Source organism: Pelobates fuscus, chromosome 11 (assembly GCF_036172605.1).
Source record: "Pelobates fuscus isolate aPelFus1 chromosome 11, aPelFus1.pri, whole genome shotgun sequence".
NCBI classification, from domain to species: domain Eukaryota; kingdom Metazoa; phylum Chordata; class Amphibia; order Anura; family Pelobatidae; genus Pelobates; species Pelobates fuscus.
The window spans coordinates 122,282,609-122,524,518 of NC_086327.1; the positions used below are offsets into that span (position 1 = coordinate 122,282,609).

A 241,910-nucleotide genomic window follows, 5' to 3' on the forward strand; every position below is an offset into this window, starting at 1 on the left:
AGTGCTTAGTAACAGAGAATAATTTACAACAAGGCCGCAACCCTAAGAAGGGGATCCCTCTCAACGCTTCAAAGTAACACAAGTAAAAGGATAGAGATAGAGAAAGGCTGCGCCACATAAAATTGAACAGATAGTATTGGATATCTCGTACCTAACATTGCAAATTGTCGCATATAAAGGTGTCTCTTATCAAGGAGTAGATGCAGCTGTGGTTTCTAAGTTCTTTATGCTTGGGGGATGTGGAAGATCTGAGTGTCTTCAGTCTCCGTATGTGGATAGAAAAAAGACAAGGCAGCGTAATAGTGCAGTGTGTCAGGGCTTGATAGACAATACATAAATAATAGTGCTATTGCACTCACATGTACGAGAGCTATGACCAGCTCTAGTGTATATCGCATATAGTGGTATAATCCCCACTTATGGGATATGGTGAAGGTTGTTCACAGCAGATGGTTGTCCAGGTACTCAGAAAAGAAATAAAAATAGCCACTAATAGTGCTCTCAGTAAGACACTAAAAGTTGTACAAAATGAATCAGAATTGTACTCACAAGCGTAGAGCAAGCTCACTCATATATATACAACATACAAAAATACACAATCCGGCACTCTCGCTCAATCATTAAACAGTGATTTCAAGTCTCACAGAATGTAATAGCTTTATTTAAAAACTGCTCATCTAGGAAAAATATAACTACTCTAGCAGCCTAATGCTTGCTCTTATGAGATTAATCCACTTACTTGGGAAATTCTTCCTTCTGGGACTCTCTGCAGTACAAGGCTAAATAGGGTCCTGGAATGAGGCAGCAAAACCAATGAGTTGGTCTGGACTCCCAAATATATAAATAAATGAAACCAATGATGGCTAGGGCTGCTAGGGTGCTGCTGGGGCCAATTAGTAAGCTGGTTAGGTAAGTGGGTACTTAGGAGGCTACCACAGTTTTAAGACAAGAACATTCAATTTCTCTCAATGGGCAGCAAGTGATAGGTTGAGAGTGTCACCGGCCATCTGGCAAACCTTCTTCTTACTGCGGCGCCCGGTAGTAAGAAAGTGAGTGGGTACTAGGCAGTGGTATTGGGCAATGGTAAAGCCACTGAAGGCAGTGGTGTATTCTGGTTTTGTGCTGCCCTAGGCATGACAAAACTCAGGCACCCCCCTTCCAAAATTCTCTTCCTGACAGACACATGCCTCACTGATGCATGCACTGACATACACTCACAGATACACAGTCATTGTCACACACATTGTTTAGCCAACACACACTTTCACTGAAACATACACATTAACAGACATACACACTCATTAATTCACAGTTACACACACCCTCACATTCACCGACAGACACACATATACACTAACTGACATATACACATTCACCGACAAACATGTATACACTCTCACTGACAAACACACATACACACTCACTGACAGACACATATACACTCTCAGTGACAGACACACTCACTAACACATACACACTAACAGACACACACTAACACTCACTAACACACTCACTAACAGACACACACTAACACTAACTAACTTACACACACTAACACTCACTAACAGACACACTCACAAACTGACAAACTAAAACTCACTAACAGACACACTAAAACTCACAGACACACACACACACACACTCACTAACAGACACACTAAAACTCACTAACAGACACACTAAAACTCAAAGACACACACTAACACTCGCCAACAGACACACACACTAACACACACACAATTTAAAAAATGAAGTTTAAACCTTTGGTAGGGCTCAGCTCCCTTGCGCACCTCTTAGTGATGCTGGGGCCGGAGTGACGTCATATTCCGGCTCCGGCATCACTGTGGTGCGCGTGAGGGAGCTGAGCAGGGCAGAGCTCAGTGGAGAGTGCTCCTTAGCCACCCGCCTGAAACATCAGTGCGTGCCAGCCGGGGGGGGCCTTAAGGTGGCAAGCCGGCCAGCTCCTGGGCCCCCCAAGACAAGAGGCTGGCAAGGCATTTGCCAGGGCGATTGGGGGATGGCTTTTTTTGCCGCCCCCCTAAAAGTGCCACCCAAGGCAAATGCCTTGTCAGCCTCATGGCAAATACACAGCTATGTGGCATACTAAAGCCTCTACCAGTCTCCACCCATGAGTGGCAGGTGTGGCTTTAAAACCTGGGGGACAATAAACTGCTCCCCCTTCTAAAGGCAGCAGGTGGGCATCTTAGTTTATCCTCAGTTGCACCCCGTGGCTGGGGATCTTTTCTTCGGCACCACAAAAGACCAAATAAAACCCCATGATAACCTGATGCTTCTATAAAAGTAAAGAAAGACCCAAACTGGGAAAAAAAATTGACAAAAAAACAACCACACACAACAGAAGAAACAACCCAAGTGAGCCCTGCAAGAGCTCTGTCCAGGATGAGTAGAGGGACCTAGGTCCCTAATGGGAGAGTTATACAAAGGGAGGGGGTCCCTACCTTTAATAATCCTAAGGGTATAAGTTCAAAAGACAGGAAAGGGCTAACCAGGGATATAGAACCAGGCTAAACCATTATAACCTCGATCAGATATGTGGTAAGGCTAATAGGACTAGTAGGTAATGAGAGCGGAGGGAGGGGAAGGGAAAAAGAAGAATGGAGAAACAAGCCTCCTTAATGGAGGGGTAGAAAGTTCCCAGTAACTTGCCCAGATGCCCAAATCCCCACACCTGAAGAAAGAAGTCTTTCCCTGTATACCTCGGCACTATAGTAAAACCATAAGTGCCTTCCTATAACCTTATTGCCCTTCCTGTCTAAGTAGCAAAAGACACACAATTAAATTAAATAAGATAAAATGAATCCATAGTGCTACCTAAAGTGAACAAAAGAAAGAAAAGAATTCTAACTCGACGCGCGTTTCGGTGTTCTAACACGCCGTCGTCAGGAGTAATGAACTTATATGTGACACAGTATCCATTCATATACTGTGTAGCAATCTGCCTGTAAATCGTTAGCTGGTGTGAATTCGTCACGTGGGTAATTGCTATGACGTATTATTCGTCTTGTGATTGGTCAGAAATATCTCCCTTGTTCTGATTGGTTTTTATATGAGTAAGGGGCGTAGTGACTAGTCATAGCCGCTCAATACCCACGTGGGAAACGGAGAGGACTCACTGCATTCACAGGGAGTGGTATAGTGACGTAACTGTCACTGTCCACATCAACTGTACAGTGAGACTAACTCGAAAAAGAGATGAAGTTGCCATAACTATCTGCCTACAAGCATATTACTGTCCATTGTATGTATTCATTAGATGGTTGCAGAAACGTCTTGACTAACCTATCAGATCATACTGTCTTAATTCTAATTGGCCGTGATCGCGCTTGTAATCAAAGAACAAGACGACCAATTAGATGGTACCCTCATGAAGTAGACTTGCCATATTTGAGGGAGATGGTGTAATCCTGTCAGATAGTGACGGTATAACCATTCATTTAAAATTTCCACTCGATTAATTACAGCAAGAAGAAGCAGGGCAGTAATAATAAACGAGTTTAAAGGAGTAAAAGTCCTGGTGCAATTAATTAACTTTGCGTAGTTTGAGTGCATTTGTAGTTTTAAACATGTTTTTAAATATATCCAGAGGGAACAAGGAGCCCTCTTCCTAAGTACTGTAGATACATGTTCTTCACCAAACTAGTCAGTTTGTAACATGGCACATAGAAGTATGACTTTTGACTTTTATGTATAATGTATGGCTTGTGAGTACAAGGGAGGTGACCCAAATTCAATAGTAAGCTTACAGAGAAGTTCTTGTAATCAATGTTTCATTCTTCACTCGGTGAGACTTCCTTTCTATTGTGCTTATAGGAGGACCGCATGCCATCTCATATACGTTGTGTTCCTACAGAATCAACTTGGGGAGAAAACAACTGATGAGTTGGGTAAAATAAGTTGCCCCAATACTTTACAAAAATTTGAACAAACCCCAAAGTGTAGGAAAATAATTAATTATATGTAGTTAGTGCCAGTCTCTGTGCTTTACCACTTGGGTCTTCAGGGCACAGGGTGTGTGATGTTCTTCCAGAGAACCAGGGTGCAAAGATCTGTAGCTCACTAGGTTCCTCCATGTGTTATGTCTCAGTTGGGCCTCAGGTCGAGTATGTGGATTGTTGGTTCTGTGCATACAGTACAGCGCAGACCAACCACCCGCCTGTGCAGTATTGTACCAGTGTGGATACCAGCACCCCTGTTTAGTAACATCTTCCAACCAATACCGGGTCATCTTGATAGTCTTGTAGCTGTTCATTTCTACCAGCAGCATTTCTAGCTCTGAGTCCGAAGTAAAACTTAAACACTTCCGTGCCTATAGCCACATCTCCGCAAACCTTAACGGCTGTGTAGGTCGGTATGTCAATGAAAAGATAATTGGGAATAGATAAGTAGTACAGTGCAGCTCAACTGCCCAGCACCTTCTAATGACTGTAACCAGGGAGGGACCATGTGTCACGGGAGTCAACACGCAGGAAAGAAGAAAACCTACAAAAGGTGGATCCGAAAGATGTATTAACGAGCCTTAGAATGGTCAGACTTAACGTAATATATAACAACAAACAGGGTCAAGATAAATCAAGGACAGGAATAACAGTAATACTCAGAGTCAAGACAAAGCTGGGTCAGGACACCAGAAATCATGAGTCAAATACGAAGCAGAGGTCAGGATTCCGGAAATCACAAGTCAAATACGAAGCAGAGGTCAGGATACCAGAAAACACAAGTCAAATATGAAGCCGAGGTCAAACACAGGAAATCACAAGGAAATCTCTAGGAGCACTAAATGAGTATCTAACAGAAACCACGAAAGGATAATGAATGGAGACTAAATAGGCTAAAAAGAGTTCCCATTGGTTCACGTCATCTCTGCAAGCCCAAACAGCATTGGGTCACCTAGATGACATGATCCCTTTAAGGTAATGACGTCATGGCTTAATATGTTAATTCTAGGGGCTAGTGTTCGTCCCACGAACCAGCAGAGGGAGCGGTTTGCAGGAGCGAAGGTAAGCATTCTATTCATGCCGCGCGGCCACGCCAGATAAAGGTAAGTTTGTGACACCATGCCCTTCTCCATAGTGGACTGCATGAGCACTACTTTGGTGATGTTTGTTTATACAAAATTGCTTCTTTGAGAATCAGCTATCTGGTGTAAAAAGAAAAATACACACCAGTATCCTGGTGCCTGCATAGATCTGGTGATAAATAAAACCATATCACGGGGCTTCCGCTAACAAAGACACCTCCTTAGTGAGTCTCTCTGTGTTAATAGAGATAAACATGTATTTATGTATTTCATAGAGTGCATAGCATTCTAGGTTTTTTTTGTATTTTTTTTTTTTTTACTACTAAACCAGGAATGGCTGAGCATTGGCGAGATAATTGGTAATTTAGGCCAACTGAAAAGGTGGAAAATGTTTTTTAACTTAACTCACCAAATCTCAATTTCAATAAATAAACCCTATTAAAATCATTAATAATGAGCAAAAAATATGGGTTATCCTTAATCCGAGATGCGTACCAGTGGTCTCTATCCCGTAATTACTGCCATTAATTTGTTCTCATCTGAATATTTTAATCATCTTGCATTGCTCACAATTTGTTCCTTCCTTGCCACGAATGTTGCCAATGTTCAAAAATTTTATAAACAAAATAAATCTGTTGAAAAGTCAGATTTTAACACTGCAAAGCAATTTAGAACTAACAAGCTCAGCAAATGATGTAATTCCTCATGATTAAAAGTTGACCACAGTGTGGAAATCCCTACCTAAATAAAGGGTTCAAACTAAAATGTGTCATCACATTTCTTTTCAATTAGATGATGTTGCTAAAGTGTAAAATTAGTAGTTCTTTTTTTTTTTTTTAAAGAAAACTTGGATTTTTGTAAAAAAAAATTCTTTAGATTTCCCCCTTACCATGCAGTATCAGTGCCTGCTTTCTATATGCGACCGATTGGACGAACAACGTGGAGCGTGGACATTGCACACTAGGGTAGTTGGTGGTAATTTTGTTTGAAAGAGAACATCTGAGTATATTTTGGCATAGTCGACCTAGAACCTGGATTCAGTTCTGCGTCCAGTGCTTGCCAGTAGTTAGTGGACAACTGACCACACGTCCAATACGCGTGACTTTGAGAAAGAATGCTATAATTCCCTTTCAATGACTCAAAAGTAGTTACCCTCCGTCACCTAAAACAGGGGAGACGTATTGGAAGAGAATGTTTGGTTATTTTTAAGTAAGCAAGTCTAATGGCAAGGTGACTTTAGGAAAATTAGATGATGATAAGATATGATGTGGATATAAACATCAAGACTTAACATGAACCATGTATCCCGATTGATAAAGCCTTCCGGCGAAACGCATCTCGGGCAAGCTAAGGACCATCCAGGATTTTCTTTGGACTGGTATTACAATAAAGGAAATTAGATTGTGATTTAAATCCAGTTGATCCTTGCTGCTTCCTGCTCCTGTTACAAAGAAGGGCAGTGCTCCCTTAAAAGCACAATATACTGCAAGCCTAGTATAACTGGTTCTTATAAAGGTGAGCAGTCATTTTCATTGGCACTTTGAATATTCACCCTGTCCAGACGATACTACACTAGGAGCCTTTTTGTCTCTTTTTTCTCCCTTGTTTGAGAACATCTGAGTCAAGATTTGGAAGAGGTTTTGGTATTGGAAGGTTGCCAAGTCAGTGGTGGTTGACGGGCTTTCTGGTCATTTAAGGCAGAGCTGTCTGGAATGACAGACACAATGTCTAGAATCTGTATCTGTATGATTGCTTTGAAATTTCAGTGCAACAGAAATATGTCTTAAGACATTAAGTGAGCACGTTACCTTGGAGGATTTAAGAAATATGCAAAGACATCATATGTGACTGGTAGATAGACATTTACTGGCTTTCAGCAATATTGCAGACATTGATTGGTTGAAGTGGTTGACATTCACTGGGAAGAAAATACAGTTTAGTGTTTGGCGTTGTCCTTCCATTCAGGATTCTAAACTAGAGTCTGCACAGCATATCCCCATCTGTGCTAACGAGGACGTATAAGATAGAGCAGCAATGTGTGGCTGTGATTGGTGCAGGGCCGGTGCAAGGATTTTTGGGTAGATAGGCGAAGATGCATTTTCCCACCCCCCCCCCCTCTAAAATGAACATCTTCACCTATGTGCCTCCTAACCAGCCCCTCCCTCTTCCCCGTCCCTTAGTGTTCCTCTCCCCTCCCCCCTCCTTTCCCTGTCTCTTCCTGGTGTGCCTCCTACCTGTCTTGTAGCGTTGCGGAGCAGACCCTCTACATGAGCTTCAGTTTTCTGTACCTGGCTGGACTGACAGGAAGTGCTCTCTCAGTGAGCACCTCCTCTCAGTCTGGCCAGATACAGGAAACAGAAGCTCCTGTACTGCGCTCCGCTCCGCCACGCTACACTCAGTGGTGTATACACACTAACAGCCACACACACTCAATGACAAACACACAGACGTCACTGACAGACACAGACTCACTGATCTGACACACACTCATTCATTGACAGACACACACTCAATCCCCAACATAATCTCACTGATTTGACAGACACTCACAAACACACACTCATACACTGACAGACACACACATTCATACAATCATTCACAGACACACACAGACACATACACACACACATACGCAGACACACACACTCACAGACAAACACATACACAGACACACACTCACAGACAAACACATACAGACACACAGACACATACACACACTCCCACATACAAACACACACACACACACTGACAAACACATACACACACACTGACAAACACATACACACACACTCACAGACACATACACACACACTCACAGACACATACACACACACTCACACTCACAGACAAACACAGACACACACTCACAGACAAACACACACTCACACACACACTTTCAGACACACACTCACAGACACACACACTCACAGACACACACACTCACAGACACACACTCACAGACAAACACATACACAGACACACACTCACAGACAAACACACTCACAGACACATACACTCAGACAAACACACACTCACACATACACAGACAAACACATACAGACACACACACACTGACAAACACATACACTCACAGACACATACACACACACTCACACTCAGACAAACACAGACACACACTCACAGACACACACACACTCACTCACACATACACTTTCAGACACACACACTCACAGACACACACAAACTCACAGACACACACACACACACACGCACACATACACTTTCAGACACACACTCACAGACACACACACTCACACATACACTTTCAGACACACACACTCAGAGACACACACACTCACATACACACACACACTCACACAGACACACACACACTCACAGACACACACACAGACACACACACATACACTTTCAGACACACACAAATTAATAATAATATCCACCTAGCCTCCCTACCTGGAGAGCTGGTGTAGATCTGTCCCTGGGGTCCAGTGGGGCTTCAGTGAGGCGGGCGGCAGCGTTCTAAAGAGAGGCGGCGAGGGAGCTCTAACCTGTCTGCTCTGCTCCCTCGCGGGCTGTCTGCTGATGCCGGGAGCCGGAATATGACGTCATTTCCGGCTCCCGCAGAATCAGCACAGGGCGCGCGAGGGAGCAGAGCAGACAGGTTAGAGCTCCCTCGCCGCCTCTCATTAGAACGCTGCCGCCCGCCCGGGGTCCAGAAGGTGACCTGGCATGAGGGAGCGCTTCCCTCCTGCCGGTCACCGAAATCTTGCGCCCCCAGAGCCGGTGCGCACTAAGGCGGCCGCCTGTGCCGCCTTATGGACGCGCCGGCCCTGGATTGGTGAGATTGTCAACTGACCGCTTTCAGCCTATCCCAGTGTCCATTACTTGTATGCATTGTATCGCTACAGAAAGTGTGTAATAAGTGATATTAATAATGTATTAAACTACTCAAAATGTTGAATATTAAATGGAGGAACATTGCCAGGAGACTCCAGATACTATAAATAATTCAAAGAGACAGAATGGGGATAGTACCTAAAGTGTCCCTTTAACTGACTGTTGAGTAGACTGGAAACATTAAAGGGACACTATAGTCACCTGAACAACTTTAGCCTAATGAAGCAGTTTTGGTGTTTAGAACATGCCCCTGCAGCCTCACTCCTCAGCCATTTAGGAGTTAAATCCCTTTGTTTATGAACCCTAGTCACACCTCCCTGCATGTGACTTGCACAGCCTTCCATAAACACTTCCTGTAAAGAGAGCCCTATTTAGGCTTTCTTTATTGCAAGTTCTGTTTAATTAAGATTTTCTTATCCCCTGCTATGTTAATAGCTTGCTAGACCCTGCAAGAGCCTTCTGTATGTGATTAAAGTTCAATTTAGAGCAGGGGCGCACCTAGAGCATTTGGCACCCGGGGCGGATCCTGTGCTTGGCACCCCCTCGCCCCCCCCCCCCCCCCCCCCAAAAAAATAAAAAAATAAAAAAACCTGTAAAAAATGTTAAAGGATTTACTTTTTCTTTACAATTTGTAAACTTTGCAAAGCCGCTGTCAGCCCCTCCTGGAAAAACCTTTGTCCTGCCCCGCCCCTCCTACAAAACCCCTGTCCTGCCCCCTTCTACAAATCCTGTACTGCCCCGTCTACAAAACCCCCGCAACCCCCTTCCACAAATCCCCTGCTTATCCCCCCTTATAAAGACTTCTGTCCCAATACAAAACCCCTGTCCCTTCTACAAAATCCCTGCAGCCCCACACACTCAGTTACAGGCAGACAGTCACACACTCAGTTACAGACAGACAGTCACACACAGTTACAGGCAGACAGACACACACAGTTACAGGCAGACAGTCACACGCACACAGTCAGTCACAGACAGTCATGCACACAGTTACAGGCAGACAGTCACACACACACACACACACACACACACATACACACAGTTACAGGCATGCAGTTACACATACACATACACATACACACAGTTACAGGCATACAGTTACACACAGACAGTCTCACACACACACACATACACACACAGTTACAGGCATACAGTTACACACAGACAGTCTCACACACACACACACAGTTACAGGCATACAGTTACACACAGACAGTCTCACACACACACAGTTACAGGCATACAGTTACACACAGACAGTCACACACACACACACACACACACAGTTACAGGCATACAGTTACACACAGACAGTCTCACACACACACACACACACACACACACATACACACACAGTTACAGGCATACAGTTACACACAGACAGTCTCACACACACACACACACACACACAGTTACAGGCATACAGTTACACACAGACAGTCTCACACACACATACACACAGTTACAGGCATACAGTCTCACACACACACAGAATCACAGTCACACACACACACAGTCACAGTCACACATACACACACACTCTTACTTACAGACAGTGGACTGGATTCCCTGAAGCCTGTGGGGAAGCATGGATTCCATCTTGCTGCACCTCCTAACAGCAGCGGGTAAGGGCCATATTAAGCCCCGCCCCCGCTGCCGGTTTGGCCCCGCCCCCGATTTTGCTTAGCCCCGCTCCCTTTTCATCCGTGCGGCAAGTTTAGCAGCTGTTTGCTTGTGTGAGCTGTTCTGGCCGCATGGCACCCTAACTGCCATGGGGCACAGTGCGGCCACAGCTCACACAGCCCCCTCCAGCACCCAGACCAGGGTCATGGCACCCCCCACCCTGGTGGCACCCGGGGCGGACCGCCCCCTCCGCCCCCCCCCTTAGTACGCCACTGATTTAGAGATTGAGATACAATTATTTAAGGTAAATTGCATCTGTTTGAAAGGGAAACCAGTTTTTTTTCCCATGCAGGCTCTGTCAATCATAGCCAGGGGAGGTGTGGCTAAGGCTGCATAAACAGAAACAAAATGATTTAACTCCTAAATGACAGTGAATTGAGCAGTGAAATTGCAAGGGAATGATCTATACACTAAAACTGCTTTATTTAGCTCAAGTAATTTAGGTGACTATAGTGTTCCTTTAACTGATTATTGTATATTGGTGTATGTATGTAATAGTAACGGAGGCCCACCCCATTCCGGCATTATATTCAATGCTGGTTCACAGCTGCGGACCCACTTTGTTTAATGACACCAGACACCGCTGCCTCAGTTTTAATGCATATGTAGAGAGCAGAGATACAGGATGTACCAGTAAAATCTAAAACACCAAATAAAAAAAGAATCCTTTATAAATACTAAAAGATAAGTTGTTATGGTGCCCACATTTTTTCTTTAATATTGGATGGATAATCTGAAGGTGCTTCATCTTTGGACTGTGGAACTGATCATTTAATTTTCTTAATCATTTAGGTGATATACACCCATTTTTTACATGTATTTGCATTAAGCCCGGACAACTCTAAGAGCCAGTAATACGCCTCATTAATTTCTGTATACTGAGTGTGAGGTGTGAACTAAGTTCTGCACGTTGGGCCAAGTGGTACCGTGACAATATATACCATATACACACTAAGGTTTTCATTGGATTTTTCACCACTTATTTTGCACAACATATCTAACAAATGGAAGCTGAAAATTATGATTATGAACATTCAGCAAATGTTACATACCTATTCACCCCTGAGCTATTAAATTCCTATTTAAGTTTCGGTACAACCAACAGCCTTTAGAATTCACAACATTAAATGTACATGCCTAGCACTATAACCACTGTAAAGGCTATGGTGCCAGCAGTGCCTTGGCATCATCCAATGTTATTTGTCAAACTGTCTTATGCACCTGCGCTGCATCCAGTCTTATCTTGCAGTAGAAGTCAGATGTCTCTATAGAGCTAAGCATGACTGATCTCAATCTTGACTCTGTCAGCCAATGAGTGCGTTCCTGCATGGCCTTGCTTAGCTCAGTAAAGCGAACTTGATTCTCCTGAAGGAAGACACCAGAAACAGTGTACGCATCAAATGCCACGCGGTGGGACCCAGGTAAGTTGTCAAACATTTCTAAAGTGGTTAGGCAAATTACACTGGGCTGGTGACAGTAGACTGTAGTGGTTATGGTGCTTGTAGTATTCCTTTAATTGATTGGAGTCCAAATATGTGCTAATACAGTAAATGCTTCAATTTATGGAAGGCCACAGAATTTGTTCTGAACCTCAGTGACCAGATAAGGAGGCCATTCGTCTCTATATAAATAAATCAATAAATAAATAGATAATGTACAGATTAGGTTAGGTTGGTAAACTCATGGCCAATTATGAAACAACTGCCGGGAAAATTGGGCTTATAGAAACATAGAATGTGACGGCAGATAAGAACCATTCGGCCCATCTAGTCTGCCCAGTTTTCTAAATACTTTCATTAGTCCCTGGCCGTATCTTATAGTTAGGGTAGCCTTATGCCTATCCCACGCATGTTTAAACTCCTTTACTGTGTTAACCTCTACCACTTCAGCTGGAAGGCTATTCCATGCATCCACTACCCTCTCAGTAAAGTAATACTTCCTGATATTATTTTTAAACCTTTGTCCCTCTAATTTAAGACTATGTCCTCTTGTTGTGGTAGTTTTTCTTCTTTTAAATATAGTCTCCTCCTTTACTGTGTTGATTCCCTTTATGTATTTAAATGTTTCTATCATATCCCCCCTGTCTCGTCTTTCCTCCAAGCTATACATGTTAAGATCCTTTAACCTTCCCTGGTAAGTTTTATCCTGCAATCCATGAACCAGTTTAGTAGCCCTTCTTTGAACTCTCTCTAAGGTATCAATATCCTTCTGAAGATATGGTCTCCAGTACTGTGTACAATACTCCAAGTGAGGTCTCACCAGTGTTCTGTTCAATGGCATGAGCACTTCCCTCTTTCTACTGCTAATACCTTTCCCTATACAACCAAGCATTCTGCTAGCATTTCCTGCTGCTCTATTACATTGTCTGCCTACATTGGCTTCACTGACGTCATCTACTAGAGGGGTTTCTTATCTTTCTTCCCTTGCAATTTGTTACTACATTTTGCGTTCTCTGTTACAGTTAAATTGTCATAGATTTTCTACGTGTTTAATTTTTCTCAGGTTGTCTGTTTGACACATTATGGTTATTATTATTATACGCCGCTGATTGGCTTTGACACAAACTGTAACCGTGAACTCTTCAAATCCATAGTAAAGAATTTGTAGAAAGTTAAAACCAGCCTTACTATGGGTACTTGTAACACAGTCCACCTATTATATTCGTGTTTCTTTCCGAAGGACAAACATTGATTCAATTACAAATGTTGCCGTAGTGACTGCTGATAATTAGTTTGCCTACTCCCACAATTTCTGCGATTAGTGGAACACGCGCATAAGAATTGTTTATCATACTGAGGCATTATATGACAGAAACAATATTCAAGGAAAATTTGCAATATACCCGGTAACAGTTTTTTCGTTTGAAAAAAGGTATAGTGAATCTATCTCCTGAACTACAGAAAAGTACCAAAAAACAATGCCAAAATCTGACATTCCAGAAAGAATACAGTCTATATAATGAAACCATGCTAGGTCCGCTATGGACCATTTAAATTTATACCAGAACGTAAACTTGCATTCTATGCACCATAACCACTACAACTCAGGCGACTGTGAGGTGCAGAAAGGTGTCTGTCTAAAGTTAAATCCAATTTTTCACAAAAAAACTAATTCACAACTTCTGTAAAAAAGATTTTTTTATTAATTTGCAATAAATCAGTTTTATTTTTTTGCTATTATAATGCAAAATTTAAGGAACTCTTCGGGCACCATATAAACTTCATCAAAACAAACTTTTTACCTTTAGATTGTAAGCTCATGGGCAGGGGCCTCTACCTTTTGTATTAGTCTGATTATACTGTATTGTTTTTTTCCCCCAATTGTACAGCGCTGCGGAATATGTTGCCGCTTTATAAATGCCAGTAATAAATAAATTATTGTTCCAGTGCCCAATCAGCAACGCCCCTGCCCGAGCCTTCTGTTATCTACGATTACAAAAAGCAAAACAACTTTGTTTGTTATGGTTCTCTCACTCTGAAGCTTAAAAATAACAATTTAGCGGTGGGTTTGCCAAAACTGGTATATAATAAATATTGTTAAAATTCTCTGAAACTTTCCACTTAAAAAATAACTTTTTATTATTTCCACATAATCCCATTTATTTGTTGTAATTCACTCTAATTCACATTGTTAATCCCTACTTCGAGAAAAGCATTGTAACCACACTTGCACTACCAATACTTGACTCTGGAGGGCACTATTCCTTTGTTAGGATTACATTGTCTGCATGATGAATTGACAATCTATTTAAAAATGCTTAAATGACAAAACTGTACAAGGCTATTGTCTATGCAAAAAAAAAAACACACACAAAAAAAACAACCTAATTTACCTTATTAAGCAAACCACGCATGTTCTGCTCTGCACTCCGGTGAGTATTAAGGCTGAGTAGAGAGCCCTGCAGCCCAGGTGTTTATAAGAAAGCAGCAAGACTGGGTTGTTACAAAATATCTACGTAAATAGCCTTACTCTGGCTAGTTGCCCTGTAACAAAACTCAGGTGTGACCCACCACTTCAGGTCTCTCGGTAACTCTTTTTATTCCAAGACGCCATAAGACTCTATTTACTAAATCAGGGTTTGTGGAGAATGTACAGTGAAATTGTACATTTTAGAAAAATATTGCGCAGCGCAAAATATAGATTAGTTGAATAATTTTAAAGTTTCTGTTATTTTGTCCATAATAAATGTAACTCGCCCTATGGAAGCTGTAATGAATTGGGGTTCTTGCCCTTTCTCTGTGACGTTCAGGGGGATCATCTTTGCCAGGTACTTATTCTGATGTTGTAGATTTGACCTAATCACCAATCTCTTTTGCCAGTAACGCGCAAGCACTCTGGGAAGCTTCAATCCTATAAATCTTTATCGTTCCGTCTGTCTGGGTGCAGACGTAGACGAGTGCAGGTCATTAAATGCCTGAGTAGGACACCATTTTTTGATTAAAATGTTGAAATCGTGACAATTTACATGTCTGTGAATGGCCCTGACAGTTTTAACTTTAAAAAGAGCCAACTTTGACATGGTGAAAATGGTGGCTACAAGCTATCACTAAGGGCACACAGATACAATTGCATGGATCTGATGAAGTGCTAGTGAGGCACAGAATGGTGATCTTGTTCCCCCCACCTTCACCCCATGTGTCCCAACTGTGTGTTCACTTTAGAATATTTATCCTTACTTATGGATCGAGGTGTTTGTTTTTAAGGATGAAAGACATCCGGCAGTCCATTTACGCCTGATTTCCTTTTACACACATTTTATTGGAACATAGGTACCCATTTAGGGCTTTATCATATTACATCAAATATTTTAGCTGCCACTGAGCTTAGTCTACATCCTATGCCATCAGTTAAACTGACACACCAAGCACCAGAGGCGTTTCTGTGTATTGTAGCGGCTACGATCCCAAGAAGCTATGGGTATCGGCCCCTTGACTTTTTTTGTCAGAATGTCTACAATTAATTTGACTAAATAGGAAAGATATCCAGCACTCACCACCTTACCTTGCAATTCACTAACAGAGAAAACAAAAAAAAATGGAGGTGCTGCACGGAACGACTCCTTGCACCATAACCACTACTATAAGCAATAGTGGCTACGGTTCTTGGAGAGTCCTTTTAAGGAATATTATAAAGCGTTTTCATGGCAACTCCCATGATCTGTAGCAGAGCCTTGTCTGGCAGAAGGTCTGGAGAAACTATGGGGCTTGTACTACCTCCTATTATTATTATTATTATTGCCATTTATATAGCGCCAACAGATTCCGTAGCGCTTTACAATATTATGAGAGAGGGGATTTAACTATAAATAGGACAATTACAAATAAACTTACGGGAACAATAGGTTGAAGAGGACCCTGCTCAAACGAGCTTACAGACTATAGGAGGTGGGGTGTAAAACACATTAGGACAGGAATTTGCAGTCAAATAAGGTGGGCTGCCCTTTAGGAGAGAGCAAGAGACAGGTATGTGAGGTAGGGGTTAGTCTTGGAGGCCATAAGCTTTCCTAAAGAGATGGGTTTTAAGGCACTTTTTAAAAGATGCAAGACTAGGGGAGAGTCTGATGGCGGTAGGCAGGCTATTCCATAGGAAGGGAGCCGCCCGCAAGAAGTCCTGCAAGCGTGAGTTGGCCGTACGGGTGCGGACAACGGACAGGAGGTGGTCACGGGCAGAGCGGAGAGACCGAGAAGGGACATACCTATGGATCTGTGAGGAGATATAAGAGGGGCTAGAGTTGTTCAGTGCTTTATAGGTGTGAATTAGTAACTTGAATTAACTCCTATAGTATACAGGAAGCCAATGCAAGGACTGGCAGAGGGGTGAGGTGTGAGAGAAACGACTAGAGAGGAAAATCAGTCTGGCAGCAGTGTTCATTACGGACTGTAGCAGTGCAGTGCGGCTTTTGGGAAGACCAATCAGGAGAGGGTTACAATAATCCATGCGGGAAATTACTAGAGCATGGACAAGCTCCTTGGTAGCATCTGGTGCAAGAAAGGGGCGGATGTGGGCTATGTTTTTAAGATGGAATCTACAGGATTTGGCAACATGCTGGATCTGAGGCTCAAAGGTGAGGCCAGAATCAAGTATGATGCCAAGACAGCGCGCTTGCAAGGATGGACTGATGTGGGTACCACAAACTTGAAGGGAGAGCGAAAGAGGAGGATCAGTATTAGGAGGAGGAAAGACAAGGAGCTCAGTTTTAGAGAGATTGAATTTCAGAAAGCGGGAGGACATCTAGTCAGAGATGAAAGGCAAGCAGTGACACATTGCAGGACTGCAGGGAAGAGGTCCGGGTAGGAGAGATATATCTGGGTGTTATCAGCGTACAGGTGGTAGTGGTATCCAAAATAGGTAATAAGTTTGCCAAGAGAGGCAGTATAAAGAGAAAATAGAAGGGGACCAAGAACAGAGCCCTGGGGGACTCCAACCGAGACAGGACGAGGGGAGGAGGTATCATTAGAAAAAGAGACACTGAATGAGCATTGGGAGAGATAAGAGGAAAAACCACAAGAGGACAGGGTCACAGAGACCAAGCGATTGAGGAGTTCAAAGGAGGAGAGCATGATCAACGGTGTAAAAGACCGCTGACAGGTCAAGAAGAATTAGTATGGAGTAATGGCCTTTGGATTTAGCTGCGATTAGGTCGTTAGTAACTTTGATAAGTGCAGTCTCAGTAGAGTGGAGAGGGCGGAAGCCAGATTGAAGGGGGTCAAGGCGAGAGTTGGAATTGAGGAAATTAGACACACACGTAAAGACAAGTCTTTCCAGAAGCTTTGAGGAAAAAGGGAGCAGGGATATGGGACGATAGTTATAGGGGGTGGACGGGTCGAGGGATGGTTTTTTAGTATAGGTACTACAATGGCATGTTTAAGGTCAGCAGGGACAATGCCAGAAGAGAGAGAGCAGTTGAAGATGTGTGTTAAGGAAGGCATGAGACAAGTGGAGAGAGATCTGATAAGGTGAGATGGGACAGGATCGAGCGGGCAAGTGGTGGGGTGAGAGGAACAGAGAAAAGCAGCCACCTCTTGGTCAGTAGCCGGGGAGAATGTCTGAAGGGTAGGAAAGGCATGATCTATGTGTGGTTGAGAAACAGAATGGCAAGGAGGGGAGAATTCTTTCCTTAGCTGTTCAATCTTGTCAGTGAAGTAACATGCAAAGTTATCAGCAGTAAGGTTAGCTTGGGGGGTGGCCACAGCAGGGCGAAGAAGAGAATTAAAGGTGTCAAAGAGACGCCTGGGATTGCGGGAACATGAACTAATGAGAGAGGAAAAAATAGGACTGTTTGGCAAGGGCAAGGGCTGCACTGTATGAACACAATATGAATCTATAATGGAGAAAGTCTGACTGGGTGCAAGACTTCCTCCAGGAGCGTTCAGCACAACGGGAGCATCTTTGCAGGTAGCGCGTTGATTTAGTATGCCATGGTTGGGGGCGGGTCCTCCTCGAGGTGCTTGTTTGGAGCGGTGCTGCAGTGTTCAAGGCAGAGGTGAGGGTAGTGTAATATGTGGAGATGGTCAGTGAAGGACAGGAGAGGGGAGGGATGGACAGCAGTTGTGAATCAATAGCAGCTGACAACTGCTGGAGATCAAGAGAATTAAGGTCCCTCCTGAGTTGAGGGGGGTTAGGCTGAGGTTGTTGGGTGAGGGGGTACACAAGAGCAAATGATAACAGGTGGTGATCAGAGAGTGGATATGGAGTGTTGCAGATATTAGATAATGTACATGCATAAGTGAAGATTAGGTCAAGGGTATTGCCAGCTACATGGGTGGGAGAATTAGCCCACTGTGATATAGCCTGAGGGAGGAAGTAATTGAAAGTAGTTTAGAGGCTGCAGAGGTCAAAGGTGAGTTAATGGGAATATTGAAGTCCCCAAGAATTAGGGATGGAATGTTAGAAGAGAGGAAATAGGGTAGCCAGGCAGCAAAGTGCTCAAGGAAAAGAAGAGGGGAACCAGGGGGACGATAAATAACAGCAATGTTAGCAGAGAAGGGTTTGAAAAGGCGAATTGAATGTATTTCAAATGATGGGAAAGAGAGGGAAGGGGGGGAGGTGGGTGGGTAGAGGTTTAAAGGAGCAGTGAGGGGAGAGGAGAAACCCTACACCACCACCTTTACATTCAGAGTTTCTTGGGTTGTGGGTAAGTTGAAGACCACCGAAGGACAAAGATGCAGGGGTGGCAGTGTCAGAGGGGGAGAGCCAGGTTTCTGTTAAGGCTAGTAAATCTATTGAACGAGAGATGAAGAAGTCATGGACAGCAGTGGATTTAGTTATATTGCAAACAGAGCGTGCGTTCCAGAGGGCAGTATTGAAGGAGGATTTAGAGGAACATGAGATGGGTATGAGATTAGTGTGGATCCTTGGTTTAGTATGTGCTGAGTTTGTTGAGAGGGGACCGGGGTTTGGAGAGACATCACCAGCTGCTAGGAGCAGAAGGATAGGAAGGTAGTGAAGGTGGGAGTAGGATTTGAAAGTTTTGTAGGAGGGTATGTATGTAGAGGATTTTGGAGGAGTTGGTGGAGATAGGCTGGAAAGGTATGTGCAGAGTGCATGGGATTAATAGAGAGGAGAGGGGAGTAAAGTGGAAGCAATGATGATGGTGTTGCCAGGGACAGGTGAGTGAAAGGATAGGGATATTTTAGTAATGAGAGAAGTTAGTGTTAAAGTGAAAAATAGAAGTGAGAACATTAGAGAAAATGTGTATTATATAGATATGTAGATAATATATACAAACACACATACATATCAATGAGTGTTTAAACCATTGTAAGGATGCAGTGTGTTAACAGAGGATTTCAGGTGAGGAGAGGTTTTGTGACTTGATTGGTGTGTTTAGGAAACCAGCTGATTTGCACTATCTATAAGTAAGGTAATGACCATGGGGTGGGATGGGCAATCTTCCGGAGATGATACCTCTGCTCAGAAGATTCTGCAGGACTTGGTTGCTTGGGAGTGCTGGGTGTTAATGCTGTTTTAAAGGGCCCAGTCTGAAATATAAGGTCTGAGGTTAGAAAAAAAAAAAGAAAGAAATAAAACACACTATTATGGGTGGGGAGACATGGGGCTATTGAGGTAATTAATTAGAGTTGAAAAACTAAAAGGAGAGAACATTTGGGATAAAAAGATAGGAAGGATCAGATAGGTGAAAGTCATAAACCATGAACCAGGGGCGGACTGACCACTTGGGCACATCGGTCATGGACCGAGGGCCCGAGACAGTCAGGGGCCCGGCAGCACAGCCATGCTCCAGCTGGAGAGATCAGAGATCTCTCCAACTGGAACGAAAAAAATATATATTTTCCTTTATTAGGTTGCTGGGGCCCCTGATGGAGTGCAGGGCCCCAGTAACCTACCGCTCTGTAAATCACCCCCCTCTCACCCTCACCCGAGACCTGGCAGCTTCACCTCCTCTCTGCCAGGTCTCCTTCTCCTGTCCCTCGCGGCTCTGTGTGATGGGAGAGGCGGACAGGAAGTGACATCACTTCCTGTTTACTCCTCTCACACAGAGCCGATCAGCAGGGGAAGGAGCAGCAGCCTGGGAGAGAAGAGGAAGCCGAGAGAAAGGTAGGCACTAATCACCCTTCCCCCCTCCCACTGTGCCCCTAATCACCCCCCCTCACTACTCACCCTCCCTGTGTCATTAGTCACCCCTCCCTGTCACTACTCACCCCCCTGTCACTACTCACCCACCCTGTCACTACTCACCCCCCCTGTCACTACTCACCCCCCCTGTCACTACTCACCCCCCCTGTCACTACTCACCCCCCAGTCAGTAGTCACCCCCCTGTCACTACTCACCCCCCTGTGTCACTAGTCACCCCTCCCTGTCACTAGTCACCCCTCCCTGTCACTAGTCACCCCCCTGTCACTAGTCACCCTCCCTCACTCTGTCACTAGTCACCCACTCACTCTTGTGACAGAGTGAGGGAGGGGATGACTAGTGACAGAGTTAAGGAGGGAGTGACTAGTGACAGGGAGGGAGGGGGTGACTAGTGACAGAGTAAGGGAGGGAAGGGGTGACTAGCGTGAGGGACACAGAGTGAGGGAGGGAATGGGTGACACAGTGACAGAGGGAGGGGGTGACTAGTGACAGAGTGCGGGAGTGGGTGACTAGTGACAGAGTTAGGGAGGGGATGACTAGTGACAGAGTTAGGGAGGGAGTGACTAGTGACAGGGAGGGAGGGGGTGACTAGTGACAGAGTAAGGGAGGGAGGGGGTGACTAGCGTGAGGGACACAGAGTGAGGGAGGGAATGGGTGACACAGTGACAGAGGGAGGGGGTGACTAGTGACAGAGTGCGGGAGTGGGTGACTAGTGACAGAGTGAGGGGGTGACTAGTGACAGAGTTAGGGAGGGAGTGACTAGTGACAGAGGGAGGGATGGGGTGACTAGTGACAGTCACCACCTCCCTCCCTCTTTCACTAGTCACCATCTCCCTCACTCTGTCACTGTGTCACCCCCTCCCTCTGTCACTAGTCACCCACTGCCGCACTCTGTCACTAGTCACCCCCTCCCTCTGTCACTGTGTCACCCATTCCCTCCCTCTGTCACTAGTCACCCTCTCCCCCACTCTGTCACTAGTCACCCCCTTCCTCACTCTGTCACTAGTCAACCACTCCCTCCCTCACTCTGTCACTAGTCACCCCCTCTCTCACTCTGTCACCAGTCATCCCTTCCTTCCCTCGCTCTGACACCAGTCATCCCTTCCCTCACTCTGTCACCAGTCATCCCCTCACTCTGTCACCAGTCACCCATTCCTTCCCTCACAGTGACAGAGTTAGGGAGGGAGGGACTAGTGACAGAGTTAGGGAGGGAGTGACTAGTGACAGAGGGAAGGAGTGGGTGACACAGTGACAGAGTGAGGGGGTGACTAGTGACAGAGTGAGGGGGTGACTAGTGACAGAGTGAGGAGGTGACTAGTGAGAGTGAGGGAGAGGGTGACTAGTGAGGGAGAGGGTGACTAGTGAGGGAGGGGGTGACTAGTGACAGAGCGGGTGACACAGTGACAGAGAGAGGGAGTGACTAGTGACAGTCACCCCCTCCCTCACTCTGTCACTAGTCACTACCTCACTCTGTCACTTGTCATCCCCTCACTCTGTCACCAGTCATCCCCTCACTCTGTCACCAGTCATCCCTTCCCTCCCTCACTTTGCCACTAGTCATCTCTTCCCTCCCTCACTCTGTCACTAGTCACCCCCTCTCCCTCCCTCTGTCACTAGTCACCCACTCCCTCACTCTGTCACCAGTCACCCCCCCTCACTGTGTCTCCCACTCACTCTGCCACCACTAAACCCCTCCCTCCCTCACTCTGCCACCAGGTACCCCCTCAATCTGCCACCTGTCACAACCTCCCACACTCTTCCACCTGTCACTAGTCATCCCCTCCCTCACTCTGTCACTAGTCACCCACTCACTCTAGTGACAGAGTGAGGGAGGGGATGACTAGTGACAGAGTTAAGGAGGGAGTGACTAGTGACAGAGGGAGGGATGGGGTGACTAGTGACAGAGTGAGGGAGGGGGTGACTAGTGACAGAGTAAGGGAGGGAAGGGGTGACTAGCGTGAGGGACACAGAGTGAGGGAGGGAATGGGTGACTAGTGACAGAGTGCGGGAGTGGGTGACTAGTGACAGAGGGAGGGATGGGGTGACTATTGACAGTCACCACCTCCCTCACTCTGTCACTGTGTCACCCCCTCCCTCTGTCACTAGTCACCCACTGTCGCACTCTGTCACTAGTTACCCCCTCCCTCTGTAACTGTGTCACCCATTCCCTCCCTCACTCTGTCACTAATCACCCCCTCACTCTGTCACTAGTCACCCCCTTCCTCACTCTGTCACTTGTCACCCCCTTCCTCACTCTGTCACTAGTCACCCACTCCCTCACTCTGTCACTAGTCACCCCCTCTCTAACTCTGTCACCAGTCATCCCTTCCTTCCCTCACTCTGTCACCAGTCATCCCCTCACTCTGTCACCAGTCATCCCCTCACTCTGTCACCAGTCACCCCTTCCTTCCCTCACAGTGACAGAGTTACGGAGGGAGTGACTAGTGACAGAGGGAGGGGGTGACACAGTGACAGAGTGAGGGGGTGACTAGTGACAGAGTGAGGGGGTGGCTAGTGAGAGTGAGGGAGGGGGTGACTAGTGACAGAGCGCGTGACACAGTGACAGAGTTAGGGAGGGAGTGACTAGGGCCAGAGAGAGGGATGGGGTGACTAGTGACAGTCACCCCCTCTCTCACTCTGTCACTAGTCACTACCTCACTCTGTCACCAGTCATCCCCTCACTCTGTCACCAGTCATCCCTTCCCTCCCTCACTTTGCCACTAGTCATCTCTTCCCTCCCTCACTCTGCCACTAGTCACCCATTCTCTCACTCTGTCACTAGTCACCCCCTCTCCCTCCCTCTGTCACTAGTCACCCTCCTCACTGTGTCTCCCACTCACTCTGCCACCACTCAACCCCTCCCTCACTCTGCCACCAGGTACCCCCTCAATCTGCCACCTGTCACAACCTCCCACACTCCTCCACCGGTCACCTTCTCCCTCACACACTCTGTCACCTGTCACATATGAATTCACACTGACACTATATACAAAAAAAGCACATGTAGTCATCCAGACATGCACAAGTGCATTCACACAGACTCAAATACAAACATGCATTAATACACAGGTCTTCACAATATACACATCCAAAGGAATGCCGTATTATGAGTTATATTTAACATTTATTTAATGCACATATATTTGGCCTTCAAAGGGCCTGGGATCTAATTTTGCCTGGGGGCCCCAAAGGTTCTCAGTCCGCCCCTGCCATGAACATAAATTTACTGGATTATCAGTTAGAGTAGTAACACTAGCTAAACAAACAATTAACAAAGAGTCTTAGAGAACGAACATAAAATGACATGATCATACCAGCTTTAAGAAAAACAAAAACAGAAGATCAGGATGGGAGAGTGAAACAAATTAACTCCTTCAGGACCAGCCACATATTATGTTATATCAACAAGAGATTTGCCGAAGCTTGGTACCTATAATAGTCTGTATTCCTGGCTGGCGCAATACATAAACTTTAGATCAATGAAATAATCCTGAATATTAATCTGTGTTTGTGAGCACGTCTCTTTTTCATTATGCAGTTAGATAGCTGATTCGCATCTTAAACGATGACTACTGTCTATTAAAGTATTTCAGCCCCAAATGTAAGCTGCAGGTTAAAATGTTTTTTTTGTTTTTTTTTTTACCTTTTTACTAGACAATTAAAGAAGAAATGATGACACTGAAATAAGGCCCAAGAGCTTACAGTCTGTGGACAGCATGAAATATTAATACAGTACTCACAGCACTATTCAATAAACTATACATTGCTGGCAATTTACTAAAGAATTGCCCATTTCAGGCTAAACCCCCTCCCCCCTCCCCAAATGAAAACAATTCTGTAAGTTAGCTGTTTCTAGACCAGCTATTTGGGCAAAACTTTGCAATTCTGAAGTCAATTCCGGACACCGTGGACAAGTCTCAGATCATGTCAGGGCATGTTTCCAGCCCCCTGTGTCTCCTCCTGTCTAAACTCTCACCTTCACCCCTTCTTTAATTAATACCATCAGTTACACCTCCATTATCACCTCCCCTCCGATATCCTGCCTGCCCCCAAATCTATGAAAGAATTGGTTATCTCTTCCCCCACATACACTTACAGCATCTTGTTATTGTTTTCTCACTGAATAATTGCCTGGCATGATTTGTATGGCACATCTGTAAAGAATAAATACTAACTGACTCTGAATTTTCATGGCAGTCCCTACATCTGTCTAGAAACACTGACACTTGTTCAGTTGTTAGTTTTTTTTACACCTAATCTTTGTTTAATAGAGGTTTGAAGGGATTATGTCATGGATAGTTCGTACTGCCTGTGGCTGCTCACTGTTACCAAAAATAACATTCCCCCCTCCTGAGCCCCCACCCGCGACGCACGAGAGGGGGGTTTTAAACTAAAGGGGGAACCTATTGCCCGGCCCCCACCCCTGAGCGGTGGGTGGGGGCCCTTAAGATCAATAAGGGGGGGGGGACCTATTGTCTCCCACCCGGCCCCCACCCCTGAGCGGCGGGTGGGGGCCCTAAATATCAATAAGGGGGGGAACCTACTGACCTATTGTCCTCCCCCCTGGCCCCCACCCCTGAGCGGTGTGGGGGGGGCCCTAAATATCAATAAGGGGGGACCTATTGTCCTCCCCCACAGCACCCACCCCTGAGCAGCGGGTGGGGGCCCTAAATACCAATAAGGGGGGGGACCTATTGTCCTCCCCCCTAGATCCCCACCTCTGAGCAGCAGGTGGGGGCCCTTAATAAAATTTTTACCCCCCCCCCCAGGTGACTAGGGGACCCCAAAGCAAGGCTTATAAAGGTTAAAACCCCTTCAGACACTTACCTTTATTCAGCGTGGGCTTCCTCGGCGCTGGCGACCTCCCCTCCCCCTCCGACGTCCGCTCCCTAGTGGAACCGAATGCGCATGCGTGGCCAGATCCGAATGCGCATTAAAAATGCACATAGGAAAGCATTTCTCAATACTTTCCTGTGGACGTTCTGCATTCTCAATGCGATTTTCGCATTGAGCGTTGGGGAAGCGTCTTTTAGTGGCTGTCAGGAGGCTGGATTAACCCTGCAATGTAAAACTGCTATGTTTACATCTGAAGGGTTAAAACCTGGCACCCATACCACTTCATTGAGCTGACTATAGTGGTCCTTTAAATGCATACCTACTTGAATGTGACCTTGCAATCTGCATAGTGCAGGGATAGGCAACCTTCTACACTCCATATGCTATCTCCCATGATGCTATGCCAGCAATACAGCTGTAAGAGCATTATGGGAGATGTAGCCCATGACTTCAAGAATGCCGAATTCCAGAATTAGAAAAAAATGGTACTTCTATGCACAATGAAGCCACACGAGGACTCTCTTTGGTTTCCAGATAACCAATTAGACAACTCTGCTTTAATTATTTATTTGCATATCTGTATAGATCAAATAATTTATACAGACTGAATACAAGATGGATCGCACTGAGCGTGTAATCTTACAGCGTATTGAAAGCACTGAATGGTATTTATGCTTTGGATAAATTAAATCAAAATTCACATTCATTCATGTTTGTCTGTCCATCTAATCCCTTTCCCATCAAATAAAGAGTTTTACATTATGTAACTCAATGGCTAGTTTATCCATAAGGATTATTTTTGTCCAATGATGTGTTTTAGTCCATGATGTAAGCTACAGATCCCTGCACTCCACTTTAAAGCTTATATCTGACATTTCTCCACATCACTGAAAAAGGAGGTTAAACAGTAACATTTCGAGTATCCGAGAGTTTATATGCTATGCATAGGACAGCACAGTTAATGATAATGTTATTGGCTGTAGAATGGTCCCAATTCATGCCAGGGCATGTTTTTCAGCCCCTTGTGTTTCTTCCTGTTCAAATTCCCACCTTTTCTAATTAATGTCATAATTTACACTGCATTTAACATCCCCTCCAATCTGTGAAATAATGTGTTGCCTCCCCCCCTAAACTATTATAACTTTTAATAAGAGTTTCCCTTTATCTGAAGAATTCCTGCTAACAGACACAGATTTTTGATGACAGTCCTAACTTCTGTCCTGGAGCTCTGCCGTTTCCCTTGGTTATTGTGTATCTTCGGTTCTAAAGGGTTGTGCCCAGCAGATATGTATTCCATGTTTTGTGTCAGAGCCTGGGAAAAGCGAACCACAGACAGGGTTGCACTAATCAATAAGAACTAAATATAAAGAAACAATAATTTGAATGTCTGCGCTTAAACACATTAACCCTGTCCTAATGTGTTTTCCCTGTCCTAATGTGTTTTATACCCCACCTCCTATAGACTGTAAGCTCGTTTGAGCAGGGCCCTCTTCAACCTATCATTCCAGTAAGTTTTCTTGTAATTGTCCTATTTATAGTCAAATCCCCCCTCTGATAATATTGTAAAGCGCTACAGAATCTGTTGGCGCTATATAAATCACAATAATAATAATAATAATAATAACCCTTTTGACATTGGCAAATTGGTGCTGCCGGCCAGGCTTGTGTGTCTGTCTGGAGTCCAACTGATAGAAATTACTTTGACAAAAGTAGTTTGAGTTGCACCCAAATTCTCGCATGGGGCGGATCCAGAACCCAATCTTGGGAGGGTCACTGATTGTGTGCATATGTATATATATCCAATATATATATTCTATTGACTGGTGTCGGTTCATTAACCACTCAGTCTACCACCACATTTGATGTATTTGTGCTAAGTTGTGAGAGGATTGCACACTGGTGGTAGCAGCACAATTTTTTCCACTATTATCTATCTTAAGCGCCTGAATACACAATATTTCTTTTTTGTATTTTGATATATATTCTATAAGGCATATTACTGTCTTGTGTTTCTGAGTTACATCGAATTGAAGCAAACTGAAATGTGAATTGCAAATTTAAGCCAAAACCTGATTTGAAGAAATTCTTCAACTACGATATAGTCACAGCTTGGATATCTTGGCCTTAGTTTTGCAATTCTGTCTTCAATTTATTACAATTAGGAGTTTAGAGAACACCCTAATAAACTGAGAAGGGCTACTAAAGAAGTTTAGAGAAGGGCTACTAAACTGGTTCATGGATTGCAGGATAAAACTTACCAGGAAAAATTAAATGAACTTAACATGTATAGCTTGGAGGAAAGACGAGGCAGAGGGGATATGATAGAAACCAGGGCCGGACTGGGAAAAAAATTAGGCCCGGGCATTTTTCAATCAGAGCGGCCCCCTAAGAAGGGGGCGGGGCCAGAGAGGGTGTGTTTTGTCATCACTAATGACAAGCACACCCCCTCTCAAAGTGAGCATGTTAGTTCAATGCGCAGAGCCGCGCTGAAGAGCTCTGGCATTAGAAAAGGGCCCTGAATTTGTTTTGCGCAGCGCAAGCAAATTTAATAACGTGCTTACGCTGTGTTTGCTTTTAAATTGTCTCTGGTGTCTCCACAAGTGGGATACCAGAGGACAAAAGGACCAGGAAAGTGTATGGTGCATGTGTTTGGAGCCTGCTTGAGGGATTGCGTGTGTGTAGAGTGTGGTGTGGTATTGTGTAAATAGGTCAATTTAATTTGTGTTTGTTGTGTAATATGTGTGACTAGGGGCTGTAGAGAGTGTGTGTATAGGGGGCATAGTGTTATAGGGGATATAGCGAGTGTGTGTATACGGGCTGTAGTGTTTGTGTATAGGTGACGTAGTGTGCGTAGGGGTTGTAGAGAGGGTGTGTTTAGAGAATGTTGTATGTGTTTGCTGACAAGGAATGTAGTGTGTGTGTATAGAGGATTAAGAGTGCATATAGGGTAAGGGATCTAGCGTGTATCTGGAGCGTAATGTGTGTAGTGGTGCAGTGTGAGGGGTGCTGTAGTGTGTGTGTGTGTATAGGAAAGGCATCAGCTTGTTGTCTGATGCTTTGGGGCGAGTCGGATAGTGGTCACTGTGTGTGTGTAGGAGATCTAGTGTGTAAAGGACCCAGGGTGTGTATAGGAGATTGTGTGTGTGTGTGTGTGTGTGTGTATGTATAGAGGATTAAGAGTGCATATAGGGTAAGGGATCTAGCGTGTATCTGGAGCGTAATGTGTGGAGGGGTGCTGTAGTGTGTGTGTGTATGTATATATATATATATATATATTTGGACGTATTGTATGTGTGAGGGGCAGAGTGTGTGTGTATGTAAGAGGGGTGCTGTGTGTGAGGGTGTTTTTATCTGCCGTCACATTCTAGGTTTCTAATTTTCTTTGTTAACTCACTGAGGATTATTATATATATGTATGTGGGAGTGTGTTGTGTGTGTGTCTGGGGGTGCTGTGTGCTGTGTGTGTCTGGGTGCTGTGTGTGTGTCTGGGTGCTGTGTGTGTGTGTCTGGGTGCTGTTTGCGTCTGGGGGTGCTGTGTGTGTCAGGGGGTGCTGTGTGTGTCAGGGGGTGCTGCATGTGTCAGGGGGTGCTGCGTGTGTCTCAGTGCTGTGTGTGTGTGTGTCTGGGGTCGTTGTGTGTGTCTGAGGGTGCTGTGTGTGTCTGAGGGTGCTGTGTGTGTGTCTGGAGGTGCTGTGTGTGTGTCTGGAGGTGCTGTGTGTGTGTCTGGAGGCGCTGTGTGTGTGTCTGGAGGCGCTGTGTGTGTGTCTGGAGGTGCTGTGTGTGTGTCTGGAGGTGCTGTGTGTGTCTGGGGGTGCTGTGTGTGTGTGTCTGGGGGTGCTGTGTGTGTGTCTGGGGGTGCTGTGTGTGTGTGTCTGGGGGTGCTGTGTGCGTTTGGGGGTGCTGTGTGTGTGTGTCTGGGTACTGTGTGTGTCTGGGGGTGCTGTGTGTGTCTGGGTGCTGTGTGTGTGTGTGTCTGGGTGTTGAGTGTGTCTGGGTGCTGTGTGTGTGAATGTATTTTTTATTTAAATTAAAAAATATCTTTTGATATTAATAATTACAAACAAAAAAAAATAGTTATATCCCCCCCCCTCCCTTCTTACCTTTAGCCTGGGAGGGGGGGAGCCGTTATGCCTGGGGGCGGGGGGGATCCTTGCTGCCATCCTTCCCTGGTGGTCCAGTGGTGAGAGTTAACTCTAGCCCCTGCAGGCTAGAGTTCACTCTCGCGAGATCTGAGCATTGCCGCGGTAACCGCGGCAACGCTCAGACCTCGCAAGAGGACCCGGCGGAGCTGCTGGCTAAAGCTCCGCCGGTCTTCTCCCCTGTCTGCCTCCCTCCCTCCCCAGCACCGGCCGCCTGTAACTGCCTCTGGGCCGGTGAGGGAGATCTTTGATCTCCCCACCGGCCCATGGAGACACACAGCAGGGCCGGCGCTCGGATAGCGCTGGCACTGCAGCGGCCGGCCGGGGAGATCCTGTGATCTCCCCTGCCGGCCTCGGCCCCGCGGCCATTGCGGCCCACCGGGCATTTGCCCGGTGTGCCCAATGGCCAGTCCGGGCCTGATAGAAACATTTAAATACATAAAGGGAATCAACACAGTAAAGGAGGAGACTATATATATAAAAGAAGAAAAACTACCACACAAGGACATAGTCTTAAATTAGAGGGGCAAAGGTTTCAAAATAATATCAGGAAGTATTACTTTATTGAGAGGGTAGTGAATGCATGGAATAGCCTTCCAGCTAAAGTGGTAGAGGTTAACACAGTAAAGGAGTTTAAGCATGCGTGGGATAGGCATAAGGCTATCCTAACTATAAGATAAGACCAGGGACTAATGAAGGTATTTAGAAAATTGGGCAGACTAGATGGGCCGAATGGTTCTTATCTGCCGTCACATTTTATGTTTCTATGTTTCTGCCCTGTGTGTGTTTCTCTTCTGTAGTGTTCATTAATGTAATATTCAATGTATGTGAACATGACTGAGTTCTACAGCAATAAAAATCTCACGTCACATCATCATTTACCTACTACCCCTCATTACTCTGTTTAAACTGTACACTTTGAACTTTCTTCATATTCTCCCCTACACTTCTTGTCCATTTTCTAATATCTCCCTACACACACACCTTCAACTTTCTTCATATCCCCCCTGTCACTCCCTCCATATACCCTGTCTGTCCATTTCCCAAATAATAAAATGATTATCTCCCTAGCTGCTCTAGTGGTAGTGTGGCTGAGGGGCATGGGACTGGTAGTCCTAGCATAGAGCTCAGTTCAGTTTGTGGCACTTGCTTGTAGGAAAGAGTAGGGATAGAGCATAAAGTCTACTCCTGCTCTCTATTGCAGCCTAGGCACGAGAGTGAAAGCTGCCAGGACTCACACTACCATGCAGCTCGGCCGCTAATTGTGAAGTGTAGCTGTACACACACTATATAATAATAATCCTTTTTTTCCCCCAAAAAAAGCCTGTACTTGCAGAGTTACAAAGTACCCACTTCTGGTAATCGTGTATGGTCACCTGTCGGTCGAAGGGACACTTGCCCTGGATCCTCCCCTGATTTTCACTGCATTCCAAGCAATAAGTTATGGTGGTTGGGAAACTTGGAGTGTCACTTTAAATTGCATGCCTTTAGTCTTACTAAGGGGATACTACAGTGCTAGGAATACAAAGTTGCATTCCTAGCACTATGGCTCCCTTGTGTCCACCCCCTCCCTCGTAGCCCCGGCATAGTAAGGGTTAGAATACCCTTACTGTACTTACCTGATTCCAGCGTTGATGTCCCACCGACGTGGTGGTGCTAATGCACACGTGCAATGAAAAGTAGCCTAACCACCCGGAACCTGTAGTGACTGTCTGATTGACTCCTGCAATGTAAACTGCAATAATTTCAATCAGGGCATGACAACCAGGGCCGGACTGGCCCACCGGGATACCTGGAAATTTCCCGGTGGGCTGCGGCACCTGGGGGGCTGGATGTCGGTGCCGCCCGGGGGCCGGTCCGGCGGCACACTCTGAGGTGATTACTCACCTTGCGGCCAGCGGCCCCATCTCCTGTGCTGACAGCTGTCAGTATCAGTGAGTGTGCCGGGCGGCCGCCTAAGCGAACCAGCAGCACACTCACTGATACTGACAGCAGTAAAACTGTCCGCTCAGGAGGACTGAGGGAGGGGGCGGAGCTAACTACCATGCTCCCTCGCGGTTCCCATGATTCCCAGCATCTACACATCATAGAGTAGGGATTACTCTATGATGTGTAGATGCTGGGAATTATGGGAACCGGGAGGGAGCATGGTAGTTAGCTCCGCCCCCTCCCTCAGACCTCCTGTAGCAGCAGGTATAGAGAAAAATAGAGGAAGGGGGGACAAAAAGAGGGGTAATAGAAACACAGGGGAAGGGGGGACACAGAGACTGAGGGGTGATAGAGAGACAGGGGATGGGGGGGGACAAAGAGAGGGGTAATAAAGAGACACCAGGGAAGGGGGGGGGACAAAGAGACAGAAGGGTAATAGAGAGACAGGGGATGGGGGGATAAAGAGAGGGGTAATAGAGAGACACCAGGGAAGGGGGGGGGGGGCAAAGAGACAGAAGGGTAATAGAGAGACAGGGGATGGGGGGATAAAGAGAGGGGTAATAGAGAGACACCATGGAAGGGGGGGGGGGGGCAAAGAGACAGAAGGGTAATAGAGAGACAGGGGATGGGGGGATAAAGAGAGGGGTAATAGAGAGACACCAGGGAAGGGGGGGGGGGCAAAGAGACAGAATGGTAATAGAGAGACAGGGGATGGGGGGATAAAGAGAGGGGTAATAGAGAGACACCAGGGAAGGGGGGGGACAAAGAGACAGAAGGGTAATAGAGAGACAGGGGATGGGGGGATAAAGAGAGGGGTAATAGAGAGACACCAGGGAAGGGGGGGGGGGCAAAGAGACAGAAGGGTAATAGAGAGACAGGGGATGGGGGGATAAAGAGAGGGGTAATAGAGAGACACCAGGGAAGGGGGGGGGGGCAAAGAGACAGAAGGGTAATATAGAGACAGGGGATGGGGGGATAAAGAGAGGGGTAATAGAGAGACACCAGGGAAGGGGGGGGGGGCAAAGAGACAGAAGGGTAATAGAGAGACAGGGGATGGGGGGATAAAGAGAGGGGTAATAGAGAGACACCAGGGAAGGGGGGGGGGGGACAAAGAGACAGAAGGGTAATAGAGAGACAGGGGATGGGGGGATAAAGAGAGGGGTAATAGAGAGACACCAGGGAAGGGGGGGGGGGACAAAGAGACAGAAGGGTAATAGAGAGACAGGGGATGGGGGGGGATAAAGAGAGGGGTAATAGAGAGACACCGGGGAAGGGGGGGGGCAAAGAGACAGAAGGGTAATAGAGAGACAGGGGATGGGGGATAAAGAGAGGGGTAATAGAGAGACACCAGGGAAGGGGGAGGACAAAGAGACAGAAGGGTAATAGAGAGACAGGGGATGGGGGGATAAAGAGAGGGGTAATAGAGAGACACCAGGGAAGGGGGGGGGGGCAAAGAGACAGAAGGGTAATAGAGAGACAGGGGATGGGGGGATAAAGAGAGGGGTAATAGAGAGACACCATGGAAGGGGGGGGGGGGCAAAGAGACAGAAGGGTAATAGAGAGACAGGGGATGGGGGGATAAAGAGAGGGGTAATAGAGAGACACCAGGGAAGGGGGGGGGGGGGCAAAGAGACAGAATGGTAATAGAGAGACAGGGGATGGGGGGATAAAGAGAGGGGTAATAGAGAGACACCAGGGAAGGGGGGGGACAAAGAGACAGAAGGGTAATAGAGAGACAGGGGATGGGGGGATAAAGAGAGGGGTAATAGAGAGACACCAGGGAAGGGGGGGGGCAAAGAGACAGAAGGGTAATAGAGAGACAGGGGATGGGGGGGATAAAGAGAGGGGTAATAGAGAGACACCAGGGAAGGGGGGGGGGGGGCAAAGAGACAGAAGGGTAATATAGAGACAGGGGATGGGGGGATAAAGAGAGGGGTAATAGAGAGACACCAGGGAAGGGGGGGGGGGCAAAGAGACAGAAGGGTAATAGAGAGACAGGGGATGGGGGATAAAGAGAGGGGTAATAGAGAGACACCAGGGAAGGGGGAGGACAAAGAGACAGAAGGGTAATAGAGAGACAGGGGATGGGGGGATAAAGAGAGGGGTAATAGAGAGACACCAGGGAAGGGGGGGGGCAAAGAGACAGAAGGGTAATAGAGAGACAGGGGATGGGGGGATAAAGAGAGGGGTAATAGAGAGACACCAGGGAAGGGGGGGGGACAAAGAGACAGAAGGGTAATAGAGAGACAGGGGATGGGGGGATAAAGAGAGGGGTAATAGAGAGACACCAGGGAAGGGGGGGGCAAAGAGACAGAAGGGTAATAGAGAGACAGGGGATGGGGGGATAAAGAGAGGGGTAATAGAGAGACACCAGGGAAGGGGGGGGGCAAAGAGACAGAAGGGTAATAGAGAGACAGGGGATGGGGGGATAAAGAGAGGGGTAATAGAGAGACACCAGGGAAGGGGGGGGGGACAAAGAGACAGAAGGGTAATAGAGAGACAGGGGATGGGGGGATAAAGAAAGGGGTAATAGAGAGACACCAGGGAAGGGGGGGGGCAAAGAGACAGAAGGGTAATAGAGAGACAGGGGATGGGGGGATAAAGAGAGGGGTAATAGAGAGACACCAGGGAAGGGGGGGGGACAAAGAGACAGAAGGGTAATAGAGAGACAGGGGATGGGGGGGATAAAGAGAGGGGTAATAGAGAGACACCGGGGAAGGGGGGGGGGGCAAAGAGACAGAAGGGTAATAGAGAGACAGGGGATGGGGGGATAAAGAGAGGGGTAATAGAGAGACACCAGGGAAGGGGGGGCGCAAAGAGACAGAAGGGTAATAGAGAGACAGGGGATGGGGGGATCAAGAGAGGGGTAATAGAGAGACACCAGGGAAGGGGGGGGGGGCAAAGAGACAGAAGGGTAATGGAGAGACAGGGGATGGGGGGATAAAGAGAGGGGTAATAGAGAGACACCAGGGAAGGGGGGGGGGCAAAGAGACAGAGGGGTAATAGAGAGACACAGAGTTGGGGGGACAAAGAGATGGGTAATAGAGAGACACAGGAGAAGGGGGGACACAGAGACAGGTGGGGTAATAGAGAGACACCAGGGAAGGGGGACAAAGAGACAGAGGGGTAATAGAGAGACACAGGGGATGGGGGTACAAAGAGACAGAGGGGTAAGAGAAAGACACAGGGAGGAGATGGGGAAGAGAGACTCAGGGAGGAGAGGGGGAAGAGAGACAGGGAGGAGAGGGGAGAAAGAGACACAGAAGGTTTGTTGGCTGGGGCTAAGAACAACACAAAAGGGGCTGGGGAAAGAGAAATACAGAGGCTGGAGAAGGGTGAAAAGAAACACACAGGGACTGGGATGAAGTAAAAGATGCACAAGGGTCGCTGTAAGAGGAAAAAAAGGAGACAATTGGAGACAACGAGGTAAATTATGCCTATAATATTTACACATATAGTAATATACATTTAAATATGCATAATACACACATAAATGTCATTAATATATATATATATATATATATATATATATATATATATTAATGTAATGAGCACGTATTGGCCCAGTCTTGTTGCTAGTTGCATACTCATGCACCATAACATATTTAAAGTGAAGAGCGCACCCATAGAACTTCAAAATAAACAAGCTAACTTCATTTTTGTTTAGTTGTGCAATTGCAGACATTCAGCAGCATTTCAGTATCATTACTAAAATGTCCTTAATAGGCCAAAGTAGTTGTACTGAAACATTGATTACATGCAAATGTACGTCTACTTAAAATAAAGGCACTCTTTTGTTTATTTTGAAGTCCTATATGCGTTCTTTCGTTGGAGTAAGAGTTTTCAATTTCAAGTTATTTTTTCACCCTCTATAGCAGCACACTATACTGGCGCGACGCATTATTGGGCTGGTATAGAATTTTTTTCCAGGGCTGCTTTTAGTTTCCAGTCCGGCCCTGATGACAACCCTGATGGTTGTCATGGGCACGGCGGTCCTGGGGGGCCCGAACTGCTCTGGTAGTTCCGGGCCCCACATTACCAATGTACACATATATATATAGCAGTTTTTGCTACATATATGTGTACCTGCGGGCCCCTGGCTACCTGTTTGTTGCAGAGGGGGCCCGCAGCACACTCTTACTTCCCAGCAGCTCCCTTCAGCTCCCCTGTCTAAATCTCTGCAACAAACAGGTAGTCAGAGGCCCACAGCACACTCTCACTTCCCTTCCCAGCAGCTCCCCTGTCTTAATCTCGCGAGCCCCACGGCCATCAAAGCGTTGCCACGGGTTACCATGGCGATGATCTGCGCGGCACGCAGGTCGTGAGAGTTAGAGACAGTAGCTGCTGGGAAGGGAAGTCAGTGTGTGCTGCTGGCCCCCTCTGCAGAGTCCAGCGGCTGGCTCAGAGCACCAAGCCACCGAAGCACCAGGTAAGGCGATCTCCCCCCTCCCTGACCAGGAAAATGTAAATGCCTCCCCCCCACATTTTACACACATTACACACACTACACAAGCACACACTCTGCATTCATTACATATACACTCCACATTCACTATACACACTGCATCTAATACACACAAACATCCTTCACTATACACACTCTGCATGCACTATACACACACTACATCCACTACACAAACACACTGTCTTCGCTATACACACTCTGTCTTCACTATACACACTATGCCTTCACTACACAAACACACACTACATCCACTACACAAATACACACTCTGCATTCACTACACACACTGCATCTACTACACACTCTGCATGCACTATACACACCGCTTCTAATACACACAAACACTACATCCACTACACAAACACACACACTGCATTTACTATACACACACAACTACATCCACTGCACAAACACACACTCTGCATGCACTATACACACCACATCTAATACACACAAACACTACATCCACTACACACACACTACACAAATACACACTTTGCATCTAATATACTCCTCATACAATACACAAATGTACAATCTGCATCCACCATACACACTGCATCCATTACACACACAAGGCAACCACTTTACACATTCTACATCCACTATACACACACCACAATCAGTACACACACTGCATCCCTGTGGACGGACTCAGGGGCGGGCCAGTGGGTGGACTCGGGGGCGGCCAGGTGGGCGGACTTGTGTGCAGACCACGGGGGGCCCAGAACTTGAGCAGTGTCAGGGGCCCCAAAATTTTCTCTTGGCTGCCCTGATTACAATAGCAGGGTTAAGAGGACAGGGAATTTCAATGAGCTGATGTGGTCTGGGTGACTATAGTGTCCCTTTAATGAGTGCATACAATGAAGTAGTCAGCATCACATTCTACAAGTTGGAGAATCTGCCCATTTAAACCAAGGTGGGCCGCTGCACATAAGGCCAGCAGTCCAGCGCATTACACTTTATTTTTTCCTCCTATAAATTTTGTTTGGGCCTGGAGCAGAAAGTGAACTGGATGGCCGCAGTGAGGCTGCCAGGGTCCAGTACTGGTGTCAGCTGATTTGCAGTAGGCAGGAGTGAGAGAGCACTGAATGTCACAAAAGCTCCTTAGCAGCTTCCAGCTCTGCATGGTCGGTCTGGCAGGATCCCACCCGCACTGTAGCTCCGCCCCCAGCCTCAAACCTGGTGACCGTTCATACAGGAAGAGGAAGATCTTCATGAAAACGCCTATCATTGCACTGGGAGTACCCAGCTTGTCTGTAGTGAGCGTGTGTGTATTTGTGTCATTGACCTTGCCTGTAGTGTGTGTGTGTCAGTGAGTCTGTCTATAGTGAGCTTGTCTGTGTCTGTAAGCTTGTCTGTAGTAAGCTTGTGTATGGGCCAGAGAGCTTCTGTGTATGTCATTGAGCTTGTCTGTAGTAAGCTTGTGTATGGGCCAGAGAGCTTCTGTGTATGTCATTGAGCTTGTCTGTAGTGAGCGTGTGTGTATTTGTGTCATTGACCTTGCCTGTAGTGTGTGTGTCTCAGTGAGTCTGTCTATAGTGAACTTGTCTGTAGTAAGCTTGTGTATGGGCCAGAGAGCTTCTGTGTGTGTCAGTGATCTTGTCTGTAGTGAGCTTGTTTGTATTCGTGTCAGTAAGCATGTCTGCAGTGTGCTTGTGTGTGTGTCAGTGAGCTTGTTTGTAGTGAGCTTGTGTGTGTCTGACAGCTTGTCTGTAGTGTGCTTGGGTATGGGTCAGAGATCTTCTGTGTGTGTCAGTGAGTTTGTCTGTAGTGAGTTTGCAGTGAGCTTGTTTGTATTTGTCTCAGTGAGCATGTCTGCAGTGTGTGTGTGTGTCAGTGAGCTTGTTTGTAATGAGCTTCTGGGTGTCTGTCAGCTTGTCTGTAGTGCGCTTGTGTATGGGTCAGAGAGCTTCTGTATGTGTCAGTGAGTTTGTCTGTAGTGAGCTTATGTATGGGTCGGAGAGCTTCTGTGTGTGTCGGTAAGCTTGTAGTGAGTGTGTGTGTCAGTGAGCTTGTCTGTAGTAGGCTTGTGTGTGTCAGTGAGCTTGTTTATAGTGATCTTGTGTGGCCCAGAGAGCTTATTTGTGTGCAAGTGAGCTTGTCTGCAGTGAGCTTGTGTGGGTCAGAACTTCAGTGCTTGTCAGTGAGCTTGTGTGTCAGTGAACCTGTCTGTAGTAAGCCTATGGGTCAGTGAACTTGTCTGCAGTAAGCTTGTGTGTTTCACGGAGCTTGTCTATAGTGAGCTTATGTGGGTCAGAGAGCTTCTGTGTATGTCAGTGAGCCTGGGTGGGTTAGAGCTTCTGTGTGTGTCAGATGAGCTTATGTGTATTTGTGTCAGTAAGCATGTCTGTAGTGAGCTTGTGTGTATCAGTGAGCTTGTTTGTTCTGATAAACTGCAATAATTATATTGCATGGTTCAGACTGCCTCTAGCGACTGTCACTCAGACAGCCACTGAAGGCACTTCATGACAGTCAAACTGATGTTGGACGTCCTCGCGTTCTGCTTGAGGACATCCAGCGTCAGCTATTTCCCAATAGAACAGCATTGCAGCATGCTTTCCTATGTGTAGGGCCTCACATGCACGTCAGCGTCGGGGGATGTCAGAGGTAAATACACCATAACTTATAAGGCTGGAATAATCTTTCTCCAGGGCTTCTTTTTGTTCCCAATCTGGCCCTGAATGAAACCATTGAATTACAGGGACAATATAGTCGCCAGAACCACTACAGCTCAACGTAGTTGTTCTCAAATCTATAGCCTGTACCTGCAGGCATTTAACCCCTTAAGGACCAAACTTCTGGAATAAAAGGGAATCATGACATGTCATACATGTCATGTGTCCTTAAGGGGTTAAATGTAAACACTGCTTTTTCAGAGAAAAGGCAGTGTTTACATGGCTGGCTAGTAACCTCTAGTAGCAGTAACTCGGACTGCCACTAGAGGGGCTTCCTGGGTGAATGCTGATTGCTGAGATGCTGATTGGCTCTGCGTTTTGCTGCCCATGCGCATTAGCCTTTCAATGCTTTCCTATGAGAAAGCATTGGATTGTCAGAAAGCGTCAAAATTGATGATCTCACCCAACAAGGCAGAGCAGGGGTGGGGCCAGCTGTGAAGAAACTGGTGCAGCATGGAAAAAAGGTAAGTTAAGTACCTTAGTCATGGGGGCGACAGGACACCTAAATAGTGTTTTCGCACTGTCAGGAATACCCATTTGTACTCATGTCACTGTATTGTTCCTTTAAACATTGAAAATCACTTATAACTTGTATTAACATTGTTTTCACGTGATACTCTGTTTTCTTTTGAATGAATATTAACCCCTTAAGGACACATGACATGTGTAACATGTCATGATTCCCTTTTATTCAAGAAGTTTGGTCCTTAAGGGGTTAAAGATTTAGCAATTGACATCACAACACAAGGCACAGGAGGAGAAATAGGAGCATTGGTGTAAGGCTCACAAACACACATTTGTTAAATACAGGGGGTAAGAAAACATAATTTAAATTAATGGGGAGTGACAGTTGCCCTTTAAGGTGATATCACACATTTCCCTACAGCTTACAGAAGTTCCTGATTTTAGACTAAGATAGTAATTCCATGTTAGAATTAAGGTCAATACATGCCAGGGCATGTCCTCCAACCTTTACACCTCTTGCTATCCATTCCCCCACCTTGACTGTTTCTTTAATTAATACCATACCCTGGTCACATGTTTCTACTAAATCTGAACTATATTATATATCTGCATTACATGTCTGCTCAGTATCTGCGTTTTATAAGAGTAACCCGAATTGTGTGTCCTGTCTGAATATTCTACAAACCAGGCATTTCACTTAAGGGTGTATTAACTAAGCAGGCACTTGTGGTGACTTGATAACCCTAAGGCAAAAAAAACACGTAGAAAAAGCAGGTGAACTGGAGTATGCTTGCAGTGCAGCAATTCTGCCCCCATATTTTAAGTCATCGGTGTCATTAGCTAAAGTGAAAATTGTTCCAAATTTATCAGAAGGTGAATTGAATTTTTCTTTTTTTCAAATTGGTCATTTTGCATTTTATTCTTAATCAAGAATACAAAAAAAAGGAATGGGTTAACTCTGGATTACAGTTTCCCTTTAAGGATATACTTACAGTGTTATTCACTAATGTGGGAATAGGTTGGAATTTTAAGTGAATTCAAAGTGTATATTTAACATTTTTGGCCAAAAAAATCACATTTTCAGTTTGATAATAAATTCCTGACATAACCCACTTTATTTCATGTCTGTTAAGTAAATAACTAGTATCTAAGTAACAATTGTTCAAATGGAATCATGCAGAGCAATATCAGTTAGGCGACCAAATGTCGGTTAGCCACCAGGAAGTACCTCCAGTGGCTGTCTGATTGAAAGCCACTAGAGGCAGTCTTAGTCCTGCAATGTAATTATTGGAGCTTCTCAAAAACTGCAATAAGTTACATTGTATGACTACGTCGGACTGGGATACTGCACTCAGACCACTTCAAAGAGATAAAGTGGTCTGGGTGACTATATTGTAATATAATAATTTTATAAAGCTGAAGTGGTTTTGGTATGTCTCTTGATCCTTTGTATTTTTTTTAAAAGGAATGAGGTGCAATGGGTCAAGGAAGGGAAATCATAAAGACTGCAACGTTTTACATTAAAGGGTTAAAATGACGGGACAACTGCCCACAGACCACTTCATTAACATGAAGTGGTCTGGGTGACAGTAGTAGTCTGTTAACCCTTTCTTCCTAGGAGTTAATTATCTAAATGGTGCTAATGACTGACTTTAATAATGTATTATGTTGTATTAGAATTGGCCACTATATGCCTATAAATTCAGTTATGATTAATAATATCTTACTGTACCATAATCAGAATTTGCTAAACACGTGCACATTAAATATGTAATATTTCTGAAATTATATGTGAGTTATTTAGAATGAATAATCTTGTTGCTCAGTAGTAAAAATTAAGCAATCACCAATCGGCAGCATATTAGCGCTATTACCTTTTCCTCTGAATTTCTCTTTAAAAATAAATGTATATGTACATTTCAGACAATTATTAGTAGCCTTAACAAACTCTTTGCTGCACAGTCTAAAGTTGATACCCCTGTTATATTCAGGGTTCACTATCCGAATGGCAAGATGTGGCAAACTGAAGCGCTATTTTTGCCATATTTTGCCAGAAACGCAAGATAAATCAAGGATATCCTTTCTAGACTTGTACACAACAAAAAAAGTTGTTTCGGACCAAAATGTTACTGTATTTCGGTAAAGCAGTATTTTGGCCATGTGGTGATTTGGCTCATCTGAATATCATTAACGAAAAAAGATTTAGAAAACTAATCAGTGGGCGTGAAAATGAGCCAGTGTACTGCTGAATATATACATAATATAATTTATAGTATTATATACTATTATACACTGATAGGAGCATTGTTCTGACATTTGGTTTACAGATCAAGTGAGATAGAATGACCAATAGAATGAGAAGCAGGATCAGAAGTAAAAATAAAATCAATATTTATTAAATTTAAATATAGATTTTTTTTTTAATTTTCTTTTACTGCGACTCCTTTTTTCCCTGACCTGTGAATAAAATCAACATTTAGTGGCTCTCCCCCACCCACCAATCATCTTTTTTTGGCATCAGGGGTGTAACTCCAAATTACGAATCAAAACGAACATGCTCATCCATTGCATGATTTGTCTGTTCCGGGGTTCCACTACATTTTGGCATTGCGTTCGGTAATTGTATGATCACCCACTTGGCCCACATTTGCACAGATTGCAGTTATTTTGCATTTTACTGATATTCCCGAACAGTCTGTGTGAGTTTTTTCTAACCAGTGGGGTTATTCGCTAAACTCCAAATTTCACTGAAATTCATTTAGATTGTAAAATCGAGGCTGAAATAGCCGAGCTGTGATTAGACGTTTTTTTACTGATGCAGATATTTTAGCCTACATTTAGCAATTTGGATTCAGGAAAACATGGTGTATTCAGAGAGTTTTATATATATATATATATATATATATATATATAATATAAAAATATATTCCCTAGGACACATCACTTGTGCATACTGATACTGACAACATGTGAGAAGTGTGTAGAATTCATACTCTGCAGGAGGGAACTTTTAATTTGAGCAATCAGTTGATTTTTCACTTGTAGTGTGTGAATGCTACATACTGCAGGGCAGCATTCTACATGTGTTGGTGTCCAGGAAAGTAGAGGGAGGTCTGGCCATCCCACCTGTTTGGCTGCTATAGCCCCCTTCTGCACTGCTTGTACTGTGTGAGAGTGATGGGGTATAACTATCCTACCTACCTGTCTGGCTGATACAGCCCCTCTCTGCCTGCACAGTGTGAGTGATAGGGTCTGAGCTGACTATTCTATCTGTCTGCCTGCACAGGATTTGTGAGTGATGGGGTCTGGCTATCTCACCTGTCTGCCTGCGCATAGTGTGAGTGATGGGGTCTGGCTAACTCACCTGTCTGACAGTTAGAGTTCCCCTCTGCCTGCACTGGGTGTGAGTGATGGGAGTCTGGCTATCCCACCTGTCTGCCTGCACTGGGTGTGAGTAATGGGGGTCTGGCTGTCCCACCTGTCTGCCTGCACTGGGTGTGAGTGATGGGGCTCTGGCTCTCTTACCTGTCTGCCTGCACTGGGTGTGAGTGATGGGAGTCTGGCTATCCCACATGTCTGCCTGCACTGGGTGTGAGTGATTGGAGTCTGGCTATCCCACCTGTCTGCCTGCACTGGGTGTGAGTGATGGGGGTCTGGCTATCCCACCTGTCTGCCTGCACTGGGTGTGAGTGATGGAGGTCTGGCTATCCCACCTGTCTGACAGTCTGCCTGCGCTGAGTGTGAGTGAGGACACTCCCAGTGGGAGGGCAGCCCGGAGGAGATGACAGGTTCCCCGTGTGTTAGGACTGGGAGTGGCAGTCCTGTGCCCACCCTGTTGATGAGAGCAGAGGAGGAGCAGTGAGGGCTGGAGAGCTGAGTGAGGAGGGAAGCCAGGGATCTGATGAGGATTCACAGCCCGGGCTCTGCGTTCTCTTTATGGAATGTTGCTGGTAACTCTCCTCCTGCTGTGTTCTATGCAGAAAGGTGAGTCTGACCTCGGGGGCACCTCCAGGGCAGGGGGGCATTCACTGGCAGAGTGACCCGGGCTGTTTGCGGGTACTGGGACCCTGGCAGAGTGACCCGGGCTGTGTGCGGGCACTGGGACCATTCCTGGCAGAGTGACCCGGGCTGTGTGCGGGCACTGGGACCATCCCTGGCAGAGTGACCCGGGCTGTGTGCGGGCACTGGGACCATTCCTGGCAGAGTGACCCGGGCTGTGTGCGGGCACTGGGACCATTCCTGGCAGAGTGACCCGGGTTGTGTGCGGGCACTGGGACCATTCCTGGCAGAGTGACCCGGGTTGTGTGCGGGCACTGGGACCATCCCTGGCAGAGTGACCCGGGCTGTGTGCGGGCACTGGGACCATTCCTGGCAGTGTGACCCGGGCTGTGTGCGGGCACTGGGACCATCCCTGGCAGAGTGACCCGGGCTCTGTGACCACTTAGTGCTGACGGGACCCCGTCCTGACCCATTTACTGCCAGGGGCCACTTCATGGTACACGCAGCATGGCATGAATGGGTGATGAATGTAATGCCAGTCAGTATCTCGGAGTGTCATTACTACGGCAGTCAGTGCTTCAATGGATGAAACACCGCTGTGCCAATCGATCTGTTTCAGTGCCAGTTATGTGCCAATATCACTGTTTTCTGTATAAAAGTGACGGAGTATGAGTGCTAGCTCTGTGCCACTCCGTGTTTCAGAAAGAGTGCTAGCTCTGTGTTTCTGTAAGAGTAAGAGTGCTAGCTCTGTGCCACTCTCTGTGTTTCAGTAAGAGTGCTAGCTCTGTGTTTCAGTAAGAGTGCTAGCTCTGTGTTTCAGTAAGAGTGCTAGCTCTGTGTTTCAGTAAGAGTGCTAGCTCTGTGTTTCAGTAAGAGTGCTAGCTCTGTGTTTCAGTAAGAGTGCTAGCTCTGTGTTTCAGTAAGAGTGCTAGCTCTGTGTTTCAGTATGAGTGCTAGCTCTGTGCCACTTCTCGTTGTTGTTAGTATATGAGTGCTAGACTAGTTCTGTTGCATCTCAGAGTTTCGGTATATAAGTGCCGTTTCTGTGCCAGTCTTAGATTTGTCGATATATGAGTTACAATGCTTTGCCAATCTCAGGGTTTCTGTATATGAGTGCCATTTTTCTGCCAGTTTCAGTGTTTCTGTATAGGAGTGCCATTTTTGTGCCAGTCTCAGTGTTTCTGTATAGGAGTGCCATTTTTGTGCCAGTCTCAGTGTTTCTGTATAGGAGTGCCATTTTTGTGCCAATCTCAGTGTTTCTGTATAGGAGTGACATGTTTGTGCCAATCTCAGTGTTTCTGTATATGAGTGCCATTTTTCTGCCAGTTTCAGTGTTTCTGTATACAAGTGACATTTTTGTGCCAGTCTCATTTTTTCTGTATAGGAGTGCCATTTTTGTGCCAGTCTCAGTGTTTTAGTATATATGTGCCAGTCTGGTGCCAATATCGGTGTGTTTTAGTAAATGAGTGCCTGCTCTGTGTCAGTGTTCCAGTTTTTTAATGACATTTCTCTTCCACTAATTATTGTGGGAAGCCATATTTGTGCCAGTCAGTGTTTGAGGAGCAGTTCTGTACCAGTCAGTATCTCAATGTCTGTATGCCAATTCTATACCAGTCAGTATCTCAATGTGAGTGTGCCAATTCTATGCCAGTCAGTATCTCAATGTGAGTGTGCCAATTCTATGCCAGTCAGTATCTCAATGTGAGTGTGCCAATTCTATGCCAGCGCCATTTCACTGTAAATGCCAGTTCTGTGCAAGCAGAATGTTAGTGTGAGTGCCAGTCAGTATTTCAGTTTAAACCAGTTAGTATTCCACCCCAGTTTGAGGGACTGTTCAGTACGTTCTTGTGTAAGCAGTCACTCAGTAAAAACCATAAGTTTGTTAGTGTGCCCTCTGCCTCTTGGTGGTCCATGCCCTTTACTGCTCCCTGGCATTCTGAGATACTCATCATTTAGCAGTTAATTCACTTCTTTTGTTTGTTTAAAAATGTGCTATTGATATCCTCCTCAGCATGCAGGAAACTGGCTACAAAATCCATGTATTTTACAATAAGGACATTACATGCTATCTATCTATCTATCTATCTCAGATTTATCCATTATTTTTTTTTCATTGCACACAGATATTAAAAACGATGTCATGTGGTGCTTGCTAACTATCAATGATTTTCTTGTATATTTTTATTCTGACTTGTATTTTATTGCATTGTATGTCATTATACTCTGTCTTATATCTTGTATACCTTTAATGCATTGTATTGTCACCTGTATCACTTTAATCCATTGTATTATATAGAAGGTGTGCATTTTAATATATTGCATTCCTTTAATATATTGTATGGCATTTTTTAATTTCATTTTTTTTTTTTTGCATTAATTGTTGATCTGTTTAGGATATATTGAGTTGTTTTATCCAAAATGGGATTCCTTAACCATATGGCTCTGGTTGGAATATGTTGATATGTTTTACGCAAAACTGGATTATTTAAGCCTAAGGTTACATGCGGCTGTTCACATGGGTCATTGGCTACACATATGCCTGTGTATATTTGAGTTTGACTTCCATATATGGCATTACAGAAGGCTCCACCTTTGCGCAATAGTAGATGGTGCTAAACATCTACAAGTACTTGGGTACAGGGTACACTTTAATGGCATTTATAATGTTTAGCTTAAGTGGTGTAAAATATAGACCTATTGGGAGTGTTTGTTAAATGGGCTTCAGATTTTTTTTTGTTTTGTTTTTCATCTCTTTTTTTCTAAATAATTTCATAGCCATTTGATATGTTTAGTATAACATATAATGTGTCCCTAATTCACGATTTAGGGATTTATTGACTTAACTAAATGCTTTGAGGAATTGACAGGAGAATTGTAAATTATAGGCCAAAATATTCAAAAATGGAAAACATAAGTTTGAAGAAATGTTTCCAGTTTGGTGCCATTGGGTTAAAACGTGAAATTCATTTGACAATCCTCCGTAATCTCTGTTTAGTGAATTGACCCTTTAAGTGAAAACTGTACAATTCAATGTAGGACCAACATTCTATTAAAGAGGAGAAATCTGGGAAAATCCAAATGTGAGAGGAGTGGGTGTATGGATCGCTGGTATATCAGCAGTGGAAGGTTGGGGTAAAATAGTCAAATTTGGTCAAATTATCCAAAAATGTACCTTTCTGTGGTTCTCTAGACACTGGAGCTCACGATTCTGACAGCAATGGGTTAATCACAGATTGGCCTGATTGCTCAATGAAGAAAATACCTGGTTATAAGTAAATGCATAATAATAGAACTTCATATCTGACTATCTAGAGGGGTACCCTAAATATGACACTAAATTTTGGACTTATAAGTCCTAAACTTCTATATACCTCTAAAAAGAACATATTGCTATATGGAAACTGCAGAAGCGCTTTGCAGAGCAAAATACATCCGCAGTGTACATAACATCCATTTTGTAATGTGCAGAGCCGTCTGTCTGTCATTTTGCAGAGCAGTTAGGTGGAAAGTGGTCTGCTTATATCGTGTGATGAGCAGTGGTTGCATAAAAATCTTGGATATCATATTTAGAGCAGTTCCCAGTACAATGTGCAGAGTTAAAGCAGTAGAATATGTTAAAAATCGCCTTTGAAGCTTGATGTCCTTTACGCTTGCCGAGGATGTGTGTTGCAGAGCTTTGCGCCTTCAGTGGTGTGCATAGCAGTTACGCAGAGCAATGCTCGTCTTTAATGTGCAACGATGAGTTCAGTGCAGCGTGTGGTCCTTTAATTCATGGATCATTGGACGCAGAGCGAGTTTCCTCTTTAATTTGCATTGCAGAGCATTGGCTGAAGCGTAATATTTGCTTAGCAATTTCCCTGTTATCTGTGGCGCAGTGGTGACCTACCCATGTCCCTCTAATTTGCGGATTTTGTAGTTGCCCAGTTGATCTGTGTTTGGAATTTGTTGCGGAGCATGTTGAGTAGAATTTCTGAAGACCCTTGCACTGCAGAGCATGTTACTTTGTACAGTGCGGAGCAGTGGTGCACGTTAATGTGAGTGTAGAGTGCTATCATTTTATTTTGCGGAACTGTTAGAAGTGATTTCTCTGCTTCGTTGAATGAATAGATATAGCAGAATGATTTATCTTTTTATATTCCTGTACATACATGGGTCCTTTCTTCCTTTGCTGATGTCAGTATCAATTTCTCTCTTGCACGCCCGCTTTCACACTCTGTGCCACCCATCTGCCATGTATCTTTCCCAATACACCCCCACCTGCTTTCCCTCTACCTGGGTGATTTGAATATTACCTGTCTCGCTGCTGCCTTTGTTTGCCCTAGCTCTGTGTAAGGACCTGATGCTTAGATTGTGTTGCCAGGAAGGCACTATAAACACACAAGTTATGACACAGAAAAGACCATTGTCTACAGCCTTGGACAAGCCTGGACCTGCAACCACAGATTCCAACCCATGTATAGAAACTGAAACTGGCATTGCAAAGGTTAAGCAATATCATGCCCTTAACCCCTTCACTGCCATTTCCCCTTGGCCACATAACCAATACACTGGAAGAGGTTTTGTGATGGCACAATGTGAAGTAAAGGTTGAGGATTATAATGCTGTCGATAAGTATAAGACTTTTTTAAAAACTCAGACCTTATACGACCCCTGGCCATCTTTTAAGAACAGGATTTGAAGTTCACCTAGGTATCGGGTTACCTAATGCACCTCTTATGGTACTGAGGTAGGTTATGTTCTCAATAGGCCATGAAATCGTGTAACACAATTTCCTTTTCACATCCTATTTCCCTGTATCTTCTGTGCAACACATTGTATGAAATCTGAGGTCTCTCAGGCATTAACATGCTTCCCTGCAGAGCTTACAATCAAATCCTCTTTCAACAATCTGTCGCACCACTGGCAATTGTCTGCATGAAATATGCATTACAAGGGGTTATTTTAGTTTCTGCACATTTGAAACAAATATTTAGACATGGCCATGTAGAACATTAATGTGTTTTTTTTTTTTTTAGAATTTTATTTCCAATAGATATACATATTGAGCCTTTGAAGCTTCACACGAGTTTCTAATCAGTTTTCTTTTAAATCTGATTATAAATGTTGATTCCCTAGGTCTGGTGACCCATTTTGCACGCATGTATCTAAATTTTCAGAATTGTACATGTAACTCTTCTTAGAATCATTACATTTATTTGTACGCATACACACGCGCACACATTTTTTTTTAATCGGAACCACACATAAATGAGAAAAGCTGAAATGCGGCGTAAAAATGGGGACGAGAAAAATCTGGGTTCCACGACTACTCAGCATTTAAAAAATGTAAAAAATCCAACCACACCCCAGTGTATTTTCTCTCCAAATTACAATCTAAAATTTTTGGGGTTAAGGGGCAGGTCCACTACAGTATAAGACTATATAAGTGTTTTATTACACATATTGTGTGAATGTGTCTTATACACAGTGTTTCTTTGCATAAAATGCTTTTACTATACTGCAGGCTTCCATTTAGCCAGCTGAATAGATGGTGACACATGAATGAGTGTATATTTGCATATGTTTATGCATTCATACTGGGGGTTTGCAAATTGCATACGACTGAGATCCCTGGATCATTCGTAGATATTTTTACATTGAGGTGTAGTGGGGTCAGATGAGGAGTGTATTGTAAGACCAGATTTCATTCTGTGCACCTTCCACGCACTGAAAAAACCCCAGTACTTTCTTAGATGTACTCTCTGTAATTTTAAAGCATTACCTTCCCTCTTCCTTACCCTTGGCCGCTGGGATGCACCCTGCGATCCTCATTAATCAGAAGGTCACACCTCAAGCACTCTCATAGATTCTTCTGTTCAAGGCTAGCGAACCCAGCGCCACAAACACAATTTATTGTCTGTTAATTAGCTCAATTAACCCCATCCATTTCTCGCCATCCTCCAAGTCTCTCTATGAATATTCAAAATAAAACATAAAATACTGTTTTTTGTTTTTTTATATTATTTAAAATCTGTTCTGTATTTTTAGTAGGATACAGTGTGACCAAGCTGTATGCTGCCTCTAATTATTCCTGTACCTACGGCTCATTAACCCTTCCTAGACCTGGAAGAAGAGGGGCAGGGGAGAAACGCAACCATTTGTCTTAATTTGCCTTGCGATGCATTTTATCATAAGAAGCCATCACAGACTTGCAAGATGCTCTTGGCTGATCATATTCAGATTTAGTGGAGCGTGCGAGAATATGCCAGCGAGTATGTGCTCTTTAGAAAGAGAGCCACATTTTAGGGGAAGCAACCCTCCCCTCTCCTCGTTTTATTAAAAAATGCAGAATTATATTTTCAATACCCTGTTTTTTTTTATAATGTCTTTTTGTTTCTTTAGAACACCATTAAACTGGCAGACGTCCTTAACCCGCCAACATGGTTGTGAAAGTCATACAAAAACCATTTGTTCTTGCATGCAAGTGTTATTTGCCATTCCATAATATATTCCATTTTTTGAATTTGCAAATGACGTGCTTGAATCTCGACAATTTACATTAAAGAGCAAGAGAGAAAGGGGGAAAAAAAGGGGGGAAAAAGGGAAAATGATCACCGAGCCCTGCAGCATATCTTGCCGCACTGGCAATGTAGTGGTTAAAAGGGTCATGTTTTTGGCAGTTTAGGTTAGGCGGCTTAGATTTTTGGCGATGTAATCCCATGTAACGAAGGTTTTGTTAATGAAAATGGAACACTGCATTTCTATCGGAATTCCGCTTGTGATAGCTAATAAACCAGTATTTTGTTTTGCCTAAAACCCACAAAAAAAAACCCGCTATCAAGCTTATCACGTTCACAATTCAGTTCTTATAGGAGCCTTTCTGGATTCTTGCATCTGGCACGGAGTGAGTTAAGTGTGACAGCGAGAGAGCTCGAGATTCAGGGGTTGGCTTTTTTGCACTTCATTTGTTTATGTTAATATTTGCGACAGAAATAAGATGCATGCAGGAGGGGGATGGATGTAGGAGGGTGGGTGACTGGGGTATATGGAGTGTGTTGTGTTTTTTTTTTTTTTATCTCTCATGTCTCTGTGCAATTCCTTTAGTTTATAGCAAATCAATTGCAAAAAAGAAGCAATCTTTGCAATCTTCCCACCCTTTTTAATTTTTTTTTAAAATGTATTTTGTCTACCTCCTAGTTGGCAAAAGGAAGATTCTATAAAGTATCAATTTTTAGAAAAAAAATGGTTTATTACATAAATTTGTGGTTTGTATGTTTCTGTGATGGTTTGGTGGATCTGCATGTGTCCATTGGCAGCAATCGGGACAGATACAGTGACAGCATTGCTATGTGAGTTACTGGGACACACAGGGGTTTATTCACTCAACAGTCAATTGTAGTCAGTTGAAAATTGAATTGCAAAATGCAGGGGAAAAGTGCTGGAATAAATCTCAATCTGTACTATAGTCGGATATTTAAAACTGGATGGTTCATTGTGTGTTCTGCTATTTCTGTATGTGGCAGGTGTTTTAAAAGGTAGATACCCAAACTGCAAAGCTACACTCTGATGATGATTTACCACTCTTAATGTTTGCAAAGCATCATGGTAGTTTTAGTTCTATGACAGCTGGAGTACACAGTAGTGCAAAAAATGTGTGGCCACCCTTGTAAGTAGTGCATTAGATTTTATCATCAATGCCCATTGCCGATCATTTCCGGAGATAAACACACAGTTTTGTGACTTCTAACGTGGCTCAGTAAAAGAAAATTTTAACATGTCAATATCTCATATTTATCCCACGGCCTAACTGTATGTCTTATTGTGGAGTGGTAGGAGTTAAAAGCGAACAGAGCTATGCACTAAAGTAGAATTCAAAGTACATTTCAAATGTAAGGCCAAAATGGAAAATATTCTCTAAGTCAGCAATGCGTCCAATTCGATAATTATGGCCTTAAATTTTAAAGTCACCTTCGTGAATAACCCTGAAAGTGTTTGGCCAGTGCTGAAGCGTGCCCTCAGTTGCTGCAGTCACTACCAAGCTCCTATCCCTCCACTACATCTCCTACCTTCCACTATACTATCGACCCCACAAGCTGAATGAAACAAAATGAGTTTCCGTGGGCAAGTCCTGAACACAACTTTGTGAACATCATGCAGTGTTACATTGATCTGCGTAAAGTTTGCCATGACTGGACCCTGGGTAAATACTTTCTGAGATGATGTACCATCCTTAACGTCTGGCGGTCCTATAGATCACCCTGTATTTGACGAATGCCAAGAGAATGCTTCCTGACTGCACAGCACCAACAGCAAGATTTGGGAAATTGTTCATGGTCTTGGTTGTTTATCGTGGTTCAGGCTTCATCTGGTACATCCAGTGGATATCTTAATTCTACAGAATACACTGACATTTCAAATGGTAACTTATTACCAAATATATGCCAGTATATTTATTATACACTGTTTCCAGCAATATATACATATATATATTGCCCTCAAGTAAAGATGAAATGCTTTCTTGATCGTTGTGGAAGAGCTTGATTATCATGCATGGAACCATGATCTCAACAATGATCAACTTTTGGGATGGATTTGAGTACAGACTGAGGCCAGGCCTAGTTTCCTAAATTCTTTTGTGGCTAAATGGAATTAAATCCCAGATGCATTATCATGTCTGTGATTTAAGAAGAAAACTTTTGACGAGCAGTTGTCCACATACAATTGTAGAGACCAGACATTGATATGAATCCTCATACAATTTATGTACAAGAACACAACGGACGAGGGACCTTGGATGTCTGTCAAGTTTAGACACTTGCATAGAAAGGACGACTCTGTATGCCAAGCTTTAGCTTACATTGGGATATAATGATCTTGTTGATGTTTGTCTTTGTAGAGACAAGATCTTTCTTTGAGAGACATGTTTACATGCCCAGTTCCACCATACTGGTGTATTTTTGCCAAGTTTATGTGCAGGAATATTGTCTTAGCTCTATAAACCTGGACATTTCAGCATTAGTAGGGCTTTAAACAGAACTTGCCATATCCTTGCCTCCACATAACCATTGCCATACAGCCATGGTACCTGGTGCTGAGAACTTGGTCTCCACACGTCTCATGATGGTTTCTGAGTCCTACCCTGGGTGTCTATATTCAAATCTATAGATGCTGCATTGACGGGTACCATGTTTGTTTAGAATGTCTTGGAGCAGGGTTAGCAATAGACATAGATTCCAGATATTATAGAACTACAACTTTCATGACGTTTTGCCAGCCGTTAGCATGTTAAAGCATCATGGAAGTTGCAACATTTGAGAATTTACCGTTTATTTACTCATGTCTTCAAGTTACTGGTGTCCTGTGGCCCTGAAACTCTATCTGAAGAATGAAAGTCATGTAAATGACATACGAGCAGTCCTTCTGGTCTAAGCTGGTCTGATAAAGTGGAAGTTCAGACTTCTCCATCGTTTCAACCAGTATTAATTCGCTGAGCTGGCACGATATAAATCTGGTATGAGTTGATATGAACATATGGAAGTATTTACGTCTGCTTTATCAGATCAACTCAGTGTGAAGTTATTGGGGGGCGACTGACATAGCAAGGTAATAGAGTGACAGATTACTGGTAGACAACGTTCTGGCACTCCTGGTACCATAGCCACTGCAGCATGTAGTGATTATGGTGCCTACAATGTCCCTTCCGGATCAGGGGTTAGGTATATACAATACTATTATAATGGTTATAGCATGTCATTCATTTGTCATGAAGGTGTGAAATGTCTGTAGACTCTAGATCAATACACATATGAAGAAGGCCCAATATAAGATGTTGGTATGTAACTGTGCAGATAAGATAAGCCGGCAGTCGTACCTGTGACCTGTACCCTAATGTTGGAACTGGCCTGCAGGAGAATTCGTTGTCATGTCTCAGAATGTGTGAACCATGCTCATATAGTGAAAAGATCTCAACTTCAGCTGAGTTAAAAATTCAAATGTTTATTTAAGCACCATAACCACTACTGCTCATTTTAGTGCTTATAGAGTCTCTGGTTATTTCCCCCACTGGTTTGTGTCAAACCCAGGGCTGGATTTCCCACAAGGCCACTGTGGCCTCGGGGTTGCAGGCAGGAGGGTGGCGGCAGGGCGTGTAGGGATATCAGAGGTCTCCCACACTTGTCTGCCCATACTCCTGCTGCGACCTGCAAGGCCGGCACCTGAATAGAGAGACCGTAATAGGTTTCCCTCGCAGTGTATGAGCTTTGCCCAGGTTACCATTGCAATGCTCTGATACATTTCCTGGTGCCAGCCAGAAGAAACTGTCTGCACCCACTGGCGGTGCAGACATTCTGCATCTCCAACCAGACCACCAGGGATTATGATACCCCCCTCCTTGGCCCAAGGTAAGCCTAAGGAGGGAAAATAGGCTTTAGTTTAGTGTCTGTTTTTTCATAAAAAATCATAATGATATATACACTTTAGCCACAGCCCCCCCCACTACAACCCCTAACCCCCACTATAGCTAATATCCCCTAAACTACATCTACCACTATAGAAGCTATAACCCCAATCCCACACTAGAGCCACTGCCCCACTACAAAACTCTATACCCCCATCGCAGTGCTATTCCCTCCCTATAGCCCCTATCCTGCCACTACAGCTACTGTCTCTCCACTACAGCCATTGTTCCCCATTATTGCCCTTATACCCACCTCTACAGTCGATATCCCATCACTATAGCCCCTTAACCCCTTAGTCCATGTCCCACCACTATAGCCCATATCTTTCTACTAAAGCCCTTATCACTCTATAACCCCTATTCCCCCACTACAGCCCAAAACATAAGAAGCAACCCTCTTACACACAAGCCCACATGCATTCAACACCACAAGCAGCCTCTACACACATGCTTTATACCCTCTCCCAGTCCAGCCCCACTTATCATCCAACCACCAACCTAGTCACATTCACCATTCAAACATTCATCATAATCTTGTCTCTGTCTCTGTCTCTGTCTCTCTGTCTCTGTCTCTCTCTCTCTGTCTCTCTCTCTCTCTCCCCCTCCCTCTCTCTCTCTCTCTCTCTCTCTCTCCCCCTCCCTCTCTCTCTCTCTCTCTCTCTCTCTCTCTCTCTCCCTCTCTCTCCCCCTTTTTTGAGCATTGTTGGAATGCATGACCATAAAACACAAAGTGTCCAGATTTGCATATATGGACAGTTCATATTTGTATTGTTTATATATTACAAACATAGTACAAGTAAATGACTTAGCAACACTGTAACAATAGTGCGTCTCAAATAAGTTTGCAGTCTAAGGAGGGTGTGAGCATTGCTTACAATATGCAGTGTTTGCCTAACATATATAGACACCGCACAGCAGGGAAAGGAATCCTCTTCTAGGTTATTTACTAGACACAGAATTGTAGTGAATTGAAAACAAAATTGCAAACTTTAGACTAAAATGGTTAAGCTCCAACTATGTAGCCCATGGATCAGCGCAGCTAAGAGGAATAGGCCTTGACAGAGCCAGGAGGTAGGCATAGCAGCCACAGGAAGTTAGTGACAGCTAGCATGCTGGGTAGGGCAGAGCCATAAGGGGAGTATTTACACAAGCCATTATATGAAGTGGCCATTTTAACTGAACCTAAGCTTACCTGTCAGTTGTCCCTCCCACCCTCCCTGTATTTGGTTAGGTTAGTTGATTTCCCGTTTTTTTCACAGCAGCGGGGAATGGCCTGGTTAAATCGGAGGGTAGATGGTGGAGAAAGTGGGCATCCTGAGGTTTAGTGTGGATTGGGCAGTGTTGAACGTGGTTGGTAGGTTCGAGCCCGTCGGTGGCTCCGAACCTGGGGATGTGGTGGTGTCTTGGTACACCCTACACTGGAACTGGTGGGTAGCGGTGTCTTGGTACACCCCTATAATGGATATGGTGGGTAGCGGTGTCTCGGTACACCCCTACAATTTAACCGGGTGGAAATGTGATCATATTGGGCTGCCAGTTTCTGTATTAACATGTTTTTTAGATTGTTATCTATTGTTATTATTGTGGGGTCATTGCTAGGGGTATGTTATGTATATGGGGGGATGTTAACTTTAATAAGATTTGTTGACAATGACCCCATTTGTTATTCCTTAATTATTTTATTAATAATTTAATAAAGCTGTGGACTAATTATTTCCAACAGTATAACCTGTGTCCGTGTTTTAATGGGGGTTTGGGTAAGGTTAGCGCATATGCCGGCAAATCCAACTGTGCACCTGTCATGGCTGGGTTGGAGAATGTGTTGGTATCCACTATTGTTGCCTATTTTGCAGTTCAGTGTGTAGTGAATAAACACCATATTCAGCACACAGTATACAAGCCCATCATGATTTTGTTGTCTAATTATAAATATACAAGTATTACTTTAAAGGAACACCTTGGACACCATAACTACTTCATTGAAATAAAGTTGTTATTGTGCCAGGAGCCCCCTTGGCGCTACCTTACATTTTACATATATAAAGATGTTTTCACCACTTCTGTGGGGTACCTTAGCTGTTCCTAGAACTGCACTCTTCAGATCAGTGATCTCCGATATCCCACCTGGAATCTGTTGCAGCAACTCCCCCCAACTAGGGAGTCACAGCCCCGAGTGCTCCTCTCACAGCTGGGACAACCATTACCGCCACTATCCACGTCCTTTCTAGCTCTTCTTTCAGTCCTAGGCATTTGTCCCATCTCATCTCATTTGTTCCTTCTTCCCGATGTTATAGTCACTGGGTATTGCCACATCCACCACCACTGCAATCTTCCATTCCTGGTCTACCACCACGATGTCAGGTTGGTTGGCCAGTACTTGCTTGTCTGTCTGTAATTCTCAACTACCCTTTGTGGCATCTACCATCTGGACTTGGGCAGGTCCAGCCCATATTCTGAGCAGATGTTTCGATATTTAAGAAGTCCCTCAAAACACATCTGTTTAGAGATGCTTATGGAATCCCAGTGCCACTTCTCTATACTTATTCTAATCTGTCCCTTGCTCTCCTAAAAGAGCCATACTCCACTCTCACCTCCAGTTCTGCTACTTTTCCACCTTGTTTGGTGGTTGTCACCCTTGCTGCGCTGTTGTGTATTTGTGCCCCACCTCCTCTAGACTGTAAACTCGTTTGAGGAGGGCCCTCACCTACCTATTGTTCCTGTGTCACTATGTAATTGTCTCATTTATTGTAAATTTCCCCCTTTCATAATATTGTAAAGCGCTGCGGAATTAGTTGACGCTATATAAATACCAATAATAATAATAATAATAATACACAATCCCAGCGACTTGGTTGTGTATCTCAGTATATACTGTCCCTGCTAACATCTTGCACCCGGTTGCTATGTGCTGGGTTGTCTCCGAGGCCTCTTTGCACAGTCTGCACCCTGGGTCTTCCCTGGTGTGGTATTCTATTCCAAGGATCTGGTTCTGATTGCCTATTCCTGTGCTGCTAGGATTAATGTCTCAGTGCTGTCTTTCAGTCCTGCCTTTTCCAACCACTGGTAAGATTTTGTCATGTGAGCCACAAGTTCCAAGCCATCAACACATATGTTCTACCATGATCTATACACCATAACCACTTCATTAAGCTAAAGCTGTTTTGGTGCCTATAGTGTCCCTTTTATAAAAGTTTGATAATTTAGCAATACGCAGTGTATTTGTTATGGTACTTGAGTCTCCATTTAAGGGTGGCAAAGCATTATAGAAGTTGTAATTTTGGGGGTCTTACCTATTACACGCTCCTCCCACAGGCTTATTAACAGTGACTTTTAAATGTAAGGTAAAAGTAGCTGAAATGGAAAAATTCTCTAAGTCCGCTATGTTTTCATCTCAGCTACTCTGGCCATGAATTTGAAATTCACTTTGAATTCTCACTTTACTGACTAATGCTGCTAGTCGAGTAGAAAGTGTACTCTGTATGTTATCCTGCTATTTCTTGACGTTGATCTCAGTGTCTGACTTAGACTCTTGTTTACATATAGAAACCTTCTGTTTCTTTATGTAAATAGTTCTGGTACGTAAGTTGTGTTTAGTGTAAACATGTATAGACAATGAAAGGCATGATATGTCCACGTTCACACGAATGGGTGGATCAGCTGTATACATGTACAGGATTCCTCTACGGGTCATGACGCATATTTGATTGGCTGTCCTATAGCCCATTAAGACTCAATGTATCTATAATCAAAAGCTGCAGCTTCTAGAGAAGGAAGGTGATTTTGAAACGTTTAGGTGCTGCTAGGAAGGTATTAATTGTGCTGTGATATCATTCTCTAATCTGCCTTTATTCACCAGCCACAAGAAAGGCAATGTTTTGATCCTCCCGGGATCTTTATCAAACCTGAGACTTGATGAAGGTCCCAGGAGGACGAAACGTTTCTTTTCTTGTGGTTGGTGAATAAAGGTTAATTGCACATCTACCGGAGTGCTGAATATCTTTGTCATTTGACTATATACTGTGTCTGGGAAATATCAAAGGGCACAATTGATTTCTTACTTTCTGCTTTTATTCTAAAATGGATCTTACTGCAGATTGACAAGGTTATTAATTAGCATATTGGCCAATTTAGGGCTGGAATAATTGGCTATATGATGAATTTCAGATTTAAAACTATAATATTTTGACAACTAATCATCAGCTTGAAAGTTAGCTGCATGATTTAAAGGGCGTGTTGCCGAGGGCGGATCCTTTCTTTATCACGTGACAAGTTGCAGGAAGTGAACAGTCATGGGAGGAAACTCCTAGTATGGGATATAAAAGGCAACTTTTTATAAATTTCACGTGAGAGGTACAAAAAGTGGCGGACTAGGAAAGAGATTTGGTCTGTTTCAAAATTCAGCACCTCTCTGTGGGTACACTCAGAGCCAGATCTATATATTTTTTTTGTTTGTTTGTTTTTGTCTTTTTTTACATGTACATATATGCAAAATTTGGGGTATGCAATTATATGTGTTAATGCAAGAGTTGTTGCTTGTGGGGTTGTGTGTGTGTGGGGAGGGGGGTGGCTGCTTGTTGTGTTGCATTTCTGACAGTATGCCGTTTGTAGGGTTGTGTGTGTGTGGGGGGGGGGATGCTGCTTGTAGGGTTGTTTGTACGACAGTGAGCATGAGAACTGTAGGGCTGCTTGTGTATGGGAGGTGATTGTTAAGGGTTGTGCTGTTTGCGGGGTAGTATATAGGGGCACTAGCTTGTGAGTTAAGTGGGATAGTGGCCGAAGTGTGTGTATCTGGCAGGATTTGGAGTTTGCGTGTGTTTGTTGTTGAGGATAGCGGCTATATAAGGGCTGCATGGTGTGTGTTTTGGTTAGACAAATGGGCCTGCAGAGCGTGTGTAGAAAATTGAGTCTGTTGTATGTGTGTGGAAATTGTGGTTGTAGATAATTTGGGGGGGGTCTGGTCTGTAGTGTATGTGTGCATAGAATAGGGTCTGTAGTGTGCATGGTGAGGTGATAGCACTGGTGTGTTTGTGTGTCTGTGTGTTGTTGGAGGCAGTAGCTGTTTATTGTATGTTGAGGGGGAGGAGGGGTTGTTATTTGCGAAAAAGGTGTACATATAGGTGCTGTAGTGGGAGAATGAGACAGTGGTGGAGTGGGCAGGGGCTGTGGTTCGGGGGCAGATAGTGACTGTAGTGGGAATTCAGGGGCTATAGTGTTAGGAATATTGGTTGTGGTTGGTAGGTAGGAGCTGTGGTGGCTGGATAGTGGCAGTGGTGGGATGGACAGATGCTGTAATGAGAAGAATAGGGGCTGTGGTGGTGGTGGGGGGGAATTGTGGCTATAGTGGGAGAACAGTAACCTGTAGTGGGTGGACTGGTACTGTAGTGTGGGGGACAGGGGCTGACGGACTGCTTAAAAAAAAGGTTTGTTTTAAATAAACAAAAACGTAAAGTTTATTTCCATATTTATGATGCTTACCTTGGGCCAGGGAGGGGGGAAACTTGATCCCTGTTGGTCTGATGGAAGATGCTGCTGTCTTCCCCCCCGGTGGGCACAGATAGCTCCTTCCGGATGGCGCTGGGGTAACCTGTGGCAACGCTCTGTGTGGCGAAACCAACCTCGCCACTGGGCCCTGGAGAAGCCTGTTTGCTAGCCTCCTACCTGCTGACTATGGCCCCTGGGTTATTTGGGGCATATTGTACTTTATATTGCTGCTACTGGCCCTTTAAAATCAGCGTTGGACATATTGGGACTTTTGGGACTACTGTCCCTTTAAGACTGTGGAGCATATTCCAGTATACTGCCTTTAATATTACATATGTATTTATGTGTTGAGTTTAACCTGGGATATGTATGCAGCATTCATCTGCTTGTTCGGTAGAATCACTCCATTCATTATATTGAGTGAAACTACCGAACAACCAGACCACCCAGGAATAAGTGTGCCTCCAATTACAGTTTGCAACAATGTTGCAAACGGGTAATTGGCAATCAGTGTAATGTATTCTTTGTCCTCTGGGTGGCCGCCATTCGGGAAACAAACACGTGGCGGCGGCGGCCATCTTAAACTACCGAACAGCGGTGTTTTGCCGTCGAGTGTCTGGAACTAAAATCGGACACTTGACTAGGCAAACACCGCTGAGACCTCCATACTTCCAGAAATTCGTATAGAAACTACCGAATGACCCGCCGTTCGGTAGAAAGAACCCCACAAACAAGGGAATTCATTCAAACCCTCTCCAGGCTCTATAACACAGGCAATTCGTCTGTTTTCATTACCTTGTTTGTGACCGACCGCAGGGCCAAAATGCATGGAACTGTTTTCGGATACTTTACCCATGCGGTCGGTCAAATCTTTGGAACCCCATATCTCACGAACTGTTCATCCGAATGACTTGAATTTTGGATATGTTTCCCCCCTGAATAAGGGCTATCCAGCAATACTGGATTTAAAGGTGTACCCCCTGTTTTGGGGGTACATCCAGAACTTGGCTGGAAAAGTGTACCGGATAATTGGGTTTAATGTTATCTGAGGGGAGGGGATGTGTGGGCTGAACCATGTATGTGATTGGTTATTTTATGCCTCCCCCTGGGTGTGGCCTGTATGTGGATTATTGTAATAAAAGCCAGGCTGGATGAGCCAGTCCAGAGTTCCTGTTTTACCCTCAAAGTGATGTGTCGTCTCATTATTGGGGGGAAGGATTTATTGCATGCTGTTCCAGTTGATTGCTAGGAGTACAAGCCTATTCGTATGGTTCCTATTCAATGGTCTACAGCATTCATATGCTTGGGAGAATTTAAAAGGTTTCTCGGATTCGGTGATTGTGGTGTCTGCCAGAGTGCTTGGAGTCCTCAGGAAGCACTAGGAGCATCCATTAACGGAGGTACCCGGTCGGGGTGCCAGGCGATCCGTTACACTCTGATACAATAAAATTTTCTTTGTACTTGAGTGCCGGCCCTACATGAGGTCTCCCCTGTCGGCTTGGCCTCACGGCTGGAGAACCTGCCGGCCGAACTTGAAAAAATGCCAATGGGACATTATTTTATCATAAATGGTTTAGAGAAAACCTTTACATGTATATTCTACAGTTTGAAGATTATTTATGTCTATTGTCTCGAAATTAATCATTTTTGGGAGGTACATGTTCCCTGCTATTGCTCTGAACACTGTCCACTCACTTTGATTTAAAAAAGTTGAGTTTAATAAAGTTCACTTACCTCGTTTTCCAACACCGAGACTGCGCTGCAGTTCTTGTCCAATCCAATGCTTTTCATAGAAGCACCGAGGACAAGATACACATGAGCTGCAAGCACCGTGCTCATCCAGTGAGATGCTCTCCAGTAGGCAGTATTTGATTGAAGAACGGAGGCGGACTCGGTTCTCACAAGCGAAGGGCCTTTAGTAGCTGTCAGGAAGACATTCAGGTTTAATGTGACAGGGGTACTGCACCCAGAATACTTCATTGAGACACCGTGTTCTGGGTGCCTGTATGGTCCCTTTTAATATCTGTATGTTCTGACAGTTTGTGCGTATCATACACTAATACATGATCTGTTTATGTGCAATGTAAATCCATAAATAGATAAAGGAACTTTGCATTCTGCTTAATATTTACATGCATACCTCCCAAGTGTCCCTATTTAAAGGACCACTCTAGTGCCAGGAAAACATACTCGTTTTCCTGGCACTAGAGTGCTCTGAGGGTGCCCCCACCCTCAGGGACCCCCTCCCGCCCGGCTCTGGAAAGGGGAAAAGGGTTAAAACTTACCTTTTTCCAGCGCTGGGCGGGGAGCTCTCCTCCTCCTCTCCGCCTCCATTCCGCCCCGTCGGCTGAATGCGCACGCACGGCAAGAGCTGCGCGCGTATTCAGCCAGTCGCATAGGAAAGCATTTACAATGCTTTCCTATGGACGCTTGCGTGCTCTCACTGTGATTTTCACAGTGAGAATCACGCAAGCGCCTCTAGCGGCTGTCAATGAGACAGCCACTAGAGGATTAGGGGGAAGGCTTAACCCATTAATAAACATAGCAGTTTCTCTGAAACTGCTATGTTTATAAAAAAATGGGTTAACCCTAGAAGGACCTGGGACCCAGACCACTTCATTAAGCTGAAGTGGTCTGGGTGCCTAGAGTGGTCCTTTAAGGCTCGAATCCCTCTGTCCCTCTTTTCTATCCTAATGTCCCTATTTTCTAGGAGCTCCATATTATTGCTGTGTCTTGGTGTACAACAGAGCTCCACAGCAATAATACTCCCAGTAATATGTCTTTAAACTACAATAAATGTGTTTAGAAATCAGCCTGGGGAAATAAGATTGCTCTTATTGTAAACTACATTTTAGTTGTATAAATTGCTTTAATTAAGTCACCTCAAAATTCCCAGAAAAGCCCCGCCCATGGCCACATAGACTGTTTGTCTATTTGACATGTTTGGAGGTATGTACATGGTTAATGTTTGCTATATATACATTTCTAATCCCAGGCTACACAGCAGCAATTGATATTGTATAATATGCAACATTCAGGTTCCGCGCCGCAGAGAGTCCTGCTGTCAGTGTGTTTGCTGCACACTATCTCACACATTCTACTCTGCACAGTACAGAACCAGGAAAACACTGATCTCTTGTGCACTGTCTACCCTAGACCTGCATAGTTCTGCACATTAGTTCCACCCTGCTCCACACATTTTATCGGGCTGCCTTGGCTGTGCGGGTCATGCATGCAATGTGTTAATGTATGGCATGGATAAGACACAAAGGCTCTACGTCAGTCAGCGCATGCGAGAGGGGTAATTACTGTCAGCCTGGTAATGAGAGAGGAGGGGGTCGGATTGTGGACCCTCCCGCCACCACATTTCTATTACCGGTTTCACTTCCTTCAACCGCTTGTTTCCTCAACAGCATCCCATCAACTGTAATAACTGCAAGACGGGGAAGTTGGTGTTGGAAGAGAGAGAGAAGGGGGTGTAACGCTCTCAGTTCTCAGATTGAAGCCTTTATATGTAACCGCAGGAGATACACTGTTGTAATGATACATTTCTAAGAGTTATGCATTAATAATGGCTATTGCACTTTTCATCATGCAGCTTGATTCCACTATAGCGGCAATGGCTAACTTGGGCACTACAGATTGGACAACTCCTATGATGCTTAGCCACCCTGAAGGGGCCTCTCTTTTACCCATTAACATTCTCAACTTGCCCTAAGCACTCCGATATTCTCCATTAGAGCGCGGCTAATGTCCAGTAGAGCTCTGCTCTGAATATGACAGCAGGTGGTCGCCTCCCAGATGTCCACGGTGATTTAAAAATATTACAGTCTTAGTTTGATGGGTTTTTTTCTTTTTAATCTGTGCGATTGGGACCTGGTTTTTATATGAAAAGGCAGCATTAGAATCGTGCTGGCCCTGTTATATTTCAAAGAAGATTATCCGCTTTAAGGTCATGTGCTGGCCCCCAACCCCCACAGTCCATATCTCGCCCCCCTCCCTTGAAGCTATTATTAAAAAAAATAAAAAATAAAAAAAATTCTATCCCCTTCTATTGCTTGAACAATCCTCTGTTATAATCTGGGGATTTATGTTCATATCTGGACCTATTTCAATTTAAAATGCAGAGTTATGCAGAGCCTATGGAGCCAAAAATTCCTTATCGTTCAAGCGTGTGCCTCTTTAGGCTGGCAATGTCATCGAATGTCTTCTGCACCCCCTGTGCTGGTGCACTTACCTGTATATAACATTATTTGCCTAGGAGGTTATTTACTAAATTTTGAGTTCTACCTGAATTAAAAATAAATTAAATATCTCCAAATCCGAATTTTAAATTAATTTTAAATTCACCTTAAATTGAACAATTCAGTAAATAACAGGATTCTGTTTATTCGATCGCATTTTTGCAGAATACCTTGACCTGTATTAATAAAACAACTTGTTGCTACACACATTTATCGTCCTTCTCTTCCTAATGACCTTTATCCTCACCTCCCACTTTGATCTCCCTAGTTCCCAGTGACCCTGTCCATCTGACATCCAGCTGGTAGACTGGTGCCCTTCGTGTAATTATCCTGTCCTATCTCCCCCTCGTCCTACAGCCGAAAACTATTTTTAATCCCCTAGTTTCTTGCACTTAAATGACATGGATTTTAACAATTAAATAAACCACTTAACCTCTGAAAATATGCCACCAAAATTTACAGTTTATTTATTAGACAAACATTCAACGTGAAAGTATATTTTTAAAGTTCCTGGAAATGTTCTTCACTAGCTCCAGCCTCCAAGCTGTCTTCTTTACAGGAAGTTTCTTTAAAATACCCTGTGTAGAAGAGTTCCCCAAATGGCAGATGGTCAGACACTCCCATGATGCTTTGCCATTCTAGAGGCTTAAAATTGTAGCTATCATTATTATTGGCACTCATAGCGATTTCACAATTGTAGAACGAGGTTATTTGACAACAAGTAACGGACAGGGAAAAAAAAAACAAATGTCAGACAAAAGGTGAATAATACTCTGTTCAAAATAGCTTAAAGGGACGATATAGGGACCCAGTCCACTTCCTCTCATTGAAGTAATCTGAGTGCAGTGTCCCTGTTCCCCTTAGTCCTGCAATGTAAATAATTGCAGTTATTGAGAAACTGCAATAATTACTTTGCAGGACTGAAAACTGCCTCTAGTTGCTGTCAATCAGACACCCACTAGAGGCACTTCTTACCTGCTAGGTGACTTTTGGTCGCCTAACTGACGCTGGACGTTCTCATGTTCTCCATGAGGACATCCAGCTTTCGTAAAATACCCATAGGAAAGCAGTGCAGCAATGCTTTCCTATGGGGAGTCCCTAATGCGCTCAGGGCACTCGTGGCGCATGCTTAGTTATGCCTCCCCCTTTTATTTCTTTCTTTATTCTTAATCTCAATAAATTTACCTGTAATCTTAGCTGTAATCCAGAGTTGAGACAGATTCCTCACTGCAGCGTAATCCAACCTTACTGAAGTCTTATAGGGAAGCATTGCAGTGGATGCACACCTAGTGTCCACAATCGGCGTACTTTGCATCCTGACTTCGGTTTTGTAAAATGGATACATTGACTCAAAACACACCTCTAGTGGCTGTCAATCTTACAACTACTAGATCATCTTCATTTCTCAGATGCTTCCATTTTCGAAGGGCATCATGTTTGTCGGAACCATCAACAACTCTCTGATGCCGAAAGTAACTAGTACTTCTCACAGAGTATTGGATTACATGTTTCTCAGTGAGAAGCACTGAACTGGTAGATTGCAGCAATCGCTGCACATGTCCCATGCGTCCGCTGCCTCTCTATGAGAAGCATCTGATTGGACAAAATTCATAAGGATTCATGATTTTGACCAGGATGGATTTGTTGTGAAGATGAGACTGTGTTGGCACTAGATTATGGGTACATTTAACTGCTCTCTGCAAGAGGTATAATCTAAACTAAAAAAGGAATATGTTTATCTTTAATGATATTCCTTTAAGATGAAGTGGTTTTGGTCATTATAGTGTTTATGTAACGAGCTTTTGACAGGTGACACTGTTATTGTCCATCAAATTGTTTTCATTCTGCCAGCGTGATCCCCTATTGGACAGCTGCCCATCACTGAAGAAATAAGACTGCATTAGAAGATTGGGTAATCTAATAGACCGGTCACATGAAATATTTTTTCCTAAGCAAGACTCTGGAATCCTTCCGAGTGTTCTGAAATCTAAATCCTCCCTCTTTCCTGTTCTTTTACTGTTCATGATCTAAGATTTGCCCACCTGGACAAGCACTGGCACTGTAGTGCCCTCAAAGCAAAGTTCAGTCAAATCTATATACCTAGCGGAGCACATGGTAACCACATGACTTATTCATCCTGGGACACGTAATAAAACCAAAACATATTTTAGGGCATCTCTGGATAAAGTGAATGCTTCTGAATTTTGTCTACATTTCTCTGATTGCAGGTATAAAATAAACATTGTTTATTAAAGTGTCGCTAATACGTATTTAATGTGAAATAAAACTTCTAATGACTCACAACTAAATTGTCATGTTGAACCAATATGTTGTTTAGAATAAGTAGTTAATTGTGAGCATGAGTCTCCTAAGTGCTTGAAATCAAGGGATTACAAATTATTTACAGCAGGGGGGTGTTGGGACAAGGTAATTCATCAAGGGCACAGTCTGCAAGCAGAGAGCGTCAGACAGACAGAGTCAGGGATGAAAGGAGCAGGTCAGGATACTACTATTACGTTATTAGGCATAACCCAAGGAAAACAGAAGGCACGCTTATAGCCTTTCAGACAATTTAATTGATTATAAATCGGATGCATGCTGCAGTGATTTGAAAGTTACCTTATGTTTTACATTTTCTTAGAGCAGCGTACGAATATCCATTAAGCTCAAATAAGGCTTTTAGAACAAGTGTTCAGGAACTCTTCTTAAAATTTAATCTAGGGAATTGCATTTCTTGAAATATCAGGAGACAAAATATTTAACCTGGACCGTTCCAGGCACTAGGAGTCTTTAGAAATAGGGTGATCTATGATGGACTACGTAACTCTCAGATGCTACACTTGGTGCACTCGATATATTGTAGAGCTATGTAATATTAGGTGGGATCAACATTCATACTTCCAAAGCCAGTTCCCCATAATCCATCTAAAAGTCACAAATACATAGAGATGGCATGGTTTGGGAACCGTGCTTTACCGTCCTCTGTTATTTCTCCAGTGGGCCTCTTCCCCTGAACAACAGTGGAAATCTGCAAAAAGCACAGTGTGGACACATTATGAAACACACATGTGCTCAATCAAGAATGTTTGATGCACCTTTGGTGTTAAAGAAGCACTATAGGGTCAGGAACACAATGATGTATTACTGAGTGGCTGTGTGGCTGAGTGACAGGCAACAGAGGGTTGTAGTCAATGGAGTATATTCGAAGCTTGGGCTTGTCACCAGTGGGGTACCTCAGGGATCTGTACTTGGACCCATTCTCTTTAATATTTTTATTAGTGATATTGCAGAAGGTCTTGATGGTAAGGTGTGTCTTTTTGCGGATGATACTAAGATATGTAACAGGGTTGATGTTCCAGGAGGGATAAGCCAAATGGCAAATGATTTAGGTAAACTATAAAAATGGTCAGAGTTGTGGCAACTGACATTTAATGTGGATAAGTGCAAGATAATGCATCTTGGACGTAAAAACCCAAGGGCAGAGTACAGAATATTTGATAGAGTCCTAACCTCAACATCTGAGGAAAGGGATTTAGGGGTGATTATTTCTGAGGACTTAAAGGTAGGCAGACAATGTAATAGAGCAGCAGGAAATGCTAGCAGAATGCTTGGTTGTATAGGGAGAGGTATTAGCAGTAGAAAGAGGGAAGTGCTCATGCCATTGTACAGAACACTGGTGAGACCTCACTTGGAGTATTGTACGCAGTACTGGAGACCCTATCTTCAGAAGGATATTGATACCTTAGAGAGAGTTCAAAGAAGGGCTACTAAACTGGTTCATGGATTGCAGGATAAAACTTACCAGGAAAGGTTAAAGGATCTTAACATGTATAGCTTGGAGGAAAGACGAGACAGGGGGGATATGATAGAAACATTTAAATACATAAAGGGAATCAACACAGTAAAGGAGGAGACTATATTTAAAAGAAGAAAAACTACCACAACCAGAGGACGTAGTCTTAAATTAGAGGGACAAAGGTTTAAAAATAATATCAGGAAGTATTACTTTACTGAGAGGGTAGTGGATGCATGGAATAGCCTTCCAGCTGAAGTGGTAGAGGTTAACACAGTAAAGGAGTTTAAGCATGCGTGGGATAGGCATAAGGCTATCCTAACTATAAGATAATGCCAGGGACTAATGAAAGTATTTAGAAAACTGGGCAGACTAGATGGGCCGAATGGTTCTTATCTGCCGTCACATTCTATGTTTCTATGATCCTTTAGTGTTAAAACCACCATCTAGCCCCCCCCCCCCCCCCCGCTCCCATCTTGCCTCACTAAATATAGTAAAAACGTACTTGTATTCAAGTCAGCAGCTCCTGGCTCTGCCCCTGTCTGCTTTAGACCTGCCCCTGCCTGCGGACATCATCAGAAGTGGTGGTCTGAGCCAATCACAATGCTTCCCCATAGGATTGGCTGAGACTGTCAAGGAGGCAGATCGGGGCAGAGCCAGCACAAGTCAAACACAGCCCTGAACAATCAGCAACTCCTCATAGAGATGCATTGAAAGTTCAGTGTGCGCATGCAGAGGGTGGAGACACTGAATGGCAGTGCTGCACATTAGGAAGGCCTGCATAAGGAAGGATCTCTAACAGCCATCTAAGGAGTGGCCAGTGGAGGTATCACTAGGCTGTAATGTAAACACAGAATTTTCTCTGAAAGGACAGTGTTTACAGCAAAATGCCTGCAGGGAATGATTCTACTCACCAGCACAAAAGCAATAACCTGTAGTTGTTTTGGTGACTATAGTGTCCCTTTAAGAATCACCACCACCTTGTACCAAGGATAGAAATTATTACTCTACCATGCATGGTGCAACACTAGTTGATGTTCCTCTGACCATGCATCATTTTTCCAATCTTCAGGTAACCAGTTCTGGTGATTACATGCTCACAATAGCCTTATCTTTCTGTACCTTGATGTCACATCCACTTACCTCTCCTACCCACACCGGCAGCAGGTCACACACAGGTCTCCGGTCTCCATCCTTTTTTCAGATGGCGTGCAGCATATCCTTTTTTCTTGCTGGTCATGTAATATAAAATACTGAGAACCCTGTTTGCATTCATCTGGCTTTGCTGAATTTCAGCCAAACATAAGTATTGATACATTTCGGTGAAACGAATCAGCCAAATTTACACTACAAATGTATGGGACCACCTGAGCAAAATTGTACTTTCATGATTCTAGTTACTCCTAAGAACATTAAGATATTTCTTTGAGTTCCTCGTTATATTCTTATCTGAGTTGACAATTCAGAATCCTCATCATTTTCTATCTTTGGCTTCTTATGTGTTTTTGGCAATTTTCTGTTACCTATCGAGACCCTAAATAAATGTTCACCTTTGGTCATTCTGTGTCACCTCTGTGGAGTTATTCCATAACTCCTGCCACTTAAGGTCTGATACCTTTTTATCACCCTTACTTTGTACTTGGCTGTGTTTTCCGTATCACACCCCCAACACTTTCTGAAATTAGTGGCACTTGGCGTGGACAATTGCTGTAGACTAATTGTTTTAAGGTTATTTACATTCGATGTACAAAGAAGCTTTTCTGTGCACGCCTCTGCTTGACGATATGTTTGTGGTCTGTCTGGCTGCTTGAACAAATATCTCATTAAAAATATATTTTTACCAACAGAACTGTCACTTACTACATGATTGTGTTTATCCTGGTTTCTCACCTTTCTCTGTTAACTGTAGTGTGAGATAATCCCGGGAGGTCGTATGTGTTAACATGCTGCAACCTCCGTCTCTGGTTATTACACCATGGTCAGACTCATGAACATCATGCGTCTTGCCCTTTAGGGTGTTTGCTTGAACAACAGTTAAACTTCTTGATCATGTCTGCATGATTTATACATTGACAAGCAGCCAGCATTTAATGAGTCCATAATAATATACACATGCATGTGCACAGTATATGTGGATGAAGTTATACCCCAGTGTTGGGTAATTGTCATCATCAAAAATTCCCAATTGGCTATTTGATTTGAGTATATTCTTGCTCAAATGCCAGTGTGTTAGTCCGTTAGCTATGATCATGTCTCTGGGGACTTTGCATTATTTGTCTGTTTTCACATTGAGGCCGGAGGGCGAAGAAGGAACCTCCATACCTTTTAACTTCTAGTTTAGCTCCATCTTCACTTCCTGGCAGATGAAGGCAGGAAAAGCTTATTTATTCAAATGTGTGAAATGGGAGTGAGTGATGGCTGATGGGAAACTGCAAGATGCGACAAGCGGAAAGTGTTTAAATCTCATCTTTTTCCACATTTAATAATAATCATGGTGATAAGACAATCTTTTTTTTTTTTTTGTCTTGTGACATGTTTGGCTAGGGTGGAATTTCAGTGAATGGTTAACACAATCTAAATGGGGTATTTCTTAAATATTATCTGGATTATCTTCGGTAAAAACTCAAAAATATCTGTGTCTTGCTGTGCCTTTTTAAATTATCTTTAAATCCTAGCCAGCAAAATGTAAATGGTTAAATCCTTGCTTTCTATGGTTGCTGCAGAAGAAGTCTCAGAAAACCTTATCCCTTAATTAGACCATTAGATGATCCATGTTTATAAAGGAATTCAATTTGGTACATTCCATCTTTCTATTTTACTGCATAGAATTGCCCTCGGGGTAGTAATTAACCCTGCGCATTCCAAACCAGGTTACACTTCGTTTCCACTTCCCAAGCTCAGTGTGCATAGAAATCATTCTGTATGCAAATAACCTCAATTAATGCAGATCACGTATAATGATATGCAAACAATACGCTTGAATATTCAGAGCGTTCTCAGAGTGCTCTGTAAGTCTCTGCTTCGATTGTAAGCTCCTCGTCCCACAGATTGCAGGTTGGCAAACAGTAATGCCGGATATTGGAACTACCTTTCTATATATTTGATTATTTTTTTATTGGACTAAGATGCCCAAAATAAAAATCCAGATTGTGTATAAATACATGTAACAAAGTATTTTACAAACCTTGAAATGTACCTGTCATGATATGCTCAAACTAAAGAATCTAAAATGCCATCTGCATAGTGTGCTATTGATTTGTGCTGTTAATTGCTAGTGTATGGATTAAAAAAGAAAATCTATAAATAATGTCCCTTTGCTTAATTGTCAAAAGCTTTCTGAATTCTGTTGGCATAGCCTGTGTGCCAATGATTGATAGCTACGTTACAGGAGAACCTCCCTGCAGGTGGTTCTCCTGCTCTCCTTCACAGAAGCTATGGCGCATGTATTGCTGCTGCTCTGACTATATGATGCATGTCACAAGCCAATGAGCTGGCCATAATGGCAGCAAGCTAGTGCCAGAGGGGAGAAGCACAGTGAATTGAGAGGTGGTTATCAAGCACAGTCAATAAAGTATGAGGGAATGAGGGTGTTGATCTTACACTATTACACCACCCACGAATCCTGGATCATGACAGCTATAATGGTGCTGGAGTGGCCAAGTGTTTTAATTAAGAACTCATAAAGTAATTAAATAATGTATTATATTGTTACCATAAATTACATATTAACTATTTAAAGTGACGTTGGCACTTATATGGAACCGACCATGATAGGGTCCCTTTAAGACTGGCAAAGCTTGGGATCTATTGGCTGTCCCTGTATCTGATGAATCGCTGTCAGTATTAGTTAGTGGCCCACCAGATAATGAACAGATTTGTGTGCATGGACCTTCCCACTGAATCCGAGATCCATAGCTGTTATTGCAAACTCGCTCATCTGGGTAATGAATTTTTAAAATATACACTCTATACAAATTTTTGCCAAAGTTTTAGGCTTTGCAGACGTTTGATAAAAGAAGTTCTATTCTCTCAGGACAAGGAGCATGCTTTTTTTGCCTTCTGTTTCAGAGAACAGAATGATAAGTACTCGTTACTAATAACTAACCCTTGTTATCTCTGCTTCACTCGCCAGCTGCTCTACGACAAACATCCTTCTCAAACAGGGCGTAGGTTGAAATGTACCATTTCTGTAAACTTTTCCTTAGACTGAGTGAACGGAGATATCCAGGATGAAGAAGTAATAAAACTATCAGCTGTATTATTAACCCCGTCACTGTCCTAGAGTGATATGTTGTAATCTGACAGTAAATGAAACCCAATCCATCAGATAAAACCAATGTGTTTCTGTTTATTATATCCCTGCAGAGACCTGAATGGACCCCCAGTGCACCCTAAAAATAAAACAAATTACTTTTTATCCAAATCCTCCCTCTGCGCTGCAGCAACCTCTTCCTTCGGTTGCGCTATCCTAGAGGCGTGTCTTATCTACTGCTCCTCATAGAGGTGATGCGCCTAATATTCTGCCATAGAGAATCATTGAATACATTGATTCTCTATGGTGGACCGTGACGGCACTGCGCATGCACGCGTGATGCCAAGATATGAGATACGGGAAGTAAGACACCCGACTCTCATACCCAGACGGCATGAAGGCACACAGCCACGGTTTGAAGACAAATGGTCTATTATTTAGGTCTACTTTTTGTGAGTTTGGGTTTGATTCTTATGTTATTGAAGAAGAAAATAATGACTCACTATCTATCACACCTATTTATCTCTAAAGCAAAAAAAAGGTATTTTAAAGTAGTAATTTTAGTTCTAAACGGCAATTTTCCCTTGGTGCACACTCTAACAAAATGTGCTATTCATGCCTATGGGCAGAATATAAATATATATTTAACCCCTGAAGGACACATGATGGAAATATTTTGTCATGATTCCCTTTTATTCCAGAAGTTGTGTCCTTAAGGGGTCAAACATGCAGCAAATCATTGACATAAAACTTAAAGGACCACTATAGGCACCAAGACCACTTCATCTCGCTGAAGTGGTCTGGGTGCTGTTCACTCTCCTTTTAATCCTGCAATAGGAAATGTTGCCATTTTGTAAAAATGGTAATGTTTTCATTGCAGGTTTAAACACACCTCTAGTGGCTATCTTCCTGTCAGCCACAAGGCGTGTTCCTTCTGCAATAACAGATTCAAACTCTTCTCTTCAATCTTGGGTTCTCATAGAGAGCATTTTATAGCATAAATGTGGTGTTTTGTCGCCCATGCACTTCTCATGCTTAATGGATTAGACTAGAAGCCATAAGACATCAGCATGCTTGCTGACAAACACAGAGGTGGATCAGATGGCTGTAGTAAAAAAAATATTGGCTTAACATTTTTTTAAGGAAAAGTGGGATCACGATGGTTATGGTAATAGTGAAAACAAAAGAGGAATTGGGGGCACACCCGGAACATGCATTTTGCAGGAAAAGTACTGCCGTATTGAACAACATTTATACATAGATTAAGGAACACAGAAAAATACAGTTTTACATTTTATAAGGCTACGTAAAATTGCCTATCAGAGCAAATAAATCTGGGGATCCAGTTCCACCATATGACTATATCGTGTTACACCCACCACTATTTCACAGTACCCCAATATTGGTGGGTCCTACAGAGGTTAAGGTAATAACAGGTAACGTATAGTCCCCCCAAAATTTTATATTCGGGACTGTGGGTTCCCGTTAAGCTCATTCGTTAAGTAGGGCCTTGAACACATTCTCTTCCTGTATGCCCAAGTTGTCATGTTGCAGATACTTGTTTTTTATTCCACCTGTTGTCCAGTGCTGAAATATGTTGTTGCTTTGTAAATAATTAGATATCAATATATATTATTTTATATATTGTAATAATATGCAGTGATGTCACGTTTTGAGTTTAGGATTCAGTTCCATAGAATGCACATTTTATAGCTGGTGTTTTTTCAGAGCAGAGTATAGAAGATCTCGTGTGACTTCTGTAACTACATGGAATTCACAAATGGTAGAATCCTGCGCAGGGAATGGGGACAATTTTCTTTCCTCCTTTTTTTATGTCTGATAGCTGATTTCAAATTGTAGTTAGGCAAAGCTCTTGTAAGAGTTGTAATTATACTGTTTTTTTTTTGTTTGTTTGTTTTTTGAGATCCTTCGCGATACTTCTTTGAAAATGGTGAGATGCCTGGAGAAATTTTCATGTGCTTAGAGAGCGATTCACTAAATCTGAGTTCCAAACCTAATTTTTGGTATTTGAGATGCCTACATACATCATCTATATATCTCATATTGGAGAAATTGGTGATCTTCATAAACATGACTTTTAAATATCATAACTCATCTATTTATACAACTTGTTTACATATAGGTGTGCGAGTATAGAATGTTTCTTTATGTCAATCTGTGAAACTTTGTTAGCATGCGTATTTTCATGATGGTGTGCCTCAGCATACTTATGTGACTATGCTGTGAATATGTAAGATGTGTAGCAATCCTATCCTGATGTATAAAACTACACAGACTTTTACAATGTGCATTGTTACCTATCCTCTTTAAAGGGAATCTGTCACTTGTAATTTTTTATATTTTGTTTACCTGCCCTCTATATTTAATACGTATGTCTGTATTTGTGAGGTCTTAAAAATAAAACAAAGAAGTCCAATATTATGTATTTAGCTGTATTCAAAAATGGAATACTTCCAGCTTTGATACTTGTCAATTATTGTTAAAATATGACTTGGTGTTCTAAAAGCTGCCCCAGCAGACTATTACATGAAAGCAGTGCTGTTTCTCGGGAAATGTCACTGTTTACAATTTGCAATTCCAATGATTGGAGTGGCTGTTATTTAGGTCCTCAGACTAAAAATGATTCAGTAATAGAATCTGTTTTACTTTTGGCATCAGCTTGCACAGTATGGCGACGTTGGATGCTTGGTGTGCTAGAAGGTTACAGTGATAGCTGTGCATGTCCTGTGTGTCTGCATTGGACAAAAGTCACCAAGCTTGGCAGATCATGGTGGAATTGTGTGTCCACTGGATTATAGGTCAATTTAAAATTTAAGCACATGTGTATGTGTGTGTGTGCGCACTATAACAGATGAGCAATAGTGTCTTGTAATTCCTTTTTTTATTGGGCTAACAACATTTTGGAATAACAAGCTTTTGTGAGATCCTCCTTTAACTAAATCTAAGCAAATCTAAATGCTTTAGACTTGATTTAAAAAGGGTCTTCCAAAAGCTTGTCATTCCAAAATTCTGATAGTCTAATAAAACCATATTACAAGATTTTCATCTTTATTTTACATCTGCATCACTGGGACTAATACAGCTACAATCTACACTGTAATGCCAGGTGTGTGTGTATGTGTATATATATATATACATATATACACCTCCACAGTGCCACACACTCAGGACTTGTATCTGTGCAATCTTCGGCCAAACAAATCTGCTAGAGGAGAAGGACACCTCTTTCTGCAAATGTATACTTATTCACTAAGTTCAAATATCTAGGGTTTGGTCCTCATTAGGAATCTTTGCCTAAAAGGACCATGTTGAGGACCGAAACGTTGTCGTTATAGGTTACTAAATAAGTATATCTCTGCATAACTCCGAATGCTCTTGTCCAGTGGTTTGTTTGTGTATGTTTATGTCTGTGTGTGTGTATATGTATAATCGCAATACATGACAAACAGTTTACAAAAGTTCTGAGTGATTTTCAATAGAGCCGAAAGGAAATGTATTCCTCCCGCACTATCTATGTTTCAATTGTACATCTGTCTGACTTTAAGTTTTATTGTTTTGCTGTTTGACTTTTCATTCTCTAATCTCCGTTACTATTATTATTATTTTCAAATCAATATTTTCTGTCTGTCTCTGCAGCTTGCTCTGAGGATGCCGGTACCAGTTTATACTTTGTGAATACATCATTGCTGCAGATCACATTTTCAAGCACCGTGGGGGTGTTCATCCCCTGTCCTGCTGCCGGATCCCCCAGCGCTACCCTTCGATGGTACCTAGGGACTGGAGATGACATTTATGACGTGCCACATATTAGGCACGTCCACGCCAATGGCACCCTCCAGCTGTACCCCTTCTCCCCGTCCGCTTTCAATAGCTTTATACATGACAATGAGTATTTCTGTACAGCCGAGAACTCCGCTGGGAAAATTCGGAGTCCGAACATCCGCGTCAAAGCAGGTAAGGGGAGGTGCGGGATCTGTTGATGTAAGATATTGACAGAGTAGTAATCTATATATATCAAGTCTAGAAGGCCAACGTCGCTTACTTCGTATGTAGGTAATGCCATCGAGATAGTGCCCAGTTCCATTGTAGTGCCAATGGTACAAGGACATTTTTTGACTTTCTTTTCTGAGCCACCCATTTTATTCAATACCCATTGTGCTTTGTACATTGAAGCTTAATGTTTAAGTATTTCAATAAAGTTATATGACTTAAACATTTTAAGCTGCACCTGGTTTCAACAAGTGTACTCAAACATGCATGGCTAACATGCGTCGTAGATTAACGTTTTATTATCTGGTGTCAGTGATTGGATTTTATGTGATTTATTTTCTAATACTATCTGTTTAATTAAAAAATAAAATCTCATCAGTATTTAAATTGCAGATCTTTGCTACTTATGCCTTCAATATTTTTAAATGTTTTTTTTTTTGTTTTTTTAAACGATTACAAAAGAATTCTAGTATGTGGGAACTAAAATGATTTGAGGAGACACACTACAAACTGCGATATTTGGATGTTTTCCTGTAAACAGAGAGGTTGAATAGCTTGCTAACAGCCTTGAAGAATTTTGACTGAAAAAACGAATCTATTTTGCAAGGCAGTAGAAAACACACTCGAACGTAGGGCAGTGGTTCCCAACCCAGTTTTCATGGAACCCCAACCAGTCCTGGATTTAGGGATTACCAAGTTATGCCTAATGTGTTTTGTTTTTTGTTTTTTTAATAAAAACACCTTAGACACAACTGGGTTATCCCTAAATCCAGGACTGGTTGGGGAACCACAGATGTAGGGTATTGTATTCAGAATAGGAATGCAGACATTTTCCTATAAAACAGATATTTTAATAGAAGACACACTATCATGCTTTGAAAAGGTAGTCCAGGAACCATAACCATGAACTGCAACTCTGGTTGTGGTGCCGCTAGTCAAACAAGTTTTGAACAGTTTGACACTTACCTTGCTCCCATAGGCACCTATGGGCTGGTCTTTTCTTCTGATATTGCAATTAGAAATCCCTGCCATACTTAGAGAGAGATATTTGTTGATTGAGTGAATCAGCTAATGCCATCACCTAATGAATTCCATCCAACGAAGCACCTCAATGTCTGACGGCTGGAGTTTTATGATTGCTGGAGACAGCTTGCCGTGACTTGTAGAAATTAGTAAGTTATCGGTAATATTGGTAAATTACAAGAACGATACCGATTATCAGAAATATGTTGAATATTGGCTCTAATAATCGGCAGAACACATAATCGGTCTATGCTTGATATGTATTGCTGAATGGGTATTTTAATTTCGAATATATCAAAAGAGAAGGATGTGCTTGAGGTGCCGGGGGACCCAGGTAAGTGTCAAACCGTTCAAGAAAGGTTTGACTACTTCCAGTGGGACAGCGCCAGGGACTCCTCCAAGCACCATAACCACCACATCATCCTGTAATGATTGTGGGGCCTAAAGAGTGGCTTAAAAATAAATTTGGACCAAACTGTAAAAAAGAAATCCTTCCATTTAAAAAAAAACACAAACACATTCGCTATCAAATGGACAAACATGGATATATCCATTAAATGGTTTATGTAAAACACAAACTGTTTTACGTTGAATAACTTTTTAATACTGTATATATTTAGAGACCGCTCATTGAAGCTATGAGCTGAAATAAAAAAACTGGAGAAAATGGTCTGTAAGATGATTTAATCAGCAATGCATTTGTGAATATAGAGTGGTTTTAAAAATAGATAACTTCATATTTATCATTCACTTGGGTGACGGATATCTTTCTTCTGAAGATATTGGAAAGCTATTTGCCTTGCGGCACGACTTTAAGTATATGAATTGTCTTTATTTCTATTTCGTTATGAATTCAGTTTAAAGGAACACGCCAGGCTGCATACACCCAGACCAACCTTGCATAGTTCATTGACCAAGCAGTTTCATATTCCTGACTCATTGTCAGTGCTGCAATGATTTTCTGTTATTGGCGATTATGACGCAGAGTCTGTGGATGCCTTTATGAACAGTTTGAGAAAATAAAATGGCCTCTCCCCAGCACCTGTCCATAGCCTGCCTCCTCAACCACAATTTTAACAATTTACACCTCCACATTCCCATTATGCCAATTCTGTCCAACCTGACAAACTCTTTTCAATGAGCCGCAGTGGTTATGGTGTGTAGTGTCCCTTTAATTTAGGCACGACTAGCCGTCTTGCTTTAAACTTATTCCTCACCTAACAGAAGGCTCATTCTATCATAAATCCACTTTGGGAGTCTCCTGGGATGTCTTGGTCTATTTACAATACTCATTCTGTACTGAGTGTCCGGTTGGTTAAGCAGAGCTGAGTATATATTGAGGAGAATTCCAGTTGCTGACAACGTCAGGGCTGATCATTGTAGATTATCTAGATTATTGTTGCCTTGACAATAAGGCAGACTCACTTGTCATGTAAATTGTGTATATGTGTTATTTACAAAGCATATTCTTATTTGTAATCCCGATTGTGTATATAGGTATATTTCTGGTGATTATTAATTCTCTGTGCAATTTTGAACTTAAATATTTACTATAATAGTCTAGTTTTCTGGGCAAAATATTTAAATATTGGTTAAGTGAGTAGAACTCACCAATATTTAAAGAAAATGAATATAATACTTTGAGTTTGGGTTTATTCTGAATTTAAATGGGGTAAATGTGTATTCTACAGAATATCTGAATCCCGAACCAAACTTCACCCGAATTCTAAATCCATGGAATAGTGAAATAACCGAGCTGGTTTGGTTGATTTGGGATTTAGAATTCCGTTTGCTTACTTATCACCAACTCTAAATCACTAATTTACCTTTTAAGAGTTGTTTTATTGTTATTATCAACACACTTTCCCCCTTCATTTTAAGAATTCCCTAAATTGCTTTGAATCAAACTGAATTTTTATTTTCAACCAAATTCTCCAGATCTCAAAGATTTAAAAATGTGGTCGCATCAATCTGAACCTTACATTTTTGTTGTTTAAGTCTAAAAAATATAATTCCAGGTGCAATCCCTAGTAATTTTAGTAATTGAATGAACCAACAAGTAATCTGAAACCAGCCAACTACATCCTTAGTGGTCCAGCAAACTCCCATTGGACAATAATTAGCAAATTTCGAAATCATTAACCATTGATGGTGCACAAGGACAGGTGGTGTCTGGACTTGGACAAAATAAATTAAAACCATTAAAATAGCCACAGTGCAGCATTTGATGTAATTTAAAAGCCATTTAGATGTAGCTCCTAAATATGATACTTTTGAGAATTATAAATTGATATCAGTGTGTGGAAAAAAGTCCCTTCCTTTTTCTTATATTTTAAAAAGATCTATAATCAGATGCCCGTTGTCCCTGAAGTAATGTTTACTTCAAAACTTTTTTGAATGTGATAATAAATATTAACAAGTGGAAATAAAACAAGTATCCCTCTGACGCAGTTCACTTGCATGAAACGGTTCAGACATGTTTAAACAAACCTTCTAAAACACTTGGGGAAAAGGCTAAAGGGATCATGTTTCATTTTAGATATTGTAAATTTACTTACACATAATCAGTCTGGGGTTGACGTAGAGATTTGGTGTTTTGTGTGGGATTTTACTCCACAATGGGAAAAAAAAGCAGACAGTAAGAATAACTTCTAATGATTCAATTACACCTGCTGGTTAAAGAGTTTCCAATAACCATGAAATATTACTCCTAATAAAATCCCTGTAGAGAGGAGTTCTGTGTGAGAGGGATATTTTTTTAAACCCCTACATACCTATTATTATTATTATTATTATTATTATGTTATTATTTATATAGCGGCAACAAATTCCGCAGCGCTTTACAGTGGGTGGACGAACAGACATGTAGTTGTAACCAGACAAGTTGGACACACAGGAACAGAGGGGTTGAGGGCCCTGCTCAATGAGCTTACATGCTAGAGGGAATGGGGTAAAATGACACAAAAGGTAAGGATAGTATTAGACTAGTGACAGTTGCAGAAGAGGAATCAGTTGGGAGCTATTAACAGTTTAATTGATATGATTTTATGAAGAAGTGGGTTTTTAATGATTTTTTGAAGGAGTGGAGACTGGGTGAGCATCTAATGGAGGAGGGAAGTGAGTTCCACAGGAACGGTGCAGCCCTCGAGAAGTCTTGAAGGCGAGCATCAGAGGTGGGAGTACGGGCAGAAGACAGACGTAAGTCTTCAGCAGAACGTAAGGGCCAAGACGGGACATACTTTTGTATTAGGGAGGATAGATAGGTGGATATTAACCCTAAATAGGGAACACGTGGGGGTGGCAGCATTGTAACATCGCTATCAGGATTATCAACTAAGGTTACTCTGTAAAAACAAGGTGTCTGCTTTTCAAAGCCCCAGTTTAATCATTATTTGTAGTAAGCATTTCAAAATAATTCCATCTTTGACCATCCTCGGAATGTTTATTTAGGATGCCCTGCAATATATTTGTGTCCACAAATCAACTGAAGTCTTTATGAAATCAGAATATGTGAAATGCCCTCCCTTTAAATGAGCAGTAGTATTTGTTGGTAATATTTTGTCAGCCAATTTTAGGACCATGGACAGTTCCACCCAATCCTGATTTAAAGGGTCAGTCTAAGCATTGTATCAACTTTACATAATGACAAGATTGACTGACTGTGCAGAGAGTACCCTGCAGCCGCTCTGCTCTGAGAGTGGATTACAGTTTAGGTTCTTTGTAAAACTTGTTACAGCTACAATAATAGTCAGCCCCCATCGAGCTCTCAGCCAGGTAGCCATTCTGGGCAGCTTGAGTTCATTTTGTCCAAGTTTAGCAAGAGCTGTTCCATACACAACTTAGAGTAAACGTTCTCTCCTCCCTGAATCATACACAGGTCTGTTGATCACTGCACATAATGAATAGCTGTACAGAATTTTTTGGGATAGGAACAGACCCCCATAGATTACTGTGAGACGCTCCTGATAGTGAGGAAGGGCTCTATTTGTGCAGTAGTTGCCGGAACCTTTTTAAATGCAAATATTTATTTTCTTATTTATTTTTTTACTGCATTATCTATATAATTAATTAAAGGAACCGTATAAGCATTGGGATAGTGCGCAGATAACTTCTTTTTGTTTTGTTTATATATCGGGGCTGATAAATATTATAGCAATTGCTGCCGCCCAACTGTAGTGAGAGTTTGAGCTCAAGGCTTGTTTCTAAATGTATTCTTTACAGACATTCTGTCTCTTCTGGTCTAGCAATGCTTACAATGAAAAACAGGAACCAAGGAACTTGTTTATAATTATTGTTCCTGTGTCCACACTGGTGGTGCTGAAGTATCTAACACAACTGCTTCTTTGTAAAAAAAAAAAGATTCAGTTTATTACATGAATCGCAATTATGATTTATGTTTTTTTTTTTTATATTTTGTTCAAAAATGTTGACCTTTTTTCGTGTCTTTATTTTTTTAATGGAAAGGACAAAGGTGTGAACGCAACATGAAGTCATTAACAACCCTCACAGACACATTTAGGGTACATGGAGGATTAGTAACTACAGGGAGTGCAGAATTATTAGGCAAGTTGTATTTTTGAGGATTAATTTTATTATTGAACAACAACCATGTTCTCAATGAACCCAAAAAAACTCATTAATACCAAAGCTGAATATTTTTGGAAGTAGTTTTTAGTTTGTTTTTAGTTATAGCTATTTTAGGGGGATATCTGTGTGTGCAGGTGACTATTACTGTGCATAATTATTAGGCAACTTAACAAAAAACAAATATATACCCATTTCAATTATTTATTTTTACCAGTGAAACCAATATAACATCTCAACATTCACAAATATACATTTCTGACATTCAAAAACATAACAAAAACAAATCAGTGACCAATATAGCCACCTTTCTTTGCAAGGACACTCAAAAGCCTGCCATCCATGGATTCTGTCAGTGTTTTGATCTGTTCACCATCAACATTGCGTGCAGCAGCAACCACAGCCTCCCAGACACTGTTCAGAGAGGTGTACTGTTTTCCCTCCTTGTAAATCTCACATTTGATGATGGACCACAGGTTCTCAATGGGGTTCAGATCAGGTGAACAAGGAGGCCATGTCATTAGATTTTCTTCTTTTATACCCTTTCTTGCCAGCCATGCTGTGGAGTACTTGGACGCGTGTGATGGAGCATTGTCCTGCATGAAAATCATGTTTTTCTTGAAGGATTCAGAAGCTTTGCAATTTTAAGAGTGCTGCATCCCTCTGCAAGATATCTCACTATTTTTGACTTTTCTGAGCCTGTCAAGTCCTTCTTTTGACCCATTTTGCCAAAGGAAAGGAAGTTGCCTAATAATTATGCACACCTGATATAGGGTGTTGATGTCATTAGACCACACCCCTTCTCATTACAGAGATGCACATCACCTAATATGCTTAATTGGTAGTAGGCTTTCGAGCCTATACAGCTTGGAGTAAGACAACATGCATAAAGAGGATGATGTGGTCAAAATACTCATTTGCCTAATAATTCTGCACTCCCTGTATAATAAGAAAAATATCCATTTTACTCATTTAAAAGACACAACGGAAGTAAATTATGTACAGCGATCCCATTAAAAATAATTGGAGTGCCTGGATTGGCTGAGAATTTGCAATTGGGAAAATTAGAGGTGACTTTTATTTTTCATTTGCAATTAAAATTGATATCACGTCTTACTAATACCTCATACATATTTGTTTAGAAAACCTATTAAATTCAATGTAAGAAGCAGGTTAAACTATATAAACTATCTTAAGAAAATGGACACATATGTTTGTACAAACACAGATACTCAATCTTACAAACATAGGTACAGGTTGGTAAAAAATAGAGGTATAGGGGAGATTAGCAAAATAAAATCAGATGCTTTTTGAGGCAATTTCTAAATAAGTCGTGTAGCACTATATAGCATCTGTTTGCTTTGAAAAAAAATCTCGTGCAGAATTGTACAGTTGTACAGAACACTGGTGAGACCTCACTTGGAGTATTGTACGCAGTACTGGAGACCGTATCTTCAGAAGGATATTGATACCTTAGAGAGAGTTCAGAGAAGGGCTACTAAACTGGTTCATGGATTGCAGGATAAAACTTACCAGGAAAGGTTAAAGAAAAGGTTCTTAACATGTATAGCTTGGAGGAAAGACGAGACAGGGGGGATATGATAGAAACATTTAAATACATAAAGGGAATCAACACAGTAAAGGAGGAGACTATATTTAAAAGAAGAAAAACTACCGCAACAAGAGGACATCGTTTTAAATTAGAGGGGCAAAGGTTTAAAAATAATATCAGGAAGTATTACTTTACTGAGAGGGTAGTGGATGCATGGAATAGCCTTCCAGCTGAAGTGGTAGAGGTTAACACAGTAAAGGAGTTTAAGCATGCGTGGGATAGGCATAAGGCTATCCTAGCTATAAGATAAGGCCAGAGACTAATGAAAGTATTTACAAAATTGGGCAGACTAGATGGGCCGAATGGTTCTTATCTGCCGTCACATTCTATGTTTCTATGTTTCTAATTATTCAGTAAAGTGAGAATTCAAAGTGAATTTCAAATTTGAGCCCAAATTAGCTGAACTGGAAGCATAGCTGAATTAGTGATATATATATTTTGCTTTGGCTATTTATTTTGACCTTAAATTTAAAATTGACTTTGAATTCTCGCTTGAGTGAATAACCGTGACGATGGTTTTATTTTTTTTCCCGGTCCAAACCGCTTAAAAATCGTATGTTTCCAAGTTCACTGACACCAGACTGAGAAATCTTATTGTAGAAGGTATTGTTCGGCAGCTTGGGTGACCGGAAAGTGGAACAAAAACTGTGTAGTATTTGAACATTTAGGTGGTTATAGACTGGTCAGCGAGTTGACCATCCATGATAAAGAAGAAAAATGTTAAACTATTTAAACTCTAACTTCCTGAAAAGACTAGCCCTTAGGACTAATTTCTAGAAGTAAACGTCGCTCCATGAATCCTGTAGTCCTCATTCTGGGTGGGCTTCCCCTTCATGCACAGTACGGTTAATGATTTAGCTTATTAATTCTTGAGATACTATAATATGTATTGGGAGCCTTCAGTGTACATAATTTGGGTCCACTGCTGAGCAGTGAGTTTCTGTGATCTATAGATATAGTTTAACTAAATTGCAAATTGGGGTGAACCGAAAAGTAAATATAAAACTCTCTATGTGGGAAATACAAATAAAATTGGATATCAGATAGCAGTGTCCGTTGCGAATGTACCAGCTCGTATATGTACCTGTGCTGTGAAAGCGATTTGTTTCTTTGTCCCAAACCCTTTCTAACTTGTATCTGTTTCTCAGTTTTCAGGGAGCCGTACACGGTACGGGTGGAGGATCAGAGTGCCATGCGTGGCAGCGCGGCGGTCTTTAAGTGCCTCACTCCCCCTGCTGTGCAGGAATATGTCAGTGTGGTGTCCTGGGAGAAAGACACTGTATCGCTTACATCAGGTATGGCTTTTTGTGTCTCAATACACCTTGACCCTACATTTACCAACAATTCAGTTCCTTTTCCATCCCAGGTTTCCCTGTTATTAATAATGCTCTGGTGATGTGTGTGGTTTGTGCCTTCTGTGATTGGGCTCAGAGCTGCCCGGTGGACAGATCCAGAGGCCAAATTCAGGAGGGGAACGGCTGAATTTTGTGTCAGATTTTATCTTTAGAAAATGGGCACAAACATTTCCACAAGAACAGACACAGAATATTACAAACACGAATACTGTAACAGAACACCTACAACTTCACCTACACATACACCGATTCATAAATATGAGCAAACGCAAATATCCAACAGACAAACAAACCAAAACCGATATATACAGCTACACAGCGATAGATACAAAGAGTTGTGTATACAACATTGCTACAGGCATCTGAAGGAGGTGGTATTTCGTTCAGCCCCTTATGCTGGAAAAATAGAAATGTTCTTGATTTCTTAGGGGGGAGCATTTGGCCTAATAGTCCCCTCCTGGGTCCACTAGTGGAGTTTTCCTGGAAGCATATCAACTGATGGCTGCCTTGCAGTATGTAGAATTAATGTGCTACCATCTTGATTAATGATGTCTTACCTACTGTTATTTTTTTTTATTTTTTATAATTTTAATTTGAAAAAAATAAATGTTACAGGTTGATAAAGATAACATATAGGGAGAGATTTATCAAGACAAAATCAGATGCTATTCTAGGGCAAAGTGCTAAAAAAGGAGCAATCACCCTTTCAACATGCACCTGTTTTGCCTTGAGAAGTCGCCCATATAGTGATTTTTTTTTTTCTCCCACCCAAACAGCTTAAAAACTTGTTTCCTTTTAGAATCACCCTAGTATGTGGGATGGGAATGTGGCATAAAAAAATACGTGTGTAGAATGTGAACATTTCGTGGTTTCTTACTAGCCAGTGAGTTGACAAACCACAATATAGAAGAAAGAACATTCAGTACTGCTGTTTTTAAATATATATATATATATTTTTTCCCCCTGATAACTATTTCTAAAGAGTTATTGGTGTTTGATGACTTGCTGTGCTTATCTCCTTGAACTCCGGTTCCTGACACTTTTTTTTTTTTTGTGCCTTTTGCCAGTTCGTTATTTTACCTTACTGTAAAGAAACATGTTGCATTTTCAAAAATGTAAACCTCCGAAAGTGACACTTGTGTAATTCAGATAATTAGTTTGGAATTGACAGTCCTGTCCTTGCCTGTTAAGAGCCTAGTGAAAATTTACAATAAGTCAGATCTATGTTGTAGTGTTTGACATTCCAGGGGTTTGATTGAAAGGACTGATCCGAATGTGTCTTTATATGTGTTTGTTTTGTTTGCTGTCCTTAGGGGGTACAATATACCTTTGAGATGCCTCCTCATGTTCTACACCTTGCCATGCTACTCTGTATTTGAACTAGATTTGTTGCAGTGTGTTCTCCTTTTGATTTCGTTCTGCTTTTTGTTAATTGTTCTGTGAATTGTCCCTAACTGACCTTGCAAGGTTTTTTTATTTTAATTTATTTATTGCTTTTGCGGCCAACGTTTCTTTAGCACGTTGTGGTAATACCCCTAAATGTAACAATGATTATTTCCATAGTCCTACCCAATAAATAAAGAACTTGCATAACAAGATACCATCAGTTCAGGTGTTTGGAGACAAGGACCGTATTTTAGTTGATGAAGGGGTGAGTGGACTTGATTTAAATTCATCCAGGGTGAGATGAAATCATTGCATTGGGACATAGTATCAATGTGTGCCGCACTCTCAAATTGTGATAAACGTGAAGTTTTCCAAGCATGAAATATATTTAATGCATGTAAATATTCCATTTGCATTGAACATAAAACATTTATAATGGTTTATTATTTTTTTTATATATATACTTTCTGTGCCCAATGTAGAGACCAATTGAAGACTCAGAATTGTATCTTTTTTTTTTTTTTCCTTAATGGAATTTCGCTGGGATAACAGCTGATTCCAGGGCCTCCTGTGCAGGTGCTTTAAGGGAAACTGGCCTTTCTTAAATTTTAAATACTAATGTTACATATTCTTTACACTTAACAACTATATGTTTGCGAGACCTGAAAAATGTTATTAAAATTAGACATCGACACCCGTTATATTCACCTCTTTCTTGGAACGGAGTGCTGCCATCTTGGCTCTCTGTCAGCCATTGGTATAAGACATTCAGAGGAGGAAACAAAATGTAATGTGTGATCTGACTGTGGCTTGTCTGAACTAGATTGTGATGTTTTTTTGCTAAATCTTTATTTTACATTTAACAGTAAATAAAACATCGGCATAAAAAAAAAAAAAGTTAGCATATAATATAAGGGATATTTCATGTTTTATCCACTGGTGACATTTCCAGTGACAATTTTCCTTTTAATGTCCAGTGGGATTGAGTTGTATTTAGCCTTACACACTTCCTGTCTCTACCCCCAACAGATTGAATGCTGAGTTCGACTTTGCACTCAATAAAACTAGTGTGTTTAGTGATAAGCTCGTTCTGCTACGTCCTGTGTGTCTGTTGAGCATTGACTGGCATCTGTGATGTTTCATTGAAGAGTGTTCCATCATCGATCCCATTCAGATGTTGCTTGACTTTGTACGCTGGAGCTTTTCTCCTGTGTCTCTGTTCATGCAATCTGCTTACACCAGACTTAAGAGATGACGGCAATTCCGGTGAGAACGGCTATACCGGACACATTTGCAGGTGGCAATCACTAGTAGTGGAGGTACATCGGTTCAGAATACAATACCATTTTATGACTTAACTGTCAACATGGCATTTAAGGGAAGAGAGAATGCAGCCTCGTATTGACCTCTAAGATTTGCTTCTGAATAAACAAAAGACATGAGGTTAAATATCACTTTATTGGACATGCCTTTGAATACCATAAAACTATATTTATAGTTTTAGGCTACAAGGAAATAACAAATTTTGCAAGATAACTGTATTTTTTCACTTTGTGATAAATGACACTCTCAATTCATGATGCCATTTCTGGAAATCTAGCTACAACCACCCCATAATGATGAAGGTATTGGTAATCACCTGGAGGGCGTGTGAACCTTGGGTTCTATAGAAATAAGCAATACCAAAATGGGACTGGTGATTTGTTACTCAGCTGTTTAGATCCAGAATGTCCGCAGATTCTGAGATTCAGTTTTTATGGATGTGATTATTCTTGCAACATACATTCAGGATTATTTAAAATTTTATAAAAGTATGCTCATAATGGATCCAGTATGGTTGTCGTTGTTTTAAGATATACTTCTTGGGATCCATACATAGTCTTTCGGCTTGGTTGCAAAGGCTATTTTGCACTTCACACCAGAACGTTAACTCTGCAGTAATACGACAGATGGACATGCCCATGCATCGAGGCTCACAGACCTGGCAAGCTTTGGAGAACACGTATAAACCTCTAGCAATCCTCAGGACACCGCAAAACCAATATCATTGTCTAAACACATGGAAATAGATTTTAACATTTTATTTTCCAGTAAAAAAATATATATTAAAATAATATTAAGAGTGTGTGTTTATGTATTTAACGTGATTAATAACGAGAAACTGTCCCATCAGATTAGACTAATTGTAATAGCTAACCCAAAATGAACTATTGCTTTATATTGTCTGTTTTATTTTGGGGTGGGTTCGAGATGGTTATCATCATTATTATTTACATTTTCATCAAATACAAGGTGGTTAAGTCAGAGCTGAAGGTAAGAAACAAATTATAAATGGTACCCAGTGCTTGGCCTCTGACATCACTTGCATGATGAAATGTGTCTAGACGTGTGTCTTGGGAGGATGGAATCACTGACTACCTGAACGTATAACAGAGAAAAGTGTGTTAACACTTACCTCTGCTGCTCACCTCATTTAAACCTAGGGTGGAGTATTTACTAGGGTGGAGTAACTGTTCCCTTGAAGACTAGATGTACAAAATGTAGCGTTCTGTCTTTTAGAATACAAGTTATGCACCAACCTCTCTCTTTGCATTTGTTTATCTGGCCCCTGTTCCACTCACTCTGTCTCAAAGTATCTCTTTCTCTCTCTCACCCTCTCTCTGTTTCGTTCTCTGTCTGTCTCTCTGACTGTCTCTCTCTTTGCCTAGTCTTAGTTAATCATAGAGATCTCTTAGAAACCCAGATGGGATGCAACCCCTTTTCAATATACAGGTGCGCAGCTAATTATAATGCTATTAGAGACTAATACTATTACTGGTAATGCTAACGATGAGGCTATAATTAGTGCACAACCTGCGCAGGTGCAAAGAGATCGCATGACCCCTCGTCAGGATCTCCCAAATGGGAGGAGGGAGAGATGGCAGATACATATGTAGTCTACTCCACTTTAGTTAAATACTGCACACTAACGATGTAACTTAATGATTAACTTATTCAATGTTGCAGTGAGATGCATATGATTTTGTATAATGTTACGCGTTTTCTATTATAGCACAATGCCTGTCTCATGTGTTGTAGTATATTATGGTATCAGACTACTTGTTATTGCATAACTATATATATTATTCAAGTGTTCTGTGTTTTTTCTCATTTTAGTTGTTATCGTATAATTGAATCGTTAACCTGTTCTGTATTGTATATTGTTTGTCTGCTATCTAACTTTTATTGCTCTTGTTTTGTTGTACTACAGAGTATGTTATTTGTTTGCTGTTTCTTGGACGTCTGTGCCTAATTTTAGTGTTCTACACGTTTATTGAAGCTTCTTTGGCTAATATCTGTTGGCTATCGTCATATTCATTGTATTGTTTTTGTCTGTTTGTCTTGCTTTCTGCCTTGTGTTTGTGTTCTGCTATTTATTCTAGCTTTAGTTGTTATTGTCGAAGCTCATATTGTACTGATAGTATTTTATTAACCTTATAGTTGTTGTATTGTTTGTGGTGTTATATAGTTGCGTTCATGTTCACGATATTACTGTGTTTGTGTTGTTTTATTGTACTATAAGACATTTTGCTATTCTGCGTTTTATTTTATTGCTTTGTCTTTTAAGAGTGGTTTGAATTTTACCATCTATTTGCATGCTACTAATAAGGCAGTGCATTTTTTTCTGTATTTATTCTGTGCTGGTTGCTAGCTGTGTTGCATCTTCCTAGCTGCTTTTTATTCTTACATAGCTCTCTGGGCTGTCGTACATCAGGGTATATCTGTCATTTTGTGATTATATCGCTGTCTGTATTATTATAGCCTTTTGTGACATTTAGTGTCTTCCTACCTGTTATTACAGACCTTTGTCTGCTGTTGTATCTGTTTTCATTGAGGGTTAGTGTAATGTGAGTGATTATAATGCAGCTATATATTTAACACTAATGGTATTTCAGGGTTAATATTCTATGCATAAATAATTACCCCTTCGTATTCTCTGATTGACCTTAACTACATTTCATATTCTTAACGGCCCATTTTTAATCCTTCTATATCTCTCCCCTCCCACCCCACCCCCCAATTTAATAATTTGGGGTAGGGGGTATATTGGGGTAGAATTTGAGGGGCGAGGTGTCAGGCATTCAGCATTTTTTTCATATTTACCCGTGAGGTCTAGCGTGATTCTTATCTCATCACCATGGAAACGGAATAGAAGGTGCGAGATGTTTTCATTTTCTCTGTTAATTCAGATATTCAGATGAAGTTGTGAGCTGTGGAGGAGAAGGGGGGAGAGGGTGGGGAGACAGAGCATTCGAGGAAGAAGAACAGGAGGGATAGATTTAGAAGGAGCTATAGGGATAGGGTTTGAGTGAAAGATTGTGAGAGTAGACAATTAATAAGTGATTAAAACTGAGAAGGGATATGAAGGGTGCTATATTTGGTTTGGGGAAATGAGAGATGAAAGGGATAAAAAAACATGAGACTAAGGGTGTTTTGTTGCATCCTAGAATTTCTACCTTAAAGATATTCATAATAGTGTAACATTAACAGCTTGCGAGGTCTTGGGTGACACTTTTTTGTTTTCCAATTTTCCATTTTTTTCTTTTGCCTTTAGATACGACAGTGTCTAGAGATTTATGGTTTAGATGCTCAGTCTCATCATGCATCACGGCAATATCGTTTACAGTATATAGAGACACTTGGCACCATTTTACTATCAGTATGGTAATTAGCAATATATACTCATACAGTGGCATTTCATTACCTGAGTGCAGATAGCTGGTTTTATTATGTATTGCAGCATAGTCCCCTATTATTGTATAGGAACTGGCCATCACACAGAATAGCTTGTTTAATTTGTTTTTTATTTTCTTTGCAGATATTCAATCTCCTTGTATGTAGAGCCCATTGTGTGTGTATGAATACCGAATACAATAATACAAGCACAGCATCCTCTATATCAATATATAGACTTATTATAACGTTATATAGCGCGTGGTGAGCTATTTTGGCTTGTAGATACTCGATAATGCTGCAACTTTGTGTGTTCATTATCCGTGTATAGAAACATAACATCATTATAGAAAATGGAATTTGATTGTTTCTGGAGACAATCTTTATAATTATGTAATACTTGGTAGTCTTTATCAATGTATACATCTTATGTACATTTATGAAAAGGGGTTTGTTATGTCTCTTCATTTATTTCTTGTCTTCTTAACTTGTACGTACTGTGCCTGTGTTGTTTTTCTGTTTGCCTTGTTGCAAACTGTGTGTTCTGATGATCTTTGCTCACACATATATTCACATCTTTGGGGCAATTAAAATAGAAGAGCGATACAATGTTCTAAAATTGGGGAGATCACCATGGAAATCATGGAATCTAAGACATATTTTATAGGTTTCCATGGTGACAGCACCACTTTTGTATTGTAGCATCACTTTTTGAATTGGAACACTTTTTTATAAATCTCCCCCTTACGGTGATCTTCAGAAATCCCCAGAGCCAGAGAGATGTTTGTTTTTGGGAGGGTGGGGAGGGGGATGATATTTATTTTATATTTCTTTCTTTTTTTTTTCCGACATTCACAACAATGAGCAACAATTGAGCAGGTGGTATCTTGCAATTACTAATACTTCTCTTCAAATGAATAAAAGCCCAGGGATTGGCTGAAATAGGCCAGCCACTTTGTGGATAACATGGAGGATCAGAGCTTAGGGATTTGCTGCTTGTTTGTTTTTTTATATTTTTATTTGTTTATAAACATACAAAATGAAGTCCTGCGCTCAAACTCCTACTACTCCTGGGCGACAGCAACAACTGTAGTACACATCAGCCTCAATACATACAATAAGAACCAAAGAAAAAAAATGACATGCATACTTTCCCAGACCCCTATGCGCATTTAAATAACTGGAGTTATTTTTAGTATCACTCTGAAGGCCATTAGAGTGTAAGCTCACCTGCCACATCAAGGCAAACCTCTTAGGTGAGTCCTACACTAACCATTCACCTTGCTTCTTTAAGCTTCAATGCATCAATGCATATCTGAGACAGAGATGGGTATTTTTCTAAACCCCTACATACTTACTAATCAAATACAAACTTACAAAATGTATCCCTGTACTCAAACTCCCACTACCCCTGGGCAGCAGCAATGATTATAGGGCACATCAGACCCAATACATACAATAAAAACATATTTTTATTATATGCAATATCTCTATAAAGCCTTGCAAAATGTGCACTCATGGTAAAAACACCAAGTAGTATCCCTTTAACACAAGTGATAGCTCAGTGTGTATACTCTGTATACCTCTGCTTGTTGATGTCAGTACTGTCATGATAATGTGTGTACGTTTATTTGGTTGTGGCTGAGAATATGTTTGTTAGATTAACATGTTTTTGGGGTTTCATTATTTTCTTTGTATCAGTGACTGACTATTAATGAGCTTGTTATCATTTTATCATTAAATACACACATTGTATATGTATGTGTGTGTGTGTCTGTCTTTGCGTGTGTCTCTGCTACCTGCTTGTTAGTGTAGTATAGTAAATTAACCAGTGTAGTGGAATGATTAATATGATCTAGGGCACGGAGTGCCATCGCCATCTCCCCAGCTTCCTCAATCTCTTTCTCTCACTCTGATGAATATTTCAGTTTGCATATCTTTTTTTTTTCTCTCTCTTCTCTGTTTTATTATGTAAATGAGTTGGCCTCGTTATCAGCTGAACCTCCAGTGTGTACAGGCTGTGTACATGAGAAATGCAGCAGATGTCTGCAATACAGAGTATCTGTGTACACACTGTGTCAGTGATACATGGTATCAATACACAGATCCTATTTACAATGTTTTCCTGTGCTCGCTCTATAACCACTCTGTATATACATCTCCTTTAGTAATCTAAATAAACATGGGTGAGCTGTTACGAAAGGCTCCTGAGCTGTATCCGAAGAATTTTGGATCAGAAAAAACAGCTTTCTTAAACATATTGTGTAAAAGCAATATAGATTACAACATTTATTTCAAAGAGTGCAAACGATATTGCTGATGCATATATAGTGTGTGTAACGTTATACAATATATGTAGTATCTTGGCATCACAGATTCTGTTCCAAGTAGGACGTGTTATCCTTCCAAGGTCCATCAAATGTGTTCAATTGAGCTAGGCAATGCCATCTGGGCCTTTCATGGACATTCATGGAAACTAGTGAAAAACTAAATGTGTGTGTGTGTGTGTGTGTATATATATATATATATGTATGTGTGTGTGTGTGTGTGTGTGTATATCTATTTAATTTGTTTTATTTATTTATTTATTTATAAACAAAACTTGTTTCCTCTTCCAATTCAGAAATATGAAAAATAAAATGCGTTGGGTACTTTTCCTTTTGAAAAGCAGGCATGCCATATGATAACGTTTTGATGACCTCGAGGCAGTGTTGATCCATAGAAAGCTGTGATCGCTATTGTCGAGACTGAACTATAAATGAACTAGAAATGGCATTTCTACTAAACAGCATCTATCTGGTTTCTCCCTCTACGCCCCCTGCTTCCAAATTGGAATAGAGGCCATCTAACCCTAAAGTGTTTGCTTTTTTGTTTTGTTTTTTTTAGTAACTGTTGAGCTTTTCTGAATATCTGCTCTACCAGTAACCCATACAAGATATTTAAATGTTCTCAAGTGTTTTGTAAGGGAACTGAGAACTCAAACTCACCATTACATCCGGGATGTCCTGCTGGGGTTTATACACCACCACAACCCAGATAGGCTTCTGTATTCTGCTGCAGCCAGAAGCCCTACGTGGTTCGGACCCTAGTGTTCAGAGCTGCAGCAGGCGTGTGATCTCAATACTCAGGCAGTGGACTAAGTACTGCCTCAGCCTAAAACATTGCCTATTTTTTCTTATCCCTCACTGACTTATCAGACAGGGGCACAAGTGAACGCTTGTCCTTTCCTGCGTTATTTTGTACCTCTGGCCCCGGTTTTATGTAGGGTGTAATTTATTTGTATTTATTTTTTGCCGCCTGCAATACATATTTACAGGGTGAACTCTACAGCCTCTGTCTCCCTGTGCACCAGGGGTGGTTTCTCAGAGCATGGAGTGCGTAAAAGGCATAATTTCATTGCAGCTTCATGCAATTCAAGTTATATTTACAGAGTTCACACGGTGCATGTGTACACTGTCAGAGATGTACTGTAATTACGTACACATCTTTTCGGCTGTTTACTATGGATGGCATAAGTCATACATCCTATGCGTAATGTTAGTGCACCCACACACACAATTTCTCTGCCAGAGACCCACAAGTGTCTGTGTCAGTCTGACAGCAATATTAGGCATGCTCTGTCAGGGATGTTATAACTTGTATATTCATCTTGTCAGTAGGTAAAGGAAATGTCTGTACGGCAACATTGCGCCTGCATATGATACTATTTAGGTAGTAATAGTTTGCTTTTCTACATATATTCTGTTCTGAAATATATCAGGTACATAGACTATTAGCAATACCGGATACCAGTCTGGTTACTGTACCTGGTGTGTATGTACCATTTGGTTTGTAGTGTTCAACGTACATTACCTAAACTGCTGTGTTTTTGTAAACGGATTATAGAGTACTAGAAGTTAGTTTTAGAACATATGGAGTGAAAGGGGTAGAACAATGGCGTTTATGGAGAAAGAGTTACTTTTAGAAAAATAAATATTATTAAAACACCTTAGCCTGTGAAACAAACTATGACCTAACCAAACATTGTACCAAGTATGTGTGCATACCTGGGTTGCCCAAGTTAGCAGTTTCTTTGATTCTGACGGGGTTGGCAATATGTTACGGCACATTCATTGAGAAACCACACGTCAAATAAATAATCGCAAACCACCAGTGAGTTGTGGTTTCAAACAATAGAAGAGTATACCGGCTCTGCAAATCTGGCCTACTTTATCATATTCATTATATTTATATATTTGTGGTCGGTATCATAAAAGCCGTGTAATAACTTATTTATGGAACAAGTCGGGAGTAGTGTGCCGAAACCGATGTAAGGGTAGGCCTGGAATAAAAGAGGGCCCCCCAGGTAGAATTAATTTAAAGGAGAAGGGTGAGGTGGATGAGATGAACTGAACTTCACGGCAAAGGTGCGCAGGGGGTGTGGGTTTTTATATTGGGAACGCTAGCACCTCCCACAAATACAGGCCGTTGGCCTTTAACCCCTTAAGGACCAAACTTCTGCAATAAAAGGGAATCATGACATGTCACACATGTCATGTGTCCTTAAGGGGTTAAACATATATATTTCTATACACTTAGCTGTCCCTTTTTATGATGCAATAATGTTACCGATGTAAAAGAGTAAAACATAGCTACTAGCTGTAGGAATATTTAGCTTCCGATTATTGAATTTGTTAACTGCCAGCATATTGCACAACATTTTACATACATCATTGTAAAAAACAATGTCAAGGGCACTGGGGGTATTTTTAATTTTTTGTGATTCATTTCACTGCCTTATACACTTCACATTTTATTTTTTAACTAAATGAAAGTCATTGCAAGTGAGTCACTAATATTAATGCATCATTATCCGAGTTAAATACGCCTAAGGCATTATGTCTAGAACTGGGGGGTGGGCGAGAGCGGATCCCAAGTCACCAATTGAGAAATATAAACATTGCTTAAATTGCTGCTTAAGAATTGAGGTATCCCATAGTGCCTATAGATCAGCCATTATTTTACCCATCACCCCAAGCACACACCATCTATCTATTGCTCCTTAAAAATATGTTAGTATATAGCACTTTTCTCCCAGATTGGGATTATTTTATATCCCTTAATAAACATTAATGTTATATCCTCTCATGGACATGTTCAATCTAGGACTAAAAGCATACAAGCTTTCTGCATGTGATAAAGATTTGTTAAATACAGAATTTGATAGCACCTTTCACATGGCTTACATGGTTATATTGGCATCAGAGCATGTGTGTTGAAAACTAAGTGTAAGAGCAGGAGAAAGATTCTCCGAGTGGTTCTCCTTCTCTCCATCACAGCAACTACACTGTATGTGCCGTAGTTGTGGGGATTATTCCTCTGGGTGAGTGCATCTCTATTAGGGGAATATAGGAAAAAAAAGAAAAATCTCACTCCGCTCTGATGTGCAGGAAGTGACGCTGATTTACTGTGGTCATGAGATGGATTTAAGGCAGTAGCAGTCCAGTCATGAATAGAGATCAGCTCACATTAGAAAGAGAAAACTCAACATGATATAGGAAAACACATTTTTACTGCCAAACAACTTTAAAAAAGTCATGATAATACATTTTTGCTTACACTGTTTAAGTGTAATCAGAGTAATCGTTTTATTGATAACTTCTGTATGTCTGTCTATTTATCGGTCTATCTGTCTGCCTATTTATCTATCTGTCTGTCTATTTATCTGTCTATCTGTCTGCCTATTTATCTATCTGTCTGTCTATTTATCTGTCTATCTGTCTGCCTATTTACCTGTCTGCCTATTTACCTGTCTGCCTATTTACCTGTCTGCCTATTTACCTGTCTGCCTATTTACCTGTCTGCCTATTTACCTGTCTATCTGTCTGCCTATTTATCTATCTGTCTGCCTATTTATCTATCTGTCTGCCTATTTATCTGTCTGTCTGTCTGTCTATTTATCTATCTGTCTGTCTTTTTACCCGTCTGTCTGTCTGTCTATTTACCTGTCTGTCTATTTACCTGTCTGTCTGTCTGTCTATTTGCCTGTCTATCTGTCTGTCTATTTATCTGCCTATCTGTCTATCTATTTATCTGTCTGTCTATCTATTTATCTGTCTGTCTGTCTATTTATCTGTCTATCTGTCTGTCTATTTGTCTATCTATCCTGTCTGCCTATTTATCTGTCTGTCTGTCTATTTACCTGTCTATGTATCTGTCTGTCTGTCTATTTCTGTCTATCTGTCTGTCTATTTATATGCCTATCTGTCTGTCTATCTGTCTATCTATCTGTCTGTCTATTTATCTGTCTATCTATCTGTCTGTCTATCTGTCTGTCTATTTATCTGTCTATCTATCTGTCTGTCTATTTATCTAGCCTGCTGTAGTGGATATGATGTTGCTATAGCTTACCTATTTTTCAGTTCTGGTGTGTTGGCCTACAATTAAATTCCCAGTTCAGTGACTAGAATCGCGATATCATAGTCATTCTCCCCAGTCAAGAACAAAAATGAAGATAAAATAGCCAAAATGTGGAAATAAGTGGCAAAGAAATCTCTCCATCTTGTTTTTTTTTTTATTTTTTTTATCCTAACTCGTTGCATGTCGATTCTCAACTCAAAGCTAATTAGCAAATTAACACCACAGTCTACAGTATTACCAACGCAGGCTGATAGCATTTCCTTCAGTCCCGTGGCCTGGTTAGGGAAGATGCGCTCTCATTGGATGCTTGGATTGTGTTACTAGCAGAATAAGGCAAGAAGCGTTGCATGAATTATTTGTTTCTCTGCAATCTAATTTAAACAATGCATTGACAGATTAATGCGCTCTGTCAAACAGGCCAAACTGGGGGTTGCATAAAGCTTGGTGCATTTCCCCTGATTTATTATTGCAATCAAAACCCACGAGTGATAATTTTTGCAATTCTATCAATTCTTATCCAGCCAACACATATCTGTAATTCTTAAAAGCAGATCTACAAGTGCTTGAAATTGTGATTCCAAATGTCCGTACAGAGTCTGAATCATTGCAATGAAACCTCCGTTCCACAATACCACATATATCTATATAGTTCACAACATGTGGCAGCATTGTGGGGACCTTAATTAATCATTTCAAATTATCCGATATATGCCATTTTGGTGGGGGCTGGGGATGTTTAGGAAAAAACAAAGCATTTGAAACAAAGCATTTGAAAACAATTTTTAAATTAGTAATCGTCACGACTCGCCTGCTTTAACCTGAATTTTGCAATTTGGATTTAATTTCATTACAATTAATTTATTTAGTCAATAAACATAAATTTGCAGTGATCGTTTGTTTAACCCAGTGCCAAGAACTACAAGCAATAAAACAGTCACAATAAAACACAGCCGTACACCAGTTCTAAGAAATAATCCCTACTTTACCGTATATTCTTTTGCCACATTGAATAATGTGAAAACTGAATTGCTTTAATCCCAGCTGAACTGTCAGAATCCTAGCGCCTTTATATTTCTCGTTTTTCGCCATTATGTTAACTACTAAACAAATCCAGCTCTTAAAGGTGTTCGGCGTTAGCAAGCAACTGATCGCTTCTTGGGGTTTTTTTGGGGTTTTTTTTTAAACTGGACATCTACCCCTCTGTGAATTTCGGTTTGTTGGGTGTCATGATGGATCACGTGTGTGCCCCGGTGTTCAATAATCTTTGACATCACAGCTGACACTCTCTGGGATACGTTGTACTGATTGGTAACATTTTTATGACCTTTTAAAATATAAAAAATATACTTACAAAGTTTTGTCCCTATTCCATTTTGGCGGAACTCGATTTTGGCGCTGAAAAAAAGTTACATTTAGTTATATTTATTGAAGTCCATGAATTTAAATAAACAGGAGAACTATTTTATTAGGAACATAGTGATCCTTAGGTAGTTAGTGATTTGGTTTTCCATTCACTAAAATTCATTTTTTAGTAAATAGATCCTTAAAAGTGTTGTAATAAACATGCCCTGAATATAAAATGTTTTAGTGGCTAATTTGTTCCTGCTACTGAGTTTAGTTTGCCCTTAGTACAGCGTTTCCCAATTGGTGTTCTGCAGAACACCAATTGGGGTTCCGTCAAAAGTAAAAAAAAAAAATGGCCGTGGGCGGCGAGGGAGCAGTGATCTCCCTGCTCAGCTCCCTTGCGCGCACAGAAGCTGGAGCCAGAATAGGATGTCACTCCAGCAACGGCATCACTGCTCCCTCGCCGCCTGCACACCAGCCGCTCAGCAGCCCCACTGGACCCCAGGGACTGCACGCTCAGCACGCCAGCCGCTCAGCAACCCCACTAGACCCCAGCACTCCTAAAGGTAGGGGGCGGGGTGGAGTAAAATGTAAAAAAATTAATTGTATCTGTGTCTGTTAGGGAGTTTGTATGTGTTTGTGTGTCTGTCAAAGATTATATGTGTGTTTGTCAGTGAGAGTGAATGTGTGCTTGTCAGTGAGTGTGTGAAAGTGTATGTGTTTGTCAGTGAGAATGTAGCTGTTCTTGTCAGTGAGAGTGTATATGTGTTTGTGTGTGTGTCTGTAAAAGAGTATGTGTGTTTGTCAGCGAGAGTGTATGTGTGTCTGTCAAAGAGTGTGTGTATCTGTGTGTCAAGGTTTGTGTATGTGTCACTGTGTGTGTGTGTGTGCGTGTATGTGCCAGTGTGTATCAGTGTGTTTGTATGTACATGTGCGTGTATGTGTGTGTCTCTGAGTGTGCCAGTGTGTGTATCTGTGCGTGCAAGTGTGTGTGTATATGTCACTGTGTGTATCTGAGTATGTGTGTATTTGTGAGTCACACACACACAGATACACACTGACACAGAGATACACACACTGGCACACACAAACACAGATATACATGCCTTGATACACAGACACATACAAACACAGATACACACACTTTGACACACAGATACACACACCTTGACACACAGATACATACATACATACACACACACACAGATACACACTGTGTGTCAAGGTGTGTGTATCTGTGTGTCAGATATACACACACACACACACAGATACACACCCTGGCACAGATACAAGCACAGATATACACACCTTGACACACACCGGCACATACAAAAAACGGCGCAATTTTTTATTTTTTTTCGAGGTGCAGTCCCACGATGTTGATACACTGTGTCAAAGGGTTCCACAGGAAAAATGAATTGGGAACTCCTGCCTTAGTAGTTTCACCAATCAATTTCTAGAATCTTTGTTTCTTTTATGCTGACAAAAATATGAACTTGGGTTCACCGTGAGAGTCATACAGTGTGACTAGCAGTTTTTGCATATGTAGGCAAGAAATGAAGATAACCCCTTCTATAACTGGAAACACACCAAACACAATCTAAATAGCCAGAACATTTTAACAATCACAAATTTCCTTTATTTTTTTACGTTTGCTATTCTATATATTTGTAAATGTAAAAAAAAAAATACGTATTAAATTTATTTTTTCTTTTTAACTGCACATTACAGCAAGTTGTTGTCCTTCAACTTAAAAACGAATCTTGTATTCATTTTAATAATTAAGTGAATCTGATTCGCCCACCTGTGCTCAGTCGCCAGGCCATGTTTCTGTCGCTCGATCCCTGCCGCAGGTTTTTGCATGGTGCTTTGTGTACGGTGTCACACTTTCTGCTCAAACAGACTGGAAGCAGGATTGTGTATTTGAGTCAGCACCAGCGACAGCTGCTGCCATTTCATTGTGATCAGTTGCATAATTCTACCATGACTTAAATGGCAGTAGTTGAAAATGTAAATGTGATTATTATTTTTTTTGCACATATCAGTTGTGCGTTATTGTGCGAGGGCATTTTACAGTATCTGAATGACCCCCAACAGACTCAGATTGACCGCCCCAATGCATATTATTCAACTATGTTAAGGGGGGACCGTCACGTCTCTCGAAATGACGCCTTGAAATAAAAGTTTTCAACTGATGCTCTGTTTTCTTTGAAATTAAAATATTAATTATTTTTCAAGCGATATCACAATCCAGGTCAGTCTAAGAACAACAATATTTGTTTAATTTCTCCTGCTCTCTCTATGTTTACTCTATTGCAAGGACAGAGTTTATGACGGGGAACCAAGATGGAGTTAACCAGCAGCAGGATACAGAGATATTGATTTCTACATTTAAATGGACACTGCACTGCCAAAACAAAGATAATCACTATTTTGCAGATATACCCCCAATGCAAACATGTATGCATTTAATTATGAATTTTTCCCATAGGGGAATTGCTTGCAAAATCTGCATATTTCTTGTCTGCAGCTTTTGTCAAGACTTCCCCCTCTAGTCCCGCCCATGTTTTCTGTGGCTGTCCAATCACAGTCTTCCCAATGCAGGCTCAATGAGAAGTCTTTGTAAGGCAGGTGCTCTGGGCACTTGCTGCCTCTTGCTGAGCTAAGCAGCAGGAAATAACTGGACCGGTTATATGATTGACAGCCGGGGGTGTGACAAGGTTAATTTATAAAAGGTGTAAATTTGTGTTGAAAGATGCACTTTTTGATTCACAAACACATATGTATTAAGCATGGGGCACAAGTAACACAATATTTAAAATCCTTGGACATGTATGGGATGATGTTTAAATCTACTGGGATTAAAGTCTGCATAATAGTGATTGTATTGTTGTTCTTAAATTGTTGCTATGTTTATAGATTGTTAACCTTTTCTGCAGTACTATGCATTGGGTAAATAAATCAATCAATTAAACAGCAGGGGAACATAAATACATTTTGATGAGCAACTCCAGGGGGCTGGGGATTAATTTACAGTCTAGACCTGTCCAACAATTTTCAGAGTGGTCGGTCAGATTACCTTGGGCGAGCATACAGGTGGTCTCATATACACCACGCAGACACACAGTCAGAAAGAGAGAGGGAAAGTTAGTAAATAACCCAACACTGAATCGATGAAATATAAAATGCACCTTTTTTAAAGGTCTTTACCCAAGTGCTTTGTTTCCTTATGCTCTTTAGTCATCAACTCATTTTATCAGAAATGACCGAATTTGTGGATTTGTGGATTTTAGATGATATTGCACGTGTATCCATGATTTTTTTTTTTCACATTCTATTTTTGGTTGAAAACGATATTTTCCAACATAGTTCTTTCCCCCTTCTGATAATATGTAGAAAATGACTATATAAAGGCATTAGGGAGCATTCTACATACATCTGAAGGGTGCCATAGTTTGTTCCTTTGTACGTCATGTTATGTTCTGTCCATCGTTTGCATGATCGTCCAGCCAGAAAGTCCCCAACTGTTGACACAGATTTTCATGTCCTGCCATATTGCAAAGTCTGATCTTCAAGATGAGCGCTACAGACGATGTTTCGGAAACTGCGAGTGTCCCCACTTTAGAGAATCGAGTCACAGGATTGCAGGTTGAACAGACTAAGTGACCTGAATTCTGGGACAGGAATCCCTACTGATTCAATAACATTCAGTTGTTTTTTGCTTTTTTTTTTTTTTGCACAGCAAAAAAGGTTTCAGAGCCCCGAAGCAAGGAACAGTGAGTTTACATCTAATCTGCAATAAATAATTCAGCTTGAAACCCAGCAAGGTGTTGAAAATCAGCATCTCTCCTCCTTTCTCCCATAGCATCATTTGATAATCACTGCACAGCCTTTATTGCAGTTCTCAAAAATAGACAATTCAGTGCTGTAATGACAGAAGCAGAAATAGCCCCGTCGAGACGGTGAGGGGTTTATTGGCTTAGCTGCAAATTGTAAGGAACTGAAATTAAAATTGACAAAAAATATTTTTTACAACTGAAGACATTTTTATATTTTCAGCCTATGTAGACTCCAAGTATAATCTACATTTCTAAAATTCTACTTTCAAGTCAAAAGGATCGTATCTTTAATAAATAAAGGAAAAATCTAAGTATATGGTTCCTGACTTTCGGTATCCAGATTTATCCAGATTTACTGGGGCACAAATATGTAATACTACATACGTCAGAATAGGGTCAAATGGAACACAGGGCTTTTAGAAATCATGAACCGCCAATCCGCTCTATCCAAGCATTGTTGCATTAGCTCATTTAAACTTTTGGCCAATCTCTGTCTGCCCCCAAATGTAGTTTGTCTAGTTATGCGGCCTATTAATTCAGGAAAATCAAATATTGGTATTACAATAAAATTATAGTAAAAGGAAGCAAAAAAACGAGTTTCCTATTTTTCCAAGATCACGCCCATTCATGTGACACATGTATGGATTACTATTATTTAGATTAGTGGTGCCCAAAAGGTAGATACCCAGATATTTTAAAACTACAGCTTCCATGATGCTTTGCCATTCTAAAGGCATGCAAAGCAACATGGGAGTTGTAGTTCTACAACATCTGGGGATCTGCCTTTTGAGCACCCCTGCTTTAGATAGTTTGCTCCTTATTTTTCTTATTTTTAAAAATAGTAATATATTTTCTCTCTTTTTATATATTTTTAAACAGTTTTCTTACAGATCTGATGATCTACCATTTCCAAGTCCTGGCCTATATTTTTCTTTATCTTTATAATCCCTTGTCTCTCTTATCTTCTTTTCTACCTATCCATCCATCCATTCATCTACATACTCTTCTTCCATCACAATTTCCCTCCACGTTCTCTATTTGCACTCCCTCTCTCGTCTCTTTTTCTCCCGATCCCAATATCTCAGGACATAGCTGCTACTATATTCTCTTAGTTGGGATGATGAATGATGTCTAAAGCCTCTGTGTGCAGGAGATAAAACTCAGGCTGTTTGTTTTCGAAGAGCAAAATAAACGCTCCCAGTTGTAAGAGGAGAACTCAGAGACTCATCTGTAACTTACAGTTTCATTAGCAACCATATCCCAGCCGCCGCCTGGCACTACACTTGCAGGCCTGGGGCAAGACTAATGGGTTAATATCAGCCCAGCAATATGGGGGGAAATTTATATTCCAGCCTCGGTGCCTTGTGCTACAGCTTTGTGTATGCTCTCGGCTCAGCAATAAACCTGTGTGTTTGTTCCCTAAAGGCTTACAATTAGTTATGTTCCAGGTGTTGACCCTTTTGTCAGCGCTAATCAATAAACAACAAATATAAGCGTAACCTTCTGTAGGCGGAAAAGATCCTCATGTGTTGCTCAGTGCAGTGACTCTGAGAGGGGCGGGGGGGATAATGGTGATGTAGGGGTCGCTAGCTAGGAGGATGGTGGTCTATGGCACCCTGCCAGCTTCAAGAGCCTGGCACACATTAACTAGGCTTTCATGCTCATATCCGGCATATATCCTGCCAATCAGCTGCCCCCCTCCCCTTCCTCGCTCAGCTGCGCTGGTCTCCAGGAGTGCGTGTGTGCGAGAGTGCCAGATGGATGGGTTGGGCACTGGGGAGGCTTGTGCAGGTATGCCCGCCTGTGTCACCGTGACAACCAGCTTGGCATTGGCACTAAGGGATGCTGCTGTAGAAAAAAAAACTGTTAGGCTGCAGTTAGAGGCAGATATCAGGTTAAAAACAGAACCATTTTTATGTAATTCATAGAAATGCAGCTAATTGTAAGAGAGTGGTTAATTGATATAATGTATCGTGAGTTAATACAATGTAATCACTCGGTATAACACATCTTTTCTCTATACTCTACTCCCCTACTATTCCGATTTAATATCCTATTCTATTACTTCACACTGCAATAATTTAATTGTTGAAAATCACAGTCACAGCTAGATCTGCCCATAGCTTCACACTTTCAGGATAAAATTGCATTGCTTTGTGCGAGCGGTCCGTACAAAGCTTTATTTCTCTGCAGCTGACTATAACTGGACTGGTTTCTGGTTGATGCTGCCCAGTCCTGTGTCTGTTGGGAATGGGATGTGTGTGGGGTAGGCTCTCCTCAGTCACTATGCACAGCTGTGCCTATTTGCATAAATCATAATCTGTCTGTAATGTGAAGAATGGAGGAGGGAGAGAGACGGGGAACACAGCGAGAATGCGGATGGGAGGGAGAGGAATACTGGAGCCAAGGCAAAGGGATTGAGGAAAGGGGTCAGAATTCAGTTGGGAGTCTGAAATATTTACCTTTTAGGAGAAATGCAACAGAAAGGTCAAGTATCGACTGCAGAAAAAGATTACAATTTGGAATTAGTAGCCATTTTTATAATAAAACACAAAATTTTTAGAGGGAGACATTTGTGCCTATAGGAGAGCAGGATAATAGGAGGCAGAATTTTCATGTAGTTAAACCCAGTGTTGCTGTGGGGTTCCTGATCCGCAGTTTCTTTTTTATTTATTTTTTATTTTGTGCTCTACACCCGTCAGCACCAACCCACCATTGTGGTTTCCATTGCTGTGAGGTCCACAATTGTCAGAGTTTTTCAGGCTGCAGGTTTTTGCATACATTCAGTAAAGAACACTGGTGTGGTTTGGAGTTGATTACGTCTGGCATTGTCACTCTAAAACAGGAAAGGACCTCACCAAAATCTGTGCCACAAAATTGGAAGCATTAGACCAGAGGCAACCTTTTAGTAGCACTCTGCCACAACAAGATTTTGAAATCCCTTACCATGCCAGTTCTGTTCGTTTAGATTAATGCATGTTTGTTGGCTGTGTTATATTGTGTATGTGCATTAGCGGTTTTGTGGTATTGTGTGTGTGTGTGTGTGTGTGTGTGACATGTGCGTATGTGGGCTGTGTATTATGTTAGGTGTGGGCTGTGAATGGGGATCTGCTTGTGGAATTGTGTGAGGGTGATATTATATATTGTGTGTGGTTTTATGTGTAAGTGTGGGAGGATTTTGTGTGTGTATATGGGTTGTCAATCGTGTTGAGTCTGTGGGAGCTGTCTGTGTGCGGGCTGTTTGTATTATTTGCCTTTGGGAAAAGTCTTCTTCTACAGATGTATGTGGGTGGTTTCCCTGAGGTCCAACGAGGACCTGTTGCAATCACCACTATTGCTGGATGTTTGGTTGTCACTAGCAGATATCTGAAGTCCCAGTAGGACCCCTCACAGGCCAGCTCTTGCAGAATTCCTCAGATATCCTTAGCCTGTTTGGGTCAAACAGCCTTGTGTGCCGTGTCATGGCACCTCAAGTGCCATTGGTTGCGTATCCGTGCATTAGACTGTCTTTACATGCTGTAGAGTTAAGCTGTTGCTTCAAAAAACCTAGCTGGGGCCATGGAGAACAGTCCAAGACCATTATACTTCCTCTAACAAACCTTCCAGTTGGTACTATGCAAAGACAGGCAGGTAGTATTACCCTAGCATCCTAAAAGTCCTGTTTTTAGCTATCTGATAGCAGATGATGATGTGTGATTCATCACTCCATATATACTGTATATGTTTCCACTAATACAGAGCCCGATGGCATATGCAAACTGTGTTCATTAAAGAATTGGTAGTCAAATAATATGGTGAGATGTGATGGATTCCTTCTAGTAGGATTTATTGTTACCACTCCTACTTTGACTTTGTCCATAGATTGACACATGCTTTTGTGGTCACTTGGATCTACTCCTTGGCTATTGACCATGACCTATGATATACACTTCAATGAATGCCTCTTCCCATCTTTACTGTGCTTTTTCCACCTCCCTCTTTCACGATAGCACTACCCATAGTGTACAATTGTAGAGAGTGAGATTTCTCTGCATTTTCTAGTAGTGGAGACAGCTTTCACGGTTTCCTTTAAATTTCCCTTTAAATTTCACATGCCAGTGTTCTTCAAAGGTTAAAAAGAGCAGTTACAACTATCTCTGCTGGTGGACAAGCAGGTGCAGCTTTTAATTTGCATCGATTGACAGCAGACCATTCAATCTGATCTACTTAAGTTATGGGTAAGCAACCTGCAGCACTCCTGATGTTGTTGACTACATTTCCCTTGATGCTTTGCCATTATTATAGCTAGAGCATCATGGTAGATGTAGTCCCTAACAACTGAAGTGCTGAAGGTTGCCTAATCCTGACTTAGGTCATCCGTGCCATGGTACGGTTCCTAAATGTCCTGTTCCCTCTAAGGCCAGTAGGGCCAGTGATACAATAAATACTGGAAGTCTACCTTGCAAAAAAGGAAATCCTTTTGGCAGGAAGATAGTGACTATATGATCAATAATTTGCCCAATCCGTTCCCCAATCTATCGAGGTTCTTGTGGTCCAAAACCTCAATTTTGAATTGTGGAAATCTCATTTGTAATGACTTGACTGGAGCAATCTTTCTTTAGCCGCTGTTACTTCAACATTTATAGTCTCAATAAAAGGCTGGCTAGTAAATAAACAGCAGCAAAGTGCAATGATTAAGCCGCAGTTGAAATCATTGTTTTGTTTCCTAACCAAAAGTGGAGCAGCTGAAAGTGCCGTTCTTGTAGCTAAATCAGTCTAGATGAAAGGATTTCCTGATAAAACGTTGGTTTGTATAGAAGAACTTTTTTCATGACCATTTTTTTTTTTTCTGTCGAGGACTCATTTCCATTTATTTTTATATACATTTTTTATTTTTTTTGCTTCACATCTCATCCTCTCCCTTTTATTTTACTCTTATTACCTCGCTTCTCTCCTCTGTTTTCCCCAGAGGTATCCAGATCTCCTTTCCAATGTAGGAAGCTCATGAATAATGACTTCTGATAGGCAATGTTTTAAATAATGCGACCCTGCGTTGTGGATTTGTAATAGGCATTCTACATTTAAAGGGATGGTACATGTTTCTTCCTTATTTACTATTATTATTATTTTATTTTTAGCTTTCCTTGAGTTAGATTTTGATGTATTTTATTTTAATTAAGGATAAAAACATGTTTCTATGAACACCGTTTCCTCCTGATCTCTCGTTCAATGTCTAATTTTTTCTCTCTCCTTTTTTCTCTAATGTATTTTGTTCCCCTTTTTCTGTTTTTTTTATTTGTCTCCTTATACTATCATCCTTTCAACATGTCTCTAATTTTTAACATGAATTCAAGTTCTTTCTCTTCTCACCACTCCCTTCCTGCTCCCCGTTTTCCCTCCGACAGGGGGCTGGCTTCATTTCTCGCTCTCTGTATTAATATTCACGCTGCGTTGTGAGTAAATAATTAATATAATTTGTTGCTAGCACAGCTGGCTCTGATGGGAAGATGTTTGCATCTCTTTATGTATAGTGTATCCACTTGCAATGAATTGCAGTGCATGCAGTAGGTGGTACAGACAATCATCATAATATGGCAGTACATGTTGAAAGGCTCCCATCCTTTTATTTTTGTTTTTCTGTTATATCGTCTAAAGTGGTTAGGGCCATCCCTGGACACCAATAACTTCCTATCCTTAGATCTATCCTAAGATAGTAAAGAAGTTTGAATATAAACTCTAGCAAGCTGGGTTCCCCAAACCATCTGCCCCATAGCACTGCGTTACCGAGCCTACTGGTGTTTTCTAAATACGTACATGATGATCAAAATCTAAAAAAAAACTAAAAAAAATTGCACACCACATGTTGTGGACTACATCTCCAATGAAGCTCTTAGAGCCATAATGTTGGCAAAGCATCAGAGAAGATATAGTCCACAACATCTCGACTGCTGAAGGTTGCCTACCTCTGGTCTAGACCTTTTAGAAAAGGACTGGATCTGCAAGTGCTCAAGTTATGGTCAGTTACGAAATATGACTCAAAAAATTGGGCACAGAGTAGAGTCAAACTCTACACGTGTGTATGGATAATATGGTGTATTTCGGCATTGCATGTAGAGCTATAGAAAGTAAAATCTGAATAATACATCTGTGCTTGACAGTAAAATAAAAAAGCATGGAAGGCTGGTTAACTTGAGGTGTTGGGTGGACATAAAGATGCGATACGCAATGCCATTTTTATACTGATTAAATAATTCCATTGGAATGTGTATGCAAACTGTCTGTTGTGTTGTTTTGTTTGAGCTGCGTGATTTATGGTTCGTGGAGGTTAGCAGCTGTCCAGACCAACTATGGCACAAGTCACACAGAGTAAGTTTTGGTGATACAGATGTCTACTGCAGATCTGCTCCTCCTTGAGAGGCGCTTTGTGTGACATTCCATGTACCAGCTCAGGCTGATAGATGTTGCGATGAATTTGTGGGAGCTGGTGATTAGAAAACAGAGAATGCCAGGAACAATGGTTCAAAATGAGCCATGTTGATTTGACAACACGTTGTTCATCTTGGGATAGATAGCACAGTTCACAGGGAGGAAAATTCAGACAGGTTTTAGAGAGCAGGGAAGCCTAATATGGAGGTGATATGTTGATTACCACTTCTACTTCAGGCTAGGGATTGACTTAGGTGTCTACATACCCTCAAGCTCCATCTTGGCTATTTACGTTGGCCCTGTGACCATGTGTGGATAATTATAGCATTCTGCGCATTGAACTAATCTCAGAAACCAGCGGGGCTATACTTGTTAAGATATTTCCTGGCTCAGTAGAGGTACCATGTTAGGCCTAAAATCGTACCGCATGTTGTAGTGATTTTGGTGCAAGGATTATGTGGATGCTGTGCCTTTTGGTTTGGGTCAAATCTTTTTAAAAGAATTGGACCAAAAACAAAACACAGGGATCTCCTGATCCCCAAAGCCCAGACCTTCAGCTGTTGCAGAGGTAATGCAGAAATTAAACTTCCGTGTTGTCTGTACAATAATATAATCCATTACCATTATCATTGCGATCCAAAAGGTGTCACAATTACAGCACATTTAGAGTCTGTGTCTGCACCCTAGTAGGCAGGGCACCAAATATGTCAAAACAGAACAGTGATGTAATAATCCAACCCTTTTTTGTTTTCTCAACAATGTATAAAAATAGGTGCCAAAATCACATATTTCATCAGCTTATGTTGCTACAATTCCCCCAATGTTCTATCTGACTTTATCTGTACAAAGCAATATGGATATAAAAGTAACACATTTGCCCCATCTATTTGATTTTATGTTAAATACCCATTTATGTTAAATCCCTACAAAGCAAAAAATGATTAAATGGATGTGCTCGGTGTTGGACTCCGTCAATACTATCCTCAGCAATTCTGTGGCAGGCTGATGGTGACAAGTGTGATATTCCAGATGGGTTAATGCTTATTATCACTGCTCTATATCTTGTATTAAACCTGTTGGGATAGGATTGTTGTGACCAGCTGTCAGAATGATACAAATATCCACAAAGTAATTTCTAGCCATCACTAATGCTTTGCATCTGAGGCCGCCATATTTCTCTCTGGCATGTTTCCAGCAATGTGTCTTCACTGCAGTGGTCATAAAGCCCAGATCAAACTATACCATCCTAGTGATTCCATCAATGGCACAAACCTATCAATGCATAAATCTACACATAATTTCCACACATTAATTGTTTATTATTTTTCTCATTTTTTTCTTTTAAATCCTCAACTCTTTTTATTTAAAAAAATTTTTTTTTATGAATGCTCAAACTGAATACAATTTTGGGATTTTATTATAAATATGCCAGTATTCGAAAAAGGGTCCAGGCGTTCCAATGTCTTCAGGCACCTTTTTGGAACATGTGGAAAACTACAATGTTTCGACTCCCAATGGAATCTTTTTCAAGCATGACAAAGACTCCATTGGGAGTCCAAAGGTTGCAGTGTTCCACATGTAGACATTGGGGTGCCTGGACCCTTTTTCTAATACTGTATTTATTATCTTGGGGCTTCTGCTGGCCTTTGGTTCAGCTGAGCACCCTCTCTTAAGTGAATAGAGTGTGGTTCCTTTTCCTATTTTTTGCATTTTGTTATAAATATGGCAGATTAGTGCAATCTATTTTGTGGTATGTCAAACCAGACAAGTTCTGGTGGCATTTAATTAATAAGACCCTTCCTCACTCATTTTTTTCCAGGTTATATGATAACGTATTTCTTATAAATTAAAATAAACCACTATAAAATTGTTAAATAGATCCAATACTTTAAACCATGGGGAGCCATGTACAAACTAGCTGCATTTGAAAAAAATAATTATAAAGTAAATGATGGGTGGAAGAAAAAGACATGCAAGAATATTTTTGTTACATGCGTGAATGAATGTGCGCAATTATGGAACAGTAACTACTAACAACTCACAATCTGATAAATACATTCCTAATCGCACGAAGTGCAAAAAAGTAGTTGTTTCTTAATGTCAATCTTTTAAATTGATTTTTTTGTTGATTATGAGCTAGGGTTCCTGCATTGATAATCCAGACTGCTGACTTGAATATTAATGGGCCCGATCTTATTTTATTCCATAATTTATCTGACAAACTAAGATACTTTAAATGTCATGCATTATTTTACGTTCTGGGATTTGTGTAATAGGCACTTATTTCTTCACGGTGCACGATGACATGCATAAAATGTTTTAATGACCGGGTGTGTCGAGGTTGACCACAGGTTAAGGACAAAAATATTTATTTTACATTTTGCTTTCATGAGGGTTGCACAAACCGTACCAAATTTCACAGGATCGGGAAGAAGAGTAGCTTTTAGTCTGGCTACCCTTTTAAAGGGACATTTGGGCACCATAACAACTTCATCAAAATGAAGTGGTTTGGGTGCCAAGAGGTCCCTGACGCTGGTTCAACTTAATTGTTCCTGTAAGTCAATATTTTCACTTTATTTATTAAATGAATCCAGGGTGATTATACAAAATATCCTGATGTCCATAATGCATAGCAATCTTACCAAAATTTTAAACTTGGACTGCGTGATGACGTGAGATACATCGTATCGATTTTCTGCAGGTTATGAGATGTCTAAAACTATAGTCCCAGTTTCTTTATACTCGGCTAAATAAGGCTGAGATTTATAATGTTGTAATTAAATATTAAGCATCAGCTTAAAGTATAACTGTCATCTACACCGCAGTTAGGATCATTAAATGGATTTATTAAAACTAGCAAGAGCTTGTTTTTTTAATTCTTCAATTAATACAAGTGGTTTAAATATGTTTGTTTGAAAACGTGGGACTGTTGCACCTCTCGGAACCTGAGTTAAGGGGATGCAAAGGTAAAACTCTGTAATGAATGGAATTTGGAGTCCCCTTTTCTTTTTATTTTAGTCTAGAGCTTCCTGAATCAAAGTAAAAAAATAACCACAGGAAAGGAATAATCACACATATTTAATGGCAAGTACAGATATAGAGGATGTTTAGTATGTTGATCGTGAATGCTCTGGCATAGATCTAACCATATGCTGCTATGGCTGACTTTTCTATCAAGTGACACAGTACTCTGGTTCTTGAATCCATTGGATTAAGGACTTTTATTGCACAAACAATAAAGGCCTTTGTTTTACTCACAATAGTATCCATGTAAAGTCTTAATTAAAGTCTGTAAAGACCGATTGCCACCCATACATCGTACGGCTGTAATGCTGGTCTATGACAAGCATCTCATTTGACCAGAAATAATCAGGATTCATGTATGACCCCAAAAAAGGTTGCTGATGGGTGTCTTTAACTAAAAGTGAGTGCTCTGGGCACTTCGGTCATCATCGATTTCATTGGTCAAGATTCTTGAAAATCTTTTTTGATAAACATAGGAAGAACTGCACCCATATCATAGCAACAACTACAAGCTGCAGTACTTATGGTGCTTGGAGTGTCTGATCAAGTTAGATTGAGTTGCCGGACCAAAAATCCTTTTAAATTTGTAAATATGAGCTTTACAATGATAGAGAGGTGATGGTTAGAAGAGCTCCAATGAGCATACAATCTATGAGGATTTGTGGTTGGCTGATACATATCATTAGGTGTCTTATGGATGAAGGTATTCTAACTGGGATTTGAACCTTGGTTTCCCAGTTCTAAGGCAGTGCTGTTACCCCCTGCTCCATTTAGCAGTTCTGTCTGTCTTATGTGCTAGTGTCTCTAATCATTTGTATGTTGTTTCTTTAAACACTGCAGTCCATGTTTCCATACTATTCTGTGAATAATAACAATAAATATCTCATGTATGTCTGGTTCCGTGAAAGTATTATCGTAACTCGAGTACCCAGAACTCTTTGCAGAGTGCTGCTTAGTAATCATGCCATCCTCTGGTACAACTGACAAGAGTTACTGTTCTCGAGGGGGAGGTTACATCGCTAATTATTCCTCTACCTCTAATATCTGTGAAAAACGAGATCACCCGATTCTCCTCTGGTTAATTATGCTTTGTGCTCCCGTAAAAAACCTTCATTAAATCGTTAGCAAACTTACAATAATTATTATAAATATGTGAGGGGAGCTTGGTCCCAGTGACATCGTTACACAGTGTGTTAGTGTCGGCGGAGCTTGAGTGATGACCTTAGAAGAGTCTGTAGATAGAGGGTAATGTACAGACCGACCGCAGGTTCGCACTAGTGATTGTCTTTACAGAGTTGAAACTCCTGAACTGTATGACAAGTGTTTGTGGTTAGTAGAGGTTGTGCCAGAGTCGCACACTGTGCCGTTAGCAGAGGTTAGTATCATGTAGACTAATTTGCTGCGGTGTCAGGGCTGCTCCTGCTATCTACGTTATAAACTGTAAGCACGTTTGAGCAGGGCCCTCTTGAACCTATTGTTCCTGTAAGTTTTTGTAATTGTCCTATTTATAGTTATTCTCCCCCTTTGGTAATACTGTACTGTAAAGCGCTACGGAATAGCGGCGCTATATAAATACCAGTAATAATAATAATAACATGCACTTGCAGAATATCTTGTTTTTGTTGTTTGGCAAAGTACAGGTGATCTGTAGTCAATAGACCCAGAAACCCCATAGAGATGTCTTCACTAAAAGAGGAATTGTTGAAATGTTAGGCCAATATATTTTGAGTAGGAGACCTTTTCAGTTTAACCATTTTGCCCTAAAATGCAATGTGTGTGCTACGGTTTCCTTGCCGTAGCTGAAAGTATGTATTTAGATGAGTGGGGGTATCTATATATGTAGATATATGGGGCAGAGGGTATATAGTTGACTTGTGGATGGCAAAAAAAATCAGCTCAGCTAAACCATTTTCCCGAAAACAGCTAATTTTTTTTTCAGGACACCCACATTTAGCTTTTCAGAATTTCCATACCGAAAACCTGATTTGGGAACCAAAATAGCGTAAATATATGTCAATGTATATACATAATATCTATTAGTATATTTACTATATGTTATGCTGTACACTGATAGGAACTTATATATATATATATAGGCCCACTGTGGCCTCTGAGTGTCACTGGCTTTGATAGCTCATAATAAATGGTGGGCCATATTATATATATATATATATATATATATATATATATATATATAATATGTATATATATAAATATAAAATAAAAAAAAAGAATCTTGCACTCCACCAATATATGAAATGCCCGGTGCTTGTCAGACAAAAATACAAAAATTGCAAAAGATAGCACTCCAAGGACTTATCTAAAATGTAACTTTTATTTACCTCGAATAAAAATCACATAGTCAACGTTTCAGCTTGATCCCCTCAAGCTTTCATCAGGACACCCTGTCCTGATGAAAGCTTGAGGGGATCAAGCTGAAACGTTGACTATGTGAATTGTATTCGAGGTAAATAAAAGTTACATTTTAGATAAGTCCTTGGAGTGCTATCTTTTGCAATTTTTGTATTACATATATATATAATGTGTGCTTGTGTTCGCAGCACATAGCTGGAGGGCGGTGCATTACTGGAACTCTGTATTAAGTTGACAGACCTAGAACCTCTTAGGATTTCACATAGGGGCTGGGTCAGTCCACAGAGAAAATCCCGTTTCAAGTGTTCTGTAGAGGAAGTGCTGGGTCCATATGGATATAAAGAATTGAGAAAGTGTGTAAATGTGATTATTTATCATATAAGAACATTGTACGTATAATTGAGTGTATCGATGTAAAACATTCTTTGTGTAATCATTGTGTAGTGTAGGCAGTACTCATTGTATTTGGTTTTCTGAAGTACACATGGCCAAACGGATGTGTACACCTGCTCATACTGCTAAAAAAAAAAAAAAGATGGTAGTCAGTGTCTGTATACATTGTGTCCATCAAGATTGGACCCCTGGATAAATTCTAGTTTGATGAACTATTGCTGTGGAATCAGAATCTCACTTAGATTGGGGAATGTAATTGGGAAGTAGATCGTAGATTAGTCAATTGATATTTGCAGAAGATGGGGTACTCATCATTTGTTATCTGTGCTCTTAATGCTTCCATTTTACAGTAACAAACATGGCTACGTGATCTCCAGATGTATTTAAAACAGAGAAATTGGCTCGCAGGAAAGGTGGCATCCTATCATTGAGCCACCATGAAAGTCACCAAGCTTTGCGTGGGCAGTGCCAGTGTTTGTCTGTGTCCATACAGACTGCATGGCTGTGAGCATGAGTTTAAACACGAGTCAGTAAGGGACGTGGCTGAAATAACTGGATTCACTGCATTCTCTGTACACATATTTAAAGAGTTATTTTTTTTGTGTTCGCATGGAACATGTTTTCTATGCAATGTGGACATGTGTGTTTCCTGTATACATATATGTAATGAGATCAGTGCATTAAGTTAACTGCTCACTCTTGTTGTGATGAGTTCAATGTGGGTATATGGGGTGCTTATGTAGTGCTTGTGCACTGTGTGTGTGTGTGTGTGTGTTTGTGGGTGTCAGATGAGTTCAGTGTGCGCATATTTAAATATTTGCCGTGTGCATTCTGTGTGTGGCGAGTTCAGTGTGTTTAAATGGGAAACATTTGATGTGTGTATTTTTCCGAGGATTTCACTGTGTATATGTGAAATGTTTGCAGTGTGTTTTTCTTTGTGTGATGAGTTTAGTGTGTATGTATATGTGCAATGTTAGCAGTGTATCTGAGATGTGTTTAGTGTATATGTTAAATGTTTGTATTGCGTGTTTCTGTGTGTATGTATATGTGCAATGTTAGCAGTGTATCTGAGATGTGTTTAGTGTATATGTTAAATGTTTGTGTTGCGTGTTTCTGTGTGTATGTATATGTGCAATGTTAGCAGTGTATCTGAGATGTGTTTAGTGTATATGTTAAATGTTTGTGTTGCGTGTTTCTGTGTGTATGTATATGTGCAATGTTAGCAGTGTATCTGAGATGTGTTTAGTGTATATGTTAAATGTTTGTATTGCGTGTTTCTGTGTGTATGTATATGTGCAATGTTAGCAGTGTATCTGAGATGTGTTTAGTGTATATGTTAAATGTTTGTATTGCGTGTTTCTGTGTGTATGTATATGTGCAATGTTTGCAGTGTGTGTCAGTGTGAAAATATGTGAAATGTTGGTAATGTGTGCGCTGTAGTTAGTGTGTGCGCTGTGTGCTGCAGCCTCTCACATCAGCAAAGCATGCCTTTATGAATCTGACAGAGAACATGTGGGGTCTGGGGGGGTATCCTGAGGCTGCATCCTTCATGGATCACGGGAATTACTCCAACACCCCTCCCACCCCTGGCTTGTCACTAGGCATCTGTCTGCTAAGCAATGCTACATCTCTCCGTGCCTCTCTACCTGCATCTACCTCGGAACGAGCCAGGGATGGCACAAACTACATCTGCCAAAGCCCCATGGCTAGAGAACGTTTTTTTGTTTTTTATGGACATCCAAAAACACATAGGTTGTATAATAAGCAGGTGAATGCAAATATTAGGACAAAACAGGAGAAAACTCTCTGAATCATTTCTGAATTCAACTTGGCTTTTTTTGTACTTTTTTGCACATCCCTGGTAAACTCCCCTCAGTTCCCAGTTTAGTGAATATGTCTTTCAACGTAAAAGTCACGGGTCTATACGTCTATATAGCGCTGAAGTGGCATAATATATGTCTCCCCAACTGTTGCTGTGCTACAAGGCTGGCTAGGTGTCATGGAATTTGCAGTTTTAGACCTGTTGGGGAGCTTGGTTGGATGGGCTACCCTTTGGCTGCCAAAGATAGCGAGTTCGCCAAACCTCACCGTACACCTGTACACAGCTTTCCTGCCTTGACAGACTTATTTATGATTACAGCGTTACCCTCAATCTTGCATGGCCGTTATTCATATACACGGTTCCGATAAAGATGTAGAGAATAACATATATATATATATATATATATATATATATATATATACACACACACACATCTTTATGCTGGCTTTGGCTCCCCAGATGCATGAGTGTCTTGAATTTTTAATTTACATTATCATATTAATGACTGTTTCAGATTAATTAGTAATAATATAGCACTCTACTAACAATAATTCTATTCCACAACGTGTGTGATTAATAAGCCTTCCGAATGTCGGATCCCAACTGGACAGGGTGTGTGTCTGGGGAGGACTTGCTCAAACCCGCTGCTCTCCTATAATTAAATTGAAGTTAGAGAGGCTAGATCAGCACTTCTAATTAATCACCTTACTGTAATGTGTGCCCCGGTCGACTCGATTGTGCAGAAAAGGCCAGGGCAGGAACAGAAGTACACCTCTGCAAATGAGAGTGTTCTGTTAGGATTGTCAGGGAAGGGAAAGTGGGTGTAGATTGTGTCATTCAGCTTTTTTGTTTGACAGTTATATGGCTTACAGTCAGAACACTTATAACCAACTGCCAACATGTCTGTGTCAGTATCCTCTCTGTGGGTGGTATAAATCTAATGTTCTAGATAGAATGGATGGGAATTAAGGACAGGGGAAGATTGCAATGGATATAAGGAAGCATGTTCCCTGGTCAAAATACTGTATGGACCACTCGCCATTTTTAAAAGGAGAATGGTCACTGTCCTAAATGTCATATTTCAGAGCATATTTAGCTGAGTGGTCACCATTGATGTAAAATAGCAGACAAGATTTTAAATAAAATCACATTACCACTTCTAAACTAGTAATGGTTGCTGCTATTTTTTAATAATTAATGTTTAAATAGTCAGGCAAATCTGCTTGTTTTACTTTCATTAGGGAATGCAATATATTCTGCAGCACTGGAAGGGGGTTGGGGGTTATGCAATCAGGACATGATGGGAGGTGGCTGGAGGGTGGTATGTATAGCATGGATACCAGGGTGATTGGCAGCTTCCCCTACAGAGCACAGTAAAAAGCTCACCTGTATGGACAGAATAACTTGCGATGGCCTTCCCCAACCTATATGGCTCACACTTGCCTCTTTGGAGAATGGGTTGAGTGGGGACTCTAGTGAAAAAAATCGGGGACACCAGGACAGACACCTGAAATAAGGATCTACTGGGTACATACAAAATACAAGTAACACAAATGTAGGTGTACAGGAATGTTCAAAGGATGCTCAAACAAGCGTACTTATCTAAGAGTTTGCAAATGCGTTAATTTGCATTAAAAATCTCTAGTTGTCCTTTTAGCGGGCAGTTATATGGATGTGTAAACAAAAATTATATTTGTCTACATAAAAGACCATCTAAAATTAATATATCACCATTAAAGGGACACTGTAATGTTAGGAATACCAAGCTATGAAAGGGTTAAACAACCTCTTAAACACTTACCTGATTACAGCACCATTGTCCCGCAATGCTGAGTTAGGATCCTCCTCTGCCGATGTCAGCTGATAGGGAGAGCTTAATATGTATGGTCGGCGAGGGCCTTCCCCACAGGAAAGCATTGACTCATTGTTTTCCAATGGTGTTTTTTTGCGTGAGGACGTCCAGTGTTGCTTTACACAGTCAAACTACATGAAACTCCAGGAAACGCCTCCAGTGGCTGTCTGACAGACAGCCACTAGAGGCAGTCTTATCACCGCAATGTAAACATTGTAGTTTCTCTAAAACTGCAGTGTTTTACATTGCAGGGTTAAGGGGAAAGGAGCACTGCACACAGACCAATTCAATAAGATTAAGTAGTCTGGGTGCCTACCTGGGTCCTTTTAATGGTAGCGTTCCCGTGGGAGCCTTATCACAAATGTGTCAGATCGGCTTTTTGTTTGCTAAACAGCTTGTTAGCCCTCTGCACCTGCACGGTTGCTGATCTATTGTACGTTCAAATCCCTTTGATTTGTTTGCACTAAATCTGTGTCTGTGATAACACTGTCAGTTTGGAGAAGTAATATTCACTGCTACCTGCGTGTTGGCCCTGGAGGGACGCTGAACAACGTAAATTAAGGGCAGTGATTTTCCCAGTAAGTGTTTGTGCTGCCGGTGTTATAAATTATACATCTAGTGGTTATGTTCTGTTTGAGAATCTCTGTGTCTGTGCAGACTGGACAGCACACGCTCTGCGAAACGCCAGTCTAAACTCTGGCAGAATCTCATATTTGCTATTTTGGAGTCAAGAATAAGATTTTTAACATTTTTATGTTATAATTGGGATTCTCATAAAATTTTGTTTTGTATTTTTGCCTTCTTCTTAGATCAACAGCACAAAAAGGAATATGTAAAACGTTGAACTTAATGCACATGAATGTTTTCAACCTGTATTACTATCTAACTATGTAAATTACAGTAATTGTAGCAGTAGGTTCACATATAGAATATGTTTGCACACTGTTTACCTCCTGGATACAATGTAGCCTTTTTCATTGTAGAAGTAAGCAGCAAGCTATGATCTTTAGATTTATGTCTGAACGTAAAAGCCTTCATGATTAGCGATCATTATAACATATGTTTAAACTGTGTCACATCTCCGAAGGGCCCGTATTTAGTAGGAACAGTCCCTATTTTGAACCCACAATTTTCTGTCCTTATTTTCTTTTTTTTAAAGTGAAAAACTCCTGCTGACTGGGTTGTGATATCATTAAAATTCCAACGCTATCCAAAGATACCATAAGACAAACTTGGGATAACCTCTTGTTATGGAATTATTGCAAGATGTAATTTATGGAGAGTGTTGCAGGATCTGCCATATACCTCAGTGTTTTGCTCTTGCGCATGCACAATGGTACAGCGCTGACTCAGCTCCCCACAGCCAAGATCACAAAAAAATGCAAAGACCCTCTGAATTAATGTCATTCTTTTCTGGTGGTTACACAATTCCTCATTCAATGTGTTTTTTAACCACAATAAACATTTAATTTTTATTCAACACAGTAAAGGAGGAAACTATATTTAAAAGAAGAAAAACTACCACAACAAGAGGACATAGTCTTAAATTAGAGGGACAAAGGTTTAAAAATAATACCAGGAAGTACTACTTTACTGAGAGGGTAGTGGATGCATGGAATAGCCTTCCAGCTGAAGTGGTAGAGGTTAACACAGTGAGGGAGTTTAAGCAAGTGTGGGATAGGCATAAGGCTATCCTAACTATAAGATCAGGCCAGGGACTAATGAAGGTATTTAGAGAATTGGGCAGACTAGATGGGCCGAATGGTTCTCATCTGCCGTCACATTCTATCTTTCTATGTTTCTAATTCTCCAGATTTTGTGACACTATTTGGGGACTTAGTGTTTATCTCCCACTGCATTTAAGTTTCATGCTTCCCTTTTTGCCCTGATGTACTTTAGTTAGAATTGCTGGTTCATCACTGACCATCTTTTTCGACAGAAAACTAATATTCCAATTGTGACCTTACCTTACTTACAATGAATTTTTCCATTTGAGAACCCATGCTCAGTTGTTAAACCTTTTGCGTATTTGTCATTTTTACTACATTATATTTCTTTTTTTGTTGTTTTGTTTTCTACTATCCTTCAGATCTCGTTTTCTAAAAACTACAAACAAAAGAAATCAAAAAAATTAAGTTTAAAAAAAAAAAAGAAAAGCTACAGTAAAATTGTTTAGAAATCTGTTTTTGTAACAAAGTGATGTGCATCTTGTTTTAAATGACATTTTTTTAAGCGATCAAAATGAAAAAAAAAATAGTTGGAAATGATTTGATAATTAGATAGAAGCTACACATTGATTAGAAAGCTATGCATGAACTTGCACGTGGAACTTAGATGTACATTTGTACACGTCATACCAGATTCTTGTGCAGGTCAAGGGGAAACATTACTTCTATCATGATGTTGGAGACTAGCTGCAGGGATTTTCGTGAATTGCTGTAGTACTAATGATTAGGATGTAGAGAGAGCAGACTGTGACGAAGATTATCTTGCACCAAATCGTATGCAAGGAGTTTTTTGTTTTTTTTTTTGGGGGGGGGGGGGGGATCCATTTAAATGTTCTGAAATATTTTACTGCAAATTGATAATCTGTTCTGTTTTATATTAAGGAGGTTTAAATATGTAAATAGATATGATGTGACATATTGTTTAGTAATGCAAACAGTTCTGTATGATAGAAGCTGCAGGGAGACATAGACAAAAAAATATATAAATATATATACGTATAACTGCCCATTTTGCCAAATGGTGGGGGGGAGGGGAGGCTGCATTTTGATTGGATTTAAGGTGGTGTTTTCAGCATATACGGCTAGAATTCAGATCATGTTCAGTGACCAGAAAATGCACAGATGGAAGGACATTAATAGCAGCCTCCTGTTTATAATGCAGGCTTCCAGAGCAATCAGTATAGCCATCCACAGCCTTTACATACAGGTTACCAAATATGCTCATTCGAAAAAAGGGGAAGCACAATTTTGCTGACACACTAAGCACCATAACATCTTCAGCCCATTGCCTGGCGCCTCCACTGTGGCTTATAGAATGCAGATGTGGACTCTACATCAGACAATGAAAATCTGGATAATGAGCTATGCGGTTTGTGGCTCAAATAATTTATCACCAACTCATACAATAACTCAACATATCATGTTGCCATTTAATATTCTTCCCCATCATGTGACATGGTATCACATGACAATATCTCCTGCAGTAAAGAAGTATAGACAATCTCTAATAATAACCAACTATTATTATCCCTACAACATCCTTCATCCAATCGTGGGTGAGCAATGAGCAGCAGTAATGGCGGAGGTAGGATAACCCAGCGCTAGTCACCCATCAGAGAAATCCATGATCAGTTAAATAATGGGAAATTCACTTCCCCATTACTCTAGCCCCACCAAAGGTACTGTGCTGAAAGGGCTGCAAGAGACTTGTTTTTTGTCAAGCTGATTGAAAAACGTTCGATGTGATCTGACTTAAAGGGAATCTCCAGTGCCAGGAAAACAATCCGTATACTGGCACTGGAGGTTCCCTCTCCCTCCCACCCCCCAATCCCCAGTTGCTGAAGGGGTGAAAACCCCTTCAGTCACTTACCTGAGGCAGCGATGATGTCCCTCGTTGCTGTCTCCTCCTCCGCGCCGCTCCTCCTCCTTACTCCGTCGGCCGGTTGGCAAAACTGATCCCGCCCACCGGCCGAGGAGACCTAATGCGCATGCGCGGCATTGCATTAGGTCTTCCCATAGGAAAGCATTGAAAACGAATTTCAATGCTTTCCTATGGGGATTTGAGCGACGCTGGAGGTCCTCACACAGCGTGAGGATGTCCAGCGACACTCTAATCTGTGCTATAGAGCAGGAAGTTCCCTCTAGTGGCTGTCTAGTAGACAGCCACTAGAGTTGGAATTAACCCTGCAAGGTAATTATTGCAGTTTATAAAAAACGGCAATAATTACACTTGCAGGGTTAGGAGTAGTGAGAGTTGGCACCCAGACCACTGCAATGGGCAGAAGTGGCCTGGGTGCCTGGAGTGTCCCTTTAAGTGTTCTGATTTCCCTGGACATTCTTTGCTATCTCCAGTTTAGTGGATAAACCAGGCGAAGTTGATAACTGTTCTATTTTTGTTGGACAGTTGTTTACTTTTGTGAGCTCTGCATAGTTTTGGGGTGCAGTGTGCAGGCCCCTAAGTACCACAGAGACATGTTACAAAGTACAGCATGTTATTAACTCCTGCTTTCGAAAAGGTTAATGGGTTTTTTAGAGGCTATGCAGGGCTTCAGACGCAAGTCACGGCTCCCCCACAGTAACACCTTGGTTATTTGCGACTGTGTTATTGAACGTGATGGGCTATGTCTCTGTTTACCTCCACCCACCGCTAAGCCGTCTTATCCGTCACAGCTGAACACACAGTTATTGCAACGCACACAGCTGTACTGGTGGTTGTGTTAAAAGACTGTGCATTTCCGTTGACTGCAGATGACTGCTTAAAGGTGATAGGAGTTGCCACCAGGCCGTCTCTTAGAAAAACATGGGTATATTTGTGTTACCGAACATAGCAACAACAACAAAAAAGAGCTGGTGAAGCTTAATGGGAGTTGCAGTCCTGAAATAGTTGGCCAGGTTTAGCTCTTGTCCACCCCATTTGTAGCACAAATAAGAGAGGGAAACACACACTATAGTTGAACGTAGACATAGATAGTATCATGCGTTGTATAATGCGATAATAGAATAACCCAGTTAGGATATTAAGCGCCATGCTTTCTTGTGGCGTCTGATGACGGACGATACCAGCACTGGATTGAGAAGCTTGACCAGAAGCCTGGTCACATCGTGCACCTCCGTTCAGGGCCGGATTAAGAGCCCAGTGGGCCTGGTGCTGACAATTATGATGGGCCTATTTACAGAATCTTATCGACCAAAAACACTAAAACGGTCATACCTCCCAAGCGTCATGTATCTGATGGAGATGGTGTTGGAGGGAAACTCATAGGATGCAGCCAGGGCTCGAGTCCTGCAGGAACGCATGGGAACGGCGTTCCTGCACTTTTTCCAAAGCAGGAACGCCGTTCCCGTTACGAGTCCTGCAGGACCTGCCCTGCTACCTGCACACAGGGCCATCACACGCTGTGTTTCCTCTCCAGCTCTAACTCTCACCATGGCAACGCTCCGCACAGGCGAGTCTCGCGAGAGTTAGAGCTGGAGAGGAAACACAGCGTGTGATGGCCAGTGTGTAGCTGCTGGCTCCCTCCACCGGACCACCAGGCGATCTCCCCCCTCCCTGACAAGGTAAGAAGCAGGGAGGGGGGAATAAAATAAAAAAACGTAGACACATAAAGTTTAAAAAAAAAATGCTTCCCCCTATCATTCAGCACACACACACACACACACACATACACCATCCAGCACACACACACACACACCATCCAACACACACACACACACACACACACACACACACACACACACACACCATCCAGCACACACACACACACACACCATCCAACACACATACACACACACACCATTCAGCACACACACACACACCATCCAACACGCACACACACACATACACCATCCAGCACACACACACACATACACCATCCAGCACACACACACACCGTCCAGCACACACACACACACACATACACCATCCAGCACACACACACACACACCATCCAGCACACACACACACACCATCCAACACACACACACACCATCCAGCACACACACACACACACACCATCCAGCACACACACACACCTTCCAACACACACACCATCCAGCACACACACACCATCCAACACACAAGCACACACACCATCCAGCACACACACACATCGTCCAACACAAACACAACATCCAACACACACACACACACAAATCATCCAACACACACATAATCCAACACACACACACACACACACCATCCAACACACACACACACACATCATCCAACACACACACATCATCCAGCACACACACACACTTCATCCAGCACACACACACTGCATTCATTATACACAATCTGCACTTACTACAAACACACTACATTCATTATACACACTGCACTCACTATACACTACATCCACTACACACTACATTCACTATAAACACTCTGCATTCACTACAAACACACTACATACACTGCATTCATTATACACACTCTGCACTCACTACACACTACATTCACTACACACTACATTCACTATACACACTCTGCATTCACTACAAACACACTACATACACTGCATTCATTATACACACTCTGCACTCACTACAAACACACTGCATTCATTATACACACTCTGCACTCACTACAAACTACATTCATTATACACACTCTGCATTCATTATACATACTCTGCACTCACTACAAACACACTACATTCACTACACACACTGTATTCATTATACACACTCTGCACTCACTAAGCACACGCTACATTCACTACACATTACATTCACTATACATACTCTGCATTCATTATACACACTCTGCACTCACTACAAACACACTACATACACTGCATTCATTATACACACTCTGCACTCACTACACATACACTGCATTCATTATACACACTCTGCACTCACTACAAACTACATTGATTATACACACTACAAACACACTACATTCATTATCCACACTCTGCACTCACTACAAACACATTACATTCACTATACACACTCTGCACTCACTACACACACACTGCATTCACTATACACACTCTGCACTCACTACAAACACACTACATTCATTATACACGCTGCACTCACTACACACACTACATTCATTATAAACACTCTGCACTCACTACAAACACACTATGTTCATTATACACACCCTGCACTGCACTATATGCATAGTAGTGTAATATTTTTTTTAAGGGGGGGGGGGGGAGGCGGGAAACTTGGGTGAGTTACCACACTTTTTCCCCAGGACTTGACCCCTGGATGCAGCTATAAGAAAACACATACTCTATGCTAATCTCTCTCTAATTTATGCTTTCATCTTTCAAGTAAATCCATACCCCCTAACAGCAGTGTCCAGTGAAGCAGGAAGTCAATGGGCGGGATAAAAGGGTGGGCCACTGGTGCGAATCACGTCACCAGACCTGCCAAAAGGGGAGAACATGCCCAAAAAGGGGGCATGTCTGTCCAAAGAATTTGAAGGACAGCCTGGCATGAATGCATGTCAGGCTGCCCGCCAATCCTGCAGGCTGGCCAACTAAGGGCATACTATGCAGGCAGCATTCGGAGCTTAACATAAATGCGTCTAATGATGCGCTCACTCCATGCTTTCTAAGGACTGTCCCCTAGCACTCGCTGGTCCACTTGTCTCCTTATCTTCTTACTAGCAGGCAGAAGTTCCTGGTATACAGTCTGAGACAGAGAAAAGGTGTATGTAGTGAGTGTAGAAGAAAGGAGGGGACATACCACAGTGTTAGAGAGACCAACAGCATTACCTAAACTAATTTTATTGTCAGCCAGTCCACACAGGTTTTGTTCCCATACATCCCTCTTAAGCTTCCAAACTTAAAGGGACACTATAGTCACCAGAACAACTACAGCTTATTTTATTTGTTCTGGTAAGTAGAATCATTCCATTCAGGCCTTTTGCAGTAAACACTGTCTTTTCAGAGAAAATAACTCCACTGGCCCCTCATTAGATGGCTGCTAGAGGTGCTTCCTGGGGCAGTACTGCCTAGTGTGCAGCACTGCCATTCAGTGTCTCCACCCTCTGCATGCAGACACTGAACTTTCCTCATAGAGATGCATTGATTCAATTTATCTTTATGAGGAGATGCTGATTGGCCAGGGCTATGTTGGACTTGTGCTGGCTCTGCCCCTGATCTGCCTAGTTAACAGTCTCAGCCAATCCTATGGGCAAGTATTGTAATTTGCTCAGACCACCACTTCTGATGATGTCAGCAGACAGTCAGTTCAGAGGCAGAGCCAGCAGCTGCAGACTTGAATACAAGTTATATTTTACTATACTTAGGGAGGCAAGAAGGGGCCAGGGTGGTGGTTTTAACATGGGGACATATAGGGACACATGGGGACATTAGGCACACTGAGAGACATGGGACACAGACACTGGGAGACTTGGGGACACTGGCTGGGGGACATGGGGACACTGGGAGAAATGGGGACATAGTGTCTCCCAATGTCCCTATGTCTCACAGCGTCCCCATGTGTCTCAGCATCCCCATGTGTCCCAGTGTCCCCTAGTGTCCCAGTGTCCCCTAGTGTCCCAGTGTCCCCTAGTGTCTCAGTGTCCCCATGTTTTCCAGTGTCCCCAAGTGTCTGTGTTCCCAGGTCTCCCAGTGTCTGTGTCCCCATATGTCCTAGTGTCTCAGTGTCCCCTAGTGTCTGTGTCCCCTAGTGTCTGAGTGTCCCCATATGTCCCTTAGTGTCCCCTAGTGTCTCAGTGTCCCCTAGTGTCTCAGTGTCCCCATGTGTCCCTACTATCTTTCCCCCCATCCCTGACTTACTGTAGAGCTGTTGTCTGGACTCTGTGCTGTGTTGCTGCTCCCCCACAGTGAGTAGTAGAGAGAGGCAGGGATATGCTGTAACTTCCTATACCTGCCTCTCTCCACACACAGTGACCCCTACTGGCCGGTGCTGGTATTGCAGAGTAATCTCCATTTATTCTGAGAAAAATACCTGCATTTGTATTGCTGGTATTACTGCAATACCGGCACGGCCAGGAAGCCTCAAATACCGGCTGTGCCAGTAAAATACCAGTCAGATGGCAAACCACCAAAAATAATAATTTTTTTTTTTTTTTTTAAATGGGCCTATTCCATGGGCCTGGGCCTGGAGCTGCAGCTCCATCAGCCCCTATGTTAATCCGGCCCTGCCTCCGTTGTACAGCTGCAGCTTCATTACCCCACTAACCGTGACTATGTAGAAAGCAGCTGGGTAGCCTTTGTACATAGCACATCCTAAGGCAACACTGTCTAAAGCCACCATCGCTTAAAAACAGTGGCGTCTTTGTACGTCCTTTCCTGAATCTCTCTTTGTGAGACTTGAAAAGCAATGAAGCCGTGCCTGTGTTTATAAAATTGAATAATCTTGTGTGTGGCTTAGTCTGGAAAGCACAGTCAGGATAATAAGACGCTCAGCATTGTATAAATATCAGAACTAGCTAAACAGAATAGAATCATTTTACTAAATGAAGACTTGCATAGAAAGGGCTCTGTCCTTTCAAAATGTCAAGACCTCAATGATGAGTCATAATGGGGTATTTAGAATGGTACAGCATTCATTTCATTTTAGGCTGATTTCAGCACCATTGAAAGAGTTACTCCAACACTTAGAAAAAAAATGTATGCGTTATGTCCCCCCTCCTGATCGCTAGGTAAGTAATAGTTTAGAAATCCTGAAATCCAACACCAGACGAAGCTACTTTTGCTGCTTTTAAGGTCCCTCCTGACATTATGGCAGCCGATGCTTGGTCCGATCAAAGGCTCCTCATAGATTAGCCTTTGATTGGACCATTTCGCTGGCTCGTAGTGCATGCGCGCTCTCTGAACCAAAAAGAGGTGGAAAACGTCAGGGAGGGCTGCAGGAAGGCATCAGTAGATGGATCGGGCGGTGGGATGGCTGCAGGCTGGGGGGAGGGGACACGTAAGCCAATGCCATGTGTACCGGGGGTCACATAAGCCAATGCCACGTGTGCCAGGGGTGCAACTAGCACTAGTGCAAATTACTCTGGATGTGCAGTGTTTCAAGCTGAAACACTGTACACGCAGACTCCTACCACCATGACCATGTCAAAAAGCAAGAATGGAGGTTGGGAATTATGAGAGCAAGTTGTATAGGGTAGGGTATGGTAACGAGTTTTGAGAGTTAGATTTAAAGATTATGATTGCACCTTGAGTTATAGGAGTTGTGATTATTATTATTATTATTATTATTATTGCCATTTATATAGCGCCAACAGATTCCGTAGCGCTTTACAATATTTTGAGAGGGGGGATGTAACAATAAATAAGACAATTACAAGAAAACTTACAGGAACAATAGGTTGAAGAGGACCCTGCTCAAATGAGCTTACAGTCTATAGGAGGTGGGGTATTAGAAACATTCGGATAGGAAATATCAAGTAGGAGTGAAGCAGAGCTGGAGGAGAGAGCAAAGCACTATCCCATAGGAGAGCAAGAGACAGGTATGTAAGGGAGAGATTACTCTGGGAGGCCATACACTTTTCTGAAGAGATGGGTTTTAAGGCCCTTCTTAAATGATTGAAGACTAGGGGAGAGTCTGATGGCAGTAGGCAAGTTATTCCAAAGGAGAGGAGCCGCCCGTGAGAGGTCCTGCAAGCGCGAGTTGGCCGTACGGGTGCGAGCAGCGGTCAGGAGGTGGTCGCGGGCAGAGCGGAGGGTACGAGGAGGGGCATACCTCTGGATCAGTGAAGAGATATAAGAGGGGCTGGAATTGTTCAGTGCTTTAAATGTATGGGTTAGCACTTTGAATTGACTCCTATAGGATACAGGGAGCCAATGTAAGGACTGGCAGAGGGGCGAGGTGTGAGAGGACCGACTGGATAGGAAAATCAGTCTAGCTGCAGCATTCATTACAGACTGTAGCGGGGCAGTACGGCTTTTGGGGAGACCAATCAGGAGAGGGTTACAGTAATCCATGCGGGAAATTACTAGAGCATGGACAAGCTCCTTGGTAGCATCTTGCGTAAGAAAGGGGCGGATGCGGGCTATGTTTTTGAGTTGGAACCTACAGGACTTGGCAACAAACTGGATGTGAGACTCAAAGGTGAGACCAGAGTCAAGACAGCGCGCTTGTAGGGATGGACTTATGTGGATATCACTGACTTGAAGGGAGAGTGAGAGAGGAGGATCAGTATTAGGAGGAGGAAAGACAAGGAGTTCAGTTTTAGAGAGGTTAAGTTTGAGAAAGCGTGACGACATCCAGTCAGAGATGGAAGAGAGGCAAGCACGTTGCAGGACGGCCGGGGAGAGGTCCGGTGAGGAGAGGTATATCTGAGTGTCATCAGCGTACAGGTGGTAGTTGAATCCAAAAGAGGCAATAAGTTTTCCAAGAGAGGCAGTATAAAGAGAAAATAGAAGGGGATTAAGGACAGTGCTGTAGATGTTAAGACGCAGTATGATGGTAGTTGCTGTGCACAGCATTTGTAGTTGCTAGGTTTAAATTACTTGAGAAGTTTTATATGTGCTCTTCCTAGCTGGGAATGATTATACTCCACTTGCTGTGGGTTGCAATAACAAACGGTTATGTGTGCATTTATCTACCTAATGTGCTCGCGTTACAGTGAAGTGCACCTACTGTCCTTCTGGTCCTCGGCATCTAGAGTGACCTCAACGGGTCCAACACGGTCAAATCACTCGCAGCATTCTGTTAAAGCGGCAAGCTCAATGTAATGCCACACGCTGCACACATGATGTGACGCAGTAATGAGTGGTAAAAATAAAAAAAATCACATGTACAATAGTGAATACCCAATATCATGTTGACAGCATTAGACGTCCCTATCAACATGCATTTAAATGTATGGGTCAGCAAGCAGTCTTCCCTCGTTGCTCCAGCATTGAAAGACCCTCATTTGCACTCCAGATCGATGCAGATCTAGTTAAGATAGGAAATTCTTTCCCTGAACTAGCAGAAAGGGGAAGTGTCACGATTTGCAGGATTTGTAACATTATATTAAGTTGTGCTATTGAACAAATATTTATTTGTGAGGTTGGAAATAATCAACATAACTCTATTTAATCTCTTTCTTAGAACTGAGAGCCTGCATCTTGTCTACCGTTAATAAATCAAACAATCAAGTTCTGTCTTTTTCTGTCATTGAACATAGGAAGTAGAGGAGTATAAATATAATCTACAGACTTTCATTATTTTAATAAATGTTGTAAATGCCAGAGGGATCGTTCTTCCTTAACCCCTTAAGGACCAAACATCTGGAATAAAAGGGAATCATGACATGTCACACATGTCATTTGTCCTTAAGGGGTTAAAGGGTTACTCCAACTCTTTTGAGAGGGGGGAGGGGGGAACCTTTTCTGTGTAATATGGTCTATTGGGCATTATGAAGAAGGTCCCCTATCTCTTCGTCCTTAATTTCAGTAAAAATGGGGGGAGGGGGGAGAAACAAATTTTACTTATCTGGAATCTAGAACTGGGTGATCCTCCTGGCACTAAGTTCTGTGCCTCCTCTGATGTCACAGGGGTCATGCATAGTACAATTGTAGGCCTCTCCTAGAGAAGCCAATTCACCGACACTGAGTGCATGCGCATGCTCCGAGCCAGCACGGGGGGAATGGGGAGGCAAATGGAGTATTTCTCCCATTTAGGCTGGTGAGATAGCTAGGTGGGCTAATGCATCATCAGTACCGCAGCAGGGTTGGCTCAGGGTAGATGAAATGAGTACCATTAAATTGGGTAATAGTAACAACCTCTGGATGTTGGGCTAAGGTAACATCCCCAGGATGTACTTGGAAACCCGAGTAATCTGAACGTACCTTTCCTGGTTAAATACTTTGTTATTATTATTATTATTTCTTGCAGGAGAGAGATAAAGGAGAGCTATTTTCCCCTTATTTTCTATGTTTTTATGTCTGTTGCGCACTGATGACAGACATTTTTTATGCACAGAATTAACAGTACACAAGTGAAGATTACTCAGTCCGGGCCGTGTGTCACGCAGAAGCGCTGCACATACATACTCCTACCGCTACTTGTAACTCCAGCAGGGTTATTTACTACCATGATAATTCCAAGTGGATTTCAAATTTAAGGCCAGAGGAGCTGCATGCAAAGCTATTTTGCCCTTAAATTTGAAATTCAGTTTGAGTTGACTGTGAATTCTCATTTTATTGAATAACTCTGCAAGCATTTGGTATAGCTTTTTAATGAAGAGTTTCTGCAGTCCTGGTGAGTATTACAGGTCATTGAGTGATAGAATTCTTCTCCATTTTCAAAAGTATTCTGTAGAAAGCTGTTAGCTGTTTTTTGCTAAAAAAAAAAAAAAAAAATTGAGATAAAGAATTGTAAACATTTTGAAAGCATTGAGACTTTGCAGGTATATTGTTAAGAAATACACCTTGGATTCGGTTACTGGACTGGGAATTCTGGAAAAATTCTCAAGGGAATTGCAAACGTTAGATGAAACGGCTACGCTGGAAAAATTCTTCAAATCTCAATATGACTTATCAGGAAGAAATTGCCACCATGTAACCATGCCATGATTCTACCACTGTCACTACACACCGGAATAAATACAAATAGTGTATCTCCTTGTTTTATTATTTTTTATTAATCTGGAGGACGTGCAAACCTTATAATAATGTGGTATTTAATTGTTACATTGTACATGGAGTGTGAAAATCTCTCCAGGTATTATGTTATCTCGCAGAACGTAGATCTAGATTGGTTTAGCGCACAGAGTCTGTAGACACTTTGATAAATGGACTCGGCAACTAAATTACAGAGATTCTGTAGCCTCAGTCTCCCGACCTCCAGATAAACCTGGACCTGTGACCCTTTATTGAGAGCGGAGGACACGGTTGGCTATAAAACAGAAATGGATATAAAAATACCTAGTTTGATTAGAATGAGAGAACACAAGGGCTATAAAACAATATTGAGTATATATAAAATCCCTCAACCCTTTAGTGGCCGAGTGGTAGGCAATTTATTGGAAGCAACCCGACAAAAGAGACGATTGATTGATGTCCCTAAGCTACATTCAGGGTTATCCACTAAAGTAAGAATTCAAAGTGAATTCTACATTTTTGGTCAAATTAGGCAATCTGGAATATTTCTCTAAGTCATTTATGCTTTCAGTGTGTCTATTCTGCCCTTAAATTTAAAATTCACTTAGAATTATCAGTTGAATAATTAAACCTGCTTGTTTTCACCATTCTAAAAGTTTCCCTACTTCACTGAAAAACCAGGTAATATGTGTGTCCTGTGTATTCCCAGTTGGAGGACAAAATGCAGCTAAATTCCATCATCTGGCAGGTATTGCAATTTAGTATGTAAATCTCCCTTGTTAAAATTAGTGTAGGACATTGGAAACAGGCAAATCCCCTCTCTGTTAGGGACTGGATACAGAGGGTGGAAACTGTAAAACAATTGGAAGAAATTACCTATGCCATTTCCAAAAACTATATGAAATTAACACGAATTTGAGGACCATGGAACGCCTTCATACGGACGGAAGCCAGTACCCAATGAATCTTAACACATTTGTTATTACCTAGAGGACACACCTTGGCTCACCTGATTTACCCACGGGAGACCACACTTCAAGGACGTGCAACTAGGCAGTTTCCATAGACACTGCTAACAAACAAAAGAGCCAGCGTAGACGGGGGTCAATGGATATTGGTCAACACAAAAAATAGATCAACTCAACCCATACTGCCTCAATATACATCCCACACTCCTAAGAAAACCGTACACTACATTTGTAATCTACAATGTATCCACTTTAGAAAACACAATGTATGCACTATGAACTCTGAAATGTTTTGAATGCTTGTATATGTTATTATTTTATATCTGTTATTTTATAATGCAAGACACATGTCATTGTTTGCATATGTGTTTAACTTCATTACCAAATGTCTATTGCAATGTACTGTTCGATATCCGCAATGTCACACTTTATGTACAAGCAAAGGAACCTCAAAAAGGAAATGAAAATTAAATTAAAAAAATAAATAAATAAGTTAGTGTAGGACCTACTGATATTGGGGTACTGTGAAGTAGTGCTGGTCTTAACACAATATGGCCATATGGTGTAACTGAATCAGCATATTTGTTTGCTAGGATAGGTGCTTTTAACCCCTTAAGGAGACATGACATGTGTGACATGTCATGATTCCCTTTTATTCCAGAAGTTTGGTCCTTAAGGGGTTAAGTAGCCTTGTCAAATTTAACACTGTATTTTTGTGTTTGTGTGTGCGCTGTTTTCTTTAACTGTATTAGGTACAGCATTGTGGTCAGAGCTGCTCCTGAAACAATTAACATTGAAGGTACAAAGGAGCCATCTTGATAACCTCTTCCTGTGGTACATACAGTGCAGGATGCCTCGAAACTGCTGTCACACAGCTCGAGTGATGTGTATGGCACACTTGCCATAGGTTGCTGACACCTGTTCTAGACTATAGCAGTTTTCACTCTGGGTTTGTTTAGACTCTTTCCAGTGTTGTAGAGGATCTCCATTATCCTGGGTTAGGCAATGCTGCTACAGTTGTAGTTGTCTAGATACTGATAATTATGATGTGGTTGCCCCAACCCATTGAAATGCCACATCAAGACCATTGACTTGGAGAGCCTGACATCTGTCTTTTGGACCTAATTTATTTTTAATTGCTGTTTGAATGATGCCCCTTTGATACCACCTACTGGTGGTGGTTAAAAGGTTACTCCAAGCACCATGACCAATCTGTATATGGAGCACTTTGCTATTATTTGAATTTATGTATAGCGTCCACTTATTCTGCAGTGCCTTACACTATTATAAAGAGTGGAATTTAACAATAAATGAGACACTTGCAAGATGTTACATGAACAATAGGTTGAAGAGGACCATGCTCAAATGAGGTTACAGTAAAGGATGAAACTGTGCACATACATAGTGTAACCCCTGTGGTGTCAGTGGTGTACATCCACCTCTGTTGACATCACTGAGGCATCATTTACACAAGCCACCCATGTTCTCCCCTCAGCCTGTTCTCCCCCTACATCCAATCCTTGTCAGCTAGGTGTTAGGACATCAGTGGAAGATCAGGATGAGGAGAGAACCTATCCTCGGCACTGGAACAGAGGTAAGTTTATTTAGAAAGAGTCACACTAATATTCCGAATAATGTTTCATAATGTGAACCCAGATCAATAGGTAAAGATGTCCATGAATCGCAGTGAGATGAAATAACCTAAATCATGGGTGGGATTCATATCTAGAACTTTTACTGATGTACAGACATTGAATTTTTTTGTTTGCATTATTCTGGATTCAGGCCGTATCAGTAAACTGCATAGCTCACTGCTCTCCTTTCTCCCGAGATGCCCAGTGGAATGCCTTTTTGATAAGAGTCCTAACATCTGGTTTTAAATTGTATATCGTCATCATTGTGTGACCATTGTTTGTTTAAAGCAGCTTGTAATGAATGTCTCAGAAGGAAGGAGTGTAATGTGGCAATCACTGGTCTGTGTTTGCACAGATAAGAGAATTGCCTTCTAAATCGAAAAAAAGGATGTAGCTTGTATAAATGAATTCTGTCATTTAGATCCTATCATTTGGTGGACCCACGGGTAGACAAAGCAAGTAATCAGTATATTTGTAGCTCAGCAACATGACTGTCAACCAACAAAAAGAAGTTTAACCGGACAGTGATAATTAGTGATGTCCCGAACGGTTCGCTGGCGAATAGTTCCTGGCGAACATAGCTTGTTCGCGTTCGCCACGGATGGCAAACATATGCGATGTTCGGTCCGCCCCCTATTCATCATCATTGAGTAAACTTTGACCCTGTACCTCACAGTCAGCAGACACATTCCAGCCAATCAGAAGCAGACCCTCCCACCTCCTAGACAGCATACAATTTAGATTAATTCTGAAACTGCATTCATTTTTTTGTGTTTGTGTTTATTATACATTATCCTCCCATAGCCAGTAACCTGTGTTTATTATAGATTATCCTCTCCTAGCCAGTAACCTGTGTTTATTATACATTATCCTCCCATAGCCAGTAACCTGTGTTTATTATACATTATCCCCCCATAGCCAGTAACCTGTGTTTATTATACATTATCCCCCCACAACCAGTAACCTGTGTTTATTATACATTCTCCCCCCACAACCAGTAACCTGTGTTTATTATACGTTCTCCCCCATAGCCAGTAACCTGTGTTTATTATACATTATCCCCCCATAGCCAGTAACCTGTGTTTATTATGCATTATCCCTCCCATAGCCAGCAACCTGTGTTTATTATACATTATCCTCCCATAGCCAGTAACCTGTGCTTATTATACATTACCCCCCCATAGCCAGTAACCTGTGTTTATTATACATTATCCTCCCATAGCCAGTAACCTGTGTTTATTATACATTATCCTCCCATAGCCAGTAACCTGTGTTTATTATACATTATCCTCCAACAACCAGTAACCTGTGTTTATTATACATTCTCCCCCCATAGCCAGTAACCTGTGTTTATTATACATTCCCCCCCCCCATAGCCAGTAACCTGTGTTTATTATACATTATCCCCCCATAGCCAGTAACCTGTGTTTATTATACATTATCCCTCCCATAGCCAGTAACCTGTGTTTATTATACATTATCCCTCCCATAGCCAGTAACCTGTGTTTATTATACATTACCCCCCCATAGCCCTATGCACTGGAGTGTCAGTGTTGAAGGAGACCGAAGCTTCCCCTATTTTAAATGAAAGACCCGAGACATGGATACAACCCAATCTTAGGAGTAGTGTTCTGATGTAGAAGATTAATTTAGCCGTAGTCAGAGGGATTCAGTGAGAGTAGTGGTGATATATGTGTGGCATGACTGAGTGTGGGTAAGTAAGAGTCAAGTATTTTAACTGGGCACTAGTCCTAGGTGGGATAAAGTGGTATAGCGGATGGATAAGTAGTTTGGTTCGTTTTAGAGGTTTGTAGAGAAAGTATATAGTGATCATGATTTTTAGCGATATCCAATATTTTTAAGGTGGTCCCAAACAAACATAAAATGCTATATAAAATTTGTGGGAATATCGAATAGTCGTGTACAGTAAATCAGAGAGGGCTCAGAATATCGAACCATCGATCGGTAACCTGGATGAAGTAGGGGGTCTATCTGTTTTATTAAATACGCAGTAATATGCTTTTAATGGGATAGGACGTAAGGAAAGGTGTGTGATTGGGATAAGTGGTTGTGGCTGTATTTACCTTATCCTGGGACCGACCTGGCTCCTAAGCTTGAGCCGTGCATGGCTGGATCACTCTTGCCTCCACACGAGCCGCATGCGGCTTGATCTCCTCTTCTGACTTAGCCGCGTGCACTGACCGCAGTGATCGGTCACGTGGCGGCCTGGCACTAGGAGCACGGCTCGAGTCACGAGCTCGCTCTTAAAGGGGCAGTGGGAGCCAAAAGTTGATTCAGGCTCCCATTGGCCCACGTCATTCCAGCACCCCCACACACGAACGTTTTGGGGGCGTAGGCATGACGTGGGCCAATCAAATGTTAAAGGATATTTAAACTTCCCTAGCCCTATCCACTTTGTCCTATCGTGGTTTCTGTGTCAGTACCCTTTAGTGCGTTCCTTGATCTATTTTGTTTATTTTGGTATTGACCATGGCTTTGTTCTTGACTCTGAATTTATCTTTAACCCTTTCCTGTCTTGTTTGCCCGTGTGACTGATTACCATCTACCTGACCGCTATTAAGCATGTCGGGTCGGTCAGGTAGGAGCAACATTGCTGGGTCATCCCCTTCTGGGGTGAAATTTGCTTGTTGATAGCTGCTTAAAGTGAGATATTGAGGGAGCTCACACGAAGTGCGTCTTTCTTCCATGACAGCTAGGCCCCACCCCCCGGAAGCTGCATTCTTAGTGAGAGGAGGGACAGTGTAGCTGCTGCTGATTTAATAGGGAAATCGATAGCTAAGCTAGTGTATTCAGTGTCCACAACAGTCCTGAAGGACTCATCTGATCTCTGATGTAAGGACAGCACCCCAAAAAGCCCTTTTTAGGGCTAGAACATCAGTCTGCTTTTTTTGTGTAATCTACAGTTGCCTGCCTGCCAGCGTGTGTGTCAGGCTCACAGCGTATGTTGTGCCCACTTGCCCAGTGCCACCACTCATATCTGGTGTCACAATAGCTTGCATTTAAAAAAAACAAACCTTTTTTGACTGTAATATAATACCAGTCAGTTTCCTTCACACGTGTGCGTTTCAGGGCCTGCCAGGGCACAGTGTCACACCAGTGCAACTCATATCTGGTGTAACAGTAGTGTACATTTAAAAAAAAAAAAAAAAAAACTAGAAATTTGACTGTGAAATAATAGCAGTCAGTTTCCTTCACACGTGCGCGTTTCAGGGCCTGGCAGGGCACAGTGTCACACCAGTGCAACTCATATCTGGTGTAACAGTAGTGTACAGTGGGCTTGTTGTCACCTTTCGGGGACCCTTGGTGTTGTACGTGGCTGGGTGGAGGAAGAGACCTTCAATGACATCAGTGAGGACAAGGAACGGGACATGGCTAGCTTGGTATCCAACCTTGTGCAAATGGGGAGTTTGCGGTTGTGCAAATGGACTGTTTGCGGTTGTTTGCGGTGCGTTAAACGGGGAGTTTGGTCTGTCACTGTAAAGCGGGCGTAACCCTTACACTACCTGATCGATACAACATCATACCTGATGTTTTAAAGCAAGTTATTCCAAACAATTTAGGAATGTTAGGTGATTTATGCCCTTTATGGATTAAAACCAGACTCTGCATCAACTATATAATTTTCCATGGGAGTTTTGCCATGGATCCCCCTCCGGCATGCCACAGTCCAGGTGTTAGTCCCCTTGAAACAACTTTTCCATCCCTATTGTGGCCAGGAAGAGTCCCTGTGGGTTTTAAAATTCGGCTGCCTATTGAAGTCTATGGCGGTTTGCCAGGTTCGCCCGTTCGCGTGATAATGTTAATGTAGTGTAGTGATAATGATAATGTAGTGATAATGTTTTTATTAGACGCACGGTGATGAAACCATTCTATAAATGTATCCTCTGTTTGGAAAGCTAGGCCTCTCTCCCTCCCTTTTCAAATAGTGCGGTATTACACTCCGTATACAACTGGTAGGGGAGCCCAAGTACCTCACTCTGCCTGATGCAGATAGCATATCTCCCAAGTGTCCCTATTTAGCAGGGATAGTCCCTGTTATGGGCCCAAACCCCTCTGTCCCTCTTTTCTCTTCTAATGTTCCTATTTTCTATCCCTATGTTCCTCTTTTCCAGGTGCTCCATATAATTGGTGTGTGTAACAGAAATAATACTCACAGTAATAATGCCTTTAAACTACAATTAACGTGTTTTTAAATACAGTCTGTGTTAATAAGATACATTGTTACATGGTAGTTCTATAAATTGATATTAGTAAGTACTTTTTTAGAACAGCCCTGGCCCTCACCACACCCTTGCTCACACCTCTAAAATTAAGATGTGCCTCTTTGTCCATTTGAAATCCTGGTAGGTATGAGATAGCTTGTATTGTAGGAGAGATGCTTTCTAACAATCACTAGTTACCATGTTGATCGATTTCTACAATTCTTTTATGGCGAAGATTTTTAACCACGTGCCATTTTATTGAGTCCCTTATGGTGGGATCAGATTCTTTTCATGAGCTGCCAGTCAATATGATACGGGATAAGGGCCTAGTTAATATTGGTGGATCTTTACTTCTGCATATGTATGGATATATCTAGTGTTTGTACCTACGTTATAAAATCTTCTAAGTGAACAATTTGCGGCTAAGTCACAGTGGCTGTGTTGGCGAATGCGTAGACATTAGCTTTGTAGTTGCTTTGTTGCTAACTCGTTCTGTGTGAATCCTCTAAACGTGTGAGTAAATTAATATTTAATGCTTTGTGACAATGTGACAGTTTATATTATACCCTTTGATTCAATATCTTCCCCATCTTTGGGGGGGGTGAGGAAGAAGTGTTAGTCATGAGCAAAAAAAAAAGTGGGGATATAGAAAGAGGATATAGAAAGGAACGAATATGTAGTTCTGTTTTTAGGTAGTCCTATGGTGAGCAGGCAGACCTGCATTCTGCTTCCTTATCTAGAACAAGAAACCAACCTATACATGTCAGAAACTCTGCAATTCCCTTTCCATCAGTCAAGGTCCTTATTAAAGGGACACTATGGTCACCCAAATAACTTCATCTCATTGAAATGGTCTGGGTGCAGTGTCCCAGTAACACTTAGTCCTGCAATGTAAATCATTGCTGTTTTCGAGAAACAGCAATAATTACATTGCAGTACTAAGACTGCCTCTAGTTGCTGTCAATCAGACAGCCATTAGAGGCATTTCCTGGTTGCTAACAGACTTTTGGTCGCCTAACTGACGCTCTGTATGAGCATCCAGCATCATTAAAATCCCCTATAGGAAAGCATTGAAGCAATGCAGTATCAGCACTCACTACACATGCGCGTGAGCCCCTCCCTCCTGTTGGATGACGTTGGAGCGTGACCCAGCACCAAGGGACATCGGCACTGGAATCGGGTAAATTACTTAAGGGTTTATCAACCCTTTAACTGACGTGGGGGCGGGGAACCCAAGGGCACTATAGTGTTAGGAATGCCGATTTGTATTGCTAACACTATAGTATCCCTTTAAAAGCAAACCACAGGTAGAGACGTTTCTGTGTGTAAATGGTAACTTGATGGGTTTGTAGAAACAAAACAAACTGTAAGTAAAATGATTCAGGTTCCATTTCATCCTTTATAATATAATTTATAATATAGCAGACTGGGTAAATCCCAGGAGTCTAACTTGTTGCTGCTGGGTTTAGCATTTTTGGAGTATGTAATACGGCTCTTTAAAGATTTACCCATTATCTGCTCCTAAAAGTGTCTAGCATCTAAATTATACATGCATTTGTCCAAGACTGATTAAATCGAAGACTATATAAAAAGAAAAAGAAGCACATTATAAAGTTTCTATAGACTAAATTCTTTAATGGGCAACATTTATCACTGCGATTTCTTTGTGTGTTTTATCTCAAAATGTTATTACAATAGAGGGAACCTACTACAGTGTGCGATCTGCCAATTAAAACGACTCAGAGTGAAATGTTATTGATTATGGTTTAGCTTGCAATGGTTGCAAATATACCACTTTTCATGTATTGATTTTCAGCCCATAATCAGTGAATAATTTTACTGAGTTTGCCATTCTATTTCAGGCTAAAATAAATGTCGCCTTAAATTTGAAGCAATTGTTCGGCAGCTGCTGCAGAGTCCACTCTGGATTGCCAGGCTGCTAAGAATGTTAACCATTTCTGTATCGGGAACGTTAAGATCTGTTCACTGTTTTAACCAATAAAGATTGTATGACGTGTGAAACAAGACAAGAACACCACTTTTTTTGCTGCAAGTTAATATTTGTGGTAATCAACATCCAGTTCTTGAGAAAATAAATGTTTGATGATACATAAATCCAAATTTAATTTTGTATTTATAAATTGTTTGCATTTAGCATCATTCAGAAGCCCATGGAGACCGTAAATAAACTGCCTGATTTCAAGCAGTAAGTCAAGGCGGTTGAATGCCTTTAGAAGATTGCCTTTATAGAAACACTCAAAGCACACTGTAGTTGTTATGGTGCCAAGCATGCCCCAGCACCCCGCAAATGTAAGTAGTCAAACTGTTTTTGAATGGTTTGACGTCTTACCTGCCAAGTGCCAATCCCAGTCTCCTCTTTAGCATGAAGCTCCAAGCTAACCATAGTGATCACATGACACTCTCAACCATGTAAGTAGTCCTGTACTGCAGGGTTTGACTCGGGAGAGCTAATGAAAGCTTCAGATCAGACCCAGGAAGAAGATACACTGTTACTAAATGGTTTGACTACTTACATTGGAAGGGGGCCAGGACACCCTTGGCATCATAACTACTAAAGTGCTCTGTAGTAGTTAAGATCTTTGTAAAGGTCTTCTAAATAAGGATGTTATTGTCCCTTAAAATATAGCCCAATACTTTTGTCATGTTAACCGGCCTTAAAAAATAGATGCTGCATTAAAACACACCCCGGTATCGTAAGGGTTGTGTGGTAAGAGCGGAATTAAAACTAAGGGCGATGCAGGAGGTATCGGCCTGCAAGTTTCTGTGGACCCTAACATGGATAGTAACTTATGGTACTTATTCATTCCAGTGCCTCAATGAAAATGTTTTGGGTCACCGTCAACATTATCCTGAAGGCAGATACTGCTATCTTTAAGCCCCGTTACCTAAAGTGCCAAAGCACCCCCTAACCCTAAGGCCCCGTAAAGGTGCAATGTTGGGCTCACTGTACCACCTCACGTATCCTTTATAATGAAGCATCTGTTTTGCCGCGACTTTGTGACACTGCTCTTACGCCACAGCCGTGGCAATATTGCAATACCCTTCTCAACAGCAAGTTGTTTTTTTTTTATGGCGGCATTTTATAAAGTGAATCCAAAGCAGGTGGATAGCAAGTGTAGCAGAAGCCTAAAGCCAATCCTAAAAAGTATAAAAAGATTAACCTGCAGAATGGTATCAACCAGTTTGGGAGTACAGTGACGGATCACTGCAACCTGTTAGACCGAAGTTTAAATAGTATCTGATGGCCACTTCCATGCGTTGCTAGTATGCAGCCCGATTTAGATTACATGGAAAAAGTTCACAGATCTAAAGCACGCTGATTATGAAGTCTGTCTCCAATCACTTTCCATATTAAATTACAGGATCTGTCTCTAGTTCAGGCATTCTGGTTTTGCTTACCTTGGGAGAATCATGTATCCAGTGATCTCTGGGTCCAGAATGACATGGCGGCAGACATAAATATTTTATTGAATTTATTAGACTCCCTCTCTATCCCCGAGTTGTGCTTTTTTTAATATGTTTATTTTTTTTTATTTTTTTTTAATTAACCTAATGGTAATCTTTCATCATAACGGTTCGTATTGATTTATGAACTGTCCATGATAGTACGATATAGATTATATTGCGTTAGTACATTATTATATTATAGATATATATTACCCTCTCTAGTTTTGCTGCCGTCAGCAGGGATATGGCAGTGATTCCTCTGTGGTCGATTTTGCTTATTCCCACACTTTAACCCCACAATATCTCATGTGAATGTCAGATAGGCAAAGTATAGCAGTAACTTGTCCTTGGCTCATAAAATATAGGTTTATTCGAATTACTGTTTGTATGTGACTGCCAGTGCAGCTTGTATGTGCAGGTGTGTGGGGGAATGAAGTATGGGGACTTAGAAAAATGTACAGGAATAAAACCTGTGTGGACTGGCAGTCTACAAATTAGTTATGGTAAAGCTAACTTTGCACACTGTGCAAATGCTCTTGTTGCCCCGGTCTCTCTAAGACTGTGGCATGTCCTCTTTCTTCTACACTCACTACATTCACCTTTTCTTTGCCCCAGACAGCATATCAGGATCTTCTGCATGCTAGTAAGTAGGGAAGGAGTGGACAAGTGAGTGCTGGAGAATACCCGTGAATCGTTCCCCAGAAAGCACAGAGTGAGCACATGATTAGACACGTTCAAGCCAAGCAAAGGGTGCTGAAACAGCGCTGTCTGCATAGTCCACAGTTAGTTAGTCGGCTTGCATGATTGGCAGGTAGCCTAGAATTCATTCACACCAGATTTACCTTCTAGTTTTTCGGACAGACCTGCACACCTCTCCGTGCAGCAGTGGCGTCTCCAGGATTCATATTTAGGGGGGGCACATAAGGAGCCAGGGACAAATTTAGAGGGGCAGTTATAAAACATGTAGATGTGTGTGTGTATGTATGTATATATGTATACACACACACACACGCATACACAAGGCTCGACAAATGCCAGGTGCCAGGTCGCCTAGACATTTCGCCCTGGCGCCTGGCATTTGTCGGCCCTTTACAAAGCCGCGCAGGAAACATTAAAGCAGTTCCCCTTTGCTCCCTTGCGCTTTGTTTATTGACATGACGTCACTCCGGCCCCAACATCACTACAGAGAGCGCGCAGAGAAACTGCAGGAACATTGAGCGGAGACACACTGGGCACCAGGGAAAGATCCACTCAGCTCTCCCAAAGGTAGAGAGGCTGGGTAGATTTAAACTAAAATAAAAATAGCAATTTGTGAGTGTGTAAGAAAATGCGTGTATGTGTCTCAATATGTGTGTGTGTCTCAGTCAGAGAGTGTGTACCTGTCACTGTATGAAATGCTTTGTAATGACTTGCCATTTCCATCTAGATACTGTGCAGTGCTCTGTCACTTCTATCTAGATACTGTGCAATGCTCTGCCACTTCCATCTAGATACTGTGCAGTGCTCTGCTACTTCTATCTAGATACTGCGCAGTGCTCTGCTACTTCTATCTAGATAGTGTGCAGTGCTCTGCTACTTCTATCTAGATACTGTGCAGTGCTCTGCTACTTCTATCTAGTTACTGTGCAGTGCTCTGCTACTTCTATCTAGATACTGTGCAGTGCTCTGCTACTTCTATCTAGATACTGTGCAGTGCTCTGCTACTTCTATCTAGATACTGTGCAGTGCTCTGCTACTTCTATCTAGATAGTGTGCAGTGCTCTGCTACTTCTATCTAGATACTGTGCAGTGCTCTGCTACTTCTATCTAGATACTGTGCAGTGCTCTGCTACTTCTATCTAGATACTGTGCAGTGCTCTGCTACTTCTATCTAGATACTGTGCAATGCTCTGCCATTTCCATCTAGATACTGTGCAATGCTCTGCCACTTCCATCTAGATACTGTGCAGTGCTCTGCCACTTCCATCTAGATACTGTGCAGTGCTCTGCCATTTCTATCTAGATACTGTGCAGTGCTCTGTCACTTCTATCTAGATACTGTGCAGTGCTCTGCCACTTCTATCTAGATCGTGTGCAGTGCTCTGCTACTTTTATCTAGATACTGTGCAGTGCTCTGCCACTTCTATCTAGATACTATGCAGTGCTCTGCTACTTCTATCTAGATACTGTGCAGTGCTCTGTCACTTCTATCTAGATACTGTGCAGTGCTCTGTCACTTCAATCTAGATACTGTGCAATGCTCTGCCATTTCTATCTAGATACTGTGCAATGCTCTGCCACTTCCATCTAGATACTGTGCAATGCTCTGCCACTTCCATCTAGATACTGTGCAGTGCTCTGCCACTTCCATCTAGATACTGTGCAGTGCTCTGCCATTTCTATCTAGATACTGTGCAGTGCTCTGTCACTTCTATCTAGATACTGTGCAGTGCTCTGACACTTCTATCTAGATCATGTGCAGTGCTCTGCTACTTCTATCTAGATACTGTGCAGTGCTCTGCCACTTCTATCTAGATACTATGCAGTGCTCTGCTACTTATATCTAGATACTGTGCAGTGCTCTGCCACTTCTATCTAGATACTGTGCAATGCTCTGTCACTTCTATCTAGATACTGTGCAGTGCTCTGTCACTTCAATCTAGATACTGTGCAATGCTCTGTCACTTCAATCTAGATATTGTGCAATGCTCTGCCACTTCTATCTAGATACTGTGCAGTGCTCTGCCACTTCTATCTAGATACTGTGCAGTGCTCTGTCACTTCTATCTAGATACTGTGCAGTGCTCTGCTACTTCTATCTAGATACTGTGCAGTGCTCTGCTACTTCTATCTAGATACTGTGCAATGCTCTGCTACTTCTATCTAGATACTGTGCAGTGCTCTGTCACTTCTATCTAGATACTGTGCAATGCTCTGCTACTTCTATCTAGATACTGTGCAGTGCTCTGTCACTTCTATCTAGATACTGTGCAGTGCTCTGCTACTTCTATCTAGATACTGTGCAGTGCTCTGCTACTTCTATCTAGATACTGTGCAGTGCTCTGCTACTTCTATCTAGATACTGTGCAGTGCTCTGCTACTTCTATCTAGATACTGTGCAGTGCTCTGCTACCTCTATCTAGATACTGTGCAATGCTCTGCCACTTCTATCTAGATACTGTGCAGTGCTCTGCTACTTCTATCTAGATACTGTGCAGTGCTCTGCTACTTCTATCTAGATACTGTGCAATGCTCTGCTACTTCTATCTAGATACTGTGCAGTGCTCTGTCACTTCTATCTAGATACTGTGCAGTGCTCTGCTACTTCTATCTAGATACTGTGCAATGCTCTGCCACTTCTATCTAGATACTGTGCAATGCTCTGCCACTTCTATCTAGATACTGTGCAGTGCTCTGCTACTTCTATCTAGATACTGTGCAGAGCTCTGCCACTTCTATCTAGATACTATGCAGTGCTCTGCTACTTATATCTAGATACTGTGCAGAGCTCTGCTACTTCTATCTAGATACTGTGCAGTGCTCTGCTACTTCTATCTAGATACTGTGCAATGCTCTGCCACTTCTATCTAGATACTGTGCAGAGCTCTGCTACTTCTATCTAGATACTGTGCAGTGCTCTGCTACCTCTATCTAGATACTGTGCAGTGCTCTGCCACTTCTATCTAGATACTGTGCAATGCTCTGCCACTTCTATCTAGATACTGTGCAGAGCTCTGCTACTTCTATCTAGATACTGTGCAATGCTCTGCCACTTCTATCTAGATACTGTGCAGTGCTCTGCTACCTCTATCTAGATACTGTGCAATGCTCTGCCACTTCTATCTAGATACTGTGCAATGCTCTGCCACTTCTATCTAGATACTGTGCAATGCTCTGTCACTTCTATCTAGATACTGTGCAGAGCTCTGCTACCTCTATCTAGATACTGTGCAGTGCTCTGCCACTTCTATCTAGATACTGTGCAATGCTCTGCCACTTCTATCTAGATACTGTGCAGTGCTCTGCCACTTCTATCTAGATACTGTGCAGAGCTCTGCCACTTCTATCTAGATACTGTGCAGTGCTCTGTCACTTCTATCTAGATACTGTGCAGTGCTCTGCCACTTCTATCTAGATACTGTGCAATGCTCTGCTACTTCTATCTAGATACTGTGCAGTGCTCTGACACTTCTATCTAGATACTGTGCAGAGCTCTGCTACTTCTATCTAGATACTGTGCAATGCTCTGCTACTTCTATCTAGATACTGTGCAGTGCTCTGCTACCTCTATCTAGATACTGTGCAGAGCTCTGCTACTTCTATCTAGATACTGTGCAATGCTCTGCTACTTCTATCTAGATACTGTGCAGTGCTCTGCTACCTCTATCTAGATACTGTGCAGTGCTCTGTCACTTCTATCTAGATACTGTGCAGTGCTCTGACACTTCTATCTAGATCATGTGCAGTGCTCTGCTACTTCTATCTAGATACTGTGCAGTGCTCTGCCACTTCTATCTAGATACTATGCAGTGCTCTGCTACTTATATCTAGATACTGTGCAGTGCTCTGCCACTTCTATCTAGATACTGTGCAATGCTCTGTCACTTCTATCTAGATACTGTGCAGTGCTCTGTCACTTCAATCTAGATACTGTGCAATGCTCTGTCACTTCAATCTAGATATTGTGCAATGCTCTGCCACTTCTATCTAGATACTGTGCAGTGCTCTGCCACTTCTATCTAGATACTGTGCAGTGCTCTGTCACTTCTATCTAGATACTGTGCAGTGCTCTGCTACTTCTATCTAGATACTGTGCAGTGCTCTGCTACTTCTATCTAGATACTGTGCAGTGCTCTGCTACTTCTATCTAGATACTGTGCAATGCTCTGCTACTTCTATCTAGATACTGTGCAGTGCTCTGTCACTTCTATCTAGATACTGTGCAATGCTCTGCTACTTCTATCTAGATACTGTGCAGTGCTCTGTCACTTCTATCTAGATACTGTGCAGTGCTCTGCTACTTCTATCTAGATACTGTGCAGTGCTCTGCTACTTCTATCTAGATACTGTGCAGTGCTCTGCTACTTCTATCTAGATACTGTGCAGTGCTCTGCTACTTCTATCTAGATACTGTGCAGTGCTCTGCTACCTCTATCTAGATACTGTGCAATGCTCTGCCACTTCTATCTAGATACTGTGCAGTGCTCTGCTACTTCTATCTAGATACTGTGCAGTGCTCTGCTACTTCTATCTAGATACTGTGCAATGCTCTGCTACTTCTATCTAGATACTGTGCAGTGCTCTGCCACTTCTATCTAGATACTGTGCAATGCTCTGCCACTTCTATCTAGATACTGTGCAGTGCTCTGCTACTTCTATCTAGATACTGTGCAGAGCTCTGCCACTTCTATCTAGATACTATGCAGTGCTCTGCTACTTATATCTAGATACTGTGCAGAGCTCTGCTACTTCTATCTAGATACTGTGCAGTGCTCTGCTACTTCTATCTAGATACTGTGCAATGCTCTGCCACTTCTATCTAGATACTGTGCAGAGCTCTGCTACTTCTATCTAGATACTGTGCAGAGCTCTGCCACTTCTATCTAGATACTGTGCAGTGCTCTGCCACTTCTATCTAGATACTGTGCAATGCTCTGCCACTTCTATCTAGATACTGTGCAGTGCTCTGCTACTTCTATCTAGATACTGTGCAGAGCTCTGCCACTTCTATCTAGATACTATGCAGTGCTCTGCTACTTATATCTAGATACTGTGCAGAGCTCTGCTACTTCTATCTAGATACTGTGCAGTGCTCTGCTACTTCTATCTAGATACTGTGCAATGCTCTGCCACTTCTATCTAGATACTGTGCAGAGCTCTGCTACTTCTATCTAGATACTGTGCAGTGCTCTGCTACCTCTATCTAGATACTGTGCAGTGCTCTGCCACTTCTATCTAGATACTGTGCAATGCTCTGCCACTTCTATCTAGATACTGTGCAGAGCTCTGCTACTTCTATCTAGATACTGTGCAATGCTCTGCCACTTCTATCTAGATACTGTGCAGTGCTCTGCTACCTCTATCTAGATACTGTGCAATGCTCTGCCACTTCTATCTAGATACTGTGCAATGCTCTGCCACTTCTATCTAGATACTGTGCAATGCTCTGTCACTTCTATCTAGATACTGTGCAGAGCTCTGCTACCTCTATCTAGATACTGTGCAGTGCTCTGCCACTTCTATCTAGATACTGTGCAATGCTCTGCCACTTCTATCTAGATACTGTGCAGTGCTCTGCCACTTCTATCTAGATACTGTGCAGAGCTCTGCCACTTCTATCTAGATACTGTGCAGTGCTCTGTCACTTCTATCTAGATACTGTGCAGTGCTCTGCCACTTCTATCTAGATACTGTGCAATGCTCTGCTACTTCTATCTAGATACTGTGCAGTGCTCTGACACTTCTATCTAGATACTGTGCAGAGCTCTGCTACTTCTATCTAGATACTGTGCAATGCTCTGCTACTTCTATCTAGATACTGTGCAGTGCTCTGCTACCTCTATCTAGATACTGTGCAGAGCTCTGCTACTTCTATCTAGATACTGTGCAATGCTCTGCTACTTCTATCTAGATACTGTGCAGTGCTCTGCTACCTCTATCTAGATACTGTGCAGTGCTCTGCCACTTCTATCTAGATACTGTGCAATGCTCTGCTACCTCTATCTAGATACTGTGCAGTGCTCTGCTACCTCTATCTAGATACTGTGCAGTGCTCTGCCACTTCTATCTAGATACTGTGCAATGCTCTGCCACTTCTATCTAGATACTGTGCAGTGCTCTGCCACTTCTATCTAGATACTGTGCAATGCTCTGCCACTTCTATCTAGATACTGTGCAGTGCTCTGTCACTTCTATCTAGATACTGTGCAGTGCTCTGCCACTTCTATCTAGATACTGTGCAATGCTCTGCCACTTCTATCTAGATACTGTGCAGTGCTCTGCCACTTCTATCTAGATACTGTGCAGAGCTCTGCCACTTCTATCTAGATACTGTGCAGTGCTCTGCCACTTCTATCTAGATACTGTGCAATGCTCTGCTACTTCTATCTAGATACTGTGCAGTGCTCTGCTACTTCTATCTAGATAGTGTGCAGTGCTCTGCTACTTCTATCTAGATAGTGTGCAGTGCTCTGCTACTTCTATCTAGATACTGTGCAGTGCTCTGCTACTTCTATCTAGATACTGTGCAGAGCTCTGCTACTTCTATCTAGATACTGTGCAATGCTCTGCTACTTCTATCTAGATACTGTGCAGTGCTCTGCTACCTCTATCTAGATACTGTGCAATGCTCTGCTACTTCTATCTAGATACTGTGCAGTGCTCTGCTACTTCTATCTAGATACTGTGCAGTGCTCTGTCACTTCTATCTAGATACTGTGCAGTGCTCTGCTACTTCTATCTAGATACTGTGCAATGCTCTGCCACTTCTATCTAGATACTGTGCAGTGCTCTGCCACTTCTATCTAGATACTGTGCAATGCTCTGCCACTTCTATCTAGATACTGTGCAGTGCTCTGCTACTTCTATCTAGATACTGTGCAATGCTCTGCTACTTCTATCTAGATACTGTGCAGTGCTCTGCTACTTCTATCTAGATACTGTGCAATGCTCTGCCACTTCTATCTAGATACTGTGCAATGCTCTGCCACTTCTATCTAGATACTGTGCAATGCTCTGCCACTTCTATCTAGATACTGTGCAATGCTCTGCCACTTCTATCTAGATACTGTGCAGTGCTCTGCTACTTCTATCTAGATACTGTGCAATGCTCTGCTACTTCTATCTAGATACTGTGCAGTGCTCTGCTACCTCTATCTAGATACTGTGCAGTGCTCTGCCACTTCTATCTAGATACTGTGCAATGCTCTGCTACCTCTATCTAGATACTGTGCAGTGCTCTGCTACCTCTATCTAGATACTGTGCAGTGCTCTGCTACCTCTATCTAGATACTGTGCAGTGCTCTGCCACTTCTATCTAGATACTGTGCAATGCTCTGCTACCTCTATCTAGATACTGTGCAGTGCTCTGCTACCTCTATCTAGATACTGTGCAATGCTCTGCCATTTCTATCTAGATACTGTGCAGTGCTCTGCCACTTCTATCTAGATACTGTGCAATGCTCTGCTACCTCTATCTAGATACTGTGCAGTGCTCTGCTACTTCTATCTAGATACTGTGCAGTGCTCTGCTACCTCTATCTAGATACTGTGCAGTGCTCTGCTACTTCTATCTAGATACTGTGCAATGCTCTGCTACCTCTATCTAGATACTGTGCAGTGCTCTGCTACCTCTATCTAGATACTGTGCAGTGCTCTGCTACCTCTATCTAGATACTGTGCAGTGCTCTGCTACTTCTATCTAGATACTGTGCAGTGCTCTGCTACCTCTATCTAGATACTGTGCAGTGCTCTGCTACCTCTATCTAGATACTGTGCAGTGCTCTGCTACCTCTATCTAGATACTGTGCAGTGCTCTGCTACCTCTATCTAGATACTGTGCAGTGCTCTGCTACTTCTATCTAGATACTGTGCAGTGCTCTGCTACCTCTATCTAGATACTGTGCAGTGCTCTGCTACCTCTATCTAGATACTGTGCAGTGCTCTGCTACCTCTATCTAGATACTGTGCAGTGCTCTGCTACTTCTATCTAGATACTGTGCAATGCTCTGCTACTTCTATCTAGATACTGTGCAGTGCTCTGCTACCTCTATCTAGATACTGTGCAGTGCTCTGCCACTTCTATCTAGATACTGTGCAATGCTCTGCTACCTCTATCTAGATACTGTGCAGTGCTCTGCTACCTCTATCTAGATACTGTGCAGTGCTCTGCTACCTCTATCTAGATACTGTGCAGTGCTCTGCCACTTCTATCTAGATACTGTGCAATGCTCTGCTACCTCTATCTAGATACTGTGCAGTGCTCTGCTACCTCTATCTAGATACTGTGCAATGCTCTGCCATTTCTATCTAGATACTGTGCAGTGCTCTGCCACTTCTATCTAGATACTGTGCAATGCTCTGCTACCTCTATCTAGATACTGTGCAGTGCTCTGCTACTTCTATCTAGATACTGTGCAATGCTCTGCCACTTCTATCTAGATACTGTGCAGTGCTCTGCTACCTCTATCTAGATACTGTGCAGTGCTCTGCTACCTCTATCTAGATACTGTGCAGTGCTCTGCTACCTCTATCTAGATACTGTGCAGTGCTCTGCTACTTCTATCTAGATACTGTGCAATGCTCTGCTACTTCTATCTAGATACTGTGCAATGCTCTGCTACCTCTATCTAGATACTGTGCAGTGCTCTGCTACTTCTATCTAGATACTGTGCAATGCTCTGCCACTTCTATCTAGATACTGTGCAGTGCTCTGTTACTTCTATCTAGATACTGTGCAGTGCTCTGCTACCTCTATCTAGATACTGTGCAGTGCTCTGCTACTTCTATCTAGATACTGTGCAGTGCTCTGCTACTTCTATCTAGATACTGTGCAGTGCTCTGCTACCTCTATCTAGATACTGTGCAGTGCTCTGCTACCTCTATCTAGATACTGTGCAATGCTCTGCCACTTCTATCTAGATACTGTGCAGTGCTCTGCTACCTCTATCTAGATACTGTGCAGTGCTCTGCTACCTCTATCTAGATACTGTGCAGTGCTCTGCTACCTCTATCTAGATACTGTGCAGTGCTCTGCTACCTCTATCTAGATACTGTGCAGTGCTCTGCTACCTCTATCTAGATACTGTGCAGTGCTCTGCTACCTCTATCTAGATACTGTGCAGTGCTCTGCTACCTCTATCTAGATACTGTGCAGTGCTCTGCTACCTCTATCTAGATACTGTGCAGTGCTCTGCTACCTCTATCTAGATACTGTGCAGTGCTCTGCTACCTCTATCTAGATACTGTGCAGTGCTCTGCTACCTCTATCTAGATACTGTGCAATGCTCTGACACTTCTATCTAGATACTGTGCAGTGCTCTGCTACCTCTATCTAGATACTGTGCAGTGCTCTGCTACCTCTATCTAGATACTGTGCAGTGCTCTGCTACCTCTATCTAGATACTGTGCAGTGCTCTGCTACCTCTATCTAGATACTGTGCAGTGCTCTGCCACTTCTATCTAGATACTGTGCAATGCTCTGCCACTTCTATCTAGATACTGTGCAGTGCTCTGCTACCTCTATCTAGATACTGTGCAGTGCAGTGTAGATATTCTGTCATACTCTACAATTTATGCATTATTCTCTTTTGTGTGTTATCCTCCACTTAACCCCAAGCAATGCTTTTAGCTGTCTTTTCCCTGTTATTGATTTTATATCTAGGATGCCCAGGTCTTCCCCCCCCCGTCTCTTTACCAACATGCTGCTACCTCACGTTTACTGTGTGTATATCCCTATCAAATCACACCATTCTGTTTTTTAATTACCCCTTTAACTCCTGTATTTCTCTCTTTTGAAGCATCCTCCCCACTTCAGTCTCTTCCCTCCTGTTAATTCTCCTGTGCTCATTCGGGTGCATTAAGGACAGGCCCTGGGAGATTGTAAATCTCTAATAAGCTTATCTCCTCCTTCCCTCTCTGGACCACCTGCTCTCCTAGGGGCTTCAGTAAAAGCCACGGCGCAGTATACAGAAGGTCATGACACCAGGAGACTGTCTCTCCGCTTTGCAAACTCAGAAAAGCTTGTTACTGAGGGCAGTAACAAGTGACCTGGTACTTGCAGGGGTTCTGTAAGATATCTTTTTTTGTTGTTTGTTTATATCTCTCTTTACCTAGTGAATGTTTTCGACTTCGGACACTTTCTGTTCAGAGCCAGTGCTATGGATGTACCAAGCACTCTTAAATTAGATGTTTAATTCTCTGCGTAGAGACACAATCTGTCACTTTAGTGACTGAACAGAGATCACGGGGGTATACATTGTATCCCTGCCATTAATACATAAAGCATTAGACAGCAGCTCACGTAAAACGTGGATTATTGAAGTATGTTAATATGAGCATGTTGTCATTGGGGAAAATACAAACCTACCCCTACATGTCTCATGCCTGCTGACTTAATCTGTCTTTCAAAACAGTTTTTCACATGTACCTTCCATCTGCCACGGATACATAAATCGCTACGGAATCTGTTGGGCGCTGTTGTGGTTTAAATTCAGCAGACAGCAATGTTTTCTCTCAGGTATGAAGACAAGGAATGGACACAGCAGAAATACAAGCTTGGAGGGCAGTACTCCATCACACAAGTGTATGACAAAATACTGCTCCTACTTTTAATGGGGAAAAACACAGATTATATAACAGAATGCTGTACACATCCAAAAGGGGTTGTCTTTACATAATACAGTCATCTCCTGTCAATTGCATCTTCAAAGAACTTAAAGCACATTTGGCATTAGCTGGTCAAAAGGTGTTACTTGATTACACAAACACTTCCCAATAGTCACAAAGACAAGGTGTTAACAGGATATCCAGTGCAGGGGGGGAAACAAGAAGATTTATACAAATCAGGATCAAAGGCCATCTGTTATAATAGAGCATCCTGACATTACTTAATCAATTGTGTAGTGTGACACAGGATAAGGGGAAAGGTGCTCATTATTCCATATCAGGCGCTATATAAATGGCGATAATAATAATACTACATACATGGAGCATCTCTGATTCTGTCATCAAAACACTGTGGATCTTCCTAACATTATCTTCCCCACTGTAAGATATCTTCAGGCTATGTCCCTCTTGATAGATGGAATCGTGGGGGTTACAGGCCGCTGGGAGGCGAGTGCGTGATCACTACTGCTGTAGTCAGTGATTGAGAGGTTATAGGACACTGGGAGGCAGTTACATGATCACTACTCCTGCAGACAGTGTGTACCCGTGCCATGCATGTGGCTGTCCCTTCTGCAGACTGCCTGTCAAGACGTGTTTTTGTCATGTTGGCGAGGGTGATGGTTCTGTCAAGCGCAGGGAGACGTCCTTCTGTCTCATGTCCTTCTCAATGACCCATCATGTATTGAACACGGATCTGAACATACACAAGCACGCACATTAAATTATAATCATTCTGAAGGGCAAATCTATTGTCATCTTATGTGTGTGTATAATTTTCTTCTGCATCTTTTGTGTCCTTTAATCCTTTGTTTACACTTTCTTCTTCTCTATGTGTCTTATACCATAGTCTTTATTATTGATGTCTTACTCCTTGTTTGTTGGGGGAGTTTTTGCTCCTTTGTCCATTTATCACCCACCAGATTCCTGTTTTTAATCAAACGTTCTGCAAAACGATCCATATTCAAGGACTGCCCCCCTTTTTCTTTTTACTTCCCCCTTTATACTTTACCTCCTCTGATAAATCTTACCTCTGATCAACAATTTTTTTTTTATTGTGTTTATTCAAATGCTTATTTCTTTGTCTACACGCCGCTTGCTCTTAGTCCGATATGTATGTCGCCTTCACAGTTATTCACTGAAATATTAATTTCAAGAATTAAGTACAAATTGTTACATTTATTAGGAAAAAGAGTTGGAGTTTTTCCACTTTACTTATTTTGGCCTAAAATTTTAATTCCTGGCAATTTCCCATCTAGTTAAAAAACGATAATGATTTTCCGACCTAAGCCCTTTAGATATCGGGATATATAATGAAAGTATAATACTAACATTCCATTGCACTATTTTTACTTCCTGCACAAATAAAGCATTGAGAACGCTATTAGATTGTGCATATTGGGGGCCGAGCTTTAGCACAGTTAGGAGACATGGGCTAGACAGTTCTAACAAGAACTTGCCAAAGCCCCAGTAATACATTACAAAATGTTTTTTCGGGGGTATTTCAATAAAGTAAATTCCGTTTAAACATATTATAACAGTGAAAATGTTCGCTAGGCTTGCTGTATGGAGAAGTGGTCTTGAGGAGTCGGTTTGAATGTTAATAATGGTTACATCTTCATTTATCCACTTGTTGGGCAAGGTGCGTTTCTACGTGCGTATTATTTGGTGGAACATCTTCAAGTTTCGCTATGCCGAATTTTCCGTCTATTATAACCCAGAGGATATTCTTTGATTCCCGGAACAATCTGCGCATTATGCATTTACAGATCCCTTCATCCTCTCAGTACATATACAGATATTTCCACGCTCCATAATCCTCTCTTCGCCCCTGAGCGGGAGGGTGAGGGAGGGACCACAGGGGATGCGTGCCAGGAGATGTTGGAGGCTTCGCTAAAAGGGATTATCTGAAAGAGTGTCAGAAATCCGACCGCACTGGAGTTAGGATGTGAGCAAGGCTAATGCCCCTTACCAAGGGCTACAGCATGTGAATGCTCGATACCACTTGTCTGCAAAGCATCTCACGCAGGGCTATTCAAAGCAAACTTCACATTTAAAATTAAAATAGCCGAACGGGGTAAAACACATTTGACTTTGACCTTAAATTTGAAAATCACTTTGAATTCTCACTTTCGTGAATAATCCAGACTGATTCTTTAGGTTTCTTTATTTTTTTCCAAAACCGGCACGGGAATGTGGAGAATAATTAGGCAAACTACACATTTTAAAACAAAATAGCCAAATGGTAAAAAATAAATAATTTTTAAAAATCTGCAATTTTTTTTTTTTTTTTTTAAGTCCAGATATTATTACTTAAAATTCCTTTTAAATTGAAATTCTTGTTGAATATTCCCCTCTCATTACACAGCTCTCTACTAGAGAGCTGACAAATTTAATGTATATTGGATTTTGCATTTTACATTGGGGGTACTTAACTAAATATTGAATTGTACCAAATTTAAAACTGAATTGCAATAATTAGGCCAAAGTAGCTGATATTTCTCTATAGTCCCAGCTTGGCTATTTTAGCCTTAATTTTGCAAATGGTTGTTTTTTATTCACTATATTTCTCTGTTTAGTGAATAAGCATCTGTGTGATCGGCGTCACAGAGGAGCCTTTGAGGACTGGGTTGTCTGAGCTGCTCACGGGGGTAATGCATGCGCAGATATACCCCACCATGTTAACTGAAACATATTCATAGTCCATTTAACTCGATAAGAGAAGAAGATCATAAAAAAATCAAATATTTAAGGGGAAATGGAGAGGGGAAATGGGTGAAATCCAGAAAGAATGCCTTAAATTTATTAGGAATGATATCTGACATATTTAAAGGATAGGCTATGTTTTTCCTGGATACATAGTAATAATTCAGTTTTTTAACAGTAGTGCTGCCCTATAGTATGTCTCATTCATGGGCTGCAGAAAGAAAAACCACTTGTGAGAAATTGCAGGTTACTTTTACTGAGTAACCCAAGAGCTGACATTCTCATTTATCAACTCATAGTAAAGTGATATAATCCCTCAACAAATGTGTGTTATGCAACTGTTAGGTTACAAAAGCAAAATAATACCAAAACAAGTCACTTCCCTTTTAACCCCTTAACCCCTTAAGGACCAAACTTCAGGAATAAAAGGGAATCATGACATGTCCCACATGTCATGTGTCCTTAAGGGGTTAAGGACACATGACATGTGTGACATGTCATGATTCCCTTTTATTCCAGAAGTTTGGTCCTTAAGACGTTAAATGATTTCATTTTCATTGAACATTAATTAACACTAACAGGCGAAATGTACTAAAATGAAAATTGTGAAGAATTCATTGTGAATTATTTGTGAATTCAAACTCGGGCCAAAGTAATTAACCCCTTAAGGACACATGACATGTGTGACATGTCATGATTCCCTTTTATTCCAGAAGTTTGGTCCTTAAGGGGTTAAACTGGATGCATAGCTGGCTTGGATACTTTTTACAATTAGGCAACTTTGTCCTTCGATTTGAAATTTACTTTGAATCCCTAACGATTATCACCTTTGTAAATACACCTGTAAATACGTTTGCCTGCACAGGGGAGTGGGAGGGTACGTTTATTTAAAGGTGTATTATTTATTATTAAGCCCAACATGCAAGAACATTGCCCAGGGAGAAGAGATGACAATATTTGCACATTTAACAATAGTAGTGATTATTATTAATTGAGTCTCTCTCGTTGCCTAAGGCAGGATTATAAAGATATATTAATTATTACGTTTCAGCCTTGCAGCCAGGCTTTTACCACAAGTAATAACATTCTGATTAGGAGTTATAGCTCCAGATGACATGCTGTCCCTCCTGAGATACATTTCCAGGTGCGATGCTATTGAGATCTTAGGGATTCTGTGTACATCACCTTCCGATTTAAAGCTCACCTGAGTTATGTACCATTCACCATTTCACCAAGTGTCTGTTATGAGAACCAAAATATATACATTAGGTACTAAAAAAAAGTTAGCTAGATAATTGAGTAGGAATGTTTTCCAAACTCTGTTGTTTTAGATTAAATCTTGCAGTCCACTTTTCGGTCTATTGCAAATCGCTGCAAGGTTACAAGCAAATTGGCTGGAAATCAAAGCTTGAAAAGTTTAAGATCAAATTTAAACGTTTCAGGGGCACTATAGTCACCTGAACAACTTTAGCTTAATGAAGCAGTTTTGGTGTATAGAACATGCCCCTGCAGTCTCACTGCTCAATCCTCTGCCATTTAGGAGTTAAATCCCTTTGTTTATGAACCTTAGTCACACCTCCCTGCATGTGACTTGCACAGCCTTCCATAAACACTTCCTGTAAAGAGAGCCCTATGTAGGCTTTCTTTATTGCAAGTTCAGTTTAATTCAGATTTTCTTATCCCCTGCTATGTTAATAGCTTGCTAGACCCTGCAAGAGACTCCTGTATGTGATTAAAGTTTAATTTAGAGATTGAGATACGATTATTTAAGGTAAATTACATCTGTTTGAAAGTGAAACCAGTTTTTTTTTCATGCAGGCTCTGTCAATCATAGCCAGGGGAGGTGTGACAAGGGCTGCATAAACAGAAACAAGGTGATTTAACTCCTAAATGACAGTGAATTGAGCAGTGAAATTGCAGGGGAATGATCTATACACTAAAACTGCTTTATTTAGCTAAAGTAATATAGGTGACTATAGTGTTCCTTTAAAATCGCTGAATTGAAAACAAAAACTGGTTTTACTTTGGATTCCCACAAGTTACACTTTTTTTTATTGCCTATTGGCTTTGAAATTCCTGGTCATCAGATAGGCCGGATATGCTATTAAAACTTGATGTAAGTTGTTTAAACCTTTACCCTAATTTTATTGTAAGTATATTGTTCTTCTGAATGGACCGTCGTCACTTTCCCTATAATGTTGGGACGTTGCTCAGCTGATACAGCGTTGCTTTTGGTTTTATAGAACAACAAAGGGATACTTTGCATAATAACAGTACTATTGCCGATGTCCATTGCATTTTAGCCAGATGTACAATCAGGAGTGCAATATTTGGTATTTTCCGTTCAAAAAAATAAGATGATAAATTTAGACATACAGTCACAAGTGGTGGTGCATGCATTGTCTAAACAGGCGTTTTCACCTAAAGGAATGGAGCCAGAATTCACAGAAAGTAAAAGTGCAATGTATCCACAAGGAATGCATTCTGTATCTAACAATATGTGTTACTTATATATTCTGCGACCTATTCTGTGGCTGGAGAGTGACAAAGTGCTGTAGGATTAAATGAGACAATGAAAGGACACACTGTGTAAGGGGAGATGGGTAGACTGTGGCAGAGACCAGGTTTGGGAATGCATTTTTAGGGATATTTAACCCCTTAAGGACACATGACATGTCTGACACGTCATGATTCCCTTTTATTCCAGAAGTTTGGTCCTTAAGGGGTTAAAAAGGTGAGAACAAAGGGAAGGATCGGGGGTTTTATTAGAATGGGTCAGTATTTGTTGATATTTTTCAAAATAAAACTCAGTTGTGGTTTATGTGGGGGTGGTATTTGCATTAAATGTAAGGCACTGTCTGGTACATTCTGTGACTCATTATTTTACATATGTATGCCTGGCATCATGGGTAAAATGTCTGGCCTATAGGGTATCCTGGGAGAGTTGCAGTACCTAGCATCTAAATTTTAATAGCGCAGAAAGGGCTATGAGCTCTACCCAGTGATGTTTTTTAAACTGTTTGGGAGCAGTTTTAGAAAATAACTTGTCACTCCTATAGCCCATCGTCCATCCGCTCTCCAGTACCGTTTCTAGTATGTAATAAAAACATTTAAGTTAATGATGACACTTTATTTCCAATCTGATTGGCTAAGAGTGAGCCATACAATGCAAAACAACTTGAGAAAAAAAATGTACAGGATAATAACCTCTTTGCACAGTAGCCCATCCACTGATCTGTAGTGGCTATGGTGCTTTGACTGCCCCTCCAAGCACTTACTAAAATGAGGTGGTGAAAAGCAAGCCTCAGATTGGACCAGTCCTCTTTAAATCTAATCTCAAATATCTTGCAATTTAGATTAAGGTTTAAAAGAGGAATGGTGCGATAGTAGAGTGGGTTGCAAGAATTGACTTAGGAAATTATGAGTGAATGAACAAAAATGATGGTGGGTAACTGTGTGTGTAAGAGATGGGCAAATTCAAACAGTATATTTTAGGATTCTTGATTTGCAGAGCAGCTGTTTGGAAACAATGAACAGTAGGGGAGAATTCATAATGATGCCAAGGCAGGTAGCTTGAGGGATCGCTTTAATGGTTCCACCATGGACTGACCTTAAGGGGAAACTGGCATAGAAGGAATATTGCTTGAAGGAGGAAACTAGTTCTGTTATGTAGAGAACACATTTTGAGAATTGTGTCGATATCTATATACAGACAGAGAAATAGTAAAAAGTCTTACATTCCAAAAGGCAAGGAGCATGATCAAAGGACAACTGCTGCATGAGTATATGTAGGAGAAGGTTCTGAAATCCAGAGGATGCTTATCTGATGTCCCATAGTGGCTGTATAAAGTGAATATAGAATGTTACGTTAAACACGTTACCTTGGAAACTCCTAATATAATGGCAGGTATCTAGGGGTAGCCAATACAATCCTGGTGATGAATTTAGGTTTAAGACCCTTTGAATTCAAATTTGCAAACACGTTTAGTGCACTAACCCTCTGGTCTCATTTTGTATTGGCAGAGAGTGCTGCAATATGAACGAGAGCCTTGCATACGGAGCACTGCAGAGCTTTCGGCAGTGCCAATGTCAGCTACTGGTCAGGAACCTAGTCCTGTTTGGCAGTTTCAACGTTAAGCATCTGTGTCTGAACAGATGGCATTCTGAGAGCATGGGCATCATCACTAGCGATAAAAAGAGGTGGGGGGAAGGCTATGGGCAGGGGAAGAACGAGGTGCAGAGGGAGGGTGAGTGAACAGTAAAGGGATGCAGTATGGCTTCCCCCTGGTTTCTGCCGCAGTGGGAGTTTCCTGTTGGCATGGACTAGCAGAGAGTTTATAATGCTCTACGGAAGTGAACGCAAGGTGTGGAATTTGATGCCGAAATGGATTGTTCTGATAAAACCTCAGATATTACTTTCCCTTGTGTATTATTCACAAGCTGGTGACAGGTGGCCTGTACCTGTGAAACCGATCCTTGTGTCATACGGAGACACTGATCCTCCCGTCACGAGGTCTCTCCTCTATAATTTATACCCAAACTCGTGTCCTTTTCACATATTCAGATACCTGACTAACCGAGAGAAAATGATATTGATACACAAAGCCACAGTGTGTACGTGGAAAGGCTACATTATGTATAAACTAAATGATTTTAATATTAATACAAATAAATAAATTCAAATAGCTTATCTAACATCTCCACTTCTAGATGTGGATACTCAAAAAATGTGTCAGCTTGTGGTGTGTGTGTTTGTGTATGTCTGTGTATATTAATAGGACATAATTATTTAATAACACAGATCTTTATTTAAGCTGAATAAATATTAAAATGTAGGAGGCATATTCAACATTTCACCAGACATATATAATTTAATTAATTAATTCATGTGAGTTATTAAATATGTAAATTCCATTTTCGTTAGTTTGAGAACCTGTGATCCATTGAATGTATCCTTTGTATGCCCTCTATAGCATCTCTTTCTGGGCCGCCTACTACTCAATGCCTTTTCCCATATTGTCTAGATAAATTTCCCTCATACTTTGGTTTCTATGTCATTCTGAGTTCCTCACAGCCTATTCTTCCCCTTTTCCCCCCACTTAGACCTTTAGACTAGACTTGTACAAAAATTAGTTTCGTCCGGTTCGTCCGAATCAAACTCCTTTTAATCCACACCCGAATGAATCATTTTGTTCCAGCTTTAACCGTGGAGTTTTATTGACTGAATAACACTCCACAGGTAACTCCTGGACAAATTGATTTGTTCGGGCATGGGTTAGAAGAATTTTTATTTGGGCAAACGAGCCGAAACAAATGATTGCACAAATCTATTTATGCCCTTTTCCTTTTTTCGTTTAATATTACTGTCTTCTCGACTGTCAATTGTGTTGCACCTGAGCGTCTCTTTTGGTGACACGGTATCAACTTATAAATGTCCATGTAATGAATGTTGCCTCCAGGCTTATATTTCTCTCCCGTTGCTCCTCTCGCACATCACCCCTCTGTCAGTCGTTACATTGGCTCCCTGTGCCTTCAATTTAGTCCTGTGGATGGAATTCAAAATATTAACTCTTCCCTGCAAAGCTCTCAACAACTAAACCCCATGTTTTTTTCTAATTCAGAGGTAAACAGCCCTTTATGGTTGCTCCCATCTACAGGTGACTTTCTCCTGTACGCTGCTCGTACCCATATTGCTATTTCGCAATTTAAAATATTCTCGTGGTCTGCTCCATTCCTATGGAACAGCCTGCTTTTTCAGAATAGCCTATGGCCTCCAAGGGTCATTACTCTCTCAGTTTCATTAGTGGGTCCATTTTCAACTTCACTCTAACCTTCCAATTTTGCTACTTTCCCACCTGTCACTTGGTTCCTATCTATCATATTCCCCTTACCATTGTGTTTTTTTTTTTATTCTCCACCTTCTCTAGATTGTAAGCTCATATGTCCAGGGTCCTCATCAGCCTATTGCTCCTGTCAATATCTTTAATAGTAGGTATAATTTCTTGTTAAAGTCCCTTTAATAAAATTGTAAAGCGCTGCGGAATCTGTTGACACTTTATAAATGCTGATAATATACTTCCCCCTGCTGCACTTCCATATCTAGGACAACTTTATTGCCCGATGATGTCCCAGTTGCACTCAAACACACCTGTGATCATTCCACTTTGACAGTTTAAATTTTAATTTTCCATATCTTTGTGTGACCCTGAGAGCTGACAAGTACGTAAATGGAAACTTTGCCAAAATTGCAGAGTGTGACACAGGAAGCCCCTCTAGTGGCCGTCTATGTGACTGCCACTGGTGGTGTCCCTAGGGAGCAATATAAACACTGTCTTTTTCTCTGTTTACATGAAAATGCTTGCAGGGACTGATTATACTCACCAGTTAAGATGACGTTGATCTGGAGACTATAGTGTTCCTTTAACCCTTCAAGGCAAACATTGCTGTTTTACCCTGAATGGTTAAAATGGCAGGACCACTGCACCGAGACCACTTCATTGAGATCAAGTGACTTTGGTGTTCTCCAAACTCAGCTATTCTTCAACTTTGGCTATGTTAGCCTAGACATTGCAGTTCTCTTGTGAATTGTCCTAAATTCCTGCATAATAGATGTGTGCATGTATGTCTATGTGTGTTTACGGATAACGCATTTTTTTTGGGGGGGGGTGGTATATATACTGTAACAATGAATAAATAAATAAAAACCCAGCATAGATGCTACAAGTGAATTTAATATATAGCTGTAATTTCTATCTAAATCTAGCCCACAGCTCTTACCCAGCTACTTCTGACCATACCTCAGTGTCTCCATCTATACCTCCAGTTATGGGAAGCTATTCCGGGGATGTTACCTGGTGTTTTTGTAATAAATGTTATCTCTGATTTTTCTTGAAGCTACTGCTCTGTTTTTGCTAGAGAAGCAGAAGGTGTCACTGACGTACATTACGGGCCGAGCGTCACATCTTTTGGTGACATAGTCGTGGGAGGCAAAAAAAAAAACACAGACTCTGAATTTATTAGCCCCTATCCATAATTAGCTGGGGTTGAACCACAGCTGCAGATATTTTAGCTACAGTATACACACAGTGACAAACTAATGTAGTAAATGATATATCAATGCTATTTCCTATAATTACTGGTCATGAAATAAAACATGTATTTAGACTTTATTCATAACCTAAAAGTGTAAATGTGATGTTTTTTGAGGGGATGTATAATCTAGCCAACCCAGTATGTGTTTATGTATATGTGTTTTTGTGTGTGTGTTTTTGTGTGTGTGTGTGTGTGATGAGGTGGCTCTTCCTTAAACAGGGCTGTAGGAGTGATTACAGGGATGTTTTATAGAGACCTATAAAGCTTTATAGATGCAAGATTTATGGTGTAATAGTAGCATGCGTGAAATGAAACATACAGAGGATTTATAGCAGGAGCTATAGGGAAGTATATAAGGAAATAGAATATATTGGAAGTGCATTGTTTGAGATAATAGAGCGATAAAGGCAACTTACACAGTAATATGATGAGCGCTATAGAGAACCGATATATGTCATGTCAATTAAAGGATAGCTATAGCGTTAGGAGTACAAACGTGTCACCGTACAGGTGATGAGAGCCCCCCTCGATGGTTAAAAGTAAACACCTCAAGAGTTAACTTATCTTGCATTTCACACCGTGCTGCTCTGTCTGTGGTTGGCCCTGTTTCTTTGGCTGAGAACATCGAGATCGATGATCTCAGCCAATCCAACGCTTTGACATCTTCTGATAGAAATAGTGGAGTTGTACACCTCAATCAGTATGGCAGCCACCAGTGCCAGGTAAACTCTTCAATGAAAACATTGCCGTTCTTGCAAAACAACAATGTTTTCAGCTGCAGGGTTAAAACAGGGGGAACATGGACCCAGACCACTTCACTGAGATATCGCCTTAAATTGGAAATTCACTTTGAACTCACTTTAAATATTTCCACACAAGTTTCTTGCATTATTTTTTTTCTGTTTATTAAATAATAGCCCCCATCCTCTGACTATGGGTGAATACAGTGGGTACATTTTTATTTTATTTATTTATTTTTTGGTGGACAGGAAGTGTTGTTTGTCCAAACCAAAATGATATATGGATACAATTCAGTTCACCAGAACCAATATTTTTTTTCTGGACAATTCGATTTGGACTAAACTATTGTTTTTAAAAAACAAACAAACCAGGAACTGCACTCTTCCAAAAATCCACACTTGGGTGCAACTGCAGCACCAAGCCTCTAATTATAATTTGTAGTCAAGAAAGGAAGGCCCAGGCACTCCAAGAATATGTACTGTAAAAGCAAATTTATTGAACCCAAATGTCCAGCACCAACGTTTTGACCTAGCTTGAAAAATACCTCTCTAGGTCGAACAATTGCTGCTGGACATTTGGGTCCAATAAATTTGCCTATTTATATTATTGGAGTGTCCTGGGCCTTTCCTTTTTTGACTAAAAAACTTTTTTTTGTCATGCACAAATCTATTTATTAATGGAGTTTATAGGTAGCGGATATATAGATCATTTGGAAATAATAATGAATGGTTATACATCATTATGGGATGTGTTATATAAAGTACTTATGGGTGTCACAACTTGTTATCTTGTTTCTTATTTACCAGTTCCAATCTAATTTCAATACACCGTGCTGGCTCATTAATTATCTGTATAAAGTTTGTAAATAATTTACTAATATTCCTCTCTCAATATACCTTTTCACTCTCCCCTTCCAACTGTGACCTCCATCCATTTTTAACCCAATTATTAACCCATTGCATGGAGTCTCAAGTCCCAGTTCATCAATCCATTGTCTATTTTAATTATTTTGGCAGTCAAACTTACATGCAGTGTCTGTTAATTGGATTTCGACTTGTAAAAAAGTGGGGGATGGGAGAAGAGGGGGCTCAGTGTCATTGAGGTTCTAACAGTAATCGTTATAGGTTGCTTGCTCTGTGACTCTTTGCTTCATTGTATCAAGCTATGAGTTTTTTGAATGATATATAACTTTGTTTATGTGTGAACTGTTTGTTCTACTCAGAACATCTAATATGGGTATTCTTGCACTGATAAATAAAATGATGCTATGTGATAATAAATAGGTAGCGATCTATAATAAGAAAGGTACAATTTCTAACTGGTTTGATTGTGAAGCACAGCTTATTATTAAGCTTTGTTTTTCAGTGTGTTTACCATTCTATTTTGTAGATTGTTCTTTTTATTATAAGATACTTGGCTTGTTGTTATCAATATGTTGCTAGTGAAGTTGAATCCATCGGGTATTGATCAGCTAATGGTGGTAATCAATCAGGCGTTATCATTTAAGCCTAACAGCTGGACAACTAATTTTCTAGCAAAATACCCTGAGGCAGTCTATTAAAGCAGTCCATACCAAGGGCAAAGGTGAGGAAAGTAAGAACGATTAAATGGGTGGATGGGATACATTCTACGCAACGTATTATAATCTTTATATTACAGCCATTTTTTTAAAAAGAAAATATCTTATTTGTATATTTTTCTTATGAAGATATCTGGCTATTGTGGTTGATTCTGTACAACTATCTTTAAGCTGAACCACAGAAACATTTCTACTGTGACCACGAACAGATGTAAAAACAACGAAGAATTAGAACCGGGCATATACGAATGGTTCAGGCCGATTTATTGGAAATCGATGCACAATGTTTCGACTCTAAAAGAGTCTTTCTAAAAAGGCTTCAGAAAGGCTGTTTTAGAGTCAAAAACATTGTTTATCACTTTTTTAGTTTCTAATTAATCTGCATGAATTCTCCTTATGTGACCAGACTAATTATTCATTGTGCCAACTGAATGGGCTGATTCTAGCGTGAGTTGGAGACGCTTAAGTGTTTTTTGGTTTTTTTGGTATGTGCGCCATCCTATATTCTTGTATGGATACATGGTGTTGTCTGTATTATATAGTATGGCCACACTTGATAACTGCTTGGTGAAAACATCTGATTGGATGGAAATAAAATAAATAATATGAGCTATTTTCATATTGTTGCACATGCTCACTACAATAAATGTAAATTAATGGAAAGCCCCAAAGGACTTCTTCTTCATGTAATAATGGTTTAATGGCTTATCGTAGAACTAGGCAATGGGGGGGGTGGACAAAACAGAGTTTGAATTAAAATAATGAATTAGGAAAAACGGCAATGTACGAAGTAGAAAAACATTCACATTTGTTTTGTAAAGCAAATAGACAACGTTTTAATACCACAAACCCCAAATTAAAATAATATCATGATATACCTAAAGGGGACGGTCACTTCCCTGGAAATTATACCACTGAATAAAAAAAAATTTAAATCACTTATTACTTGTGTTAACCTTTTGTTTTATGTGATGCCCCATTTTCTTTTGAAATATATATGAAACATTTAGCAAAGGACTTCACGATTTAGTTCTGGCAAGGCACAACCAGGGCACACGATGCAAATGAGGAGAGAACATTGTTTAAATATCTCCTCTTCCACTGTTTACTAATGTTCAGTGGCAGAAAAAAAGTAACTTTATTGACAATTATATTTGTTGATTCTCTTGCTCTGTGTCTTTTAGATTGCATTATTAATTTGGTATTAGGGTTAGTGTAAGTGTTGGCAAAGGTGTTACGGTTAGTATTCAGGCTTCCCCAAACTCCGGCCCTCCAGATGTCGCAGAACTACAACTCCCATGATTCTATGAATGAAATAGATAGGCTGAGAATCATGGTAGTTGTCGTTCAGCAACACCTAGTATAGGTGTTTGAACAATTATTAGGGTTATATGGGTTTCTTTTAACCTCAGGGCAGCCCTGGGACATGAGTCTGTTTATCGGTTTACATATGTTTTGCTATATTTAGAATATTTTTGCACTGATACAGTGATTCTGAAAAAGACTCAGAGTAGGTTGAAACGTTGATCGGTAGCTATGCAATTTATTATGTAAAGCATTCTGTTTTCACATTAAACTATTACATTTCATTGTGAGTGCACCTGGATTATTATTTTCTGAAGTGTGTGTGTATATATATAAAAGGATGCACCCAGACAAGCTCTTATACACAGAATTCGTGTTGCAGAGATTGATATTTTTTTTCTCTTCATATATGTATATAGATATATATGTTATTGTGTGTTTGTGTGCTTTGTGAAGTGTGTGTAAGGCATACTTTGTTTTGTTTGGGGGTTTCTTTTCTTCCTTTTTCTTCCTTAACTCATGCACCCATTTGGGTTTTATACCCTTTCTCTGCATCCCATGAACATGTGTTCACTAATAAAACACACATGTTGTCACTCTATGTACACAGTGCACAGCTCTCCTCTCCTGGGGGATCATCAAAACAAGTTCTGGATTGCCTTTTACATACATTCATTTTGTCCTGTGTGTTTTTTTTTTTTGTTTGTTATTTAGAAGTTGCTACATTGAGTCTGTCATGGCCACAGCTAACACAACCTGAACTTGTGATGAATGCCATTTACATAGAACTGTCCATGGTCCTGAATTTATTTTTGCAAATCACTGTTCTCTCTCTTGTCTACCTCCCCGAGTGTTCCTTTCTGTGCTTTAGCAAAGCTTCTCTTCTTACACCCACCTCCCTCCTGTTTGTGTATTCAGAGCCATTTTCCCGTAGCAGCATTTAGATATTTGCAATAAATCCCCACACAGGGTGACAGGGTTATGTCCTTATTTGCAAACGTGCAGCTTATAATTACACCTGCACAGAGAGTCTGTCACAGCATAAAAGCACACACATATATATATATATATATAACACAGCAGAGAGAGCCGACTCAGTATATAGAGTCAGACAATTCAGCACTGGGACACACACCCTGCTAGACACAAACAGGAAGACACAACACAAAAACCTAGAAACACGCACACAGTATGTCACATGCAACTGTAAACAAGTGTAACACAAAATAAAATAAAAACTTTGCCTTGAATCATACGTTATCTGAAAACAAATTCTACATTGCTATAATGTACCATACAGACAGCATAACCTGATTAGTAATTATTATTATTAGCACCTATATAGCGCAAACATATTCCACAGCGCCGTACAATTATAGGAATGAGATATTTAGAGGTGAAGAAGATCCTGCTCAAATGAGCTTACAATCTGTGAGAATTTGAGGTAGGCAGATGCATATTGTTAGATGTATTTCCCCAGGGACACTTAATGGCAAAGTGGTCTGACCGCGTTCGAACCTGGCCTAGTGCCATTTTTGTGAACCCATCAGCTGTTGTTAACGGAACACTATAGGCAACCAGACCACCTTATCTCCATGAAGTGGTCTGGGTGCCATGTGCCCCCCCCTTCCCCTTAACCCTGCATCTGAAAACCGTAATGGCAATGTCTTCATTGCAGGGTAAACCTATCTCTGCCAACTGTCATAATGACAGCACTAGAGGCGCTTCCATTAAATCACAGAGTAAAGCTCTGTTATTTCTATCAGATGGTCTCCGGGAGTTAATCTGATTGGCACAGCGCTGCACATGTGCACTAGCCTCCCAATGCTTTCCTATAAGAAAGCAGTGGATTGGTTGAGATCATCAACACTGATGATCCCCGCCAAAGAGGCGGAGCTTCACAGAGTAGACCAGCACTGTGAGGGTGAAATAGTAAGTAAACTCATCTTTTTAACCCTTGCAGCATTGACACCTAAACGGTGACTAGGGCACTATAGCGTTAGGAATACACATTAGTATTAATAAACACTGTAGTGTTCTTTTAAGTACAACACTACTTTCTCTGCAAGCAGTTCTTCTGCCTTTCAAAATCTAGAAGCACGGTTTGCAGTGTTCCTCCTAACATTCGGTTCTCTCACTCATTTCAGTTGCCTTGCTTAAAACCAGTCGTAATAATTCTGCCCCCCAGACAGACTGCCAGGAATTGCTAACTAGCTTGCACTGTGTATGTGAATTAATAAGGAAGGTGGATGATGAGAGAGGCACTGTAACATTTACAGAACACCCCATACAGGTTGGGGATCCATTTACAGATTAATTGATATTATACATAACCAGATACATATGTGTTATATTTATTACACCGTGTGATATGCTGTGTCTGACGTGCAGCACAGTGTATATCTAAACGTACATCTGACGTGCAGGGTGATATGTACGGCCTCTGTGTCTGCTGCGCTTGACACAGTCAATAAACAGGTTAATATACTTTACTGTGTCTCGAATGCCTCTTTCTATAGGGTTATTGACAGAGGGAGGGGATATCAATAGTCTACATTGTGTAGAGTGAAAGTGAAGATGTTTTACAACAAATACTCACTGTTCATCCTCAATAAATCAAACTACTCACTTTTAATCACATTACGTGTATTTGTGCAAAGATTTGTGATTTACGCTACCATTTATTTCTCTTTTCTGTCCATTTATTCTCATTCTACCTGTATACTATGTCTCCCTCATTGTTCTCAATCTACCTGTATACTATGCCTCTCATTGTTCTCATTCTACCTGTATACTATGCCTCTCATTGTTCTCATTCTACCTGTATACTATGCCTCTCATTACTCTCATTCTACCTGTATACTATGCCTCTCATTGTTCTCATTCTACCTGTATACTATGCCTCTCATTACTCTCATTCGACCTGTATACTATGTCTCTCTCATTGTTCTCATTCTACCTGTATACTATGCCTCTCATTGTTCTCATTCTACCTGTATACTATGCCTCTCATTACTCTCATTCTACCTGTATACTATGTCTCTGTCATTATTCTCATTCTACCTGTATACTATGTATCTCTCATTATTCTCATTCTACCTGTATACTATGCCTCTCATTGTTCTCATTCTACCTGTATACTATGCCTCTCATTACTCTCATTCTACCTGTATACTATGTCTCTCTCATTGTTCTCATTCTACCTGTATACTATGTCTCTGTCATTATTCTCATTCTACCTGTATACTATGTATCTCTCATTATTCTCATTCTACCTGTATACTATGTCTCTGTCATTATTCTCATTCTACCTGTATACTATGTCTCTCTCATTGTTCTCATTCTACCTGTATACTATGCCTCTCATTGTTCTCATTCTACCTGTATACTATGTCTCTCTCATTATTCTCATTCTACCTGTATACTATGTCTCTCTCATTGTTCTCATTCTACCTGTATACTATGTCTCTCTCATTGTTCTCATTCTACCTGTATACTATGTATCTCTCATTGTTCTCATTCTACCTATATACTATGCCTCTCATTGTTCTCATTCTACCTGTATACTATGTCTCTCTCATTGTTCTCATTCTACCTGTATACTATGCCTCTCATTACTCTCATTCTACCTGTATACTATGTCTCTCTCATTGTTCTCATTCTACCTGTATACTATGCCTCTCATTATTCTCATTCTACCTGTATACTATGTATCTCTCATTACTCTCATTCTACCTGTATACTATGCCTCTCATTATTCTCATTCTACCTGTATACTATGTCACTCTCATTGTTCTCATTCTACCTGTATACTATGCCTTTCATTGTTCTCATTCTACCTGTATACTATGCCTTTCATTATTCTCATTCTACCTGTATACTATGTCTCTCTCATTGTTCTCATTCTACCTGTATACTATGCCTCTCATTACTCTCATTCTACCTGTATACTATGTCTCTCTCATTGTTCTCATTCTACCTGTATACTATGCCTCTCATTGTTCTCATTCTACCTGTATACTATGTCTCTGTCATTGTTCTAATTCTACCTGTATACTATGTCTCTCTCATTATTCTCATTCTACCTGTATACTATGTCTCCCTCATTGTTCTAATTCTACCTGTATACTATGCCTCTCATTATTCTCATTCTACCTGTATACTATGTCTCTGTCATTGTTCTCATTCTACCTGTATACTATGCCTCTCATTACTCTCATTCTACCTGTATACTATGCCTCTCATTGTTCTCATTCTACCTGTATACTATGTCTCTGTCATTATTCTCATTCTACCTGTATACTATGTATCTCTCATTGTTCTCATTCTACCTGTATACTATGTATCTCTCATTGTTCTCATTCTACCTGTATACTATGCCTCTCATTGTTCTCATTCTACCTGTATACTATGTCTCTCTCATTGTTCTCATTCTACCTGTATACTATGCCTCTCATTGTTCTCATTCTACCTGTATACTATGTCTCTCTCATTGTTCTCATTCTACCTGTATACTATGCCTCTCATTACTCTCATTCTACCTGTATACTATGTCTCTCTCATTGTTCTCATTCTACCTGTATACTATGCCTCTCATTACTCTCATTCTACCTGTATACTATGTCTCTCTCATTGTTCTCATTCTACCTGTATACTATGCCTCTCATTACTCTCATTCTACCTGTATACTATGCCTCTCATTGTTCTCATTCTACCTGTATACTATGCCTCTCATTACTCTCATTCTACCTGTATACTATGTCTCTGTCATTATTCTCATTCTACCTGTATACTATGCCTCTCATTGTTCTCATTCTACCTGTATACTATGTATCTCTCATTACTCTCATTCTACCTGTATACTATGCCTTTCATTGTTCTCATTCTACCTGTATACTATGTCTCTCTCATTGTTCTCATTCTACCTGTATACTATGCCTCTCATTACTCTCATTCTACCTGTATACTATGCCTCTCATTGTTCTCATTCTACCTGTATACTATGTCTCTGTCATTGTTCTCATTCTACCTGTATACTATGTCTCTCTCATTGTTCTCATTCTACCTGTATACTATGCCTCTCATTACTCTCATTCTACCTGTATACTATGCCTCTCATTGTTCTCATTCTACCTGTATACTATGCCTCTCATTACTCTCATTCTACCTGTATACTATGTCTCTGTCATTATTCTCATTCTACCTGTATACTATGTATCTCTCATTACTCTCATTCTACCTGTATACTATGCCTTTCATTGTTCTCATTCTACCTGTATACTATGCCTCTCATTATTCTCATTCTACCTGTATACTATGTCTCTCTCATTGTTCTCATTCTACCTGTATACTATGCCTTTCATTGTTCTCATTCTACCTGTATACTATGCCTCTCATTGTTCTCATTCTACCTGTATACTATGCCTCTCATTATTCTCATTCTACCTGTATACTATGTCTCTCTCATTGTTCTCATTCTACCTGTATACTATGCCTTTCATTGTTCTCATTCTACCTGTATACTATGCCTCTCATTGTTCTCATTCTACCTGTATACTATGCCTCTCATTGTTCTCATTCTACCTGTATACTATGCCTCTCATTACTCTCATTCTACCTGTATACTATGTCTCTCTCATTGTTCTCATTCTACCTGTATACTATGCCTCTCATTGTTCTCATTCTACCTGTATACTATGTCTCTGTCATTGTTCTCATTCTACCCGTATACTATGTCTTTCATTGTTCTCATTCTACCTGTATACTATGTCTCTCATTATTCTCATTCTACCTGTATACTATGCCTCTCATTGTTCTCATTCTACCTGTATACTATGTCTCTCATTGTTCTCATTCTACCTGTATACTATGCCTCTCATTGTTCTCATTCTACCTGTATACTATGTCTCTCATTGTTCTCATTCTACCTGTATACTATGTCTCTGTCATTGTTCTCATTCTACCTGTATACTATGCCTCTCATTGATCTCATTCTACCTGTATACTATGCATCTCATTGTTCTCATTCTATCTGTATACTATGTCTCTCATTGTTCTCATTCTACCTGTATACTATGCCTCTCATTGTTCTCATTCTACCTGTATACTATGTCTCCCTTATTGTACTCATTCTACCTGTATACTATGTCTCTCATTGTTATCATTCTACCTGTATACTATGTGTCTCTCATTGTTCTCATTCTACCTGTATACTATGCCTCTCATTGTTCTCATTCTACCTGTATACTATGCCTATTATTATTCTCATTCTACCTGTATACTATGTCTCTGTCATTGTTCTCATTCTACCTGTATACTATGTCTCTCTCATTGTTCTCATTCTACCTGTATACTATGTGTCTCTCATTGTTCTCATTCTACCTGTATACTATGTCTCTCTCATTGTTCTCATTCTACCTGTATACTGTGTCTCTCTCATTGTTCTCATTCTACCTGTATACTGTGTCTCTCTCATTGTTCTCATTCTACCTGTATACTATGTGTCTCTCATTGTTCTAATTCTATCTGTATATTATATCTCCATCATTGTTCTCATTCTCTCAGGTTACCTTGTGTATCAGTCAGGGGCATATCACAGGCTGGTGTCACTTTGCAGGGTATTGGGGTAGTCCTACCAACTGTCAGCTTGTCCCCAGCGATTCTCACGCCAGCTGCGATAACCCCGCCTCCTTTTTTGACACGGCTAATGAGCGCTGACGTCATGACACTAAGAACACCATGGCCCACCAAGGTGTTTGAACAAGAACATTTTGGAGGCGTGGTTACCTACCTAATTGAACACGGTATTTTAAAAGAAACCAGGGAGAGACTCATTGCCCTGTTGTGGTTCTTGTTTGACCCAAGAGCGCGTATTCCGTATTGGTATTCTTGTATTCTGACTTTGGCTTCGTTTGACTATTCCCCCTTCTGTGTTCCTTTGCTCTCGGCTATTGCATTATCGTTGATCCTGATTTCTGGTACTTTTGACCTCGGCTATTGTATTATCGTTGATCCTGATTTCTGGTACTTTTGACCTCGGCTATTGTATTATCGTTGATCCTGATTTCTGGTACCTTTGACCTCGGCTATTGCATTATCGTTGATCCTGATTTCTGGTAACTTTTGACCTCGGCTGTTGCATTATCGTTGATCCTAATTTCTGGTACCCCTGACCTCGGCTCGCTATTTAACTACTTTTTGTGTATGTAGTGTTAGTCCGGCCATTCTGAGGTCCGGTGTACATTACTAGTATTTGCATTCTGCGTGTTGGATCCCCGAACGTTCCAGCTCTTGAGGATTGTGGTACTAATGATGTTAGTTGATTACAGCAGCTGGAGGCCCCAGCGTGTGCCATCACTACTTTCCTAATTCTCACTGCCCTCTTTACTTCTCATAATCAGGTTATAAATGAAAGGGATTGGTCCAATATCAGGTAGAGTTGGAGGAGCTGGCCAGCTTCTCCTGGCTGGTACCTAGTATGCCTTATGGAAAATCTATCTTGATTCTTTCATCTCCTCATCCTCTATTCTATCTGTTAATATATTCATCAGATCTTTTAATCCAATTCCCTGGAACCCCTCTCTTCGTACCCTCTTAAAGACCATTCTCTTTGCTTCTTTTCAATACCATTGTGTCTCTGTATTTTCACTCAACCTCCGCTCCCCCATTTTCTCTAAATATTTTCTCCTCAATCATTTCACTTTCATACTCTTTTCTTCTTCTTTTTTGTTCCTTTGTTTCACCATTGTCCCCTACTTCTTTTTTCCAGTATGTTGATTCGGTATCTAATTTTGCAAGGAAATAAAGTGGGCTGCTTTTTTTTTTTTTTTCCTTCTTAAATCTCATTTGTTCGCACATTTTGTCTTCTTCCCAATATCCCCTTCTTCCTTCCTTTGCCATTTTGACATATTTTATTGTAATTTACCCCGTGTGTCACTCCACGTTTATTCTCTTCTCTATCTGTCGGTATGTCTCCTCTGTCACTGTCTTCCCCACCCTCTCTGTATCTCTATCCATCTTTTTTTTCTCTCCCTGTGTTCCCTCTCTTCTTCTCCTCTCTCTCCCTCTCTCTTCCTATTGGTGAGACTTCTCTGGGCGCTGCTCATTTTGCAGAGGATGTAAATATGTCTATAAACTCGTTAACTGTTTCACCGCTCAAACAAAATGGCTGACTTACAGACGCCTGGCACCCAGAACAAAAAAGTCGTGTGCCTTGCTGTAAACAATCTTTTAGGGTTAGACACATTGTAACGTCAGAGGGGCAACGCTGAGATTAACACATGGACTAATTTATTATTTTTTTCTATCATTTGATTTTGTTTATCCAACAACCATCTATTTTTAGTTTTTTCATGACATCCTTCTGGTTTATTTCCACCTCAGTAACATTCTTTCATTTTCCTCTTGTTTTTTTTAACTCTGTATCTTTTATCTCTTCTTATTCGACTTGTTTAAGTTCTTGTCCTCTTGATGTCCAGTTGCAGAAGTTTATTACCCCAGAATTATTCTGTTTTTAAATGTTTTCTTCCTCCATCCACACCTCTGTTCCCTCTTCTTTTTCTTTTTTTGCCATAAGTATTCCTCCTCACTCTCCCCCTTTCTTCTGCCTCCCCCTGCTCTACAGAAATCCTAATTGTTCTGATCAGATAGTAGCTGCTTGATAGGATTAGCTTCCTCCCTGCTCTGTAATACCTTGCCCTCCCAGGCTGTCGGTGTCTGGTATTAGCCAGCGCGCTCCCTCTCTCTCTTTCTCTCTCTCTCTATTGGCCTCCTTGGGAAGACTAATTAATTTATACCCGTAGCAGCTGATCTAACGAACAGGCTGCAGCTGCTTGGCAGGGAACACATCTTAGGGAGTTGGGCATTGGTAGTGGCATGGAGTTGCCGGAAGGATATTTTAGGTTCTTTTGGCAATGAATAGGTTAACACTGTTAGTTCAGTTCAATCTTAACCACTTCACTGTCCCCATCTACCGTCTCTTCCTTCCTACTGTCTCACACATAACACCCCCTCACCCGCCGCACATATATCGCTTTCTCTCCCCCCTCATTAAGTTCATTACTTCATCCCCATCAGCCACACTCTGTCTACTGATATAACTTCATACACTGCTCTGGATTCACTATCATTCCCCCAGTTGCTTCCTCTCTGTGGCCCCTCCACGTGCCCTATGCCACTTATTCCTCTATCTCTCTCTTTTTTTTTTTGTTACGGGTGTTCCTCCCTCCCCTTTTCTGTCTATATTCTCTCCTTACTCTCCCTCTTTCTTTGCTTCTCTTCCTCCTACACACACTGCCTCTCCCACCTCCCCCCTACCCCCCCCCTCCCCTACCCCCTCCTCCTGTCTCTTCTCTCAGAAAATCCATTTAAATGCAATTCTATTCACAAGGCCCCTCTCATGCATGTCTAATGAATTTCAGGGAGAATGTTCTTGCAGCGTGGCTGAGTGGGGACCCAAACTGCAGAGTGTGTACAAGTGAACGCAAACACTGGCTTGTCTTCCTGCTCTGATTACAGCTTAATTAGAAATAAAACCTTGTAGCAAACGGGGGGAGGAAGGATGCCATGGTCACTTAACCCATTCTAGGTGCCAATGCAGGCTACGCAGGTCATGCGGACCATGCAGGGATGGATAGTGAGGCTACTAAATATGGCTACTACAACAAAACCCCATTGTAGTCTCAAGACTGTAATCAGATGAGACATTTTAGAATGTTTTTACCAATTATGTGTGTAAAATGTATAGATTTACACCCATGATTTGTAAAAACATTCTAAAATGGACTACGGTCTACTTAGCCAACAGTCCCTCCACTACAACGCCAAGATCAAAGTTCTACACTTACCGTTTTCCTCTGTCTATGATAAGACAGAGATACGGAAGTTGGTGGCAGTGGGCTTCTACCAGACGAGGGTTGTATAATTCTGAAGGCCCCCATCCGTAAGCCAAAGGCTTGTCCCACTACACAAAACAGCTCGAGTCAGCGTGATTACATTGTTGTAAAGGTATATCATGGGCATGTAAAACTATAGCTAAGAAATGCTGATACACTACCATCTGGTCAAGAGGACTGCAAGTTCACTGTACCTTGAAGGCTGGGAAACAGATGATAAATTACCTCTGAAGCTGATCTTCAGCCCTAGAGCTCTTTCACACTGTTACAACTCAACATAGCATCAAAGGACCTCAACTTACAGCTAGCCATGCACATCTGTTTTTAGATTGCAAAGAAAAAATCAAAAACACTTGACCCCACTTTATCATGTACAGTAATTAGAATAAAACTTAACATGGACTGTCCATGACTGAAGACTTTCAACGTTTATAGATGTCAGAGTTGTATGTGCTGTTTTGACACTTGATTTAATTTTGCCCGGTGCTGCTAGAACAGCCCTGTTGATTGATGTAGTTTTTGACCCCTCCGGGGCTGTTTTTTTTTTTTGCATATGGGTCTGACAGTCACTGTGTGTACTGTGCAGTTCCTGAATACATTGACTTGACATACTGGCACTGAGAATCTCCTAAATACAGTGATTACACTCCAAGGCATCTCCCGTGAAAGACTAGATATACAATATGAATACTATATAATATGGTATGCGCTTAATGTTGATAAGAATAAGGAAGGAGAGAAGGATCCACCTCAATTTCAGAATTTCACTATTAGGTATAAAATGAATCAGTTTAATTTCAAGATGATTTAATTCTTTTACAGTTTGGTCAAATGGAAATGGTACCACACAGAACTAAATTTGCTGTTGTGAAAAATATGACAAAAGGACGATAGTGAAAAAGTAGAAGAAGGGACCCCTAAAACATAAATTGGCCGTGATCTCAGTGTTATATACATTGTGATGGGGACCTGATCAAGCCAAAAGTAACGCAATTAGCATTGTTCAGACTGAGACCCACAAATATTGGGGTATTTTAAGATAGTTGGGACTATCACACAGTACGGCTATATGGTATAACCAAATTACTATATACTCAGTGGGCAGGTTTGGATGATTGACAGGCTGAGTGGCATGCATTCTGGATGGGCTTGCATCACTGGCCTGCTCCCTTTTACCTCGCCCACTAGCATCTTGTGAAGTGGTATGCCAGCAATGTGATTTACAACAATTAATTTTGACAGACACATGTTTGCTATTGATAGGGGAGTTGTAAACTGTTCCCCTTTAACCTTTTGACACCTTGGGTTAGCGAAGCATGTGTTCTCATAGGACAAAGATCTCATAGCTCAAAGCTTGTTTCTCGGTCCTCAACTCCCAGTCCCAGTTGCTAGTACTGAAGGTGTTATGTATTAATACACACCACAATGCAGATATCCCAAAATATAGTCTAGACAGCGAGCTAGAGATCAACCTTTACTTATTCTGAAAACACAAAGACTTTATTAGTACCCCTAGAGTAAATACAAATGTTTATTGATTCCATTCTCTCGTAACTCATTCTGACTTGGTTTTGTGAATTGTTCCAGCAGTTATTTCAGCCGGGATGTACGAGAATCAGATTTGTGTTCTACACCAATAACAGATATACAATATTATTTTGTACATTCTGTTCATGGACAAATCAGTTCTTTATGGATCTGTCTTTGTGGCCAACTAAAAGATTGTAATTAGGGAAATACACAAATGAAGTAGTGGATCTTAATTTTTGAGAGAATATAAAACTGCTTAAACGCACCAAAAAGTAAAATCCGTTAAATAGTTTATGACTTGATTGTCAACATTTGGCGACCGAGGTCTAATTCACAATGTTAAGTACTTGAACTGTAATTGGTGAAACACAGGCTTGTAGAAAAGTGCCTAAAATCTGCCTAACATTGATAATCAATAATAGAAGAGCCTAATACTGAACTAGAGGAAAACGAAAACGTGCTCTGAAGTTTCACTAGAACAGCTACAGTATTACTGTCCCCTGCTTCTTCAAAACGGAACCTTAAATAAAAGTGGTATTAAACCTGGGATGGAAGAACAATAGAATATGGACTGGAAAACAAATGTAGTAGTCATTCTGATAACCACAGGCCACACCTGAAATCCCAAACTCGTAAAGTTGAAAGCCTCTGGAAGCCTTGCATGGAGTTAACGGGGCAATCCATGCACATTAATAGCTTATGCTCATTGTGTTGGGTATGGTGCAAGGAGGTTGATGCACACAGTGCCTCATAACATCAGAGCTTTGTAAGAATCACTGCAGTTACAAACGTAACCCTATAGTAAGACACACACAAGGGAGATGTTTCCTTTTGGACCATACAAATAGATGTACAGTCTTGTACACTGTGCTCAAACTATGTATCACCACTTACACTAATAGGCTCCTTCACAACGTACTGAGTTTCACCTCCTCGATCATATCTTATAACGTCACTGCCAAAACTGCTCCACTGTAGCTGCTTTCAGATGAAGCATGGTCTCCATTCATCTTATTTCATTAATGGAATTGCTGTCAAGTGGTGGATGACATCTCTACAGGAAAGGAGTTTATGGAATATACCCAAAAATTACAGGAGCATCAAGATTGGCCAAACCACTTCCTGGTTTGGTGAGAGCAATATTTTAAACCTGGGATACTTGCAGTGAACAATGGAACCTCAAAGTATCTGTTTTATATTTATTTCTATATATTTTGTATTTTAATTTGCTATATACGTAATGCATTAAAAAAAAATGGGGGTCAACTGCACCCTGGAGTAAATTAGTATGGAGATTTATTCACATTTGTCTTCATATCCTTTAGTTAAAAGATATGGAAAGGTTGTTGAAAATGAGAGGTACATTAGCTGCGTCAAAATACAAATGAATTTAAATTCACCGTGCCATCTCCCGCGGTGAAAGGCTTATTGACCCATTTTCCAACAAGGTTATAATACAAAACACACGGCTCGAATTATTAGACTGTATTTGCTAAAGAAATGGGAAAAAATGGAGATCTTTGATTATAGCGCCCTCCTCCATATACCAAATCTTTTACTAAATTAGTTGAATATGAAAAAAACTAACAAACCAGTAGACAGCAAGTAGACTTCGTGACGTTTGCCGGTGATTGGACAAATTAACAACACATTTTTGTTTTGAAGGGCACAATACAATGTTTTTTATGGATGTTGTGCAATTTTATATGTGTGTGCATTTATTGTATATGTTGATCAAGAGTTTGGAAGATAGCAAGCCAATAAGTTTTTTTTCTATTATTATTTTTTAGGTGTTTTTTGTAGAAATGGAAGCAGAGTAGTTGTAGTTGTAGTTGTGTAAATTAATTTGCACCCTCTCATCGTATTTATAGAAAAGAGCCACTAGCTCCGATGTCTATACACCTAATTCTGAAATATAGGCTCCTGGAAGCTGTGTGTCCACTTTTGGAATGGTATAAAAAGCTGTATTTTTAGCCTATTTTGGTTTCGTTGTGAAGTAGGGTTATGGTTATAGGTGTAGGAACTGGGGAGAATTGGGTGAGAGAAACAAATTGCCCCCAGATAATCTGGTGTAGCTTTAAAACAGATTCATATATTTCACTGTTGAAGATGGATAACAAAAGCAAAACATATGTTTAGTGTTTAATTATTTTATACTACTAATTAACACTAGTGATAATATATAATTTTACCTGTAGAAAACGGCACGTTTTGTATAGAGCCAAGTAAGTGCTAAGGCTGCAACGAGAAAGCTGATTATCCCAAGGAAAACTAAATGTGATTTTGTGAGAGACTGGATTGCCAGTGAATGTTTGATGTGTATCGAACCTTCATTAAAGCATTGAAAGGTTACATGAAGCTCTGCAGTAATTTAAAGTGGTCATGGTGCCTGGAATCTGCATGTGCAGCATTTTGCTATGAAATTCTGTATATTCAGCGATTAACCTAAGATTATGATGCTTGGAACTAACCCTTTAATTACATCTTGTTTCTGCTGCACTTGCATTGGACATAGATACGATATGACCCTTGTGAAGGCATTTTATTTACAATTAGGTTTTTGTTTTCCCTAAATTACGAACTGTAAATAATTGTCCAATTTACACAAGGGGGAAAAAAGGGAGATATATCTGACTTGCACCAGTAAAGACTATATAAAACAATACCTTTATTGAAAGATCACAACACAGCAGCACAGACAGAACGGACAAGGTGCTGACGCGTTTTGTGCCCTAGAGGCACGTCATCGGAGACGTAGAGAATTTACAAATATAACGCAGAGTTTAGGCCAATTTAGTCAAGCTACAAAAATAGCAGAATGTTTCTAAAACTTAGTAGCCGAGCCCTAAAGAGTGGACAGAGCTTAATAAATTGTTTGCCGTTTTGATTTGCCAAGTAAGCAGCAGCAACTCTACCATTATTTATTTAATGACTAATTGAATGAAACTAAATAGGTTTCCTTAGATCAGATCTAACACCTGGTTACTCTAAATTACATTAATTCGGTACCATCAAAATAATTGGAAAAGATGAGAAATATTTACAAAATTCTCTGGGTAAACTTTGGATTTAAAGCGGTTAACAGCAAAATAATGCAGCTCTGTCTCATCTTAAAACATAGAAATACATAAATGCAGGGTGTCACTTTAGGTCTAATTCACTAAACTAAGACTAGCAGACAATTAACAAGAGAAATGCAAGTATTTGGCAAAAAAAAAAAAAAAAAGCTGAGGCAAAAATAACCTTGTATTTGACTGAGAATATGGCTTAATCTTTAAAATTCCCTCAACAGTTCCTTGCAATTCTCAGTTTACTGAATAAACCCCTTTGCAATGTAAAACACCCTATTTTCCTGTGTTCTAAACTCACAGAATGAAATAAAGCATTTAAAAAAATGAGTGCCACGTTCTAATTGACCCTGAACTAAATAATGAGCAGACTTAAAAATACAAAAATCCACACCAATTCTTGTATTTTTGACCGCTTTGTACTTTTTTTCTCCTCTCCATCACATTCCCTAATTAATTGTTTTAAGTGTATCTCCATTTTGTTCTTTTTCTCCTCTCCCTGCAGACGTGCACGCACATGCTCCTTCTCCCAGTTATATTCTGCATTCTCTTTTCCAATCCTCACTCTTCTCTCCACCAGCCTCTCTTCCCTCCCTCTCCCTTCCCTGGGGCGTACCCTTGCTGAGTAGTGCTTTGGGACTTCCCAATTCAGTTTGACAAATGTCGATCGATCCAGATTGGCCGCCAGGGCTCCATCCAGCACGCATTAATCTGAACGTGAAAGTGGCCCCCCCTCATCCCTCTGCTCACTTCATCCTTTATCAAAGTAATGAGCTGGTGTCCACCCTCCTGCTTCTCCGCTGCCCTCACCTCGCACTTTATTTTAACTGCCGCTGATCGATCAGTAGCGTGTGTTTGTTTATGTATGGATTAGCTGCTACAATGATATCACTTATACACCTGTGTGAATGTGTTTATGTACATTTTACTCGTGTCGTTTAATGTAGAAACCGATACCCTTGCATGCAACAGCGGCGAATTGAATGCGTGTGTGTGTATAGAATAATGTGTATTGAATGTGTCCGTATATATAAAAGGTATGTGTTATGTATATATTTATATATTTACTATACTATAAATATGCAAGATAGAGTATTTATAATAAAATAGGCAGGTTTGTTTTTATGTGGGGGGGGGGTGCAGGGTCAGTTTGCATTTTAATGTTCGAGCCGTTATAGGGGGGGGCTAATTAGTTAATTAAGAATTGGGGAAAACTGAGAAAATGGAATTACTACATTTAGCCCAAAATAGCTGCACTTTAAAACAAAAAATGTTGGCAACTGTAAATGTAAGTTGTCCAAACCCACAATAAAATGTTTCAAAAAATTATAATCCGCGTTCTATAGCAGTCAAACTTCCTTTTTCCCGGGGCGTGCCTAAACTTATATATGATCTATAATGCACAGTTTGACTGACACTATGAAAATGGTGGGGATTACACACCCCGGCAGGGGCCGGGAGCTGCCCTTTTTTGTGATTATGTCAGGAGGTGCAGAGACCTAAACAGCACAATACTGACTCGCAGCTTCTCTGCTGGTATATCACTGTTAAGGGAGAATTTGAATTAATGGTAGCAGCTGCAAATAGCGGGTCATGGTATAACTCCCAGTAATCTGAGCCAGACCATGATCAGTATGTCTCAGTACTACCATTGTATTAAAGCAACACCGCGTGCACCATAACTACTGCAGCACACTCCTGATGTAGGGCTCTCTCTTATTGGCTGTATCAGCTGATTGCTCTCAGCCAATGACCTAAGCCCTGCACCTGTCCTGATAAGGATATAACTTTCAAGTTTTCTTCCATGCTAGCAGAGGAGAGCCGCTACTGTCCTGGCAAAAAGATTGCAAGTCCCACCCTAGATGTGACGTTAAAGCGCTTGAAACATAATGTTTGTAAGCATAAATTAGACAAGCAATTCCCTTATTGGTCCAGCAGTTCATACTCTTTCCTTTTTCTTGGAAACTCATGTTGTTGTCAGTGGTTCCCAAACCAGTTCTCAAGGCACACCAACAGATCAGGAATTTAAGGATATGCCTAGTTCTGTTCCTACGGGGATACTGACCAAACATGGACTGTTGGTGGGCCTTGAGGACTGGGTTGGGAATCACTGCTCTAGGGAAGATGTGGTCACATGGTGGGTCCGCTGTTGTTGGAAACATAGTTACAAGAACGGTTTCTGTGTATCTTCTATGGAATCCTGGATCGGATTGTATGTATGTATACTACAAGTTCTGCGATAATTCTTAAAGTGGATTCCTGCTCCAGTTCTGTGACCATACCGTTCTGTGACCACAAGTCAGAATTTTCATTGTGGTCTAGTCAGCTTTGTCAGTGTCTGTATAGTGCAACAGATCCGGGAAATAAATAAATCCTAATTAGTCTGTGTGTCGATAGATCTGGAAATTAATAACTGAGTTTTGCTATATATTCCTGGAGTGCAATATATAATGGGCACCACTACATAAGTATATATTTTCTTCTTGACAACTGCACTGGCCGACAGAGGAGCCTGAGGTGCAATAAGGGATGATTATTGTGAAACTCTATTTTTGGACAGCAAAACCTTTTAATTTCCTGTGTTTGGATCCTCATTAAAATCTGTAAAAAAAAATATCATCCTTTGCGTAAAAATGAATAAAATAATGTGGCCGTGAAATGTACCCAATTTATCACTACATGATCAATGCTTTCTGAATCTTTTTTTCTCAAAGAAGGGTAAAGTTGACTTAGACGCACTTCACTTGTTGAGTTACCATAATAAAATTTAGTAAAGCAATGCTCAGACGGCTCATTACTGTATATGAAGAAGCAGTTTTAGTTATGAGCGTTTTTGCACTTTCTAGATCCACCCCTTACACCATCGTGACCCCCTCCTCAACTTTGCTCATTAATCTCCAATTGCCAGCGCTTCAAACACTCATCAGTGTTACCGTGTCATCGTGCTAAGTGTCACCATGTCACCCATCGTTGGAAAACACGATTATCACAATATGTCCAGCTTGGGGGAGTGAAGGGTGGGGGAGCTCATAGATACAATAAAAAAAATCAACATGCATTTGTTTTCTCCCCTGTAAAAAAATAAAATAAAAAGCAGGCAATAGAAAAAAATCTAAAAGTTTCCTTTTGTTGAAAAAAATAAATAAAAAAAGATTATTTATTAAACTGAAAATGTAAAGTGAATTTTGACTTCATACCATGACATTTTATTTGAATTCTCACTTTCTGAATAACCCTGTACGTTTTATTTTCTGTGGACAAAGTATTAGTGGGCAGATATTTAAGTAGGCAAGGGTTGGCTTTGGCTAGAATGGGTTGACTGGAAATAAATGTGAGTGGCTGAGAGGGGCATTGAGCAAATAGTGATTGGAGGTTTCTGATATTTGTAGTAGGGGAGGGGGTTTAAGAAACTAAATCAGGTTGCAGACCTCATTTAGAAAGCAAAATATGTCTGTAAGAGAACCTAGTGGGGTGGTGAGGATCAAGACTAATAGGTGGAAGCAGAATTGCAAATGGGACTGAATGCGACAAGTTGAGGTGGCAGTCTACAGGGAAGTAGAGCCTCGCAAGATGAATGGAGAGGAAGTGTATGATAGCTAAGCTTTATAACAGGCAGCCTGAGAGGGTAGAAATGCAAAGGCTGAAATAAAAAGTAGGTCTGAGACACTAAAAACACTCAGACAATGGTCTTGGAGATGGAACAAAACAGGATGAATATGACTAAACCAAGGAGGTTTGTTAAAAGGAGGACAGGATGACTGAGAAGGAGAGGAAGAGGATGACAAGGACATGTAGCTGATGGGACTGGTAAATGGTGGATGAGAGATGTAGGTGGTTACAAGGAATATAGTAATAAAGGCTGATAGGAGTAGAATGTTGAATGAAACAACGATAAAGGGCTAGTAGATATAGTGCAGGTCTGATTACAATAGGGGAATTAGGATTGGAGTGATGGTTCCACAAAAATTCTAAACTATTACTGCACTACATGATCACTAACGTTCCTCTATGCAGCTTGGTGCAACCTCTATGGGGCGACTCTCAACCGTTGCTTCTAATCTAGCAGTCAGTCCCAGCAGGGTGAGGCAGTAAGAGATAGTGATGTCACGAACATAAAATTTTCGGTTCGCGAACGGCGAACGCGAACTTCCGCAAATGTTCGCGAACCGGGCGAACCGCCATAGACTTCAATGAGCAGGCGATTTTTAAAACCCACAGGGACTCTTTCTGGCCACATTAGTGATGGAAAAGTTGTTTCAAGGGGACTAACACCTGGACGGTGGCATGCCGGAGGGGGATCCATGGCAAAACTCCCATGGAAAATTACATAGTTGATGCAGAGTCTGGTTTTAATCCATAAAGGGCATAAATCACCTAACATTCCTAAATTGTTTGGAATAACGTGCTTTAAAACATCAGGTATGATGTTGTATCGATCAGGTAGTGTAAGGGTTACGCCCACTTCACAGTGACAGACTAAGCTCCCCGTTTAACGCACCGCAAACAGTCCATTTGCACAACCGCAAACTCCCCATTTGCACATGTTTTAGTGCAAACTAGTCTAACTACTAATATAGTTGAAACATGCTACTTTTATTCATGCCAGACAACCATGCAGGCCAGACTAACAAACATGCCAGGGCCAATCATAGTTAACCACTTCAGATAGTAACATGGCTCACCTCTATATACAGAGTAAACATGGCTCCCTCTATATACAGAGTAACATGGCTCCCTCTATATACAGTGTAACATGGCTCCTCTCTATATACTGAGTAACATGGCTCCCCTCTATATACAGTGTAAACATGGCTCCCTCTATATACAGAATAACATGGCTCCCTCTATATACAGAGTAACATGGCTTCCCTCTATATACCGTGTAAACATGGCTCCCCTCTATATACCGTGTAAACATGGCTCCCTCTATATACAGAATAACATGGCTCCCTCTATATACAGAGTAACATGGCTCCCCTCTATATACAGAGTAACATGGCTCCCCTCTATATACAGTGTAAACATGGCTCCCCTCTATATACATTGTAAACATGGCTCCTCTCTATATACAGAGTAACATGGCTCCCTCTATATACAGTGTAAACATGGCTCCTCTCTATATACAGAGTAACATGGCTCCCATCTATATACAGAGTAACATGGCTCCCTCTATATACAGTTTAAACGTGGCTTCTCTCTATATACAGAGTAACATGGCTCCCCTCTATATACAGAGTAACATGGCTCCCCTCTATATACAGTGTAAACATGGCTCCCTCTATATACAGAGTAACATGGCTCCTGAGCTGCGGGTGGGGGCCGTATAAAAGAATAATGGGGGGGGGGACCTACTGTCCTCCCCCCCCCCCAGCCCCCACCCCTGCGCGGTGGGTGGGGGCCCTAAAAAAACATTATGGGGGGGACCTACTGTCCCCCCCAGCCCCCACCCCTGAGCGGCGGGTGGGGGCCCTAAATTAAAATCCCCCCCCTCCTCCATCAAAGGTGACTAGGGGTCCCCAAGCCCCTAGTCACACACCCAAATAAAAAAGCACATACCTACCCCCCTCACCCTAAAAAATAGTGAGGGGGAAATAAAATGACTACCCTGTAAAGTAAAATTCAACTTACTATTCAACATCTTCTTTTTTTCTAAAATCTTCATTTTTCAGCCCCAAAAAAGGCCAAATAAAAAGCCATCATACCCGTCGAACTTAAAAATAAAATAAAAAACCTGAGAGCAAAAAAAAATTTATCCATCTTCACCCATGGAGGGCTCCGCGCAGACTAGGGTATTAACATATACCCTATTGTTACAATTGTTACTTGAAAAGCATGAGGAATGCCGTTGGGGTACCACATGCTCATTTGTTATACCTCCATGCACTACAAAAATAAAGAATAAAAAAATAAAAATAATAATAAAAAAAAAATGTATGCAGCTTCCAAATGAATCTAAAATGGATGCTGTCCAGGAGGTGGGAGGGTCTGCTAGGGAGGGTGTGCTGCTGATTGGCTGGAATGTGTCTGCTGACTGTGAGGTACAGGGTCAAAGTTTACTCAATGATGACGAATTGGGGGCAGATCGAACCGCGCATGTGTTCGCCCACCGTGGCGAACGCGAACACGCTATGTTCGCCAGGAACTATGCGCCAGCGAACCGTTCGGTACATCACTAGTAAGAGAGAATTCACACTTTCTAAGTTCAGTAATTTATACCGGTGACAGTGATTCTCCATGCAGTGTTTATATGAAAGATAAAGTGCAGTGTAACTAATAATATTATCTGTTCGTGTTATTCACACTCATGTGCAATGAGGAGCAAACAAGGAACTGTCATCAAGACAAATTGTTGTTTTTGGGGGGTTTTGTTTGTATTGAAATAAAATGTGTGAGACTTTGGTCATATTTCTGGCCATTGTGGCTATATTTCTGGCCATTGTGGCTATATTTCTGCACATTGTGGACCATGTGTCTGTATATTTGACTAATCTGTTTCTCATTTTATCTTTGCTTTTCTAACAGAGGGCAGGTTTGTCACCTCCCCCATGGGTGCTTTGTATATATTGGATGTACAGAAAGAGGACGCTTTGTCCACATATCGCTGCATTACCCGCCATCGTTACAGTGGAGAAACGCGTCAGAGCAATGGAGCGCGACTCCTCGTATCAGGTAAGTCCACTATATGCGCCTGGGTTCTCCTATTAAATTCCACCAAAAGAACACACGCGCACACACTGGGAGAAAAAGTTTATAGAAATTTGATGAAAAGAAAGTAAAATTAGTTCATAAAGCTAATAGGTCCAATCGACTCAAACCATGACCGATGGAATGTTCTATGTCATGCTAGCCTAGCTAATCAGTAATCATGCATTTTAGTGGCCTTTTTGTCATTCTCTTTTCACACTGTTTTGGGATGATATTGTTGGGCCTTTTTATGCTGTCTTGAGATGAAGCTGTTATGGTGTCCAGGGCATTACTTTAAGGGTAGTATGTTTGAGTAAAGGTTATTATTTAAAATCGGGGTTTAGGATGTAAATCCATGAGTTTAGGGTTAGGTTTTTCATTTAATAAAATACTCAAACTAAGTTCATGTTTAGATTGTGTCATTCAGACTGCTAAAAATCATCCTAGGCTGTATTAAGGAGACAGACAAACAAACATTGAGGAATTGTTTTCCCCCATACATACTCTATGTATTTGTCCTATAGACCCTGCAGAATCTGTCCCAGTGCTTCTTGATGGGTTTCAATCCCAGGAGGTCCTAGTGGGCGACATGGTGGAATTGCCGTGTATTGCTTCTGGATACCCAAATTTAGCCTCTCGTTGGATAAAAGATGGCCGCCCCGTGCCCTCCGACAGTCGTTGGAGCAAGCGAAACACAGGTCTGAGTATGAGCGACCTGCGGCTGGAGGACAGCGGCACCTATATCTGTGAGATCACCAACAGCTTTGGCTCTGCAGAGGTCACTGGTACACTGAACGTGATAGGTAAGACCATAGGACACCAGCATAAGAACATTGAGTTAAATCTGTGCATATACATATTTGTTATTACTGTGTAGCTGAATGTTTGTGCTGTCTGTCTGTGTCACTGTTGTGTTAGTATGCTGCTTGCACAAACATGTATGTAATATCTAAATACATTGTTATACAATGTATACACTGCTGTACTTTGTTATTGTTTTACTTTGTGCTTGACCAGGAGTTGAAATGTGGCGTAAAATGCCACGTATCAAGATGGCAATCTACACATTCCCTTGTCTGCAGCTCGCATCTCTGTGTCACTGCAGGGCTTGTCATTGTGCCACTGTGTTAACTGTAATGACAACACAATACTGAGGACGAAGGCAAGTGTGATATTGTGCAGTGGCATTTAGCCTGAGCCTGTTGGGAGCCACACTGATAGATAGGAAAAGCAGATATTATCAGGGGCACATCTCAGCAAGTGTGTGAGGCAGCTAGCTGTTAATCAGAGTGATGGGAGGTGTTATTTGTGAAGGGTTTCAGAGGGCAATAGGTGATGGAAAACTTAGCAATTGTGACACTAGACGTAATATGAAGTCCGGGGCTTGAATCCTACCAAGGATGGTGTCAAGTAACTGCAATCAGAACATAGGCAAGTTGATATTTTCTTAGCAATTTATTGATTTAGCAAACAACGTGCACCTGAAATTTAATCTGCAAGAATATTGTTAAATATGGCTGAAATTCACTGTATTTACAGATATAAAAACTTGAGAAATAAAAAACATGCTCAGGGTTATTCACTAAAACGTAACTGCGAGAAACGACCAGAAAAAAATGCTAATTAGAGGCCCAAATAGCCATGCTAAAAATATAGCCGAATTGACGAATGTTCCCAATTCGCCATCCGTTTTATGAATAATATTGCAGTGCTCTGGAGTTATTTCCTTAATGTGAACCTGTAACTTAGTGGGATATTTGCCTTATTTAAGCAATCGCCCTCTAAGGTGACTTGTCCACTTAAATGGTGGCACTCGGGGCAGGAAGTGTAAGGAAGGGATCTCACGAATCTTTGTCTCCTTGATGCCGACAGCTTCCTCTTTAGTTCTTTCATATTTTGTGGAGGCGTTAATTGCAATGAGCTGCATCCAAAGATGTTACCGAGTGATACAGACATTATAAAACAGGATATAACATAATGAGGTAAATGCATCAAGCCAAACAGGTGCTATTCTGGGTGCAAGTCTTAAAAGACGTTCTGTTAGTTTCCATAGGGATTAGTTCCCAGAATAACACATTTTTGCCTTGCTAAATCTGAACGCATATGTTTTATTTTCCAGTGTAGCAATAAAATGATATTTAAAAAAAAAAAACAGTTTGTATTAATAAAAAATAAATCTGAAGGCATTTTTCCCCCGCAAATTTAAGATGGAAGTATAGTAAGGTTGAGGAGAAAGAGCTTTCAGTTTTGTTTTGTTTTTTGTTTGTTTTTTGTTCATTCTAAGAATAAATATTTATTCTGCAAACTACCTTTGTACTTGAATATATTTAACAAAACAATTAACAATACAATTTCCAGCATTAGAGGGTTAACTTTTTTTATATTAGATGTTCCCCTTCCCTCTTCCCCTTGTTTTTAATTTAAAAAATAAACTTAGCTCACCTCTAAACCATTTCCATGACACAGCTCTAATCTGTCTTTGGGAGCTCATCAATGCTGGTAATATCCAGGCCAATCCAGTGCATTGGGGACCTACAGGACATGCGCAGCAATCTCAGAGAGAAGCATTGAAATTGCAGTCCTATGAGTCATGTATCACGCATGCATGAACGCGAATCCCGAAACATTAATGAGTTGTGATTGATTTCAAGGTTTATCTGTCATTGACATTTTCTTGGTTTGTTTTTTTCTGTTGTTTTTTTTTTTTTTTTTTACTTTTAGAGCCACTCCGTGTGACCCTCACTCCCAAGAAGCTGAAGACGGGGATTGGAAGTACGGTCATCTTGTCATGTGCTTTGAGTGGATCCCCAGGGTATACAGTACGCTGGTATCGGAACACTGAGCTCATTAAGCCAGATGAATTCATCTCCATACGAGGAGCTGATAATGAAACATTGGTTATTAATAGTGCTCAAAAGAGCCACTCAGGGGCATATCAGTGCTTCGGAACGCGGAAAAAGCAAACTGCCCAGGACTTTGCTATTGTGGTTTTAGAAGGTAAGTAAGGTTCTTGCACAATGTCATTGGCTACAGATACCCCTACACGTTTAAGAACATCTACTCATTACTACTGAAATCAGACTTAAATTAACATGAATGGTGCCACTAGTTCAATTATTCTTTCACTTGAGGTCAAACTTACTCATTAAATACAATTATCCCTTACAGGAAAACTAGCTTCCCATTAATTGTTGCAGGGTTATCACATGAAGGAAACACAAATCATTTTTTTCTAATTTATATAAAAGGAGTGTTTCTGAGTTAAATACCGCCTTGTTTATTGAGGATTTACTTTTTTACTTTTGAGTACAAGGTACATACTGTACTTAGAAGAGCAGAATTACTTGGTGAGAGTTGTTCCAGTCATTGAAATGACTGTACTATGGGATTGTAGTACAGTTCAGTAGTTGGCCATCTTCTCATCTCCACAGATGGGACACCTCGTATCCTCTCCTCATTCAGCGAGAAAGTGATGAACCCAGGTGAACCGTTTTCCCTAACATGCTCCGCCAAAGGGGCACCACCTCCAACCATCAGCTGGACTCTGGACGATGAGCCTATCCAGAGGGACTCAGGGCACCGTTCTAATCAATACACTGCCTCTGATGGCAGCACCATCAGTTACATGAATGTGAGCAGTCCTCAGATCCTGGACGGGGGGGTGTACCGCTGTTCTGCACGCAACTCTGTGGGGAGTGCAGAGTATCAAGCTCGAATAAACGTAAGAGGTGCCTGTCCTACTTCTACATATCAGAATAGGGTCTGTACGGCCTCCTTGGGTGTGTAACCTGTGCACCCTCTGTCTGTCACTTCTTTACTCTGCTTTCTCTTCCTCTGTGCTGTTAGATTGCTATACCTCTCTCCACTTACATCCTGTTTCTACCCTACCTATTCTTCTTATCATTCACTGATCCCTTATCCCATTTCAGGTTCTTTTATGTCTTCGGTTAATCCTCAGTCATTATTTTCCCAATCTCACCTCCATATCCACCTACAAACGTTCCACCTCAATCACTGGTTCTCAAACCTGTTGACCTCTTCGCTTCCCACAACACCATCAAGGAGGCTTCGCTTCCTGGTCACTGGTCCAATCCAGTTCTCCTCATAGAGGTACCAGAAAGGATGTTTTCACCATCAGTTGATATAAAGTTCTAGGCAGTGCTATTTCAAGGACATGAGATTGTGACTCGGACGTTGTGTAATGCTCTGCTTAGGCTGCAGAAAACAATTACCAGAAGTGCCATTTTACCCATTGGCTGATATAAGAATATGGGAATGTCCATTGCAGGAAAGGGAACCCACAGGATTTAGTTTTAGATAATTGAGAAACTGTAACTGACTGATCATTACGGAGTTCAATTATTGGGAAATGAACAGGAGGAATTTGAACCCCTCTGATCCAGGACCCAGGCTTGTTTTATCTTTAGTTTAGATTTCACCACTGCAGGGAAGACAAGAGTCTTATTTCACAGATTGACTGGCACCCCAGTGAATGCAGTGCAAATGTTTAGGGTTTGCTAAGTTCCATTGAGTGTAGCTTCATTTTGTTAGATTTCTTTTTATATATATATAAATATATTCCAATCATGTTTTTTGTTTTTTGCATGTTTTCACAGTGCATTGGGGCTCAGTTTGTGAGCATAGACTTGGAAATGATGTCTGTACTACGTGTGCGAATGAGTTGATAGAACAGTGAAACTACCTTTAAAATAACTGTTCCCAAGCCGCTTGTTCTTTCACCCTGGACTGCATTTGAAAAATCTTGAAATGGCAATTTACCTGTGTGGGTTTTGGAAAATTTTAATTAAAGAACATAGTAAATTTAGATTTCACAAACGCCAGCAGCAAATCAGGATGGTTGTGGTCATTTTGTCACATTTTGTTCCCCATGTAAAAGCTACAATGTGACTTACCCCAGAAACTAAAATCGGGGATGTTGTTTTATTTGTTTTTATTTAGGGGGTTAATAGGCAATGTAGCTGATGGCTTGCTTAGCCAGTGATGCCAAAAGATCAAAGATCACAGTAGGTGACATGATGTAAAAACTGTGCCTGCTTTCAAACATGTTATGAGATAAGTTTTTTTAAAGAAATGATACACGTTATTTCATTTAGACGCTTAAGCAGTGGGTCATGGGTTTATTCGCAGATCCTCTTGATGATCCCCCCCCCCCCCTCCCCTATTAGTAGTTCATTGTTTGTTTGTTTTTTGTTTTTTTTTACCAGCTTTATTTACTGTTTATCGTCAAATGATACCAGTAAGTATATAACAGAATGTAGCAACATACAGGCGCGTACAGTAAATTACCCGTGCTTATAAACCCTCTTGCTCGCTTTTTCCCTTTTTCTTTTTTCTTTTCCTTTTTTTGATTTGTGTTATTTCTCAGGGAGTTTAGCGGGTCCTTGTATTATGAGTAGGACTTCAGGTACCAACCTTAGGTTTGAGATTGTAGGTCATCTCTAACTGCTACATTTGCCTTTGTATGATGTCCCCTGAGTACTGGGTCTCCATTGTGACCCAGAGCTTTGTTGGGGTTCTGCCGTGCCAGTCCACCATCCTCTGCAGATGGGTGGCCTGGTAGTATATGAGTATGGATTGAAGACCCTCTGCACCCAAGTGCTTCGGGAGTATCGGTTGGGTGTGTCGTATTCATGTGGCTCTACCATTCCACACAATGGTTGTTATGGACTGGAAGAAGGCTCTTGGAACTACAACGGGCAGTGCTTGGAAGTGATACAGGAGTTGTGGCAGGATATTAATTTTTACCGCGTTTATGCGGCAAAATCATGAGATATATAGTCCTGTCCAGTGCTGCATATCGTTTTGCAGCGTGGTCAGCAAGGGGAGGAAGTTCATTGTGCAGATGCGTGCGTTTTTTTAGGCAGCCGCATGCCTAGGTAGCGAAGTTTGGTGTTATTGTACTTGAAGTGGAATTGCGTGCATAAGTGTGTTATTAAATCTTGTTGTAGTGTGACGGCCAGGGCTTCCGATTTGTCCAGATTCAGTTTGAGATTGGATATCTGACTGAACCGCTCAAAGAGTTGCATGAGGTTAGGGAGGGAGACCATTGGGTTCTCTAAAAAAAAAAATAACATGTCATCGGGGTATGCCGCTACCCGGTGCTCACCCTGTTTTGTGAGGAGCCCCGTGATTCTCCTGTCCCGTAGGGCCGCGTCAAGAAACCGTTTCAGAGAGAGTGGTTCCTTGTTTTTTAAATGTCATAAATGAAATGGTTGGGCTCAGAATATCAAAATTCATTGTTGTGGTGTTTAAAACATAAGGCAGCAATATAACACATGACGTGGATTTTGAAGGTCAGGAATGTTTATGGTTAGGGTTGAGTAGGTTCATTTGCATTTTAATGGTTCAAAGAATGTCAGGCAAAATGGTTGGCCCTCACGCATGTTCACTTCATCAAAACTGGCCCTCTTTGAAAAAAGTTTGGACACCCCTGTCCTAAAGGAAAGTCCCCCTACAATAAACCACCTCAAAATCTAAAATGCTAATGCACCTGAAACCTCCATAATTTTACCTGAAGAGCGTCCTTTTTACGGCAGCAGTTAATGGTGTTTTAATGGTGCAGTTAAACGAAGTCCTTACAATGTCACTCTTCTAAATGGTGGCATTTTTGACTCAACATTTTCATGTCGATGTTTTACATGCAAAGCAATATGCAGGGAGGAAAATCTCCACCTCGTATTTTCAAATACGTTGAAAGAAAAAATACATAATCTGCAGCTTTGCAGCAGTTCCTGGAAATCTGTTGATCCCTCAAAAAGGACCTGAAGATGTTGAAACCTTGTTAGATGCATGGCAAAGACCTAAAGAGGTCACAACGTTGTTAGATGCCTGGTAAGGTTTTAAAGGGGTAGAAATGTTGCTAGGTCAATTGTGGTGGCTGTAATAAGGATTATTGACATTTCTGGTTGGCTGTGGATATGGTACTAGCTATGGCTTAAAAGTTACTTGTCACTGTACGTTATAGCATACTCACAAGAGGGGAATTTCTACCCTCCAGTGACTAGTGTAGAGTGAACATTTTGAGCCCTGGTTTTATTATTTACATGGTTATAAAGAGCACATCACAAGGATAATTCAAATTACAGTTCTGGATGTTCCTAAAGTGTTCAAAAAATGCATGGAAAAAAACAAGCTGTTCTATAGTAGAAGGTGACCACTTATAATTGTCAATTCATGACGCTTTTGGGTTGGAAATGTGATTTTCAACCATTTGGCCAAGTGACCCCGGTAAATTTACATCTGTAAATAGGTCTGTATGGGATGAGGAAATTGAACCCATTGGTACACTATAGATCTGTTCTGTTTTTTACATTTTCTAAGCCTTTTCTAAGAGGGCATTGAATTGGAAAAGAATTAGCCTTTTTAATTGGGTCCCATAAGGCCACGCATATTCTTGGCTTTTTGTAAATTTTTAAGGGTGGTAATCCAACCACTTTCAGTATGATCATAATTTGTTTATTTATTTATGTATTATCTCCCAAGGCCATTGGAATGACCCCCAGGCAGCTTTAGGATAATGCTAGTTCCTAATCACACACCAAACAATTCATTCATCATCTGTGAAAAGGGACATGAACCATGCAAAACATTCTACCTTTCCCCTGAACGAACACTACATATCGCAGGTCTTTTCACGGCTACGATTACATCTGATAATTGATGATTCGCTGCACGCTATGTCAGGCTATTTGTTAAAAAACAGTGTGTGCATAGTAATGAAATCAGCATTGAGACGGCTGGAGGAGTGAAATCAGATTACCATTTAGGTTTTTTGACTTGATTGTGTTTATTCTTTTGTTATCGAAAATCAACAAGGATTTATTAAATCTGTTTCATAATTGGTATCAATGGCCAGAGTATGCTTATTCCTTGAAGATATATATCATTGGATCTGTCTGCAACGAGGAAGATTTTAAGATGTCTGCACCTGCATGGCGTACAAATAATGAAAATCTGACTTTTGATGTTCCTAAATAATATAAAATATGGATATATATATATATATATATATATATGTATATATATATATATATATATATATAATTCACATAGCTTAAAGACGTACTCTAAGCACCATGGCCACTTTAGTGATTTGAAGTGGTCTGTATACAATTCACTGATACATGTTTGCTTCCAGAGCTGTAACTCCACCTCCTGCTGTGTGACCAGTCAACCTGGGAAAAGAGTTCCTGGCTGGCTAATTTCAATTCTGTGCAACTTTCCTTGCACATAATTGCAATCATTGGCTAAGAGTGGTCAGCTGAATTGACTTCCTGCTTCTGCAACTCCGTAGAAGTAAAATGTTGTCACCGGTCACTAGAGAAGACTTGGAGCCCAGTGGGGAACTAGGTAAGAGGGCAAACCGTTTCCAAGGAACCAGGATACTCCTGGCTTCATAAACCCTACGACGGTCTCCAGGGGTTATGATGATTGAAGTAAACCTTTAATTTGAATGTATGAGTTTAATCATTTAGAATAGCATGAACACAGAATCTATAGTGATAAAAAGATGTCAGGCTTAAAAAAGCAAGGGTTTCAAAATTAGGTTTTATACTTGAGGTGGAATTGTATGTTTGCAGGATGGAGAGAGATTGTGTGTATATATACAGAATATTTGCATGAATAAATACCCATTACATTACTTACCTATTATTTAATTAGGTAGATTAACAGGGTTATATACTAAAGTGAGAATTCAATGTGAATTTAAAGAGAATTTCAAGTTAAGGCAAAAGTAGCTGAACTGATATTTATTTCCAGTTTCAGTAATTTTGACCTTAAATTAGAAATTCACTTTGAATTCACATTGAATTCTCACTTTAGTGAATAACCATATTTTTGGGAACCGCATAATGCACAGGGATTATGTCATACCTGTCAATTACGGGATTTAGAACTCTGGTCAGCGGCTACTCTGTGGGGGCATGATGCCCGACTGCCCTAGAAATAAGGAGTGGTTACGTGTTTGCATCCAACGTAACAGTTGTCGTGCTCTGTTACTGAATAAAGGGGCGTCCGGGTGGTGGAACCATAAGAAACCTCTAAAGAGAATTGCTCTGATTCACCTTCTATCTGAGGGTCTGCTTATAACTACAGATTAGTGAGCTGTACAAGCTAGATACTGCTGTCTTCAATAGCAGACCCAACATCAACACACCAGCATGAGGCAGTCCCAGAGACAGTTTGGGGCATGGGGCATTAGCATATGTTTAAACCGCCTTCTTATTTTTATTCATTTAAAAAAAAAAAAAACTGTAAACCACCTCATATAAGAGACAGCGAGTGGTGAACTATGTGTTAGAAAGTAACCCCATCACAGGTTTCTGGAGACATTGACCTGTGGTCTTCGAGTTTAATATGATGTCTCCAGAACCCGTCATATGTGTTAATATCCCATAATAAGAAGTTCCACATTATTCAGCCAAAGCTGAAATTTTCAAAAAACAATTTCAGGCTCTCGAGATAATCAGATTTGATTTTGCCTCAGATTTGATATGTGTAGAGCATTTAGAGATTCAAACATCCTTTCCTTAATGTCATGTTCCTTCACATATCCTGTAAGACCTGCCACATTCCTAGATGATCTCATTTTAACATGTTTCTCTGAAATCTACTCCCTCTCTTTTCTTTGCTAAATCCTCTTATTTTCTGTTCACTCATTCCCATTAATCATCTCTTCCCATTCAGGAGTGTTCCAGCTTTTCCCAGGACCTCCCGTTCTTTGAGTGATGATTGGTGGATGAATGTCTTTCACTCTTTCTCTGGGCATTTTGCCTCTTATGTCTTATTTTTGATGCTCTTGTCACCCCTTGCTATGGGGTGCCCAATGATTTGTGTCCACCTAATGTACTTCCCCTGTCACCCTCTATAGGTCCTCCCAGCATCCGGCCAATGAAGAACCTTACAGCAGTGGCAGGACGAGACAGCTTCATTCACTGCAGAGTTATTGGATATCCCTACTACTTCATCAGCTGGTATAAAGACTCTCTGCTGTTACCGGATAACCACAGACAGGTGGTGTTTGAGAATGGTACCTTGATGTTGAGTGATGTCCAGAAAGGGATGGATGAGGGTGAATACCTATGCAGTGTCCTAATACAGCCGCAGCTGTCCATTAGTCAGAGCGTCCACATCACTGTCAAAGGTAAGAAATAACATAACGTGTGCACAGAATTCCATTTTGAAATAATTTTGGAATGTTCTATATAAACTATAAATAACGTGCAACTTATTATCAATACACAGACCTGGCGTGATATAATTGACACAATACTCTTACACGTGCACGTTTCGTTTTTTTTTTACTAAAGTCAGAATTGTCGAGAATTGAAAGTTCATTTCACATTTAAGGCCAATGTCGCCAAACTGATTTTCCAAGTCGGCAAAGCTTCCAGTTTGGATACGTTGGCCTTAAATTTGAAATTCAGTTTTAATTCCCGGGAATTCTTACTTCAGCCTGACAAGTCTTACTACGTGATGCAAATACACTGGTGAGGCTTGGTCTTGTGGTTAGATGTGAAAAGTTCATTCATGCACAGAGCAGTTTTACTTGCAGACCTACTAATAAACTATACTTACCCTGTGCAGCGAAAATGCTGTTGATACACTAAACTATCATGAGATACTACAAATACACAACATGAACACAGACCCTACATGACACTCATTGAGCTACAGACAAGTGGCTGAATCATGACAGTCCTACTGGGATACAGACACAACTGAGCTTGGATGAGATAGCCGAAGCTCCATAAGAAATAGAGAAATAATGGAGGCGGGTAATCCCAAGTGAACAGTCAAACTGTTCTAAAACAATTTGACTCCAAACGATGGGAGGGGGTGCCGAAGCACTATTGTCACCATAGCTGCTACAGCGTGTTTTATTTGTGATACTTGTAGTGTTCATGTAACTCTAATGATTTGCAAGTGTGCGAATCGTAACTACTGAATCATTATGTAGGCAAAGAATCATCCAAGGCTGCGGAGTCTGAACCAGAGTAGTGTTTGGGAGATTTTAATTTTTTTTTTATGCATAAAATATCAATTTATAAGCCAGCATATATGGTAAATTATAATACGGTAAATGTAATATAATTACATATAATATAAGCAGCTGGAGTCAGAGTCAGAGGTATCATAAATTGAGGAGACTTGAAGGTTTTGTGTACCAAGAGTAATTTCAATATAGACTAGTGCTGCCTTCTGCATTTCAAATGTATAAATACTAAAAGAAAAAAATTCCAAAGACATATATAAAATTCTATATAAATTACATTTCTGAATGCGTTTGCAAATGCAGATCATAAATGGTATTGGAGCCTATGCTGGATGCAATGTAGGTAAACACGAAATAGTATCACCGTATAGTGTCTGTGTGTATAAATCTGCCTGAAGCAAAGCAGCAGAAGATCATGAACCGTTTGCAGTGATCAGGGACTGACAGACGCCATGCCACTCACTAATCTGCCGAGTGAGTCTTGGCCGTGCTGGTGAGACCTTCAAATCACAGCGTGGTTTCAAATCACAGTCTTGCAAATTACCTTGGCAAAGAAGGCTCGTACATAGTGAAGCATAGTTTAATAAGATATAACGTAACGAAAAATCTCTTATTACATAAATAGATGTGAGAGCTTATTCCAGAGCTCACACAGAGCACATAAAGATTCTGCCTTAAATAACTCCCAACTTCAATGTACGTACGGCAGGAAATCTGCCGATCAGCTACACTCGTAATGGCATCAAGCCAGGAACGAGGTCTTGGTCATTATTGGCATTAGTCATCCTTCCTTGATGGATACAAGTCATGTTAAAGGGGCATCATCTCTTCTAAGGATTTTTAATATTATGTTAACGTATCCTCTATATTTAACAATTATGTATTTGTGAGATATGAAATATTAAATGAAATGTAGAAATCAACACCGATATGTTTAGTTATAAACGCCCCCATCTTGGATCCCTGTCAATCATTCAGCTCTGTCCTTTGCAACTGTCATTCAACATAGAAAAAGCATAGAATTAAATATTATTTTGGTTTTTCCTCCTCCAATGTCACGAGGGGCCCTGGATTGAACTGGAGGGTGGTTTGAGATGCTAAAACTTTAAGGTACATGTAAAAGAAAACAAAACATCACACGAATAGAAGGTTAACACACGTTTCATTGTTTTAATTAATGGTGCAATTTTAAGAGAAGTAATGGATGCCTTTTTATAATTATCCGATTTCTAGATGGGGTATGAATCAGAGTACCTGTTCTAGTCTGCACAAGCACCTTAATCCAGTTTCATAATGTCATATTATTATAGAAAAATATATTATGATATTTGTATGGTTTGAAACATTGTCACTCAGTTTGTTACCTTGGATAGACAGTGCTTGAAAACTTCCAAGAAAAATTAGCCTTTCCCCAAGTGAATGTTGCTGTTGTTGTTAATGTTGGTATAACAAACATATAGAAAACTGTACAACAAAGGAAGAGGTTATTAAATGTTTAATTTTATGGACGAACGTCAGATGTTTCTTATTATTATTATTTCTGATTGCATATTTTAAACTTTCACCTGATTATTGTAAACTCAAAAAAAGTCTTCTTTTCTCCAGTCATTTTTGATAATAAATATCTCTTGATTACCACTCCAGCTTCTCACATCTTAATAAATATCCCCACGTGTTAAGAGAGAGGAACTCTTATCACTCAGCCCAGGTTTCTTCTGCAGGAGAGATTTCTTTCACACTGGCCCTAGTCTAGCCATCAGCTGTCTCTCCACCAACTGGAGATGATCTTACTGGCATCAGCCGTGTCTCGCGCTTGCCCCAGTTGTGTCTAATGTTGTGTTCTCACCGTGCACTGCCCTGTGACCTTGAAAGCCCTGTTTGGGGCTTACTGTCAGAGTTTGTGTATCTCTGCATGTGTGAAGGTGAGTAGGGTGTGTTTTTATGAAGGTGAGAAGGGTGTATGTGTGTGTATTTATGTATGGAGGTGAGTAGAGTGGGTGTCTATGAAGGTGAGTAGGCTGGGTGTTTGTGTGTATGTATTTATGAAGATAAGTAGGATGTGTGTGTGCGTGTATGAGAGTGAATAGGACATGTGAGTGTGTGTTTGTATGTGAGTCGGCATGTGTGCGTATGTAAATGTGTGTGTGGCGGTGAGTAGAATGTGGCGGTGGTGTGTAGCGGTGAGTAGAATGTGGCGGTGGTGTGTAGCGGTGAGTAGAATATGAGTTTATGCAGGTTTTTCTACAACACACCTCACCTTAGTATATAATCAATGTAATGGCTATGGAATTCTTTTTAACTGAAATAATGTATTTCTCGCAGACAATTTGCATGTTAATAACATGTTAAAAACCTAATTTACAGATTTCTTGGGCTGTACCCATAGGAATTGTAGCCAAACAATATTTGTCATGGATATCCTAAAAACACAAGTAATTGCACACGTACAGATTTTCACATATATTTTTACTGTAACAGCAGTTAATTAACAAAGGTTAATTAAGAAATAAATTGTTTGGTAGCATAAATTTTTACCGTTGGTCAGTATTTAGTAAATTGATGTCAGAATCAAAGTATTTGTTAATAACACAATCCTGATTTTATAAACGGATGTATTTACTTTGAGATCTTGGTGGATCCCATTCAAATGATCACATGACTTCTTAAGGGATCATAAAGCTGAGTGTACCCCAACATAAAAACCCAGGACAAACCATACAAGGAAAAATATTACTGACCTTAGAGTGACGTAATAGTGACTTAATGTTATAAAAGAGAGTGGGCATAGTCAGTCAATGGTTATAGACAGATCAGAGATCAGACTAAACCAGGAATAATGCCAATTCAAAACCAGAAACACTAATCACTTAATAGGACACACTCTCGAGTATCAAAGACCAGGAGAGGGCAAGGAACAAACCGAGACATTGTCTTTAATATTCCCAAACATTACTCCATTGGCTAGCTTCAGAAATCTTGCCAAAACATATGGGCGTGCATTGCTGTGATGACACGAACGACTGTGGCGCGAGAAACTGACAAGGGTTTAACGATGGGCAAGACTCCGAGGTGTGAATGGGTCCATGTCAAAACTGATGCCAGAGTTATGCAAAGCATCAATTTGATTTGTGACAGGGGAGGTTTCATAGCAACAGAGGTAAATAAACACCTGTGCAAGTATTAGTGTCACAATACAAAATAAAAAAAAGATGTGTGTATATATATATATATGTATATATGTTGCACTTTATAACTGTTCGCATTGTTGTGTAAATGCAGTGGTGACAATGTAACAACATCAAAAAAGGCCAAAGCTTAAGGAGTATATGTGTGTGTGTCTTTATTCTAACTACTCAGGCAAACAGCTCAATATACAATAGCTCACACATTCCCACACTGAGATGTCTGTGTGCACATGCGCTCATTTCTATCTGCATGGATAAACCTTTCCGTGTTTGTTTGTCAAACAGTTTTTCTGCTCTTTATCTTTCAAAGCCATGCTGCATGTTACAATGTAGTTTGCGGTGTGTGTCACTGAGCGCTCTCTGCCCATCCATTATATTGCTTTTCGCTGCCACGAAGTGCCAGGTCCCCCCCCCCCCCCCCTCTCAGGTTTACCTCCCTCACCTCTGATCTATTTCCTTGACAAGCCCCAGCACAGGGACCTGTTGTGTAAACATATCGTATTAATGCCCTGCCCTTTACTCAGATCCCCTGCTTACTGTTTTCCTGAATGTTTGTTGGCTTTTAAAAAATAATGTGTCCGTCGCGGTCTCCCTGATCTGTCGGAGACTTAAAAGCTTCTCCTGTGCATCAATTATTCAGGATCACCCAGGGAGAGATGTTTCTTAATGAATAGAGCCGAGCTGAGATTGTGCATGGCTCATTCTATCCGCTGCTACAGATTCTTCAAGCACATCATATACTCCCCTACATCTCCACTCATATTCAAATACCTAATCCTAACCACAGACACTGTACTCATGTGAGTCTGCACTCAGGTAATCCTATACTCCATTACCCCTGTTAGTGTCCACTCAGATATTCCTGTACTGGTTTACTCCCCTACATCTCCACTCATATTCAAATACCTAATCCTAACCACAGACACTGTACTCATGTGAGTCTGCACTCAGGTAATCCTATATTCCATTACCCCTGTTAGTGTCCACTCAGATATTCCTGTACTGGTTTACTCCCCTACATCTCCACTCATATTCAAATACCTAATCCTAACCACAGACACTGTACTCATGTGAGTATGCACTCAGGTAATCCTATACTCCATTACCCCTGTTAGTGTCCACTCAGATACTCCTGTACTGGTTTACTCCCCTACATCTCCACTCATATTCAAATACCTAATCCTAAACACAGACACTGTACTCATGTGAGTATGCACTCAAGTAATCCTAGATTCCATTACCCCTGTTAGTGTCCACTCAGATACTCCTGTACTGGTTTACTACCCTACATCTCCACTCATATTCAAATACCTAATCCTAACCACAGACACTGTACTCATGTGAGTATGCACTCAGGTAATCCTATATTCCATTACCCCTGTTAGTGTCCACTCAGATATTCCTGTACTGGTTTACTCCCCTACATCTCCACTCATATTCAAATACCTAATCCTAATCACAGACACTGTACTCATGTGAGTATGCACTCAGGTAATCCTATATTCCATTACCCCGGTTAGTGTCCACTCAGATATTCCTGTACTGGTTTACTCCCCTACATCTCCACTCATATTCAAATACCTAATCCTAAACACAGACACTGTACTCATGTGAGTATGCACTCAGGTAATCCTAGATTCCATTACCCCTGTTAGTGTCCACTCAGATACTCCTGTACTGGTTTACTCCCCTACATCTCCACTCATATTCAAATACCTAATCCTAAACACAGACACTGTACTCATGTGAGTATGCACTCAGGTAATCCTAGATTCCATTACCCCTGTTAGTGTCCACTTAGATACTCCTGTACTGGTTTACTCCCCTACATCTCCACTCATATTCAAATACCTAATCCTAACCACAGACACTGTACTTATGTGAGTATGCACTCAGGTAATCCTATATTCCATTACCCCGGTTAGTGTCCACTCAGATATTCCTGTACTGGTTTACTCCCCTACATCTCCACTCATATTCAAATACCTAATCCTAAACACACACTGTACTCATGTGAGTATGCACTCAGGTAATCCTATATTCCATTACCCCGGTTAGTGTCCACTCAGATATTCCTGTACTGGTTTGCTCCCCTACATCTTCACTTGCATTTAAATTCTCGTGTGGATTCATAATCACAGTCTCCTTTACTCCTGTGAGTGTGTACTCATTTACTCCTATATAGATGTACTACTTGGAGTCGCCACTGGGGTATTCCTATACTCATGCTCCTTTGAGTCTGCACTCAGGTTTACCTATACCCATTTTGCTCCATAGAGTCTGCACTCAGGTACTATTATACCGATTTATTCCTTTGAGGGTCCCCTCATGTACTTCTGTTTTTCTTTATTCGTGTGAGTTTGCACTCAGGTATTTATTTACTCACATATGCCTCTAAGTCTTCACTCGGGTACTCCAATACACAATTACTCCTGTGAGTGTCCACTCATTTACCTCTGCACTGATTTACTCATATAAAGCTTGACCGATGTAGTCCTATACATACTCGTATACACTTGTACGGTAAGTCTGATCTGCTGTACTTGTATCCTCTTGCAAGTGGGCCCTTGTGTACTCGGTACTCGTTAACACATGTGGACCAATACTCGAGAACTCTACTCACAGCTCTATAACCTCTGGGTTCCCCTCCTCATCCCCAGCCTTTCTAACCATGCTGTTACTTTGGAGGGAACGCTTTGCAAATCAAGTACATGCTGTTAAATAAACCCAGCCTGCACTTTACCTTTACCTCCCAAGTGCCCCTATTCAAGAGGGACCGTCCCTACTTGAAGTCCAATCCCAAAGGTACCTCTTTTCTCAGAGCTCCATATTTTAGGTGTGTCTGAGTGTATAACAGAGCTCCACAGCAATAATACTCCCAGTAATGTGTCTGAGTGTATCACAGAGCTCAACAGCAATAATACTCCCAGTAATGTGTCTGAGTGTATAACAGAGCTCCACAGCAATAATACTCCCAGTAATGTGTCTGAGTGTATCACAGAGCTCCACAGCAATAATACTCCCAGTAATGTGTCTGAGTGTATAACAGAGCTCCACAGCAATAATACTCTCAGTAATGTGTCTGAGTGTATAACAGAGCTCCACAGCAATAATACTCCCAGTAATGTGTCTGAGTGTATAACAGAGCTCCACAGCAATAATACTCCCAGTAATGTGTCTGAGTGTATAACAGAGCTCCACAGCAATAATACTCCCAGTAATGTGTCTGAGTGTATCACAGAGCTCCACAGCAATAATACTCCCAGTAATGTGTCTGCGTGTATCACAGAGCTCCACAGCAATAATACTCTCAGTAATGTGTCTGAGTGTATCACAGAGCTCCACAGCAATAATACTCCCAGTAATGTGTCTGAGTGTATAACAGAGCTCCACAGCAATAATACTCTCAGTAATGTGTCTGAGTGTATAACAGAGCTCCACAGCAATAATACTCCCAGTAATGTGTCTGAGTGTATAACAGAGCTCCACAGCAATAATACTCCCAGTAATGTGTCTGAGTGTATAACAGAGCTCCACGGCAATAATACTCCCAGTAATGTGTCTGAGTGTATCACAGAGCTCCACGGCAATAATACTCCCAGTAATGTGTCTGCGTGTATAACAGAGCTCCACAGCAATAATACTCCCAGTAATGTGTCTGAGTGTATAACAGAGCTCCACAGCAATAATACTCCCAGTAATGTGTCTGAGTGTATAACAGAGCTCCACAGCAATAATACTCCCAGTAATGTGTCTGAGTGTATCACAGAGCTCCACAGCAATAATACTCCCAGTAATGTGTCTGCGTGTATCACAGAGCTCCACAGCAATAATACTCTCAGTAATGTGTCTGAGTGTATCACAGAGCTCCACAGCAATAATACTCCCAGTAATGTGTCTGAGTGTATCACAGAGCCCCACAGCAATAATACTCCCAGTAATGTGTCTGAGTGTATCACAGAGCCCCACAGCAATAATACTCCCAGTAATGTGTCTGAGTGTATAACAGAGCTCCACAGCAATAATACTCCCAGTAATGTGTCTGAGTGTATAACAGAGCTCCACAGCAATAATACTCCCAGTAATGTGTCTGAGTGTATCACAGAGCTCCACCGCAATAATACTCCCAGTAATGTGTCTGAGTGTATAACAGAGCTCCACAGCAATAATACTCTCAGTAATGTGTCTGAGTGTATAACAGAGCTCCACAGCAATAATACTCCCAGTAATGTGTCTGAGTGTATAACAGAGCTCCACAGCAATAATACTCCCAGTAATGTGTCTGAGTGTATAACAGAGCTCCACAGCAATAATACTCCCAGTAATGTGTCTGCGTGTATAACAGAGCTCCACAGCAATAATACTCCCAGTAATGTGTCTGAGTGTATAACAGAGCTCCACAGCAATAATACTCCCAGTAATGTGTCTGAGTGTATCACAGAGCTCCACAGTAATAATACTCCCAGTAATGTGTGTGAGTGTATAACAGAGCTCCACGGCAATAATACTCCCAGTAATGTGTCTGCGTGTATAACAGAGCTCCACAGCAATAATACTCCCAGTAATGTGTCTGAGTGTATAACAGAGCTCCACAGCAATAATACTCCCAGTAATGTGTCTGAGTGTATAACAGAGCTCCACAGCAATAATACTCCCAGTAATGTGTCTGAGTGTATCACAGAGCTCCACAGCAATAATACTCCCAGTAATGTGTCTGCGTGTATCACAGAGCTCCACAGCAATAATACTCCCAGTAATGTGTCTGAGTGTATCACAGAGCTCCACAGCAATAATACTCCCAGTAATGTGTCTGCGTGTATCACAGAGCTCCACAGCAATAATACTCCCAGTAATGTGTCTGAGTGTATAACAGAGCTCCACAGCAATAATACTCCCAGTAATGTGTCTGCGTGTATCACAGAGCTCCACAGCAATAATACTCTCAGTAATGTGTCTGAGTGTATAACAGAGCTCCACAGCAATAATACTCCCAGTAATGTGTCTGAGTGTATCACAGAGCTCCACAGCAATAATACTCCCAGTAATGTGTCTGCGTGTATCACAGAGCTCCACAGCAATAATACTCCCAGTAATGTGTCTGCGTGTATCACAGAGCTCCACAGCAATAATACTCTCAGTAATGTGTCTGAGTGTATCACAGAGCTCCACAGCAATAATACTCCCAGTAATGTGTCTGAGTGTATCACAGAGCCCCACAGCAATAATACTCCCGGTAATGTGTCTTTAAAAAACAATAAATGTGTTTTAGAAATCAGTGTTTAAATAAGACACATTATTATTACTACCATGCATTATAGCTAGATACATTGTTAATAGTAAGTCACCTAAAATTTCACAGGACAGCCCCGCCCCTGGCCACACCCCCAATAACACACCTAAATTTAGAGTGTATCTGTTTGTCCATTTGCATTTTTGGAGGGAGGACCCTGCTCTTGGTTATTAAGGCACGGTTGCCTGCTCAGCTCTGCTGCACTCGGCAGTCCGCACAATACGGCAAAGCTTAATGGTTTAACGAGTCTTTAACCCAGATACTGTGAGGTGAACGCGGTCACGCTACGCACTGTTTATTGTGCTTTATTGTACCAGGAAAACACGGATAAAATAGCAGCTCTCTGTGATATAAAGCAGGTCACGTTAGGTGTCAGTGAAGAGCTTCATGGCTCTATATATATTTATGCAAGTTAATACATTTTTATTTTTATATATATATATATATATATATATAAATGGAAGGTCACGTTTGACATAGGTTCTAATTATATCTTAATAAATCATACAGTTTGTGGAATCGACTAATCTATCGTTATTTAGGGCACACCTCTCCTTTGCCTATTCTGCGCCAGTTTTGTGAAACAAACTCAAAAGATGTAAGATTTAAGATTACAAAATGAGCCACGGGAAGTAAGATGGATTCTGGGAAATCTGTGTTGAGCTGCGCAGGAGGTAGCTAATGAAAAATGCAAAAGGCGTTGTTCAGCTTATCAAAAATAAAATAAAATACAGACTCTTTCTCTTACTTTATTGATTATTTTATTTCCTTTTAATATAGCCTGCTTTATTACACGGATTCGCTAGGCAGAAATGTGTTGTGTTTTGCCCATACCGATATATTGCAGTGCACTCATTTAATTCTCTGCTTACAGTGCCCCCACTCATCCAACCGTTTGAGTTCCCCCCTGCATCGATTGGACAGCTGCTCTACATCCCGTGCGTGGTGTCGTCAGGGGACATGCCAATACGGATCACCTGGCGAAAGGACGGACAGGTGATTGTATCTGGCTCAGGAATCACTATTGAGACTAAGGAGTTCATGAGCTCTCTGCAAATTTCCAGCGTGTCGCTCAAGCACAACGGGAACTACACATGTATAGCGAGCAACGACGCAGCCACAGTCAGCCGAGAGAGGCAGCTCATTGTCAGAGGTGAGAAAAGCCAGTTGGAAAAAAATAAAAAGCAGGTGCGTGGTATCGAGGGATGGATTTATAGGGATTGTACCGTCTCATGAGCTCCTGATCTTTGCTAACAAATTGTTTGAAGTTAAAAAAAGAGACAATGAAAATCTTTTTGTGTAAAATTCATGGCGGTTCTAAGGTCCGAAAGGCATATACCTAAAAGCAACATTTAAGCAGAGTCCGTAAAACTTTTTTAGAGAATCTTCATGGTGTATACATAATACAATGGGGGGGGGGAATTAAATATAGCATCAAGATGTTTTACATTTTGAAATACATGTCATTTTTCTCACACGGTAGCAAGCATTGTAAACGCTTAATTTAATGAAATGAAAGGAATGAGGAGTGTTTGGACAGTTCTAAGAAATGAGAAGTTTAAATGAGAACAAAACGCACAATTAAAGGCACAGGGAAATGACAGACAAGGGGGGGGACCTGAAAAATGGTTGGGCTCATCGGAAAATGCTTAAAATGAATGATGGCAAAGCAGAGTATGGCGTTTGAAGCAAGGATCAGTGGCAGTGCAGAGGTTAATTGAAGGTTAATTAAGAGTGTTGTAATAGCACTCAGTAGAGCTATGTGTTTTTAAAGGGTTAAAAGAAACCTTTGGGTTTAAATACGTTTTTAATGTGCTGTGTTAATGTAAGCATGAATATATAATAAGCTTGTGATTCAGGGCTGCATGTTGATGTAATCATGAATATATAATGAACCAAGACACATACAGATAAATATTCATTGCAGTGCGCCACTGAGAGTACATATCACATAGGGCAGACAAGGGCCGGATATATAGATTAAATATTATATATGGCAGACAAGGGCCGGATATATAGATTAAATATTATATATGGCAGACAAGGGCCGGATATATAGATTAAATATTATATATGGCAGACAAGGGCTGGATACATAGATTAAATATTATATATGGCAGACAAGGGCCGGATATATAGATTAAATATTATATATGGCAGACAAGGGCCGGATACATAGATTAAATATTATATATGGCAGACAAGGGACGGATATAGAGATTAAATATTATATATGGCAGACAAGGGCCGGATATATAGATTAAATATTATATATGGCAGACAACGGACGGATATATAGATGAAATATTATATATGGCAGACAAGAGCCGGATACATAGATTAAATATTATATATGGCAGACAAGGGCCGGATATATAGATTAAATATTATATATGGCAGACAAGGGCCAGATATATAGATTAAATATTATATGTGACAGACAAGGGACGGATATATAGATTAAATATTATATATGGCAGACAAGGGCAGGATATATAGATTAAATATTATATATGGCTGACAAGGGACGGATATAGATTAAATATTATATATGGCTGACAAGGGACGGATATATACCGGTAGATTAAATATTATATATGGCTGACAAGGGACGGATATATAGATTAAATATTATATATGGCTGACAAGGGACGGATCTATACATTAAATATTATATACGGCTGACAAGGGACGGATATATAGATTAATTATTATATATGGCAGACAAGGGCCGGATATATGGATTAAATATTATACTGTATACGAAAGACAAGGGCAAGACACACAGAATAACTATCACATAGGGCAGATAGGGGCCGAATACATAGAATAAATATTATATATGGCTGATAAGGACAGGACACACAGAATAAATATCATATAGGGCAGACAAGGGCCGGAGACATAGAATGGATATCGAGTAGTCTGTGTTCTGAGTGGGGAAGTGCGTTCCTTGCAGGGTTCTGAAAGGGGTTGTGTGTTCTATGCAGAGTTCCAAGTTGGATAGTGTATTCTGTGCAGGGTTCAGGTGGGGTAGTGTGTTCTATGCAAAGTTCTTGGCGGGGTAGTGTGTTCTGTGCAGGGTTCTGAGTGGGGTTGTGTAGTCTTTGCAGGGTTCTGAGTGGGGAAGTGTGTACTATGCAGGGTTCCAAATGGGATAGTGTGTTCTATGCAGGGTTCTGAGTGGGTTAGTGTGTACTATGCAGGGTTCTGAGTGGGGTAGTGTTCTATGCAGGGTTCTGAGTGGGGTAGCATGTTCTATGCAGGGTTCTGAGTGGGGTAGCATGTTCTATGCAGGGTTCTGAGTGGGGGTAGCATGTTCTATGCAGGGTTCTGAGTGGGGTAGCATGTTCTATGCAGAGTTCTGAGTGGGCTAGCATGTTCTATGCAGAGTTCTGAGTGGGCTAGCATGTTCTATGCAGAGTTCTGAGTGGGCTAGCATGTTCTATGCAGAGTTCTGAGTGGGGTAGTGTGTTCTATGCAGGGTTCTGAGTGGGGTAGTGTGTACCATGCAGGGTTCTGAGTGGGGTAGTGTTCTATGCAGGGTTCTGAGTGGGGTAGTATGTTCTATGCAGGGTTCTGAGTGGGGTAGCATGTTCTATGCAGGATTCTGAGTGGGGTAGTGTGTTCTATGCAGGGCTCTGAGTGGGGTAGTGTGTTCTATGCGGGGTACTGAGTGGGGTAGTGTGTTCTATGCGGGGTACTGAGTGGGGTAGTGTGTTCTATGCGGGGTACTGAGTGGGGTAGTGTGTTCTATGCAGGATTCTGAGTGGGGTAGTGTGTTCTATGCAGGGTACTGAGTGGGGTAGTGTGTTCTATGCAGGGTTCTGAGTGGGGTAGTGTGTTCTATGCCGGGTTCTGAGTGGGGTAGTGTGTTCTATGCATGGACTGAGTAGGATGGTGTTCTATGTGTGGTACTGAGTGGTGTAGTGTGTTCTATGCAGGGTTCTGTGTGCTCTGGAAGTTGTCCGTAAGGTGCGCTCTGCAGAATGTCCATGATGGAAATATTGGGTTCTGCAAAACCCAATTTTCTCTATGAATGATTTTTTTTTAATTTCTTTTAGATAACACTGTAGACACTTTAACAATCTATGAAAAAAAAACTCCATATTCATCTTGTACTTCTTTTAGTCCCCCCCAGATTTGTGGTTCAGCCAAACAACCAGGATGGAATCTATGGCAAGGCTGGTGTCCTCAACTGCTCTGTAGATGGCTACCCTCCTCCAAAAGTGGTTTGGAAACATGCTAAAGGTGAGGAGTCAGGCTTTACATCACCTGCATCACTGTGCCATGATTTGTGGGCATAACCCTGGCCAGTTACTATGTCTTGTGTTGTGTCTTTACAGGCAGTGTCAACCCCCAGCAGTATCACCCAGTGCCCCTAACTGGCAGGATCCAGATTCTGCCCAACAGCTCCCTGCTAATCCGGCATGTGTTGGAGGAGGATATTGGCTACTACTTGTGCCAGGCCAGTAACGGAGTGGGCACAGATATCAGCAAGTCTATGTTCCTCACTGTAAAAAGTAAGTAAAGTCATCTTCACACAGTGACTTAAACTGTCGCTTGCCAAGTGCTGCATAGTGGCATGACATGTTTGTCTTTCCCCAGGGCAGGGGAGTTGTCCCTCAGGGGCAGGAAAGTTGTTCCTTGTGGGCAGGGGTGGTGTCTCTCGTTGGCAGGGGAGTTGTCCCTTGTGGGAAGAAAAGTGTCCCTCGTGGGCAGGGGAGGTGTCTCTCGTGGACAATGTCCCTAGTGGGCAGTGGAGGTGTCTCTCGTGGACAATGTCCCTAGTGGGCAGTGGAGGTGTCTCTCGTGGACAGTGTCCCAAGTGGGCAGTGGAGGTGTCCATCAGGAGCAGTGTTCCTAGTGGGCAGGGGAGGTGTCTCTCGTGAACAGTGTCCCTAGTGGGCAGAGGAGGTGTCTCTCGTGGACAGTGTCCCTAGTGGGCAGTGGAGGTGTCTCTCATGGACAATGTCCCTAGTGGGCAGAGGAGGTGTCTCTCGTGGACAATGTCCCTAGTGGGCAGAGGAGGTGTCTCTCGTGGACAGTGTCCCTAGTGGGTAGTGGAGGTGTCTCTCATGGACAATGTCCCTAATGGGCAGTAGAGGTGTCCATCGTGGGCAGTGGTTCTAGTAGGCAGGGGAGGTGTCCCTCAGGGGCAGTGGAAGTGCCCCTGATTGTCCCTTTGAATTTGGCCTAAACAATACTGTGTTATGTAACAAGTACTGAGGTTTTGGGATGTTCAATAGTTGCTCTGTGCTTTTATAAATCCAAATTGCAAAATGTATTCAAAAAAGTGCTGATTTGGAAAACGTTTCATCTCTGAAAACTGAATATATGGCCAACCTGTGACTAGTGTCAATTTGCTACATATCAGAGTTTAGTGAATAAACCTCTTTGTGTCTGTGGTCTGCAGATAAAATACGTGCATTTGTGCTCTGCGCAGTAATGCCAAATCTTTCTACGTTCAGCAGAGAATACAATTCTTCTCTATACAGCAAACATGGAGATCCCTCAGATTTATTCCATTCTTTCAGCTTCACTTTTATTTTTTTATTCTCCTTCATTCTTTTAACAACCTTTATAGTCTCTCCTTTTCGCTCTGCCACTCACATCCCATCACTCTGCACCCTTTCTCTCCCCGCACCCCCCTACCCTCTCTCTCCCTTCTCTCTCTCGCCGTACTACAAATTGAAATGATGTGGAGCGTGTCTCTCTGCCACTTCACTGGAGGCGGCTTTACAAGCGCAGCGAGAGATAGATCAGCAGCCTGCGGCCTCCGTCTGCTTCTGCAGTGCGACCTAAGCCTGCAATATCACCAAGGGGAGGGGGGGTCAGTGCCCCTTGGTTAAGGGGACACTACGCCTTAGAGTAACCGACCATGTATTTTTTATGTGCAGAGTGGTGTTTGAGGTTTTACTGTGCACGGTAGTGTTTAAATCTGTGTTTTGTTGTTTTTTGGGTTTTTTTTACACCAAGCCAAGTGTCTATACTATAATAAATAGAACGTGTGATACAAAAGGACATGACCAGCACTTGCTAGGGCTGGATGGAGCACTGACAATTAAGCAGCTCCAGTAGGGGGTAATACTTCGTTGCTGCTTGTTTTGCTGCACGGTTTTATATTTTTGTCTTGTTTTTTGCACTTTTGTACTTTTTCGACTTTCCAAACTTGATTTTGTTAATCTATTTTTTGCATTTGGTATGCATCTCTCGTTCCTTCCATACAGGAATACTTACCCCCGGAATCACAACCAGCCGGCACATGCATCAAAGCTCACATTGTTTATCTGTTTTATTTTATATCCTTTAGCTTAATGCTGTATGCTTATCTGAAACAGAAAATATGCACTAGGGGCCATAAATCGTGTCTGCATGCGTATCGTGTGTAGCTATTGGGCATGATAAATATGTATCGCTATCTTAGCAGTCTGGTTGTAAAACTATACATCTGCAGAATGAGTGTTCTATGCTATACACACAAGCCACAATGCATCAAGTGTACAACAATGCTTGTCAGACATCCCACATATAGGGAGTTATGTATAAATGTGTTGGAATCAATTCTAAAAACTCTTATTTATCTTTTGGGGTTTTTTTTGCGTATCCTATTTTATTAAGTATAAAACACAACTTCTACAAATTATACATTTATGCCAATCGGAAAAAAAAATCCATCACTTTGTCAGTGCCTGTATTTTTTTGTAAATATATATACATACGTACAAGGACAAGTACACTCTGGGTATAAAGTAGTATAGCTTTTATTAGCTATATCATTCAAACAATGTCAGCGTTTGTCTCTGTTTGAAGACTGAAACATCAACATTGATAATTTGTTCGAATAATATAGCTAATAAAAACTACACTACTTTATAACCAGAATCACCCCAGTTCAGCCGTCCTTGGATTTTAGATTGCTTTGTCCAGAGGCAGTGCACCATGCACCACGGTGTAGATATTTGACTTAAGATCAGGCCTTTGATTGTTTTAAATTCTGGACACAAACTCATGTTGGTGAAAACTGAATGACAGATGGAAATATTATGGTACAGACATTATTTCATAGGTACAAAAAATATGTTTCAAAATAAACATGTTAAGTCAGGTTTGTCATTTCAATAAAAAAAACAACCACCCCTTATGTCTTAGTCTACCTGGGTTTCACAGACACTATGGCACAATATGGAGTGTTTACTTTTCTACTGTATCCTTATATTCTGAGATTCTGTCTGTCTGCCCCATGTATCTGACTGTGTAGAGCATCATATATCTTCATTCAATGTTTAATGCATATAATATTTTGGGAGATTGTATTTTAACATTCAGGGTATTATGAACAATAATGATTGAGTTTAAATTAGGGATGTTACATTGATACCTGTCACAATTACATTTTCTTTTTCTTTCTAAGTTCCAGCAATGATCACCTCCCACCCCAACACAACCATCGCAATTAAAGGTCAGACGAAGGGTCTGAACTGCACAGCACGAGGGGAGCGCCCCATTATCATCCGCTGGGAGAAAGGGGACACCGTGATTGATCCAGATCGGAATCTACGCTACCTTATTGCCACCAAGGACAGTGGAGATGAAGTTATCTCCACCCTGACGGTGAGGAACAATATCTCATAGAGTTGATTGATCTCTTCATACATGAATGAATTGTAATGCATTCGTAGTTGTGTGCATACAGAAATAGCCTTCTGGCAAAGACGCAGTGATGTCAGGGTTAGTCTGCCATAGTAATCATAATCTTCGCTACATCTTGCCTATTATGCTAGGAAGCAGCACTTTCAACTGATTGGCTGCTTAGATTACCTCTGATTGCCTGTCATTTTTACATTTATACCTTTGCAAGAAATATCCTTTTTTTTACAATGAGAGAATCCAAGCTCCGCATTGCATAAATCACTTCTTATGCACTCCCCAAATGTCATTTGAAATGTGGGGAGATTTTTTTTTCCAGTCGTTTGCAACCGGGGCAGATTGAAGGAGAACAGTTGACATACATTTCACATGACAATCATTTTATTGTCTTCTAAAAAGTATTGGAAAACATTAGTAATATGTATTACATGTGCAAAAATTTGGTTCGTCCATAAACAAATTGTTTGGTCCAACTCAAAATCCTGTGAGTCCACACCCGAACAAATCAATTCACCCTTCAGCTCTGGATGATTCGATTTGTTCAGGTTCGGTGTATACCGGATGGTTAGAGAAGTGGTAACATCACTGCCATAGAACTGGTAAATTGTAAGCTTGCTTGAGCAGGCCCTCCACATATCACCTTGTTAATAATTGTAAAGCTCTGCAGATAATAGCTAGAAGGATTTGCTTCGGACGAATCCATTTGTTTATGGATGAACCAAATATTTTAAATGTCTATATTTAGTGGTTATGGTACTTAAACTGACACTTTAATGAGTTATTGATATGTAACATACAAATTATCCCTTTAAATAATTAAGGAACCATAGTCATTTAAATTAGCAAAGTCCCTGAAAATGTCTTTCCAAGAATCCTTTAAAAACAGTTATGCAATTAGATTGCCATTTTTGTCTAACCAAGGTACAGCAAGTTTATCTTGAATTATAAGTTTAAGATAAGTCATGGTGGAGGCGGCCATCTTGAAATTTATCACAATCTTCTCTGACGGTGACTGATAAAAAAAAAAGCAACACTTTATAGAACACTCTATGACAGCAGCCAATCAGAAGCTGTGATTAGCAGAGTTGCTCACAGCTTTTCATTGGCTAGGAAATAGCGAATGGTTCTTAAACCTCTGTCATGCTGTGTGTCTCACATGACCAAGATTAGCAAGAAATCTTCTGTGGATATTGTTTTATTTTTTAATTTCTTGTTAAAACCACTGAACAATCATCAACAGAAGAACGGATAAATGATCATACCTGGAATATTTTTGATTTAAGATTTATTTCATACCTACAATTTTCGTTAATTCATTTGGCAAATAAAAAGTCAGATTTGTTTCAATCTGGGAATTTTTTTTATCCTGTTTTTTGTGCCTTGTGTGTAATAAATTACACTAAATCAGCTTAGTCTCTCGTCCACTGTCAAAGGTGCATGCATATGTTTTGATATATTGTATAACATAGCCTAGACTTAGTCTATGTAACTGTTAAAATAAATAGAAATAAATAAATAAAAATCCACTTTAATGATCTGATTATTGGCCTGCCTATTGGTACAGAATTATAAGGCAATGTAATTATTATTTTATGCCAATTATTATTAAGTTACAGAATTTATTTGGGTGGATTTTTATGTGCAGATGGAACTAATATTTAATGATCATCATCTTCTATGTTCCAGCTCAAGCCAGCAGAACGAGGAGACTCTGTTTTTTTTTCATGCCATGCGATAAATTCATACGGAGAAGATAGGGGGCTTATTCAACTTACTGTGCAAGGTACAGCCATGATATCCGTAAAGATTAGAAAAATACATGTATTATAGCTTCGAGAACAGTATTTTCACTAAATATTTGTCCTGTCTTCTGATAGAGCCCCCAGATCCGCCAGAACTGGAAATTCGGGAAGTCAAAGCTCGTAGTATGAATCTGCGATGGACTCAGAGATTTGACGGGAACAGTATTATCACGGCCTTTGACATTGAATATAAAAACAAATCGGGTAAGAAATTAACGAATATCACTATAGAACTGCATGAGCCTAATTGGATGTTAATGCCTAAAATGTATGCTTGCAGATTGTTATTAAGAGGTCATAAGAAATTGCACAGTAGCCTGGTTTTATCTATTTTCGTCAAAGTCTTAACTTGTCCAGCACTAGAGATCAGATGTAGTATGTTTTTATAGAAACGGATACAATGTCATAATGTCATATGGTTTTTCACTTCTGCCCTTTTTCGAAAGTGTAACACTGTTGTGGCCTGTTTATGCCCGAATTTATTTAGTATTAAGGAGAACAGCATGTTCACCCATGCAAGACATATATTTATCACCATATTGTCTAAACACCACATGTCGGGTTTGTTTATCTTTCACTTTACTCCAATTTGTAAGAAATAAATAAATAGAATTCAAGACTTCAACATGGGGCAAATGTGTAGAGTCAGGTTGGTGGCAAGATGGTCCCAGGTTTTGGAACTCTGGGCACCAATCGGAGCAGGATTGAAGGTGTGAAGGTACCTCACTGAATGTTGCATCTATCCAGGGCCAGTGCAAAGATGTTTGGGTACATAGGCGAAGATGCATTTTTCTGCCCCCCTCTCCCCCACCCCCCAAAAAATAAAATAACAACTTCACCTTTTTTCTCTCTCAGTGAGCACTTCCTGTCAGCCCGGCCGGGTACAGTAAACAGAAGCTCCTGTACCACGGTCCGCTCTGCTCGGCCACGCTACACTCAGTGGTGTATACACACTGACAGTCACACACACTCAATGACAAACACACAAACGTCACTGACAGACACAGACCTACTGATTTGACACACACACATTCCCCAACAGACACGCACTGGCAGATGCGCAATGACAGTCACACACACGCACACTCAATGACAAACACACAGAGGTCACTGACCCTTAGTGTTTCCCTCCTCCCACCTTTCCCTGTCCCTTAGTGCTTCTCTCCCCTCCCTGTTCCTTGGTGCACTCCCCACCCCTTTATTGGTGTACCTCCTAACTCTCTTGTAGTGTGGCCGTGTGGAGCAGATCCCGGTACAGGAGCTTCAGTTTCCTGTACCCAGCCGGACCAACAGGAAGTGCTCTCTCAGTGAGAGAGCACACACACACATTAATACTAATTATTAATATTATAATTTAAATTTTTCACCCAGCCTCCCTACCTGGAGAGCTAGCGTGGATCTATCTTTGAATGTTGTCTACTTGTTGTAAAGCATGTTCTCCTCTAGGTAACACAACTGGAAACAAACCTGATTCTTTCATTCAATTGGATTCTCTCTTTCACAGATACCTGGGACTTTAAACAGTCCACTCGTAATATATCACCCATCATAAACCAAGCCAACATTGTTGATTTACATCCAGCCTCTGTGTACAGCATACGCATGTATTCCTTCAATAAGATTGGACGCAGTGAACCCAGCAAAGAGCTCACCATCAGCACAGAAGAAGCCGGTGAGCATTCTGGAGTCTGACAATACTTTGTTTAGAACATAGTTTTAGCAACATGTCTTTAAGTGCTTTAAAACGAAAATAATCCACCCTACTGGAAATGGCATTCTAATAAAGTGCTCACATAACCAAGTGATCACACATCAATCAACAAAGGGACAAGGATTCATCTACTAAAAAACCCAACTAAAGTGGTACAGATGCAATCCTACTCAAACAGTAGACCATCTAGGACAATGCTTTGCAACCGGGTACTCAAACCACAGCAGCAGTCTAGGTTTTTGTCAATATCCCCACTGGAATAGAATTTAAAAATGCCTAATTCCTGCATTGCCAGGGTTCCTTGAACTCAAAGTTGGGAAGTACGCATCTGGAAAATACCTCCCAGGTAGAAGCAATTTGGTCATCCGAGAAAAGACACATTTATTCAACTGTCAGCGAAATGGGGACAGCTTTTATACACCATCCAAAAAGAAAAGGGATATAATCCCATATAATTAATATCAGGAAAATATTGTCCACAGTCAACTAAAATTACAGAATTCCCTTAAATTCACCCATCGTAGAGCAACTGCATCTCTCCCCCCAAAAATGGCTACGTTTTTTAAATGTGATATGCAGTGTTTTTGATATTACCAAGGTAAACCTTGCTTAGTATACAGTTTGTGGGTATCATAATTAGAATCTGGAACGTGTTTATAGGAAATGGCAATCAATGATCTCTTATTTTGTCGTGCAGCTCCTGATGGGCCTCCTATGGATGTCACCTTGCAGCCACTTACTTCACAAAGTATTCAAGTAACGTGGAAGGTAAGGAGCAGGTGCAAATAGAAGGTTAAAAATCCAGGCTATCCAGTCTGTAAATGCAGATCAATGATGTAGCAGAGCTCCATCTTTGATTAAAAGTTAATCATCCCTTCTAATCCAATTCTAAAAAATTAGGGCAGACATGTTTTGCACCCAATTGCACTCTGTCATAGGCTCATTCTGTTTGTTGTTTTGCGTGCATCACTACGTCCTAAAACAGCAGGTTTGCGGGAGAGTGATTCAGGTAGGCATTAGTGGCTAGTCCACGGTGCCGAGGTGATATATGGTCAGACTCCTTTTGAGTTTTTGGCTTGGAGAATCTGTGTGTGGTTTTGGGGTTAGGCTCCTTCACTTTTACCCCAGTAGCTTCCACCTCAGTATATACCTGACCTCTGTATACTTGCTGGTAGATACTTGCTGGTACATACTTGAGTTTAGGTTAATACCTACTTAGTAGCTCTGTTTATCTTGGCTAACCTAGCAGTATCTCTCTCTCTCTCTCTCTCTCTCTCTCTCTCTCTATATATATATATATATATATATATATATATATACGTGTGTGTGTATACATATAATGTATATACTTCTCTGTCCCCCCTCTCCTTCCATTTACAATTCCCTTTTTTCTTAGGAAATTCATTTTTCTTCATTCATTTTTTGCCACTCTCCTTATTTGGACTCTTTAGTCCTCTCCAGTCTGTTTTAATTTGCAGATAGCTTGTTGTTCAGCGACAGCAATAGATATGAACATCAAATACTTGTGTGGAATTCTTTACATCTATTTTGCATTTTATTGTTATTATACAACATGTCTTATGACTCCCATTCTGCTGGCATGGAGTCTAAGTGTGGCTGTAGTGTTACATACAGTATATAGTGACGGGAAAAAAAGTATTTGATCCCCTTTTGATTTTGAACATTTGTCCACTGACAAAGAAATGATCAGTCTATCATTCTAAAGGTGTATTTTAACAGTGAGAGACAGAATAACAAAAAAAATCCAGAAAAACACATGTCAAACACATGTCAAAAAAGTTATGCATTGATTTGCATGTCAACGAGTGAAACAAGTATTTGATCCCCTATCAATCAGCAAGATTTCTGGCTCCCAGGTGTCTTTTATACAGGTAACGAACTGCGATTAGGAGTACTCTATTAAAGGGAGTGCTCGTTATCTCAGCTCGTTACCTGTATAAAAGACACTTGTCCACAGAAGCAATCAATCAGATTCCAAAATCTCCACCATGGCCAAGACCAAAGAGCTGTCCAAGGATGTCAGAGACAAGAGTGTAGACCTACACAAGGCTGGAATGAGCTACAAGACCATCACCAAGCAGCTTTGTCAGAGGGTGACAACAGTTGGTGCGATTATACGCAAATGGAAGAAACACAAAATAACTATCATTCTCCCTCGGTCTGGTGCTCCATGCGAGATTTAATCTCGTGGAGTTTCAATGATCAACAGTGAGGAATCATCCCAGAACTACACGGGAGGATCTTATTAATGTTGGACCATAGTCACCAAGAAATCAATTGGTGTGAAATCCTGCAGCACCTGCAAGGTCCACCTGCTCAAGAAAGCACATGTACAGGCCCATCTAAAGTTTGCCAAAGTATATCTCAATGATTCAGAGGAGAACTGGGTAAAAGTGTTGTGGTCAGATGAGACAAAAATCAAGCTCTTTGACCTCAACTCAACTCGCCATGTTTGGAGGAGGAGGAATGCTGCCTATGACCCCAAGAACATCATCCCCACCGTCAAACATGGAGGTGGAAACATTATGTTTTGGGGGTGTTTTTCTGCTAAGGGGACAGGAAAACTGCACCTCATCAAAGGGACAATGGACGGGGCCCATGTACCATCAAATCTTTGGTGAGAACCTCCTTCCCTCAGCCAGGGCATTGAAAATGGTTTGTGGATGGGTATTCCAGCATGACAATGACCCAAAACACACAGCCAAGGCAACAAAGGAGTGGCTCAAAAAGAAGCACATTAAGGTGCTGGAGTGGCCTAGTCTCCAGACCTTAATCCCATAGAAAATCTGTGGGGGGGGCTGAAGGTTCGAGTTGCCAAACAGCCTCGAAACCTTAATGACTTGGAGAAGATCAGTAAAGAGTAGTGGGACAAAATCCCTCCTGAGATGTGTGCAAACCTGGAGGCCAACTACAAGAAACGTCTGACCTCTGTGATTGCCAACAAGGGTTTTTGCCACCAAGTACTAAGTCATGAAGGAGTCAAATACTTATTTCACTCATTGACATGCAAATTAATGTATAACTTTTTTGACGTGCGTTTTTCTGGATTTTTTTTTTTTTGGTTATTCTGTCTCTCACTGTTAAAATACACCTACCATTAAAATTATAAACTTATCATTTCTTTGTCAGTGGGCAAACTTTCAAAATCAGCACGGGATCAAATACTTTCCCCCCCTCACTGTATACTGCTTCCTGTGTAAAGCCAGGTACCGGTATATCAAACTGAACACTGGTTTGCATTGCTTTTTATTATGAGACATTCCCCGATTCCCTGATACGAACTCTGAGTCTGCTGTGTTACTAAGCATCAGGCAGAGAGAGGCTGTTATCAACACTGCAGATTCATTTGGCTATAGAAGGAGGAGCTTTGCCTAATATGATTTTGATTTCATCGTGAGGCTTAAACCAATCCATTGTAGGGGGGGGCTTTGTAGGGAATAAATCCCATGTCTGATTTTATTTTTCTCTAGGATAGTAAGCCTTGTATAATGAGTGACTCTGTAGCGCAATCAATCCCTCATTCTTTTCGATAAACGCATGCACTTTTCTTCATTTTTCTCCTCTGTGGGGTGTTTGCCAAGCTGCTGTACACTCTAGCGAAATTTTGATAGTCTACGTCTTCTAATTTTCCTATAACAGAATCAGTTGTGTATATTTTATTTTATTTTTAGATTTTTTTAAAACCTGGATAAAATCTGGCTTTAATTGTTGTATGCTGCTATTTCGAACAAAAATCATCTGTATCTCAGTCTTAGCAAATTAATTCTTTCTAATTATAAATAGCAGTTTCTATTTCATTTTATGGGTTTTAAGATAGTCTGTCTTAGTTATAGAGTTAATTGGCTTTGTCTGTAGGTTCTTGCTTTTTAAAATAACAGTCATCCCTGGAATTGAGTTATAATTTTTGCATATTCTGATTTAACTGTGGCTTATGTACTTCCTGCAAGATTTGCCTGTATTCAAATTTATTCAGATCTTACAGGATTTAGTGTTATCCATGTTCAGAACTGCCCTGATGAAATCTACCCCTATTCACATTTACCTGCAGTAGTAAACCTACCTGCAATCAGGTGTACCTGCGTCAGACCTATTCATACCTACCTGCAATCAGGTGTACCTGCATCAGACCTATTCATACCTACCTAAATTCAGGTTTATCGGCATCAGACATATTCATACCTACCTGAAATCAGGTGTACCTGCATCAGACCTATTCATACCTACCTGCAATCAGGTGTACCTGCATCAGACCTGTTCAAACTTACCCGCACTCAGTTCTAACTTCATTCCACTGTACGCATATTATACCCATTCGGACCTACACACATTCCATCAAACACATTCAACATTAGTTTAACCTGCTTCAAGCCTTTCAGAACATCCTGCAATTAGATCTACACACATCAGACTTTTCCAGACCTACCTGCATTCAATTCTCATCGTACTCAGACCCACCTGCATTCAGACCTACCCACGTTCAGTTTTACCCAGGTTCAGACTTAACTGCTTTTAGATTTACCTGTATTTTACTCTTGCTTGTTAACTATCTTGTACAGTTTACCGAGCATTACAAGTTCAAGTTAGAAGTGCAACCCATATTGAAAAGACTCATTGTCGAAAACATTTAAAAAATGTATGTGATGTAGCATCAGCCCGGTGTCATGCCCTGCATCTGTATAAGCCTTACCCTAAGCCAGACCTTATCCCTAATTCCCCTTCATTCTTCACGTAGTGATTGGTAAATCCAGGCAAAGTCATGGTTCCTGGACTCCTATCTGACCCCTGGATCCTAGGCCGCTGCCTAAGTTCGCCTTATGGTCAATGCTTACCTTCCTAATCATATAACCTTGCTGTATATATAAACGTAAGCAAATATGATGGATGTCCTTCCAAATTGTCACCGGAGCAGCATCCTATCGAGTATAGGAAGCAAGATCTCCACAAATAGGGAGAAACAACACAATGGCTTTGTAAAACACTGCAACATGATTTAACTCAAGATTGTGTCGTCGGCGTAATCAGCAAGCTTTTGTAGTCAACATTTTGCTGGTTATAATTTTTCCTGCGAGATTATAAACAGGCAATATCTTGTACTATCTTGTAACATGTGAAATTGAAAATCTGTTCCTTGCAAACAGAGAATTCGAGTTATTATGAAGCACCAAATCTGGCAAAGTAGATTGTCCACTTGGTCGGTCACTTGTCCCAATCTATTTCTCTGATTTCTGCCAGTATCTGATGTTTTGTAGAGCTCATCAGCTTGTCATATTGATATATAAAAAGCCATCACTGTCATTGCTCCTTTCTGTAAGATGCCTGTAGCACTATAACATAAACTGCAATCAATATTATCACTCTTATTTAAATTGATTTACAATATTCTCTTTAAGTAATTTCTGTGTGCGATCACCCTATCCCTGACCTCAGTAAAATCTGCTATCTCGTGATGGTCCGATATAGAATACTAGTGACACCTAGTGGACAGTTTGAGGATTGTCCTATTTTGGACAGGTTGGGTGGTGCTAAGTTACAATGTTTTTTTTTTTTTGGAGGGGGGAGGAAATTTATCAGATAACATAACAAATATTAAAGATGTGTTCTTTATCCACGATAAATACATAGATTTAAATCTAACTACTATGATATATTTATATTCAATATAAAACTATAACTAACATAGGCTGACTATCAAAAATATGTTTCTTTCTTCTTAATTTTGGCTGCCAAGTCAATGAAATAAAGTAGCCAACACTCGATTTGCCCATCCTATTACCAGCACTAAATATGACAGTTCAGAATATCCTCACTAATCCAGATTAACCAATCATGTGCACCCACAGCAGCCACAAATCCTTTAGCTTCCTTATATTGTTTTGCCTGACACCCCATATATGAAAGGGACACTCAGAACCCTAAAGCATTTGAGCTTCCTTCTTTTACGTGTGAATAGTGAATAGTTCTTTTAAAAAAAAAAATAAGTGCAGATTCCCCCCAAAATTTGCACATTTATAAATGAAATGTGTTACATCTCCCTGGCTGTCAATCACACAATCGGTCCTGTTACCTGCCTTGCAAAGACTTCTCATTGAGCTGCATTGGGAAGTCTGTGATTGGACAGCCACAGAAAGTCTGGGCGGGGTCAGGAAAGGAGGGCTTACAAAGATTTCCGAGACGTGCAGTTTTAGCAAGCTGTTCTTAGATATGAAAATTCATGTTTTCATTGGTGGTATATCTCATAAACGGTGTCCTTTTTAATGTGTCTCTGAGATGCATTGGTAGTTATACAGATAGCAATTCAGTCACTGTCATCCAGGGGCTGTGCAGCTGTTGGAACTAGACCTTTATTGGTTATAACAGGACTGTTCATGAATCTATTTTCCCAGCATAACAAATGTTCAACTTATTATTATTACAATTATTTACATTTATTATATTATATATATGTATTATTATAATTATGTATTATTACATTATTAATAGTTTTCTCTATTTGTGTTGACATTTGGTCCATGTTGAATATTTGCCAATAGTTTCTTAAGGACAGGACTCTTATTGGATTTATAGTGTGTGTCCCCTGCCTTCTCTGAGCCATTATTTGTGGACAATGTGACAAGCAGGTCAGGTACCTTGAACCCTAAAATTGGTCTGGTGACAGATGTCCTTATTGGCTACTTATGGTGACCTAGTCACCTTCGAGGACACCTGAGAGTTCTATTGGAATGATGAAGGATTCCACTAAGCCATCACAAACAAACCCACTTGACTTTTTTTAGATTGGGCAATCAAAAATTAAATGTGATTAACTAGCATTCACTTATTTTGTCCCCCAATGAAATAAAACATGTAAGCAGAGTTGTATTCAGTTCTTTCTTTAAAGAAAAAAAATAAACAACAAGGATAAGGGAAAAAAAACAAAGTTCAGTCCAGTTCAGTAAATCTACAAAGAACATTACGAATCTACAAAACTAGCGAGCAAACAATGTGAAGGAGTGCTGTACCTCGCACGAATGTAAAGGATGTCAATCATGTTCCAGATAAATGGTTATTACAGAAGGTGCAAATTAGATTTGACAGGTAGAAATCTGAAACTTTATCAAACTGGAAAACGTACAGTTGTTAAGTTCTTAAGCTGTTCAAGTAGCTTTTATGGTTTTAGAATACAATTTGATCTTTTACCTCCATATACCTATAATCGGACTAGAAAGTGAATATTAATATTGCTACAGAGATAATATTCATTTAATTACTAATGAAATAATTGAGTCCACAAATGTTAACATTTGGGCCATATCCACCAGTTATTAAATGATTGACTCTGCTCATCGCATCCCTTACCAGAAATATCATGGGCTTAGTAGGCATCATGTACCATGGTATGGGGATGATACATCACACATCATTAGGGTCTTATAGTATTTTCACCATTCTCTTCAGTATTTTTCAGGCCACAAAGTTGACCCATCAAGATAGATATTTATTTTTCACAAAACCTGGTAATCAAAGCACAGTTTTTCCATCCTTCTATCTAGAATGAAAGAATAACAATTTGTCTCAATGTGTATAATGTGTATTATCTACAAGTATAGCATCCTACCCACAGGCCCCTCGAAAGGAGCTACAGAATGGGGTGATCCGTGGATACCAGATTGGATACCGTGAAAATGGGCCAGGCAGTAATGGTCAATATAGTATTGTAGAGATGAAAGCTACAGGAGATGGTGAGGTGTACACCTTGGACAACATGAAGAAATTTGCCCAGTATGGAGTGGTGGTACAGGCGTTCAATCGAGCAGGAACCGGACCATCTTCTACGGAGATCAATGCCACAACGCTGGAGGACGGTAAGTGTGTGCATGCAAAATAATGTAGCTATGTCCTCATTAGTATATGTGTATATAGCAAGGCCATAAACTAACACACCGAGCATAATGTACCAGAAGTGGAATTTATGACTTTGCGATTTGTGCAGTATCTGGAAAGCAATCACATTCAAGCCTACAATTAATATTATTTGGCAGTTGCCATTTGACCACTTTTTTTCGTTTGCTTCAATACATGCCAACCAGCAGTCACAGTGGGTTGCTGCTAGCGTGGCTTTTTCAAGTTGCGTTCTTGTGGCTCTAAACTCTAGTTCATGGCCTTTAGAAAGAAACGTTAAAGCATACATAGCTCATTTATTGTAGTGAACCAGAAGTAACTGTGAGTTTGGTGTAAGTGTGGCTTGTGTTTTTGCATTATGGACTTGGTAGTGCTAGTAAATATTCCAGGTGCGGAATTCCAGTTTGCCACCATTAGGCTTGAATATCAAGTATATTGACAAAGCAGCAAGCTTATTAATGTAAATACCCTGCAGTTGTTTAATTCCAAACAGTTGAGCAGTACTATGCTAATTCACAAACACTCCGCAGTAGCTAATCGCGCATGTCCACAGCCTTGGATTGGGTTCTTTCTCATAAAGGGGAGGTAGGTACTTAAATGACATGAGTATACTGTACAAATCTTTTGTACGGACAAAAGAGGAACTAAATATTCTTCCTCTGCCATCTGGGAAAAAAAGGCAGTCTTATAGGAACTTGCTCCACTTACAAGCATGCACAGCGGGCCTCCTTGCACCATAAGCCATACTACGATGCTTGGAGTGCTTACTGTATCTCTGTGTACATCAAGTAAATCTCTATTAGTACACCTTCTATCTCAATCCCTTACAGCACTCATGATATTTTGTATGTGCCCCTACTTCAAGTTTCAATGAATGTCACTTCTATTTTTTTTTTTCGCTGCACACTGTTTATTTTTATTTTCTAGTGCCGAGTCAGCCTCCTGAAAACATAAGAGCTCTCTCCATCACTTCTGACGTGGCCGTCATCTCTTGGTCAGAGCCTTCTCGGAGTTCCCTTAACGGCGTCCTGAAGGGCTACCGTGTCATCTACTGGTCACTCTATCCCGATGGAGGTTGGTGCCGTGATGGGCAGGGTTTATTTGCTAATGTTATGTCTAATTCTTATGTCAACCCGTGTCCATGCTTACTTTGATTTATGTTTCCATTCTCTCTATTCAACCACTTAAAGAGTGGGGAGAAATGCAGAATATTACAACACCGCGGGAACGCGTGGAACTGAAGTCTCTTGAAAAATTCACCAATTACAGTGTGCAGGTCCTGGCCTACACCCAGGCAGGAGACGGCGTACGAAGCAGTGTGCTGTATCTACAGACCAAGGAGGACAGTGAGTGAATTATCTAGTGCCTGTAGAGTCTCTTTGTAATATCTTTCACTCGTTTAATGTGTTAACACGTTTCCTGCACAAATGTACCGTACGCTTTATGACAATAAAAGTCCGCGGGAATAGACTGAATGGTAAATGCACACAAAACAATTGCTTTATTCATTAAATTGTTATGTCCCTGTTATGGGAATCCTCTGTCACCATGGCAACTTCATGAATTAGCGCTTTGTGACCTTGGCAAATTAATGTTTAGATATTGGCTCTAAAGCAAAGTATTCACACTCTCTGTTTTGTCTCTGTTCATATGCACCTTACGTTGTTATTGTATCCATATTAATGTGCAGAAAGCAACCAAGAACAAAAACGTGCTATCCTGTAACTTTTCTTTTTCCTTTTATGAAATCAGACTGGGCTTTACAAAACGTATTTTAACTGCACAGCTAATTAGATTCCTCTGGCTTTCTGTCCAGGGTTAACCACTAAAATGTGAACTGTAAGGAATTTACTTTGAAATCACTTTGAATTCATGAAACTTCATACTTTGGTGAATAACTCTGCTTGTGTCGGCTCTGTCTGGTATATCTTCATTAGAAAGAGAGAGAATGTGTGTGTGCATATAACCATGTAATGTAACAATATCTCTGGGTTTAAACTGAAGTTCCTTTCTGCCCACCTACCTTAACTTTTCAGGATTAGCAGCCTCGTTTTATTCTGTGATACAAAATAAATTGTTCCGCATATACTGAAGGCCAGATAATATACAAAAAGTGAAAAGATGAACATGACTCGGGCTATTTGTCCTCAGTATAGCACGAACCACTTACTCTTTTACAAAGGTAAAACCTCTACTTTTTTTTTTTTTTTTACTTTTTTTTTTTTTTTTTTTACCTAGTTCCGGGTCCACCTGCTGGGATTAAAGCTGTACCATCCTCGTCTAGTAGTGTGGTGGTATCATGGTTGCCTCCTACCAAGCCCAATGGAATAATTCGGAAATACACCATCTTCTGCTCCAGTCCTGGGTCTGGACAGCCTGTAAGTATTGTGGATGGGATGAGAGACGGGGGCAGAGTTATGTGATAAGTGGGAAGGTTAGAATGAGAGAACATGATTTTCCGTGGCAAGCACCTGCTCGTAATTCCTCACGTCTTCTCTTTGTGTGAGTGATCGTAAATACATCCATTGCATCTCCTGCACTGCTCTCTTGTGGATGTTTTCTACGTATCTCTGTCTTATTTTTTTGACAATCATTTTTTTTTCTAGCATCTTCTCCTTCATTCTCCAATCCTTATACTTATACCATCTTGGCCACTTTACTGACAGCCATTTTCTTCATCCATAGCTTTCCATCCTCTGCCCCTGTAATTTTTGTCTCGTTATTTTTGAGATTTTTTTACCATACTTTTCTCTGACCCTGTATGCCGTGAAACTGCATACGTTAATGGATGTTCCTCATCGTCTCACCTTTTCTTTTTTCTTCCCACATGCTCACAATATCTACTCCCTGTCTTACTCTTCCTTTACAAATGTACTTATCTCTCTCAGATTACTTCTTCTTCCCCTGGGGAATGATTTCCCCTCCCAATAGGAACCTTTGAAGATTCTATGTTCTTTTGAAGTTTTTTTTCCCTTGGTCTCTAGATAGGGAAGGGTGATGCTGCTGGCTGCTGTGCAACAGCTAATTAGAGTTAATTAAGCATAAACTACTTATATTCTCCTGTCGTTATGATGAATAGATATAGAAAATATGAAGAACAACATTAAAATGTCTCTTTTCTCTTCTTTTTCTGCCATGTCCCCATCTCATCCCATCTCTCTTCATTTTCCCTTTCTCTCCCATTCCCGTTTCTTTTTTGGTTTGTTCACCCACTCACTCAGGCTCCTAGTGAGTATGAGACCAGCCCTGAGTTTCTGCACTATCGTATCATGCACCTCCTGCGAGGACAGCAGTATATGTTATGGGTGGCTGCAGTCACGTCCGCTGGACGCGGGAATGTAAGCGAAAAGGTGATGATTGAGCCAGCTGGAAAAGGTATGACATATTGGAGTTTTTTTTTTAACAAATTCATTCATTGCACTTTGAATTACCTAATAAATAAACATAGAGTGGATTTTAAAAAAAAAAGTAGGCATAGCTGTGGCCCCCCATTTTTCCTTCCAAGACTGGTCTAATATTGGTTAATGGTTAAGGTTTTAAAATCCCCCCTTTTCTTTCTCTGTTCTACTTAGATACCCATCCCTAGGCAATATGACTGAATACCATTTTCTGAATGCTATTTTTGTTTAACCCTCAGCTCCTGCCAAGATCATTTCATTTGGGGGGACCGTAAGCACCCCATGGATGAAGGATGTCCGTTTGCCCTGCAGTTCGGTGGGTGAGCCAGCTCCAGCCATTAAATGGACCAAAGACAGGTATGTTTTATCCTATGACAATCTTATTCTCTATACAGTCAGAACACAGATAGTTATCTCACTTATACCCAAGGTAGATAATAGAGTACAGTGCACGGCCTTCAATGTTCATATAGTTTGATGATACATTGTTACTACTGGACAGCATTCACATAGGGAATATCACGCAAAAGCACAAGTCTATCGTACAAAGCTTGAATTTTAAATCCAGGATACTGTTAGCGTTGTGCCAGTCTAAGCCGCAATGTCATTACTAAAAGCTATTCATTAATTAGGCAATAGTCAGTAAACATTCTATTTTGAATGATGGCCAATCGTAGGTCTGCAGAGGTAGTATTTTAGCCTCTGCTCTCCTAATGATCCCTCCTCAGAATGTTTGGAGATTGCCCTGCTGTTTGAAGAAAAGGTTGGGAATGAGCATTGGGGATCATTGATCATCTAAATTAGTTTTTGATATGTTTTACAGACTGCAATTTGTAATGTTCGAGCTTACTTCACTATGGTCTGTCAAATCGCCTAGTAAGATTGAGTATGGAATAGAATGTTGCCAATAGACTATTACTACGCCATAGATTAAAGGAAGTTAAGAATGTTGAGATTGTGCAGTGAACAAGAAGAAAGATAGCTGAAACTTGGGAGAGTCAAAAGCTTACTAATATACATAGATGGCACCTTTCAACAGAAAACCAAAACTGTATCTTACTCGAAAGACTCTCCAGGCAGAATATCAGAATTTCATTCATGGCTATAGACATGAGATATTCTTTTAACTATTAGTATATATATATTGTCTGCTGAATTTACGTGCAATTTTATGTTGTGTTGACCTCCTGGGTTAACAATAGTATTTTTTCCCCGTTAAACTCCAGTGAGGACTCTGCTATTCCATTAGCTCTAGATGGACACCGTCTCATTCATTCCAATGGCACTCTCACCCTGCGCTCAGTCAAGGCTGAAGACTCTGGCTACTACACCTGCACAGCGACAAACACCTGGGGTTTCGACACAATCATTGTAAACCTGTTGGTTCAAGGTAAGAAGTATGGCTGTGAAACGCAGCCGCAGGAGATAGGAGTCTAAATGAGGGAAATTAAATATCATATAGTGTCATGTATTGTATGGGTGGCTGAGTTGTGATAGCACAGATCAGATTTTTTTTTCCCTTTTACAGTTCCTCCTGATCAGCCTCGACTCACTGTGTCAAAAACCTCAGCTTCTTCCATTACACTTGCCTGGATTCCCGGAGACAACGGGGGCAGCTCCATCCGAGGTACTTTTTTGTTTCTATTACTTCTCTACTACCTACCACTTACAGCATCTGTAATTTTTCTTTATCTCATCCTAATGAATTAAATTTGTTCTTTGCAGGTTTTGTCCTCCAGTACTCCGTAGATAACAGTGAGGAATGGCGAGATGTATTTATAAGCTCTTCTGAGAGGTCCTTTAGACTAGAGAATTTACGTTGTGGTACTTGGTACAAAGTTAAGCTGGCCGCTAAGAACAGTGTTGGAGCAGGAAGAATCAGTGAGATTATCGAAGCCAAGACTCATGGAAGAGGTACCATTAGTGAACCCAACTCAGTCATCCTTTTAGCTCACCTACTCCAAGTCATAGACTAAGCCTTGCATTCCTTTCTTCATCGTAACTCACCTGCCTCAAATAGTGACTTAAACTATTTAACCACTGGGTACAAATTCTTCTTATACTTCATCAAAGTAACACGTCACAAATGATTTGCTTGGCCAGTCATAAATACAACTCCTATTAAAAAATCTGTGGTATAAGAAGTTTAAAGAAATAATTGTATCCCATTAAAAGGATATGGGTACACACATATACATGTTACCGTTTTAAACATAATTACACATCTCATGTTGCATTATTAAGAAGTCATTGAGATTATCAGAGTTCATTTCGCCATCTGCAGTCCCAAAGTACAACACACACTTCAAGGTACTACTTTAAACTACATTGAATTTTACTATTCTCATATTAGTTTAGGATAATTCAGGAAAAACTTGTGCCACGTAAAACCCTGTTTTTACACTGTTTCACCCATCTTTGTTAACCAGTGACTAGTAACCACTTTCCTTGCAATGCTATGATCACTGATTATGTTGCTTCTTGCTCATCTATATCTTAGTAATTTGCTGGCAGTTGTTTCGTTCCTGAGAACTTGTGATGTCTCCTCACCCCCACAGAGCCATCCTTTAACAAGGATCAGCATCTATTCACCCACGTCAACTCCACACATGCCCGTCTCAACCTACATGGCTGGAATAGTGGTGGGTGTCCAATCACCTCAGTCATTCTAGAGTACCGGCCGCAGAACAGCTGGGCTTGGCAGAGCCTCCGTGCCAACGTGACAAGCGATGTCTTCCTGACAGAGCTACGGGAGGCCACCTGGTATGAACTGAAGATGAGGGCTTGTAACAGCGCTGGATGTGGAAATGAGACGTCGCAGTTTGCTACATTGGACTACGATGGGAGTAAGGACTGCACTCATACTGTGAACTTTACCATTTAGGCTGCACATTTTTATACCATATTCTATTAGCAATGACCTCTCAGTGATCCAAACCAATATCCACTCCCACCATCTAGGGAATAATCTGAGTACAATTTATTTAAAGTAGGAACACTTACTCACATCCAATATGCCATCGAATCTAATGCACATTCCAATTTTGAAACCTGAAAGGCAAAAAATACCTTTGCTGGAGACAGAAATGTGCATTTGTACAAGAAGATACTACTATACAACATATAGGATGATAAGCGAGGACCGCCATCTGACCGGTGGTGAAAATCACATTCGCATTGCGACAAAGATGCTAGTTACAGCCTTACTGTACACAGAAACTCTGTTGCAGCGATGTGAATGTGAATTTTGGGGACTTTATTTTGCCAATAAAGGTGCGCATAAGATTTATGTAAATACAGTAATTAAACAAAGTTTACATTTACTGGGTGTGCTTTTGTTCAACACCATCTGTAGAACCAAAATAAAAACCCTACAAAATTGCTTCAGAAGGTTAATATAATCAATAAATATATAATAAATTGACCAGCTGTTTATGCTAATAAAAGCCGGCATTCTGTCTGTCTGTCTGTCTGTCTATGTATCTAGCACACACGAATATATTTAACAAGGCAGAATTTTTACTGTATGTATAAAATAAACGTGTCGTGTTGGAATTGCTTATTTCATAGTTCTGTGGGTTTTTGATTCTCATATGTTGAACTCTCCTCTATAATTCTCTTCTCAATAGGTACGATCCCTCCCATTAAGTCTGCGCAGGGTGAAGGAGATGATGTAAAAAAGCTTTTTTCCATTGCCTGCCCAGTGATTTTGGCCACGTTGGGGGTCGCCTTGTTATTTATTATTCGGAAGAAGAGGAAAGAGAAAAGATTGAAGAGGCTTCGAGGTGAGGGGGCTCCTATGTATTTTGCAGGGATATATAATGATAACGTTTTAATAACCGATAAAGTGGTGTTTGACAAAAGCTTTGGTTTTATAAAAATCTGCATTTTAGGTATATTATTATTTATATAGCGCCATCTGATTCTGTAGCGCTGTATATAAACCCTAGTTATATTAACAACCACTGTTTCTCTATTTTGCAGATGCTAAAAGTTTGGCAGAGATGCTGATCAGGTGAGTCCAACAGGATATAATGATTGTTCTTTGGCCATGCTGTTTTTACGTACTGGATCAGTACTGGGTAAACCATGATATATGGGGCTCTGCTAGAGATGATCATCTGTTTTTCTTTGTAATATCAGCTTAGTTCTATGTATATAGTGTCAGTATGTGTCGCTTTGCTTCATACCATAGCAGTGATAAAATGTTCTGTACACATTAATCTTCTGATTTCTACGTGACAATAGTATTTTTATGGAGAGACATTGGGGGTACTTTTCTACATAGCTTAAAGTAAGGCCCTCAACTTCCCTGATATCCTGAGAAATTAACCTGCCACATGTCAAAGCTAACAGCACATGCTGGCGGTGACGATGACGTATATGTCTACCTTCATAGATCCTTGAAAAATAAATTACCAACTAATTAGAAGTTCGAGTTATTATTTAAAGAATGAAAAGAACGTCATTTTATGTGTCTCTGGGTCTAGGACATGCATGGCTTTTTCAAATAAATGTTGTTATATATTTTGTTGGTTTATGGTAAGATTCTAATCTTCCAGCAGGTTTTTCTGGCAAATGGGAATACACCCTTGTCCACAAGAATACAAGCTAACACACAATTTATCCTTCACTGTATGTACCTCACGCTTGTGTATGGTAAAAGGCAAGACTTTAGATAAGAAAGGGAAACAGGTGGAGGAACCCGTAGTGATATTATGTAGCAGGAATTATTCATAGTGGGTGTTTAAAAGGGAAAGCTGTACAGCTGCATCAATGCGAACTGCATCGGTTTCTTATAGTAGCATTCTTAATGTGATATTCTAGAATCATCCCGTTAAGGTTCTACTTAACATGTTGTGTGCATGATGCGTGGTGTTACTCAGATCACTTAATATCATGTTAAAAGAATAGACCGGCCCAAGGGACATATCCCCCAACATCTGCGTCTCATGAAGTTGGGCACTGGTGGGGGTGGTAAAAAAGGACGAGCCATTGACGTGAATTGCGTTACTGGCAACACCGAAGAATTGGCAGTTCAGCGTAGTATGAAAGCATGCCAAGCTGCATGTCAATCAAGCAGACCTGCCCATCAAAGGAAGACAATGAAGACCAAGATTAAAGTCTGTAATTAATGTCTTGGGAAAATACTTGGTTGCGCTAGACTAATGAAGTGGATCCTATCCTTTTTTATTTTTTTTTAGAGTAGCAAAATATATCCATGACATTAGCTTGGGTACCTGTACTTCATTTGTAAAATTAGCACCGTGACTCATTAGTTAACTGCAACATAAGACGTACTAACATGGTCTCCATCGCACCGATGAAGTAATTGCGGATACAATAAACATTTAACGTGAACCCCTTGTTTGGAAGTGATCAAACGATGAGTCAGTATTAAGCACTTAAATAGCAAGGGGGGGCCAGGTTTTGGGTCCTAAACCAGGGATTAAGAACCCCAGGTATAGATTGCACATTACTTGAAATACATCGATTTCATGTTATCCTATTTCTTTATTTAAATGGATTTTGAAATTGCCACTATGATATTGCAAAACAGTAAAGAATTTCAACATGGGTACATTGACAGCTGCTTTCATTCCCCTTTTCGCTTTGCACCATTTCATTATTTAACTCTCTTGCTTTCTGTCTATGTTTCAGTAAAAATAACCGCAGTTTTGACACTCCGGTGAAGGGGCCACCTGCCGGTCCCAGGTTACACATCGATATTCCCCGTGTTCAGCTTCTAATTGAGGACAAAGAGGGAGTGAAACAATTAGGTAAGGAATATATACCTCCTCCCAAAAAACAATTCTCCTCGAATAACGGATGAAATATATTCTATCTGACCTGTATAATAGCCAAGAAGTAAACACAATTAATAAATAGATTTATATGGAAGTTGTTTCATAAATTCAGGAAGTATTACTTTACTGAGAGGGTAGTGGATGCATGGAATAGCCTTCCAGCTGAAGTGGTAGAGGTTAACACAGTAAAGGAGTTTAAGCATGAGTGGGATAGGCATAAGGCTATCCTAACTATAAGATAAGGCCAGGGACTGATGAAAGTATTTAGAAAACTGGGGAGACTAGATGGGCCGAATGGTTCTTATCTGCCGTCACATTCTATGTTTCTATGTTTCTATGTTCCATCATGTAAGCAACTGCATCATACAGACCTTATATTTAATTTTATGTTTTTAGTTATGACGTGGAACGATTTTGAGATGTTTATTCATTTTATCGAATCAATCCTTCAATTTAAAAACTGCTTAGCAAGGAAATTGCTCTGATTATTATTTATTTATAAAGACAGTCTTTTTGGCAGTATTGTGGTGGGTGATAGAAACATACGAGTTCAGTGAATGTAAAATCATTTTTACACAGTAACTTGTAACATGAATTTCTAATTCAGGGAAGGAAAATGCCACAAGCTTTTTAAAAAAAAATATTAACATGCTCAATCTTCTAGTGAATGCCTAAATAATAATAAGAATTAAAAACATATCATAGCCTGTCTTACATATGAACAACTTGAGTTAGTTTGAGAAGTTACCACTTGGGTTCACATAGAAATTTGTTTGTGTTCTGCAGGTGATGATAAAGCCACGTTGCCTGTAACAGATGCTGAGTTCAGCCAAACTGTGAACCCTCAAAGTTTCTGCACTGGGGTATCCCTACATCACCCTGCCCTGATCCAGAACACGGGGCCCCTCATCGATATGTCGGATATTCGACCAGGAACCAGTATGTGAAATTCCAATCAGAGGGCCTGTGTGTGAGATTGCATATATTGTATTGCACAGTGGATGGCATTATATGATTCATTAAACATTTTATTGTATAGTATTAATGCGAGCCGTTAATTTCCTGGAAAGCAGCTGTCATTAACAGCCAATCAGGCCCTCTCCTGAAACTGATTATCCGGGAGAGGAGTTAAGGAGACAGAAACTGGTTTAATTATCTCTCTTCAGCTCCTCTCCTGACATATCAATAAAGGGAGAGAAGGGAAAGCTAAAGGTGTCGAACCTGTGATGTCCATTGCAAAATATTGGTCAAACCGGTGACATTATCCTGCTGGCATGTTAAGATTTTTGTAATGAATATGTCATCAAATGTTTGACATTTTGCATCATGGAGTAATATGTTAAGTTTGAGATTGAATTCATAGAATTAATGGAAAGATTGGGGCACAGTACCCCCATTCTGAATTGGTTTACAGTTTTTTCTTGAGTTCTGTATTACATGATTCTCTTTGCTCTGATATTCTGTCTCCCATCTTGCAGTTTCATTCTTTATAGGTTTAATGTCACTCTCTCCAGAAGCAATGAATGTCCTAGATATTTCTCTCTCTGCGTTGCTTTCATGCTCTATTTGTAATGTAGTTCATACATTCCCTCTCTTCTAGATCCCGTCTCTCGAAAAAGTGTGAAGTCAGCTCATAGCACCAGGAACAGATACTCGAGTCAGTGGACACTCACAAAATGCCAGAGCTCCACTCCTGCTCGGACTCTGACCTCCGACTGGAGAACAGTGGGGTCACAACATGGTATCACTGTAACAGAGAGCGACAGCTACAGTGCTAGTCTCTCTCAGGATACAGGTAGGTACAAACGCACCTTAGGGGCTTTTTAGCACTCTGCCAACCTCTGTAAACCTATACTGTATATATAGCATAGTTATAGTACGGAATAGGTTACCTGTCTGTCCTCATGTCCTCATTGTTTGTTATGTACAAATAGTTAGCATTCAGACACAAAATTGAATTCAGTTTTTCAAGTACCAGTTTTGGAAAAGGAATTAGGGCTGTAAGGTTTTAAGAGAGGGATGAAGGAACGTAGGACCTCCAATCCTCACAGCTACTTCAAACTGATCAGGGATCTTCCTCCTCTTCACCCCCATCTCCCCCCCAAAAAATACAAACCTAGAAAGAAAGAAAAGAAAGGTCGAAAAACCGATGGCACCTTAAGAAAAAAAAACAGCAGAACACTTGTAGGGAGGTAATTGTCAACTAGCACAATAACATAGAACACATAGAATGTCATTTATAACCCTGGTCGGGGGGAGGGGGTTGTTTTGTCATTTATACATTGTTGTTTGTGCATGTGTGCTCCAAACTGTACAGTGTATCTATATACACACAGATTACTTCTACCTGTTATGTAGAGAAAATATCTCCAACTTTGTATCCTACAGATAAAGGCCGGAACAGCATGGTATCAACGGAGAGCGCATCGTCCACCTACGAAGAGCTAGCCCGGGCTTACGAACATGCCAAGCTGGAAGAGCAGTTGCAACACGCCAAGTTTGAAATTACCGAGTGTTTTATATCAGACAGTTCATCAGATCAGATGACAACAGGAACCAATGAAAATGGAGATAGCATGACCTCCATGAGCACGCCGTCTGAGCCGGGCATCTGCCGCTTCACCGCTTCCCCACCTAAACCACAGGACAGTGATCCAACCAAAAATGTGGCTGTGCCCATCCCCCATCGAGCTAAGAGTAAGTTCTGTCTACATATATATCCAGTTACACAAATCACACTGTATTCCTTGTGCGTTATATGTGTTCATGCTTTTTGTATCACTCTGTACATATCTATATGTTTACATATTTTATGACTTTGTTGGCTTGACATTTATGACTTTTTAGTTCGCACTGGGCTTTCTGAGAAAATTGAATATGTTGGTATATATGTTAAGTAATTATATATAATGTTTTTTTAATGATAATTATTAGCATTCCATAATATTTTCTTTCTAATTTCAATGCAGGCGAATATTGCAATTTACCACTCTACATGAAGTCAGACCCCCACTTTCGTAAACCGGACCCCCATGACTCATGTCCTGTGGTGCCGCCTCGTGAAGCATCCATGCGCAACCTGACTCGGAGTTACCACTCCCGCCACCTAACTCTAGAGCCGGGAGCCAAGCCTCCACCTGGCCTCTCACACCCGACTCCTTCTGGTGTGAGCTTACCTCAGCGGACTCTTATCATGGCTGGAGCATCAGCCTCTGCCCCTTCAGCTCCAGCAGCCACTGCACCATCTGCCCCTGCTGACCCCACTGCCTCTGCTGGACCCGTTGAAAACCGCTTGCCTACCCAGCACAGCAAGATGGGGGGATCCCGGGACTCTCTGCTGGAAATGAGCAGCTCTGGAGCTGCTCGAGCACAGAAACAGGGAGCTGGAGCCTACTCCAAATCTTACACATTGGTCTGACGCCCACCCCCTTAAAACACTTCCCTCTAAAGACCCTCACAGACTGCAAAGACCCTTCTCCCTCCGCAGTGTCTTGGCTGTATTTCTATATTTTGAAAAACAATATAAAAGGAAAAAAAAAACACAATGGACGAATGGAGAATTTAAACAAAAACTTGGTGATAAAAGACGCATTTTTGTATGAAAAAAAAATAGCTATTTTCAACTTCGAGATAAAAAAAAAAAATAATAATAAAAATAAGAGAAATTGTTTTTATCTATGGATCTTTAAACAGCAACCTGCACGTTGCTTGGATGTGTGAATGGTGAGCTGTGAGAATGGGTGCTAGAGGACATGACAGGAGATGATACAAATTAAAGAGACACTATAGTCACCAATACAACTTTAACTTAATGAAGCGGTTTTGGTGTATAGATCATGTCCTTGCAGTCTCACTGCTCAATTATCTGCCAGTTAGGAGTTAAATCACTTTGTTTATGCAGCCCTAGTCACACCTCCTTGCATGTGACTTGCACAGTCTTCCAAAATACTTCCTGTAAAGAGAGATCTAATGTTTAAACTTCCTTTATTGCACAGTCTATTTAATCTAGAATTTATCTCCTGCTCTGTTAATAGCTTGCTTGCCCTTGCAGGAGCCTCAAGTATGTAATTAAAGTTCAATCTACAGAGCACAAGTTAAAAACTTATAAAAATAAAAAATATATATTTTTCCACCATTAAGGCTGTGGGAGTCACAGCCTGTGTAGGTGTGGCTAGGGCTGCATAAACATAAACAAATGTAATTTAAATAAACTGCAGAGAATTGAACAGAGATGCTTCAGAGGCATGATATATATATATATATATATATATATATACACACAAAAACTGCTTTATTAAGCTAAAGATGTTTTGGAGACTATAGTGTCCCTTTAATAAATAGAACCGTAGAGGTGATCGTTTGGGGATATGCAAGTTTTGACATACATTGAATTGTCTCTGGAGTGTTCAACTGGATGCAATAGAAGTGTTTTAATAATGTGGTAAAAATAGCTGCTTTCAAAAACTCAGCTAGAGTCGCAGTTTGACTATTTCAGCCTAAATGCTGCAATTTGGTTTTCAAAACATTGAAACTTTTTTGTCTAGTGAACGTTCTCTATGTGGTAATAAAAATTAAAGGTGAATTTAAAATGAAAGGTCGATCTAAAAATAAAACTTAGCTGACTTCGAGAATGTTTCCAATTTGGCTATTTTTGGCCTTAAATTTTAAATTCACTTTGCATTCCAGACAATTCCCACTTCGATGATTAACCTTGACAGTAGTTAGTGTGGAAATGGATTGTGGGTGTTTAGGAATTCCATATTTGTATGACATTCAGAGAGTGTGAAGCTGAAAAGATGGCCAAGGAGTCTGTAGCTACAGATATAGGAATGATACCTAGAGTGTCGTGAGCGTGGAGCAAGGTGTGCAAACGAATGGGAAAATCTAAATATAAACAGGTTTGTTACAAATAGGTTTGTAGAACAGGGATCTAAGACTCTGCGCCCCCCAGGTGTTGATGGACTACAACTCTCAGAATTATTTCATTTACAGATGACCAGACAATCGTGGAAGTTGTAGATCCACAACATCTGGTTTACAGTGTTTTAAATGCCTGTTTTAGAACCTTCTTGGTAAAGTAACTGTATAAGTTTTAATAGTTTATTTTGAATTATTTTGTATTTTACCATGAAGAATACACTTATATTATTTTATATTTATTTTAGAACAGAACACTTTGTTTAATCTCCCCCAAATGTTCTTTTATGTCCTTAGGTTACTAGTACAATGTTCTAGTGTGTACAGCCAGACTACGTATCTAAATGCAAGTAAGTATACTAGCCCCAGTTAGAATTGGTCTAAAGTACGTCATAAATGGTACTCGGTAATGTAATCATTTAGGGTAAAAATGAAAACGTTCAGTGGAAAACTGAAACATTAAATTTCCTGTTACAAACAGTTCTATTAAATAATCAGAGCCAATTTGAAAGAGAGATGAGATAAGCAAGAACATAATTCATATGAGAGGTTCTGTGAGGTCTGGCTTTATATACAGTGAATTGTACCGTCATTAAGGTTTACATATAAATCAAGCACAAATGCACATGTACGGCAAACCATGTCACTACCTCCGTATAATACAAGTGACTCACCTGGTAAGTATTCCACTGCTTGCAAAAAAAAAATGTTTAAATTCTGGATTAGTTGAAATTAATTCTGATAAACCATATATTTTCCGATGAAGTGTTAACTCCTGGGTGTTGGGAGCCATGGAATGCTACAGTTTCCTACCTCTATCCAATGATGCGATGGGGAGAGATCTAGCATATTGTTAGGACAATGGAACTGGCATATATCTATCTATATATATATATATATATATATATATATATACACACACACATGGAGAAATAAGAGATGCACTCTCAGGTCTTTACAAAAAATCAGTTGGTATTTATTCAAAAAAGTTACATCATCTGACCGACGTTTCAACCCTACAGGGTCTTCCTCAAGATCAATGTACCCAAATGTATACAGCCAATATATAGTAAATCACATAGTGTACTCACCAATAGTGAACAAGGAAATGTTCTGTCATATTGGTCTTTTACTTCCTTTAAGTGTCCTTAAGGAGTTAAATGTCCCCATATTATCGCAGCATTGTGTGATGGGATGATAGAATGATAATTAGTTGCATTCCTTTGAATTGAAAGTTCAACCACTAGGCCTTGAATTCTCACGTGTTGGGTTGTGTTTATCAAGATCCCTATTACCGAGGTGGCAGCCCTGGACCTATTCTTATACTGACACCATATTGCTGCAGGGTGTGCGATACATAAACCCACCCATTCCATTAAAGTATGTCACCTGCTTCTCGTCATTAAATAATTAAAGACAGGTGCTACATCTCCCTGCTCAAAGTAGATTGCTAACAGTGTCTCTGTTTCCTAGTCTCTTGGCATTTTGTGCCAAATTCATCCCCAATTACACTGCGAAGGATGTGTCCAGGTTCAGAAGCATTACTTTCTTGATGTCTACCAGTTGGTGGGGAAGTGTAACTACTCCCTCCTCTCTGCTGTTTTTTTTTTTTTTTTTTTTAGGGTTTCAGGTTACCTCACATGCTTTTTTATTTTACAGGCAGGTGGACTAACATTTTAGAATCTGGCCCTTTACTGACACATTTTAGATCAGTTTGGTCCTTGTTGAAATTATTTCTCTATCGCCCATTCTCTCCCATGCCAGTAACTCCATCCATTCAACACCAATTCTCTTCCATACAATAGCTTCAATCCATGCAATGCCATTTCTCTCCCATACCAGTAGCTCCATCCACTCCCATACCAGTAACTCCATCCAATAATCACCCATTCTCTCCCATACCAGTAACTCCATCCAATAATCACCCATTCTCTCCCATACCAATAGCTCAATCCATTAATCACCCATTCTCTCCCATACCAGTAGCTCCATCCAATAATCACCCATTCTTTCCCATACCAGTAGCTCCATCCAATAATCACCCATTATCTCCCATATCAGTAGCTCCATCCAATAGTCACCCATTCTCTCCCATACCAGTAACTCCATCGAATAATCACCCATTCTCTCCCATACCAGTAACTCCATCCAATAATAACCCATTCTCTCCCATACCAGTAGCTCAATCCATTAATCACCCATTCTCTCCCATACCAGTAGCTCCATCCAATAATCACCCATTCTCTCCCCTACCAATAGCTCCATCCAATAATCACCCATTATCTCCCATACCAGTAGCTCCATCCAATAATCACCCATTCTCTCCCATACCAGTAGCTCCATCCAATAATCACCCATTCTCTCCCATACCAGTAGCTCCATCCAATAATCACCCATTCTCTCTCATACCACTAGCTCCATCCAATAATCATCCATTATCTCCCATACCAATAGCTCAATCTAATCATCACCCTTTCTCTCCCATACCAGTAGCTACATCCAATAATCACCCATTCTCTCCCATACCAATAGCTCCATCCAATAATCACCCATTCTCTCCCATACCAGTAGCTCCATCCAATAATCACACATTCTCTCCCATACCAGTAGCTCCATCCAATAATCACCCATTATCTCCCATACCAGTAGCTCCATCCAATAATCACCCATACTCTCCCATA

At 41.1% G+C, this 241,910-nt stretch overlaps 1 protein-coding gene across 2 annotated transcripts; it reads left to right on the plus strand.

Annotated features, from left to right (window-relative positions):
- The first annotated feature begins 42,555 nt into the window (after positions 1 to 42,555).
- Positions 42,556 to 237,935, plus strand: DSCAML1 (DS cell adhesion molecule like 1). Of its 2 annotated transcripts, XM_063436831.1 has the most exons (33): positions 42,556 to 42,691; positions 74,569 to 74,886; positions 83,290 to 83,436; positions 186,392 to 186,538; positions 187,078 to 187,356; positions 189,275 to 189,550; positions 189,985 to 190,281; positions 196,446 to 196,718; positions 206,920 to 207,198; positions 210,177 to 210,296; positions 210,392 to 210,568; positions 213,460 to 213,659; positions 215,382 to 215,478; positions 215,573 to 215,701; positions 217,002 to 217,169; positions 217,906 to 217,976; positions 224,830 to 225,070; positions 226,035 to 226,181; positions 226,298 to 226,453; positions 227,346 to 227,485; positions 228,329 to 228,482; positions 228,745 to 228,862; positions 229,732 to 229,895; positions 230,034 to 230,132; positions 230,231 to 230,419; positions 231,064 to 231,351; positions 232,135 to 232,290; positions 232,490 to 232,520; positions 234,167 to 234,285; positions 235,099 to 235,251; positions 235,913 to 236,107; positions 236,701 to 237,009; positions 237,282 to 237,935. In XM_063436831.1, exons 1-33 carry the CDS (start codon positions 42,649 to 42,651, stop codon positions 237,728 to 237,730), a joined length of 6,129 nt encoding a protein of 2,042 aa, XP_063292901.1. In that variant the 5' UTR covers positions 42,556 to 42,648; the 3' UTR covers positions 237,731 to 237,935. The 2 variants fall into 2 exon arrangements, with proteins under 2 accessions (XP_063292901.1, XP_063292902.1); XM_063436832.1 differs by lacking the exons at positions 206,920 to 207,198; positions 210,177 to 210,296; positions 210,392 to 210,568; ... (20 more) ...; positions 236,701 to 237,009; positions 237,282 to 237,935 and having other exon boundaries at positions 189,985 to 190,274; positions 196,446 to 196,556.
- Positions 237,936 to 241,910: the final 3,975 nt, after the last annotated feature.

Bases quoted from the DNA above. Each gene is read 5' to 3' on its own strand.
- DSCAML1 (XM_063436831.1), top strand. From the start codon at position 42,649: ATGTTGCTGGTAACTCTCCTCCTGCTGTGTTCTATGCAGAAAG. The intron at 207,199-210,176 runs GTGAGAAAAGCC...TACTTCTTTTAG, and splicing joins GAGGCAGCTCATTGTCAGAG to TCCCCCCCAGATTTGTGGTT. The intron at 235,252-235,912 runs GTATGTGAAATT...CCTCTCTTCTAG, and splicing joins GGATATTCGACCAGGAACCA to ATCCCGTCTCTCGAAAAAGT.